Consider the following 288,358-nt stretch of genomic DNA (forward strand, 5'->3'; position numbering starts at 1 on the left):
AAAACACTCCATGCTTCCTTGCTTTTGTAGATGTGTCCTTTGATGTGGATGTATGCTCAAGATGCCCAAAATATGCTTCAATGGAGGTGGGTAATGGAAAATTGGTAGCTTTGTGAGCTCTCAATTTGGCATTATAAGGGTTAGATTAATGGCTTTTGTTCTCAAAATAGCATGGTAACTTTAGCTCAAAGATTGTTGATTGAAATGGCTTGGGATGGGATTCAATTTATAGGCCAAGGGGTAGAGGGATGGAGGTCTTAGATGCAAGGATGGGGAGATGGTTAAGGAGGGCTATGATGCACTCAAAGGGGAGCACATGGATTGTGCTTGTTTAGCACCAATGGGAAGGTGACACTTGTCACAAGGAGGATGAGTGTGAGAGGGTAGGGTAAAGGGTTGGTTAAAGGCATGATGAGTGGAATGAGTGTGGAAGAGGGAAGAGTGTGGAAGATGGATGTAAGAGTCATGAGTGGGCTTGTAAGAGTCTTTTATGGTTTGTAAGAGCACTCATGACTTCGTGGTTGGGATTTTTGAGGGGGGACTTTGATTTGGTTTAGGAAAGTCTTAAACTTGTTTAGGGAATGTGACAACATTAAGGGCTGGATTAGGCTTGGGTTTAGGATTAGATTAGGGATGTTAGAGATGTGCAAGTGGATGGCATTAATGAGGGTGGATGAGTTAGTGGCTAAGCTTGGTTAGTATGGGTGGATGGGGTGGATTAGGCTAAATGGAGGATTTGAGATAGGTTAGGGGTTTTTGAATTTGAGGATTTTATTTATCAAATAGATTTATTTAATAAATGGGGATTTTGGAATTAGATAGAAGAATAGGATTTAATTGATAAATAATAAGTTTATTTGATTTATCAATTAGGACTATAGATGATTAATTAAATTAATCAGCTAGGGATGGAAAAAGATTAATTAAATAAGAATTTAATTAATGATGCCTTTAGAGATAACTAAATAGGATTACTAAAGTGGTGTAATCAAATTTAGGTGTCTACACAAAGGATTCCTAATTTTTTTTAAGTTTATGGAAAATGTTTTCCGAATTCGAGGTGACCTAGCAGGTGAGGGAGATTGTGAAGGTGCCTCACTAGCCGAACTAGATAGAGATTGTGTAACAAAAGGTAAGTGACCTCTGTCACGATTATGACCCCTAGCATGACCTTGCCTGAGTCTAAGAGGATAAAACATGTTGCTGCTTCTGGTTGCGATAGTCATAGATAAGGACAACAAGCTAGAACCTAAACAAGGACTACACTAAGATTGAGTCTCAAAAAGGACAAAATAATAGCAAGAATGTTTTCCACCAAGGCACAAATGGTCTAATTTAAAGGCTAGAACAACTAGAGATTATGACCAACATGACACAAAGTATGACAAGCATTAAGAGACGAAGACAAAAGATAACTTAAGAGATGAGACTAGTCAAAGTATGAGACACAAGTCTTCTGCTAAGAAAAGTGTCGCTATTTTAGGACTATTTGTAGACAGAGAGTGATAGACAGATGCAGAAAAAGGTAGTGTGCAAGCTGCAGATAGCTAAAACAGACCAAAAGTGGTAATGTTGACACAAAGTCTTGCGCGAGAAACCTTTACAGGCCATGCGAGAAAGTATTTTGGACCGCACAAGATTATACTATGGGTGTTGAGATAATGGGTGTTGCACACATTGCATAATATTGTTATATTTTATTTTATTATATAATGTTGTACCTAGATGGATGTGCAACATGTAAAGATTCCCATGGAATATTCTTGATGAGTTGTTTTGTAACATTGTGATAATATTTAATGTAATTATTTAATATTGGAGAAAAGAATTAAATGCCCAATATTAAATGTGGGGTCAGTGGGTTAGGTAGCACATGGTTTTAGCACATGGTTTATGTAATACCACTTAGTGGTTTTGTGGGACTTGCTACTATATAAGCAGCCACAAGGGTAGTTGTTGTAGTGTGAGAGAGAGTGACAAGGAGAAGACAAAAGGCAAGAGTCGAGCGGGACAAGGCTTGACAGGTTAGCCAAGGGAGCATTTGTGAAGGTTGAAAGCATGGCATGGGATGTGTGGATTCATGCTTGTTCACATAGTTTGCTCGGTTGTGGCTATGGCCATGAAGGCTTCCATGGTTGTATGGCAATGGTATTTTTTGCTGAATAATATATGGTGATGGATTCTTTTGGAGGCTGGGTTTTTCCCTCAATGAGGGTTTCCCAGGGTATATCTTGTGTCACAATGTTGTGGGTATGTTGTCTATTCTCTTGCATGTGGATTTTAATTTCGTGTTTATTTCAGATTTATTATGAGTTATGCGAAAACGGTTATATTCTTTGTTGCCAAGTTTCCTTACAAGTGGTATCAGAGCTATGGTTTTATTATTGTAACCCTAGATTGAATCCATGGGAATGCATGAGAGGATAAAAGAAAGGGCAAGATATATGAATGATTTATTGCAGATCTGAGGGTTTTGGGTTTGCTGTTATGATGGGATGTTAAAATATTTGGGCATGTGAAATTGTTGGACAAAAAAAAAAAATTCGGATGTTTCATTTAAATGAGGATTTTGGGGGGTAGCTTGCAAAAATGACCTCCTGGGTAAAAACAGACCTCACCATTGGATCTGGGTTGACATTTCCATAAAATTTGATATATAATATGCCCTAGTTTGGCCATGTTTAGAGGAAATGAAAGAGTTTTCTGGTTTCAGCCCATGATGGCCGTCAAATTTAATCCCGTCGGAATTTTCGTCACTGAAAAAAATTAAAAATGAAAAATCGTACTGAAAATGGTAAAAAGACTGTCTTAGTAAAATGGCCATAACTTTCTCTCAGAATATCAGATTTCAGAGTTCTTATAGGCGTTGGAAAGCTAATTCAGAGCACTACAAGATGGTGTAGGTTTGGTTCTATGATTTTGAGATTTTTTTAGGTTTTAAGAGCCCTAAAGTTAGATGTTATTTATTTTGAGCACGGATTAGGGCATAACTTGGGCATACAGAGTCAAATTTTGGACTTCGAGTAGTCAACGAAAAGCTCTTGGAGAGCTCTACACATTGGTTTAGATTTGGTGTAGGTTTGGCATGATTTATTTGTTGATATATTGATCTAAATAGTTTATGGTATGTATTTTGACTATGGTAACATTGTGAGTTTATGACATTAGAGATTTAAGATTTGATGTCATTGTATACTCAATTCATATTTCAAATTGGTCTCATGATGATATGGTTATCAGTGTTTGGTTTGGATATGCATGATGACTTGTTGGATCTACAAGTTGTGCAGTGTTGTAAGTGGTCTATACTTACAGGTTGCATTTATAGCTTGGTTATGGGTTGTCTTTGCCCATTGATCTTTCATTATTGATGCATATTCAGATTGGTGGCTTGGATTTGGGTTGTCTATGCCCTAAGTCACATGATCTTATGATTTTATCTTCATGTAGAAGGGATGAGATGTTGTTACCAGGTATAGTCATGGTGGAGGATTGTGATTGACTATGCTGACAGGTTGGACATATTGAGAGCCAGATGCTCGGTTCATGGATGTGATCATGGTGTCATGGATTTTGGCATGACATGATTAGTTATACAGGTACATCCTTGATGTTCATTAGCTTGGATTTTCTAATTCAGTTATGGTGGTATATCTTCTTGGTTGAGGATCATGGTTATTTGGTTTCTTTTGAGGAGCTCATGATGTGCACTTTGAGTTCTTTAATGGTTTGATGCCTTGGTTGATTCTCATGGTTAGAAGATGGTTTTCATCATTATGTCATGGATAGCTTGGATACACGGTTTAGTGGGAGCTTGTGATAGTGATGGGGTGAAAGTGCAGGATTAGTTACTGATTTGGTTTATATCTTCTTGGTTTGGAGAGGATGGATTTTATGATGCCATAGGTGACTTGGTACCACGGTTGAGTGGGAGTTTTTTTTTGGCATTGATATATTTATTGAGTGTTTGCAGATGTTGGAGGTTTGTCTTAGATCCTGTTGCTGCAGAAGCATCTTTGACATTTGCATGGTGCACTTGTTATCGTCATGGTGTTTGAAGATGGTTAGATCTTGAGGACTCATGGAGTTCTTGGTTATCTTCATGGTATGTGGAGATGGTTTTTCTTCATGGTGTGTGGAGATGGTTGCATCTTGAGGACTCACATGGTTCTTGGCAAAGGTGTGGTTTATATATTATCCTTGGTATGAGGATGGTTTCATTATTATGTCATGGTATACTCTTGATACGCGTTTAGAGTTGTGACATGTTATAGTATGTTCATATGGAGCATGTTATCTCTTTAGTTGAGATCGTAAGATCATGTTGTCATGTTTATGTTCCTAAGACCATGGTTGGAACTTTGACATTGATCTTGGTTTAGTTTCTTAGTATTGAGTACACTGATCATAAGCTAGATACTTCATGATATTGCTATGTTGCATTTGGAGTTGGCATGGATTGATTGGTTACAGGTGCTCATGGATACTTAGAGACGGTGGTGATGCTGATTTCTCTTGGATTAGAGAAGTATTTGTTGGGACGGTTGATGGTTTCAGCAGGAAGTCCGAGGGGCAGTCACCTGATATGGACTTGAGAGGAGATTGTTCTTAGATGAGTCTTGTTTGGAGACTTGGGTATCTTGATGAGCATTCTCATTCCCCACTCTTGGTCTACTCGGCGGTTTGCTACTTGAGAGGTATAGCCCATTGTTTCTCTCAATTGCATTATATTTATGCTTGTCTTTCATGGATATGGATCTTGAGCTATGGTACATGAGTTAGTTCTAGAGGGTTCATTTGAGAGATGCTTTAGCATTGGTTATCTCCATGTGCATATGTTGTTATGTTGGTTGAGTTTGGGAGATGGTTTTATATTGGGCATATTCCTTGGATTAGGAATGGTTATTCCTTGGTTTAGGAATGGGTTTATTGAGTTTGATCTTCTTGTGAGAGGCTTACATCCATGATGAGTTATATGGTATGGTTTGGGTGTTGTTGAGGCTTCTTGTTGGCGTTTTATGGAGGAGATCAAACTTGCACAGTTTACATCTAGAGGTGTGTGTAGAAGGAAATGATACAGGTTATGATTTGCATGGTTTCTCTGGTCTTGGTTATCTTCCTGGATGTTCAGTTTTTCCTACATTGGATTTGAGATTGGTTGGAGATTGTGATCACTAGTTTGTGCTCATGCATGTCATGTGAGAGATGACATGGTTATTTCTTTCTCTTTCCTCTGTTGGTTTTGGAGAATTTAGGAGACTATTGGAGACTTGTTATGAGAGTTTTTTCTTGCAGGATATTGGTTTATGTATTGTGGATGTCCTTGATACTACATGGATTCACTTCTTTGAGATGTTGTGAGTGGATTGGTTATAGATTTGGCATTATCTTTTGCAGTGGGAGCTTCTTGGTATATATGTGGCAGGTATTGCTCTTAAGGCTTGTGATTGCAGGTTATAGATTGGATATGTTGGTGATATAAGATTCACTTGTTATACCTTAGAGGTATGGATAGTTGGATGGGTTTGGCACTTGCTGTGGGTGCTATTTCAGCTATGGATATTTTTTGACAACTACGGATACATGTGATTACCTTTGGATCAGGTTATTTGTGCTTGGAATTTCAGTTGGTACAAGATTTTATGATCTTCTAATGTGACAAGTTGGGTGGTTTTCTCTTTGGATGGCTTCTATGTATGTCCAGTGGGAGTGGCATAATAGGAGGTGAGATCATTCATGTTCAAGATGCTGGATACTTTGATTTTGTTGCGGGTACCAGGATGGAGCACTTGGTGTATTTTGATCCATGATGGTGGATGTGCTGGGAGGGATTGTTCCCTTGTTCATTTATGTGGCTATGGATTGACCCTATGCAATGTATACAACAAGTGGGAGATTGTTGAGATAATGGGTGTTGCACACATTGCATAATATTGTTATATTTTATTTTATTATATAATGTTGTACCTAGATGGACGTGCAACATGTAAAGATTCCCATGGAATATTCTTGATGAGTTGTTTTGTAACATTGTGATAATATTTAATGTAATTATTTAATATTGGAGAAAAGAATTAAATGCCCAATATTAAATGTGGGGTCAGTGGGTTAGGTAGCACATGGTTTTAGCACATGGTTTATGTAATACCACTTAGTGGTTTTGTGGGACTTGCTACTATATAAGCAACCACAAGGGTAGTTGTTGTAGTGTGAGAGAGAGTGACAAGGAGAAGACAAAAGGCAAGAGTCGAGCGGGACAAGGCTTGACAGGTTAGCCAAGGGAGCATTTGTGAAGGTTGAAAGCATGGCATGGGATGTGTGGATTCATGCTTGTTCACATAGTTTGCTTGGTTGTGGCTATGGCCATGAAGGCTTCCATGGTTGTATGGCAATGGTATTTTTTGCTGAATAATATATGGTGATGGATGCTTTTGGAGGCTGGGTTTTTCCCTAAATGAGGGTTTCCCAGGGTATATCTTGTGTCACAATGTTGTGGGTATGTTGTCTATTCTCTTGCATGTGGATTTTAATTCCGTGTTTATTTCAGATTTATTATGGGTTATGCGGAAACGGTTATATTCTTTGTTGCCAAGTTTCCTTACAATGGGTCACGCAAAAGTCAGTGATAGTAGTTTAATTTTGCACGAGAAAGTTTGACAAGCCGTGCGAGAACTTGGATAGAGTTGCGCGAAATAGTGACAAAACCATATGATTTCACACGAGACCTAAAAAGATCTTGTGTGAGAAAGCAAACCAATTTTACAATAGCAACTAATTTTGACAAGATTTTTAGACTGTTTAGATAGAATAGATAGATTTACTATACAAATTCAATTGGACAAACAGTGAGGTTGACTTACCAATACGTTTAGATAATGTTTTGAGTTTGCAATTTAGGCAATGTGTTCAAAAAAGATAGTGGGAAACAAGCAATTGTTGAAAACAGTCCTGTCGAGGAAAAAGAAACTTGACAGGATAGGGGAGTCTTGACTTTTGTTTGTTGTAAAATGGTTTGGACTTTGTTGATGACTTGATAACAAACATGTTTTACCCTAGAAAGAAAAATTGGTAGAGAAGGAAAAACCTTTGTCCCACATCTTATGCGCATGCGTGTACCTCACACAACCGCATCACCCCCTAGAGGGTGCCCGTGTTTTTGGTATATTCAAAGGACTCAATAGTATATGCTAAACGAGTGCCCTTTTGGTAGGGGACGAGTGTGTATACCACCTTCAAACATCCAATTGCATGCCTATGGTGAGTTCTATAGGAGATATTCTTCCCCCTCCTTCCACAAAGATTATGCCTCCTTTCGAAGGTGAACCGGGTGGCTTCTAACTACAAGGTTTTTACTTGGCTTCCATTTGTATTAATTTCTAGTGGCTCCACAAGTGTAGTTGAGACCAGCAACCCACACCAGCATTTGAAAGTGCACACTACTTTCTTAGCAAGCCAGGGGTCGGCACTGACTAGTGCACAAATAGAGCTTCCCCTTGATATGTGATATCAAGAATCAAGGGCAAGAAATTAATTCACCTTTAGAGTCTTTCGCTCTACAAAGAATCTTGATTATAGTGAGTTGGAATCTTTGGCAAAAGGAGTGTGCTCACTTGGGTTGTTCTCGGAGGTTGGATCACTCCGGCAAGCCCTCCAAAGGATTGACACAGACTAGTGGTCTGGATTTAAGGGTTAGAGTTTCTGATTTCCCTCAAGGGGAAAGAGCATAATCCTCTACCTTATTTCCTCGCCCAAACATGCAAAACAGATTGATTACCCACTTATCTTAATCAATCTAGACTTATCCTTCCTCAAGATTCTAATTTCCTAAAAGGAAATCATCATCCCTTCATAGAAAAGGACTCGTACTAGAGAACCACTAAGTTTTTTGCCTTCATCAGAATGTCATCTTTCGGAAGCATCTAGGTTTCTGGTTCACCCTTGGTCATGACCTCCAAGTTTTGAAAAGCATAATCCCTTATTCTTCTATCTTGCACCCTAGGAAGTTCACAAGCCCCTAATTAGACTAGTTTGAAAAATAAGAAAAGCAAACACACTATTTTGTGGGCTTTAAATTTGATCTTTGACAAGCGTATCTTCGATAATCGTCCTACAAGAAAATTGTTAATCCATGTTTAAGTGGATTTTAGAAAGAATCTTCGACAAACATCTTGCAAACAATAGTTAGGCTGCAGCAAAAAACTAGAGAATAGATTAAGACAAGCACGTTAGTGAAATCAGATAATCTGAAGATCAAAAAAAGCTCAAAAATTAAAGCTGTTGTTACAAGATCTCTGATAGAGCCGTGCAAAAAAAAATTTGGCCCGCACGAAATTCTTTTATGACCCGTGTGAATAAAACAAGTGCCGAGAAAAGTTTCGCATGCTCGGGCACTTTCTCGAATGACACGCAGAGAATCTCCATACAAAGATTCAGAATCCTCATGCAAAAATGAATAGTCTCACACGAAGATTCAAAACCTGTATGGAATTGTACGAATAGAGAACATGAACATGATTCAAAAAATGCAGAGGAGGCTTGAGAAATTTATTTTCTTGGCCCCACAGTGGGAGCCAAAAATGTACTTGTGAAATGTGAGCCTCTGAACCTCACAAACACTTCAACATAGTCATTACCTACAAAATCATCCTAGAATAAACATTGAGTTGATTATCCAAGAGATCCGACAGAGTGACCTATCACCTTCTATCTAGAAGGATTTTGCCTAATTAATGTCCTCAAATTTGAGGTATAGGCAACCAGACCTTCTAAGAATGAAGGATTTAAATGCAATTAATCTAAATGAATGTGCAAAGTATTCTATATGAGAGATGCAATTTATTCTATTAAACAATAAAAGAAATTAAACTAGATGTATGCATTATTAAGCTAGAGGAGAATCTAAAATGATACCAATGTGGAAATTAGAAAATAAGGTGAGTACTCAATTTGACAACAATTCAATAGCATGAAAATTCAACCTCTGTAATGAGGAATTAGGAGTTGCTTAAATAGAATTCTCGAAATCCATCAACAAGTGAGATCAACTCAGATCGATGGTTAGGATTGAAGCAAAGATTCAGTTAAGATAGAAACTTCCTTGTGCAGGTGAAGTAGATTGTTTCTGTTTTGAGTGTGATGAGCAGTTAACTGAACTTGTCATAAGTGTGAGAGCAAGTTAACTAGATTGTTTCCAATTCAAGAGATAGTTCACTCAGAGTTTCCATTTAGAACTGAAGAGAGAATTTTGAAGAGATTATTTAATTTAATAAGTGACATGTGAGCTCGTAAATGCCTTTTCCATTTAATTAAACAATTTCATATAATTGATTAGGGATGAATTCCTATTTAATTAAATGACTTTTTTTAATTAATGAAAATAAGCATATTTATTAAATTAAATAAAGTTAATTCCTTAGTACATTAGCCTTAAGGTATAATTTAATTTAATTAAAGTATAAATACTTAATAATTAAATTAAATATTAATCAATAGGTTTCAATGTGACTAATATGAGTGTGTACTATAGGGATTAGATTATGAGTATGATGAATGCAGATTAGGGTTTTCTGCATCTGACAATTAAGTCAAGTAGTGAGTAGTAGAATGAGAATTTTCCTAGTGAAATAAGACTTTAGAATTGATCAAAAATAGACCAGAATTGGTATAATGGCAATGAGCCAATTTTGGGGTATTACAATTTTAAACTCTCAAATAAACATAATGATCTAATTTTGATCTTACAAATCCAATTGACAACACAAAGGCATCAAACTTAAGCTACCACATCCTAGGAGATTGTTTCAAACCATACAAAGACTTCTTTAATCTACAAACCAAAGATTCTTTACCTTTAACAATGTAGTGCTCAGGCTGTGACATATAAATCTCTTCCTCCAAATCACCATGAAGGAAATTTGTCTTCACATCCATCTATTCTATCTCTAAATCATATGATGTAGCAAGCGATAAAAGAAATCTAATGGATTTCAACTTTGCAATAGGAGAGAATATTTCACCATAATATACTCCTTCTACCTATGAATACCCCTTCACAACCAATCTAGCTTTGTACCTTTCAACACTGCCATCTGCACAAAATTTCTTCTTGAACACCCATTTCCTAACAACATTTTTTCATCCTTGAGGAAAAGGTACAAGGTCCCAAAAAAAATTATCCAATGAAGCCATCTCATCATCCATGGCCTCAATCAAAGAACCTACATCTTCCATATCCAAAGCCTCTTTCATAGATTTAGGCGCATTAGTGTTAGTAATCAAAGAAAAGGCACAACTAGAATCTAACATAAAATAACCAAACCTTTCCGGTTGCTTTCTTACTCTTGTGGATCTCCTTGAGAGCTGAGGTTGAGTTTTTCTTCCTCTTCTTTTTAAATATCAGAGCTACTAGAGCTCTCCTAATCATTAAACCCAACATGGTCTTTCTATTTAGTCTCTCAGGGGTAGGAGGCAATTGAACAATATCTTCCTTCTTTTATTTTTCATCTAGTTGTATCACAATAGGAGAAGATGTTAGCTCTCTAAAACTAGCATTTTTTCTATACAACACCTTACTAGTCACAGGATCCCAAAACTTGTATCCTTTCATACCAACATTGTATTTGATGAAAATACATTTTACAACTTTATTTTCCAACTTAGATCTTTTCTCCTTTGGAACATGTGCATAAGCTTCACAACCAAAAACATGAAGATGTCTAATTGAAGGTTTCTTACCAAGCCACACCTCCATGGGTGTCTTACCAACAAGAGCTGATGTAGGAGATTTGTTAACCAGATAGCAAGTAGTGGCTACACCTTCAGCCCAAAACTTTTGTTCAAGACCAACTCCACAAAGCATACTCCTAGCCTTCGCCATCAATGTCCTATTCATTCTTTCTAAAACTCCATTTTCATGTGGGGTATAAGGAGTTGACTTATGCCTCTTGATATCTTGTTCTTTATAGAATTGTTCAAACTCTGCTGAGAAAAACTCACCACTATTGTCAGTTCTCACGCACTTAATCTTCTTACTAGTTTGATTCTCTACAAGGACTTTAAATTCCTTGAACCAACTAAAGAATTTTTTCTTACCTTTCAAGAAATAAATCCATGTCCTTCTACTATAATCATCTACAAAAGATACAAAAAATACAAACTTGGAGATTAAAGGAACTTTCATAGGACCAAATACATCTGAATGAATAAGATCCAAACATCAGAAGATTTGTGAGAACTAGAGTAAAATTGAATATGATTTTTTTTACCATAGACACAATGTTTGCAGAAGAAAAACTTGAGATTACAATTATTTAACCCCTTAATGAGGTTCTTGTTTTTTAGGGTTCTGATACCCTTCTCACCAATGTGGCCAAATCTCATATGCCACAACATTGTCTTTTATGCAAGTAGCTTTCCTTCCAATGTGTTTGCACCCTTAGGTAGACATGTTGCATTGCCATCAAAACCATTAACCACACAATAACCATAGCCTTCTTTACTATTTGTTCAGATGGTGGGGATGAAGTGATAGCTACTCTCTTCTTTGAAACAAAAGAACTATTGCACTGAGAAATGCATGCATCAAGCTGAAATAGAGTACCTCTCCTAGTACCCTAGTACCCTTAGCAAGCACCATAACTCCTCTCATCATCTTACATCTATCTTTAGAAAAAACAACTTGCACACCTACATCATTCAACATACTTATAGATAATAGGTTTTGTGCCAAACCAAGGATGTGCATTACCTTGTTGATCCCCTTTACTTGTCCATCAAGGAATCTGATAGTGACTCGTCCTCATCCAACTATCTTTAGGTGAGAATCATCACCAAACTACACCTTTCCAACATCAAAAACTTCATACTTTGAGAACCAACTTCAATGAGAGATCATGTGGAAAGAAGCATTTGAGTCTATTAACCACACATCATGAGATGCATGTGTTTCCAAGGCTACAATGAAAACATCACCATCTTTTTGAGATTTTTTTGAACCTAAACCTGGCGCCTTCTTCTTTTTCTTTGGCTCTTTACAATCTTTACACAAAAGTGCCCAGTCTTATCACAGTTCCAGCATTCTTCCTTAGACTTTCTAGGAGTCTTTGATTTTCCACAGGATTTGGATCTACCCTTTTCAAACTACTTGTCATTTTTCTTCCCTCCGTTGTTGGATCTCTCGAGAATAGTAAGAACTTCCTTATCCAAATATGATGACTTTCTCCTCATCTCCTTAGATAACAATGAAGACACCACATCATCCATTCTGAAAGTGGCTAAAGTACTTCCAAGAGTAATCACAAGACGGTCCCATGCATCTGGCAAGGAATATAACAAGGTCATACATCGATCTTCCTCCTCTATCTTGACACCAGATGATGTCAACTATGCAATCAGTAAATTAAAAGCATTTAGGTGATCTATAATAGATCATTTTTCCTTTATTCTTAAAGAATACAGCTTCTTCCTCAAGAATAAATTGTTCACCAGAAGTTTGGCTTGATACATAGACCCAAGTCGTGTCCACAAATTGTTTGTAGTCTTCTCATCAAGAATATTCAGGACAATTGAATTAGCTAGACAGAGCCTAATGAGACCCTTATCTTTTTTATCCTTGAGATCTTAATCTACTTGAGATATTGTTGTGTGTCTCACATCAAGTGAAGTCACCTCCCATAGATCATTATCTTTAAGCAAGTCTTCCATCTTGAGTTTCCACAACTCAAAATTGCTACCATTAAATTTCTCCACCTCCATTTTTCTGTATGATGAATTAGCCATCTCAATCTGCAAATAAGATTCACAATGCTTTGCACAAAACTCCCACTCAACTTGAGATTAGCTCAAAAACCCCTACCCAACAACTAGAATCAAAAGTTGATCAAGCTCCAATACCACTTGTAAGGAAACTTAGGTACAGAAATAGCTTCCTACACTAATCCCTTCAGGAAAGTATTATGCAAATTCCTATTAAATCCTTACAATTTTAGATTTGATATTATGTAAACAATAATATTATAGTCAACCATGAATACAAAAATAGATAGAGAAATAATAACACATAAACACAAAGATATGTCGATGGGGAAAAACCTTTTGATAAAACAACCCCAACCCTCCAAAACCTGCACAATGTATTATCTTCAACTCAAAGGTTACAACACACTTGCAGAGCAAGTTCTTTTAGGATATACAGTAGCTATCAAGAATACACTATTCACACCTATTTTTTATCTACAGCCCTAAAAGTGCTTATATAATGCACTTTCCATTTTTAGGACATCTTCCAAAATAGCTCTTATGCATCATAGGAATCTATTATAACTATTTTGGTCATGATTTCCTTACACACAATTCAAGATGCAGACACATGCAAGTGGAGTGACACATCAACATGCCAACTAGACATGTACACTCAAACTTATTTACATTGTTCACAAAAAATACATTTACAAAACAAATAATGAGAATGGGAATTATCCAAGGTTGAGACACCTTATTCCTAAAAATATATACATACATACATACATATATACATACATACATACATACATCTGCATATGAAATTTTATCATATTGGAAATTGTATTTGATCTTTACTCAATCACCAAGAGATAATTAAGGCAAGAGGCTTTCTATAGTTGAAGCATTCATTAATGTAAACTTTTTAGCATTTTAAAAAAAATTGATAGTCATTTCAATGTTATGTATATGAAAATGGTAGATAAATCATATTAATAATATAGAACATTAACATAATTCAATTTAATTAATTTTGTAACTAAAACAAGAACTAGTCATTTTTATCATTGTTGTCAGCTATTATTGTGTTCCTAATTACAAAATGGTGATCCAAACAATCATATTGAATATTTAAAATATTTCATAATAAAGTTGTTATCAAAAAGAAAGAATCATAGTTGAAATATATTTAACAATAATACAGATACTACAATACAACTCTTATTTTATAATATTTTTGGAGGAAAAATAGACTAAGGAAGCTTTATTGAATTTTCCATCACTGAGCCTGACATTTGGATGGACGGTTACAAGCTAGGTAATTAATAGGGTGTGAAAGGAATTGAATCACCTCCACAATGGTAATTGAAGAGGCAAATGCATGAAGATTCAATAGCCTGCTCAACCTATTTTATTGTATATTTCAAGTAGAATTTTAAAGCGCAAATGTGGGCATAGTGATGAAATCACATGCCATAAATCTTGACCAGGCTTGCTATGTAATTTTTTTTTTAATTTAAATCATCCATGCATATGAAAATCCTTCTCAAAAAGTTAATGGTTGTCTTTGCAATATTTAACTTAAGTTGAAGATTTTCTTCAATTTTGTGCCAAATATGAGTATTTTAGAGTTTCATTGAAATAAACTATTTGCAAAAAGCATGTTAATTTTTAATCATGCTGCTTTGAGAGATAAAAACTTCATTTTCATAATTATGGTAAAGGATTTTTAAAACATGTTGCCATTAATTTTGGTTATGTAGTTTATTCCATTTATCTAGCTCTATCTTTTTGCCCATTTTGATTTACTTTTGATTGAAGTATGAATGTACTCTTTTTTCCCAAATACAATTTCCTAACATTGTGTAAAAATCAGCATTATTTCACTTTTTTTTTCTAGATTTGCAAATCAACATTTTTTTATCAATGCAAAAGTCATATTCTAAGATTACTTTATTCATTTATATATATGTGATATTTAAAGAATGTGAACATGAACAGATTTATGCATACTTAGTTTGGTATGAATAGTTTTGATTGAATGCAAGGATAATTTCTTGTGTGAATTCAAGAAATGAATGATTAATTTAATTTAGCACAAGTATTATGAAAGTGTGTATATGTGAATTTAAATTAGTTCACATGGTGAACTAATATACATACATGCATGCATATATGCATACTATCATCATAATCAGTTATCCTTGAATCTAGCTAAAGCTATTATATTCATATGAACAAGAGATACATGTTTAGAAGTGGAAAAAGGTACATTTACATAGGTAACTCTTCTCCCCTAGAGAAAAAAATTGTAGAGAAAGGGCATGACACAGAAAAAAAATGCAATGATCACAATGGAATGGAAAAAAATTCCTGATCTCCACTAATCTCCACCAACTTTCAGAGCTCTCTACCCTCGTTCAGAGCTCTCCACCCTCTTTTGCAAGCAGCTCTCCATAATCAATCAAAACAAATGGAGAATGATTAATGTTCTATTTTCTTCTTTTTTTGTTTATAATCCACAAGATCTCTCTGTATATGTACATACATACATACATAGACACATATATATACATTCACATATGTATATATATGTATATAAATATATATATGCATACATACATATATACACATATATATACACATACATACATACATGTATATATATGAATACATACATACATAAATATACATACATGTATATTAATGAAAACAACAATGCTAAAATGAATGTTGAAATGAAAGCTATTGATGATCAAACACCTATTCCAAAGTTACAACACAATGTGAAGTTGATATTAGATAAGGTAAAGGTAGATATTCAAAAGTTTGATAATCAAAATTTAAGGCATGAGAGCGAAGGAGGAGGAGTGGCTTTACAAAAAGAAGGAGAAGGAATAGATTTAGAAAGGGACTGCATGGAAGAAATAACAGTTAGAAACAACTCCTTACACTCAACTCTTCACTAGATTTATTCTTCAATTCCTTGTATATGCAATTTTATCACCTTGGAAAACTATATTTGATCCTGCTAGCTGGGAACAGCTGATTGTTCATTTTATTGTATCTAATCTAATGATAGTTCTATAGGAATTTGTAATCAACCTAGCTAATCAACAACTAGACCCATTTAACTAGGTTATGGCTAGTTTCTTTCTAAAAATATCTACTATGATATGTTTTTATAAAATTTCTTGTGAACTCTACCCATTTTTCCTATTCAGCATTATTTTTGTTGAGGATCTTGAGGTAAGTCACTTAGCACAAGTTGAGTGAGTTTTATTGTTTTATTATTTAGATTCTGGAATATGTATGCAATTGGATCAATTTTTATGTTGTGCTAAGATGTAATAGGCACCTTAAAAAACATCTTTGAATATTCTTGTTTAGAAGGAAATATAAAGAGATACATTTTTAGAAGGAAAATAAATGAACATTTACATAGCTCTTGAAGAAAATTGTAGAGCTAGGGCACGGCAATGAAATCATAGAGCAAGGGCATAGAGATCACAAGGGTACTCATGGGGAAAAAAATTACAGAGCAAGGGCATGGCAATGAAATACAAAGATCACAATAATGAAATCGCAGAGCAAGTGCACAAAAATGAAATGCAGAGATCATAGTAATGCAACGCACCGATCATAAGGACACAATTATGTGCAAAGATCTTCACCCTCATTTAGAGCTCTCCACCCTCTTTTGTGTACAACTCTCCACAATCAAAACAAATGGGGAATGATTTATGTCATGTTTTCTTCTTTTTTTGTTTATACTCACGTGGGTGTCACAATTATGATGTTGATGTCGATATTGCAATGACATCGAGGAAAATTAGAAAAAAAAAATGAAAATCACCTCAAATTATAGTGTCGTCACAATTCAACCCCAAATGTTGTAGTGATTGGGAAATGCAATTTTTTTTTTGCTTGTCCATGAAACCAATCTCTTTCCTAGAAAGAATGCACCTCCACTAGTGTTTTTCATGTCATCAATATTTCCTTCCCAATCTGAGTCATTGAAAACCTTGAATTCAAATCTATCATTTCTTTTGTAGTATAATCTATAATCTTCTATAACTTTTAGATATCTCATTATCCTTTTTACAACCATCATGTGATTTTCTTTGGAATTTTCTAAAAATTTAGCAAATATCCCAACTACCAATGCAATATCTGGTCTATTGTGAACAACATATTACAATTTTCCTATCATGGATCTGTATAGGCTCTGGTTCACATTAGTAGAATCATCAATCTTAGATAGCTTATGTCTTGTAGACATAGGTGTCCTCACAGGCCTTCAATCTTCCATACCAAAAGTCTTCAACATTTCCTTAATGTATTTGGTTTGTGAAATGAAAATACCAAACTTAATTTGGAATAGTTATAATCCAACAAAGAATTTGATCTCACCAAACATATACATTTCATATTCCTATTTCATTTCAAAAATAAATGATTTATATAATACTTCTCTTCCTCCAAATATGATATCATTAAAAAATATCTGAGATTACAGTACTTCATTGTTGTTATCATTTGTTCTCTCAAGATCAATTTTCACTAAATAGTTATGTAACCTCTCATACCAGCTCTTGGTGCTTACTTCAATCCATAAAGAGATTTTTTTAGTTTACATACCATGTTCCTCTTGTTTGGATTTACAAATCCTTCAGGTATATCAATGTATACTTATTCCTCTAGCATAACATTTAAAAATGCATACTTGACATCCATTTGATATACCTTGAAATTATTGTAAGCTGAGTATGCAAGTAGAGTTTTGAATCCTTCTAGTCTATCCATAGGAGAAAAAATTTCTCCATAGTTGACTCCATCTTCTTATGTATAACCCTTGCATACTAGTCTTGTTTTGTTTCTTCTTACTTCACCATTTTCATTGAGCTTGTTCCTAAAAATCCACTTTGTCCCAGTGTCATTTTTGTCTTTAGGTCTTGGAGCTAAGGTCCAAGTATTGTTCTTCTCAATCTATTCAATTTCTTTATTCATAGCTTTTATCCAATCTTCATTATCTAAAGCATCTTTTATTGATTTAGGCTAAAAGTTGCATAATAAGGATGTGTCACCTTTGAGTTTTCTCCTTGTCATAACACTTGATTCAGCATCTCTAATTATTTGATATGGTTTATGATATCCTCTCACATATTTTGCTAATATAAATAGTTTTCTTCATGGCTCTTCTTCAAGTTCATCTGGAAAAAAAAATCTCAAGCTCATTTCCTCTTCTTTGTTCTAATTTTGGTTTAGGTTCTAAATGCTCAGCATTCATTGTTTAATGGTTAACATTGTCTATCTATGACTCAGCATCTACAATTTGTTGCTTGACACCCACTCTCTACTACTCAAAAATTTGCATTTTCACTCCATCATGTCCTATTTGATGGGAACTTGCAGCTTGATTTGCTATTCATTTTGAGTGCTAGGAGAGTCATCATCCACATAAATTAATGTACTATAGTCGTCAAGTTCTTCATTACATGAAGCATCACCTTTTTCTACAAACTCATCAATTCTCACATTTGCACTTTCCACAACTTTGTTAGTGTTATAATTTAAACACTTATAAGCTTTTCCTTTTGTGGAATAACCTAGGAATATGCCTTCATCACTTTTTACATCAATTTTTCCATCCCTTCTATCTTTTAGTAAATAACATATACTCCCAAATATTTTGAAATATTTAACATTGGGATCATAACCATACCATAGTTCATAAGGTGTAGAATTTGTACTTTTCTTGACTTGAACTCTATTCAAGGTATAGACAGTAGTACTAACTGCTTCTATCCAATATTTTTGTGATACACATTTTTCCATCATCAGTGTTCTTGCACAATCTATAATTGATATGTTTCTTCTGTCAACTATCCAATTCTAAGGAGGGGTCCTTGGTGTTGACATCTGTCTTTTGATTCCTCTACCATTATATTATGTATTGAACTCATGTTAAATGAATTCACCACCTCTGTCACATCTCAAACACTTTAGACTCTTCCTTGTTTCTTTTTCAACTCTAGCTAAATACCACTTGAATAACTGAAAAGCATTAGATTTAACTTTAAGAAACATCACATTCATCATTCTAGAGTAATCATCCAAGAATAGAATGAAATATTTATCTCCACAGTAACTTTTAACACCAATGGGTCCACATTGGTTAGTATGAACCAATTCCAAAATATCATTGGTAGTATATACTTTACTCTTAAAACTAGACTTGGTCATCTTTCCTAATTGACATTGTTTACACATAGTATTGTTAGGATTCTTTAGTTTAGGAAATCCTCATACTTTCTTCATCTTATCGATATTCACCAAAATGTCAAAATTCACATGACATTAGCTTTTGTGTCATAACCTAACATCTTCTTGTTGTAAAAACATACATGTCTCTTCTGATCAATCTAGCTAGAATAAGTTACCTCTTGTCTACTCAGTAGTTCCAAATAGCTTACCATCACCATCATGTATCTTGGCCTTCCTATTGTGAAATTCAACTCCGTAACCTTATTTTTTCAGCTCTAAAACACTCAACAAATTGTAATTAAGTCCTTCAACCTAGTAAACATTTTCACATGTTATCTTATCAGTCAATTGAATAGTGCCTTTACCTTTTATAACACATGGGATATCATTACCAAATTTAACACATCCACCTTCAAATTTGTCTTTATCACCAGACATATGATTGGAACATCTACTATCAATTATCCATCACTTTTTTTCACATAAGATATTAATGTAGTTTTCTCATCTTCATCAAACTCTTCATTCATAGAAACATAAACAACTTCATCATCATTACTTGCAGATTCATTATCAATTTTTTCTTTAGCAATATAACAAGATTTCTTACCTTTTTCATCATTGTTTCTTTTGTATTCTTTGTCATCTCTTCTTCCTTTGTACTTGTTTTCCTTCTTTTCATCCTTAGCTTCTTTTTCTCGACATCTAGCAACAATATAACCAACTTTGTTGCATGAAAAACAAATGATAGGTAATTTACCTTTATATTTACCTCTTCCTCTTAAAGTTCATCAATCTCATCATCATAACTATCACTTTCACTTTTCACATGTTTTCCTTTCTTCTTACAAAGAATCAATTGTGAATTCAAAGCATATGCAATGGTAGCAGTTGTGTAGTTATCAAAATTAGACATCTCAAAAGATATAAGTCTACCAAGTACAGCTTCTAAGTTTAAATTGTTATCTAGGGTGCATCTCAGTTCTTGAATTGTAGATATTCTAATTGCATAAATAAGGAGTAGAGTCCTCAATACATTATTTATCACTATTTCATCTTCAAATATTCTATTTTCTCCTTGAATAGCATGAGAAACCTCTTTAACTCTTGTGTAGTATCATACTATGTTCTCATCTTCCATCATTCTCATATCATAAAATTTACCTCTCAAGATTTCTGCTTTGGCTCTTAGTACATTGTCATCACCTCCATATATGGTCTTCAATCTGTCCAATATCTTTTTTGTTGTATTACAATTTTTCAGGTCATCAAACTTGGAATAGCTTAGGGTTGAGGCAATTTCCAACATTTCTTGGTTGTGATCTAACTTATGTCTCAGTTCTTCAGAAGTTAGAGGAGTAGTTGTTACATCTACATATTCATTGCTCAAAAAATTGATAGCAACATCACTGATAATAGATGTTTGTAGCTTCACCAAGGTCTGCCATGCAGGAAACTTCTCCTTATTTAGCTTGGGTACATATCTCTTGTTCATCATGATCTTTATCTTTAAGTACCTTCAAACTTTTCTTTGTAAGCACTTAGCTATGATACCAATTGTTAGAAATGTTTAGATTAACTGGGGGGGGGTGAATCAATTAATTAAGGACTCTATGCACCACTTGAACAATTAAACATTAAACACATCAATGTTTTTTTTATTCTTCTTATCTTTTTGTTTCTTAGTCACTATTGTAAAATTATCATAAACTTAACTTGTACTGCCTAATGAAAACATCATCACAAGTAAAACACACATAAGACATTCATCACAATTTGACACTAGAATTTTACATGGAAACCCAATTTGGGAAAAACCACTAGCAACATGTCACTCTTGTTCACTCTTTCAAAGTGAGCTTTGTTAGGATCCAACCCTATTAAAGATTACAATACACATTGTTAAATGTGATCTGGTTAGAGGATTTAATCACCCTTTTAGGAGTGGCCTTGTATGAGGACTTTGATCATTCCATTTAGAATGTCACCTAGTTAAAGGATTTACATAGATTGTTAAGCCTTCCAATTAATATTAAGCCAACCTCTATTAAAAGGATTTCAATACAAATTATTTACAATGATAATAAAGAAAATAGTAGGTTTTGATCTATGTGATTACAACTCACTTTTGACAGTTCAGATCTCTATTTGTTTCTTATGTTGGTTCACTGATAAGCCTTTTATTGTCATCTCTAATCTTGATCTTATTGGACACCCTTCAAGAAATCCATCTACTCTTCTCATCAACACTTAAGCCTTCTACTCAATTTTACTTATCAACAATAGCATCTACAAGATTTATCTTTAGCTTTGCATCCACTCACTTGTGTATTTCTGATTAACCTTTCTCTATATGACTTCCTTCACATACAAACTCACACTTCTTGATCCTCTATATCGTCATGTGTGTGCACTCACTTTGTTTGGCTATGTACCTTCTTAAATAGGCAATCTATTTTTTACCATTTTCTACATCCACTATAGATCTTAGGGTTTATGATTAGATTCAACTCGATTCAATGTATCTATAAAACTTCTTAATCATCCTCTAGAAACTTCTCTAGAATCCTTCTGTTAGGTCTTTACCTAATCACCACCTTGAATTTAATATCCAACTCATTAATCTAATCTTCCACACATTTTACATCTCCTAAGAAATCAACTAAGTCATCTTGGTCTTATGATTCCTTTAAATTTGATCTTTTACTATTACTCGGCAAGCACTGAATTATGACACTTGATCGACACTGAAATACTTGATCATTGTTTAATTTTTCTAGCTCAACATCAACTAACTTTCTCGCTTGATGCTAATGATGGGTCAACACTAGATTTTTTCAACACTAACTTTGACTCGGTTGACACTAGCATTACTCAGCACTCCTTAGTATTTACTCTTTTTCTTGGCTTGGCTTAGCTTTCTTGACATAAATAGTTACTTTGCTTTATCAAAGTCTATCAAATCAAAAATCCATTATAACTTTGTTTTCATAACTTCAACCTTTCCTCTAGGTGCTACAGTTATGAGTAACTCTCAAATCCTCTTCATCAATCAAATAGATATGACATTTAGATTAGCTAGAAATATGTCTCATCCATAGATTTGACATCAATGAAAAAATAATAATTATTTAAATTTTTTATTTTCCAATAGGTAACAAGATGAAATAATATGCCAAACATTTGACATTAATGAAAAATATATAACTAATGAATAATACAATACATAGCTTATTTTTTACTATTAGTAACTTGTAGATCATTTACGCCGATACCTCGCATCCATAAAGAACCACCAGCCTAACCAACACACCAAAAAGAGTCTTCTTAGTTTTCTAGTATCATAGTTTTTTAACATGCATCTATTCAAAAGTAGAAACAAAGATTTACAGCCTCATTGTATCCTTTTCACTCTACATGTCTCCTCAATTGATCTTATAATGGAATTCAATACCAAGATACTATAATTCTTTTATGATTTCAAGCAATTTTCCTTCAAAAAGGAATGCAGTATGCCTTTCTTTTTGTTGGTTTAAAGAATAATTTTGACAGTTGAGTGTCAATACATTTAACCATTTTTCACTATACATGCCGAGCAAAGAGTAGGTGCCGAGTAATAACAAGCGCCGAGTAACATGAGGTGCCAAGTAATATAAGGTTTCGAGTAATAACAAGAGCCTAGTAACATAAGGTGTCGAGTAATGACAAGTGTTGAGCAACATAAGGTGTTGAGTGTTAATAAGTGCCGAGTAGCATAAAGTGTTGACTAATACAGTATTGTTAAGGTGCCGAGCTATCTAGGAAATAGCATGTGCTGAGTATCAGTAATGTTTCAGGAGCTGAGTAACTCAGGATATCAGCATAAGAGTTTGTGATTGCAAAAACTATGCTGTAAACTATTTTTGTAGCTGACATAAGATAAATCTCAAAAGATATAGAGATAAGAACGAATCTTTTACATTTTCTATGCAATCTGCATGCAGCCAATTGGAAAATTGGAAAGGCATGCAACCAATCAGCAAAAGGAAAGTATTGAGTGAGAAATTAAGAATCAATGTGGATCGTAGATTCATATCAAACCCTAAGTCTTCGAAGTCTTTTTAAGGAAGAAGAAAGTTTCATTAAAAAAAAGAGAGAGAAGTAGAGCAGTGTTAAAGGAAAAACATAATGGAATTCAATGAAAGGAGACATAGAAAATAAGAGCAGCAATTCAATAATCAGTTGATCAGAACAAAGCAAAGAAGAAAACTAGAAATTAGATTTCAGAGGATCGAAATCAGAGAAAGAGCCAGAACAAGTACTTGCATTCAGCAAACAAGGATTGCAAATAATTAGGTTTATAATATCTAATACTCTCTTACCAGTGTATTAGAAAGGAAATCCTATGTAGATAGGTTGGCTTAAAAGTTATCTGTAGATCCTTATCAAAAGGTGAATAAATCTTTTAACATGGTGACACTTCATGTTGAGTGTTTGAAATCCTTTAACTAGGTCACTATTGACATAGTGTAAAGCCTTTAACAGTGCAGGCCTTTAACAGGGCAGACCATCAGAAGTGGTTGAACAATATTGCTGCAATAATTTTTGTGGGTATCATCCCCACCCCAATTTTACCTTCTTATTCCTGGAGGGTTTCTGGGTTACCAAATCTCAGTGTTCTATGTTGTGTATGCATGTTTTGGTTTCATATTTTCTTGATGTATTTATATGCATGCAATTTACTTTCAGTTAAAAGGTTTTATTGGTTAAAGTACAATACTTCTGATTCACCCCCCACCTCTCATAAGTATTCTTTCCATATTTGAATATTCCAACAATTGGTATCAGAGCCTAGTTAGGTTCTCACAAGAAAAAGTCTAACAGCTTGGAGGAAAAGATCTAAAGATGGAAGCTTTCAAACTTGGAAAGATCATTGAAAATCAGGTGATAGATGTGCAACTTGCTCTGCATAGCTTGGAGGAATTTAGAAACAAGTTGAGAAACTCATTAAAAAAGAGGAAGGATCTAGCCATAGCCAAAAATGAGATAAACTACAAGGAGATTGATACCACAAATATATTTTCAAATGGAGATACAAAAGAGTTTGATGCAGCAATTGCAGAACTGATGGAGAAAAACAAAGTTCAAGCAGATGAAATAAGATCTCTTAGAATGGAACATGAATCACAGGCTATAATGTTATGTGAAATCACTGAACAAAAGAAAAGAGCAGTTGAAGATAAAGTCATGATGGAAAATGACAAAAGGAATCTTGCAAACAAGCTTGAAGAAAAATGTACTGAATTGACAAGGATCTCAAACATGCAGATGGATACACTTGCCCAAATGATGAACCTTCATCATGAACTTAATGTGAAAGACATTGAGATCTCTACACTGAAGATGCAGAATGAACAATTGTAGAATGACCTAAGAAGAGAGAAGGAAATTTCAAAAAAATTCAATAAACCCACTGAAGCTATCAAGTATTTTGAGCAATTACTGAAATCACCAAGATCAACCCATGATACATCAGGACTTGGATACAACAGCACTAGAGTTGGAGAATCATTAAAGAGTGCAAAACAAAGAAGCGACAAAGGTAAAAATGTCAAACCTACATGTCATTTCTATGGAAAGAAAGGCCATACATCTAATGTATGTAGAAGCAAGAATTCCCATCAACATGATAAACCTAAAAGTATGAACCATTGTCATAAGTGCAAGAAGCAAGGTCATCAAGCATATGAATGCAGAACCAAGACTATTAAGACATCAAGATTTGAGGGTCACTATCATAATTGCAAGAAATATGGACATAGAGCTTTTGAATGCATATCAAAGCCTATGTGGACATCAAATCAACCAGCAAGGACATCAAACCATGAATTTTGGGATTACAACACCAGGTACAGTTGTCACTATTGTCAAGAATATGGACATACACTTGTCAAGAATATGGACATACACCCCAGAATTGCATAAGAACCCATTTCAAGGGAAACTATAAAAGATGGTTGAGTCAAACTACATGTTTTAGTTGCTTAAAAATTGGTCATGTTAGCAAAAATTGCCTAAGAAGGTCAAAGGCACCAAGTTCTAAGTTCAGCAATAGAAAGGTAAAGACAAATGTTGAACACATTAGAAGTGAAATGAATAAGACATGGAAGAAGAAAGATGAAAGTAGGACATCAAGTGCAGAGATCACTTCACCTAATAGGTCAAGTGATCACACTTCATCAAATCAAGCAAGCATAGGTGTGTGGGATTGATAAACTAAGGTACATCAAACATCAGTCCCAAAAGATTGAATAACTGCAAAGAAGAAATCAACATAAGCAAAGATGCCAAGTCAAAATTGAGAGTCTTGCAAAATTTGTCAAAATTGTCTTCAGATGCTGAGTTGCTAAGAGTGATCGAGTTGATAGATGATTCCAAGCTGTGAAATACTAATGGGAGCTGAGAAAAGTGAAAATACAATAAGTGTTGAGTTATGTCGAAATCTTTCAAGTGCTAAGTAGACGGTTGTCAGCGCACTAAGCATTAATTACTCTATTTTGAAGCGTACATAATTCAATTTTTGATCATTTCCCACCATTCAAATGCGAAGCAAAATCGAGAAGAGCGAAAAAGATCAAGGTCAGCTCAGAAGCCATTTGTGAAGATTTAAATAGAGATTCAGCACAAGTTTCATCAATTTGAGGTATTTTACTTAAGTGTCGAGCTACGTAGAGTTTATAAACTTGTTTAAATTGTAAACCCTAGTTTGGCAAACAATGGCATCTAGGTCAGGAACCACTAAGGGTAAAGAGAGTCATGAAATACAACTGGTCAGTAATGAAGTAAAACAACCTGAATTCAAACCCATTCCAAAAGTAGCATACAAGAATGATCCCGCAGGTGCATTATCAATTATTCTTGATAAAGTTGTTATGGTCCAAGATGTTCGCAGATGTTATAACTACAAAATTGGAGCCATAGGAGATTTAGAGATTTACAATGCATATGAAAAGCTATGTGAGAACAAGATACTGAAAGATGAGTTCTCAATAGTAGAAAGAAAAGGATTAATCAAAACCCTAGAATTTTTGATTGTTTTCAAAATTGAATGGGTACGGATAGTTTTGAGCAGAATACATGATGGAGCCTTTTGGTTAGAGTCAAGGCCAATAAAATTCACCAAGAAAATTGTCCATAGGGTTACTAGTATTCCAACCCTAGATCGGCCAAAGACCCTACAAAGTGACAAAAGGGAAGTAATAGAGAAAAAAATAGGTGCTAAATGGAATAATAGAGGAATGACTATTGATACAGTCACAGATCCTTTACTAGATTTTGCTGTGAGAATCATTTCACACAAATTCTATCAATCAAGTAGATTGAACAGTGTGCCTTGTATAGCAGTTAATGTTGCATATAAGATAATTAAAAAGGATCATACCTATGATCTAGCAAAGATCATGTTTCAACAAATTAATGAAAACTTGGGAGCTATAAAGAAAAGCAAGGGAGCTCAGTGCAAATTTGGATCAGTTTTGGTATGCATATTTTTCTATCTGATGAAAGAATTCCCTTCAGTAGGTAAGGTAAGATGGAGTCTAGACAAAACAATTGTTGAACAAATCAATGGATATATTGAACAGATGGGTGAAAATTTTGATGCCCAAATGACTAGTTACTTTGAGGACTTTAAACAGTCCATGAAACAAAGAATGAGGATTCCAATCTCATTGACTGAGAAATATGAAAAAGATATTTTTTTTCTTGTAGATATTGACTATACCTATATACAAGCAGTCATACCTAGAGAAAGATGGCTTAGGCAACTAGGTTATGAACTTGATATTGATCAAGCTTCTGCAGCAATAACAGCCCTTCTTGCAGAAGAAGTTGATAAGAATGCAAAAGCCTTTGGAACTTATGATAACAAATTTGAAGATTGCCTTAGTAGTAAAGAAGAAAGAAAAGATGGTGAGACAAATCAAGAGAAAATTTGGTGTTGAAGGTGAAGGAACAGCAGAAGAGGAAGAAGAAGACATTGAAGATAAGGGAGATGAACCACAAGGTCTAACTCAAGGGTTAGGAGAAGACAAAGAGGAAAGTGCTAAGGAAGAAGAAGCCGAGGAAGCACAAGTTGAACCCAAGGTCATAAAAAGAAAGGCCACAACTCCTCCTGCTCCTCAACCCAAAGGAAAGAAAGTAGCTACTCCTGCACAAAAGAGACTGACTACAAGGGCTGCAACACAAAAAGCCCAAGAGGAGGCAAAAGAGAAGAAGAAAACTCCAAAGAAGACTGCTATCGAGTCTAAGAAGAAAAGAAAATTTGTTGCCCAGCCTGAAATAGATGAGGAGAAGACAGAGTCAGAGGACAACAGCCAATTTCAAGTGGTAAGACACAAACCTCAAACTTTTGTTGATAAATTATGTTCAAAGATTAGGAATGATGATTTGAAAGGTTTAAAGAACCTAAATTTTTCTAAGCTCACCAAAGAAGAGAAAAATAAATTAGAGGAATCTTTGTATGCTATGATGGCTGAATATAAGCACACACCTCTTGAATTAGATGAATCAATGCCTAAATAATTGTACAAAATTGTAGAGGATAAATGGAATTTTTGTTTACAAATGGAAAGGGAGATAAGGGAGTCAACATTAGCTAGATTGTTGCCTGATTTGTCTAGAGATCAAGTAGCAAATGCAATTAAAAGGCATAACAATAGATTCACCCCCAAGCATAGAGCATTCAGAATTCTACAGAACAAAATTGAAGAGGTAGTTACACAATCCACAAGATTGTGGAAAATAGTTTACAAGAAAATAGATGATGTGTATAATGAAGAATATAAGGCAGACGCAAGTGCCAAGATAAAGGAAAAGAAGGCATCAGGCATCAAAGAAAAAGAAAAGGAACAAGTGGAGAAGAAGGTTGAAGAAGAAAAGAAAGAAAAGGCACATACTAAGGAGAAAGAGGAAGAGAAAGATACAGTTGAGCCACAAGATCAAAGTGTGCAAGACACACAGGTATCCCCTCCTAGTCCTCCTCATGCCACCATCACACCTACAGAGATTATAAAAATCAAGGATGTTATAGACACTTCAAACCCAAACATCAATCCATTAACTATAGAGGATTTAGAAATCCTTGACCAATCATCACTAGTAGCAAAATTAAGTTCAAATCCTGTATTGGTCAGTGTTGATGAATTATAGAATCCAGAAGTTAAAACAAAGACAGTCAAGGTGAAAACACAAGTGCCACCTTTGACCATACAAACTACTGGTATTCTATTTCTTCCACCACCACCTCCACCAAGTGTAGTCTCCTATACACTTCAAATGCCGAGTACAGTAGCAGGGGAAATAAAAGAAACATCTAAACAACCAGCAAGTTTAACCCCACCTTTTGATCATCAAAAGGATACACAAGCTGAAGAAAAAGATGAGACAAAGAAGAAGGAGGAGTTTGCAATACAAACACTGGTTGCATTACCAAAACTTGGTACTCCAACACAGACTCTTCAGCAGTCGAGCACTGATGGGTTGCAATTACAAATCAGGACACCAAGCTCGAGCTCATCAAAGGTAGTCAAGAAACATCACTATGGAGTTCCTGAACTTGATGAAGAAATAAAGATTCCATATTATGAATCTAGCACTCTCACTGAAGAGAAGATCAATGAAATTTAGAGTGCATTGGACAGAAGAAGGAAACAAAAAGCACTAAGAAGAGAACACAAGCATAAGCTCACCTTGAATGAAGTCAAAGACATATTCACAGAAGCTTTCTGCTTACAGTCTCCAGATGAGTCAAGACCAATTATAGAGCAACTATCTGATATAGTTGACCAGGTGACTGGTGAAGACTAGGAAACAAACGCCAAATTGCTAGAATGGTCAGAAAGAAAGTTCCAAGGAAAGGTAAATAATAAAATATCTGATGATATAGCACTATCACAAGTGGAACTAGCAAAGAAAATTGAGACAGTTAAAACTATACTAGGAAACATCTTTTTCATGTACAACAAGTTGTGTGATTTTTCCACATTCACACAGGACGCTAGCCAGAAGATACTGAGCTTGGAGAAAAATCTAAAGATTTCTAGCATGCAACTCCCCACAAATCTAGCTCAGAGTGAGAAGCATTTTGCCCAATCGCTTCACACACAAAGAGAGTTAGCTATCTTAGCAGCAGAGGAGGCAACCACAAAAGCTAAATTGATGCAAATTCAATCTTTAATTACTCCTCATTTGGAATTACTTCACAAGGAGTAGATAAATGCAAAGATAGTCCTCAAGAAAAACCCCAATCTTTCTACATCTGATGGACTTGTACACCTAGCAGCAGAGATTGCCATCTAGCATAAGTCATTGGATGTTGCACTAGCAAATTGGGATGCAGCTCTGAAGGTACTCCTTGAAGTAAATAGTACATTTTTGGCTAAGTATGGCATTTCCCTCTAGAACCTTTGACATAAGTGTCAAAAAGGGGGAGAATAAGTATGGGGGAGTGATAAGAAAAGATTAAGTATGGGTGAGTTAAGTACACGAATGAAATGATAAGTATGATAAAAGGGGGACATAGAAAATTTTTGACAAATTTTGATTAGTCAAAATGCAGAAATAGGACAAAAATCACTGAGTGTACATACAGGATCAACTAACAAGGAGTCATAAGGTATATTGTTATTTTCTCCTAAAAATTTTGTAGCAAATAAAAAGATACATGCAATAATGACAAAGGTACCAAGATCTTAGTTAAGTGTTTTTGCCACTCATGTCAAAGGGGGAGATTGTTGGTTTAAAGAATAATTTTGACGGCTGAGTGTCAATACACTTAACCATTTTTCACTATACATCCCGAGCAAAGAGTAGGTGCCGAGTAATAACAAGTGTCGAGTAACATGAGGTGTTGAGTAATAACAAGTGCCAAGTAATATAAGGTGCCGAGTAATAACAACTACCGAGTAACATAAGGTGTTGAGTAATGACAAGTGCCAAGCAACATAAGGTGTCAAGTGTTAATAAGTGCCGAGTGATACAGTTTTGTTAAGGTGTCGAGCTATCCAGGAAACAGCATGTGTCGAGTATCAGTAATGCTTCAGGAGCCGAGTAACTCAGGATATCAGCATAAGAGTTTGTGATTGCACAAACTATGATGTAAACTATTTTTGTAGCCGACATAAGATAAATCTCAAAAGATATAGAGATAAGAACGAATCTTTTACATTTTCTATGCAATCTACATGCAGCCAATTGGAAAATTGGAAAGGCATGCAACCAATCAGCAAAAGGCAAGTATTGAGCAGGAAATTAAGAATCAATGTGGATTGTAGATTCATATCAAACCCTAAGTCTTAGAAGTCTTTTTAAGGAAGATGAAAGTTTCATTAAAAAAAAAGAGAGAAGTAGGGCAGTGTTAAAGGAAAAACATAATGGAATTCAGTGAAAGGAGACATGGGAAATAAGAGTAGCAATTCAATAATCAGTTGATCAGAACAAAGCAAAGAAGAAAACCAGAAATTAGATCTCAGAGGATTGAAATCAGAGAAAGAGCCAGAACAAATACCTGCATTCAGCAAACAAGGATTGCAAACAATCAAGTTTATAATATCTAATACTCTCTTACCAGTGTATTAGAAAGGAAATCCTATGTAGATAGGTTGTCTTAACAGCTATATGTAGATCCTTATCAAAAGGTGAATAAATCTTTTAACAGGGTGACATTTCATGTTGAGTGTTTGAAATCCTTTAACCAGGTCACTATTGACACAGTGTAAAGCCTTTAACAGGGCATGCCTTTAACAAGGCAAACCATCATAAGTGGTTGAACAATATTGCTACAGTAATTTTTGTGGGTATCATCCCCACCCCAGTTTTACCTTCTTATTCCTGAAGGGTTTCTGGATTACCAAATCCCAGTGTTCTGTGTTCTGTATGCATGTTTTAGTTTCATATTTTCTTGATGTGTTTAGATGCATAAAATTTACTTTCAATTAAAAGGTTTTATTGGTTAAAGTACAATACTTCTGATTCACCCACCCCCACCCCCCCCCCCCCCCCTCTCATAAGTATTCTTTCCATATTTGAATATTCCAACACTTTTCTCCTTAAAGAGAAAATCATGACTTTGGTTTTGGTAATATATAAAAGTTAGATCAACAATGTAAAAAATAAGCTTCACTATATACCCTACCAAATAAATATCCTACCCCTCTATTTTATTTATCCAAGTTTCTATTTTATCAATGTACAACCCAAACAAGTTAGGAGATAAAGGACATCCTTATTTAACACCAATGTCACTCCCAAAACATTCAGAAATTCCTTCACTACTTCTAACTTTGGCTCTAACTCTATCATATGATCTATGCAATGCCACTCTATACTCATCTAAAATACACAATTCTTTCTTTTTTTTTCTTTTATCTTGTCTCTGGGCATCATTTCAAAGGCTTTCTTGAAGTCTACAAAATAGTAGTAAGCTTCTTCTCCCTGATTCTCCCATATTTTCTCTATTATACATCGAAAAGTAATGCAATGATCAATGGTGAAGTGTCAGGGTCTTAAACCTACTTGTCCTCTTACTTTTTTACCCTCATATTCTTCCCGTTTGTTGATTTCACATTTTATCATGCTCTCAAAAAGTCTTCCAGGAATTGATATAATTGTACTAGTGTGGTAGTTTAGTGGATTATTACTATCCCCACTCTTTAAGAGGGGGATAACTATACATGTCCAATATTTTGGGAAACCCTCATGAGAAATAGAGTTGACGATACCCTTTATATGAGCAAGGATTTTTCCTCCCCATATTAAAAATTCAGCTTGCAATCTGATAGTGCCTATTGTCTAGGGTCTTATTTTTTGAAAATTTCTAAAGTGATTGATCTCTTTGATTTGTCTAGGGTTTTTTTCCTTAGTTAAAAATTTTTCTAAAACCCTAGGTGTTTAAATTCTTGTGTTCACAAATTTCTTTAAGTCTTAGTAGGTTCTATTTTGTTGTTACTTTTTGGTCACTTAACAAATTGGTCCTACAAAGTCAACAAGGACACCAAGTCTTATTTCCTAGGCAAGCTTCATTTTCATTTCCATGTGATCCCTTAATTTTTCTAAGGATTTTGTTGGGAAGAAGGATATTATTATTTTATACTATGTTATGCCTATATTTTGTCCTCCTCACGCATTGTTATGTTGTGTTCTCGCTATGTTTTAGCAGACATCATCAAAAGTTGGCAAGAACCTATTGTGTTTCCACCTATCTATCCCATAGTTTAGCCAATGTAAACCTTTCTTTAAAAACCTATAAGATCCAATATTTCTTGTGTTCTAACATGCCTGAACTTTAATGAACACAAGAGCACATGATTCTTCCATGTGTAGGGTGGATCTTATTAAGTTGGGTTTTCTCTATTTTCCTACTAATCCATATTGGATGAGTCACCTTTCTTTTTAGAGGTGTAGAGTAATGAAGGGATAAATCTTGTGCAACTAATGTCCCTATCTTTCAACATATGTTATTATGAACGGTGATGTTTTAATCTGCAATTGAGAGGTTCTTAGTGATTTACTCAAAGATGGACGATAATTGGATTAAACTTTGGATGAAGATCAATGGTTGTGTCATCTCATCCAAATATTCTTAATGGTTATTTAACACAAGACAACAAGATTTGAACATGTTCCCTAATCTTTTTGGATGTTAAAGAAGGGCCAGTCTTCCATTGTAGAGCCTAGTGGGATGATTTACTCATTCTTGGTTGGTTGTAATATGGTCCCATGTGCTGAAAAATATTTCAAATAAGGTCATATTGCTAATGAACCATTGAATGGGACCAATAGGTGAAAATCAATGGCTTATGTTTAAACTAGACCATTTTATCCTATTAAGTAGCCATTTGTCATAGTATATGAAATAAAAGTGCACATTTGGCAATTTTTTACAATTCATCATTTGATTTAAGGAATCTTCAACGCCAATTTTTCACTTATAGCAGAATATTTTCTCCTGGTGCTCTTGTGATGCTGACGTGGTGTGTTGTAGAATTAATTGAGTTAAATTTGAAAAAGAAATGTGAATAAATGGTCATGTCCTAGTTTTGTAAATGTGTAAATCAAGGTGTTCATTCTCAGTTAACAATTAGGATTTTGGATTTCTACATCTTCCTCCTATTATTGTGTTTAGGTTTGGGATTGAGGGTTTTCAAAAGTGTTAGAATTCATAAATCCTACCATGTGCCCAAAACATTTGAGATAAAGCCCTATTCAGTCACCATGCCCTCAGAGACACATTCTAGTAAATCGGATTACATCAATAGGCATCTTTTTTAATGATCTCTTGGATCAATTTTTAGGGTCTTATATGCAAAAACTTAAAATCACATATTTACCAAAAGAAGGAATGGAGATATCCCTAGGGTTAAGAAATAGTTATGATTGGCTTATGGACGTTGATACACCAACTTCATGATTGGATATTTTCAGACAGTGGTATGGGCAGGCTAATTTGGGTAATCCTAAATGGAATGTGTCGTACTACTATCCCAGTAAGCTTGTTGTTCCTTTTGTTTTCCAAAATTTTGATTGGCTTCTAAGTTTAGCTTAAGAGATATGATCATATTACCAAGGAGCTTAGGGATATGCAAGGTGGCATTATCCTCAAGATAATTGTTAGATGAGATAGGGAATATTTTTTAATTAAATGAGTTGTCTCCCAATCTTGAGGATATAAATTTGGAAAGGTTTTAGAGTGCCTATACAAATACCCCTAGTGACATAACAAGCAGAATGATCAATGGGCATTTGACTATTGTAGGAAAGATCAAATTGACTGTGAGAGACCTTAGGACTAAGCCTTATTATGTTAGACTATTTGAAAAAGGTCAATAGGGACACTCATACCTCATTGTACCAAGTTTTAGGGCTGCAAAATTTTAGTCTATTTAATAGGAACGCCCTCTACATGTGAATTCATATCCAAGACCCTGTGTATATAACCATATATAATTATCCTGCTTATCTAGAGGAAAAAATCAATGAAGGGTTGTCCAAATTTCATAATGGTCAAGTACCGCATTATAGATGGAATTCCCTACTCATTCATATGACATTGTATAAGAATGAAAACTATTTAAGCCAATTGACTCTTGAGATGGAGCGAGAAGGAAATATTATGCAAGTACAACTATGGTCAATTGTAATGTCTCCAGATCAGTTTAACTCAAACTTTGGCTATTTGATAATCAATTTTCCTCTAAGAAAATTTAACATTATGTACTCAAAAGATCCCAACTCCATGATTGGATTTATTGAGGCTCATAGATAGGCAATGTCAACCTTCAATTTATCACAATTTGGGAGACATCATCCCATACCTTATCAGCACTATTATCAAAATTTATGGTTCCATAGAAAAGTATGTTGTCATGTCTTACTATGTTAAACTAAGGATGGGATACCTCAAGATCATGAGGCAACTTGGTGAAATCCAAGAGAGGGAAATGTGTAAGAAGATTAAAGGCCACTTGTTCCCAGTGACTACTATTTTTCATCATATTATTATGGTTAGGAGTGGATGGATTAAAGTTACAGATGTTTAGAAGCTATAAAAATTGGGAACAGGTGTTGTTAGAATTTGTGATCCTAAAAATTTTTATATTAGAATGAGGGAGAGGATCAAGAAGAATCATGGTCACTCCCATGCATTCCATTACCCTAAGGATATGATACGAAATGAGTTTAATGAAGAAGAACAAGATGAAAAGAGAAGAAAGGGGCTTGCATACAAATAAATGATTGATGAAATTCATATGTTTGATCCAAAAGATGATCCAAAGGCTACTTTTGGATAAATGTCAATCAAAATGAGAACTCTTTTTAAGATTTTCAATGAGGTATATGCCACTCTAAGAGAAAATTTGGGAATATTCAAATATGTCAAGTTTGTCTTTGTAAAACTAGTTGAGGTGATTGATAACTCCAAGCCTCTGAAGGAGAGGCTTTCCCCAAAGGATGATGTTTTTCTATGAGAGGCCTAGAGATGACAAAGAGTTTTATCATGATGAAGAGGCCAAAAGAACAAGGAAAGGAAAAGCACCAATGGTTAATTAGAGAAAATATCTTAAACCAAGACCTCTGAGTAGTGTAGTTGTAAAGGATCATGATGCACATGGTCCACCAAGAAGATTACCATCTCATCATTTTACACCACCCCCTCCTATTCCCATGCCTACAAAATAACACCATGAGATGAGTGAAAAGGTAGAGTATGCTACAAAGGACGTGACTAAGATTATTGCAAATATAAATAAAGAACAAGGTAAGGAATAGAGAAAAGACACTATTGAAGGTAGTTTACCAATGCATCTTGTGCCTGAGTATTAAGGGGAGAATGAAGAGGAAAATTTGATTATAACCCCTAAAGATAAGATGAGAGAAGGAATTCCCTGGTTGCACAACTGTCTGACCTCATCTCTTAGGATATTTAAGGAAAATTAGATAGAAATCTAAGGAAGGAGACATGTCAAGAATTTATTTGTGATAAAAAATTTGTTAAGACTACCCCATTTCAACATTTTTTGTGGTAAAGACATATAGAGGAGTATCAACAGAAGATAGAAGAGAGGAAATTAAAGAAACCTAATGCCTCTAAAGGAGACAATGTAAATGAAGTACAAAAAGAGAAGCATAGGAGGCTTTAGATCATAACTCTAGAAGAGAGGAGAAAAATGATTCAAAATGCAGGGGTATTAGTTCTATCTGGTTTGGACCTTGATGATTTAATGGCATTTAATGCCATCAGAAAGAGTGTGAGACTACATGGTTTGGACTCTAAGAAAGCAAGTGATGTAATGAAAGGAGTATATTATAGTAAGGATCAAGAAACTCTTTCTATTTGGTACGTTAACCCTACTCAAAAGGACAGAGAACTTGTTGACAATGACACTAGAATAAGGGGAAATGTCATCCTATAGAGAGTGTGAAGTTGGACAAACTTAGCATATTCCTCCTCTTTTGGCTAGTCAAAACTCGTCACTTGATCTTCCATTTGTTTGTATGGAATGTATCTTGTAGCACATTGATTAGCAACACATGCAAGGTCTCAAGAAATGAATTGTATTTGGGGTGTTGCAAACAAGACAATGTAGGAAATGAAAGATGTGAATTTGAGGTATCAACATTTTTTTTAAGAATATGAAGCTATGTCAAAATTGTTTGTCAATTTGAAGACACAAGTTCAATTATTGAGAAAGAGGGTAGTAGTGTTGGAAGCAACTAGATTAGGAGATACAATTATTCCAACTATTGCCATTTGATAATTGATGATCAAGCATGCAATGTAGGATATGTCCACTTCTCCTTTGTTCCAAATTGATGATGATGAGTTTGATGAGGGATCGAGAACTTTGCTACATCACAGAATTTTTGAATTAGAGAAAGAGGCAGAAAAGGACAAGAGTGGGTTTGAGAAAATAAAGATAAATTTAGTTCAATCAACTTTATTCCATTTACATGAGAAAATAAATGTGAGGTTATTAGGAACACGTGGATGTTACTCCCTGCTACATGAAGCAATAAGTGATAAAGAAGTTATGAAGCCTCTTTATAATAGGTGGGTCTACATGGTATATAAAATAGAATTGATTCTCTTATCCTCAAGGTTCCACATTATAAGATCAAAGAAGATTGTGCTAGTTGCCAATATTGATAGGTCCCTAATTGATTTCCAAATTTCAATCACATAGAGGCAAGAATCATTGAGCTTCAAAAGGCTTTTAATGGGTTGTAGGAAACTCTCTTTCCACCATTACAAGGTGAAGACAAAAAGGTGAAATCATTTCAATTGGAAAGCGAAAGCTTTGGAAAGGGTTAATGTTGCAATTGATAATGTATACTAGAGCTTAAACATGGATAATCTTAAGGCCTGTCTCAACAAGTTAATAACATCTTGGTTCTATTATGAATTTTTTTTAAAAGGAGGTTAATCAATGTGCTACAGGATACATTCCATATAGACAAATGGAAGATCAAGTGATGAGTTTTAACTAGCCAACAAAGGAGGAATATGCTAAGTGGGTCCAACTTCACATAATCATGGAAAAGTCATCATCAACAACCCAACAGTCTCATAAATAAAATCAGATCTCCTTAGGAAGCATGCATTTTATCTCAAGCAAAGAAGTTGTGGGTTTATAAATTGTCAACATCAACTTGTTGTTTGTGATTAATAGAAGAGCATGCGGTTTTGAAACTGATTGTAACTTATTATAGTTAAGATGTTGTCAAATTATGTAAAGACAAGTATTATACCTCACTGTCCAAAGCTTGTTATAATCCTTCATTATGAAAGGATTTCCAAGACATCAGACTGGGGTTTGAATTTTTCTTTTCTAAATAGAATGTCATAAGTTTTGTCCAAATGTATAAAAAATTTGATATTCTCTAAAATGTTGTCATAGAATCACAAAAAACAATACAAGGAATTTTTCATTGTGCTTTAGAATTTTGCAAAGTTGGTCAGATATACTCTCATTGTATCTACTTTTCAAATATTAATTTTTTAAAAAAAGTTTAAGCACATTTTCCTAAAACTTATCTTTCCATATTATGCATTTTATGTATTTTGATTTGCTTGAGCAAGTTCTCAAATTTTTTTGTTGCCTTTCCTTAAAGATGCATGTCATTTTACACTACTTTCAATTTCATGAATTGAGTAAGTGTTGTGTGTGAATTGATGAATACATATGGTGTAGGAGTGGATTCTCATAAGTAGGGAAGTTCTTAGATATGTCTAATATATCTTCTTACAAAGCAAGGAAATAGATTGAATTTTTTTAGTAGTATGTGTGGGAATACTTTGACTATATGTTTTCATTTGGATGAGTCATTGGTCAAAAATTGGTTTGACAGTCGAGGATGTAATGTTTTTAATAGTCAAATCATTTGATGTTTCATGTTATCAAGATCTTAGATTAGAACTTAGCTTTTCTTGTCAAGTTATCATGAGGAAATAATTAACTATAAATTTTCATCTTTTGATAAGTATAGTGGAATTACAGGTCAGTCTACTTTATTAAGATAAGTTTTCTAAACAACTAAAAAATGGTAAGGTAACCTATTAGCTCAAGAAACTCCATGGTTTTAAGTTGCATGCTACAAGGAAGCTTTTTAAAAACTAGTCTAGGGAGAATGTGACAATGTATGGGGTATCTATTACTAAGACTGAGGAGTTCCTTTCTAAGATTATTGGTCTCCCTAATTCGGGGATTAAATTTTAAAAAGAAAACGAAGATTCTAATGTAGCTTTGAAAAAGTTTCCTAAAACTCCAAAAGTGGAGAAAAAGTTGGTTAAATTGGGTGATTTTCTAGATTTAGACTAGATTAAGGAAATATGGTAGCATTTTCTTTCTTGTGTGAGGGAGTACATTTTAGATGGGCACTCTAAAAGGGTTCATAATTACCATATTATTTTCTTGAACCATTTTAGGCACAAGGACAAGATTTTGTTTCCTTACTATCTAAAATACTCTCTCATGTAGGGACTTAGGGATCACCGTAAAAAAAAGAGTAGGAGTCTTCTTCATGGGGGATTAATTTTGTTGATTGTAGAGTACTATAGGGATATGGTTTCAAGGGCATCAATTTTGTTTATGAAAAGGAAACAAATATTACTCAAGGATTCCTCAGAGAAGACTGGGGTTAAAAAAGGGAAGGTGGGTCTTGAAGTTAAAAGGAAACTTGAGGCTAGGGGTATGGAGACAGAGTCAGAGAGTAGTTTTAAAGTTGAGGAGGAGGAGGTTTCAACTTTGAAGAAAAAGATGAAGAGGGTTTCCAGAATGGGAAAGAAGAAAGCTAAAATGCAGGAGATGAAAACTGATTCAAAGGATGATGTAGAGACTGAGGTGGAAGAAAAAGAAGATAACGTGGGTGATTGGGATAATGAGGTCGCTACTGATATTGGCAGTTGTAGCTCAAAAAATAAGTGCTACTTTGGTAGCCAGGAGGAGCCTTTTGTGAAAACTATGAAAATTAGAAGTGGGTTGAAGAATATATTGAAAAAATAGGGTTAATATTGGTGAAACCCCAAACTCAGAGAAGAAGATTTGAAATAGATCTTAGGATGTTAATCTACCAGGGACAAGAGAGAATCCTAAAAATGGTACTATTTTGGAGCATGATATGGGGGAGGAAAAGAAATCCCTTGAGGAAAAAAAGGATGAGTTGCAAGTTGTCCAGATCAGTCAACTGAATGATTCTATAGAGAACGTACCTATTGTTGACCATAATGTGGAAAGACTTGGTGACAATATTATTCTTTAGAGTGAGAAAACCTTGATTCAGGGGCTTGTTGATACTAGGCTTGAAGATTATAAAAGGAGTCAAAACATTGAGGCTAGCAAGGACACTATTAATGAACTTGATGAGATGGTTGGACAAGAACGTGATGAAAATTTGGAATTTCTCCATAAGGCTAAGATGTGGGTGGACATCTCCCTCATGACTGACATTTGGATATATAATGAGATAATTTATTGAAGAATCTTGTCAAGGACTTGCAAGCCAGTCTTGAAGCTAAAAAAACAAAAAGGAGCTAGAAGCAAAGGTTGCGGACAATCCTAGTAAACTCTTAAACACTAAGGCAAAATTATAGCAACTAGTCAAGAATATTGAATAGAACATGAACATGATTACTTCCAATTTATGTGATGTTGTTTCCATCCTATGAAGGAGAAGGTGTTAATGAGATTATTTACCCAGTGGTCATTTCGTGAAGTGGGGGTCCTAGTAAGCACACTAGACTAAGCACAAAGAAGGCTATTGAGGCAGAATTAGGTTTGATTGCTAAAGAACCTATTGAGGAAGTGCCTAGTCTCAGGAAAAACCTAGCCAAAGCTATGAAGGAGCTCATCTTAGTGAGGTGTTTTTTCTTTTTTTCTCTTTTTTTTTGGTTGTTCTTCATGTGTCTCTAGTTTCGATCGTTGTTCCTTCCAATAGTAGTTAGGTGTTTCCCGTAGGGGATTTTGTACTGAACTATAATGTTTTCTCTTTCAGGTTTCAGGTCCTTGTAATACCTAATTTTATGTTGATTCTATGGACTTAATGCTTTTTTTTGGTTGATTTTTTTATGGGGCTTCAAGCCCCTTAAAACCTTTTTTACATTAATTTAAAAAAGATTAGTTATGTAAGAAAAATTGTAGTGTGATGTCACTAGTCTTAAGGTTAACCTGCCTGAGTTTTACAAAGCTCAACATGTAGAAGGTAGAGAGTAACCTTGTTAGTTGGCCTAGGCCCATAGAGGTTGTTTTTGATATAATATAGCTAACACTTAGGCAATTTGTGCGGTAAACTTAGTCCTATCAAACTTGCCAAACCAAGAGCCAACACAGCCCATCAATATCTCTAGTTTTACCACTTGCCAATTTCTTTATTCCTATCTTGATATCATTAACTGTGAAAATCTCCTCTATTGTATTCACAATAGGAGGATTGTTCTCCTCTTGTGGAAACTCATAGAGAAACTTCGCACATTCGATCCATTGTGCATTTTTCATATTGTTATTTATGTGTTTTCTCTCTGGCTGCAATTCATTCCAAAACTTCTTGGGCTCACGCTTTCCAAGCTATATTGAATTCTACCTTCTTGCTATAACATACTCTCCTTTTTTTGAATCAATTTTGTATACTACTTCTTGAGTTGTTTTTTTGTGTCTTTCCCTTTCATAGATCTCTCTATTGCCTTACATTTCTCATCGTACCATGGATTTGTCGAGAAAGTATTAGTAGCCCTCTTTCTATTGTGTGATATTTTGCATGCATCTAAATCCTTGTAATTATAAAGGTTAGCGAGTTTTGATATGGATCTGTTCACATTCCTCACTAACCTCATCACCCACCAAGTGGTTATTTATTTCATAAAGTTGTTTAAACAATGCATTGAAGATGACATTGCTCTCTAATTTAAAGGGATTTTACATTTTTTGGTTGTTGTCTTTTGCATGTGAGGGTCATGTTTATTTTGTGGGTTGTTTGAAGCGATGTCTAGCTTAAGAAATAGAGGCATGTGATCACAATTCATCTCTATGGGACATACATCAATGTCTAACTCAAGCACTTTAGCTATAAGTTTGTGTGAACAAATTACATAGTCAACAACACCTTGGCCATTATATGTTTAGCATGTGATGACCCTAATTTTAGCCAACTTTTCCACCCATTGCAAATAACCATGTCAAACACACTACACAACCCCAATAATTCAGTTCCAAAGCATGAGACACCCCCATAGCCATCTTCTAAGACTCTTTCCCTAAGTCAATCATTGCCTTCTTCCAACCATAGAGGATTATTTGTCTCTTTTTCACTATCAATCAACTACAAAGACCAATTACTAGTTATCCTAGCATTCAAGTCCCCCCACTAACATTATGTCTTCGATGGTGTCAAACTTTAAAATATCTTTTTTCAACAATGCATACGAATCTTCATTGTCTAGATTCTTCTTCTTATAGAACTTATAGTTTTGGATTGCAAAGTAGCATGCAACTAGCCTAGAAATGTATTTCATTCAACAATATTTGCAGCCAAATATATTGTTTATTTGGGTCTTCAAATTCTACAATGCCATAACACCTCTCATGAATAATCATCATGCCCTTTACCTATCTCATTCTCTTTATTCCAAATTGAAAATTTTGTGTAACTTTCAAAAACTAGTAATTTGCAACCATCATGCTCATGTGTTTCTACAAGGATGATAATATCCCTCTCTCTGCTTTGTGCCCCACTCCAGAACCTCTTCTCCATGGATAACCTCTATCATTCCAACTTATAGTACTTAAGAAATCTTGTGGGATCCCTAATTGTTATTTCTCCTTTGAGAAAAATTCACTAATTTGGGCTTTATATTCTTCAACCCAGCCCATTTTCCTTGATTTCTTCTTATTTTCACCATTTCCCACTTCTTTCTTTGTTCTTCTTGACGGGAAAAGGTTAGATCTTCATCTAAATAAAAGTGTACCTCTTAGCAGCCCTCTAGTTCTAAGAATAATGCTCTCATCCTCTAAATTTTTCAAGGTAATTTGCATGTGCCTACCTCTCCCTCTATCTAACATCAATCATTGCTGCCTATTGAATATCACCCATCTACTTCAACTTATCATTTTCTCTAAAATCTATCACTCCTTTGACTACAATATTTCCCACTTTGAACCACTTGTCCTATTCTTATTTTAATTGTATTTTGACTTGTCGTTCAATAATCTCCTTTTGTTTTTGTTCATTTGTTAATCACCTAAGACCAAGACCTTGCTTCTTCTATTTATGCATGTAAAGACTCTTTAACTTCCATATCCACCATGGATGCTTGAATTTCCTTTATTTGCATTATGTCTTCTATATTAATTAGACTCAAGTCCTTACTTGCAATTGATCTCCATTGCTCTAGTTCTTGTTTTATGGTATCCAGTTCTCGTTGTCCTATCTACATTTTCACCTGCATTCTCAAAATCTACTTTTTTAAAGTTTTTCTTTCCCACTCTATCTTACTTGTGTACTTTATTTCTTCATAAGCTTTGTTCTCTTCTTCCCAATTCCTTGCTTCTATATACTCTAGCCTCCTTTTTAGGTCCATGAGCTCCTCTAAGTATAGTTCTAAGGACCACATTAGTGGTGTTTTAGTTGGATTCTAGTAAATTTTATCATCATCTGTCTCTTTAGTGTTGTATGTTTTAGTCATTGTGCCTATTGCTCCTTAATGTGTAAATGAACCAAAGTTCTCACTTGCTTCTACTTGTTTTTGAGTCCCCTCAGTTCTCTTCTCCTCCAGTTTTGTTTGTTCCCCACTAGATTGGCCAATATTGTCTGAGATGCCATTCACCCACAGCAAAATCATTGCAAGACAATTCGTGTGCAGTTGTTTAAATTTTCAAATCTATCTGCATCTTAACATTCCTTTGTATAGTTTTGCATTTACCAATATCAACCCTTTGTCTTTATTACCTACCTTTTTTCTGAAGAAAATCTGGCATGATGACCTCTCAAATTCCTGCTAAACCTTTTGTGTTGTCCATTGGTAGTTATAATGCCCCACCAGGGAATCCAAAATAAATTAACCAAAAGTTTCACTAAGTTTGTCAAACATTTTTTTTAAAGATAATAACATCAATAGATAACATAGCAAAAGCAATAACTCACATACATACAACTATCCAAAGCAGATAACATCTCTTTAGGGTTCCATGACATTGAATCACATGTATAAGTTTATTAATATTAAATCTAACACAACCAAAATCCACGTCATGAAATAACCACAAGTACAAATCCAAATAAATAATATACAATTACATAAGATGTCACTCGGCATAACTAGAATGCATAATCATCCATTGTACAAGTATCAAGTTATGAAAAGCACAAAGAATATACATCATGAATAAAATACATCATCTCATAAGATCTCTAATAATCAAGTACAATAAAATAGAATATTACTATCCAACAAAAATATAAGATCAAAAGAAAGGAACAACTGCACATGCACACCCAACAACAGCACCCAACTATCAAATCTCAATGCTATAAGAAAGATGCACAACCACCCGACCTCATGGAACCTAAATGGCCCACTATCATCATGCTGAGGAGATAGTCTCTAGACCCAAACAGATATCAATCCACAAGTCATAACCAACATCTAGGTCAAGGAAAACCCAATAGAAATCTATCTCAAAGGTACTGAGACACAAGTAACATCTAAACCCAGAGGCACCAAAGACACATAAGAAATCTATATAAGAGGGCAAGTGTCATCGCATGAACCAACTCTAAGGTTATGGACTCTGGCCCTCTAGTGTCTCTATGCGGCATCAATATCATTTCATACAGACAAGGCATACTAACAAAGCAAGGTCATAACCAAGCATCCTCGCTACTCCTATCCTAGCCTGTACTAGCACTCTAGACATGGGCGAGGAGAAACATTGACTCTTATTTATTCCCTTTATTCTCATTTAATGAAATGTTATCACTTATTAAAACAACTTACAATGGGTTACCCAAGTAGCCTCTTTAGGGCTCTGGCGTCCATTGCAAGTCACTTCCCAATATACACAGATTACCTACCCTAAGCTCATGAAAAAAATAACTCATAAAATCACAATTTTCACCTCAATGTTTTACAAGCTATTAAATTGTAGCTTCTGTCAGATTGAATTGTCCTAGAGTTAACCCTTCTATGGTTATTGTTAATCATTAATTATACATACTCTAATAGATCTATATATATATTGTATGCTATATATTATATATAATATGTCTATATATAATATAAATATATTATAATTAATAATGTTTTAATTAATGATTAATTAATATATATAACCATAGAGATATGTCTCTTCTCAAGACATGCCTCTTGAAGATATATTTATATATCTTGAAAATCTGCAATTGAAACACATAGAATTACAACAATGTTATTACATTTGCAGAGATCCTAAATTTAACATGGTATTAGAGCCTAACTATAGATGTAAATCAAATGAAGAGTATATAAGAAAGAGATTGTATATACTGTGGCTGAAAGATTACGGTCAAGGGTTCTCACTAATCAACAAGTTTTGCAAAAGCTTCTTGAAATGAATATGATCGAAGGAGGTGATTACATCAAAAGAAAGACATGCTTTGGCATTCTTCACCAATAACTGTATCTTTTTCATCTTCTCTTCTGCTATCTTTGAAAGTTCATTCTTGCTTTCACAAATATTTTGGTAAGGATATTGAACAATATTTTTCACAAATAGAGGTAAATCCTTGATAAATGGTAATGAAGGCATGAGACCCGAGTCTTTGCATTACTATCGAAGGGCAAAGTTTGCGACATAGAGCAGGCACTACATATCACAAATTGGCGAGTCAATGAAATGATTCAATTTTGAGAAACATTGTCTACACCCTGGAAAACGTGGCGTCCAATTGGAACGTTTCATATTTTGAATAAGTGACAAATATACTACAAAGGCAAAGATGACAGTTATAAAAGTTCAGCAGTAATATAATGGTCATACGATTTGGGAATGAACAGCGTCGAATAAAGAGTTCATTGACTTTAGTCATTGGATATAGCCAATCGATTTATTAGAGAAAACAAAATATTATAGGGTGAGATTATCATTTGATAAGAGTCAAAAGATATGTTATGGCAGTTCCCCACATCGAAAGGATATAAGATGGTGATATTTTTTATTGAGAAGGCTACGATTTAGATAATAAATAAATAATTGCAAGGTATGCTTCACAAAAGAGGTTAGTAATATTCAGGATCGAAGACTAAGCCTATACATCCAATATCCATGATATAAAAGTTATTCAAAGTATCATGCATGCATATTAGTGGCGACATTTATAAGAAGACAAGCAATCATAAAACACAAGAGCAGCTTTAGGCTGGAGATACATTAAGTGGACTACACAATCGAATATGATATCACTTCACTGTCATTGCAGAGCACTCGTAGTTCTAAAGTGGGAGATCAAATGAGCCTCCATCACTAGAATTTTTGGCAGGCAGTACAGTGGTTCTATTTATGTGAACTTGCCATTAGACAATCACAAAAGAATATGCATCTTGTGTTTGATCATGAAGAATCTGGATAATATAGGCAACATTTCCATTCGACCAATGTTTTATGTAGCAGACAACCAAATTATGAAAGTCCTATTTTGACTTTAGAAATAGTTTTTGATGAATAGTCAGTGACTTTAGAAATATAACTATCAACCATTGATGAATACAATTACACGTATACCTCAAAAGGATGGATTGAGGAGTAATGGGAGGATATGTGTTATAAGTGACTAGCCCTACAGGCGGGTCGAGCTTGGTCGAGTCCATAACTAAAAAGAAGATTGAGAGGGTTGATTGTGCTTTGGTTCATAAAATAAAATAAACTCTTCTAGTTAACTCGTCGACAGAAGGACATCGTAGGCCCCAAATTAAAATAGCTATGTAGAAGAAGGTTTAAAAATTTCTATTTCAAACTTTACTCTAACTGATTGTGGTAACAAAAAAGTTCCACTTTCCTGAGACTTTACTCTAACTGATAGTGGTAACATCAAAGTTCCAGTTTCTTGATAACTCAAGGGTATTTTCAAGAGCTTGGACCTGGACCAATCATGTGGAGAAGACTTTTAATTGACACTATCCAAAAGAAGTTAAGGTAATGTTGGAGTTAGTATTAATTTTTTATTCCTTATGAATACAAGTGATATAGATTGGGAAATTGAAAATTTTAGACTATTATATGTGGCATTATTAAGGAAATAGTATGTTAAAATATAGATTAAAGTATGTATATATATATAGAAGTTTGAATGTATGCTTAATATATAGTTTATCTATATTTTATTAAGAACTATCTATTATCCGTGAGTGTTATTGTAGTATTTCTTTCTCTCCTTTTGATGCAGGAGCATCCAGAGGTATAAGGGCAATCCTGTGTCACCAAAAAAAATGTACTTAGACTTAGTTTCTGTTTCATGTCTTTACATTTTTGGATACCCATCTGGCTCAAATAAAGGTTGCAACTCTCATAGTTCAACTATCAGTGCATTTAAAAATCCCGAAAAAATAGCAGCATGTATTTGGGCCATCATTTCGGTAAACTAGAAGGTGTGGAATGGCCAGATGAATGTAATCATGATTTAGAGCATTCCAGAAAAACAATCAGGTCAATAGGCCCGACGGTTTGAAAGTTATTGCAATTTTTCGAGTTTTGGAGACCTCCTAAGAATGCTTCAAAGTCAGGTTTGAGGCATTAAATGACCTCGAAAAGGGTCAAAAAATGGAGGACAAGCTATGCTTGTCCATAGGGCTATAGAGCGCTTCAAAAGCTTTCCGAAAATGTAAACGGTTCGTCAATCGGAGCTACGGTTCAAAAGTTATGCCTCCCGGAAGTTCGGTTGCCGTTTCTGAATTTTTCTAAATTTGCACCGACTTCTAATGCAGCTTCCAGAACCTTCTATTTCGTGGGTGGATGCCTACTAGCACTTTCTAGAATGTACTCCTAGTCCTTAACCCTCCAGGGTCTATTTAAGGAGTTTTTTGGCATTGTAAAAGGCAGTTCGGAGTGCAGTTTGAGAGGAGGTGCTAAAAGGAGAAATATTCTCCAGATTTATGCTATTGTAAGCCCTTAGGGCATGTTCTGAAGCTTATTTTCTTTGTACTATTTGTACTAGATTATTTTCTCAGTTAATATAATTTTCCCTTTCTATTGGTTCCATTCTGTTCTTGGGTTGTGTCCCCATCAAGTGGTATCAGAGCGGGTTTTTCTGAGTATGTAGACAAAGCAACGACTGTGAGGCAATTTGCACCAGGACTGTGTGGTTGTGGGATCGAGTTAGAAGATGCCTCCACGAAGAGAGCGTGGCGGAAGGGCCAGAGTTGTTGATCCTGAGGAGGTTAGAGCCCTCTAGAGGCAGGTACAACCATTGCAAGAGGAGCTTCGTAGAGGAGCAAATGTTGCCGCAGCTAACAACAATGAGGATGACAATGAAGAGGAAGTAATGGGACCAGAAGAGGAAGAAGACGGGGAAATTCTGAATCCTGTAGAGGAAAGGCTTTTTAGGGCCATTACTAAGTTTGGGAAAAGACCTACAATTGAAGTGAGTATATTTTCAGGAAATCTGAAACCAGATGAGTTGATCGATTGGATCAATGAACTGGAAGAATACTTTGAGTATGAGGATATAAGGGACCCAGATAGGGTTAAGTTTGCAAAGGCCAAACTGAAAGGCCATGCCAAAATCTGGTAGCAAGAGGTTCAACTAGAAAGACTTAGAAGAGGAAAGGAGAAGATCACAAGATGGGATCGCATGGTGGTTAAATTGAAGAAGCAGTTCATTCCTGTGGACTACGAGCTTGATCTGTTTAAGAAGATGCATGGGTTAAAGCAAGCAGGAAGATCAATCCAAGAATATACAGAGGAGTTTCACCGACTCTTGATTAGAGTGGGGCATGCAGAAGCAAATAAGGAGAAGGTTTCTCGTTATATCAGTGGGTTGCGACCTAGCATCCAGGAGGAATTAAGTCTGGTAAGAATGACCAGCGTTGAAGAGGCATACCAGTTTGCCCTGCGAGTTGAAGAGAAGTTGAATAAAAGGTTTGAAGGAAGACAAAGAGGGTGCGGTCAAGGAGGAAGGGGAAGTGGTAGATCATCTGGAGGCCGCAATGAAACCCAAAAGAAAAATGAAGATGTGGGTACTAGTAGAAACCAGAGGAATGAGGGTTTCAACCGCTCCCATGATCAAGACTTTGGAAATCAAAGAGGAAGAGGTAGAGGACGTGGACAAGGAAGAGGAGGCTTGCGTGGTACCTGTTTCCATTGCAATGAAGAAGGTCATCATGCCTTTGAATGCCCTCAACGACAAGGAAGGAAAGATAGGAGACCTGAGGGCCAAGCTAGGGTTGCTCATGTGGATGAGGATGCACAATCATCACATTCAGAGGATGCAAAAAGAGGAGAGACCTTGGTAAATGAAAGAGTCCTACTAAGTGGTGAGAATGAACCAGGACAACGAAGGAGTTTGTTTCGTACCAAATGCAAGTGTGAGGATAAATGTTGTGATGTGATTATTGATGGTGGTAGCACTGATAACCTGGTATCAGAAGAGATGGTCTCTAAATTGAAGCTCAAGAGGGAGAAACATCCCCAGCCTTATCGGATTTCTTGGGTAAAAGATGATCATAAGGTCCTCGTAAGTGAACAATGTTTAGTAAAATTTAAAATTGGGAGTTACCATGATGAAGTTCTCTGTGATGTTATTTGGATGGATGTTTGCCATCTATTGTTGGGTAGACCATGGCAGTTTGATAGACATGCAATACATGATGGACATGCAAACACATACTCTCTAACAAAGGATGGAGTTCGCCACAAATTGAAGCCCATGAAAAAGGAAGGTGAAAAGGTATGTAGCAGTGCTAGGATTTGTCTTGTTGATGGAAGGAAGTTTTTAGATGGCATGAAACATCAGCGTATATGCTATGCTTTGATTCCTAGGAAAGATAAAGAAGGTAGTAGTGAAATACCATTTGAAGTTTCAGATTTACTAGGAGAATTTGGAGATGTTATCTCTGATAATGTTCCAGATGGATTGCCACCAGTAAGGCAAATCAGTCATCAGATAGATCTGATTCCAGGAGCTAGTTTGCCTAACAAGGCTACTCACAGGATGACTCCTACTGAAACAGAGGAGCTAAATAGACAGGTTCAGGAGCTGTTGAGGAAGGGCTTGATTCGAGAGAGCCTGAGTCCATGTGCAGTACCTGCGGTACTTGCACCAAAGAAGGATGGAGAGTGGAGGATGTGTACAGATTCTCAAGCTATAAATAGGATAACCATCAAGTACCGGTTTCCTTTGCCAAGGATGGATGATCTTATGGACTGCTTGAGTGGAGCTCAGTACTTCACAAAGATAGATCTAAAGAGTGGCTATCATCAGATACGGATTCGAGAAGGAGATGAGTGGAAAACAGCCTTCAAGACAAAGGAGGGTCTTTATGAGTGGTTAGTCATGCCCTTTGGATTGACAAATGCCCCAAGCACCTTCATGCGGCTCATGAATGAGGTACTTAAGAAGTTCTTGGGAAAAATTGTTATTGTCTATTTGGATGATATTTTAATTTTCAGCAAGACTTTGGAAGAACATTTACTGCATATTCGGAGTGTCCTTGAAAGGCTAAGGGAAGAGAAACTGTTAATTAATCTAAAGAAGTGTGTCTTTGCAAAAAGGGAGTTAGTCTATTTGGGATTTGTTATATCACCTGAAGGTCTCAAAATGGATCCAGAGAAGGTAAAATCCATCTTGGAATGGCCTACTCCAAGGTTTGCTACTGAGGTAAGATCATTTCATGGTCTGGTTAGTTTTTAAAAGAAGTTTATTAAGAATTTCAGTGGCATATGTGCACCTCTAACTGATACAATAAGAGGGGATAGAAAAGAGTTCAAATGGACTGCAGTAGCTGCGAGAAGTTTTGAATTGCTGAAGAAGAAGGTGACTGAACAGCCTGTGTTGGCACTTCCAGATTTTAGAAAAGTATTCCAGGTGGATTGTGATGCTAGTGGTAGCGTTATTGGGGCTGCATTAAGCCAAGAAGGTAAGCCTATTGCATATTTTAGTGAAAATTTGAATGATGCAAAGAAGAAGTATTCTGTTTATGATCAAGACTTCTATGCAATAGTTCAGACCTTAAAGAAATGGAGGCATTATTTATTGCCAAAGGAATTTGTTTTGTATACTGATCATCAGGCATTACAGTACCTAAATAGCCAAGGTAAATTGAATCAGAGGCATATGAAGTGGGTAGAATTCTTGTAGAGTTATACATTTGTGTTGAAGCATAGAAGTGGAAAATCTAACAGGGTTGTCGATGCATTAAGTAGGAGACAGTTGTTGCTCACAACAATGCAGGTTGAAGTAGTTGGGTTTGATGAACTCAAGAATTTGTACCCCGAGGATCCTGATTTTGCTAAAGCATGGAAAGCTTGTAAAGAACCTGTTGCTGTAGATAGAACCAAGTGGTTAGACTATTTGATTCAGGATGGCATGTTGTTCAAAGGTAATCAATTGTGCATTCCAAGGAGTTCCATGAGGGAAAATCTGATTAAGGAGAAACACAGTGGAGGGATGGCAGGACATTTTGGTCAGGATAAGACCATTTCCATTCTTAGAGAACATTATTTTTGGCCTCAAATTACACTGGATGTGAAGAAGTTTGTACAGAGTTGCCAGGTTTGTCAAGTTGCCAAGGGGTTTAGTCAAAATACTGGCCTATATCAGCCATTGCCTATTCCATCAAGGCCATGGGAGGACATAAGTATGGATTTTGTTCTTGGATTGCCAAGGACACAAAGGGGTAATGACTCAGTATTCGTGGTGGTTGATAGGTTCTCCAAAATGACACATTTCATTCCATGCCACAAAACTCATGATGCTGTCCATATTGCAGACTTGTTTTTCAGAGAGGTGGTAAGACTACATGGTCTTCCAAGGAGTATAGTTTCTGACAGAGATACTAAATTTGTGGGGTATTTCTGGAGGACATTGTGGAAGAAGTTGAGAACAGACTTGAAATTCAGTTCCACGCATCACCCACAGACTGATGGCCAAACAGAAGTGGTAAATAGAAGTCTGGGCAATTTGCTGAGATGTTTAGTTGGAGATAAGCCCAAGGGATGGGATATGATTCTACCACAGGCAGAGTTTGCTTATAATAACTCTATAAATAGGAGTACTGGAAAATCACCATTTCAAATTGTATATGGGAATAGCCCAAGGACTGCACCAGAATTGAGGAAGATAGAACAAGGGGAGAGGACAAGTGTTGAAGCTGAGGAATTTGCTGAACACATCAAGCATCTACATGAGGAGGTTCAAGCACACATTATCAAGATGAATCAAGAGTATAAAGCTAGGGTTGATCAAAGGAGTAGACATAAAGAATTCCAAGTAGGGGATCTAGTCATTGTGCACTTACGAAAAGAAAGATTTCCAGCTGGTACTTACAACAAGCTAAAAATGAAGAAATTTGGCCCCTGCAAAGTTTTGAAGAAACATAACTCAGGAAATGCATATGAGGTGGAGTTGCCAGATGGTATTCACATTTCTCCCATTTTCAACATTGCAGATTTAACAGAGTATCATGATGATGGTGCAGATGAGGAGCTAGTTTTAGAGCCATGTCCAATTACTGCTTCTAAGAAGGAGGAGATAGAAGACATTCTAGATCATCGTGTGGGTAGGAGTACCAGAAACAGGCAGTATGAAGAGTATTTGGTCAAATGGAAAGGACGGCCAATCGAGGACTCAACTTGGATTTCAGCAGCTGAGGTTTCCCATTTGGGATTTCCTCTACCATCCATAAAGTGACAGGGTCACTTTTCAATCTACCCTGGGTGTCTGATGCAGGACCATCCAGAGGTATAAGGGCAATCTTGTGTCACCCAAAAAAATGTACTTAGACTTAGTTTCTGTTTCATGTCTTTACATTTTTGGATACCCATTTGGCTCAAATAAAGGTTCCAACTCTCATACTTCAACTATCAGTGCATTTGAAAATCCCAAAAAAATAGGAGCATGTATTTGGGCCATCATTTCGGTAAACTAGAAGGTGTGGATTGGCCAGATGAATGTAATCATGATTTAGAGCATTCCAGAAAAAGAATCAGGTCAATAGGCCCCACGGTTTGAAAGTTATTGCAATTTTTCGGGTTTTGGAGACCTCCTAAGAATGCTTCAAAGTCAGATTTGGGGCATTAAATGACCTCGAAAAGGGTCAAAAAATGGAGGACGAGTGAAGCTGGTTCACAAGGCTATAGAGCGCTTTGAGAGCTTTCCGAAAATGTAAACGGTTCGTCAAATGGAGCTACGGTTCAAAAGTTATGCCTCCCGAAAGTTCGATTACCGTTTCTGGATTCTTCTAAATTTGCACTGACTTCTAACGCAACTTCCAAAACCTTCTATTTCATCAGTGGATGCCTACTAGAACTTTCTAGAATGTACTCCTAGTCCTTAACCCTCCACGGTCTATTTAAGGAGATTTTCGGCATTGTAAAAGGCAGTTCGTAGTGGAGTTTGAGAGGAGGTGCTAAAAGGAGAAATATTCTCCAGATTTATGCTATTGTAAGCCCTTAGGGCATGTTCTGAAGCTTATTTTCTTTGTACTATTTGTACTAGCTTATTTTCTCAGTTAATATAATTTTCCCTTTCTATTGGTTCCATTATGTTCTTGGGTTGTGTCCCCATCAAGTGGTATCAGAGCGAGTTTTCCTGAGTGTGTAGACAGAGCGCCGACTGTGAGAAAGTTTGCACCAAGACTGTGTGGTTGTGGGATTGAGTTAGAAGATTCCTCCACGAAGAGAGCGTGGCGGAAGGTCCAGAGCTGTTGATCCTGAGGAGGTTAGAGCCCTCTAGAGGCAGGTACAAGCATTGCAAGAGGAGCTTCGTAGAGGAGCAAATGTTGCCGCAGCTAACAACAGTGAGGATGACAATGAAGAGGAAGTAATGGGACCAGAAGAGGAAGAAGACGGGGAAGTTCTAAATCCTGTAAAGGAAAGGCTTTTTAGGGCCATTACTAAGTTTGGCAAAAGACCTACAATTGAAGTGGGTATAGTTTCAGGAAATCTGAAACTAGATGAGTTGATCGATTGGATCAATGAACTGGAAGAATACTTTGAGTATGAGGATATAAGGGACCCAGATAGGGTTAAGTTTGCAAAGGCCAAACTGAAAGGCAAGTAGGAACATCAGTCCAAGAATATACAGAGGAGTTTCACTGACTCTTGATTAGAGCGGGGCATGCAGAAGCATATAAGGAGAAGGTTGCTCGTTATATTAGTGGGTTGCAACCTAGCATCCAGGAGGAATTAAGTCTGGTAAGAATGACCAGCGTTGAAGAGGCATACCAGTTTGCCCTGCGAGTTGAAGAGAAGCTGAATAAAAGGTTTGAAGGAAGACAAAGAGGGCGCGGTCAAGGAGGAAGGGGAAGTGGTAGATCATCTGGAGGCCGCAATGAAACCCAAAAGAAAAATGAAGATGTGGGTACTAGCAAAAACCAGAGGATTGAGGGTTTCAATCGCTCCCATGATCAAGACTTTGGAAATCAAAGAGGAAGAGGTAGAGGACGTGGACAAGGAAGAGGAGGCTTGCGTGGTACCTGTTTCCATTGCAATGAAGAAGGTCATCGTGCCTTTGAATGCCCTCAATGACAAGGAAGGACAGATAGGAGAGCTGAGGTCCAAGCTAGGGTTGCTCATGTGGCTGAGGATTCACAATCATCACATTCAGAGGATGCAGAAAGAGGAGAGACCTTGGTAAATGAAAGAGTCCTACTAAGTGGTGAGAATGAACCAGGACAACGAAGGAGTTTGTTTCGTACTAGATGCAAGTGTGAGGATAAATGTTGTGATGTGATCATTGATGATGGTAGCACTGATAACCTGGTATCAGAAGAGATGGTCTCTAAACTGAAGCTCAAGAGAGAGAAACATCCCCAGCCCTATCGGATTTCTTGGGTAAAAGATTATCATAAGGTCCTCGTAAGTGAACAATGTTTAGTAAAATTCAAAATTGGGAGTTACCATGATGAAGTTCTCTGTGATGTTATTTCGATGGATGTTTGCCATCTATTGTTGGGTAGACCATGGCAGTTTGATAGACATGCAATACATGATGGACATACAAACACATACTCTCTAACAAAGGATGGAGTTCGCCACAAATTGAAGCCCATGAAAAAGGAAGGTGAAAAGGTATGTAGCAATGCTAGGATTTGTCTTGTTGATGGAAGGAAGTTTTTAGATTGCATGAAACATCATCGTATGTGCTATGCTTTGATTCCTAGGAAAGATACAGAAGGTAGTAGTGAAATACCTTTTGAAGTTTCAGATTTACTAGGGGAATTTGGAGATGTTATCTCTGATAATGTTCCAAATGGATTGCCACCAGTAAGGCAAATCAGTCATCAGATAGATCTGATTCCAGGAGCTAGTTTGCCTAACAAGGCTGCTCACATGATGACTCCTACTGAAACAGAGGAGCTAAATAAACAGGTTCAGGAGCTATTGAGGAAGGGCTTGATTCGAGAGATGAGTCCATGTGCAGTACCTGCAGTACTTGCACCAAAGAAGGATGGAGAGTGGAGGATGTGTACAGATTCTCGAGCTATAAATAGGATAATCATCAAGTACCGGTTTCCTTTGCCAAGGATGGATGATCTTATGGACTGCTTGAGTGGAGCTCAGTACTTCACAAAGATAGATCTAAAGAGTGGCTATCATCAGATATGGATTCGAGAAGGAGATGAGTGGAAAACAGCCTTCAAGACCAAGGAGGGTCTTTATTAGTGGTTAGTCATGCCCTTTGGATTGACGAACGCCCCAAGCACCTTCATGCGGCTCATGAATGAGGTACTTAAGAAGTTCTTGGGAAAATTTGTTATTATCTATTTGGATGATATTTTAATTTTCAGCAAGAATTTGGAAGAACATTTACTGCATATTCGTAGTGTCCTTGAAAGGCTAAGGGAAGAGAAACTGTTAATTAATCTAAAGAAGTGTGTCTTTGCAAAAAGGGAGTTAGTCTATTTGGGATTTGTTATATCACCTGAAGGTCTCAAAATGGATCCAGAGAAGGTAAAAGCCATCTTGGAATGGCCTACTCCAAGGTCTGCTACTGAGGTAACATCATTTCATGGTCTGGTTAGTTTTTACAGGAAGTTTATTAAGAATTTCAGTGGCATATGTGCACCTCTAACTGATACAATAAGAGGGGATAGAAAAGAGTTCAAATGGACTGCAGTAGCTGCGAGAAGTTTTGAATTGCTGAAGAAGAAGGTGACTGAACAGCTTGTGTTGGCACTTCCAGATTTTAGAAAAGTATTCCAGGTGGATTGTGATGCTAGTGGTAGCGTTATTGGGGCTGTATTAAGCCAAGAAGGTAAGCCTATTGCATATTTTAGTGAAAAATTGAATGATGCAAAGAAGAAGTATTATGTTTATGATCAAGAGTTCTATGCAATAGTTCAGGCCTTAGAGAAATAGAGGCATTATTTATTGCCAAAGGAATTTGTTTTGTATACTGATCATCAAGAATTACAGTACCTAAATAGCCAAGGTAAATTGAATCAGAGGCATATGAAGTGGGTAGAATTCTTGTAGAGTTATACATTTGTGTTGAAGCATAGAAGTGAAAAATCTAACAGGGTTGTCGATGCATTAAGTAGGAGACAGTTGTTGCTCACAACAATGCAGGTTGAAGTAGTTGGGTTTGATGAACTCAAGAATTTTTACCCCGAGGATCCTGATTTTGCTGAAGCATGGAAAGCTTGTAAAGAACCTGTTGTTGTAGATAGAACCAAGTGGTTAGACTATTTGATTCAGGATGGCATGTTGTTCAAAGGTAGTCAATTGTGCATTCCAAGGAGTTCCATGAGGGAAAATCTGATTAAGGAGAAACACAGTGGAGGGATGGCAGGACATTTTGGTCGGGATAAGACCATTGCCATTCTTAGAGAACATTATTTTTGGCCTCAAATTACACTGGATGTGAAGAAGTTTGTACAGAGTTGCCAGGTTTGTCAAGTTGCCAAGGGGTTTAGTCAAAATACTGGCCTATATCAGCCATTGCATGTTCCATCAAGGCCATGGGAGGACATAAGTATGGATTTTGTTCTTGGATTGCCAAGGACACAAAGGGGTAATGACTCAGTATTCAAGGTGGTTGATAGGTTCTCCAAAATGGCACATTTCATTCCATGCCACAAAACTCATGATGCTGTCCATATTGCAGACTTGTTTTTCAGAGAGGTAGTAAGACTACATGGTCTTCCAAGGAGTATAGTTTCTGACAGAGATACTAAATTTGTGGGGTATTTCTGGAGGACATTGTGGAAGAAGTTGAGAACAGACTTGAAATTCAGTTCCACGCATCACCCACAGACTGATGGCCAAACAGAAGTGGTAAATAGAAGTCTGGGCAATTTGCTGAGATGTTTAGTTGGAGATAAGCCCAAGGGATGGGATTTGATTCTACCACAGGCAGAGTTTACTTATAATAACTCTGTAAATAGGAGTACTGGAAAATCACCATTTCAAATTGTATATGGGAATAGCCCAAGGACTGCACCCGAATTGAGGAAGATAGAACAAGGGGAGAGGACAATTGCTGAAGCTGAGGAATTTGCTGAACACATCAAGCGTCTACATGAGGAGGTTCAAGAACACATTATCAAGATGAATCAAGAGTATAAAGCTAGGGCTGATCAAAGGAGAAGACATAAGGAATTCCAAGTAGGGGATCTAGTCATGGTGCACTTACGAAAAGAAAGATTTCCAGCTGGTACTTACAACAAGCTAAAAATGAAGAAATTTGGCCCCTGCAAAGTTTTGAAGAAACATAACTCAGGAAATGCATATGAGGTGGAGTTGCCAGATGGTATTCACATTTCTCCCATTTTCAACATTGCAGATTTAACAGAGTATCATGATGATGGTGCAGATGAGGAGCTGGTTTTAGAGCCATGTCCAATTCCTGCTTCTAAGAAGGAGGAGATAGAAGACATTCTAGATCATCGTGTGGGTAGGAGTACCAGAAACAGGCAGTATGAAGAGTATTTGGTCAAATGGAAAGGACGGCCGATCGAGGACTCAACTTGGATTTCAGCAGCTGAGGTTTCTCATTTGGGATTTCCTCTACCATCCATAAAGTGACAGGGTCACTTTTCAATCTACCCTGGGTGTCTGATGCAGGACCATCCAGAGGTATAAGGGCAATCCTGTGTCACCCAAAAAAATGTACTTAGACTTAGTTTCTGTTTCATGTCTTTACATTTTTGGATACCCATTTGGCTCAAATAAAGGTTCCAACTCTCATAGTTCAACTATCAATGCATTTGAAAATCCCAAAAAAATAGGAGCATGTATTTGGGCCATCATTTCGGTAAACTAGAAGGTGTGGATTGGCCAGATGAATGTAATCATGATTTAGAGCATTCCAGAAAAAGAATCAGGTCAATAGGCCCCACGGTTTGAAATTTATTGCAATTTTTCGGGTTTTGGAGACCTCCTAAGAATGCTTCAAAGTCAGGTTTGGGGCATTAAATGACCTCGAAAAGGGTCAAAAAATGGGGGACGAGCAAAGCTGGTCCATAGGGCTATAGAGCGCTTCGAGAGCTTTCCGAAAATGTAAACGGTTCGTCAATCGGAGCTACGATTCAAAAGTTATGCCTCCCGAAAGTTCGGTTACCGTTTCTAGATTCTTCTAAATTTGCACTGACTTCTAACGCAGCTTTCAGAACCTTCTATTTCATCGGTGGATGCCTACTAGCACTTTCTAGAATGTACTCCTAGTCCTTAACCCTCCAGGGTCTATTTAAGGAGATTTTCGGCATTGTAAAAGGCAGTTCGGAGTGGAGTTTGAGAGGAGGTGCTAAAAGGAGAAATATTCTCCAGATTTATGCTATTGTAAGCCCTTAGGGCATGTTCTGAAGCTTATTTTCTCTGTACTATTTGTACTAGCTTATTTTCTCAGTTAATATAATTTTCCCTTTCTATTGGTTCCATTCTGTTCTTGGGCTGTGTCCCCGTCACCTTTCCAATACATACTATAAGAGCTATGTGCTTTGATCTTTTTCTGAGAACGTTCTTATAGAAAAGAAGGGAAATTGAGATTAAGAGGGAGCCAAACATTTGACATTTCTTTAGCTATAACCTTGAAAGAGAGGGAGCAGATAGAGGATATGGTTTTGTCAACTTTCAATGATCTTTATCATATTGATTTAGAGGGAGTAAACCATGTTGTGATAGAATCTTCAATGATCGATAAATTGTAACAATCAAGAGGACTTTAACTCATGCAAATATGTGATCTTAATCATCTACGATAAATGATAAATGATACTTGACGTATCAATTGTAGAGTCATTCAAGTGACACAATCATACTCAATCAAGATATTGGCATATTTTGGACGAGCTTATGTTAGCTTCTACTATTAAGCTTAATGAATGGTTGGAGCTTCAATGGATGAAAAGAGCAAGTTGGAACTTAGAAAGAAGTCGTCAAATTTGATGTGAAAGTGTTCATTAATATAAGAGTGGTAACTTTACATTGTGGGGGGGAATAATAGACAATGTTTCATTCCCACTTGAACCATCCTTAGAAAAGGAGATATTCCATGACCCTTATGGGCAGATAAGTACTTATATCTTTTACATTTATCTATTCATTTATTTGGTAGGATATTCTTACAAGAAAAGAAGGTCGGTACTTCAATATGCTACCAAATATTGTGCAAACTAAATCTAATGATAGTAGTTCCAAAGACCCTGATGATCAAGTTGGATAAAGTGAGGATCTTGAAACAAATATCCATGATAATTGAGATTATGAATATCCTTCTTTATTAAGAGGGAGTTTTACACTTCTTCTAAAGGAAATGTTGGAGTTTGGAAGATTTATAATCAGGAGTCTAGAAATACATGGATGCGACTTCGTGATTTTAATGGGCCACACCTTGTGAACATCACAAGAAATGAAAAGATCCTTAAATAACTTGCATAATCATACTCTAGGTACTGAGTACGTAAAATTGCTCGATGATATAAAAGTTGGAATTTCACATTGTGGGGGGTAAACTTAATAAACAATGTTCAAATTCCCACTTGAAACCATATTTAGAGAGGAGATTTAATGATTTGACATTTATGGATTGTTATAGAAAGATAAGTAATTCTTACTCTTGAGTATTATAGTTACCTACTTACTATAGTCTATTTCTTAGTTATAAACTTATACGTACTATAGGAGTTAAATTGCATTGATTTTTTCCTTTATATCTACAGATGTTCTTGTAGAAAAAGAAAGTTGGTACATTTGCTACCAGGATTATTGTGCAGGCTCTAGAAGTGATGAAGGGCCACACCACCCTTACCCACTCACAAGCAAGAATGCAAGAATATGGAGACCAAGAGAAATAAATAAAAATGCTCCACAAGCAATTTTATTATACTTGAAAATCCTTACAACACCCACAAGATGATATGATAGATATGACTTCTTCAAAAAGAAGTTTACAAATTCTTCAATATAAGAGAAATCCAAAATAAGAGTCTTCACACCAAGAGCTTCACCAAGAATTTCTACTTTAAGAGCTACACCTTTAAAGCTTTCACACCTTGAAGTCTTCACACCTTCTAGCTTCTACTTCTCCAACTTGATTAGAAATGCTCATATGCCTTGCTTAAATAGGCACTTACCACCCAATACATGACTTATCCACAACCTTCTAGAATTCCTCCACAACCTTCTACAACTTCCACAACTTTCTACATTATTCATAACTTTCTAGAATTCTTCCCACGCACCTTAATAAATGGAATGACAACTTTTTTTTCTTTTTTTTTTTCTATTATGCCACCTATGCACCTCGAAAATAGAAATTCCCTTTTCCCTTTCTTTCTTTCTTTTTTAATTTTTTTTACTATCTCTCTTCTAATTTTCGTCACTTTCTCTCTCCTCCAAATTTTTTTTTTTTTTTTTTTTTGTTAAATTTTAAATTCAACATGTCTCCCCTTTATTTTGGATGCAAGATGCTCCTGCATCAGGAAGTGAACATCCTTTATGATTAAGATTATGAAGAGGAAACTTGACATTGCTTCAGATTAAGAGGGAGCAAATAAGAACATGATTCTGTCAAATTTTTATTCAAAGGGAGTAGATCATATCACTTCAAAGGTAAACTGGACATGATTAATGATTATTATTTATTATGCACTTATTGACTAACATCATATGGTTGATGATTATATGCATATAGTGATAAATCTACTCTTGTAGAAAATGCTCCATGTCATGTGACCTTGTGATACTGGTGCATTTATCACAAGGATGAGTTATATTAGTACAGATGAGCAAAGTGCTGATATTTTTACCAAACCTCTTGCAAAGTTGAAATTGTGTACTTCAGAGGTAAAATTGATATGACCTTGTTGTAAATGCATTTATTAAAATATATATTCATGAATATAAAATCATTTTTGCTTGCAAGCTTATATTGTGAAAAGTGACGACTTTTCTTGTGAAAGGTGATGACCTTACATGTGTTCTGGTCCTATTATAAAGTGACGACTTTATTTTAGTTGATCTATTTTCAAACAATGGTTGAATTTGGTGTTATCTTTCAGGCCGGATTTTGTCAGACACATTAATAACCTTCATGGGTCTTTTGGGTGATAGTCGGACACCATGAAAATCCATTGTTTTGAAAGTTTGGGTTATCCTTGTTCTTCGGACCGAATTTTGCTGGACACGTTGATAACCTTCATGGGTCTTTTGGGCGATAGCCGGACACCATGAAAACCCATTGTTTTGAAATTTGGGTTATCCTTGTTTTTCGGGCCGAATTTCGCCGGACACATTGATAACCTTCATGAGTCTTTTGGGCGATAGCTGGACACCATCAAAATCCATTATGTTTTCTTTCTCTCTCTTAGTTTAAAACATAATGATGATTACACCTTATTCTGTAAGTTAAAACTTATTTCAATTTCCCTTTGCTTAAGAGGGAGTATTGAGGATTCTAGCCTCTTAGTGTATTGAAGTAAATTCCATATGTTAATTTACATATGTGTGTTGATGAATTTATATTGATATGCCAATTTAGGGATATCATAGTGAGATGATATCTCCTTATACTCAAGAACATAGTATGTTATATATCAATATTCCAAAATAAAGAGGGAGTGTTGAGATAGCTTCGATTGTATCTAAGTCATGGCTATGGTAGAAAACAATTGATATACATATCATTGTAAGAGTTGGATATTGTTGGCATGTTTGTTCTGACACATTTTGTGAAGCAATGTCTACTATAAAAAGATCTCACCTATGATATAGACTTCCTATTGAGACTTTATATTATCAAAGGATAATGTATCTAGTGTTATATATATATATATATATATATATATATATATATATATATATATATATATATAAAGGTCTTTTAATATGACATTCTAAGATTATTGTGATAATGTATTCTATAACAATCCTCCTGAGCTAAGAGGGAGTGTTAAATTGTAGCTTCTATCGGATTGAACTGTCCTAGAGTTAACCCTTCTATGGTTATTGTTAATCATTAATTATACATACTCTAATATATATATATATATATATATATATATATATATATATATATATATATATATATATATATATAGTATGCTATATATAATATATAATATATTTATATATAATATAGATATGTTATAATTAATAATGTTTTAATTAATGATTAATTTATATATATATATATATATATATATATATATATATATATATATATATATATATATATATATAACCATAGAGACATGTCTCTTCTCAAGACATGCCTCTTGAAGATATATTTATATATCTTGGAAATCGGCAATTGAAACACATATAATTACAACAATGTTATTACATTTGCAGAGATCTTAAATTTAACACAAGCAACTGGAAAGCACCTATAGATAAAACACAATATTCACCTCATTCCTTTACAAACAATTGGAAAGCACTTAAAGACCAATCATAATAATCATTTCAATCCTACACAAGCAACTAAAAAGCACCAAAAGATAACTAATCGAAAACTTAAAGGTTACAGCAAGAAAGTCACAGTAATCACCTCAGTTTTGTACAAGCATCTGGAAAGCAATAACAAATATCTAATCAAAAATTATCATAGAAATACATGAATACATCACCATGGTTAGGTATAGAAGATCGTGACCAAAATATACATAACATCATCACATAAAAACATCCCCCCAAGCCTCTGGTAAACATCCAAAACTACTCAACACTGTAAGTCAACCCCAAACCCAACACAAGGTAAAACATACATCATAATGAGTGTAGTTTCATAATTTTGTTTGGTTTTGAAAATATAAGATTTTGTTTAAACAAGATTCAAATTTTTGTTTCTTTTTAAATCTCAAATTTACCAAAATTTACAAATTTCCCCTTAACAGATAAATGATTATTTAATTAAATCAATAATATATTTAAAAATAAATAATCCAATTATACCTTATTAATTTAAATCAAAATCAATTCTCAAAAGTTGTAATTTATTAACTAAAAATATGTTTTAAATAATTATTGTTAATTATTAAAATAATAACTATTAATTATTAATAAGCAAGAGCCTACAACACAATGGTAAATTGTGAGCCTCTTATCGAAGAGGTCTTAGGTTCGAATCTACTCACACTTAATAAATAATAATAATTAATCACAACACATGATAATAAATCTTAGCTTTGACCTCTTACCGATCCAAAAAATAAAATAAATTATTAATTATTAATAAATAATATTAATTTATTCATAATAATTACTATTTTAAAATAATAATAAAATACTAACTATTTAATACTTATTAATATTATTTAATTTAATTGATTTAATTATAAATAAACAAGATTAAATTTTATTTAATAATAATAAAAATATATAAAATAATATTAAAAAACAAAACCTTTTTTTAAAGGTTTTACGTTTATGGCCTGCTGACCCTACTACAGTTGACAATGTTGGTTGTCGCCGCAACTACGACTGTTGGCAGCAGCCCTGGTTGCCTTCGCAATTGACAACCTTAGCAGCATGGGAAGGGGGGATAGGGAAGTCACGACCTCAATTCCCTCTTTCAAATTTTTTTAAATTATTTTTTTATAAATAAAAATCACAACTTTACTGTGATAATTTTTATTAACATATTTTTTTATAAAAATTTATATAATAGATCTGATAGGAAAAACATGAACAACCAATCGTATTTTGTATATCAAATTTTGATCTCTTTTCAAAATCCTACTCGAATTGTAATCAATCAAATTACGAATCTCTAACTTTTACTAAACAAGGGTTTCCAATCTTCAATTCATTTACTGATGTTTCCAAAATAAATAACAATAAATTCACAAACAAGGGTTTCAACCCAATTAAATTTTGAGTACAAATCCACAAACACAGAGAAGACAGAAATTTCAATAGAAAAATTGTTGCACAAAACTTCAACAAGATTCTACCTGGATGTGATGTTGAACAATCAAATGCACAAAGCTGGAAAACAAATTCCATTTCTTTCAAAAACCATCTTCCTAGAAATTGGCTCCAAACCTTATATGTGAAGAAATGAGTTCTAATGTCTTAATAAAGAGTTTTCTCCCTTTAGGGTTTCATTTTTTCTTAATTATATTATTATGTTTTGATTTCATGTGCAAACTTTTTTGCAATTTAATTAGAATAATCTTTATTAAATCTATTCTCTTTTTTATTAAATCACAAGACATCTTTAATAAAAAAAAATTATTAATTTAACTAATAATAATATTTGGAGTTTATTATAAAAATGAAACTCCTAAATAAATTATTATTAAATTAAATAAATATAATTACGTCAAAATTAGAACTTTAATTAATTCTTTAAATTTAATTTTTTTATTTAATTAATTTCTCAATTAATTAAATATAATTAAATATTGATTTTTCTTTATAAAATTTTCATTAAATTAAATCATTTAATACTTTTAATTTGATTTAATTATAACTTACAATCACAACAAACCCACAAAACTAAATACAAAATCCCATTATAAAGAACAAAGTACTAGATCAACTCAAGAGTCAAAATCACGAATCCAAATCACTTGACAAATTCAAAGGGGTAAAACCACTTTTTAGGACAATTGGCTAAAGGTTAGGATTTAGACTTAAAAAACATCTCCTCTCTTTTATTGTTGAGATACTGTGATAGGGCACGCTCATCTTGGCAATTCAAGGAAGTTGATGCCCAATACCTGCAATCTGCATAAAATCCAAGTATGTGCATACACATTATCTAAACCTAACAGGCAATGACAAGAAGTGGTGCATCGTATAAATCCCGACTAGCAAGTGACTGCGACTCCCTCCCTCAACCACATTGAAATGTCAAACATAAAATAAAACATACAAGTACACCATACACATGCAAGTATGAGGTAAGTAACCATAAAAACTGCATATAAACCATCCATCTATCATTGTGAGATAACTAAAAGTCATGAAATGAGCAAACATATATTATCATTGAAATAATCATGAACATGTGAACTGACTAACTCACTCAACATATATATAAATTGGGTCTGAAAAAACATTCAATCAAATTTGGGAATCAAGTGCCACTAAACATAAAGTATAACCACATAACTAGCCTAAAAGAATCCAGCAATCTAACATGAAAAGTAAACTAGAGGTAGGCATTACAGTAGTAATGTTTTGTGCCTACTTATTTGCTCTCTCATAAACTGGTTACATCCTTTCTAATATATGTTGTCCAACAATTGACCCAACATTTGAAAATTATTGTTGAGACTACTACCACCCATCATGCTTGGTTAAAGCAAAAGTTTATTCCCTATTGTTAGTTGACAATCTTCTATGTTGGGTTCAAGGCATACCACTACTAACTCTCTCTCTGACTCGCTTTGACTGGGCCCCATGTTATAAAGTGTCAAGTATAGTTTAAGTGTGAAATGGTTGAGTTATGAACCAATGTGTATTGTGCACTATCTAGTTTTTGTATTTAGCATCCACTTTGCTTTATGTTATTTTTGCAATAATAGTGCATGCAAAAACAAGTAGTAAAAACAAAAACAAAACAAAACAAATTATTAAAAAATTATTTTAAAAAAAAAGAAAAGAACGAAAAAAAGCAACGGGTAAAATATCCAACACACTTGTTAGGAATGAAAACTTGTACTCCTTATGTTCCCTCTGGACTCGGTAGAATGTTGAGATTGGTCCCTAACCACTCAATGTCATTTCTACCCCCAAGTCTTTGTGGTTACAATCTTTGGTAAACCCCAATCTTCACCACTGCAATCCCAACGCATTTATCTTCTACACTTCCTATTAAAACCTTTGTAATCTCTGGTATTTCACCGTTGCAAGCCCTGGTATTTCGCCACTTCCCTATACTTGACCCCAATTTCACCAACTAGAATGTGACATTTTGTTCCGTTGTAGCTCGAACTCATAAGTCCTAATAACTTGGAGGGTTGTTGGGGTCTAAAATTTATGACACATTTTAGTGTGTGCCTGCTCTTTACAATTTTTTTTATCATGAGCTTGTTATCTATTGAATGAGTTGAATGGCTTGATCCCTAAGGTCTGTCAAATGGAGCAATCTTTGTAGAAAGGAGAGTGCAAAGCATTGACATTCTTTTACTCATTTTGATGAAAATTCCAAAACTGTCATGTAGTTTATGATTTAGGAATCCCAAAAGTTGACAGCTAAACATGCTATGAATGATCTCGAGTTATTGCTATTGTGTATAGGCTGTAAAGTGTTAAAAAATGTGGACTTACAAAAAAAATCAAGACAATATTAATTAAATAATCATAAAAATATGAATATAATAATGTACATAATCAATATTTTTGTTAGAATTGGATAAGTTATTTTAATAGCTTCTACAATCTTTATTCAACTCTATTATAATATCAAACAACGCTTTTATGTAGATGAAAGCAAACCATCGACAACGGCAGCATAGGATAATGTGAATCAGGACAAGTTTACTAAGTAATGCATATCCAAGGACATCAAAAACTGAAATGAAGTTTGTCACGATGCATTAGTGAAGTTTATAGCAAATTGCCAACCATGTTTGACGAATTTTTGTGTACAAAAATGATAGGAACTGTGTTTCACAATATATTTGGTAATAATATGACAGGCCCGTTCCTTTTCTTACTACAACAGGACAATCCTTAAAATAAGCATTGGAGAAGAAGCTGCGTCGGAAATTAATAAATGCCGTACTAAAATTTGTTCACTACAATGAATATAGTTAGTTTCACCGCTGAAGCGAGTTTCAGATTCCCGGTATTACTGCATTAATATCACCGCTAAAAATACTAAGATGAACAAAGATGGCATGTTGTATAATTGCAATCCCTTCTGTTGTGTGTTTGAACCTGACGAAGATAGCTTTATAAAGGTGGGCATGAGAATTAAGCAGCAATATACTTCCATCACATTTTTAGAATAGACAAAGATAGTTACTTTCAAGACATTTCTCATCAAACAACTATAGTGATAAGCTGCCAAATTGTTGATTCCATTGCTCATAGATTCCAAGTTCATTTTGGGAAACAGAAGGCCTTACTTCTTGCAAAGATTTCTGAAAATCCTGCAAAGAAAACAACCCATTTTAACAAAATAACGGATCACGATCAAATAAAAAACTTCATTGCTACAGATGTTTCATGTAACATAATAGCCACTGCTGACATATTAATAAATTATTCATATACACGGTTTATCTCTCCAACCTCTAATGTGACTGGCCTCATATCCTCCTTCCTCAAATTTGCAATATCAATCCCTTTACATAAGGCTTCTCTGAGTGGTCCCATTGAAGCATCCTTAACAAGATTTTTCATGTCAGATCCAGAATAACCTGGCACGTAAGTATTTTCATCAGTGCAACAGCACACGAGATAAAATAGTTCTACAAGAGACATAACTATCAAAGGTATCTGTATTCAAAAGCTAAAATTAAACACTTGCCATCGGTAATTTTGCAAACAGAACGTAATTCTTCATCTGAAAGATTAAACAAGCCATCCTTCTCCAATAAATTCCTTATTATCCATGATCTGGCTTCTGCAGTAACACGGGGCAGAAATTTACCTCATTAAATGGGCAACTGACTGTGAACAAGATTGTTTTCCAATTTTATAAGAAACCTATTACAAAATAATTATCTGTAGCTTGTACCTGTAGAAGGCAGTGGTATGTATAGACGCTTTGTTAGACGCCTTCTGGCAGCTTCATCAAGCTCCTGCGGCCTGTTTGTTGCCCCTGATGATATTATTCTTTTAGACAAAAAAATATAAACCAGAAATGATAAAGAACAAAAATTATATATCGAGGCAAAATATTTTCTTCTTTCCTGATATAAAAGGTCTCTGCTTTAGAATATACATTAAAATGCAGAGAAACTATGCTAAATGAACTCTTAAAAATTACTATGCAGATGTGGAGAACAGGTCAAAATGCTCCAAATAATTCAGTTTTCTATGTCATTAAAGTTTCAAGTACCTATTCCAAATACTTCGGGAAGGGTTTTGTGTCTGAGAAACTGTTAGATTTGGGTATGGAGATAGGCCTAATGGAAAGTAAATTATGACAATAAATTGTATTTCTATCAAGAATGATAATAGAATGGATAAATATTATCATATCACTGTGTGATGTAGAACAGGTCAAAATGCTCCAAACAATTCAATTTTCAATGCCATTAAAGTTTCAAATACCTATTTCAAAATACTTTGGAAAGGGTTCTGTGTCTGAAAAACTATTAGATTTGGGTATGGAGATAGCCACCCAAGATCTAGAGGTCTAATGCAAAGTAAATTATGACAATAAGTTGTATTTATATGAAGAATGGATAAATATCATCCTTTCAGTATGTGTGATTAGGAACTAGGAGTCGCACTTGCTATGTACAATACCCCTTTCACAACAGCACAACACTACCCCTCCCTGTCCCCCACCCCCAAAAGTACAAGTTAGGGAGAATATAGATAAATGATCATAACGCAGATAGGTATTCGCTATTAGGCATAAAGTACCCATGTACAAATGTACTACAATCTATCACAAGCAAAGGTAACAAGAAAATGAGGGGAAAAAACTAGTCCCCAAAAGAGAGCTGATAATATAAAATTATCATATTAGGCATGTTAGGTACCCATGTACAAATTTACGACAATCTAACTTGCACTTGAACATAAGAGTCAAGCTTTTGCAAGTGAAATTTTAAATTTTAACGGTCATTTTTTGCTCCTTTTCACCCATTCCACCCAATCAAGCATCAACATAAAAAGAAGACTGAGGGTTCAAAATTGATTCAAATCATCAAATTGAAGTAGAATTGAATGCCATGGAGGCATACAAAGACACTTGTAAAGAAACAATCTATCATCACTTTTCTAGACTAAACGTCTAGCTCAAGGCTTGAAAAAATTACTTTCCAACTCAAGGCTTGGAAAATTAAGTTACACTATATAATGTCCATTATTAGAACTTTACTCAGATTGCCCTGAATTTCCCTAATTAGGGTTTGGAAGATGCTTCGAAATGTGTACTGTCGGATTAGTATCTTAATCTTGAGCTTGCAACCAGGTTGGTATCACAAAATAAATAAACATGAAACTCAATAATGCACATATAGAATTACAACTTTCAAGCTATCCAATAGATGTCTTTAAAGTATCATCCAAAGCATTCATTGCCCTTATGGAGCAACCATGGGAGATCATTTGAGGTGCCTTTGAGCCTATCCAACAAGTTCAAGGTTCTAGAAGTAAAACCACCATATTGCCTCTTGCCTAACTATTCAGAGTTTAGGGGCACAGAAGCATGTTTGTCATTTGACCTCTTGCTTAACTCAGATGGATCTTTGGCTACTTGCCTTCCTGCATTTACCATATCTCCCCTTCACAATGACAACAGTATTATTATAGTCCATAATATTGATATGCCAAGACATTCTTATAATATATATGTCATGCCACAGTTATGGAAATTAATGCTGCTAAGAACAGGGTGGATGTCAGAATCTGAAGATACCTTTCTTATTGACTATATGCTGTTCTATATCGTTTCCTTCATTTCTTTGACATTCTCTTGCTTATTCAATGCCTTCCTCTGAGTATCAATCTTCTTATATATATATCCTCCAACCAGTAACAAGGCTTGTCTCTTCTATCGTTACAACCCTTCCAATGGTAGCATCCCGTAAATTTGTCTGTTGCTCCTTAATGAATTGCTGTTGTTTGAAATAACAAATTTTAATTTGAAGTTCTTATCATATAAACTGTTGGATTGTGTGTACTGCTGATCACTACTCATAACACTAGGGATCGCTGCCTTCATATATCTGTCTCCCTCTCCCTCTTAAAACAAGATCACTATCAAAAGGAAATTCGTTTTACTGATTTTTACAGGGTATGACACACTAGGTGGGGAAAGACGAAGATGTAGATCGTATTTGGTTGCTTACTTCATTTTGACATGTTATCATATGTAAACAGTTATAATGCTCTTATACATTTATTATTTATTATTATGTTCAATTATAATGTATTGCCAACTTTGAAACTATAAAAAAATTCAAATTTTGAGAGTTTGAGGATCATATGATGTGCAATGTTTTAATTGGGACAATTTGATAATCAAATTAGATTTTTTGTGTAATTACAAGGTGTTTTTTGGTCGAGTGTCTATTGATTTTTTGTCAAAGTCCATGCCAAGTTTTGAGTCCGACTCAAAATTTTGGACTGCCAAGTTATGTCCAAGTCCCTGTTTTCAAACCATGTTCAAGCCTAAGAGTACTTTTCCCATTATCCTTGTTGTAGCGTTATCTCCAAAATTTATTGTACCTGCATTCACTTCCTTCAAAGAAAGAAATTTGCCTTTCCCCATGTCATGTGACTTGAGCATCCACTCTCAATATACCATTGGTTTCCTTCATTTTAGGCATTGAAAGCTGTTTGCACAAGCATTAAATTTCCTCCTATTTTTCTTGGCCTTGCTTTCTATTCCTCAACTTTGTAGATTATTCATTTCTCTTGCTAAGATTGTCCTCCTTGCTTCGGTAAGAGGTTCCACAAACAACAAAAAAGTGTTTGTATGCGCATAGTTGTTGCACTTATAGCATATAATTTTGAAAAGCATTAAGGGAGCAAAAGGAATTGCAGATTGTCCTTAAGAACCCAAAACCATTTCTTGTACCTATCCTACAATCCATTGATTTATGTTAAAATTGACTGCAGAAAAAAGCAGTAAGCAAATAAAGAGTTTTGGAGTTTGGTTATGGGAGCTTGCCTTGGAACGATTTTCTGAAGTTGTCCTTGTTGTCCTTATGAGGGATGCTAGTTCTCTATGAGATATCCCTCTCTTCCTTATTGTTATTGTCACTATTAATGGAGCTCTTAAGCACATCAGCATAGTCTTTAGGATTTTCTTCATTGGTAATTTTGTAGCCTTTGAACCTGAACCTTCTATGGTAGCCTTATGATTTTCTTCAAAGCCAAGACCAGTCTTAACGAATGCCAACCTTTGGACATGGATAATATCCTCCATTACTTTCCAAACTTCATGCTTTTGTTAAACTTAGTAGTCGCTTTTTCTAGTTCTTTTCTCAAGAAAACAATTTCAGAATCTATTACTCTCCTAAATAAATTTGAACAAAGGAAAGGTCAAGGCTCCAAGGAAGTGAAAGATTGTAATGTTCCCATTATAAAATAAATCATTTATCAAACTATTGTTAATGGATTGATTGATTTAATATATCTTGGACCCATTTTTATTTTATTTCCGTAGTTTGTGTCGCCGTCAGCTATCTTTGTACACCCTCAGAAAGTTTTCCGATAGGCATTTAAGCACGGCTTGTAGGTAGACTTTAGGTATGCTTTTTGGATTATTTCTATGTACTGTGAATTCCTGTTGGAGTTCTGGATTGTTCGCCATTTCAGAAGTGAAAGATCTTCCCTATTTGGCTCATGCGGTTTCGATGGGATTTGACCCTCACCCTATTCCATTGTTGCATGTAATACTCTACTTGGATTTGGCAAATCGGAGTATCATCTTTGGCAAATATTAATCGAAGGGTGCTTGTGTTCTAATTTCCATTATTATTTGATTCTATCTGATAAATTTGGATCCATAAGTTTAGATTGCATTATTAAGTATTTCTTCCATCTGCATACCCTTTATCATTCCACACTTCAGGATAATAATCAAACAAAATAAGATATCATTGAACAGCAATCCATGTGTTCCGTACAACCTTCCTCTGTTGCATAGTCTCTTGTTCATACGGCATTCCTATTCATCCACATTGTACGTCTTCTCCCCCCATTGTACAGCAATCTGCTCCACCGTACAGCCACCAAAGCCTCCTCATTGTATGGCTACACTACCCCAATCCACCATATGGCCTCTTCTTTCATCCTACCATATGGCTACCAAGGATACCATACGGCTCTGCTGCCAGGGACGACATCCTCCTTCATTCACCCTGTATGGCCACAAGTATATCATACGGCCTTGATTCCATCTACTTGTTGTTGCCGTACAATTTCAGTAATACTCCTCTGTTGTACAGAACCCAATCCATCCGTTGTCATCCATACAAGACCGTTCGAGTTGCATTCAACTACCATCCGGAGGTTAGGAACATTACAAAGATGACCAAGGACCTAGCAAGCGCACCAGGGCCAACTCAAAAAAGACAGAGGGTGTTGAAGCCAAAGAAATCGATGACCTGAAGGCCTCTGTAGAAAACATGAATATCCTTGCAGACTAGGCAGCGGATCTACTGAAGACCCTGTAGCTGGTTTTGTGATGTCTTTTTGTTGTCTTTTCTTGCTGGTTGTTTTAGGGTACTTGTTTTAGCTAGTTCTGCCCTTTGGTGCTGATGCACAATTCTTCTAGGTTTTTCAGCTTTTGCTATCTTGCTCCTATGTAAAAGGTTTTGGGTCCTTTAAAACCTGTTCTTACTTGATCAAAACAATTTCAGAATCTAGCTTTTTGCAATCTTCCTCCTTTGTATTTAGCTGAAATATCACTTCCCCTTCTATTATTTTTGCCTCTTCAAATTTATTCTTTAGGCTTATAATAGTCTTTTTTGCTTCTTCGAGGCTTTGCAATATTTTCAGTCTTGAATCAATCCTCTTCAGATTTTTATAGGTACAACTTCTGTTAAGAATTATATTTCTTGAACTTCTTGATTTCACTCAAGGCCCAACTGAGTTCTTCAAGATCCATTTCTCTATCCATCTCAATAATTTCTTCCTCTACTAAATCCATTTTATCTATTCCTTTGTCTTCAATTTCCAAGATGTCACTCTCTACTTCCATTGGCTTCAAGTAAATTTCTTCATTGTCACTATTAGAAAAGCTTTCTTGTTTTCCTCAAATGAGCTACTATCTTCTTTAGAATAGAGGCTTTTCTTACCAAAGTTCTTTTCATATCTATCTTGTTTGTGACTCCTTTTGTATTGATGATGGCTACTTCCTTTCTCTTGTTATTATCTTCATCATCACAACTTTCAATTTTTACCAATGGACACCTAGCAAAAAAATACACTATTTTACCACAATAAAACATTTATAGGCCAACTCACCTTTGTATTTGTCAGATCCTTTCTTGAGCTTTCTAAAAAAGTGAGCTTCCTTTGCACCATATTCGCCATTGGACCTATCGCTTGATTCAAGCTCTTTATTCTTCATTTTCTTTGAAGCTCTAAAGATCACTTCATGTTTTGATGGCTTGTCCTTTTCAATGCTCATCTTATATGTCATGAGGATCTTGCGCAATTCATTCATAGTTTATCAAGATCTTCCATTTTCTCGATGGCAGAAATTTCAAGATAAATCTCAAGGGGGAGAGATCTTAGCACCTTTTTCATGCTAAATGAACCTTCAACCTTATTGTCAGGGCCTTTGGGTGTATGATTTCATCCATATAAAGAAGCTAGTCTACAATCTCAAATTGTTTTCATTGGGTTTGGAATGTGGCCTTCTAAACATTGTCATCACCTTTATAGATCTTGAGTTTATCTTAAACTTCTTTCACCAAATCACATGATTCGGATAAACCGCACAAAATAACATTCACAACCTTTCAATTGTTTGCACTTGCCTACTTTCTAACAATATCCATTGACAAGTTGATGGAGCTACATAACCGCTAACTACTAATTCCAAAATATGAAATCCACAAGCCATTAGATAAATTTGCATCCTTATGCTTGAGAATTCATAGTGTTAGGGATATTCTACAATTGACAATTTGTTCAAATTAATTAACAACATAGGTAGACCAGTCATAGCTTATGAGACAAAATCTCTCCTACCTTTAAGAGAAGGCTCCCATTTCTCAATGTTCCTTGGATCAACTCAAGGTAATAAAGAAGTTATGAGATTTTGTAAGTGGTGTTACCAATATTATTTCCTCTTATCTTTTAGTAAAGAATCCAGTTACCCGCTAGTAATGGGCAAGATTAAATCTCTAACTACTCTTCTATCTAATAGCTGGAAATGGTGATACTAATAAACCAACACCAACTCAAAGGCTGATTGCAAACGTACCAGTTTGGCTCGAAGTCATGTTTTAATTTATTCTATAAGAATAACCTCTACCATTGGGGATCTATTCTATAACAATAACCTCTACCATTGGGGCACAAAAACTTTCAGAAGTAGGGAATTCTAACTATTTTTGTGAATTGAAATGCAATACAAGCTATAGTCAAAGCTTCTAGTCTATGTATCACCACAATTGCTCCCAGTCAAAGCCTTAAATCCGATGTTATGCTCTATCATTTATACATACAATAACAACATGAATCAAAGATAACAGACACAAATTATAGTCAAAATTTCTAATTTGTAGTATCACAATTGCTCTCAATCAAAGCTTCAGCTCCAATTGTTTCTTTGTATTCACTTTTCTTCAAACAGTACTACACAATCAAAGTTATGCTTGCACAATTTATCAGAGTTTTCTTGCATACAATAAAAGATGATTTTTACAATGAAAGGACACTTCTTATATAGCAAAAGAAGTGAGAGAAATGAGGAAAAAGTGGAAGCAACTTAACCACTTTGACTCAATAAAAATAGGTGAGAAGAACTATTGGATTACATGTCATTAAGACATGTAATCGAAATACATGTAATTGCATCACATTCAATTCATCTTCTACAACTACAACAATATGAAGAAAAATTTGGAACTGTTGAATCAATCATGTCAATTGTTAGCAAAAGCCTTTGTACTTCGTGATGGAAACATAAGTGATCACCATATCGGAAGTCACTGTATTACGCATTATTGCACTCTCTTTGATAAATTGCAATTTATTATTTGAAAACTCAATCTTCCTCTTTCCACAGCCATGAATTTTTCATTGTAAAATTCATACATTGTAGAGTTTCTAACACTTCAAAAATCCTTCTCAATGATGTCTAAATTTAAACCCGGAACAACTTTCCCATCACCATCTTCAAATGATTCTTCTCTTCTGTTTTTCTCTTTTTTTTACAAATCAAAGTGCTTAGGCGCATTCCCACACGAACTTAGGTTCTAGGCCAGCCACTGGGAAAATGGAGATCAAATGAATTATTGCTTCCTTGGATTCAAAGCACATCTTGATAGGATGTCTCTATTTTTTGAGGTTATTCTGACATATCTTGAAGAGTGTGTCACAACAGGAACATGAAAACATCTTCCAATGAGATCAAATCGTTGAAAACTTTAGGATTTGAGTTACGATGAGGATCCATGAGAGATGGGTGTTTGAAGCATGGATTAGATACTTATTGAACACTTTTCAAGGCTTAGAATGAACGGTACAGTTTGTATTTTGGGCAAAAGTGGCCAAAATCAGGTTTAGGATGATGGATTGCATGTGGGCACAAAGAGGCTTTTTTGGGAAAGGTCAAGAATGCAAGTTGAAAGCATTTGGGTATGTGCAAGATGAGAGTTTGGATGCTTTAAAATGTGAGTTGTCACCCAAATTGGGTTCTCTAGATGTCATTGCATGTAGTAAAAACTCTTCATTTGCATGATGTAAAATATGCAATTGGGTTCATAGAGTACGATTACATGTATGGGAAAGCAGAAGATGAATGAGTTTGGAAAATAGATAAGTATGAGAGGAGGAATCGTGGAAATGCACTTGCATTCTTGGGTGTAAATCAACTTTTCTCCAAAAACAAATTAAAAACAAGCAACAAAGAAGAAAGAAAAACTAAAAACAAAACAGCTTACCTCTTGCTATTGACTCAAACTTGAAAATCTTGAAAACCTTTCTTTATATGCAATTTCGTTCTTGAAATTCGGAAGACTTTTGCTTTTGCAACAAGAAGAAGATTTCAAACTTATTTAAAGACTAAATGCAAAATAAAAGGGCTGCATTTGAACAAATGGACAAAAATGAGCCAAAGACTACAATGTTTTAGCAAAAGAAGTGAGAAATACAAACAAAGTTGAACCCTTCTACTTACTTGGAGCTCAATGAGGCAAAAATGGAGGAAAGAGAAGTTTCGATGAACAAATCTTCTCCAAAATCAGGTTCCCACGCATGCAACAACCAAGAGCCTTTGAAAATTTCAAAGTTTCAATGCAAATCATAGTCTCCAAGGTCAAACGCATTTGCATGAAGACCAAGGTATTGTTGCAATCTTCTTCCTTCAAACATTTTTGGTGCAAATCGAACTTATAGGGCCCAGTGGCATGGGCATTTTTGCTTGTAGATGCCAAAAAGGTGGTCTCCAAAGTCATTTACATGCAAAACATTTATGGAAAATGCATGTATTTGGGTGTTTTTGGTGAAAAACGTGCCCTAGAAATGCATTGCATGAGGCAATTTTGCATGTATTGGTGAAAAACGTGGATTCTAGATGTATTTACATGTATTCACAAGCCAAAATGCACCCTTGAGATGCAAACACATGAGGAGAAAATGTATACATTTGTGACTTCTAGTGCAAATCGCACTCTAAAGATGCCATTACATGTAACATTTTTAGAGGAATGCATGCTCTCAATGGCCAATCGAACTCTTGGGATGTAATAACATGGTTTATTTTTCCTTAGAACTCAACGTTTTCTTCTTATGAGAGAAATTGGATTCTCCAAGGCAAAACACATGAAGCAAATGCATATGCAAAGTGAGTTTATACTGCAAATTGCACTCTTGGAGGGCCTTTACATGTGACGATTTGGCCGGAACATGCATTTTACACGTAAATCGGACTCTTGACATGTAAACACATGTTTTATTTATACTTTTTTATTTGCCTAAGTCAAACAAATCCCTTCAAGTGCAAATCAGACTCTAAAGATGTTATTGCATGTTTTGAATGTGCTTTTGGTTTGCACAAGTCAAACATTACCGCCCCAATAGTAAATCGCACTCTCCAAGGGTGATTGTGTGTTTTATTTTTGCCTTTACATGCAAATCGGACTCTTGTTGTGTGATTGAATGTTTTAAAATATGCTTTATGAAATAACATGCACTTGGGAGTCCAAGGTAAATCTCACTCTCTAGATGCATTTGCATGTAACATGTTATAAGGAAAGACATGTTGTTAAGTTGCATCACTTAAGTGGTCTATTTAGCACATGTCGAATTGATTACTGAGCAAATATCACTTAAAGTGGTCAAATAACATATTTACACCAAATATTTTACATATAAAGTGCATATGTTCAAAAAGTAACATTTCACTTAAATGTTTTTAATTAAAACATTAAAGCAAATCTCAACATCAAAAAAAACTGAAGTAATAGAGCAACTTAAGTGAAATACCAAAAAGCAACTCAACATCAAAATATAACATTAAGTACACTATAATGAATTAAGTCATAAATTTAAGTCATAAAGTAACTTTAAAACATAAGTGAATTTAAGTTATATTTTTCAAAACGTGAAACTCACTATTAGAATATAACATCCATCTTTATAAATATGCAATTGAGCTTGGAGAGTCCACTTTTTAGGGCACTTAAATGGTCATATATTTTGACTAACAAGTTTGATTAAGCCCTAAGATATACCGAATCAAATGGAAAACCAAAAGCAGGAGATTGAATGAAACGAAAAGACAAACAATCTAAACTAACACTCAAAAACGCAAAATAGGGACTTTGAAGGCCTCAAAAATCAAGCATAAGCTAACAAAATGAAAAAACAAAAAGGACTTGACGAAAGCCTTCAATAAAAAGATTCACTATGTGGATTGGGAACGATTAGTCGATCAATGTTGGCCAATTAAATAGTGAATTATCTCAGAAAAACTTAATTGAAAAAGTTTTGTATAATTGCCTACATTTTGTGGTGACAAAAAGCAGGACAATAGATGGCTTTTTCTAGGGAATGTTACTTAATTGTTCTTGAAAACAATGAGTGACATATAATCCAATTCTCTAAGAGCTCCTTTGGCAACAGGAATATGAGTGGAATAGGCATATGTAAATTCTCAAAATTTTGAATTCTTTGTTTAGGTGCACCAAATTGGAATTGTGAATCCAATTTTGGCCCAAAAATTAGCATTTGCAATTCTACCTAAATAGGTGGAATTGGAATACCTATTCCTATTCCAGTTTTATTTATTTTAGAAATCATAAATTTTTGGGTCTATGAATTCCCCATCAAATTCTAACTGAACCAAACAAGAATAGGTATATGTATCCCTATTTTCTATTCCAAAATTATTATTCCAGAGTAACAATTCCTATACCCATATTTCTATTCCTGCAGCCAAACGGACCCTAAGTGCCTTCATCCATTCATTGTGTTTTAGAGTCAAGGGACCCAAAAAAACAAAAAAAAGAATCTAACGCAACTAAAAGCAAAGCAAATCTAGTTAACATAAAACAAAAAATGTGCAAATGCACTTATTAAAAACAAATAAAAACCTACCTAATTAAAACTAGCCAAAAAAATTTAGATGAAACCATTTACTAGTTCAACAAAATAGCTAACGTTTTTTCACCAGCTTGGAGTACCTTGTATGTTCACAAGCAACTTCATATAGATGGAACATGAACACCTCAAGCAATGATGTGAATGCTTGAAGTAACACCTCTTGGAAGAGATGGAAGAGTTCACCTTCTTGAGATGAATCATGTGTATTATTTCTCTAAGAGACGTCCATGAATTGAAACTCCTCCTTTAGAAGTGAACATGATTCTTTTGCTTCTTCTTCAATAGTATTTTTAGGTTCAAGTACACATGGAATGTCTAGCTTTCCATTAGCCTCCAACCAAGCAAGTTGTCGAATTGGACATCCCCTTGATCGAGCAAATTATGGATTCTTATTGTCAATTGCTTGACTAGTTCGTCACAAACTAGCACCTTAGGATGATCAAGAAAATCTTGCTCAAATGATTTCAATAAGGACATGCCTTCACTGCATAGCTCAACATACTGCTCACAAACTTTTAACTTGAGTAAGTCTTTATTGTTTATGAAAAAATCCTTTTCAAGCTTCAGGATAAAACATTTATACAAATTGTACCCAAGTTCATGACTTTAAGACACATATACATCATTTTCAACTTGATCAAAACTTTTTTGCAAGTCTCCTTTTATAACATGATTGTTTTGAACCTTTGAAGAATTTTTTTCCTTCATCTTTTCATCGCTGATCGTTTGAGACTGTGCACACCAGGTATGAGAGTCCCCAGTTGTCTTCTTCCTTTTCTTGGAAGAGAATAGCAAGATCACTAGCTTTGAACATAGGATGCTTCACTATTGTCTTTGCCAATGGTCACTCAATTGCAAGCTTCTTTGATGGTGAAACCTTTTTTTGCCGGTTCCCAACAATTGAATAATGAGTAGTTGGAAGAGGCCTCCTTTGTACATTTTCGTGAGGAACGAAGAACATGCCTTGAGTTATTTGCTTTCTAAGGGCAACTAGTTCATTCGCTAACCTCTGCACCACACAATCCGTCCTTGCACTAGAAGAAGATGAGTTGGAAGAACAATGACTTTCTTCAAACCCACTTGCTTTGATTCGTATCTTCCTAGCGAGAACAAGATCATCTTCAATTTCAATCGCCAATGGCTGTGCAGCTACAAGAGTAGTTGGGGCTGCTCCCCTTAATAGGAAAAAAAAAACTTCAAGAATTTGAGCATTGACAAAGAAACACCTCAAATTGGGAGTTGCAAGTTAAGTAGTAACTGAAATTCTTTGTGTCAATTTGCTGAAATGAGCAACAAATTCATGCATAGGTAAGTGAAACGACTTCTTTAGGTGAGCAAGTTGGGACAACAATTCATGAGCATCTTCAGGAGGCTTGAACCTTTCCTCAAACTCGGCTATGAGAGTAAACCAAATTTGTTATAGTACATGGTCATAAATAGTAAAACCAATAAGCAGCCACGCCTTCGAGAGTTTCCACGAACAACCTTACAGACACGTCCTCATATCCAACAACATAAACATTACATGCAATGCAGAAGGCAACAATATGTTCATCAAGATGTTGTTGTTCATCACCAAAGAATTTGGGAAAATTCTTCCGTAAGCAATTGGAAAGACCATGTAGAGGTGGAGCTAGATTCAACACTCCAAAAGCATTTCCCCATGGACCCTTGGCCAAATACATGTTGTTGGCAAATGCTTGAAACAACTTCAAGAAATAAAATTACAATGCATATTTACGATGAAAAAGGACCTACTTCAAATCAAAGCATGAGGCTCTCAAATGTGCATTGTGTCCCCAATAGAGTTGTCAAAAATTGTTGGTGGATATATTGCAACCGACGGTTTGTTCAAATTCAGTTAAAAAAAAGGTAGACTAGGCACAGCATATGAGACAAAGTCTCTCCTACCTTTAAGGGAAGGCTCCCCCTTCTCACCATTCTTTACATCAACTGAAGTTGAGCATGAAGTTGAGAGATTTTGTAAGGGTTGTTACAAATATTCTTTCCTCTTATCTTTCACGAAAAAATCCACTTACCCACGGAGCGAGTATTGAGCAAGATTAAATCTCTAACTATACTTGTATCTAATAGCTCAAAATGGTGATGTTGATAAATCAACACACACTCAAAGGCTCATTGAAAGCGTACTGGTTTGGCTCTAAGTCATGTTTTAATCTATTCTATAAGAATAAGTTGTACCATTAGGGCACAAAGAATTCCAGAAGTAGGGAATTCTAACTATTTGTGTGAATTGAGACGGCAATACAAGCTAGAGTCAAAGCTTCTAATCTATATATTACCTCAATCGCTCTCAGACAAATTTTCGGCTCCAATTGCTTCTTAACCCTTTATGCTCTACTATTTAAACATACAACAACATGAATCAAAGATAACAGACACAAATTACAGTCAAAGCTTCTAATTTGTACTATCACAATTGCTCTCAATCAAAGTTTTAGCTCCAATTGTTTCATTGTATTCACTTTTTTTTCAAAACAGTACTACACAATTAATGTTATGCTTGCACAATTTTATTAGAGATTTCTTGCATACAACAAAAGATGATTTTTACAATGAGGGGGCACTTATATGAGGAAAGAAGTGAGAGAAAGAAGGAAACAACGAGAGCAACTCAACCACTTTGACCAGGTATAACTAGGTGAGAAGAATTATTGGATTACATGTCATGAGGGCATGCAATCGAATTACATGCAATTACATCACATACAATTCATTTTCTACAACTAAAACAATGTGAAGAAAAAATTGGAACTACTAAATCAATCTTGTAGATTGTCAGCAAAAGCTTTTGTACTTGGTAACAGAAACATGGATGATTGCCAGATTGGAAGCCCCTGTTTTCCACGCTACTACACTCTCTTTGATAACTTGTCACATATTATTTGAAAACTCAATGTAATCAAGCATTTCTTCATCCATAGTTGTGAATTCTTCTTTATCAAATTCGTACATCCTAGAGTTTCCGACACTTTGAAAAACCTTCTCAATGATGTCTGGATGTAAACCAAAAACAATTTTCCCATCGACATCTTCAAATGATTCTTCTCTTCTCTTTTTCTTTTTCTTTTTTTACAAATCAAAGTGCTTAGGTGCATTCCCACAGAAACTTAGATTCTAGGTCAGCCACTAGGAAAGTGGAGATCAAATGAATTATTGCTTCCTTAGATTCAAACCACGTCTTCTTGATAGGATGCCTCTATTTTTTGACGAAATTATGACATATCCTTGAAAACTTTAGGATTTCAGTTACAATGAGGATCCATGAGAGATGGGTGTTTGAAGCATGGATTAGATACTTATTGAACACTTTTGAAGGCTGGGAATGAACAGAACAAATTGTATTTTGAGTTAAAATGGCCAAAATCAGGTTTAGGATGTGATGGATTGCATGTGGGAGAAAAGAGGATTTTATTAAGAGAGGTCAAGAATGCAAGTTGGAAGCATTTGGGTATGTGCAAGATGATAGTGTGGGTGCTTTAAAATGTGAGTTTTCACCCAAATTGGGTTCTCTAGATGTCATTACATGTGGTAAAAACTTCTCATTTTACATGATGTAAAATATGCAATCAGGTTCGGAGAAACCGATTTCATGAATGAGAGTTTGGAAAATGGATGAAGTATGGGAGGAGGAAACATGGAAATGCACTTGCATTCTTGGGCGTAAATATTCAACTTTTCTCCAAAAACAAGTAAACTAAAAGAAACAAGCAAGAAAGAAAAACTAAAAACAAAACAACAACTTACCTCTTGCTTTTGATTCAAAATTGACAAACTTGAAAACCTTTCTTTACATGCAATTTCATTTTTTAAGTTTGGAAAACTTTTGCATTTGCAATATAAAGAAGATTTCAAACTTATTTAAAGACTAAATGCAAAAAACTAGGGTTGCATTTGAACAAATGGACAAAAATGAGCTAGAGAATGTAATATTTTAGCAAAACAAGTGAGAAGTACTAACAAAATTGAATCCTTCTACTTACCTAGAGCTCAATGAGCCAAAAATGGAGGAAAGAGAAGTTTGGATGAATAGGTCTTCTACAAAATTGGGTTCTCCATGTGCAAACGCATTCAACAACCAAGAGCCTTTGAAAAATTCAAAGTTTCAATGCAAATCATGGTCTTCAAGGACAAACGCATGTTCGTCAAAGACCAAAATGTTGCAATCTTCTTCCTTGAAACGTTTTTGGTACGAATTTAACTTATAAGGCCTAATAGCATGTTGTTGTGCTTGTAGATGCCAAAACGTGGTCTTCAAAGTCATTTACATGCAAAACATTTTTGGAATATCCATTTATTTGGGCATTTTTGGTGAAAAATGTGCCCTCGAGATGCATTTTCCGTATGTATTGGTAAAAACTGTGGACTTCAGTGCATTCACAAGCCAAAACGCACCCTTGACATACAAACACATGAGGAGAAAATGCATACATTTGTGACTTCTAGGGCAAAGCGCACTCTAAAGATGTCATTACATATAACGTCTTTAGAGGAATGCGTGCTTACAATGGCAAATCAGACTCTTGGGATGTACACGTATGGTTTATTTTTCCTTCCAACTCAATCGTTTTCTTCTTATGAGCAAAATCGGACTCTCCAAGTTGAAACACATGAAGCAAATGCATATGCAAAGTGAATTTATAGTTCAAATCACACTCTTGGAAGGCCTTTACTTGTCATGTTCTGGCTGGAAATTGCATTTTACGTGCAAATCGGACTCTTGACATGTAAACGCGTGTTTTATTTTATGCTTTTTCATTTGACTAAGTCAAACATATCCCTTCAAGAGCTAAATCGCATTCTCCAACTGCAATGAGATGTTTTATTTTTAGCCTTCAAGTGCAAATCGCACTCTATAGATGTCATTGCATGTTTTAAAAATGTTCTTTTGGTTCACACAAGTCAAACATTTCCACCCCAATAGTAGAGATGTCATTGCATGTTTTAAAAATGTGCTTTTGGTCTGCACAAGTCAAACATTTCCACCCCAACAGTAAATCACACTCTCCAAGGGTGATTGCATGTTTTGTTTTTACCTTAACATGCACATTGGACTCTTGGAGGGTGATTGCATGTTTTAAAATATGCTTTTTGAAATAACATGCACTTGGGTGTCCAAGGTAAATCTCACTCTTTAGATGCATTTGCATGTTTTACATTTGCATTTGCATGCAAGAGGTAAATCTCACTCTCTAGATGCATTTGCATGAAACATGTTATAAGAAAAGACATTGTTGAGTTGCATCACTTAAGTGGTTTATTTAGCACATGTTGAATTGATTATTGAGCAAACATCACTTAAAGGGGTCAAATAATATATTTAACTATATATTTTAAATATAAAGGGCAAATATGTTCAAAAAGTAACAATTCACTTAAATATTTTAAATTAAAACATTAAAGTAAATCTCAAATTCAAAATAGACAACAAAGTAATGAAGTGACTTAAATGAAATATCAAAAAGCAACTCAACATCAAAATATAACATAAAGTGCACTATAATGACTTAAGTGATAAATTTAAGTCATAAAGTAACTTAGAAAGATAACATAAAGTGAATTTGTGTTATATTTTTCAAAAAGTGAAACTCAACATTAGAATATAACATCCATTTTTCTAAATATGCAATTGAACTTGAACAGTCCACTTTTTGGGCACTTTTTCTTAACAAAAAGCTACTCCTTAGCTTGTTTAAAGATCTTGTTGATGCTCCTTGGTCCTATTAGCAACCATGTTGTGACCTTCCTCTGGCTCTACAATCTAAAACACGATTACTTACATGCTTGGCACTATTGGCACTTACAAGCTTCCTCACTTGTGTTGATCAGACACATTGGCTTCTCCACAACACACTAACAATGAACACGTTGTTCGTGACTTTTCATTGTCATACTTCTCTCTTGGGATCACACATTAGCTCAACTCTCTTGGCTCTCTTGCTAATCACTTTACAATCTAGCCTTTTTCCTTGAACCAAAGTTCTCTTTTGTAGTCTTCACATGCTCTATTTTGAAACCCTAAATTGTGAATTCAAAATTTGAATCCTCAAGCCTTCTTCTAGCTTGTCCTCATGTTGTTGTTCATGTCAAATGTAGTGTGTTCTTACAAGAGTTAGAGATGTTCAATGACCATGATGGCTTGCATTGCTGAAAAGATTTCAAATTTGAATTCTTCCCATTGTTCCTTGATATGTCAACACCATCACCATTAAATGCAACAAGGAGTACACTTCTTCCTACTTCCTGACGTGGCGGTCACGGGTATCCTACTACATACTTCCTCTTGCTGACTTGGCCAATCCATCATGCATGACTACTAGTCACTCTATCTTTCCTGCATACTTATCATCTTCCTTCACATTCTTGCTTCAATTAGCATGACTCTATCTAAGTGGTTATCCTTTGTCATTGCCTCTGCTAGGATCGATCTTTCCTTTCTCTAATCACGCTTGTAAACTAGAATTGCACATATAAGTCCAATGTGCTTCACCAGTCATACTTCACACTAGTCGTTATTCCTTCTTTGCCTTGACATCAATGACAACTCAAGTCATAACTGAGTAAACTAGTCACTCCACTAGTTTGTCCTTAGGCTTTTAGTTAGTTATGCCAACAATCTCCCCCTTTGGCATCAATGGCAACACTTATGATCTTGCTTGATCATGGATTTTTCATCACTATTCATGCTTAGCAGATAATATCATGACTTTACCTTTATCTTTTCATCTTCTCTCAACATCTCTCCTGGGATGATGCATCCACGTCCTTTGACCGCTCTGGGCCGTCTTGGTGAGTTTACTAGGTTCTGTTAAACTTATCTCCTTTTCTGTTGAGTTCTACCTGTCTCTTATGACTTCACTCTTCTTTTTTAATTTTTCTTTGTTTCTTAAATTCTCAACTTCTTCCCCTTTGACAACAATGCCGAAGGTGTTCAACTTAACTCTCTAATTGCTCCCCCTATGGAGTAGTCCCAATTGCTCATCAATCCATACTTTTGATTCGACCACTTTTGGAACATGGATTGATGCTTGCCTTCTTGTTTCACTTCAAGCTTGATAGGAGTAATACCCCTCACTTCTCTCTCATATACTCAAAGGTATCCTTTTGAAGAGATTTCGTGAATATATCAATTAGTTGCTCCTTAGTTGGTACATATTCCAACCTTATCTCTTTCTCTTGCACTTGCTCTCTTAGAAAGTGATATTCTATCAATATGTGCTTTGTCTTTGAGTGCATAATCGGCTCCTTTGCTATGTTGATTGCACTTGTGTTATCACAATTGATAACCACTAGTTCCTCCATCTTCTCTTGATCCCTTCAAGCAGTTATTTGATCCAAACAACCTGAGTGCAGTTCATTGCAGCAGCTACGTACTCTACTTATGTTGTTGACTGCGAGATGTAGTTTTGCTTCTTGCTGGCCCATGCAACCAATCTTCCTCCAAGAAAGAATGCACCACTGGTCGTGCTCTTCCTATCAACTATGTTCCCCACCCACTCAACATCAGTAAAGACACTAAGCTCAAAGTTTCCTTTACAAGGATACCATAGGCCATACTCTTCAATACCCTTTAGATATCTAAAGATCCTCTTCACAGCTACCATCTGTGATTCCTTTGGGATGGCTGAGAATCTAGCCACTATACTGACTACCAATGTAATATCTGATCTGTTGTGCACAACATGCTACAATTTGCCAATCATAGATCAGTAAAGTGTTTCATTCACTTCTGGGTTCTCATCTTTCTTTGACAGTTTGCAACCAATCACCATTGGGGTGCCTACCGATTTGACTACCTTCACATCAAATGTCTTCAGAATCCTCTTTTCAGTTGGGACACTTGATGTCCAATGAAAATTTTGATCTCACCAATCCTAGACATTTCAAACTCTTCATTGCTTCAGCAAATTTTGTGTTTATCTTATCATCTCCTCCAAAGATGATGCCATCCACAAATATCTCAGCAATCCATCTCCTATTTCATTTTTTAGGTATAAGTTGTGGTTGTCGCTTGTTCTCACAGTGCCTATCTTTATCAAATATCAATGCAACCTCTCACACCATGCTCTTGGTGTTTGTTTCAGTCCATACAGGGCTTTCTTCAACTTGCACACTTGGTTTTTGCCCTCTTCAATTTCAAATCCTTTTGGCTTTTCAATATAAACTTCTTCCAAAACTCTATACAGAAATGCAAATTTTACATCCATCTAGTACATTTTGAAATACTATATCTCGTGAAGGCTAGAAGTATCTTGACTCCTAGGTTGGCCAATAGTGCAAAGGTCTCACCATAATCTATGCCTTCCTCGTGTGTATATCCTTTGTAATCAAGCCTGGCCTTGTTTGTGACCACTTCTCCATCTTCGTTCATTCTATTTTTGAACACCCATTTTGTGCCAATAACATTCTTGTCTTTTGGTCGAGGTACCAGGGTCCATGTGGCATTCTTTGTTATCTTGTCTATCTCTTCCTCCATGGCCTTTCTCCAGTCTTTGTCTCCGAGTGTTTCCCTTGTAGCCTTGGGTTCCATGAGTGAGAGCAGAAATATTGTCTCTCTCGCTTTTCTTCTTGTCATCACTCCAACATCTTTATCTCCAATGATCTAATCAGCTGAGTGGTTTCTTTTGACAAATTTGGCTATAACTGATTCTCCTTCACATGCTTCTACTCTTGGTACCTCAGGTTGAGCAGCTTTTGCCCTTGCCGATACAACTTCTCGTACACCTTTTGTGTCTACCGTTACTACTTCCACTGAGCCATTTAATGGAATGTATTCAAATTGTTTGTAGTCTTCCACTTCCTTCTTACTTTCTTCTTCATTCTTCTCAGAGAACTCATGTACCTTTACATTGGAAAGTTCCACCATCTTATTTGTATAGAGGTTCAAACACCGGTATGCTTTTCTTTTGATAGAGAATCCTAGAAAGATACCCTCATCACTCTCTAACTCAAACTTTCCTTGGTATTCATCTCACTTGATGTAACACTTGCTTCCAAATACCTTGAAGTAACTCACTGAAGGTGAGTGACCAAACAAAAGTTCATAGGGAGTTTTATCTGTTCCCTTCCTCACCTACACCATATTCAAGATGTACACAATTGTGCTCATAGCTTCTCTCCAATAGATTTGTGCAACGTTGTTTTGAATCATTAGTGTTCTAGCACAATCTATGATTATTCTATTCCTTCTTTCAGCAACACCATTCTAGTGTGGTGTCCTAGGAGCTAACATTAGCCTTCTGATTTCATGCTCTTGACAATAGCTCTCAAACACTTGTGAGGTGAACTCACCTGCCTAGTCTGATCTCAAGCATTTCAATGCTCTACTAGTTTTTGTTTCCACCTTTGCCTTGTAGGCCTTGTATATGTGGAAGGCTTCTGTTTTTTCTTTTAAATAAACAATCCACATCATTATGAAAAAATATCAATAAATAACATGAAGTATTTGTCACCAAATACACTCTTAGTCCTCATAGGACCACACAAGTTAGTATGAACTAACTCTAAAACTTGTTCAGAGGTAAATGACTTACTCAAAAAACTAGAACTGGCCAACTTTCCTAAATGACAGTCTCTACACATCACATTGTCAAGTTTAGTAATAGGTGGTAAACCTCTTGCACATTTTTTCTTTCCTACCTTAACAATGCTTTCAAAATTTACGTGACATAATCTCCTATGTCATAGCCAACTACTATCATTCTTAGCTACTAGGCAGTTCTTCTCAGAAGTATTGAGGTAGAAGAGATTACCTCTTCTTTGTTCTTCCATAGCTTGAAGCTTATCAGTCTTGTAGAAAATTCTGCAAAGACCCTTTGTTAAATTCAAACCTATAACCTTTATCCATTATTTGAGCTACACTCAACGAGTTATATTTGAGACCTTCCACTAAATAAACATCTTCACAGTTAGTAGATTCATTTAGAACTATAGTACCCTTGCCTATCACCATGCATGGTGAGTAGCTGCCAAATTTCACCATTCCTCCATGTTAGGCTTCCACCTCGTGGAATTCGCTCCTGTCACCAGACATGTGGTGAGAGCAACAACTATCAATTATCCAATTCTTGTGGATATTGGTGCTTGTTATCAGGGTTGTTCCACCCTTTCTTCCGTTATGGCAACAAAGGATATTTCGTTCTCGTCTTCATCATCTAAACTGGTTCACTCTTCATCAATCACACCATTCTCAGCAACGTAGCATCATTTCTTCTCCTTTCCTTTGGAGTTTTGCCACCTTTTGTTGTTCTCCTTTTTGACAAGTTCAGGACGTCTAGGGTGTCCAAACTTCTCACAGTTAAAACATTTGAATGGAAGCTTACCTTTGTAAAGGCAAACATAACTTCAAATAACGCAATATTTATCTAGTGGAAACCCAGCTAGGGTCAAAGCCATGGTGTGTGACTAGATCCTCACAAAACTTGCACTCTCCACAAGTGCGCCCAGTCAAGAGCTTATCTATGTTAAAAGATTACAAAGACACTATTAAGTGTCACCCGGTTAAGGAATTTGAATAAAACCTGGGAAAGTATTGCCCTATTAGGAGCCACCTAGTTAAAGGACTTCAAAACACAAGGTAATGTGTCACCTATTAGGGGATTTAATACAAAGAACATGTTAGTGTCTACCCACGACGAGAGTTGTTGTTGTAGTTATTTGAAAACAACAGCGGTGATGAACTAAATAAATAGCTACTTCACCTAGCTTGTTTATAGATCATGCTCCTTGGTCTTGTCTACAACCTTGCTCTACCCTTCCTATGGCTTTGCAATCTCAAACACGATTACTTACGCGCTTGGCACTGCTGGCACTTACGTGCTTTGTCACTTGTGTCGATAGGGCACACTAGCTTCCACAACACTCTAACATTGCACACTCTTCTTGTGACTTCTCACTATCATACTTATCTCTTTGAGATTACACCTTAGCTCAACTCTCTGGGCTCTCTTGGCTCTCTTGCATCTCTCAACTTCTTTCTTACCTTGAGTTCATCCAAGGAATAGTGAGAAGGGGGAGGCTTCCCTTTAAGGTAGGAGAACTCTATCTCACACACTGTGGCTAGTCTACCTATTTTGCGACTAAATTTTACCCAAAACTGTCGGTTGCAAAATATCCACCCAACAGTTTCTTAGAGATTATGCTGGGGATCGCACGCATTTGGAGGCCTTTTGCTTCCATTTGAAGTTTCAAGTCCTTGTTCTAACTAGCACTACTAGCAATCACACTGGCAAGCTTTGAGCACGTGTATTCTAGGAGAAAGAAGGTAGATAGCTCCTCAAGTTTCGTTGGATCATTTTGGGCTCAACAAGCTCATTTTGATTTACTCACCAAAATCCCTTCTCTTTCCCAGACTACAAGCTACCCACCTTCCAAAAAGAAGATTGCTATACCCAGTGAAGATTCCCAAATTTTCGTCAAACCCCTTGTTTTTGTTGCACAGCTAATTCCTACTATCCATTCCATCCATACCTATATTAATATCAATATGGCCACTGGACCATGGGGAGCAGCTTTTGGCCCACTAAATCTTGCAGCACCGTTACATGCATTACCCAAGGTTCTCATAAGAATTTTCCCAAATTCTACGTAGACGGTAAAAAACACCCTGATGAACACATTCAAGCTTTCTACATTGTTGTAGGAGTGTTTGGTGTTGAACATGAAGATATATCTAGAAGACTTTTTATTGAGACCTTACAAGGTATAGCAGCTGATTGGTTCTACAATTTGGAACCCAATTCTATCACAGATTGGGCATCTTTGCAGACCAAGTTTCTTAAAAGTTTCAATTCCTAAATGGAATCTTCTTCGTCAGGCTCCACTGATCCACTTATTCAAAAACTAGAAAACGAACTTCTTGCTCTTAAGAAGTAAACATCTCAAGAGTCGTTTGCTGCTACATACAAAGATATTCCAAGGCGGCCATATCATAATGCTGCAAATAACTATGTAGCTAAGAATCGGAATAAGCTCCCTTCTCCCCCAAAGAGGCTTACACTTGAAGCACCACCAAGTAACTCAGCTACTGGTTACTATGAAGCTGATCTTACTAATGATAATCAAGAAAACTATCCTCTCGAAGATAATTCTACTCTCTATCATGAAGATAATCAAGCAGTTGGCAACTCTACTATTGGATACATCCAATATGATGACGGAGATCATGAGATTGATTTTGCACAAGCCTACGCAATCATGACGCATTCACAAACAAAGTTGGCTCAACAACAAGAAGCTATGAAAAAGATGGATGCTCCTCAAATGCCTATTACCATTGCAAGGAGGGATCACCTCTGCCTAACCTAGCTGTTGATCCAGTCAAAAATCAAGTAAGTGTTGACCATCCTACACCTTCATTTGATATTTCAAAGCCCAGTGCACTTGATGCTAATACAAAACCCCGGGCTGAAAATTTTAATACTTCCTCAGCTAGTTCATTCCAAGCTTTTGATATCATAGATCATGCCAAGAAGACCAAAATCCAAATGTCTGAGGTAGAATATCTACAAGCATATCAAGATCAATTGGATAGGCTTACTAAATTTGTCAAAGAATCACAACCTACTCAACCTCATTTGGTTACCCCTAAATTGAAAAATATGCCCAATAACCTATTAACTATTCCATCCTCAATTCCAGGGAAGATTGAACCTTTCTATTTATCCCTATTGATTAATGGTTTTAAGCTAAGCAATTGTGTCATTGATTCTGGACCATGGGAAGCAGCTTTTGGCCCACAAAATCTTGCATTACTATTACATGCATTACCCCAAAGTTCTCGTAAGAATTTTCCCAAATTCTACAAAGATATTAAACAACACCCCAATGAACACATACAAGCTTTCTACATTGTTGTAGGAGTGTTTGGTGTTGAACATGAAGATATATCTATAAGACTTTTTATTGAGACTTTAAAAGGTATAGCAGCTGATTGATTCTACAATTTGGAACCCAATTCCATCACTATTGGGCATCTTTGCAGACCAAGTTTCTTGAAAGATTCAAGCCTACGGAAGATAAGCATGCTTTACTAGCACAGCTCACACAGAGGAAGAAAGAAGCAAATGATGGAATGCAGGAATTTATTGCTAAGTTCAACAAACTTGCCAACCGAATCCCCATTGCTTCTCAACCTACCATTGTGAATTTGAAGTGTTTCTTCGTTAACACTCAACTTCTAGAAGTTAGTTTCTTACTAAGAAGGGTTGCTCCAGCTACTTTAACTCTCGCACAAACACTGGCGACTGAGATTGAAGATGACCTAATACTTGGGGCAAAAAATCGTAAGGATTCTAACCAATTCAACAACAATTCGTATATGGAATCTTCTTCATCAGGCTCCACTGATCCACTCATTCAGAAACTAGAAAACAAACTTCTTGCTCTTAAGAAGCAAATATCTCAAGGGTCGTTTGCTACTCCATACAAAGATATTCAAAGGCGGCCCTATCCTAATGCTACAAATAACTATGTAGCTAAGAATCAAAATAAGCTCCCTTCTCCCCTAGAGAGGCTTGCACTTGAAGCACCACCAAGTAACTCAGCTCCTGGTTACTATGAAGCTGATCTTACTAATGATAATCAAGAAGACTATCCTCTTGAGGATAATGCTGTTCTCTATCATGAGGATAATCAAGCAGATGGTGACTCTACTATTGGATACATCCAATATGATGACCAAGATCATGAGCTTGATTTTGCACAAGCCTGCACAATTATGATGCGTTCGCAAACAAAGTTGGCTCAACAACAAGAAGCAGCTATGAAAAAGATGGATACTCCTCAAATGCATGTTACCATTGCAAAGAGGGGATCACCTCTACCTAACCTACCTATTGATCCAATCAAAAATCAACTAAGTGTTGATCATCCTACACCTTCATCTGATATTTCAAAGCCCAGTGCACCTAATGCTATTACAAAACCCCAAGCTGAAAATTTTAATACTTCCTCAAGTAGTTCTTTCCAAGCTTTTGATATCATAGATCATGCTAAGAAGACCAAAATCCAAATGTGTAGAATATCTACAAGCATAAATCACAGTCTACTCAACCTCATTTAGTTGCCCCTGAATCAAAAAATATGCCCAATAGCCTAGTTACTATTCCATTTTCAATTCTAGGGAAGATTGAAACTTTCTATTTATCCCTACTAATTAATGGTTTTACGTTAAGCAATTGTGTCATTGATACTGGTGCCTCCAACAATGTCATGCCAGCTAAGGTTGTTGATGCTTTGGGATTAACTTTGACAAAATCTTTTGATAATTGTTACTCTACGGGAAATAAGCAAGTACCACTGAAAGGACAAATAGAAGATGCTCAATTTGCATTTGCATCTTTCCTGGACACAAAGATAAAAATGATTGTCCTAATTGCAGATGTTCTTGCTTCTTACGGTATGTTACTTGGTCATAATTTCTGTAAGGATGTAGGTGGTGAACTCAATCTGGATATGAGTGAAGCTAGAATACCTATCAAATGTGTTATGCAAAAGTTGCATCCTGAAAGAGAAACGAAGTATGTAGTAATCAAGTCTAATGATCCACATGCTCAAATTCTTTTTGAATCAGATGGAATGGGTAATTTGTTAATATTGTAAGGATCGTTTCTGCAAATGTATTTACATTGTCATTGTTATAGATGTGTTCCAAATGCAGATCCCAATCTCTTATAAATATAAGAGTAGGAGACATGTCTCTATGATTAATCATTATTAGTTAATATGTTAACAATAAAAATCATAATATAACATATGTATTATTTATAGTATATATGTATATAATATATATATATAATATAATATATTTATAAGATTATATATATAGTATAATTATAATATTATATATAATATATTATATCAACATTGTATGTAAAGATTAAATCAATTCGACTATAGCTATAATCTTAACACTCCCTCTTTAGTTAGGGAGGATTGAACATCTCAATATGATATTATGATATTCCTAGAATGGTATATTTAAGGATATCAACATAAATCCATCAACACGCACATATATATACTAACATATATTATAAATGGAATTTGCTTCAATCCACTATGAGGCTAAATTTCTCAACACGCACATATATATACTAACATATATTAGCCTCACAGTGAATTGAAGCAAATTCCTCAACACTCCCTTTTTAGCAAAGAGAGAATTAAAGCAATTTTAATACAAGATTTGAACACCACCTTAAGTGTGGTCTATGATAGATTTAAGTTATGGTGTCTAGCACTAGTTTTGATCCCAAGACTATTGATCTTATATTTAATGTTCCTCACACTCCAATTGTTACAAATATCACAAGACAAATGGCTATGAAGCGATGGAATGAGGATACTTCATCTTGCACCATGTTTGTGAATGGTAACTGGTTGATTACTAAGAGACCGAATCTTGTCAGATGGCCAGTCAAGGGAGTCCGCAAATGTGATTTTAAAGAGGAAATCAATGACCTCATCATGCTTCTTAGCTGATTGGCAGGGCTCAAAGATTCAAACACCTTCAAACCTTGGATGTACAAGTACATCTCACTCATAATATGGTTTAAAAAGAATGTGTTTTGGGCAAAATTGGTGAGTGATTCCATATGCAAACAATTGGTGAATGTTCTATCAACTAGTGTGTTCAACAAGAACTCCTACATGGTATACATTGTTGCTACTCTAAGTACCTTTTCTAGGTTATCAACTAAGCATGATAGGTCCATAGTTCATGTGTGCGAATATTATGAACAGCTACCTTTGAAACGAAGTCGGATACACTTCAGAAGACTTTAGGATGGCTGCTTTGGGCATTTCATGTGCTTGTTTGATAAAGAACTCCCTAACAAACAAGTATCTCATGAGGCATGGAACAAGGTTAATGAGTATGGTTGTATGCTTTTACAATTTCCCAACTTTACATATTTGTGAGTTGGGTGTTTCAAAGGAGAACCATACCCATTACCAAGGTATCCTACTAGTAGAATTATACTAATGGAGTAGGCAAGACAGCTTATGGAAGTCCAGGCTTATCAATCTAATTTGCACCGGCCCAAAGTGGGAATTTCATCTCGAAACCCACAACAGATTGAAGGATATTCAATTGACATTGTTCCTAAGGCCAAAAATATGGAGTTTGAACTTCAGAGGATCACGCTGAAAAAGTTTGCAACCAGAAGTTGTTTTGATAGGAGGGGATTGCATGACAAGAAGAGGAAACAGTTTTTGCACATACATCGTTTAGATCTCTGGACTGATGTGCGTACTAAGGTGGAAATATGGTGTATTGATTATACCCGGTTAATTGTAAAATGAATTGCAGATTTCCATTTGGCACCAATTCCCCCTGGTTTTGAAGATGATGATCAAGTTTTCGATCCTAAATATTTTCAGCATGATGTGGAGAAGTTACCCATTCTTCCTCCCACATGGTCATGCAAAGAAAATACATCCATTTGGGAGAGATTTCAATCTATTTTCACTATTACCAACAAATGGATGAAGAGAAGGGGTCTTAAATGCATAAAGATAAAACCTGGCAAAGATTTTGATCATGCTGGTCTGATTGGTTTGAGATTAGAGATAAAGGGTAAAAGAAAAGATGATACATCCTCGTCTACATTTGAACCCCTTGTTCAAAGTTTGCCTAAGCTATCTATCAAAGGAGCAAAAGATTCAAGAATACTTGAAGTGAAAGAGAATCTCAATCAATTCAACTTGATTCAAGTGATGATGAATTGAGGAAATCAAAGGAATCATCCCCTCTTGCTCCATATCCTTTGGAAGTTCTTGCTGCAACCTCTCTTCCAGATTCGGCTCCAATGTCAGATGAATCTCATGATTTGCTTTTAGGCGTTGCTATGGGTGCATTCTCTATTAAGCATTCATCCTTCGAGGATTCTGTGACTATTACACCAGCTTTGCTTGTATCACTGACCGCTCCAACATTAGAGGTACAAGGAGATCAGTATGATTTTGAAAATGTATTTGATACATATTCTTTGTCTATTCCATATGTTATTGTTCAATCTATAGCATTGTTGGATGTAACTTCAACTCAATTTGAACAATTTATGACTGAGGTCACACATAGCACTCAACCTGTGGCCATTCGGACTGAGATGCCAGCTATAGTTATTACTGTAATGCAAAGTGGTCCTGAATTGACTATGGTAACTAATGCTTCAGCTAGTGCATCTTCCTACAATCTTCCTACATGGTTTGAGTGTTGTTACACAGAAAAGAAAGAAAGAAGAAATTCCTCTTGAAGAAGATGACAAACAAATAAGAAAGCCAAGGGTTTCAAAGAACAAGAAGGCTAAAATGGTTTCTCAAATCGTAGTTGATGATAATCATATCAAGTATGCTGAAGTAGTTGAACCACTTGTGGAGAAATCTACCAAAGATATGCAACCTACTGATTACAGAATCACAAGGATAGAAATTGGTAAGCAAACGAGGCTAAGTTATCAACAGGATGCACATCAAGCGGTAAATTTTCTTTCTCGAAAGAATGATGAATTGTGGGAAAAGAAAGTGAAACTCAAAGAAGAAAATGCTCGTTTGTTGAGGATCATTGAAGAGATGAAGAGGTCTTCTATTGCCAGTGAACCTGTTTTAGTTGTATACACAGAGAGGGAGAAGCAGAAGGCACATATTGTTGATGAGTGAGGCAGAAATATTGAGAAAGAGGGAATCCGAGTGTTTCTCGAAGTGTACCAAGAGTTGAAGAAAGAAGGTGAAACCTCTACTAAACTCAATTGACATGTTGAAATTACTTAATCATCAATTTGAGTTGATAGACAGTGATTTTGATGCTAGGAAAAGCATGATGGAAGTTGATTTAGACTTCTTATGTGAGTATAATGTTATTGCATCTATTGAAATGTATCATGACTCCATGCATGTGATGGAAAACAAGAAACAAGTTCTCCAAAAGCTCATTGAAGAGGTAAATGCAATGATACTCATAATATCTACTCAAGAAAATAAGATTAAAGGAGCTTTTAAAGAATTGTCATGTAAAGTTATTGATGAGGACAACAAAGTAAGAAGTCAACAAGAAATTCTCAGAGTTTGCAGAAGCCATTAACCTACAACTTGAGTTGGATGACTTCAACATCCATATGCTTGACACATTTGCAAATTGGAAGTTTTCACTAAAGAATTTGCATAATCAAGTGGAGGATTCAAGCAAGGAAACATTTAGGGCAGCAAGCACACTCCGGAAAGTCATCATGACTTTACAACACACAGGAGAACCAGATGTTGCGGTTGTACGAAAGTTCCTACTAAAGTTTGGAAAATTGGTTAATTCCATGTGAAAACTCCAAATCATATTTTACATGCTTTAAAGCAGATTAGTGATAGGAAGACTACATGTAAAGAGCATCTTTGTTGTAAGTAAAGGATAACATGTACCTATTCAAGTAGCTCATATAGTTATGCATTAGGTATGCAACTTTCAATAAAGTCAAAATAATTAGGATAAGTATCGGTGGTTGAGGTTGTTCCTCTTTTTCCTCCACCTGTCTCTCTTCATTTTTCCTATATAAAGGAGAGAGTTCATCATAAATAATCAACTTTTGCTATAGAGGAGAAAAAAGAGCTTGTGACTAAAAGGCTTTGTATTTTTTGTTGCAAATTTCTAAAGTGAATAAAGAAGCAAGTTTTTCCCAAACTTTGTGTTGAGATACTTGGAATTGATCTTTGTTTCTTATGTTACTATTATCTCTAAAAGTTGCACCCTGACTGAGTCCTAAAACTCAATCACTCTGAGAAACATGGAAGTAACTATCAATTATGCTAACATTTATTAAATGATCATCAAATCAATTAATAATATTATTATAATTAATATATCTATTAATAATAAATACAAAATATATTAACATTATTTAAATGAATATTAAATGATCACTTTAATAATATTAACATATTATATATCTATTATTAATAATAAAATCTCAAAAAATATAAAAAATGTATTATAAATAATAAATATGTTTATTTTAAAATTTTAATAAATATCAGAATTTTTTATATCAATTATTAATAAGATGATTTATAACACATCATCTGTAAAGACCCCAAGTAGGCTCCGACAGAATTACCAATGTTAATGACCAAAGCTCTTGTGTTTCTTGATTTTATTTATAATTCAGTAGATAAAATGGGTACAAAACAGATATTGACTCTAGCAATTCACTCCACATTTATTGTGTACATTTATTAAGGAAGGAAAAAACAAAATCTCATAAAGTTTAGGGCTGAATTTCTAGAATTACAAAATAGAAGAACCTGATTTTTCCCGTAACACATAACCCTGCTTATGTAGATTGGTAGAAGAACCCACGCTAAAGACAAATGCAGTTCCTTATCGCAACATCACCATGAAGAAACCTAACGCTGGCCAAGGAAGTGAACAGCCGACTGATAGCAATGCGTATCCCCAATGCAAGTTGTGACAAGGAGAAAGACATCCACGTATTGCACACACTTCGACAATTCTAGTCACTAGTCCTACATTTGGAGCTGTCGGCTTGAATGTTGAACCAATGACCAATCACAACTTGACTCGCAACCATTATTAATCTCAGAAATAACCCTCTGAAACAACAGCCACTCAAAACAATCTTACTACCGATATGCAAATCGATTACCAGCTTTTAACCATAACACGATCGAATTCCTTCAGAGTTTCCATCTCCAGAGCCACAATGGATACAGTTGGAGAAAAATGACTAATCCACTATACTTTAGCAGTGGAATGAAAACCCTTCTCAACTACAGTGAATGAACAGTATAAAAGTTAGGCAATCTTAGATATACCTTAGCAGCTAAATTGCAAGTGCAATTCAAAGAATTTCCAACCCTTATACAACAAGAAGGGCATATAGTTAAAAACCTAGGAAAAAAGCCACAAAGGCACAAAATCAAATGTATAATCAAGCGTGTTTTTCCCGATGAAATGAACTCTCATTTATAAGCTTTCATTGGCAAAAGTTTCCATAAAACTCCACTTCAGAAAACATGAAAGTTTCCCAAAAGAACTCAACACTAAAAACTTTCCAACTTGCTTTTTAGAAATATCTCTAAAAGTCATTGTTATAATATTATAAACATTATTATAATAATGCAACTCAATGAATAATAAATAAATAAGAGCTCATGGAATTATTTGCCTGATCAACCGCAAGTGATGACCAACTGCCAAGCCACCCACTACACTAGTAAGAATAGCAACTACTAATAATAGACTTACTAAAAATAGTAAATCCATAATTGAGACCCCCAAAACATGATGTCAGCTCATGAGGGTCACTATGATGAGCTAACTCTATCAACCACATAGACTAGCCAAAAACGGGGACATTACAGTCCTCCCTCCCAAAGATTGCTTGCCCCCAAGCAATCCTGGAGCAAAATGAACACACAATCCACCTGGATCCCAAAGGTAGAACTATGTACCATCCCTGTTGTGCACAAGCAACTCTTGTAGAACCAACACCCAAATAACGGACATCAACATCAAAATCATCTGAAAACTGACCCGAGGTGTTGAGGAAGGCAACAACCCATCGAAACTCAATGCAACTGAAATACCAACTCTGTCCATACCTAAGTTCCAATCAAACTAATAATCACACCCAACTGCACTGTGGAGATGGTAACAAACACAGGTACCTAAATCACTAACACCAACTCCAACCTCTGCCAAAATGTTTGGGGTGTGTAGATACTGCAAGCAGTTGTCCATCCCATCTGCAAAAGATGGTGCTAACCCATCCCATAATGGATAGTATGAGATTGGAGCCAACCCACACCGATGTGAAACCAAGTCCTCTACCTGTAGGTCAAAAGAAAAATGATGAGCACTCCTCACAGTGTAACGCAGATAAAAACTCACAATCTCTATGAAGGGCTCATCATCATCAAACTGGGAATTAGAAGATGGCTCCAATCTCTGACTTTGAACTATTGGTTGGGTAGGATCCTAAGCAAACCTTTCAGCAAACCCAACCTCAAAATCCCTATGGGGAAGCATAGCAAACAGAGTCTCTACAACCTTTCCCACCAACCTTTGAATAGCATGAGAGCCTCAAATGAGAGTACCCTCAGACACTCTGTATGAATCCTCCCTCACATCCGAACTCTCTAGTAGATACTCCATGAAGGACTCTGTGCAATAGAAATTATGTGGAAGCATCAACCTGCTCCCCCGCAACCCACAGCTGATCCCTCTAAAAATGTAGCACTACCAACTATCCAATGCTATCAATTGTATGAGATGAAGAAACTGATTTGCTTCCAGCGGAAGGAAGCAAATCAGCATGAGAGCCCAACTCCCCTAATGCTCTCATGTCATCCATACCTACTACACCTATATCCTGGATGGATGTGTCGGCCACATCATCACATCCATCATCCCCAACCGTAGAAGCAAACACACCACCAACCACAATATGCAACTGAACTGGATCTAGGGCTGGTATGGTCCAAACATGCTCCAACTCCACGGTCACCTCATCCAATAGTGACTATGACTCTTGAAGAGCCCGTTGAGTACATTGAAGAGAGTCCATAGTCACCTCAAGCTCTTGGGTGAGCTCCACCACCTCTTTCTCTAACAATGTCTTGTGATAGGTGCTACCCCACTCCAAAAGGTAATCCCTGTCAGCAACTAGTTGCGAGTAATTATGCTTCAAGATCCTAACAACCTCTCGAAGCACATGAACCTCTGCTAGAGAAAGAGTATTATCATCGTGCCCATCAGACATAGGAGCACCCTAACCAAATGTAGTTAGCATCTGACAAATAGCATCATGATGCCCAAGAGCTGAAGAAATGTCACTATCACTCACTTTCAGCTGACTGGTCACATGGTACCTTTGTAACCCCTAACTCCTATGCAATCTCTCTGTCTCACTAACTGCATTGTGATAGGGAACTGAATCAAAACTACCCAACACAAGATCACTCATAAGTGTGCCATCATCCTCGCACAACTCCTCATCTGAAGAAATGGAAGCCCTCGCAATATCAATCTCCTCGCATGTCTTAGCTTCCACCTCAATCATAAGATAATGTAAACATCGATCCTAGGACTCATCTAAAACCTCCTCGGAATCATCACCCAATATCTGATAAGGGATATCATACCTGATGCAGCTCATAGCATCATCAGATGTGTCCATACCAACTGCTTCCACAACTCCCGACTTCGTTATAACACCTATATCACCAACATCAAAGTTGGGTGACTCCATACATGCCTTGGTACCACCTAAGGAAGCAACTGTCTCCTATACCGGAACACTACAGTAGTTGCCATATAAGTCGCCAATAACAACTCCCTCCTCCAGTGAGTCTGAAAATTCAGTGACAACTACATCATCAACTACCTCTAAACTAACCCCAGCGACTACTTTGGGAGCCTCAACCTACTGAAGCTCACTGCTGCTATCCATCACAAGTACCAACACATCCACATGTCCTTGTGAAACGAGTTCATCATCAACATCATAGACACCTGTCAAGGAAAACTCGAGCTTCCTTCCTTGCAACCTCAATGTCGGCCTTCTAAAGGTGGAAACCGTATACCTCGTTGCCCTCTCAACTGTTGCAAGATCCGACAAGTTCTCTACCAACCTCTCTTGATGAAACTTCAGTTTCTCCAAACTCTCCTGCAAGGCATTCATTTTTATGCTAACTTCTTCATTACTCCACTGACTGCTAGAACTGCAAGTCCTTTGTCTGTCCATAGCTAGAGAAATTAAAATGCCAGTCACTCTAAAAATCAAATCTGAAAATCTTGAAAGTCAGCACCGAACAAAATAAAAACTGAGCCCAATTCTTGCAAACTGGCAGGAAACCGCTCTAATACCACTGTAAAGACCCCAAGTAGGCTCTGACAAAATTACCAATGTCAATGAACAAAGCTCTTGTGTTTCTTGATTTTTATTTATAATTCAGTAGATAAAATGAGTACAAAACAAATATTGACTCTAGCAATTCACTGCACATTTATTGTGTACATTTGTTTAGGAAAAAACAGAATCTCATAAAGTTTAAGGACTGAATTTCCAAAATTACAAAATAGAAGAATCTGATTTCTCCCGTAACACATAACCCTGCTTATGCGGATTGGTAGAAGAACCCACACTAAAGACAAATGTAGTTCCTTATCATAGCATCACCATGAAGAAACCTAATGCCGACCAAGGAAGTGAACAACCAACTGATAGCAATGTGTATCCGCAATGCAGGTCGTGGCCAGGAGAAAGACATCCACGTATTGCACACACTTGCACGATTCTAGTCATTAGTCCTGCGTTTGGAGCTATCGGCTTGAATGTTAAACCAATGACCAGTCACAGCTTGCCTCCCAGCCATTATTAATCTCAAATGTAACCCTCTGAAACAATAGTCACTCAAAACAATCTTACTATCGCTCTACAAATCGATTACCAGCTTGTAACCACAACACAATCAAATTCCTTCAGAGTTTCAATCTCCAGAGCCACAGTGGATACAGTTGGACAAAAATGACTAATCCACTATAATTCAGCAGTGGAATGAAAACACTTCTCAGTTGCAGTGATGAACAGTAGAGAAGTTAGGCAATCTTAGCTATACCTCAGTAGCTAAATTGCAAATGCAATTCTCAAAATTTTCAACCCTTATACAACAACAAGGGCATACAAGTAAGAACCCAGGGAAAAAGCCACAAAGGCACAAAATCAAATGTATAATCAAGCGTGTTTTGTTCAATGAAATGAGCTCTCATTTATAAGCTTTCTTTGGCAAAAGTTTCCATAAAACTCCACTTCTAGAAAATGTGGAAGTTTCCTAAAAGAACTCAACACTAGAAACTGTCCAACTTGCTTTTTAGAAATATCTCTAAAAGTTATTATTACAATAATATAAACATTATTATAATAATGCAACTCAATGAAAAATAAATAAATAAGAGCTCCTGCAATTATTAGCCTGATCAACTGCAGGTGACGACCAACTGCCAACCACCCACTGTGTTGCCAAGAATAGCAACTACTAAAAATAGACTTACTAAAAATAGTAAATCTATAACTAAGACCCCCAAAACACCCTGTCAGCTCACGAGGGTCGCTATGATGAGCTAACTCTATCAACCGCACAGACTAGCCAAAAACAGGGACATTACATCATCCTACATTAATATTGATCAACATATAAAAGTAGGGAAAAACACCACTTTGGCACTTACAAAAATGCCCTCTCCTTGGCACGACATATGAGACTTCGCAAATTTTTTAAAAGCAAAAAAAAATTTTAAAAGCAAAATGTTTTTCTTCATCCACGTGAAGATGAGGGAGATATTAGGGATTTTAACCCTAAAGCATGCTTATTTTTTCATTTTATCTTTTGCTCCTCTTTGAACCGCCGCTGCCATTGGAAGAAGAGAGGAGGGTTTGAGAGGAAAAAAATGGAGCTGTTGTGTTTTCTGCTCACTTCCTCTGTTCACACCTTGGCTGGAGTTTGTATCTTGGCCATGGCTTTTGATTTGATGTATTTTTTGAAGCATTTTGCAGCTCGAACTTGAAATCTGGGCACTTTCTAGGCATTTTTTTTGGCTGCTAGTGACTGATTGGTGATTATAATCACTCATTTCTCTGTCAAAGGTTTGTTTTGCGCCGCCATGAAAGGATATGCAAGGGTTTTCTGTCATTTTTGAACCCATTTTTTGGTTCAAAACTAGAGCTTTTTGCATCACTTTCTGGCTTTGTCTCTACTAGCCACCATGGGAAGAAGAAACAACAAAGTTTGCTAGTTTGAAAAGCCAAATTTGCTTTACACTTTCTTCAGATTCAAAGGCATTTTGGAAGCTTTTTTCCAATGATTTCATGAAGTTTGAAAGTGGCAATGTTCCTTTGGTCTTCTTTCTTGCAGACAGTCAAAATGGTACACTTTCATTTTCCTTTCTTTGCTGCTCAAAGCTTAAAGATTTGAAAAAAAGACATGCTTTCTCTTTGATTTCCATATGAATACTATATTCTTAGGCTTGATATCTGCAGCACATTGCTCCTTCTGATGACATTATGCTGGCTGAAGATTTGAATGCATACCTCATTTACTATAGTAATGGCAAACTAGAAAATTCTTTAGATTTTAAACTCACCCCATGAAAGCTTTGTATTTTTCACTATAAACTGTTGTTTACATGTTTCTTACATAATATAAATATGCTGCCCTTCATTCTATAGCTGGAAACAACACATGATTTCTTAAAAGTGCCACCTTTTTCTTCAGATTTGACTAAAAAACTATTCATTACAAACTGTTGTTCTATTTTCATTATGACAATCTTTATCCTTGATCTCTTGCTCAGATTTGAGCTTCTGGATGCACGAACCTGTTCTTTATAGTTCTGAAAATAAAAAGATAAAACTTTTCATGGCTACATGCATCTATGAAAGCATATTAAAAGTGTCTCCTTGAGATTTTTTTCTGATTTTACAGTCGTAGAGGTATAAAAATCTGGGCATAATCCTTACTATGCTTTGCTGATGACACCCACCTTATTGGCACAACAATTGCATTTTAGGAAAGCAAACTGATTTCCTTTCTATATGTTTGTTGAGAGCTATCATGGTGCTCTTCTCTTTGCATTGATTAAACATGATTGTAACCGATGTCATAAACTACATGCTGATCTAGTTGTCTCCATTGATTTCATACAATGTTGTCTATGTGTACTGTTCATCCAGCATTGTTGAATAATTTATTATAAATATACAGCATACAGATGTTTTCTTGCTGATCGTGATTTACATTTCTTGATCTTTTCAAAATGCGTTTCTGTTCCTTTTTGTCCAGCTGAGATATCCCTTCTGCTCTTGTAATGTCCCCTTTTTAGCATTTATAGCATGATGTTGTTGTTAGCCTATTTCCCCACGGTCCCGTAGGCTAACTAAGACATTAAAGGGACTTCGAGGCCATTTGGCCTACATAGTTTCAGCTGCAGGTCTTTCTGTGGGGTTTTGAGGCAACTTTGGGCATACTTACTATTTATAGTAAATCATCTTGGATATGGTCGGACATCCAATGGCAGCGGTATGTCGATGGTAATTGTTTAAAATCGACAAGAAGACTTGTTTATCATTGATAAGATTTGTTATGCATTGATAAAGCTATTTTATAAAGTTAAATTTAAATATTTAATTTTATTAATGCATAGACTATAATTTGTGGGAAATATCTAAATTAAAAGAGTCCCCTTTATTTTATAACACATTGAAGACATAAGTTACATAAAGGGAGTGATGTTTTATCCCACATGGAGAAAACGAAGGATTGAGCTCTTGTGAGAACACTATAAAAGAAAGGGAAGAGCTTCTTTTTAGTATGCTTGGAAATATCAAAGAAATTGGAAAAAATTTTGGAGATTATGTCTCAATAGTTTGAAGAACGAAATCCCTTCAAGCTAGAAATCTTGACGCCATTGAAAGATATGGTCTTCAGATTTAACATGGTAGCAGTCCAAAAAAGCAGATACGAAAAAGCAATCCAAAAAAGCGGAACCGAAAAAGCAAATTGAAAAAGCAGTTCGTAAAAGCGATTCGTAAAAGCGGAACCGAAAAAGCAAGCTGAAAAAGCAGTCCGTAAAAACAGTTCAAAAAGCAGATCCGAAAAAGCAGTTCAAAAAAGCAAATCGGAAAAGCAAAGTAGAAGGGGCAGCATTGAAAGAAATTATTACAACCATCTACAACTAGGTTCCCTTGTTAGTATTGTTTTTAGGGCATTATAAGTCTCAGCTATAAATGTGCATTATACCAGCATTATCATTTTGTAATACATGTAAATGCCAAAAGTCTTGGCCATATTTCATGAGCATTGTATTAGAAATTTCATTGCAATTAAGAAGATAATAGTTGCTGGTGTCATTTAAGCAATTCAATATCATTATTTATCAGCTAGTTAGTTTGCATACCAACTGTTTATAAAAATGCTAGTTGGCTGTAGGTATTCATTTCTCATGCTTAGATCATATATATGCACTAAATAATGTCAAAATTAGTAGCACACTCATGTTAGGTCATTGTGTAGTCCATTTGGAGTCTTCTAGCACAAGATTCTCATTGATGCAAATTGAAAAAAGAGTCATTTAAAGCCAGCTAAAATACTATATCAGACATACGTCCCTTGCATGTGAATTGTTTGATGAAATTTTTTGAGCTTTCATCAACATTTTTGAGAGCAGATTTGAAGAGGGTCATTACAGTGGTATCAGAGCGGTTTCCTGCCAGCCTGATTGGGTTATTTCAGATTGAATTCAATTATCAGTATGGCTTTAAAAAGAGACAAGGATTTGGAAGAAAGAATGCACAATGTAAAGAAGAAATTAGATTGTCCATTTCAGCAAACAGAGGACCTTCTAAGAACTTTGGAGGAGTTGGAAACTTATTTAGGCAAGTTTGATCAGTCAAGACCCGACGCTATGCAAACAGCTTTATCTCTAGCATTTGGTTCGTTGGTTAAGCCCCGATTATTGAGACATCATGATGAGGTAATAAGACTTACAACTCTCTCTTGCATTAGTGAAATCATGAGGATAATAGCTGGCCTTGATTCTTATGACGATCAAATTATGAAAGAGGTACTTCATGCCATAATAAAAAGCTTTGAAAAGTTGGACAACATTCGGGACCCCTATTTCACAAAGAGGGCAAGATTACTTGAAGTATTTGCAAGGTGTAGATTTGAAAATATTATGCTGGCAATTGGTTGTATTAGTGACAGTCGCAAGATGTTTAATACATTTTGGAATATTATGGACGAGTTTCATCCCAGCAGAGTATTGGCATCGATGCACTCCATCATGTTCACAATCTTGTTTGAGGGGGAGGATGAAATTTCTAAACTTTTGGCAAAAGACTTATGGTATGTTTGGACAAAAGAGAGGAATTTGTCACCTATGGCATGTATGTGGTTAAAGAGCCTGATTGATAGGCCTAAGGATCGTACCTTCCCTATGACAGGCAGAAACTTGTATGAGGAGTTTAACAAACATGTGGATTCAATTTAGGGAGACATTAGCACATCTTCAAGTAATGGTTTATTTGCATCATCTTCACAAGCAGAAGGGGTTACAAATGTTGTGCAGGTTGAGCCAATTGCATCAGAAGGTGATATCACAGACACACCAGATTGCGTGATTGACACAGATAGTGATTCTAGTACAGTTGGGCTGGATGAAGTTACTGCAGTTGAGTATACTGTCATGTTTGAGAATAGTACAATTGATCAGAAAGTGAGCATTCATGACTTTGCTGAGAAAGAGTACCAGGCACAGTTAGATGCTTCGTCACATGAGGTTGAGGCTAGTAGAACTCCGCATGATTTGTCCAGCCATCTGAAGGTGAGCAAAGATAGTATTGTGACTTCATTATCTCATCATGACAGGATGCGGGATATGATAGAGGATCACATTCGGATGATTCAGTTACAGGGTAGACATAAGGGAGTTCAGGCAAAGTCTTCTTGTGTTGACTTACAGGCGATTAGGGAAGGAATGGGGACGATGAAGTTGAGTTATTTACATTTTCTATCAAATCGTGACCATCTTCTTAGCCTTGTTGGAGACTATTCAAATTCCTTGAGGAGAAAGGAGGAGGAAGTTGACAAGCTTTCTTGCGAGCTTAAGGACACTCGAGCTTCTTTGGTGAATACTCCATTGGCATTACAGGACTAGGAGAGACATAGGGATAAGCATGGCATGGAGTTGAGTTTAGTTTCATCTTGCACTCCTGACACTCAGCTTTCTGCGGCAAGCAGATCATATGTGGTCGTTGATAATGTTGCGAGTTCATCTTGCATTCACATCCAGGATACAGGGATAATGTCAGACAGGTATGTGGAGTTAGTTGGTATTGGTCATATTACCCAGGTGAGGAGTTTGCTTGAGTTACCAGCTGATTCTAGTTTACGGATATGGACTCAAGATTGTTATATTGGCGTTTGGGATTCAGTTGACTGGAGATCTTTATCACTTTTTGGTAGCAATGATTGTTTGGGTGCTATCATGGATTTGATTAGCAGATTGCACGGTGTTGTCTTTTCTTGTGCCAGTAGCTTGTCCGATGTTGGCATTAGTTTTTATACACCGGTGTTGGGCTTTGTTCATATATCCAGTCGACCATTCTTGCTAGAATGTGTTGATGATTTTTCATACTTGGCAGTGTGTACAGATGAGTCCCAGGATCATATTGGCATTGATGACATCCAGGAGGATGCACTGGGCAGTTTTGAAGACTTAGTTTCCTTGGCAGTTTCTTTTGGTACAAAGGAGTTGGATAGCAGTGCTACAGTTTTTGATACTCTGTATGTTGATATGAGCTTTGGAGTTGATTCGCAGGATATGGATAGTAATACTCTAGAGACTAGTAACTTTGAGAATACTCCTTTAGACAGTGCGTCAGAGGAGGTTTGTAGGAGACAGTCTAGCCAGTGCCATCATATGTCTAGTCAGTTGAGAGTTAGTGAGCGAGACATTTCTATCACTTGCCAGCATTTCGACGCTGCTCGTTAGTTGTTAGCAGTTTATGGATGGGGTTCTCCTACTAGTGATGAGCAAGGAGGTAGTTATCTTTCCTTCACAAAGATCCACTCTTTATGGGAGGCTATTCGGATTCTAAGACAGAATTATATGCAGTTGGTAGCCGACAGAGATTATCTTATGGAGTGGGGGAGTACAGCATACAATGCATTATTGGCCAAGGAAGATGAGGTGAGTGAGCTTACTCAACAGCTCGAGGTGACTTTTGAGATTCTTGAGAGTACACAGTTGGCTTTCGAGGAGTCACAATTTCATTTGGCTAAGGTGACCATGGAGTTAGAGCGACTACAGTCTTTACCAAATTCTGTACAATCACGGACCGCGGTGTCTGGTGATCCGCAGATGTCCATGGTCGAGGTTGATAGAGGTAGTGGAGATGAGGATATATCTATCCACGACACTAGTATTGGCATATTTGGTCTGTTTCCACTAGAGGCAGGTTCAACTGAGTTGGGCGCTGCAGCTGAGCATTGTGATATGTTTGACTTGGAGGGCACAGAGACTAGTGATGTTGTTGTTGATTCTGCGCTCTTGGCTATATCATCCTCTGACTTAGCTGATGATCAGTCACAGTTGGTTGTATCACATCTGCAGGATGAGTCTTTGACTGGGATTGGTTCTTTTTACCAGCATTATACTGTAGGATATGTTCATCAATTTGCTTTTGATCCATGTGTTGAGGAGTTGATGCCAGACAAGTTTGGTCTGGGTTCTTGTTTTTGCTATCTACCATGTAATGACTATTCACCATCAGCAGTGCATGGATGTTATGGTTATGAGACAGTGACCGGTGATCTGCAGAGTTGTGTTAATTGCAGTAGGTGTGCAGTGTGTGGATTCTCTATATTTGGTGCAGTTTCATGCGGGAGTATTCATCGTTGTTGCAGAATTGTATTGTACATTCCACGTAAGCTAGTGGGATGTGTTGATGGTATTTACTATGTTGGCAGTTTGGGTTATCTACTCTACTTGGGTTTTGATATTTCGAGAGCTTGTTTCTCATGGGTTCCTGACTTTGGAGTTTGGGTGAGTTGTATTCGCCAATTTGATTATGGATTCCTCTTGGTTAATTTTCAGAGGTTGTTGCAGGAGCCTATGTTGACTGACAGCAGTATAGTTCATGACTACATTTGGGATCCAGACGGATTGATTGGGTTGTTGTTTGACCATTGCTTGGGGACAAGCAATTTTGGGAAGGGCAGACTGTAATGTCCCCTTTTTAGCATTTATAGCATGATGTTGTTGTTAGCCTATTTTCCCACGGTCCCGTAGGCTAACTAAGACATTAAAAGGACTTAGAGGCCATTTGGCCTAGATAGTTTCAGTTGCAGGTCTTTCTGTGGGGTTTTGAGGCAACTTTGGGCATACTTACTATTTATAATAAGTCATCTTGGATATGGTCGGACATCCAGTGGCAACGGTATGTCGATGGTAATTGTTTAAAATCGACAAAAAGACTTGTTTATCATTGATAAGATTTGTTATGCATTGATAAAGCTATTTTATAAAGTTAAATTTAAATATTTAACTTTATTAATGCATAGACTATAGTTTGTGGGAAATATTTAAATTAAACGAGTCCCCTTTATTTTATAACACATTGGAGACATAAGTTACATAAAGGGAGTGATGTCTTATCTCACATGGAGAAAACGAAAGATTGAGCTCTTGTGAGAACACTATAAAAGAAAGGGAAGAGCTTTTTAGTATGCTTGAAAATATCAAAGAAATTGAAAAATTTTCTGGAGATTATGTCTCAATAGTTTGAAGGACGAAATCCTTTCAAGCTGAAAATTTTGATGCCATTGAAAGATATGGTCTTGAGATTTAACATGGTAGCAGTCCAAAAAAGCGGGACTGAAAAAGCAATCCGAAAAAGTGGAATCGAAAAACCAAGTTGAAAAAGCAGTCCGTAAAAGCAGTTCAAAAAGCAAATTGAAAAAGCAAAGCAGAAGGGGCAGCATTGAACGAAATTATTACAGCCATCTACAACCAGGTTCCCTTGCTAGTATTGTTTTTAAGGCATTATATGTTTCAGCTGTAAATGTGCATTATACCAGCATTATCATTTTGTAATCCATGTAAATGCCAAAAGTCTTGGCCATATTTCATGAGCATTGTATTAGAAATTTCATTGCAATTAAGAAGATAATAGTTGCTGGTGTCATTTAAGCAATTCAATATCATTATTTATCAGCTACTTAGTTTGCATACCAACTGTTTGTAAAAATGCCAGTTGGCTGTAAGTATTCATTTCTCATGCTTAGATCATATATATGCACTGAATATTGTCAAAATTAGTAGCACACTCATGTTAGGTCATTGTGTAGTCCATTTGGAGTCTTCTAGCACAAGATTCTCATTGATGCAAATTGAAGAAAGAGTCATTTAAAGCCAGCTAAAATACTATATCAGTCATACGTCCCTTGCATGTGAATTGTTTAATGAAATTCCTTGAGCTTTCATCAACATTTTTTAGAGCAGATTTGAGGAGGGTCATTACAGTTCTATGCAAATGTGAAAAATGGCATTGAGATAAGATAAGTATGTACATGAGGAGGTACCATCATTGCTTAGATCTTTGATGTAAACTATTTTCTCACTTTTGCAAAATGCAATTGGAGCTTTGGATGCAAGGCATGGAGCCACTGACAAGAAGCAATCAAGAGAATGCTTAACCAGTCATCCATCACAGGCAATGACTGGTTACCCATGACCCTTACATATCTATTCCTTCTTTCTTCCATTTTCATTGCATTTGTATATAATAGATAAAAACTTAAGAGTACAGCAGTAGAGGCTATTTTCACAGCCTTGTGTGAGAGTTACATATACATTCAGCATTTTCATTTCACTTGAGCTTTATAATTATCAGTTATATATATAATGATGAATAATATATATCATGATGAATAATATAAAGGACATTTTGAATATTCTTATTCTGAATGAAATTTGATTTGGCAATAGATATAGGCTAAGTGCAATAGATGTGTACTTTATCTTCACTTGTATATTGTTACAACTGAACTTTGGCATGGGTGAAAATTAAGTAACAAGTTCTACCTGAATTTTAACACCGAGTAAAAATTTAGGTAACAGTTACCTTGATTCATTTGTCTTTGTTACTTCTCTCTTTGAAAGCATTTGAAAATTTTGGTGTTGTTTTTGAAAGACTGAGCTTTCATTAGCAAGATTGGTTTAGTTAAATAGTGGCTGCAAGTACTAAGAATTTCGGACTTTGAGCTTAACTTCTTAGTATATTATTTCATATTTGGATAGTTGAACGAGAGCTTCGAGCTTTGTTAGTTGTTTGCTCTTTTATTTCAAGAAGGTTGTTCGTAGGATACTTTGAGCTCTTGCTATCAATCACCCAAGTCAATATATAACTATTGTCTTAAGGTTGTTTTTGCGTCAATGCTTAAGCCACCGGTATTACCATAGCAATAAATTCCTTTTGTTTAATTGCAAGTAGTAGTTGGTAATATAAGATCATTCCTAAAGAAAGAGAAATTGATTTAGTGAACCACCACCCTGTTGTTAATTCCAGTTAGGTCTTTTTTTTAGCCACCTACGGTAAGAAGGGAGCCTCCCCTATTGTTGAGAGGAGAGATTTATCTCACTACACTGTTGCCTAAAAATCCCATTTGGTAAGCTGTAATCACAGTGGCTTACAAAATATTTAGCCAACACAACCAAGTGGGGACAAACAAAATTAAGTTTTTTGTTTTAAATTTTTTTTTAAGCTTCAGAAAAAACAGGGACAGCTAGCTGTCCCTGGTACGGACAGGGGACTTCTGGACGTCCCCTTTCCATACCTGGGACAGCTAGTTGTCCACTTTTATTCTTCCAGAAGTCCCCAAGTACCGGGGTTGTTCCCTGCATTTTTTGCCTAATTGGGGATGGTGGGGGAACGTCCCATACCCGTCCCCTTGTCCCGGGGACTTCCCCATCTCAAAAACCTTGGCTTTTCGGGCAGAGACACGTCCCGGTGTACATAGGTTTACACCTTGCAGCATTGTAAGAGTGTTATTATGGATGCAGAAGAGGACAGTAATGAGCAAGAAATAAAGGAGTCTTTATTAAGCTATTCGCCCTTACTGAACTGAAGACAGATAGGAAGCAAGGATTTTCCATGTGGGTATTGATAGTCAAGCCTAAGTAAATATGTTAGCAGTTAGGTACACCAAGTTGAGTTGGGTTCCACATTTGTCCTGCATGATCAGCCAAGGATTAAATATGAAGTTAAGAGGATAGCATTATTGATACAAAGTCAAAAATTCATATGCCCATCATCAATGAAAAAACTGGGGAGAGCAAATGTTGAACTGGGAGGGTGCAGAAACTTCCCTTGGTCTAGAATTGCTAATAATTTTTAGGCATACAAGTCAATGAAAGAAAGAATGAAGTCAAAAATACTTTCCAACAATGTTCTAGCTCTTGACACCACTATGTTAGAATCTACAGTTCACATCAATAAATTTTCAACTACAGATTGTCTTCATTGCACCAAGTAAAGTCATCATTCTTCAAGTCCAGATTTGCTATCTGACTGTTTGAGGAAGAAATCTAGTAAGACACTTCTCTTTAGGGTACATACAACTCTCCGCCTTGTCTCCATGTCCAATTTTATAAAGTTGAAGTCCTCTCCAAATTTTCTTAAGGTCCGTTTGGTTCATGGAAGATGACAAGAATTGGCTTTTTCAAAATCCGGATTTAAAAAAAATTGTGTTTGTTTCAAAATTGGCAAAATAGAACTAGAATACCAGACTTCTAATTTTGTCTCAAAACCAGGTTTTCAGACTTCCTACTAGCAAGTAGGAATTGAAAATCAAAACCTGGTTATGCTTTTTGAGGAGTGTAAAAACAATAGATTGGACTATTTTTTGAAGTCTACCCACAACTCCAAGCTTATGCATAAAAATGTATCTTCCCACTCATCTTCCGAGTGAAACAAACGGTTCAAGAAAAATCCCAAAAATAGGAATGAAGATTTGCAAAACCTTGATTTGGCTAAATCAAGAACTGTAGAAATCTTGATTTCTACTATTCCACTAAACCAAACAGACGCTTAGGGTACTAAACTATGGTTGCATTTAATTGTAAAGGTTTTGTAGCATAATTATTGCCTCCTAGAGGGCAGCATGTAAAAATTGACGATTCAAAAATACAAATACAATTGCAACAATCTCATCTTTGCTGCAATTTCTGATCATAATTTAAAGCCAAAGCAAGTTAATACTTGCTCGTTGCTCAACCTATTGGTTCTCAGTATATTTAATAATAAAAATTGATAGCTATTCGGAAATGCAAGCTTCCCTAAGCTTCTTTTGTGATAGCTTCATTTCTTACTATAAGATAAGATTCAACCTGCAGTGCAGGATGATATTTCTCAGAATTGATTGTGAGCTTATGTTCTGCAGGATTCAAACCACCCAGAGTTGTACCATCATTAAAGAGCTTGTAGTGAATTAGGAGTGCTCAAGTTTCAGAGAACAGGTAGTGTGCTAGGTAGCCCTTGAAGAAGAGATGTGCCCACATTGGATTAGCTATGTTCAAATGTGATTGGCATTAAAACCCCTAAGGCATCTGACTTCGGAATCAGTTCTTCCTCAGCAAGGTGTTGATTTTTCCTCTCTTTTTCCCAGAATTTGACTGCAGCATTGACCTTGCTTTCCCAGTGATTCCTTGTAGACGTTGTTATGGCTTTGCCCAAGAGCTTTTTCCCTTCACCTAATTGTCTTTGGTTAGTCTTGTAAAGTTTTATACAGATGCGTCATCCACCGTCCATGTGATGCTTGATGAAGTGGAGCATACAAGGCTACTAAGCTTCCTTAGGAAGCTTTTTCAGAGTGTTCATTATGTTCTTACTTCTATAGTATCTAGTAATTGAAATGGAACCAGGATCTGCTTGTTCATTGTTCCTTTCATGAGTACATATTGTTTGTCTGTGAGTATATTCTCAAATTCCCAGCTCAAAATATTCAATCTAAAACCTCCCCTTTGTTTTTTACCAATTGACATTCAAGTGGGAATCATGGGTGTCTCAAGAGAATGGGATGGGCACAAAATTATCCAGATTAGCACTGATGCAACTGACTCTGCAACAGAACCAAATATATTCAACTGGCTATTCCAATTCTGTGCCCACTAATTCCAGAAGAAGTGAGTTGGCAAGTGTAATAAACTGGGCAAATTCCTACAGCAGTATTTGAGTGATCACTGTATTAATCTGTTCTCAGAATTAGACAAATGTTTGCAAATGCTGTTATATATGCAGGGTAATAACTTTGTCAAGCGATTTACTGACTTCACCCAAGACTGTAAGAAATTTAATAATAAAACAAGACCAACTGACATCCCAGTTCAACTATCTTCATTGCAACTTGAGTCTGGGCGTGTTCACCAGTTTGAAAGTAGTGTTTAAACATGAAACAACTTCCAGTACAAATAAGCTGAACCACTGTAATAAACTGAATGTGAAATCAGTCTCAAATACTATTACCAAATGTATTTTACTGCAATGGGTATTTTGTCAAACAAGTCACTGTTAATCCAGTTCAGGAGTTGTGTTCACTGTTCTGTCAAACTGAATATCTTTGGAAAATGTACAAGGGACATCTCAGCAAACAGTTGTCAAGGAGCCATTAACTGCTCCTACCAAATATGAACCATATGAAGTCGCAATACTGTAACGTTTAGGCTCTATAATTTGAGTCTGAATTATGTGCTTAATCTGTAATACCCATGTGAAAGCCAACCCAAAGATTTCAAGGAGCTCACGACATAAATCCAGAATCAGTGATTACAATGTTCAGTATGCTGATTGATATACCAGTAATTACAGTATTTTCAGAACACATTAATCAACCCAAGAAAAAGATTTAAGAAGGTATTGAGTACAGACCCGTTATTCTGAAAGGAGACCCTTTGGCATTGGCTGCAGGTCGAACTGAGCTGTGATGCCTTCACCGAGTTCGTTTTAATCTTAGCCGACTCTTCCTAGGTTAAGCCGTAGCTTCTCAAAGAACACACGCCGTTTCAGATTTCCCTTTGATTGTCATGTAAAAGTCCTTTCCCCGAGCTGCTAATGAGGATGCGTGATTTCATGCCGTCCTCTACCAACAACCCCAAAACCATACGTTCAACTTCATACGCATGATATCAGACCCGCGGTTTCCACGAAACAACTTTACTCGCAAATTTAACCTGCCTGTTCTGAGCCACGATGGAGTCTAAATTCGACCACAGAACACTACTTGCTTGCTGTGCGTGCCAATGATTAGATTCTGAACTCTCAAACACACATAAACAGCTGATGTTATCTCCCTTTTTGCACCCGACTGGTAACTTCCTGTAACGCTGAGGTCTGAGAACTTATCGTCACATTAGGAATGGATATGGAAATCCGTGGCCACTATAACCTGTGATTTAACTTCCAACCAACCCGACTCCACCTGACAATAACAGAACTTCACACAATCTGAACTTAGAAATGGTGCAGCTAGAAGTTCGTACTTACTTTCAGGGGCTGGCGATTATTCACCAAAGTAAACCTCCATTAAATCTATCCATAAAATAAGTGATTCAAGAGAAGCTGGGGCTACGTCCAACGTCTCTTATTTGCTTCAAGGGTTTTCGTCCTCAAAGCAACCAGTCACATTTAAGCAACCAGAAATGTTAAAAATGCTGAGTTCATAAATTCTTCTTGTGTGTTAATCCCAATGCAAACTCGTGCATAAATAGCCTCAGAATGAGGGAAAGTGCCACATACAAGGAATGTGGGATTAAGAGTCATTTTCGTCCTGTAGTCACTTAAAGTTGTTTATAAAGTAAATAACTTTAAAACATTAAAGTGACTTAACTCTGTACCTTTTAATAAAGTTCTGGAATGAATTAAATTAAATACCCCATTGTGACTGGAGAGCATCCTGCCTGAAATCGATATTAATCTATCCGGATGTGGAGATAGATTAATTCTGTCGCCCGGAACTAAAATTGAGAAGGGGACATGACAGCAAGTGGCTGCTCTAAATCAGGGATGTAAAAATCCTTAGCTGTAAAAACCCACCCTGGCTTCTGATTTGAATATTGATGCACAATCTATTATTTGCAATATTTAAATGTTTTATAATTTTATTTTGTATTTTCCCATGTTGACATGTGATAACAATTTCAAGAAATTTGACATGAGGATAAAAATCAGACTACAACTGAATTGATATAATTTGCACTGAGTTGGGACAATCATAAATCAGAAGTACATATTATTAAAAAAGTACATGGATTGCAAATAAATTTGACAGTTGAGCCACCAAATTGTCCCCTTATTGTTCACGTTGGCTTCTCACTGCCAATTCCCAGCCACAAACAATAATTGCCCTTTACCCATCTGCAGAATGCTGTGAAGAATGACATCTGAGGCCTGGGTTGACACGTGGCTCCCAATTACCACCACACAGCAGCTAAGTTGGGTCGCAGGCCCAGAAAATGATAACACTGGCTGTCCCAATTCAAACACCGGGCTCTGATTGCTAAAAGAAGTGATGCCCAGCTTTCCCAACTCAAAAATCAGACTCCAATACACTGCCATCCAATCTTTTATGCAAACGACCCTTATTTCCAACCAAAATCACAGACCTTTCTTTATTAATTCAGTCAGCAAAACCAATGTAGAATCTCAGCATAAAATGTCAACCTTCCATACCAGATCCACAGTAGACACAGTAAGTAAAATATATAACCAATAACAAATTCACCATACTTCAGCAGTGGAATGAAAACACTTCTCAACTACAGTGATGAACAGTAGAGAAGTTAAGTAATCTTAGCTATACCTCAGCAACTAAATTGCAAGTGCAATTCTCAGAATTTTCAACCCTTATACATCAGCAAGGGCGTACAATTTAGAACCTAGAGAAAAGCCACAAAGGCTCAAAATCAAATATATATTCAAGTGTGTCTTTCCCAATGAAATGAGCTCTCATTTATAAGTTTTCGTTGGCAGAAGTTTCTATAAAAATCCACTTCAGAAGTCATGGAAGTTTCCCAAAAGAACTCAACACTAGAAACTTTCCAACTTGCTTTTTAGAAATATCTCTTAAAGTCATTATTATAATAATATAAACATTATTATAATAATGCAACTCAATGAATAATAAATAAATGAGAGCTCATGCAATTATTAACCTGATTAACTATAGGTGATGACCAACTACCACGCCATCCACTGCGTTGCCTAAAATAGCAACTGCCCAAAATAGATTTACTAGAATTAGTAAGTAATCAACTAAGACCCCGAAAACACCCTGTCAGCTCACGAGGGTCACTATGATGAGCTAACTCTATCAACTACACAAACTGGCCAAAAATGGGGACATTAAATTAGCATAGTGTGGGGCCAATTCCAAGGCAGAAATGCACTCCTTCATGGAGCTGCCAATTTATCCTCCTACAGAACCATTTGTATAAGAGGAGAAAGCATCCACAAAGAAGAATTTTGCATTGGAGATGACCTGTCCAATTGAAAGACAGAGTCCATCATTTTCACTCAAATACCTCTAATTTGTTCATAAGCATAGGCACTCTGAAAAGTGACTAACTTCTTCATGCTGGTTGAAATTATCAACATGAAATATCCTACAGTCATCATTAACATTCTGATGGAATTTTTTGGCTTGCTTATCTTGTAACCCTCCCCCTCAATGTTCTGAGACATATCTATGCACCTGTGAATCTGTAAATGGATCCTTGCCTCCCCTAGTGGTAAGTGGATTGAAAGTGGGATAACCCTCCCATAACTATTTTCTTCGTGCGCAAGTCTATGAATGCAAGACCGGCCATTGAGGGATACAGATAATCATGAAAGATTATTGATTTAGTCTTTAGATGATGCTTGAGGTAGCAAGGAGGAGGTGATATATTTTCTTCTTTGAAGAATGCTAGATGTAGTGTGTAGGCAGCCCTGGTATCAACAAAGACAGAAATGAGTACTGCATAAACCAGAGTTGGGATGTGGGAACAGCGTAGTTCAGGAGAGTATGTTCTGGCTGAATTGCACTGAGAAACTTGAGCATTCAGAATTTAAAAACTTCATGTTTACTCCCAAACCATTGCACATCAAAGTTTAAGCATTCCAAGTTTATAAACATTCTTTTTTACTCCAAAACAAAAGCACACCAAAGGAAAAACTACGAATAAGAAGGCTCTGACTTCCTATATATGGTGGTCAGCTTATTTTAGACTCTGGAAAACTGTACTAAATAGTATATTAATTGGAACAATAAAAAGCATAAAAAATATTTCCTACTATTGTTTGTTAAAATATATACTTGGTTTAAAAGGACTACCAATTAGTAGAAGTTGCTCATTTCCACCATCAAATCCTTCCATCTCTATAAGGAACTGTGTCTTTAATCTTCTGCTTGACTCATGCTCTCCTTCTGACTTGCGCTGTCACCCATGATTATGGATAAGAATTGAGTATTTCTCTTAGATTACGATGCAATGGTTTTCTGTAGACTAACATATGAATTTGAAAATATATGGCATATTTACTTGAGAGAGAAGAGAATCTATTTCATCAACAAATATTACTGCAGGTTGTCGACAGCAAGCAACTCCAAACAATGCCCTCACCAGTTTCTCACCTTCACCTATCTGCATATCCATGATCAGTAACAACAAGAATCAGACTATTTAGAAGGAAAAAAAACCTTGGGATCTATTATATACAATGGTTCAGAAAGCACAATGCTTGCTGAAAGTTTTGTAAAAGGGCCCAGTGGTAAGAAGTTAAGTGGATTGACTGTGCAGAAAGCTCCATAGTTAAGTGTGCTATAGCCTATAGTAATAAAATGGGTGACCTCTCAAAAGAACCAGTGCTTCAGCCTTCAGCTCTATGAGCATTGCCTAGATGCAATGAATGCTAAGTGGACCATTCAAGATTCAGAAAGATAGGTTCTTGTGACTCATATAAAATGGATCAATGATGATTGACGCAAAATTGTACAATCAAATCCTGATAAATCATTAAATGCTTTGACACAATACAATAACACCTCTTGAAAATGAATAAAGAAAGTTATTGTAAACAAAAGGAAAAGGTAGCATGCAAATGTCAATGTGCAGAATCAACAGATCTTAAGTATAAGCGATAGCAACATGTCAAGTAACCAAGGATATCCTCTTGTTTTCAAAAGTGAGTACACATTTTGATTTTTAATCCTTTGATACTTTTCTTCTGGCCATAAAACCACCAAGCTGGTCAGTAAAACTGATTAAGATATAAAGATTTCCAATAAAAGCATCTCATCTTGATTCAGCTACACTTAATACCTCAGATATTCTTTACACAAGATATGACAACTGTTCAATTCCAATTACATTCAAGATTGCAAACAAAATATGAGGCAAATAAGAGCTTCATAACCTCCACTAAATAAAATATACAGAATCCACACTTTTCAAAGATTATGACAATACAACTGAACTTTAAAAAATTTGGTTAAGAACTATAGAATAAGTGCAATTATTAAGGAATAATAGTATAAAACAGGAATCCTCTCTTAACATTTTTGCCTGTAGCAAAGGAGTGATTAATTTTCAATAAAAAGGTCTGTTATCAGTGAGAGATATGGTTTTAGAGACCAAAGCATATCAATTACTTATATAGAACTAAAGTGCAATTTTCTTTTCTTTGAAAGAAGAGATCTGCATTTATGATGCACCTGTGCATGCAATCCTTATATGTGTCTAATTTCTCACAAACAGAAACCATTGTTATATCTTTTGATGTTATCTTCACTATGTAAGACTTCTGTTAAGCACAAGTGCTTCCCTGGAAAAACAATTATACAAGGCTTTCTGCATTCAAGAATGAAAACAATAAAAGAACTTGAAAGCATGATTTTATTAGGAACTTACCCACTTACTTGTCAATGAACTGGCAGAAATATAAAAGAAAGTAGCTTTGGCTTCTCCTGCAATAGCTTTTCCAATCATGGTTTTCCCAGTACCCTAAGAGCATATTAAATGTGCTTTATTGTGAATAAAAATGCATTTCCAACATATAAAAAACAGAGAATAAATCAGACTGACTTACAGGGGGCCCAAATAAGAGGAGCCCTTTGCCTGGAGAGCGACAACCTTGAAAGATGTCAGGTCGCAATAGAGGCCATATGACCATTTCTGTCACACACTTTTTGGCATGCTCTAGCCCAGCTTCAGTATATTTTTGGAAAAATAAATATTAATGTTAATGGGTAAATAAACATAAATAATATTATCATCGATTCATTCAGCCATATTAAATTTACCAATATCATCCCACCGAACATTGGGATCCTGGTCCATTATCTCATTGCTAACATGCTCTATCAGACGCGGTTCCAAGTTACGTAGCTTATCAGGGAGCTCACCATCAGGACCAACAAGCATTTCTAAACTGAAAATACAGGACAGAAAAGAAACAACCATTAGCATGCTTCAGACCAAAACTGCTAGAGATGGTTATTTAGTTAAAATCAAAATCAACTCATCTATTCAAAAACATTGGCCAGAAGTAAAATATTGCATGTATATCAATATTCTAAATGACGCATTGTAGGAAAGCCATCAGCTTGATGAGTCTTGAACTACTAAAGTCATGATGTGCATGAAAGCCTTCCCAATATCTCAAAGAATTTTGAATGGTAAATCAAAATATACTCAAATAGAAAGAGCTCATTGAAAACAATATAATAAAAAATGCAACTAGGCAGAAAAAACTCCATATCATGTTGTTGATACTATGAAGTAAGTAAGCTGGACTACTGAGATCTAGCTCTTCTATGCAAAGATCTCTACCATGGTATTGAATAATTAAATCTTGAAATTTAAGATAAAACATTTCCTTAAGCAATACAAAATAGTAATTTGATGTTTTCTGCAGCTTTGACTAGGCCTACGCTCCTCCGAGAACCAATCAATCATGTATGTGTTTCCTCTTACACCTCTTGGTGTCTCCAGTTTAATCCTTAATATCCCACCTAATCAAATCCTTTGTCGATAAAATTTTGGCTTTGCTTGCTTCTTTTCCATCTTCTCAAATATTTTACATCATGCTTGCATTTTCTCAACTAAAATGGTTGCCCATTGCCCATTTACTAATTATGTGTTTGACAGTTCACCTACTCAAAATTTATAGTATTTTGTCACTTTTGTAGACTCAAGCAAGGGAATAAGTAATGGTTATCAGAGTATATTCTTTCCAACTATACCTTATAGACTTCTTGCAACCATATCATATTTTTAATAGGTTAGAATTGAGATAGCTAGTTGTGTCCAATACAAGAGGTAGCTATCGGTCACTGTCAAACTACCTTCACATTTGCAATACTTATCTTGCCACAAGATATTTTTATAAGCAAAAAGTTTGAAGAATCGTGACCAGAGCAAAAAGCCCAAAAAACCAAGGTTACCCAAGACAAGCAAGGGTAGTTTGATATGGAATATGCATGTGAATAGAGTATTTCCCAACCTGTCTGAACATTTCAGCTGCAAAAAGATGTTGATAATATACTTTCACAAGGAAAAAAAAACCATACCAACACGAAGTCTATCATGAAGGCCATAAGCTCTCTAAAGAAACATATCAACAGCAACAAGACCAAAAGTGTGACTATGACCAACCAGGCTCAAGTAAATTCCTGATCTGCAATGCCATACAAATGGTCCATGCATGTAATAATCCTATTTGGTTATGCTTCTAGCAATACCACTTATTCAGACATTTGACATTTCAACAAACACTTGGCAGACAACCCAATTATCACTGAATATATGGTATTTAATATTCCGAAACACGGTATTGGAAAAAGCAACAATTGTTCACTAATTCAGTTAACTTTAGCCTTATACATTGGTCAAATAAATATCAAGGGCTAGTATATAAATCTGCCATGTGAATTTGCACATTTAAATCTGAAACAACAAATGGATCACATTAAATTCTGAATTTATTCATTAACTCAGTATGCTTCAGACAATTCCCGCTTGTAATCACATAAAGATTTTATCACGACCAAAACCACAAACGTCTAGCATTGAGAAATCCAAATCAGAAATTACCAGAAATCAGAGATGTAAATTACCAAACTCTCCAAGATAGAATTGCCCTCTCAGCGACGGTCAATACGGTAAAAGAAGACACTGAATTATTCCAACCAACAATCGCTCCTCGGCCACAAAGAATACATTAGAGAACATTCAACCAATATCCCAAAATATAATTGAATCACTATACTTCAGCAGTGATTCAAAACAATTCTCAAAAACTAATTCACAATACCTCAACTGTGAATTAAAAACCACTTCTCAGCAACAAAACCCTTATACCTCAGCAAGGAAATCAAAAATTAGAACCTCAGAAAAAGCCACAAAGGCAACAAAAGCAAATAAATATCCAAGCATGCTTTTCTCAACAAATGGGCTTGTATTTATAACCTCCAAATTTCCTTTTGTTGCCAAAATGTAACTTCGCTCAAGAAGCTTCACCACACAACATTAATTAGAAGCTTCCTCTAAATTCTCTCACTTGACTTGGCTTAACTAATTAATAAATGGCACTTTTCAATGATAACTCAACTCCCAACTTAAGTGAAATTATAAAGTTAAATTATAACTTTATAATAAGCCATTTAATAATTAACAATAATTTGGCCACTTAAAATATAATAAGTCCCAAAATACTCATCATTTAGATATGCCGTCTGAAATATGAGTCATAACTATTATTTCTCCATGTGACCAAATGCACTTTCCAAAAATAGAAAGGGTCCATCTCAATCAACACAAACTTACCAATAATAGTAAGTACACAAAACTAGGCCCAAATGAAGTTCAATCTGAGCCAAACGAAGGCCAACTTATAGCTTACTGAAATGTGGAGAAAATAAGACCCTCCCAAGCCAAGCCTCTGCCACAGAAGACCCTCTATTCACAATAATTAGCCTACGAGGATCACAATAATAGGCTAATCCCTAAAACTTGGATACCGACAAAATTGGGGGCATTACAATGCAATTGTCATCAATTGGGGGATTACATGTGAAGTAATTATGAACTACTCTTTTAGGGGGCAAAATAAAACTGTACTTGAAAGAAAACAAGGCTGAACAATTGACCAATTGAAGACACAAGAAGTTTACCCTAGACAACCCAAATTCCACGATAAAGCTCCAGCAAAAGTGGGTGAAATCTTTGTTCACAATACCCAATGAAAGCTACAAACTTAAGCCTATTGGACACACAAGCAGCCTGAAACTATAATGTCCTGTCACTACGATTATCACAACAGCTCTCTAACACTTTTTCTCAATTCTGTCCTAACTACAGTATACTTGTTCACTTAGAAGTTAGAACACTAGAATTCTCTTGGCATTCAATTCAATTTAATTCAACTCGCCCCTACTTGGAATGTGTTTACAACATTATATATCTATCTATCTATATGTGTGTGTGTGTGTGTGTGTGTGTGTGTGTGTGTGTGTGTGCAAGCTGGAAGAGAACAGGAAAAGATACCAAGAACTGCCTTTAAAGGACACTTGATAAAACTGCCTCTTTTTATCAAGGAACAATTACAGAACTGCCCCTTTTAAAGAAAACCACCCAAATGATTACAAAATCACTACTGACACACCATTTTTTCTCAAACTTGAATCTGCTACTTTTCTGGACAAATCCCTGCACTGACATCTTCACACAGAATCCTTAGTTCCTCCTTTTCTTGCACAATTGTCAATTTCAAAACTCTAGAACCGTTTGATGCATTTTGAGTTATGTCTTACTTTGGCATGTTGTCATAGTGTCACTGTACTTAGCTTCTGACCCATTTTCAGATCAACCAATGGAAAAGCTGCAATGACTCAGAATGCAACCAATGCTAATATTCACAAAATGAGCAAAGCAGAGAGGCTAGAAAAAGAGGGTGTTGTTAAGGGACAACGCAACCTAATTGTCCCTTCCAAACGAAATAAAAAGTCATCTACATTTACAACTCTGTTGCTGTTAAGAATATCAAAGCAAATGTTGAGACCCCTTGGTGGAGTAAAATATTGAGCCCTCTTTTGATTTGTAATCTCGCTGATATTCAACTCTCACTACAAATCTACAAATGGATGCAATCTTCCAGTGGAGTTTATGTCAATTTGAGAGAGGACTGGATGCGTAAAGAACAGGAATTAGCATTATTCAGTTGTTGCAAACAAACCTGAAACAAATAAAAACAGAAACAAAAACAAGACCAACGCAAGTCTTATAATTTAGAAAGCTCAATGTAGGAAAAATCAAATTTGAAATGGCAATACCTCAAATCTTCTCCTTCCATTTACAAAATATAGCTACAAAGAGCTGTTGATAAAAGATGTGCTATAATCTTCCTGTTGTTCTACATATACTTATTCCCCTCTACACCAATCTAGTTCTTGGTCTCAAAATCAGCTGAATTTCTGACCCTTGTTTTATAGTTATATATTTATAATTAATTCCATGCTCCTTACATGTTTATAAAGCAAAAACTCCTTACATGTTTAAAAAGCAAAAACTCTTCTTACATTTCCTGCCAGTACACGTCATTGCAAATGAGCCATACTTTTGCCAACATCAAGATACTACTATGCCACTTGTTCACCCATTTCCATGCCCAAATTAATGTTCGTCCCATACCTGGTTTGGATTCAAGACCAATTCACAAGGGATTCTGTCATGCTGCGTGCAAACAACTGGTGATTTGTCTTGGATAAACCCATCAAGAAAATCATACCATATACAAAATTGAATTAAAAGAATTAAAAAATAGCTGGTTCTAATAACAAGAATTGTGTGCTCTTCTCATATTGTGCTTGAACTAACTAGGTTGAAACAACTGTTGGGTTTTATCTCTGATTGTTTTCTTTAAAATTATGTGCCCTAATTGCATCTATAATGTCAAAAACATAGCTAGCTTAAATAATAATGCTAAAGAATCACTAATATCTTAAATAAAATGAGCTAGGACAAGAATATTATCATTTATGAATATTAATTACAGTAATTAATAATAATAATTAATATTAAAGTAGTATTTTAAATATATTAATATGATTAAAAATATGAACACCAGTTATAATTATATTATTGTTATTCTATATATATATATATATGGTAATATATTTAATATAAGATTAATAAAAGGGACAGAAGCATAAATTGTTTGGGGAATAAATCAAAACCAAAGGAGTAGAACTTATTTTAAAAATTGGCAAAAATTGGCAAAAAGATGGGAAAATTTTGGACTTGAAAAAACAACAAAATTGAAGAAAATCAGTCATAACAACTCTTTCAATTAATAGACATTTTCATAACATAGATGATAAAGGACATATATATATATAATTCAAAGTTCTTCCACAACCACCACCTGATATATTTTTAACTTGGATGACTCTAAGTTTTGACATTAATTTCATTTGTATAAATTTCAATCGAGCTGTGATTTGAAGTAGCCCCAAATCATGATGTGAGCTTTCTTATTTTTCAAAATCAGAATGAAGCTTTCTTTTGAAAATATTGTCAATAAGAGATAATATTTATATTCTTATTAGTAGAATTTGTTCCAGAATTCTCTCAAGCTCCTTTTTTTATATTTACTTAACAAACAATTACATACAACACTAGCACGATATACACATATGTGCGTAATATATACACATGTATATACTGAAACAAATTTATGTTGAACTTAGAGACTCAATTGCATGAATTTTTTAATTTAATTTTGAGTAGAGTTTTAAATATCTAGCAATTTGTTGATTGCAAGAACTTATATGTCATAATTGACAAGCCTAAAATGAATATAATTATTATTGTAGGGTTCTTTGTTTTCTCCAAGATAAATAAGGCAAAACTTTGTTACCTTGCTCTTTTAGATCATATTGCAACAATTAAACAAGGCAGTTTTGTTACAATCTTCTTTTGTTTCATAATGCAACAATTTAAAATTTTGAAATTTATACAAACAAAATCAATGTTAAAAAATAAATAGTATCTATCAAGCTAAATGATATATTCAACGTAGAAAGAGAGGAAAATCTTGTTTGTAATCGCCTATCCCCCATGCTACTTCCCGGCTCCACAACATTTTGGGACTTTGCAATACCTTTTACATAACTTTCGCAAGTGTGTCTTCAGCTTTGCACATCAATTTCGTAGAGAATCAACTAACTTTTTTGTAATTTTCCCATCGACATTGCTTTTAGAGTTTTTGCTAGTTTCCCACAGTTTTTTTGTCAATTAATTTTTGCTTTTTGTCAATTAATTGCTTGATAAATTGCAAAAAAAGTACTTAAAGTCGTTGACAAGAAACTCCTAATTCTGGGGGGAACAAGTCAATGCACATGCCGACTCCCAATTAATCATGTACGACCACATTTTTTCCCATTTTCTGCTTCTATACTATTAATATATATTACTAGTCAATAATAATTTAAACTTTGAAACTAGATTATAATATTAATTATAAACTATAGGGGCTCATTGCTTCCCCATAAAAGGGCTATCTACAATAGTGCATTATAGTTATAATTTTAAACTATAATAATTATATATTTGATCTCATCAGAACCCATGGAGCAAGGTCTAGAGAGAGCTTAGATCATATTGAAATTGTAATTAAAACAAAATTCATTAGCTGCTTCGAAACTATTTCACATGCCCCACAATTTAAGATGATTGAGGCCCTTTCAAATTTTGTTAATGACTGCCATTATTCCTCCCATTCCTTTATTTCGGAATTTTCAAAGGTCAAAAAGAAAACCAAAGGGACAAAATTACATTTTTTTTCCATGCCAATTCAGCGTTGACTTCACTTTTGTCCTAGAATCAACCCTATTTCTAAGTGATTCATCAATTTCATGATTTTTTTCTATGTAGTGGAGGGCAGCTAGCTTGTGGCTGGCTGTCACTCCCACCTCATGTTATTCATTGTTTTGCTTTCCCCCGAACACTATTTGGTGCTCCTATTGTTGGTTGGTTTCTAATGTTGTATCTTGGTAGTCCCTTAGATCCCTTTTTGGTTTCTTATTGGACATTAATAAATTTATCTTATCTTATGTTAAAGCACTTTAAATGCACTAATGTCATTGAAAATTGGGTTAATGATTTTCTTATGAATTGGGATTTTTTCAGGAAAAACAATGGCTAGCTCTTGGATACAGGATTAATTGGGTATAATCGATTTTTTTTGCAAATTTCTGCTTCTATGATAAATGTTATATTCATATTAATATCAAATATTTTATTTATATATTATACTATATAATATAATATTAAAATAATATATAAATACAAGATATGTTAATATTAATATGACCATGTTACTATATATAAATCATATTACTATATTAATATATTTTTCATTTATATTATATCAATGGGTATTGAACATTTTATTTTATCTTTCACTATATTTATTAAAAAGATATAAGTTACTAGATTCTCTACCGGACCTAGGAATTCTTTGTTCAATTCTCTCAAAAGTCTAGTCATTGTCAAATTCTGTCAAAAATCTGCCTCAGAGACCGAATTTTGCTTGGAATTCTCTCGAAGGAACCCTGGCAGAATTCAAACGACTTTTGGGTGACTTTGGTTTCCAACATAGGAACCTAGACAGAATTTCAGAGAATATGGTCCAAAAACACCAGTTTGTTTACTTTTTGAAAAAAAAATAATGCCAAATTAGACTCAGAATCGGACTCAAGCACATGATTATACTCAAATTACTAATCATATTTAATTTGAATCGAATGCTACTTGAGAAGAATTAGGATGTAAAAAAGTGCAACATGTCTATAATGGAATGTATGTAATACACCATAATCCGTTCATATAGGTTAAAATGTATAGAAATCTATGGATTGAACAAAATCTAAATAGATCTTTACTGTGGTTAAATCTAGATCCAAAGCCTACTTTCTTGGCTTCATCCAGTCTGATTCAAAGCTGCTTTTGTTGAATCATCTAGTATGATAATTAATGTGTGAAGCTTACAATATGGCAACAATCACAACCTTGGCCTTAAATGGGCCTATAACATTACTTTTAAATTTTAAACAACAGAATGATCATAATTTGCTTGATAGTTTTTGATGATATTTGATTGTGATGGCTGATTGTTAATGTTGACATTATTGTTTTTGAAATGAAACATTAATATGGTGGTGTATTTTGCTATGTTGCTTTAATATTAGCATAGTGGTGTATAGCTTATTTGCTGCAACATATATATATATATATACACACACACACACACAATCGAACCCAAAATGAATCTAAACCCAACAAAAAAAGAATAGAATGAATTTTGAACCCGAATCTCGAACCCGAACCCATACCCAAACCAGAACCGACAACTTGTCTGTGTGTGTTCGTGAGTGCATACATGTGTGCACGTTGTGTGTGTTTTTACATTGATAAACCCAAAACAAACGCAGACCCTAATTTGTTTCTGATCGGACCTGCAAGCCTAAGCAAGTATTCAAGGAAGGCAGCCCTTAACAATTATAGGATATTTATGGTTGGTTTGTGTCAATTACATTGCATAACTGCTCAGAGTCTCACCCCATGAACACAAGGTCAATGACATTAGGATCGCACCATAGTCTTGTCCAAGTTCCTTGACCAACTGAATCCTCTCCCTTGAGCTTAACCCATTGAGTGTTCTACCTACACTCCTCAACAAATTATTGAGGCTTGAAGGCCCACCCATTCTTTGTTGCTTTCAAACTCTTGCATCGGTTTATCATAGTACACAAACATTTGTCCATTAATGGTATATTTATCTTGTGATATCATCTAGAAAAATCTTTTATTATCTCATCACAATTCATTGGAAGCTGAAAAACCCCAACAAATAAGCAAGTAATCAAACTTCACCAAAAAGTGTGCAATTGTAATTTTTGAATGACAATATAGCCAAGCAACACCAGATGAATAAATTATTTATCCAGCAATAAAGAAAATAAGCCGAGCATAATATTCAATGTGTTGCACAGAATGGCTAATAAAACATGTAAAATTTCAATATTGCATGTTTAAAGTCTGCCCTGCATTTTGAAAAAATATTCTATCATGAAGAGTTTACAGCAAACCATTTTTTGGTTGATTCTTCTAATCCGCTATCACAGTTGGCTGGAGATTGTGATGTAGCAGAAGCTCCACCAACAGCGGCATTGGAACGTACAGGAGGAATAAAGTTGTTCCGCACACCTCTACGAGGAACCCCCAAAGTCTTGGGAACATTAGTCCGCAGAGAAACTCCATTGCAATTATTGGGATTTCCTGGATTGACAGTTGCTGAAAAAGAACCATTTGGAGAAGAAGCACCTCGTTTTTGCATGTTATCCATAGCCTGTGTAAACAAAATGAACAACTTAATCTTTCAAATTCAGTAGATATAGATCAATTGTAGTTAGAGATATTCATGGATAATAATTAGAGGAACAAAAATGTGCTAAATCTTCAGCAACAATGTTTATGAAAAATTAAGGTTATGCTGATAAACCTATTAACAATGCAATGGAAGTCCAGACTAGAAGTGGACCTCTGTCAGAAACACTTTTTTACGGAATTAAAGTTATCCATAAAACCTTGACATCATTTTAACACAAGTGAGCTATATCGATCAAGTTGAAGACCACAACAGTTTAGCATCTCACATATAGCTAAAGGTTGCAAGAGAGAGAGAGTTGCAAGGATACATGGAGCTGTGAGAATCAAAACAGGAGAAGACCATAAATTGTTCAAACGTAACAGCCTTTCCCAAACAGAAGATGGCCTAGCACACAGAAAAGCTAGCACCAGAAAAAAAATTACAATATAAATTATGATATCAATCGCAGTTCAATTTTAGTTCACAGATTGACTGGAGAGGTCCCTAAAGCTGTTGTAGGAGACAGTATGCTGCACTGGGTAATATCTTTGTCCCTGTATGAGCATGGCATGCCAACATTTTGTCAAGTCCTTGTAGATGACAACTTCTGTTAATGGGATAATATGTCGTCAGTATTAGCTGCAGAACACAAGAAGTCCGTTGCTTACAACAGGTGCGATCAATTTTTTTAGCATAGTAGCATAGTGATAGAGGCATCAAGCACACATTCATTACATCCTTGGGAAAACCACTATCCTCCCCTCAAAGCTTGTGAGTGTAATAACTATAGCACTAACATTCCTAGTTCATGATTCTCCTAGTGCTAAGATGCTTCATTTAGGGCCAATAATGCAAGTATGTCGGGGTTGAAATGAGTACAAACTCCTAGTAAACACTGTACTAGTACTTTTCAAAAAATAAGTTAAATGGCAGCAAAATGAGAATTGGAAAATTGAGGTTGTTCCTAAATGAGATGACCTATGGAAGTAAAAGTAATGTTGTAGGTTATGATATGAGGTTGAAGTTGTTCTTTAGCCTATTTGCGACGAAAAAATCCAGATTAATTGGCACACAGTTCTTCACAGAATTAACTCTTGTTAGTTTTATTTTGGTTCACCAGAGAAGAAACAAGGCTTGGGTGGGTGTGTTGAGGGGGAAAGTGAAGTATCCCTAGCCAGATAGTTTTGCCAAATTCCTCACATATATATTTCCAAAAATTAAACACATAATTTCACGTGCAGTTTTCAGATTTAACCAGCAAAATGCCAGAATAATGCTCAATAAAATATACTCAGAAATATTATTGGACTATAACATTCAGCAAAACAATAACATAATATAATGCAATCCTAAACACGGCAATAACGATCAGGTTTCAAAAAGAGAAATCTCAAATTCTGCGACGAATTCAAGACCAAATGTGAATTGGGTAGTTGTCCAATCCACCAGTATGCCTGAAGGGTCCTGTCCTCAGGTTTCAAAAAGAGAAATCTCTAGATTTTACTCAATCCCGGTATAACCAAAATGAACTAATGCTTTTAAGGATCTGTCCTATGACTCTTCAACTTTACCATTATGTCTTTTGTCCTCTTCCCATTTTGTAACTTTTTCCCCTGTTTATTTAAATGACTTTAAAATAATTTGCATTCAGGTCCAAATAAGTCACCTTTTCAATATTGTGAGCTGGACTTGTGATTTTTCTAATGTCCCAAAAAGGGGACATTAAAATCCTCCCTCCTTGAGATTGCTTGTCCTCAAGCAATACCAAGATCCCATATCAATCTGCATGCCTCTCTATAGCTCATACTAGTAACTCTGAAATCAGGACATGCCATGCTATGTGTTGGTTCATATGGCCAATGAATGGGAATGTCTTCAAATCCCCTACACTTTAGGCTTCTGTGTTCACTACACCTAGGTGGATAAAACTTCACTCCAAACCTAATCACCTAGTTCAAAGCATTTCTATAGCGAATTTAGACTTGGCGAGTTATTTGGTTGGCAAAACCCTCAAACTTGATCAAAACAAAGTATTGTGAGTGCCTGAAATCATTGAAAGTTTTGTACAATATTTTTCAAGAATTAATTTGATGCTTGCAAGAAGGAAATATAAAGATTATTGACTTCAATTATAAATCTAATAATTGTACTTGAATGATTCAAAATACCAATGCCTTTGCATACTCAGGCAAAAGAGTCAATTACAATGAAAATTATTATGTACAACTTTATGAGACAATATTTGTTTAAAATATCATCAATTACTCCTGAGCTTGCAAAAGACAAATCTCATATGCAATTCAATGTTAATCCAAAAGGGCCTTATCCTCTTCTACGGAAGTCCAATTAGATAGAGAGAAGGAAACACCTATTTATTTCCCAATATCTCTGATTGTCAAACAAAGAATGCAGAAAAGTCCAATGCAAAAAACCTTGTCAGAATAATTCAAGAATCTTTTTACTGATCATAAAGAATGAATCTTAATCATAATTTTAATCTCTCTGCATTGAATAAACATGAACAGGAAAAACTTTATCTATCATTGAAATATAATATATAAATTTATATTACAAGCCACCCTTTATCAGCCTTATTCCTCCATACTAGACTTTGATATTTTGTTTATATTGCTTCTCCAAAATGTGTTCATCATATTGCTTGTAAAGAATTCATTATTTATATCATATCTATGACTTTTCAAAAAGTCGCCTCTCTTCTAATTAATAACACTTTCTCTCCAATTATGATCATGCCTTTTCATCAAGCGATTTCTATACTCTTTCTTAAACATGCATCGCATTGATTAATTTGGGGAATATAATTTGATTGTCTTGTAATCGGGTGAACTTTAGTTTAAAACCATCAATAGTTATCAATTTATCTTCATTGCATTATTTTTTGACGATGTAAGGACATGGCCAAACAGGTTATTCGAACTCTAATATCTCAATTTGTTGCAAGTCTTTGGGTACTCCATCATGGCTTATTATAAAACATTTTGTAAAGGTTTACAGCATGTGTATGTGTGTGTGTGTGTGTATAAATCTCTAAAGCCATATCGTCCCAGTGCAGCGATTTCCAATGATGATGTGGCCTAGATTGTATGATACTGTTTTAGATCTCAAAAGCACCCATTAACAATATGTGCTCTGCAAGTCTTTGGGTACTGCATCATGGCTTATTATAAAAAAAATTTGTTAAGGTTTACAGCGTGTGTGTGTGTATATATAAATCTCTAAAGCCATATCGTCCCAGTGCAGCAATTTCCAATGATAATGTGGCCTGGATTGTATGATACTGTTTTAGATCTCAAAAGCACCCATTAACAATATGTGCTCTTTCAAGTGATTAATAAGTCACCACTTTTGTGTATTTGGTATCAACATCCACTCATGAATAGCCTTAGGATTTTGCCATGAAAGGTTAAGTTTGACTGCTGACAAGACTTTCCACCGTTTCTTGTTTTCTTCATGAGCTTGTTTTCGTTGTTCCCCATATATGATAAATTTGTGAAGTCCTTTCTCACGAACATATCTTCCACACAATCTATTAAGAAGTAGGCGACAACATTTCTCTTGTATCTAATGCCCAGGTGCATCTAAGTCTTCATGAGCAGTCTCTCAACCATTTACGTAGTTAACTTGGATCAAAGAAATGTATTATGTTTCATTTGTCACAAAACTTTACAACCCGATGATTGTTCACAAGTATATTTAGGAATTTTAATATGACAATGTATAATTACTAGAGAGTCACTAGAGATAATTCATTCTTTTTTTAACTTTTTTGAACTGTCATTCCATTACATGATCATGGATTGCCTCCATCGTGCTTTTCAGGCTACTATCAATGATGATTGCCATTAGTATATGTGACTTGCATTTTATCTTATGTTCTAATAATCTTGTTGTCATGTCCCCTTCTCAGTGCTAGTGTTTTGGGCACTAGGTCAATCTATTTCCACATCTGGATAGATTAACGGCATTTTCTAATAGGATGCCTACCAATCACAATGGGGGTTTAATTTTATATACTCCAGAACTTTATTAATGTGTGTGGAATAAAGTCACTTGATGTTCTAAAGTTATTTACTTTATAAAGTGGCTTAAGTGACTACAAGATGAAAATGGTGCTTTTTATCCCACATTCCTTGCTCCTTGTGTTTTCCCTCACTTCGAGGTTATAAAAGCGGAGCTTGCATTGGGATTTGGGACACATGAGTATTTATGAAAAGAAAGATTTTTAAGTTTTGGTTGATTTAATGTGACAGGTTTAAGACTGTGAAGACGAAACCCCTCAAGTCTAGAAAACTCTAAGGAGTTGGACGCTACCCCATCTTCCTTCATTCAAATATTGCAGAGGTTTGGGCAGGAAAAATCGGCAAATAGGAAGGATTCTTAATAAATCTAAGTGTCTAAGGTAAGCTACATCGAATCACCTAGCAAGTTGCAATCGGGTCCCACTTTCTTTAAAGAACAGTTGCAGTGGTATTTGCATACAGAAATTGGTCAATATGTTTCGCATAGTACAAGAGATAGTTACAGAGAGGAAGGTTGTAACTGCTATTGGATGGCGTCAAGTTTCTTTTGGACTGTAGATGTCATCCTGATATCTTCTACGCACGATTAGATTCCTCATCCGTCTTGGAAGACACAGTAAGAAAACGTCACGGGCCCTAGGTAACCTACAGTCCGTCAGACTAGAAGAGACCGCAGCATCTGGTGTGCCACAGGGTTATTGGAAGCTCGGCCTCTTTCCCCAGCAAAGAACTCAGTCTGAATTAACAGGAGAAGTAACGTCCAAGCACAAGTTGATTCCGAATCACTGCTACCCGCGAGTGTCTTCTGTCAGGTTTGCTCATAAAAAACCAAGGACTAAGCGTGATATAGACAGGTCGGGATTGCCAATAGTGAAGGAAATCGGCTCCCCAGTTGGGATATCTTCTAAAGACAGTAGATACACTTGCTGAAAGATTACTTATTGCATTGTGCTTCATTACTATTCTTGAGCTTTGATTTATATATGCTAGTAGTTTAAAAAGTTAATCATTTATGTTGCGTATTTGATATATTGAAGCTTCCTGAAACTGGTTTATAAATTCAAATCGTGGTTATTCAATAATTTTTCCTACAACAATTTCTACTAGTAACATCTATTGAGTTATTCAGTATTTGGTAACATGGTGAACACTCAGCCAACTGTTCAATAAATTTACTTATTGAAAAAAAAAAAGATCTCAGAACTTTGCCATTAAAAATCACTCTAGATTATTACAATGGTATCAGAGCCACAAGACCTGCCACCTTGTGGGAAATAATAAAATGTTTGCAAACCTTTATCACCCTAGAAATTGTTGTCTTGCATTTTGTCACCGCAAAATGTTGGTAACAGCACGAAACTTTTTCAAGCTAGTTTCGTGTTTCTCTAAGCTTGAATTTGATTTTCAATTGCTTAATGTTGATCGATTGATTCATTTCAATTCGAATGTCAAATTATTTTACTGAAGGCCTTCATCGAGTCTTTTTCGTTTTGCATTTTGTCGAGCCTTTGCTTGATTTTTGAAGCCTTCATAGTCCGTTCTTTGTTTTTGAGTTTGTGTTTGCTTGTTTTTAGTCCTTTGGTTTTGCTCATGTCATGCCTTTCGTTTTTCCATTCAATTCGGTCTAATCTAGAGGTCAGTCAGTGTTGTCAATCAAGAGATATGGTCATTTTAGTCCCTCAAAAGTGGACATTTTAGGTTCAACAACATGAATTTAAAAAAATGATGTTATATTTTCATTTTGACATTCACTTTTCGAAAATATAACATTTTACTCACTTTTTGTTATGTTTTTAAGTTACTTTATCTTTTAATTTATAACTTAAAATGACTATAGTGCACTTTATGTTATAATTTTAAGTTGAATTACTTTTTAATTTTTCACTTAAAGTGACTATAGAACTATATAGTTACATTTTTAAATTTTTTATTTTTAAACCAAATACTTATATAAATGTCATTTTAATATAATGTTTATGTATTATATTAATTAATATGATGCATAAATGTTATTTTTGACCCATATTGATGACATTTTTATAAAATTAAGTGAAATACATAACTTAAATGCCTCAAAGTGGGCTTTTTATGTGCAAATGCATGTAAAAAACTATGAAAAGTGGAAACTTTTCATGTTATTGCATATAAAAACTCACTTTGAGGATACTTTTTCATGTCATTACATCAAAAGCTTATATAAGTGGACCTTTTTGATGCAATGACATGAAAAGTTGAGTTTTTGTGCTTATGCATCAGAAAGGTGAAACATGTTTTTAAAACATGTAAGTGACTCCAAAAGGTCTGATTTTGCCTATTAACACATTTTAAAATATGCAATGAGCTTCAAAAAGTGAGATTATGCATAAAGACATATTTTTAAACATGCAATAAACTCTAAAAGGTCCGATTTTGCCTTCCAACATGTTTTAAAATATGTAATGGTCATGAAAATGTCCTATTTTGTGAAGAAAATATGCTCTTGCTCTAAAAAACTCCGATTTTGATCATAACTAGAGATTTTCTCCATGAATTTGAATGAAATCTTATGCATTCAAGGCGTTTTGGATTGGTGATCATTTTGCCCCCATAAAAAATCAGTTTATTGAGCCCAAAAATGTGTTTAAATCTCCCAAGCTAGGGCACGAGTTTGCAAAAAATCCATAAATCTTCAAATTTGGATCACGTTTTTGCTTGAAATCAAATTGTTTTTACCTTATTTGCTGATTATATCACATTGTGATCATCATTTTGGTGTTAAAACACCAAATCGATTTGTTTAGAGAAACATTTTTTTGCTTGGAGGAACACATTTTTGCAAAAACGTCCCAAGAGCTTGAAATCTTCAAAACGTTGGAAAAGGGAGAGGATCTAGGGCACGTTTTGGCATCTTGCACAATAATCTCCTTGTTTACTGCCCTTCATCATTCGAATTTACAATATTTGAAAAGTTCTCACCATTTTTTAAGAAGATTCCAAACAAAGAGCATCTTTTCCTTCATTTTTGGCACTTATTCTTCATGTAAGTGGACTTCTTCCTTCTTGCAATTTAATTCATGCTTATCTTTTTTGATTTTATGCATGAAATCGTTGAATGGTTGCCATTTGTAAAAATCTTTGCCTTAGAATGTGCATTTTTCCTTTAAATATGAAATTTTATTTTATTTTCATGTTTTTGGTTCTTTCCAAAGTTCCAAATTTGAACTTAAACTTTGGAGTGCGTTACATCTTGGCATGTTTTGAGTTGTTTTCAAAGGTATGTTTTTTTCTTTTGTTTTGGTTTTGTTTGCTTGTTTGCCTATTTTTCTCCATTCGAAGAAGTTGCATGTTTTTTCCCAAAAACTTGTTTTTTCTTCATTACATGCGAAGGCATCATCACATTCCACTTCCACTTTCCATGCCACAACAATTCACATCTCATCCGACAAATACGATTACATGTTTTTCATCTCATTCACTATCCGCATATGCATGTAATCCCACTTTTCGCTTCTATTTTCGCCTCTCCATATGCATTCACGCCTCCTTAAGCAAATACATGTTTTTCCACTTCCCATGTCATTACATGCTTTGCATCTCTTCCATTTGCACTTACATGTAAAAGGTCCTCCTCCATCCACATTTGCATGTCATCTCACTTTCCATTCCTCATTACATGTTGCATTTACATGTAATCAATTTTCATGCAATAATGTCTTGAAAGCCCAAGTCACATTTTGGAAACCAGCAATCTCCATTTGCATGCATTCCCATGCGTCAAGCACTTTATAGCAAAAAAAAAAAAGAGGTTAAAAATGCTAATGGAAAGTTATTCCGAGTGTACATTCGGACATCGTCAAGAAGGTTTTCAAAGTGTCAGAGACTCTAGTTTCTGCTGATCTACAAAGGAGAATTCATGACAATTTGAACGAGAAAAGTTTAATCACATCAAGCTGTCAAAAGATGTAACACCATAGTTATCAAGGTGAATGCAGCTGTACAAAGTACAGGAACTTTTGATCCTGTGATCATCTCAGATTGCATCGTCAAGTACAAGGTCCTTCAAGATTGTTTCAACTGTTTTCCGTCTTCTTCTGTCATGTTTGTAATTGAAGAGGATGTATTGCTTGAAGATGTGTAATTACATGTAATGCGAGTTGCATGTGTATATAAAAGATATAATGCGAGTTACATGTGCAATTGCATGTAACCTTTTATTTTTTGTAGTTAGACTAGGTCAAAGTTGGTTGAGTTGCTCCCACTTTTTCCTCCACCTTTTTCTCAACCCCTGTGCCTATATAAAGGAGTGCCCCCTCATTGTAAAATTATCATTATCTTTATGCAAGAAAATTCTGGAGAAATTGTGCCAACATTTCGTGTAAGCGCTATTTTGAGAGAAAGTGAATACAAAGGAGCGTTTGAGACTTAACTTTGATTAAGCGGGATTGTTATTTGTGTGAATCGTAAGCTTTGTCTATGATTCATCCAAGTTGTCTTTGATTCATCATCTTGTGTTATTGGTAATTGTTCTAGTGAATTGAATTGAAAAGAGTTAAGAAACAATTGAAACCCGAGCTTTGACCAGGAATAATTGTGAAAATCCATAGCTAGAAGCTTTGTTTGTAACTTGTATTTTCGTCTTAATTCACAAAATACTTAGATTGTTCTTACTTTTAGGAGTCTTTGTGCCCTAATTATAAAACTTTTACCATATAAAAGTATGACCGGACTTCGAGCCAAACCGGTACATTTTTAGCTAGTGTTTGAGTTAGGGAAGATTTAGCAGTATCATTGTTTCCAGCTCTTGATAGAAGTGTAGTTAGAGATTTACCTTGCCCATTATTCGCTATAAAAGAAGGTGGATCCTTCTTGAAAGTTAAGAAGAAAGGATATTATTAACACCTTGTTTACAAGATCTCTCAACTTCTTGCTTACCTTGAGTTGATCCAAGGAACAGTGAGAAGGGGGAGCCTTCCCTTTAAGGTAGGAGAGACTCTGTCTCACACACTATGGCTGGTCATCCTATTTTGCGACTGGATTTTTACCCAAAACTGTCAGTTGCAAAATATCCACCCAACAAAAATGACAACCAGGAATGAGTAGAAGACATCATAAATTCAGTCACTTATAGCCGAAACACACAGACTCCTCAGTACATATTGATATTGAAGATAGTTTTTCTATTGATGAGGAAATAACTTTGGAAATAGGTGAACCAACTGATATTACTCAACAGGTTGAACTAGAAGACAACATTCAAATGGTACGTAACGAAGAGGAACAGGGCAGTGAAGTCCAAGAAACTTTACGGACTATCAGAGATGGGCAGAACAACATTGCAAATGCTCTTCAATAATAAGCAAGTACTATGCAGCAGTTGCTTCCAGTCCACAGAAAGGCTCCTAGCCATCACAGTGGAGGTGGTACTATAGCTAGAGCTCTCACACATAACACAGACATACCCTTGATGCCGGTTTTCAATGTAGAAGAGGAAGTTGTTCCACCTGCAGCCCCGAATGTGTTACAAGATAATGTTATGGCAACATTTGATGAGTGGGATTTGTTTCCGAATCCAATTAAACAAAATCTGACCTTCGTGCAATATTTAAATAAAAAAAGAGCAGCTGATAAGCAGCAGTAGGATCGGAGACCGAGAGCACCTAACAAGGATTTAAAACATGTTATGAGCAAACTTACTCTCCCTGCCTTTGATGGTAGTGGTCAGACATCTGCGAGAGCTTGGATTCACAAGCTGGATACTTATTTGACACTCAAGCCCATGGCTGAAGCGGAAACCATTAGATTTGCGACCATGCACCTAGAGGGAGCCACGTACGATTGGTGGCATCATGGATTAGTCACACAAAATCATGACCTCATAACTTCATACGAGACTTTCAGCTCTAAGCTGATTACCCGCTTTGACAGAAAGTATGTGGAAGTCTATTACAAGGATTTGGCTCAATTACATCAAAGTGGATCTTTTGATAAGTTCATTGATGAGTTTCAACGTATATCAATTATGGTGTCAGATATGACAGAACAGCAGAAAGTGATGATATTCACAGAAGGTCTACAAGACAGATTTAGGGGTTTGGTTAAGGTCCTTAAACCAAACACTCTGGATGACACGATCAAGATAACTCATGATTTGGATTCACCTTCATCAATATCACAGCCTCCAAAGAAACCATACAAGGGAGCTACATCTAGCCAAGGAAATAAAAACCCACTGCTCCTAGGTTGGATTTTGAAACACAGAATGAACTCAAGAGGAAGAAATTGTGTTTTACTTGCAAGGAGCCTTGGACCCTCAATCACAGATGCCTTGGGAAAGGCAAGATACATTATGTTGAGGTTCTCTCCGAGGATGAAGGCGAGCAAGAGGAGGTTGAGGACAGCGAGGAGGAAGAAGTTGAAGAGCAGCCCCTTAAAGATTAGGAGAAGAAAACTGTCACGGAACAACCTCTAGTTATAGCCACTCTTTCTAGTGATCCGATGTGTCATCCTTTTAGAGTGAGGGGCATGGTTAAGGGATAGTGCATTGTGTGCCTTTCGGATACAGGAGCCTCACATAATTTCATTAGTACATAGATGGTATAAAGGAGAGTGTTGCAGACAATTGGCGCTCCCGAGTTTGAGGTGAAGGTTGCAGGCGATGAAGTGTTGAGGTGTGCAACGAAGGTAGCTGGTCTTCAGATATAGTTTGATGATTATCTTTTGGAGACTGATTTCTACGTCGTTGATTTGGATGGGTTGGATGCCAGTCTGGGTAGACAATGGTTAAAAACTCTTCGCAGGTACACTTTTGATCACAAGACCATGCAGTTGGAATTCTCACTGGATGATTAGTTAGTAGTCCTCAAAGCCATACCAGAGAGTCGACCCAGATTAATTACAACTCACAGGATGGAGGTCATTTTGAGACATGATGATATAGAGTGGACAACACAGTGTTTCATCTCCTCAAAAGAGACACAGGATACAGGGCAGCAATATCATTACGACATTCAAACAATTATAGATAAACACATGAGAGTATTTGAGGATATACCTACGGAAATCCCACTAGATAGAGGATTTGAGCATATTATTGAGCCAAAGGAGGGTGCCAAACTCGTCATTACTACCCCTTATCGTCACCCCAGGCACTACAAGGAAGAGATAAAGAAGACGATCAAGGAGCTTTTAGATATGGGGCATATCAGACCTAGCTCTAGCCCCTTTGCCTCTTCATTGGTGTTGGTTAAGAAGAAGGACGGCACCCTTCGGATGTGTATAGACTACCGCGTGCTAAACAAGGAAATCATTAAAAACAAGTATTCATTTCCCTGTATTGATGAGTTAATGGATGAGCTTCACGAGGCAATCTATTTCTTGAAAATAGACCTTCAATCAAGATACCACCAGATTCGAGTCCATGAGGAGGACGTGCATAAGACAACTTTCAAATGCCACTACGGACACTACGAGTTTTTGGTGATGCCATTTGGGCTCACTAACGCAGCTGCCACTTTCCAGTCGTGCTAAAACCATATTTTCAAAAAACAACTAAGGAAGAATGTATTGGTTTTTTTTTATGATATTTTAATCTTCAGCAGGACTTGGGAAGAACATTTGCAGCATTTGGATGAGGTACTTAGCCTCATGGAGGAGCATTTCTTATTCGCAAAAGAATCTAAGTACGAATTTGGGCTAACCGAGATTCTCTATTTGGGGCATGTGATTGGTGTCGAGGGGGTTAATGTGCATTAGGAGAAGATATAGGCAATTTTGGATTGGCCACCACCGAGAGATGTATCTGAGTTGTAGGGATTTCTTGGTCTTTGTTCCTATTATTGGCGGTTCGCCAAGGGTTTTTCCCAGGTAGCAACACCCCTTACCGATCTGACACGGAAAGGGGCATTTAGTTGTACAGAGGATTCTAAGGCAGCATTTGATAGACTGAAACAGGTGATGAGTACATGTCCAATGCTAGCACTTCCTGATTTTTCTAGGCCCTTCGTTTTAGAGTGTGATGCTTCGGGAAGCGGACTAGGGGCAATACTGATGCAGGATTGTCATCCCATTGCTTTTGAGAGCCGAAAACTTAGGGGCGACGAGTTACTATATTCCACATATGATAAGGAGATGTTGGCTATAATGCATGCCTTAGCCAAATTTGGACAGTACTTGGTGGGAAGTAAATTTATAATAAAAACCGACCACAACAGTTTACGCTACTTCCTGGAACAAGAGCTGAACGAAAGGCAGCAAAAATGGGTCAGCAAGACACAGGCTTACAATTTTGACATTGAGTATGTCAAGGGGAAAAATAATGTAGTTGCTGATGCTTTTTCCCGATGACTCCCAATGCTAGCATGTTATGCCATTTTTGAGATTTCAGCAAATTGGAGGTCCCAGCTATTAATGGAGTATTCCAAAAATGCTCATGCTTGTCAAGTTATGGATGGTATACTTTAGGACAAGCGATACAAGGTAATGAATGATGTTATATATTACAAAAACGGAATCTACCTAGTACTTGAATCTAAACTAAAAGGGGCTATTATGCGCATTGTACACGATGCACTATCAGCAGGGCACCCAAGGTTTTTTAAAACCTACAGGCAGATCAAGGAGAGATTCTCTTGGAAGGTGCTTAAGGACGATGTATTGCAGCATGTCCCTATTCCAACCTAGAGGTGGGAGAGTATCTCCATGGATTTTATTACCGAGGGTTCAAGGCAGGGACTGCATCTTTGTGGTGGTAGATAGATTGACCAAGTACGCGCACTTCTTCGCGATCACCGCAAATTGGTCAGCCTCTTAGGTAGTTGAGTTGTTTTTTCGAGAGGTTTTTTGTCTCCGTGGATTACCCAAGACCATTGTGAGTGACAAGGATAGTAGGTTTCTCAGTACCTTTTGGTAAGAGATTTTCAGATTGATAGGTACAGAGTTGACTCCTAGCACTAGCTATCACCCACAGATGGATGGCTAGACTGAAATAGTGAATAAGTGGGTGGAAGGGTACTTAAGGAACTCCGTTGCAGGCCAGCAGAGAGCTTGGGTGAAGTGGTTGTATCTGGGGGAGCATTGCTATAACACCACTTATCATATGTCCTTTCGGATGACTCTTTTCTGTGCCCTTTATGGTTACGAGTCCCTTTCTTTTATTGATTTGGCCTTACAGGACAGTAGGGCACCTTTGGCCAAAGACTGGATTATGGACCAGCAGGACATCCTCCAAGCTCTCAGGGAAAATATTCAACAGGCACAAAACCAACTGAAGTTATATGCTGATAGACGTCGTACTGAGCAGAGTTTTGAGATGGGTGAGTGAGTTTTCTTTCGTCTACAGCCATATAGACAGAGCTCCTTGAAGAAAAGCAAGTTAGAGAAACTTAAGCTCAAATTTTACAGACCTTATTGTATCACTAGGAGGGTGGGAGAGGTCGCTTATGAGTTGGATTTGCCAAGTGACGGTCAAATCCACAATGTTTTTCATGTTTCATGCCTCAAGAAGGTCGTGCACCAACAGATTGTACCCTCAGAGAGTTTGCCCCTGCTTGATGAAGTGGAAAATCTTATTTTGGTGCCGAAGGAAGTGATTGAAACCCGAGAGAGGAAGTTGCGTAACAGAACCATCATGGAATATTTAGTTCGATGGAAAGATTTACCATATGAGGATGCCACTTGGGAAAGTGAGTCTATACTGCAGCATCCACCATTGAGATTGCTTGAGGGTAAGCAATCCCGAGAGGGAAGGACTGTCATGTCCCCTTTTCAGTGCTAGTGTTAATCTATTTCCACATCCGGATAGATTAATGGCATTTTCTAATAGGATGCCTACCAGTCACAATGGGGGTTTAATTTTATATACTTCAGAACTTTATTAATGTGTGCGGAATAAAGTCACTTTATGTTATAAAGTTATTTACTTTATAAAGTGGCATAAGTGACTACAGGACGAAAATGGTGTTTTTATCCCACATTCCTTGCTCCTTGTGTTTTCCCTCACTTCAAGGTTATAAAAGCAGAGCTTGCATTGGGATTTGGGACACACGATTATTTATGAAAAGAAAGAGTTTTAAGTTATGGTTGCTTTAATGTGACTAGTTTAAGACTGTGAGGAGACAAAACCCCTCAAGTCTAGAAAATTCTAAGGAGTTGGACGCTACCCCATCTTCCTTCATTCAAATATTGCAAAGGTTTGGGTAGGAAAAATCGACAAATAGAAAGGATTCTTAATAAATCTAAGTGTCTAAGGTTAGCTACATTGAATCACCTAGCAAGTTACAATCGGGTCCCACTTTCTTTTAAGAACAATTGCAGTGGTATTTGCATACAGAAATTGGTCAATATGTTTTGCATAGTACAAGAGAAAGTTACAGAGAGGAAGGTCTTAACTGTTGTTGGATGGTGCCAAGTTTCTTTTGGATTGTAGATGTCATCTTGATATCTTCTACACATGATTATATTCCTCATCCGCGTTGAAAGACACAATAAGAAAACGTCACGGGCCCTAGGTAACTCGCAGTCCGTCAGACCAGGAGAGACCGCGACGTCTGGTGTGCCACAGGGTTATTGGAAGTTCGACCTCTTTCCCCAACAAAGAACTCAGTCCGAGTTAACGGGAGAAGTAGCGTCCAAGCACAGGTTGATTCTGAATCACTGCTACCCGCGAGTGTCTTCAGTCGAGTTTGCTCAAAAAACCAAGGACTAAGCATGATACAGATAGGTCGGGATTGCCAATAGTGAAGGAAATCAGCTCACCAGTTGGGATATCTTCTAAAGACAGTAGGTACGCTTGCTGAGAGATTACTTATTGCATTGTGCTTCATTTCTTGAGCTTTGATTTATATATGCTAGTAATTTGAAAACTTAATCATTTCTGTTGCGTATTTGATATATTGAAGCTTCCTTAAACTGGTTTATAAATTCAAATCGTGGTTATTCAATAAATTTTCCTACAACAGTTTCTACTAATAACATCTATTGAGTTATTCAATATTTGGTAACATGGTGAACACTCAGCCAACTATTCGATAAAATTACTTATTGGAAAAAAAACAAAAAGATCTTAGAACTCTACCATTAAAAATCACTCTAGATTATTACACTTGTACATATCTTCCTCCTTAAATGAAGGCACTATCATCTTTTGCCAAACACTAATACCTTGGAACTGACATTATATGATCTTTGTTCTTTATAACTATTTGCATTTACTTTTTCTGAATCCAATAATTCTGATAGCAGGCCTTTTGTTCTGAGCATAGTAACTCGAGATCGTGTCCCCCTCCGTTTTGCCCCACGTCTTGAAGACGAGGACTTGGGGACTCCATTCCCCTGTCCCCTGGAGTACCACCTAATTTTGCCCCCTCTGCCAAGGATGGGGGGACGTCCCAGTGTTGACTATTTCCTAATTCAACTATTTATGTTCAATGTTTGATGTTTCAATTCAATGCAATGTTCATCCGTTGTTTCACCATCACCCGCCTTCCCTTGTACAACCATGCTCTTCTCAGCCTCATGCTTTGTTTCTCCCCCCGCCTCCTGCCTCCACTCCGCCCTCCCCCTCCCACCCCTTGTAGGTTGCTAACCGGACCCTCATCTTCTTCTAGTTCCTCGAGAGTGATGGTGACCTTTTCCTTGTCCATCTCAGGTGACTTCTCCCCCCCCCCCAAGCGGTTTCTCTATGACTAATTAGGTCTCCTCCATGTTGGACCTTTTGGCCACCATGATTTGGGATTCTACTCTCCTCTCCATCCCCCATTGCCCCCATCGCCAAGCGTTAGGCTGTAGCACTTGTCCTATGAACCGTTGGTTTGATGATGACTGTAAGTCCTTCCACCGCTGCCTATGCTCAACTTTCTTGACACATTCCAATGATTTCACTAGCTTGTGCCACTCTTATAGCAGTTTCCTTGGCTATAAGAAGTGTTCATTCATTGCTTCCCAGTGTCATTCTCTATGTGACACCCTATCCCACAACCTAAAGCTCTTTTGGTGTACCTTGTTCCCCTGTTGGCCCTCCCTGCCCTTCACTCACGATCTCCGCTCCCTCACTGTCCATGCCTCCACTCTCTATGACATCCCTGGCCAGCCTTCTCTCCTCAACCCGCCTCCCAATTGTCACCTCTTCACCACGTCTGTCATTTGTGAGGCCATCAAATTCTTGAGCTCCAATAAGGCTACCAATGAGGAGGGTTTTTAAGTTGAGCTCCTTAAGATTGGCACCCCTATCTTGGTTTCCTTTCTTCCTATGCTCTTCAATAGAGTTGTTTGCGTCGATTTTCCTAATTCATAGTTGAGACGCATCATTTATCTGATTCTCAAGACCGGCTTGGTGTCGAACCTTGGTAACTACAGAACTATCATGATTGGGCACACCTTTGCCAAGCCTTATGTTATAGCTTTGAACGTTATTCTTTCTACTAAGCTTGATAGGAGAGGTTGCAGAGCTAGAGGTCAAGTTGGTTTTCGTGCTAACTATCAGACCATGGATCACATTTTGACTCTGCGGGCCATCATTAAGGAGGCTCACCATCTCTCTGTGAAAGTCTACTGTTGTTTCGTTGACTTTCGTAAGGCCTTTGATACCATCCTGCAGGTGGCCCTTTTCCAGAGACTGAGAGATATCGAGATTTCAGAGATTTTATTGACAACCATTATGAGATTATATGAGTGTTACTAGTAGATTCAGGATGCCAGATGGTTTTTCAGCCCCTATCCAGCGTACTATTGGGGTGAAACAGGGTTGAACTCTTTCCCCCACCTTGTTTGGTATTTACATTGACGAGCTGGAGACCTTTCTTAGAGACTCGTCACTCCCTATCGACGGTTGCTACGTACAGCAGGCCTTGATCTCCATTCTCTTGTTTGTTGATGATGTGATCCTTCTAGCCTCCTCTCCAGAGAATCTTCAGACGCTTCTTGATGGCTTTGCCTCCTTTTGTGACTTGCACCAGCTCTCTGTGAATTTGGGTAAGACTTGGGTCATTGTCTTTCAATTGTTTGAAGACCTCTCATCTACACTTTTACTTCTAGGGTCGTGAGATTGAGATCACATCCTATGTGTACCTAGGCGTCAAGTTCTTTGGACCTCGCTTCAGTTTGAGACCCGTTATCCAACCGAGAGTAAGGGTATGGGCTCCCTTGCCATGCTCAAGAGACAGTGCTTCAAACACCTCTTCCAAGACACTCCGTCCAAGTTGTCCCTCCTAGACTCTTTGGTCAGACTGACCATTCTTTATGGCTCGGTGGTTTTGGGGGCCTTCCCTTCTTGACTCTCACTGGGGCTCCATCGAGCGTGTTTAGACCCTGTTACTCTGGCACATTGTTAGATGTCATAGGCTCAACCCCACAGTATTATTCTGGCTGATTTTGGGGCCCATCCCTTTAGGTTGGCTACCATTTTCAGTATGATCTGGTTTTTTCACCATCTTCGTGGTTTTGCTAACTCCACGGGCAACCGGCATAGATACTCCTACTTGCTTATTGTCCTTCTGTCAATGTGGCAGATTTCAACCTGATCTCACGAGCCCATTGCTAGTTTGCACAGGCTTCTTCATTGCTGAGCTTGATTGGGATCGATATTGACCACCTCCCTCCCTTCTAGTCCTTGCTAGATGCTCCCACTCACCTCTTCCCCTCACAGTGGGAGTTGAATGGGCACGTCAAACTTGACATTTACTAACCGTATCTCAGTATGACATGGTGTAACCCTGCTGGTGGGTTTCGCCTGAAGATGGCCTTTATGCTGAGCATTTAATTGTCATCCAAGATGGTATTATTGTGCCCCCTAGCTACTTGTCTCTGCATTGGTGTCATGCCTTGTCTAGCTCTTTGGGCTCCTTGAGGGTTGGCTCCCACCGACTTCGTATTCAAACAGATCACTACATAGATAGAGAGGACCATACTTGTCACTTATGTACCTTGGGTAGGGCCAAAACGGAGATCCATTTCATCTTTCACTATCCCGCCTATTACGAGATTCATGGGAGATTCTATTGCTTATTCAGGGAGTGTAGTTTCCTTGCGGCCTTCTTCAGCTACACGGACCAGAGATGCCTTGCACTGTACCTCAAAGAGACTCTGCAGTTTCGCGACCATACATTATAGATCCGATTTCTCCAAAGAGTGGCTCCGATTCAGCTCATTACCGCTTTCTTCTCCCCCTAGTCTTTCATGCATGGGACAAAGTGGCCTTCCTATGCCACCACCACCAGTCACTCCAAATATGTGAGACCTCATAGTGGCTATACTCGTCAGCGGCATGCTCCCAGTACTTCTCGCCGATGGTTTGGGGCCCTTGCTCACCCTAGCCCATACCCTTCGATACTTGGCTTCTTTTTACCGAGTTAGGACCCTTAGTCCTTGCCTTGTTTGTATGCTCCTTGCTTCTTGTATTTCTTTTATTTCTGGTTTTTCCTGTTTGCGCTCTTTCCCAGACACTATTTGGTGTCTTGTAACTGGCAGTCTTCTGTCTTGTATGCTTCTCAATCCCATAGACCCTCATGGTCTTTCGTTGAACATTAATAAATTTACCTTATCTTAAATGTACATCACACTGATTAATTTGGGGAATATAATTTAGTTGTCTGGTAACTAGGTGAACTTTATTTTAAAATCATCGATAATTATCAATTTATCTTGATTGCACAATTTTTTGAAGACGTAAGGACATGGCCAAAAGAGGTATTCAAACCCTGATATCTCAATTTGTCGTATGTCTTTGGGTACTCCATCATGGCTTATTATAAAACATTGTGTAAAGGTTTACAACATACATATATAAAAGCCATAGTGTCCAAGTGTGGCAATTTCCAATGATGATGTGGCTTGGACTATATGATATTGTCTGCAATCTTAAAAACACCCGTTAACAATATATGTGCTCTCCCGTGCGATTGATAGAGTCACCCCTTTTGTGTATTTGGTATCAACATCCACTCATGAATAGTCTTAGAATGTTGTTGTGGAAGGTTATGTTTGACTGCTGACAGGATTTTCCACCGTTTCCTGTTTTCTTCATGAGCTTGTTTTCATTGTTCACCATATATGATAAGTTTGTGAAGTCCTTTCTCATGAAGATATCTTCCACACAATCTATTAAGAAGTAGGTGACAGTGTTTCTCTTGTATACGATGCCCAGGTGTATCCAAATCTTCATGAGCAGTCTCTCAGCCATTTCCGTACTTAACTTGGATGCAAGAAATGTGTTAAGTTTCATTTGTCACAAAACTTTACAACCCAATGCTTGTTAACAAGTATATTTAGGAATAATAATATGATGATGTATAACTACTGGAGTGTGACTAGAGCTAATTTAATTTTTTATTTTTTGAACTGTCATTCCATTACATGATCATGGATTGCCTCCATCGTGCTTTTCAGGCTACTATCAATGATGACTGCCATTAGTAACTGTGACTCGAATTTTATCTTATGTTCTAATAATCTTGTACATATCTTCCTCATCAAATGAAGGCACTCTCATCTTTTCCCAAGCACTGATACCTTGGAACTGACATTATATGATCTCTGTTCTTTGTAACTGTCTAAATTTGATTTTTCTGAATCCTATAATTCTGATAGTAGGCATTCTGTTCTGAGGTATTCTTTTCATCCTAGACAACATGATTGATATCAGATATTTCTGGATATGAACCAGCTTCCCTTTTTACATTCTCATGATCGTGTCTTTTAATGTTTTGAAGCAGATTGCTTGTATACAAATAGTGTAAGATCTGGAGCTTAGCCATTAAGTGAATGCATCAGATTTGCTTTTAGGATTTTAATATCGTGGGAACACAATTGAAAGTGAGGATTTAAATAATCACACATTAAGGTTCTCCCTTTGGCATAATATTTCGGTCTCTAAATTTTGTCAAAATTTAGAGTGCCATCACTATGGAACCAAAAATAAGGACATAGCTCATCCATCAATAAGATCTCTGGATTCTAAGTCAACCTGATAAACATTGTTGCGTTACTTTGATCCAAACTGCACCAAGCCTCAAAATTTGTAGCAACTCGTCATAATCCACTGATAGGTATCGATCAATCTATAATCTTCCCAAGTCAGCCAACTAAGTAAGTAGATCATCCTACATAAGCCAAAAAAATCTCCAATATGCATGAAGGTCATCTCCTAAGGCCGCCATATGTTGCTGCCATAAGATATCCTGGCATCAAAAATGGTGGTAAAGATATCACTATTCCCATGTATTGGAAATAGTTTTGTCTCATGTGCACTATCTAACACATAGACCTGTCTTCGCAAGTGCCCATGCAACTCAATAACTCCTGTAGACCAAGCCAAATCTGAAAATGCAATGAAAGACCAAACAGAGCAGCCACTAATATCTGAAGCATGGATGAAGAAAAAACGACCAACCAAATAATCAACAGCCACTATATCATAAAAGCTCAATGGAAAATCTCTAGATGAACTGTAAAAGCCTTCATTACACACTAAGGACAACTCTAGAAATTCTGATTCACTACCAGTGTCATTAATCAGATCAAAACCTCCACTCAGGAAATGATCATCATCACATATATTACAGAGCTTGTATCACTTCGTTTATCCTCATCCTCCTATGGAAAATTTTTACCTCATGACTTTGTGAAGGAATATAACAGTTGTTGTAAAAAGCAGAATTCTTATGTATAACTTCTTGCTGATCCTCTGGGTCTTCTTTAGCATTATGTGTCTCATATGGATGGGGAGGAGTGGAAATACTATGTTCACCTTCATTCTCACCAGGGGTATGGATCCCTTCTACAATTTGTATGATCTCCTTGTTCTTAGGATTGAGATCATCCTGCTTCTGAGTGGCTGCCATAGTAATCTGATTTTCAGCCCGTTATAAATAAGTAGAATGTCAAACTCAATTGAAGACATAGCTCATCAACCTCCTCTTGATCTTTTGCATGTGTGATGGTCATATCTCTATCATTGAGAAACTTCCATTAATCTGATTTCATCTTTACCAGTGCCTTTTTAAGTGTGCAAAGGTGTCACCAGTAACTCCACTCATTATTCCCTTTTCCTTTTCTACAATTTGAACTTCCCATAAAGTTTCTTCAATGTTTCTATGGGTATTATCAAAATGCACTAAGCCTGCAACAACCATATTGTCCGAAAATTTTAGCTTGTCCTTCAAATTATATACTCCAAATTCATCATCTAGAGATAAAATTTATGATTTGTCACTCAAATCAGCCCCTTCGGTGTCAACATCATGGTCTAGTTTATGTATGCAATTTTGAACACCTCCTTAGTTGGCAGAGTTCACTATCTATTGCATTATTCTCAGCTTTTATAGAAGTATTTTCCTCTCCTAAATGTATGGCCTTAGACACTATTATGTCGTCATTTCCAAATAGTTCATTCTCATGTAAGGATTCATTTTCTACCGTCACAGGGTTTGGCGAACATCAAACATGAAGTTCGAAATCCGTTGAATATTCAAGGGACAGAAAAAAATCGAACAAATTCGCTCCAAAAAACGCGTTGATCTTCCTTAAAAATAAAAAATTCGTTGGGCATTTTTGCTCGAATTTTGTTATAAATGCAAATGCAATCTTCGGCAAGGGCTAGTTCAAAATGTTGCAATATATCATACATCGCGCGATATATTGCCTTCATTTGGCTAAGCGATTTCACCCAAAAACCTACGCCGTGTTAATGGATTTCAATTGCCAAACCCCGCCCAAATTGGGAAATAAAGTGGCACGGGAATAAAAGTAGGCTTTTGATATTCGATGAAAAACATAGAAATAATTTTGCCTTACATTATTTCTAATTCTATTAAAAAAATTAAATTGAATTTTTAAAATGTGTTTTTAAATAAAATATTTACTAATGTTAGTAAAAAATCTATATATATATATATATATATATATATATATATATATTTTAAAATGTGTTTTTAAATAAAATATTTACTAATGTTAGTAAAAATTCTATATATATATATATATATATATATATATATATATATATATATATATATATATATATAATAAATATTGTAAATTATAATAAATTTAACATCTTTGTTCTTTGGAAAATAATAGTTATAAATTATTAAATATATTTATTTTTTTTAAGTATTTATCTAAAGCGAATTTATTGTCGAATTTTTTTCCTAACTTTTATCCTTGTTGATTCTCGAACTTTATCCAAACTTCATTGTTGTCGAACTCGAACTCAAATTCGAACCTTGTGACTTAGCTTGGAAATATCTTGTAAATAAACATCCTCATAAAAAGACTTGTCAATAACCACTTCCAAGTCACCAAATAAGTTGCTAGTATATTCCACAAAGATTACCCATAGTTGATTCCATCTCTTTGCAAGCTTGGGTATCATTATGTTGGAGCTTAACTGTAGGACTCTTAACTTCCTGAACACTGATCCAAACTTCTTGGGCTGCCTCTTCTTCCTTGTCCTCACAAATGTGATCAAGCGACCAAGTATGCTAGAAAGTGAAACAGAGTTGTTCTTGTTCATTTTCTGTGATCCTACAACCTATATGCCTGCTGATCTTAGCTCATGTTCAGTAATAAATCCCTTTAACCTTTCAATCTTATGCTCAGTCAATTCATTTGAGAGCTCATAGACCATGGGTGAGATTTAATGTTCCCCACTCCATACTGGCCGCAAGTTTGGTTGTAATTGTTTGCATATGTCATCATCATTATCTAAGATTAAGGACATGATAGTTTTACTGCAGGCCTTTACAACATCTAGATGATGCTTCCTAAATCCACTTAAAAGATCTTGAAACATCTAAAGTATCATTCGTTCACAACCAAGCTCCAACATGATGATAAAGAATCTAGCTTTTTCCATAATCTCCAATGTCTTAGCCCTCTTACCAAGCGTAGAGTTTTTTATGTCCTCTAATCCACACAAGCTATCCATTATCAATTGTAGAACCTTCTTCAAAATGCTATCAGCATAAGGTGCAACAGGAGTTTTTATTCAGACAGTTTCGCTGACACAATTAGCAACTAGTAGTTTAAAATCCTCACATGGGTGCTCCATTAGCCACTACTGGACTAAGGTGACCATTGGGTGTTGTTGGGCCCAGTTTAAGAGCCTTCAATTAGACTGATCTACTTTAGATAAACATGAATCTAATTCCTCCAATTTAGAAAGAAGTCCATTCAGGGATTTAACAGACTCCATTTGCAATCACATTATATAGAGTCCATTTCCGATTTCTTTTTTCTGCAGGTCTCCTAACTGTTCACCATTAAATGTCTTATAAAATCCTTTTGAGAACACTTTGCATTTTAGATTCTCCATTCTATTTATTTGTTTTCTCCGAAGTAAATTCTGATGCACTAAAGAGTACTCCTGATCCCACAGCAAATTATACACTTGCATTGCTCTATTGTCTGCTTTTTAACTCACAAGAAATTTGTCAAACAGTTTGCATACAATCTGATTTTTTTTGAGTTGGTTAACATAATTTCTTCCCACTGAACAGATTGTTTTAGAAAGCCACATTATTTTCTTTTCTGACCAGGAAACCATGACCTAGGTTTGTTCTATTTCTCATTCAAATAACAATCAAGCAAGCAATCAAAGAGCTGAAAGATGCTCTACAGATAATGTTCTTCTCATGATTTGTCATATAGAAGCTGTAGAAAAAATCTCTACAATTCTGCAATACTCTCCTGAGAAGCTAGCATCTATCAAATGCTAAAAGCTCTATAAACTGTTGCTCTGCACTTCACTATTTTCATCTCCTTTTGCATTTGATTGTGATTATGTTATCATCATAACTTCATCTCCAATAACTATCATGTATATGGGCTGTGTCATTAATCTATATCGGTTCTAGTATTTATCTTCTATTGCTCCATAATCCAATTGAAGGTTTGGCGTTATGACTGGTTATATATTTATTTATTTTGAATTCTGAAAGTTTTGTGTTATGTGGTTTTGTTGAATATTTTGGAGCTTTGGCTGATATTTGCAATTTGAAATGAAGTACAAAGAAAGTACAAAGTGAAAATGAAAGTACCGACTGAAAGAATACAGTTAGAACAACAATTCACTGAGTTTTATTGGCTTCAAAAATTCAAGAACATACCCATGCAAGACTGGAACAGGTCTAAGATTGTCTGAAATGATCTAAAGAACATAAATAGCCTGATTTTTGCATCCAGAAGCTGGTACAATCTGATCTGCAACAGAAAACACGAAAAACTCTAGATTTCTGCCTGGTACTGGCTCCTACACCCTATGTCCAGCTAGAAAATTACTACCACTAATCAATGAGGTATGCCGAGCTTGACTTACTAATGGTGAGGGATGTATAGGCCCCAAACAACACAGATCTAAAACCTGATCCCTTAAATCTAGTCTTCAAGGTGACTGATTCACTTATTCCTTTGCCCAAAAAGCTGATATTGATGGATTACTCTATTAGAATACCCTTAGATGATCTCTCACACGTGTACATACTCAATCTCCTGAGAGTTTTTGTTCCCAGAATGTCATGTCCCTCCTGTTCTCTGTAACTTATTATGTCTTTGATTTGATACCTTAGATGTTTATATTCTGTGTATTTCGTCTAAACCATGGTTATAATTTCGTTTGCTACCATAGATGTTTATATTTCATGTATTTCATCACAACAGTGGTTCAGATTGTATAAATTAAATGATTTTATGTTATGTTCTTAATCTTGAGTTGCAATTGAGCTATTGCACATGTATTATGATCGAGATGATGATTATGGATTACAATATATTTCTTGACTGAGTAGTTGTAGGAGATGATTGTCCTCCAAGGAGGGAGGGAAGCAGTACTAGGTATGAGATACAAATGTGGTCTTGAGCTTTGAGCTATCTGAGCCTCTAAACTAGTAAGTACTGGCCAGTTCAAGGTTGATTCTAAGCCTAGGAAGTGAAGATTTCAACTAGGCTCCTAGTTTGGTCACTTTGTCAACTAGAGCAGTTAATAGTTTATCTATTGCTAGAATCCTACATTGTGGATCTAGACATTTGATTAACCTAGATCCATAGAAGGATTTAAGGCATTAACTTGATGATAATCATGTTTACTGATTTTAAATTATATATTCTTATTGTTATATATATAGGAGTGTAGTATGTGTAATATGTATATAGGTGTGGACCATACTAATACAGTACATATATATATATATATCCACACATATACAAACACACACATGCTAAGTACATTACACACATTTATATAATTAACAACTTATTATAATCCTTGTGGAAGTCGAATTCTCATTTGAAATTCATATTAATGTGAGTTTGAGTATAATATCTTCTCACCATGTATGGAGTGGCGTCAGATATTTTTACCCACAATGGGGGAACTATGTTTAGAATTGGGAATCTTAGCCGAACACATGGACAAGGAATGACACATTAATGTATAACATGAGAAGATGCATGTTAAAGGAAAACCTCCTCAAGAAATGAAACGCAAACAAAATTAATGAAAATGAAATTTGAACATTTGTAGAAATGGTTTTCTGTTTATACATAAGGGAATTTGATGCAGGAGCATCCAAGATGTAAGAGCAATCTTGCATCATCCAAAAAATTGTCTAGTTTTTCAATAAGGGTTATCATTGGGCAGGGTTACTATTTTTGGCAAGTTTACTATTTTTTGTAGGTTGCTCATTTGAGCACAGATTTTTTCAATTGCTTCCCTATAGGTTCATTTTGGATATATAAGTTTTTCGATAACATTTCATAACAAGATCAAGTTTGATCTAGAAGATATTGATCTTTTTTTGTTTTAGTGGGGTGGTACAAAAACTTCGAACTCAGTTTTGGAGGCTTTACAAGCTCTGAAAGGACCCTAGGTTGTAGAGCGCTTCGAGAGGTTTCCAAAAAGTTGTTATAATAGCGAATTGAGTCCACAGTTCACCAGAAATGTGGGCTCTAGAGGTTGCACTACTTTGGGAGGAAAAATAAAATCCCTTCAAAACACTCCTTTGAGTTCCAAAACCCGTTTGTGGGCATATTCTCGACATATTCCAATGTAGAAAAAAATATATATAGAGATGGTCGACCTCAAAATGGGGGTACGATTTTCAGAACTTACTAGGGCAGTTAAACTTTCCAATATAAAGAAGTAAAATAGGGGTTGCCAGGGTCAATTGTGATGGTGCATATAGTGGCTTTGGCTTGCAGATTACTGAAACCATGTGGTTATAGCACTTTATTTTTCTAAATATTGTAGTGTCATTTTAATGAGGATAATAGAAAGCAAGAAATTTTGTCCTTGCAATAGTCCAGCTCTTGCAATTTCCTATTTATTTCTTTGTTGTGTTGACAAAATGATAAAAGAAGACAGATCATTGCTTGAAGTTTGTGGTGCAAAAGAAGATAGATCACCAATTGCAGCAGAGTATTGGTCAATTCTTACATGTGTTTCAAGTGTGGGAATTTGAGTTGAATTTGAAGGGCTGCCATTTTATACTTGGAGCAGCAATTTGATCATTACATGAGCTGCGATTTCCAGCTCAAAGTCTGCGTTTACTCCTGAGGACCAACGTTGAGTTTTCTTACATGTGTTTCAAGTGTGGGAATTTGAGTTGAATTTGAAGGGCTGCCATTTCATACTTGGAGCAGTGATTTGATCATTACATGAGCTGTGATTTCCAGCTCGAAGTCTGCATTTACTCCTGAGGACCAACGTTGAGTTTTCAGGCCTGCTGCCTTTTGCTTCAGGAAGCCATTTAGAGGCCTGGCGGATAGATTTGAATGGGGTTGCAGTTCACCTTGCACTGGGAATGGTTATGGCAAATACAGGTTCTGAATTTCAGTTCACAAATTTTTAATGTTGATGTAAAGACTTGTAATCTGCTAAGGAATCTTACTGATAGAATTGCAATTGAATCTAAACTGATGGACATGGTTAACATTTTGTTGAGACTCGTCTATTTTTGTTCTTGCAATAGTCAACTTCTTGCAATGAGCCCTTCGTCAATGAAATTATGTATTGCACCTGTATCAAGTACAGTGATCACTCATCACCCTGCTAAAAGTCCTCTTGTCCTAAATGACCCCTCTTTATGAATGTTATAGAGGTGTGTCATAGGCTTCTCATCCTTCTACTCTTCCCTGACCCCTCGGATACACTCTTCACCTTGCTTTCACAAGTCTCCATACGCTGATCTGAACTTTCAAAATTACTGTCATCCTGTGAAAGGTACTCCATTTTGTTTGATTTCCCTATTGAAGAAATCCCATGGTTCCTTGCTTCTAAAGCATTAATACCTGTGTTTAAAGTCATTTAGAGTCCCGTCATTGGGTATTTGGAAGCATTTCCTTTTCTGGTCTGAACATCTATGAAAAGCTTTCCTATCCTTATGGCTAGGGAAGGGCTTGGAAGAAGACTTGCCCTTTGAATCAGCAGGCTCCAAATTTATGGCCTTCTTCATGGCATATTGTGATGTCGGTGGGTCAAAAGCCCTAACCCGGCTACTTAAAGAATCTATGAGCCCTTCAACAGATAGAAATGTCAATCTCCTCTCTGAAATATTTGTTACCATCACTGACAACCTCTAGAACTCGGCAAAGTAAAACTCTAAAGATCCATATTGCTCAAGTTTAGCAAGCTCCCTAAAATACATCTCTAGATCCTTTTGATCAAAGCATTCAATGAGTTTATCTATAAGCTCGTTGTATGAGGTAATATAGAGGTCTCCTAGTGTAATCAAACTGTGGTACCACCAATCATGTGCTATGCCATTCAAATATAGAGTAGCAAAGTTAATTGCCTCTTCCTCCGTCATAGGCCTCAGAGAAAAGTAATTGTCAAGATTTTGCACCCTTGCACAAGTTGTACATCAATCTCCTCCATCAAAAAGTGGCAAGGTCAACTTACCCACAACCTGCCAGAAATCTCTATCAGCATATGAAGCCCTATGATCTCTGCCCACTGAACCTATCCAAATCTCTTCTGTCAAATGAACTCATTGAGAGTCGATAACTCCCTGACCTTCAATGGCAAGGTCATATTCTCAGTATAATGATGTTGAATCTCTTCTAGTGTAGGATCTATAGTACAGGCCCTCTGCATTGTTATGTAGGTAACTCCTCCCATTGGCTGAAAACAAGATGTAAATGCCTCGGAATTGAACTGGAAGTTCTAGTGCATTCACCCTGTTGCCAACTAGTCTCACCTGTATAGGTAGTACATTGAGTTTGTTCATCCTATGACTTATTTTGCTTGGCCATTTGTCTCAACAACTGAGACAACATATCCATCATAGTGTCAAATTTCCTCTCAATTCTAGTACTAGGACTGGTTGACCTAGCCCCCTCTTTTTCCTTCTCAATCATGGTATCTGTACTCTTTGCTGTCAGTAGAAACTGACCCATGATAACCAAGAATACCAGAAACTGTCTCACCCTCAGGAATTGATGGTGGTTGCCACAGAGCATGATGCCCTTTCTTGGTGTATGTTTGATAGTTTTTTTGACTCGTCATGGATTTATAATTTGTTCACGGGATGGCAACAATTTATCAGGTTGGATACACTGTAATAAACACCCTCTGATTCGGATTGCCTAAGTCTAATTTTTTTTGTTTTTTGCAATTTCTGAACTTTCTGTGGTTTGTGGTTTTTAATTCTTTCAGGGCTCTTGCTCATACTTGCATTATAAAATGAAGTACAAAGTTCAAACTGAAAATGAAAGTACACATTGAAAGAACACAACTAGAACAACAATTTGCTGATTTTTATTGGTACAATTTGCAAACCTTACAAGATTGGTACAAGTCTAAGATTTTCTGAGATAACCTAAAGAACATAAATAGCCTGATTTTTGCAAAGCTTGAAAATTACTACAATTGACCAAAGGGAGATGTTGCAGGATTGACTTGTTGTTCGTGAGGGGTGTGTAGGCCACAAACAACCCAGATCTGCAATCTGATCCATTAAATCTGCTCTTCAAGATGACTGATCCACTGATTGTTTTGCCCAACAAGCTGATATTGACAGATTGCCCAATTAGAATGCCCTTAGATGATCTTACACACCTGCTAAGAGTTGAAGGGCTAATATGCTGCTAAAATTCTTACTCAGAGCTCAAACCAAATTCTCTGCTATAAAAGTGAATGCTTGAATAATGAAATGAAGTCTTTTATTCACTCCAAAAACCTGAATGGCCCTTTCAGGGTTCCACTTTATAAATAAATCTATCATTAAAAATGACCACCTTTAAAAACAGCATTATCCTAGGGATGCATGCCATACAGGGACTACTTAATGCAATAATTTATTATCAAATAAATTATGTTTAAACACTTTATTTTGTTTAAAATAAAACATTAGAATGCTTAACTCTAATATTTCAAGATTATTCTTGGATCCATCACCTAAACTCCAAACTAAAATTTGAGTGTTGTTGCCAGTCGAGGGATGACGTCTCAATATAGTAGAGTCAGTGCCAGTACCCCTCAAAATGGGACCACCTCCTAAAATCTAGGAAATTGTCTTAAATCATCTAGAATGACTTAGAATGCTTTTGGGACCATCTCCTAGTCTCCTACAAAATAGGAGACTGCATCTGCATATCTAGGAAGTTTGTATATCCCGCTACATGTAATGTCCCCATTTTTAGCAGGTTCCTGCAGTTGGCTTGGTTAGTTCACCATTGCAACCCTCGTGAGTTGACAGTGGAATTTAAGGGTTTGAGTTGTGGTGTTATAGGCTTTCCAACAGCCTATGGTGTGTTTTGGCTCCGTTTGTGGGACTTACTAATTATAGTAAATCAAACTGTTGGTTCTAAAGAGCTCAATTGAGTTAGAGAAGTTGAGTGATGCTCTCAATTTTTATTTCAAGCCTCTAGATTGGGCTCCAAGAATCTTGGAGGGAGTGTCTATTTATAGTAAGTCACCCTGTCAAGTTCATTCATCATCTTTCTTCACAAGATCACTCTGGAGTTATTAGATTTTGATTCTAATGCTTCTTCAGTTGTTTTCACAAGATGAGGGAATTATTATTAGTATTCATTTAAATATGCTAAGGTTGCTATTTTTGTTGGTGTTGTATGTTGGTCACCTCAATATCATAGCTCGTTGGAACCGAGATGAAAAGTTTTAAATTGTGGGCATAAGAAACAGTGGACTTGTTAAAATATTATGTTATGGTGGAAAAGGTCATTTTTGGAGCCAAAAGCAATTAATAAATTATATTATAATAGAACTTTATTATATTTTAATGTTGTGTGGAGAAAGCTTATTAACTGAAGTTCATTTGGGAAACTTGTGCCATTTGGAGATTATAAATATGAGGCCATTTAATGGGAAAGACATCAGATTAATTATTCGCTTTTGTTGCCTATGAAGATTTCTGACGTTTATGTTTTTGCTTTGTCCTTGCTGAAGTATAAGGGTTTGGATTTGAGAAGTGACTGGCAATTCACAGCTGAGGTATTGTGAATTAGTTCTGAAAACTGTTTATAGTTTTTCCCTACTGTTTCTTACTGTGTCTGGGAAGTCATTTAATTGGGAGTCATTCTGGAGTTTGTGGAGGATCTTTGCTTAAGGAAAAATCATCTGGATTTGTAGAGAGTTTATTGGGTGTTATTTACTAAATATACCTGAGTTCATTGCTTGAAGTTTGTGGTGCAAAAGAAGACAGATCACCAATTGCAGCAAAGTATTGGTCCAATTCTTACATGTGTTTCAAGTGTGGGAATTTGAGGTGAATTTGAAGGGCTGCCATTTCATAGTTGGAGCAGTGATTTGATCATTACATGAACTGTGATTTCCAGCTAGAAGTTTGTGTTTACTCCTGAGGACCAATGTTGCCATATGCTTCAGGAAGCCATTTAGAGGCCTGGCGGACAGATTTGAAGGGGGTTGCAGTTCAACTAGCACTAGGAATGGTTATGGCGAATGCAGGTTCTGAATTTCAGTTCACAAATTTTTATTGTTGATGTAAAGACTTGTAATCCGCTAAGGAATGTTATAGATAGAAATGCAATTGAATCTAAACTAATGGACATGGTTAGCTGAGGTTTATTACACCCCAAGACTCCACTAAGCCTGATTGGGTCCCCTAAACTCTCTGCTGACCTAGAGGAACCTTTGATTATAGGCCAACCTCAATTGTAGTCACCACTACCTAAGGAGGGGTCATTACAATGACATATGACCATCGATATTGATATTTTTTGTTATATCGATGATCTATTAGATTGACTTAATTGATACATATTCAATATATAGGTGTTGTTGCGATCGAATATAGACTTCCGTCTTGCTTCACCATCCATTGATCTCATATTCTATTTTTATCTCATTGGATTATAGACATCTCCAAGGTGATCACTATATCTTAATATCATCTTGGTGTGGACAAATCCTTTTTATGAGGGTGTTCCCAATGTTGGTTGTCCTCCTATCTACTTCCTCCATATTGATGTTTATTGCTAGCAGTGGTGATCTATATATATTATAATTCATATTGCAGACATGAATGTAATTATCTCTATATGTGGCAATAATAGCATTGATGTCTTATTCTAGATAATTAGTAGTCTTAATGAGCATGACTGTTGATTGGGATCAACCTCTTGTTGTTTCTAGGAAATTTTCTTATTTATAAGACTTCACAGTTTCCTCTTTCTTCTACTATCGTCAACTAGTAATCTACTATCTTCTATCAATTGTTGGAGGCCAAGGACTACAATTCCTTGCACACAAGATGTCTTGGTGCTCTAATAGTGTTGGTCCAACAAGGAGGACTTTACAATGAGGGGATGGCAATTTTGGAAGCAAATGGCCACTCATTCAAATTGGAATGGTTTTCTAGAATGTAATGCAACCTATAATTGGGTGCCTTTTAGGGTTTTTAGTGTCTCATATTGATGGATTTGATCTATATCGTAGTAAGCGATCCAAGTCCAAGGAACGTGAGTTTTATACACTTTTAAATAGTATGTGTTTGATTGTCCCATAGAAAAGTGATCTAGAGAGAGAAATGGCTTATGAAGGAGGAAGAAAGGGTCAACGAATTCTTTCAATGGCTAGCGACCACACTTGGTAGAGACCTTCCTATTATGATGAGCACTTTGTTAGAGGCTTGATATCACAAAGGGGATACAAAAGAGATTTGCAAGGGTGTTCGTACACATACCCCTAGGACATGTACCAAGTACTACTACGCTATCCCATACCAAGTGCTTAGTGGGCTACTCAGTGGAGAGCATCATAGCTAAGGACCTAGATTAAGATTTTTGATATTTGTTTCAGATTTTTGTTTGCATATTAGCTTATTTATCAAGCTTATTTTAACATGCAATCAATAATCAGTTCAAAACTTTGATACAATGATTGTATGCCACTTCAATTTGTGTACTCTTCAAAGTTGATGTTCGACAATAAACTTTATCACTTTTCTTATTTTGAAAACTCAATGTCATTATATTTCAGATTGGAATTATATAAAGAAAAAATTGACATATATAAATAGCAGCATACAAATTCATACACCACTATGAACATAGAAAAAAACACTGCCATATCATTGATAACATGTTAAGTTTTTCATTATTTACAGTGATGCTCTACACAAAATTTCAAACCACCCAGAATAAACTCAGATGTTCACGAAAAGAAGGAACCGCTTGAAAATGAAAAAGACGCTAGTATAATAATCCATTGCTATATTAAGATAATATCTTTAATATCATTATTAAGATATTATCTCCTTAGTTAAATACTTTCTATAATGGTCAACTACTTGTCTATAGTCCGTCTTTCAATCTAGATAGGAATGTTTCCTATCCTATCTCTTTAGTCTTCAGTCCAGATAGGAATGTTTCCTATCTTGTCTTCAGTTTTGTTTTTAATTTCGTCTTCAATCTACGTTGTTTCTAAAAGAAACAACGTCCTTGTAATTCTCTATAAGAAACACATTTATTCCTCTATTAATCAATCAATCATCCGAAAATCCGTTAACCTACCAATTCTTGAATCTTGTAACATGATATCAAAGCCATAATACCTTTTTTTTTTGACAACTTCTTCAAATAAAAATTCGAAGTGAATTTTCAGTGTTTTTTGAAAAATTTCAGTTTGTCGAAATTGGCTGGTTTCTTTCAAAAAAAATTGTGGCCCTTGCTTCTACTGAAATTGCGTCTGTTTGGGTGGCATTTCTTTGCAACTCGCTCCCAGGTTTTGTCTACAAATCATGCCAGTTTTTTAGTCATCTCTGGTTACGTTTCTCATCAAAAATTTGCGTCTATTATTTCCTCCTTCTGTGGGCGTGTTTTTAGCTGCATTTTGAAAAGGTTTTTTTGAACCGCGGCTCTGTTTAGGCGCATTTTTGCAACCCATGTGACGTTGAATGTTGACTTGCACAACAAACACCATTATTTCCTCCAGACCGTAGATACATCTGTTGTATTTGGTATCGTCCAAGTTTTTTAAAACCCTCAAAATTTGTTTTGCGCCCAGATCTGCCATTTTTTTGCAACATTTGTCATTTGAAGATCTTTTGAAGACCTATACTTTTTTTGAAACCCTACTTTTTGGGCTCAAAAAACTATTTTGAATACATATTCTTGCTGGGTTTTTCGAGATCTCAAATGAGTCTTCATCAAATTTTTGTGGGTGCCTTGTTTTCCGTGCCTCAATTTTTCGAGCCTACGAATTTGAAATCCGACTTCAAATTCTTTCTAGGTTTTGTATTAGGTCTTCTGGATACCTGTCGATTTTTTTGGGTCAGCTAGGAATTTGCCTTGAAATCCGTGCCTGTTGAATTTAAGTCTTGAAGTTTGTACCTGAATTCTTCAAAATGGCATCCTTGACTAATCTGATGTTGGAGGGCAATCTACGATTCAATGGCCGCAATTATAACCACTAGAAGCAACGCATGTTAACCATCTTCAAGGTTCGTCATTTGGATGAGCTTGTTCTAGGCACAAAGACTCGTCCGACCTCCGACCAAGCAAGACAAAATGCTTCCCAGCCAACAGCACAAGTTGTCGGGCTTCCTGATCAAGGCAAAGCTGCATTTTTTGCCTTCTGAATCTGTTTCACTTTTTTGGGTTTGTTGATTTTCTCCTTAAAAATCATTTCATGTTGTCTATAAGACGCAAGGTTGCGTGAGATTCTGGGTTTTACCCTTTTTTCCACAAAAACAAAGTTTTGTAATTGCAATCTATTTTGAGTCATAGCACTCTTCTGGCAAAGCTTCTTGGTTTCAGCATTCTGTAGATCCAAGGAGGGTCTCAATTATCCCAAAAAGTTCTGACATCCGTACGTTGACCATTAAGCTAGGACATTAAGATAATATCTTTAATATCTTTATTAAGATATTATCTCCTTAGTTAAATACTTTCTATAATGGTCAACTACTTGTTTGTAGTTCGTCTTTCAGTCTAGATAGGAATGTTTCCTATCCTGTCTCTTTTGTCTTCAATCCAGATAGGAATGTTTCCTATCTTGTCTTCAATTTTGTTTCTAATTTCGTCTTCAATCTAAGTTGTTTCTAAAAGAAACGACGTCCTGAACACATTTGTTCCTCTATTAATCAATCAATCATCCGGAAATCCGTTAATCTACCAATTCTTGAATCTTGTAACATGCTATGTCACACAAGATGAGATCCAAGGTATTCTTTCTACCTTCACACGTCTCTTCAACTTCTATGTTGAACACTAGCATACTCGCTTTTAGCTACTTGTTACGATAACATAATCAATACTAACACTACTTTAGATGAAATCTGAATATCATCTTACGTGGCACAAAGGAATTAGATTCCAGAAGTACACTCGATAGGAATATTAAACACATTATAAAATGAATGAATTGACGTCTCTTGAGAAACCGTCAACTTTCAAAGTATTTAAATCATCGATGACAAAGAGAGAAGCCTAGTCAGCAAGCCGTGTGCTCAAAATATGACCAATCAGCAGCCAATGATGATGCAATCAATAACTACAGCTGAAGTAGTTGTTCGACGATACTCGCACTTTGTCTTAATTAAATTTGGGCGGTGAAGAAGAGCTGATTCACCTTCAAGGACTCTGAAGACTCAAGAACAATGAACAGTGAAGATAAATAAAACCGACAAACATAATCAACTGTTCCAAGGCAGATTCGCAATAGTAACAGCTATCTGTTGAAGAATGAGAAAGGCAAATGGAGAGAAGAACTCATCAACACGAACAGATACCAGCTACTGAAGAATAGATAATCATCTGAGATAGGAATGGTATCTCTCGCAGCTACCAAAAAGCACTTACTTTCATTGTAAATCCGTAGTATAAGTTATTTGCATGTATAGTTGTCAAAGCCCTTGATGAGTGCTTTGAAATTGGTGGATAGAAATCAAAACCTAATGGGACCATTTATAAGGTCGTCAGCAATGCAAAAGAGGGTATTTAAAACTATTATAGGAGAATGGAGTCGAATTTGGTCATATTTGCAAGCTCATTGATTGAAGGTAGAACGATCAACTCCACCAACCCTTCACAAAACTAGGTAGCAGCTAAGACCCAAGATTTATTTTTCTGATATCTTAATAAATACAATAAGAGGATGATACCCTGTAATGTCCCCAACTCAAATCATGGGAATTAGCAGCATTGGATGTCCTTTCCTTAGATTACCCAAGAGGAAGAGGACTTAAAGCATCTTCGGGTAAATATTGGAGTCTTTGTCTTGTTCTATACTCCAATCTTGACTTGTGAGGACATCTTTTTATGCAACTTAAGTGAGCTTATGTTATTTTGACTTATGAACACATTTTTTACGCACCAAGAGTGACTTTAAGTCAAAGCACTTAAGTTGTCCCCTTTTTATGTACTTAAGTGATTTTTAAAAAGCATGTAACAAAAAGGAAAAGGAAGTGTGCATTTTCAAGGAGCCTATTGGCTCATTTTTAATGTTACAATAAGAAGCATTGGAAGAGATGCAAAATGAAGAGTGTAGATTATTTTTTCTCTTTGAGATCTATTATTATATAACTCTCTAGAGCCCCTTTAGAGCTCACTATGTGATGAAAGTTTATGTTTATTGTTGCTGCAACTTGGCATGAGGATTGAAACCCTTAAGTATTCCTGATTTCAGTGAGCCATATGGGTTCTCCCTAGTTGAAATAGTGTGTTTTGGTGGAAGAACTCCGGATCGTCAAACCCTAACACATTATCATTTGTGGGCTGCAAAGTATTCATCAGGTTTGGAGGCAGTTACCCCAAAATTTTAAACTTTTGGTTCCCTTCTTCCTTAAAATTTAAACCCCGGATTTGGGTAAGCCCTTCATTGTCAGTCCTTTTGCTCTTGCCAGACACCCAGTCGGCCTGACTTGCTGAGCGCCCACAGTCAACTTTTGTCCAGCCTAAATTTAGAAAACCCGACTTTAACAACTCTTTACTATCAGAAAGTCGGATGTATCCCCGAACTGCCTAACCCCTATAACAATTCAGAGTACCAAACCAACCCTCAATCACCCACAATTCAACACTTGTAGCACTAACTCCCAAATGGTCGGCAAGTCAGGGTAGTAGTCAATTTTAGACTCTACAAATCAAGTAATTAATTCTCGCCAACACTGCCTCGGACTATATTGTATGGCACATTTCAAGGCATTATCTTTTCAAATCCTGAGAAAGTACAGTTCATAAATGTCAAGCATAATGAAGTAAATTTTATGAGATGGTAGCACGATTTTAATAGATAAAGGGCTAAGATTTTTTTTCTCATATTGGGGCTTAAACAAATAACAAGATGAGGAATAAAGAGCCAATGCCCATCGTACAGCTTGACCTGAATTGCCATCAGGTAGAGCAGATTGGCATTGTCTCTCAACTGCGCTCAGTCGCATGGAAGGAGAAAACCAGTTATGTCAAAAATCACAATGTAACCATAGTCTTGGAAGAAAAAGAAGAAGAACATGCCAAACTCTACAACCCTGTATGGAAATACAGTTGGATGCGGATAGAGACCCTACACACAGGGCAGTTTTATTTTTCTAATTAGTAGCAGTGACAGTAATTCTTGAGCGCTAAAAAATGTTTCCATTTCATGTTCCATTCTTGATACCAGTTGCTTTCAAATACCATTGTTTTTAAGTGAAGGGTTTCATCCTTTTTTTGTAAATATAGGCTTTTTGAAAGGTTAGTAAACGGAGGGAGGAAAGGAAGAAAATTGCTCTGAAAAGAAACTCTAGAATATGGCCATTTTTGGTAGGAAAATGTATCAAACTTTGTGTCATATCATTCTATTTTGACCATCTTCTAAAACAGGAACATATATCTCAAAACTGTGTGTGTAATATTTTCTCTAGACCGTGGATTAAACTTTGAGTTATGACAGCTGTTCTCATGGTATTTATCTATCTAATTTGATTATAAATAGGCTGGCTTTGCAAGCTTTGAGTTCTGAAGAACTTATTCACTTGAGTTAAAATTGTCCAGCCTTTTAATATTTCATGTGTTGTATTAATGGAATGAGCTTTGAATCATTTTATCTCTCCTTTTATCCTGTCTGCAAACTCCTTTTGTACCTGAAGCATGTTCATGCTCATATGTGAGAAACTTTCCTAGTTTCTGGTTAAAAGCATATCCCAAATTACATTACAAGAGGGAGCATATCTCTAAAATTCAGAGGCCCTCTAAAATTAAGGAGAAAAATTGCTAATCTAACAGCAATTTCTCCAACAATTGGTTTTCAATTTAGCTTTAAATTTGGGCATAAGGAGTTCGGTTGAGGCAATTTCAGAAAGGCAAATTTTATAACCAACAGAGGCCAAATTGAAGAAGAATTTCAGTGCTTAAGACTCAAATCTGGAATCATCTATAGCTGCAAATGATCATTTTCTGAGCACTCTATGGGCAGTTATTGAGAAGCGTATAAAACAGACATACTGTTGTCCATTTTTGGAGCTTAGTACCACTGGGGTTTGGAAATTATTCTGAACCAATGTGAGGTATTTTGGTATTTAAAATGTGCACATTTATTTCCGTTTTATCTCAGAAAATGTAACGGATGTCATTGTGTTTAGTTCTGAAAGTTGTGGGCAGAAGTATGGATTTTTAGTTGTATTTTCTGAAGTTAAGAAACCATCAGAGAACTTTATCTTTTAGCTGCAAAAATCACACATGAAATCTTATCAGAATTCCGGGTTTGTCAAGAAAATGTTTACACACAAATAAATTTCCAGATTTTTCTGGCTTGGTTTGTGTTGAGGTGTCATTTTACACAATGCTAAACGGCAGGAATTCTTGCAAATTCCTCTCTTGAAACGCTAATTTTATGAATCAACTCCAAGGTTCCGGGCGATCTTGCGACCTACTGGAATCCGCTCAATTGAAGATAAATGTGAATGTTCACAAGGAAGCCTTTGCTGGTGCGTTTTGATTTCAGATGGAATGAAGAATCTGCACACAGTTTCAAAAATAACACACAAAAGAGAACTATGTTTTTGTATTTTTATGTTTTTTATGAATGCAATCTAACTATACAGCTAGTATGAAATCCTATTCTAACAAGGAGGTTAATAAAGTAAATAAGAAGAACTTAAAGCAAATAACATGAAATTCAAAGTAAATGACGTGAATTGAAATCCTAAGGGACATAAGCTACAGAAAACAACACATCTACGAGTTAAGCTTTCGAAGATATCAGTAGGTAACCAATGAAAGTAGGAGGAGCGCTTCCTCAATTCGACTGATGCAATCGTCGGTGAGAAACTTTAATGATCGTATAATATTTCACTCTTCATCAAATCGCAAAGCCACGGAAAGTGTGCTCATGCGAGACAGAGAGTTATGTAGGCACAATTCGATGATTTCTTCTCAAGCTCATTACATCAGCAAAATTCGTCAATCTGTAGCAAACACCAAAACTAAAAGATCGCACAACCAAAAACAACGCAATAAACCTTTGGCTCAATCACAATTCTATGAAAAAAATCCACAAAAATATGACACATTCAGGTAAGAATCACTACACTCCAAATGCGAGCACCAAAAGCATAATTTTATTGCAAAATAATGGAGGCCCTCATTACATATTACAATAGGGTATTTATAAGAAATTGTCTCCTCAATTTGTGTTGAGAGTGAGAGACATCTTCATGCAATAAAATGCTTTTAATTTAATAAAACAAACTAACTACCTAACAGGTGCTTAGTAGGACTCCATCCATTTTATATTCATTAATTGGATGAATGATCCTTTTACATGTTTAAAACAAAGAAATATGAGAGAAGAGAAAAAGAGAAAGCTTCGAGTCGAAGTGGAAGTGTCTAGAAGTGTCAAAAATTGGAAATTGATCCTTCACAGGGCGCTTGTAGGAGTTAAACTGTCGTCAGAATGTGTTTTTGATGCATGGAAAGCTCTATTTTTGGAACTGGCAATTGACTGTTGGCGGAACTTTTCCAAAAATGTGCACCTGCGGAGCTACGCACCTCAAAATGGTCCAAAATCTCAAAATTTTACTGAGTGTCAAAATTGAAATTCTGGCATCTAGGGTTTGTTCTTCTTCATCCCAAAGCTATGTTTGAATGTTTGCCCTTGAATTTCTCTACAATCTCAATAATTTTGGCCACATCCGGTAAATCTAAAGCCTCATATTTGTCCTTGACCTTTTGTCTGTAATTGTCTACCTCAATTCGAGTGTCAGCAAAATCCCCAAGTTTGGTATCCAATTCTAACAATGCTTCTTCAGTTCTGAAGGCTTGTCAAATGTCCTCATCATCAACAACTTCCACAAAAATCTTCCTAAAATTCTCAACCACTATCTCTATAGGTAACAACTTTTCTCATTCCTCATCTTCAAAAATATCCAAGCATGCATCACTGTAGTGTCTCTCTGCTTCCAAAATTTGCTCTTAGGCTTGGTCCTTGAGCCAATGAATCTCCTCATGTAATGTTTCCATTACTTTATTGCTATCCGCTATTTGCTCTATCCAATCATCAATCATATCTAACTCTTCTCCTATATATACATCAATCAAAATCCGGTAGCTTTGCCCCTTTATGGCTTGTAAAGTTTGTAAATCCTTACTCCAGACCCGTACTTCATCCATAATACCAAAGTCCTCCTTCAAAATTCTTACGATCTTATTTACGTTCTCCTGCATAGCATGCAGTAACTTCAAATTTCTCGTGATAATCAAAACACCTTTCTCCTCAAAATTTTCCCACCATTGCTGACAGGCTTTCAAAAATGGGTCTAGCTATACACCTCCCCATTCTCTGAGTATAGTATTCAAAGTTTGCTCGAGGCGCTCAGAATCCATAGGACCAACCACTTCGGCTAAATATCCCTTTAGGATCTCGACCTGCTGTCTAAGTGTTTGGAATTCAACCTCATCCTGTTCCATGTTCTTGAGGACCTCTTTGAATCCCTATGGTCATCATTAATCAAGTTGTATCCCATGTAGGTTTTTCCAACATAACCTCTTTCAATTCGTTATCTTTGAGACCAAGGCTTTCTGCATCTGTGTCTTCAAGAGGGGCAGCCACTTGTGCAAACAATTCTTGGCTCCGTGTGCTGGTGACAAACACCAACAGTGTTGCCTCATGTGTCGAAGACTCAAGTTTATTCAAAATCTCTGCAATCTCAAAAATGTCTTCCTCCGAAGCACGGAATTTAGGTTTGGTACTCCTCATTACTTCCTTTTGGAGCCACCTTGGGATGCGCATTTGAAGACCTTCTTCTTGAGGATGAAGGGGTGTGTTCTATCACTCCTCCTCGGAGTTGTTTCCCTCTACGAGGGTTCTTCTTCTGCAACCTCCATTTGAGCAGACCCTGTATCTTGCTCCTCAGTGTCTTGGGAAGGTGGTTGAGAATATTCCACCATTTGTTCCTCCCTTGACACTTCATCGATGGGCCTTTGTTCCAGTTCCTCTTCCCATGATGGTTCCTTCTAAGCCGGTTCCTCTTCTGAACTTTGGAGCGGAGGGGTAACTGAGCCCTTATCTACCACTGTGACTTGTGGTGGAGATGGACGAGCAAGATCAGGACCTATGAATCTGGCCGCATCTGCGTCCAATCTTCTTGTTGAGGTTCACCTATAGGGCTATCCCTAATCTTATCCCCAACTAATTCTGTACTGACGAGCATAAAATCAAAATCTGACATTTTGAAAACATCATCGCCCTCTTCATCCTGCTCATCCACCCATTGTTGTACTTCATCTTTCGAAGAAGAGACTTCCAAGGATCCTACTGGGGTGGATGGCAATACGCCCGTGGTACTTTTCGTCTTTTCCTGTTCCATGGCTCTAGCTAGCCGGGTTCTTTTCTGTAGGGGTAGCTACTCTTCTTCGTCACTATCCTCTTCTTCCTCCTCTTCCCCTTCCAAAATGGTTTTAGGAACAGACGGACAAGGCACCATTCTCTTAGTCACCCTTTGCCTTTTCTTCATTCGGATCTTGATCCTCTTTGGTTTTGTGGAGGCAGAAGGGGATGTTGGCTCTTCCTACGAAGGAGGAACAAGAACTTGCTAACTCTCTCCCTCTTCTGATTGGCTAGGCACAAAAGGAGGCAACTGAGTGTCATCTTGGACTTGAGAAGCACCAGTATCCTCAAACCCATGTACACTCTCTTCCTGTTGCTGGGGAGGTACCTGCGCTTCCCCCTATTCTGTTTGAATCCTCTAAGGGGAGGTCCTCTTTCTTTTGTTCTTTCCCTTCCTCTCTAAAGGATGATAGTATCCAACTGGGCGGTCAAGTTGGTATATTGTCTCTAGCCTGATGGGAGACTGGGCCGCAAAGCTAGGAATTGTGACTTTCCTCCCTCTACCTTTCTCAGGGCGGGCTTGAGCATGGAAGATAACCGTGTCAGGTATTGGATCAAGTTGAAAAGGCTTCTTGATCCAATCCTTCGTCATTCTGACTACATGCCTTGCTCGGTGATTAATATCATCGCCCTCTTCTCTGTCAACCTCGGCATTCATAATGGGCCTCTCTCCTATCTTGTCGGAGTTGAACAAGGGGTGCAGCAACTCCTGTGAATCCTGTTGCCTTTTCCTCTGAGATGTCCAACTTGAGAGCCTTCTCTGCTAGATACAAAGTCATCCTACAATAGTCCCTTATGCGAATATCGTAATCATTTGTGGCATTCATCCAATGATCTTCTATGGCATCCTCATGATGGAACTCCTTATCGGCCAAACTCTCCACTCTCCCGATATTATCAAAATAAAGCCTAGGGGAGTTGTATTCTTCGAGGGGATAATTCTCCGATTCCCATTCGAAATACGAAATATCCTACTTCCGTTTGACCTGATACGGTCTAATGACTAGGGGCCATGCCCAACAGGGTCTCCTTTCTCTCTTTGCCCTTTCATATGCAAATTCAATCTCCCGAGAAATCTCCAATAGCACCAGTTTGTCACTAGGATATCTGGGGAGCTTCTTGGGGTTGATAGTGGTACTAGCTACCATCAGATATGTAAATGTCTTGAATTGGATGAAGTAGGCACCGAGAGCTGTTATCTGTGCTTTTGCCTCTTCGGATAACATCTTTGCATAATCACCTTCAATGAATCAAATGACCACGAAGATGAATGTGTCATTAACAATCCTGTATTCCTTGCTCTACGTCGAGAGCTTCTTCCTCATCAGCTAAGGGTAAACAATACAGGGCCAGGCATTAGAATCTTGCATACTGCCTCTCCTGTACAACCTGGGGTAGTTTGTCGCCCTTGCTGCAAGAAGATAAATTATGTAAGAAGTCATATAGAACTTCTTCTTCTCTTTAACTGCACCCAACTGCTCACACAAGTTCTCACTTAGTGTGGTAGCCCAGTCTAGAGGCATCCTTGCCGTCTTAATCGTCTCAATGAAATTGACCATGAATGCATTGAGGTGACCAACTGCTAGTAAACCTATGACTCTGCTCAAAAGGATAATGGAGTATCCAATGTCATCCTTCATGTATCCCCTAATCATGTCCACTTTCCCTGTGGCCCGGCCCAAAGGAGTCTTCTCGATGAGGTAGGAGGATTGAATGATTTCCATCGCCTCTTTCTAGTGTTCCCCGTGCCACCTTTCTACTGCTTCATAGGAAAGTCTAATGAATTGTTCTGCCCTTGGGAGGTGCAAGACCCTCTCAATATTGTTGGGTCGTAAGTCTAATATGACTTCTCCAGTTACACTTTTAACCACTCTCTCTTCAAAAACAAAGTGTTTCACCAATGTCATAATCAATTCTACTGATTGCACTGATATGGGATGCAAAGCTACGCTCACCAACCCGAAACGAATCAATGTGGATACTAGGGCTGATCTCTCTGTGGGTTTGTTGCAAATTCTGATAAATTCTCCCAAATCAATGTGCCCCAAGTCGATGTCCCTAATTTCTGCATAATCGTTATGAAATCTTGACTTTGACAATATGCCTTGGAATTTGAACACAACGGGTTTGGGTGCCATTTTCTCTCCAAAAGTGGATACCATAATATCTGCACGACACGAGGAAAAAACGTTTATTAGTTTCAGACAATGAAAACTTGGAAATAAAAATAAAAAAATGCAAAAACCTTAAATTTTTTCTCTAATTAATAATTTTTTAAAAAATAAAAAATGAAACTAAGTTGTCTTTCTATTTATTTATTATTATTATTTTATTTTTATTTTTTTATCATTTTTTTTTTAATTAAGATGAATGGGGAGGTGAAGTTGGGAGCGTGCGGGTGCGCAGCGCAAGAGATCGCGCGGTTAGGGTTTGCGCGGCGTGCAATAGCAAAGGTGGGTGTTGTGCGTAGCGGCGCGATGGGCCATGGCACGACGCATGTGGAAGGTTGTGTGTATGAAGTGGGCACAGGGGAAATGGAGTGCACGCAGCGGGCGCAGAGCGCACACGGTGGCGCACGGTCCCATATTATCATGGGCGCGTGTAGCGTTGTCACCAAGGGCGTACGGTGTGATATTATCATGGGCACGGAGCGCCATATTTCCAAGGGTGCGCGGCGTGATATTATCATGGGCGCGGAGTGCCATATTTCCAAGGGCGCGCAACGCGATATTATCATGGGCGCGAAGTGCCATATTTCCAAGGGCGCGCGCGCCGAGTTATTATCATGGGCGTGGAGCACCATATTTCCAAGGGCGTGTGTGCTAGGTTTCAAAGGGTGCGCAGGTATTGTGCTGCACGTGAAGTGCAACATGAACACACGGCGCACAAAAGAAATCCAAAATTATTGAAACACAATGTGGAAAAAGTGATGAAGTTTGGTGGGGGGAAGGGGTTTTATAACCCCACCCCACCCGCGGTGCGTGCGCATCAATGTAGTTTTTTTTTTTTTTTGTGAATTATATATTTTTCTTTTCTTTTCAATTTTCTGATTTTTTTGATTTTTTTTTTTTTTTTTCTGACTTTTCAATTTTTTAATCTTTTATGATTTTTCACATTTTCTCGAATCTCGAACTTGTGAGTTCGAGAGTTTCAAGAGTCTAAAAAAGTAGGGGGTCCCCATTCCGAGGGAATGAGGCGTGTGTTGTGGAACCACAACAGTTTGCAGAAATGTTTGTGTTTTCTTAGTACCCCTATTTTGGCAAATTGCACAACCAAGGCTAACATGCGCAAGCTCATTATTCTAGAGGTATAGAATTACAAGCAATCTATAGAAAAGTTATTTTCTTCAACATTAGCTATTTGAGGGAGATCCAACCAAACTCTGAAAAGAACTCGGGAATATTTGATTATATCATACATGTTACAAATTACAACTAATAATAAAAATTTGCTTGCTTACAAAGTTTTCAATATCTTATTGTAAATTTTGTTGGAAATACCCAAATCTTTCAAAGTAAAAGCCCTCTCGATTTTGGCTGCAAGCATAACCAAATTTAGATTGACATCATTCACACAAGGAAGTGAAATAGGTTGAGGCAACAATGCCTCAATGACCTGATTTTTGTGCAATACAATTTTTCAATATACACAAGAAAATTAGAAAGCAAATCAAGTTAGCCTATTTGTTTGGATGAGAATAATCCCTTTAGTGATCGAGCCATTCAAGATGGGGGGCGCACCTTATTTACAAAGGATGAAATTGTTAATTTTTGAGAGAAGCTATAGAGAATGTGCTACAATAGAAGCAAGAGAGATTGGATTGACTGACATGGATACGCTAAAGGAAGAATCAGTGCGATCTAGTAGCAAGATGGAGGCACAAGTGCAACCTTCTCAATTGAGCAAGGAGTTGCAACAAATGCAAGACTAGACCTCCCAGATTTTCCACCAAAACAGAAATGAGGAAATTGTAACATCTTATAATTTGAGAGTTGCCTAGATGTGCAATTTGTGATAATGATTTCAATAATAATCATCATAAATTAGTAATAGTTATCAGCTAGCTATCGTATCTAGATGATGGTGTAATTTTGTACTCTATTTGTATTCGCATCTAAAAGAAAACACTTTCTCACCATTTTATAGATTGATTCGATACATTGTGTTGCTGGATTTTGCTTATTATTTGTGCTTTTAAAGAAATTAAAGTAATCTTTAAAAATTGCCATGTTTTTGCCAAGTCAAAAAAAATTATATCTACAAAGTCTAATAATGTCTAGCTTGTGTACCCAAGCTCGTGCACTTGAATCACTAGTGCCATCATAAGTAGCCAATGAAATCTTCCCAGTAGCTCTACTAAGATCATTGTTCTGTTGTGCCCTGTTGCCTCTGTCTACTCTGAACCTGGCAGTATCCCTACACTGTGAACAATACTGGGGAAGAGGGAAAACATCCCTAACCTCTAGGGGTAGAGCTCTCCACTCAAATGTGGCTGCCATGACAAATTCTTGGAATCCCACCTTGGGTAGATGAACCTGTGCTGGCCACTCGCCAGGTAAAAACTGTGGAAGCAAAGGTCTATCTGTAGCAGGTATATAAGGTCATTCCTGCCTTTGGGAATGAAGGGAGCTCCCAATCGACGCATGGGATCTATGACTTCCAACAACTAACACAGATCTGTTGCATCCCTACCTGCCTCTTCGCCTATCCAACTCCATCCGCTCCAAATTTCCCTGTAACCTCTCAAGCATCTAGACTATTATAGGCTGAGTATTGATGAGAGTCCTCATCAATTCTCTTTCATCCTCATCAGTGGTGTTCTGTTTGTTTCCTCTCTGTTCATCTACCATAGTATTTCCCTGTTCAATTCCAAAACCTTGCTCAAGTTGAGCTCTCCTGCACATGTAAAATCTGTGTATCTCAACTCTTCGATGCAAAGATTTGTAATCAAATCCACAGGCTTGTAAGATCTAGCTCTGATACCACTGAAATATCCCAAATGGATATTTGTTCTGCTGCTGCTATAATGTTTAATTATATAAATTATATTTTCCTGCAGATTTTTCTTTGTTCTTATACAGCTAGATAGAAGTTGCAAAAGAGTGTTATTTCTTTTTCGTATTTTTCAGAATATAGGAATTACAATGAATAAATAACAATAACTGATAAAATAGAAGTGATAGGAATCATATGCAGCAATACATACTAATCTAGAGATGATTCTAAAACCATACCAACGGAATCTGATTTATTTCAGAATAGTACCAATACAGATGTGCTTCAAACAAGGTTGATTCCAGCTAAAAATGGGATCCAAGTGAGCTGCTATAAAGAACATCTGGCTGAACCAAAGTAGCCACCTTCCCTAAAAATCCACTACTTGCAAATTGTGACTACAATACTAGAAATTGATCCCTTGCCTTGATCAAATTGTATGCATAAGAACCTTCGACTCTGATCTTGTTGAGGGCTATGTCCCAACAAATCTACTCTCAGCCCTAGGGTTTGCGTCCTAGGTGAGGTATGCTCTTCCAGAGCTATGGCATCCAAAATAGGTTGACAAAATGATAAAAGATACTCACTTTTAAGTTACCATCTCCTTATATCCCCTCTCCAAGGAAAATCGAACCCTAAAAGAACCCTAAAGTGGATTTCATTTGAACTTTATAATATAACATTATTTCCCCAATAAAGGCGTCCCAATAGAGAGAAATCATTACTTTATTAATGACAAATAGCTCCAAGCATCAAATAAATTCTGGCAAGTGATAATCAAATATTAGAGACTAAGCTCTTTCCACCGAGCTATCACACATAGGCAAATCGATCCAAATGGAGCCAGAAAACTCCTTATTACTCCAAAATGGCTAAACACAGTCTTATTTAAATTATTAAAATGCTAACTTAGGAGAATATTTAAATATATTAAAATATTTCCCAAGTAGCCAAGGAACAATCCAAAACACGAACTGAGTTTGTCACCTACCTATGACTGATGCCGGACAACCTAAGCCAATTGGCAATTTCACCCTCAAATTTAGTGGTACTCCTAAAGAATAGGGAACACACCCAAATCTCCTAAAATTGAGATTAGGGGTGGTCTCATAGAACCTCAACTCTGGAAAACGTCACAATATCCTAAAAGGTAGGAATCTCCTAAAATCAAGGAATTGCCTCCTAAAATTAAGGAACTACTCTCAACTGATCTACTACTACCTGAAATACCAAATCCGGACATTGAAAACCCTGACTAAGTCCGTGATCACCACTGCCAACCTACGAGACTCCATAATAGGTTAACTCTCATGTCACTGCTATATAGAGCTAAAGAGGGGACATGACAGTCCTCCCCTCTCGGAGATGCTTGCCCACAAGCAACTGCAAAGTTGGATGTTGTAAAATAGTCTCGCCCTCCCAAGTGGCATCCTCTATAGGGAGACCTCTCCAACGAACCAAACACTCTCGAATCACCTAGCTTCTCAGCTGGCGTTCCCTCCCTTCCAAGATCTCCTCAGGAATCAATGCCAGCTTACTTTCCTCATCCAATGGAGGTAGAACTGGAAATGGTATAATATGTTGTCCCAATGTCTTTTTCAGACATGCCACGTGGAACACATTATAAATCCTACTGCCAGATGGTAACTCAATCTCATATGCAACCTCTCCAACATGCTTGATAATCCTGTATGGTCCATAAAAACGAGGCTTGAGCTTCTCAGCTCCACCCCCTTTAAGGGTGCTCTGTCGATAAGGCTGCACTCGTAGGTAAACCATATCCCCCGCCTCAAATATCCTTTCAATCCTATGTCAATCAGCGTAGAACTTTTGCTGATTCTATGCCTGTTGAAGATTCACTCTAAGAAATCTCATGATGTTCTGGTTCTCCTGCACCCAATCCTGTGCCAAAGGAACCCTGTTGTCATGATCCACCAGATTAACAAAAGTTAGAGCATTGTAACCATAGAGGGCTCTAAATGGAGTCATAGCAATTGACATATGGTACATAGTATTATAACAATACTCGCCCAAGTGCAATCAACACACCCATGTCCTTTGTTGCCCTAACACATAACTGCATAATACCCTTCAACCCATTTATTAACAATCTCAGTCTGCCCATCTTTCTGTAGGTGGTAGCTGGTACTAGGTGTCAATTCTATACCTGTGAGCTTGAAAAGTTCTTGCCAAAAAGAACTCATGAACCTGCTATCCCTGTCACTCACTATGGTCTTAAACACCTCCCTAAAAAATAGCTCTACTCCCTGAGATGCTGTGAAGTCAACTGCAATAGGAAAGAAGTGGACGTATTTAGTCAACCTGTCAACTACCACGTACATGCAGTCTTTCCCTTGTACTCGAGGGAGACCTATAGTGAAATCCATGGAGATTCCTGTCCACTTTTATTTCAGTATGGGTAAGGGTTGCAATAAACCAATAGGGTGAGTATGCTCAGACTTATTCTGTTGGAAGGTCATACACTCCCGAACATGACATAGAACATCATCCTTGAGACCCTTCCAAGAGAATCTCTCCCGAACTACCTTGTAAGTCTTACTATACCCTGGGTACCTTGTTGAAGGAGTATCATGGTAGGCCTGCAGAATCTGTTCCTTCAACTGAGAACCAGGAACAAGGAAGACTCTCCCTTTGTAATAGATGACATCATCTACTACATTGTACCTATCATCTAAAACTAATCCATCCATGACCTCACATGCATACTGATCTTTGGAGTACTCAACTAAAAGTTGAGGCTTCCAATTTGTTGAAATCTCACTCAATCAACATAGGGTGGCGACTGAGGGTTTCCTGGAAAGTGCATCAACAACGGTATTGTTTCTGCCCTTAATGAACTCAATGTCAAAGTCATAAGCCTGGACCTTGCTCACCCATTCTTGTTGTCTATCATTGAGTTTTGTTTGATCAAGGAATTATTTCAAACTATTGTGGTTCGTTCTTACCACGAATTTACTGCCACCAATAAACTATTTGAACTTGGCTAATGCATGCATGATAGCCAACATTTCCTTGTCATATGTGGAATACAGCCTCTCATTATCCCACAACTTCCTACTCTCATAGGTGATGGGGTGCCTATTTTGCATCAAAACCGCTCCTTTGCCCACGCATAAAGCATCACACTCCAGCACAAATGGCTGTGAGAAATCCTGAAGTGCCAAAACTGGACAAGTGCTCATAACCTCATTGAATCTGTCAAAGACCCCCTGTGCCTGTTCTATCCATCTGAAAGCTCTTTTCTTTGTCAGGTCTATCAGTGGTGCTGCCAACTAAGAGAAACCCCTCACGAATCTCCTATAATAAGCACACAAACCAAGGAATCCACGAAACTCAGTAATGTTCTGAGGGTAGGGCCAATCACGAATCGCCTGAATTTTCTCCTCATGCACCTTCACTCCATTAACACTGGTCACATGTCCCAAATATAAAACCTCTCTAAGTCCAAACTCGCATTTGGATAATTTAGCAAATAGAGACTAACTCTCCATAATGCTAACTACCTCCTCCACATGTATGAGATGGTCCTCCTAAGTACGGCTATAAATCAAGATATCATCAAAGATTACCAACATTGATTTTCTCAACTGCTTGTTGAAGATGTGGTTCATGCATGATTGGAAGGTGGCCAGTGCATTGGTAAGGCCAAAAGGCATCACCAAGAACTCATAAATGTCTATAATGGCAGCAGAAAGCAGTCTTGTGTACATCCTCTAATCATACAAGAATATGATGATAACCTGAACGAAGATCAATCTTAGAGAAGTAGATAGCCCCATGAAGCTCATCTAACAACTCATCAATGCATGGGATCGAATCTCTGTTCTTGATTGTCTTTTTGTTCAGTGCTCTGTAATCTATACACATCTGCAAGGTCCCATCCTTCTTCTTGACGAGTACCACAGAAGAAGCAAAGGGGCTAGAGCTAGGACGTATGAAGCCCATGTCCAACAACTCATAAATGGTCTTCTCAATCTCATCCTTGTATGCCCTAGGAGGACGATATAGGGTGCTGATCACTAGTTTAGCTCCATCCTCCATTTCTATCCCATGCTCAAACCCTCTATCCAGAGGTACACTAGGAGGTATCTCACCAAAAACTCTGCCATGTCGGTCCATTACTGACTGAATATCAACATGAAATGTTTTGCGATCCTGAGGAGTAGGTATTTTGGACTTCACAAAACGTGTAGCCCAAATCATATCATCATGTCTAATAATAGACTCCATTCTGCGAGAAGTCACCTCCTTAGGTCCACCATTTAAAGCTGCTCTCAAGATCACCTTCTTCCCACCTGATAGAAACTCTAACTGCATGTGATGGTGATCAATAATATACCTTTCGATACCTTGTAGCCACTGCATACCCAAAATAACATAATCCTCCAAGGGTAGAATATAGAAGTCATCTGTCAAAGTAAAATCCTCAATCTGTATACTAAGCTGTGAGATCCTCCTAGTGCAGCCCAAAACTGCACCATCTGCAACCTTTACTCCAAAACCCTCAAATATCTCAGATTGCAACCCATGTTTCTCAACAAATTTCTGATCAATAAAGTTGTATGTAGCTCCTATATTGACCAAGCTCATGATTCGCTAGCCCTGTAATGTACCTTTCAGCCAAAAGGCGTGGAATCTGGGATAACCAAATCAAGTAGCCAAAGTCACTTTGGTTGTCGCCAATGACTCCACCATGTCCACCTCCAACTGTGATTGCCCCTGATGAGTCTCCTCGAGATTGTCCTCAGTGTCAGTGTCAAGTATCTCCTCATCACCATACTCAAATCTCCCCTCAATCAAATGAACTTTGCCCTTCCCCATACAACGGTGCCCGAGCTCCCAAGGTTCTTTGCATGAGAAGCATATTTTCTTCCTCCTCAAATCATTCCATGTCTCTGGGTCCATCCTAGGAGATCTAGTTAATTGACCATCCCTAAGTTGTGAGGTGTTGGCCTTCTGTGGAGGTCGTGAATCATTGAATGGCCTTTTATCCAATGGATAAGTAGGAGTGGTGTCTAGTCTCAATGCCACATCAATAGCACCCTTAAGAGTGGCCGGCTAGAAAGCGCGAACCAATCCCTTAAGCCTGCCTTGCTATCCTTCAATGAATAGCATCACACTACACTTCCAGGGCATATCAAGTACCATAACTACAATGCGTTGGAACTCATTAACATATGCCTCTGCATGTCCAGTCTGTCTAAGATGCACCAACTCCCTATAGTAGAGTTCAGTGTCCTTCCGGTCAAACCGGGTAATTAGCCGCTCAGTGAACTCTGCATAGGAATGAATCAAGGCGTGATAGTAGTAACCAAACCATGGTGCCACCAATCATAGGCATCATACGCAACCCCATCTAAATGCAATATGGCAAATTGTATAGCCTCTCTCTCTGGCATTGGTCGTAAGGATAAATAAATGTCCAACTTGTGTACCTAAGCTCATGCACTCGAATCACTAGTGCCATCAAAAGTAGCCAATGAAATCTTCCTCCCAGTAACTCTACTAAGATCATTGTTCTGGTGTGGCCTATTGCCTCTGTCTCCTTTGACCTTGGCAGTATCCCTATGCTGTGAAAAATACTGGGGAAGAGGGAAAACATCCCTAACCTCTGGGGGTAGAGCTCTCCACTCTATGGCTGCCATGACGAATTCCTAGAAACCCATCTCGGGTAGATCAACTTGTATTGGCCTCTCACCAGGTAAAAACTATGGAAGCAAGGGTCTATCTGTAGCAGGTATATGAGGTTGTTCCTGTCTTTGGGAATGAAGGGAGCTCCCAACCGACGCATGGGATCTATGATTTCCAAGAACTAACACAGATCTGTTGCAACCCTACCTGCCTCTTTGCCTATCCAACTCCATCCGCTCCAAATTTCCCTATAACCTCTCAAGTGTCTGGATTATCATAGGCTGAGTATTGATGAGAGTCCTCATCAATTCTCTTTAATCCTCGTCAGTGGTGTTCTGTCTGTTTCCTCTCTGTTCATCTACCATAGTATTTCCCTGTTCAATTCCAAAACCTTGCTCAAGTTGAGCTCTCTTGCGTGTGTAAAATTTGTGTATCTCAGCTCTTGAATGCATAGATTTGTAATCAAATCCACAGGCTCGCAAAATCTAGCTCTGATACCATGGAATATCCCAAATGGATATTTGTTCTGCTACTGCTATAATGTTTAATTATATAAATTATATTTTCCTATAAATTTTTCTTTGATCTTATAGAGCTAGACAAAAGTTGCAGAAGGGTGTTGTTTCTTTTTTGTATTTTTCAGAATATAGGAATTACAATGAATAAATAACAATAACTGATAAAATATAAGTGATAGAAATCATATGCAGCAATACATACTAATCTGGAAATGATTCTAAAATCATACCAACAGAATCTAATTTATTTCAGAATAGTACCAATACATATGTGCTTCAAACAAGGTTGATTCCAGCTAAAAATGGGATCCAAGTGAGCTGCTATAAAGAATGCCAGGCTGAACCAAAGTGGCCGCCTTCCCTAAAAATCCACTGCTTGCAAAGTGTGACTGCAATACTAGAAATCGATCCCCTGCCTTGATCAAACTGTATGCATAAGAGACTTTGAGTCTGATCTTGTTGAGGGCTACGTCCCAACAAATCTGCTCTCAGCACTAGGGTTTGCGTCCTAGGTGAGGAATGCTCTTCCAGAGCTATGGCGTCCAAAATAAGTTGACAAAATGATAAAAGATACTCACTTTTAGGTTACCATCTCCTTATATCCTCTCTCCAAGGCAAATCAAACCCTAAAAGAACCCTAAAGTGGATTTCATTTCAACTTTATAATATAACATTATTTCCCCAATAAAGGCGTCCCAATAGAGAGAAATCATTACTTTATTAATGACAAATAGCTCCAAGCACCAAATAAGTTCCGGCAAGTGATAATCAAATAGTAGAGACTGAGCTCTTTCCAACCAGCTATCACACATAGGCAAATCAATCCAAATGGAGCCAGAAAACTCCTTATTACTCCAAAATGGCTAAACACTTAGCCTTATTTAAATTATTAAAATACTAACTTAGGAGAATATTTAAATATATTAAAATATTTCCCAAGTAGCCAAGGAACAACCCAAACATCTCCAAAACATGAAACTAAGTTTGTCACCTTCCTGTGACTGATGCTTGACAACCTGGGCCAACCGGCAGTCTTACCCTCAAATCTAAGGATACTCCTAAAAAATAGGGAACATACCCAAATCTCCTGAAATTGAGATCAAGGGTGATCTCATAGAACCTCAACTTTAGAAAACATCACAACCTCCTAAAAGGTAGGAATCTCCTACTAAAATCAAGGAACTACCTCCTAAAATTAAGGAACTGATCTACTACTGCCTGAAATACCAAATCCGGACACTAAAAACCCTAACTGAGTCCCTGATCACCACTGTCAGCCTACGAGACTCCATAATAGGCTAACTCTCATGTTAGTGTTATACAGAGCCGAAGAGGGGACATGACATGCTTTGGAACATATGATAACAAAAAATATAAGAAGGAATAACACAAACCAAAAAGTAAGACATCCTACAATGTCCTTGGTAAGGCTCCAAAATGACCTATTGGCAATCTACTATAGCACAATTTCAACAAGAGTTGAAGAATTGGTATGATGGAAGAGGAAACTGAATAGATTTTAAAACCTTTTCAAACCTGAAAGTTGAAAATGGGAAGGAGAAGGTATCAGCAAAGCTGGCAGCTCCAACTTACTGTGGGACAAAAGTTAGCCTTTACTTATGCCAAGACAATTGCAGTTCGAATGGAGACAATTCCATGACTGATGGGATTAGGGATTGGACCCATCCTAAGGGTAATTCACTCAACGGCTAGGGGGTTCCCTAATCTGTAGCTTTGTCTTTGTGTTTTTATAATGAACAAGCAAAGATTTGCTGAGTTTTTACCTTGGATAGGAAATTTTACATAGGTTTTGTCACTCTGTACGAACGTATTGGAAACTTCAAGGAATTCAAATTAGTCTCTCCTGTATTTCACTTTAGTAATTGAAGTGAAAATCTTTTAATTAGTCAAGTAAATTAAAATTATAGAAATATTTAGACTTTGTCTTCCACCATGTCCTCGTAAGAATGCTTTAGCATGTTTGATTGTTTGAAAGAGTGGAATTTAGCTAAACTAATATAAAGATAGAGTAAAATTGACATATTGTAACATAGTACAGTGAATTTCCGTCCAGCACCTCATAAGTTTTTCCAAGGACTAAAAAATATATTTCAAGGTGTAATAATTTGTGTATCGTATATTCTTCAAGGTTTAGATTTCAAATCTTGTAGGCCCCTTGATCTTGGAATAGATTGTTTTGCCAGTGGTTACATAACTTGTTAAAAATATTACAGCAGACAAGTATGTTGCAAAACTATTATTCAAGGTAAAGCAAAAAAAAATTATATTAGTCCACTTGCAATAGTTGGCCTGTGCAATATGGGCCTGTAAAAGCACCCTATACCAAGCAAAAATCATACAGATTAAACAGAAAATGTTTTGACAAAATGAATAATACAGAAGTCAAACTCTAAAACTGATTATTAAGATTCTGGAAACAACTTATCCTTTCAGGCCCTTTAAATGATTCAGTACTCACAAGAACAATAAGCTCTGATTCTTTTTGAATGCCAGAAAATTCTTTAAAAGTTTTGCAAACAGAAACCAGAATCAACAGTGCAGTTTGAAAAAGTTTCCAAATAATTAGAAGATTGTACCCAAAACCAGCTAATGAAAATAGACATAAGTTTACAAAAATACCAGTTTTAGTCTTGCTGTAACAAACCCATTAGCAGCAACATCATCCTCAAGGCCTTCACTGTTTAATGGCGGCCTTCCATTTTCATGCATCTGATTTAATCCCTCCAAATGTCGTCGTTTTCTTTTAATAACAGTTTCATTTGCATTATCTTCATCATCAATTTGCAAGGGTGAAGTAGGATTTAAAGTCTTTTGGCAATTCAAACGGTTTGAAAGTGTCGTTCGCTTCTGGATGAGCTCCTGAAAAGAGTTGCTTTGAGTAGAACCTGCATCTCCCTTTGGCAAAGTCTCAGCTGGCTTAGAACCCTCAATCCCATATAAAGATGTTATCTTAGCCTGTGTCAACTGTTTGGGGACAGTGGAGGAATTTTTAGCTGGCTGGTTATCCATGCCTTTTGGTTGGTGCATGAGATCTCTTCTTGGCAGGTTGGGACAATGTGATGAAGCCAAGTTGGGATTCTTTGGAGAGAAATGATCCTGCAGATATAAATAAAATAATGTGCAAAGTTGCAAACACATGGACAAATATGAAAATAATACTACTATTCATTATGGTTTTCCAGTAATAACATGATAAGCAATTTAAATGACAGATCAAATGATAAAACCCTTCAACTCATTTTACTTTAGATCTCACATTTATTGTCAAATCATGCTTCAGTTTCTTGAGGTAAGACACTCTGAAAGCAACTCTTTCATACCAGTTTATCCTTGCTCAGGGCAGCTTCCTTGTCAATCAGAGGTTTAAAGAATGCAGATTGCATGATCGTTTCAATATCGATGCTCCCTCTTTTAGAGAAAATGAAATCTTTCTTGCACCTTGCCTTTTCGAAAGCATGACTATGGTTTTATGAATGAAAAGTCAGTGAGTGATAAGGTATTCAAAAAACAGATAGACAGAAAAAATAAGAAGCTCCCCAAAAGCTACAAAGAAACTACTTCTAGCAAACACGCAAATAATTTAATTTCCTCAATCTAAAACTAAATGAAAGTTTAACTTATTATGTAGATTTTCTATATAATTCATTTGCTGGGAAAAGATGGATACAGGTAAAATGCCTACTAGAATTCCAGATAGAAACACTGTTCTTTAAAAGAAAGACACTCTGTATATAAAGAATCTCCTCTATATCTCTTGTAACCAAATTTAATGAATTTGCTTATAACAAGGAGATGAGAAGAATACATATTAGTCACAAGAAATTGTTATTAATTCAAATCAGTGAAATTGCCTTCCAACCCTAATGTTCCAACATATTGTAAATAGCATTTGTCAAAAACTTGAGAAATGGCAAAAGGGGGCATACATGTCACGTTGAGAGCATAGGACATATATCATAGAATAACACACAACTATTATTAAAAATACTTGGTTCCAACTTTAGTGTAACACTTTATTTGTTTTATGTAAGAGGTCAAAAGTAATATGTGCTATTAAAGCCCCCAAAGGTTGGGTGAGTTGGTCTAATGTTGTGGGTAGATCCCCATGGTCTTGAGTTTGACTCTCCTGCCCCAAACTATTCTGCCACACCCACTTGGGGACGGTGTGGATTGCAGCATGGCCGCAAGGATTAGTCTCACCTCAAACTTGGCCCATAAAGGAACCCATTGGGTTTAAGTCACAGGGACACCCTAACGATAACAAAAATATATATATATGTGTACTATTAAACACTGAAGTGGCTCCATCAGTAATTTGTATTTAAGTCCATATGAAGCATAGTTGCAGGACTCAAACTCCGGTATGTCTCATGCATACACTGACAAATTAAAAACCGAAGAAATCTATAGATTTTGAACCAAGATTGGAAGTAGCAAATAGTGAAATAGAAATGCAATTAATAAACGTTGAAGAAACAATAACCTCATCAAAATAGTGAAACAGAAGCTACGTTGATCACATATAGAGGTATACATCAATCAAATAACATGTCATGCCTCCAAACTAAATTACAGCCTTAAATAGGAAATAAGCGTGGAAGTAGCAATTAAATGAAGCAGGCCAACTAGACTGGAAAAAATTAAAATGGTAATAATTTATTTAAAGAGAGCCGACCTGCCAAGGAGACACTAAATTGAATTAAATCTGTTTTAGGAAGCGAACAACCTGTCAAAGGGATACCTCCCTTGGAGGAGATGCCTCTTTAAGAGGCATGAAAGGGTATATAAAAGAAGGAGTTAAAGAAATATGGAAAAGAGAAACATCAAGTCTATGACAAAAAAAATTCTATTGAGCTCTACAACCTAGGGCACGCCATACGAGGAGGCCTTCCCACTGATGGAAGGCCCCTAGCAGCATTAATTCACCCCAATCTTACAGGTTGTCCTTAACTCCTTTTATGGGCCATATTGCTCAACAAAATGACTCTACTAAGGAGAAGGCGGGAGAGAAAATTCAGAAACAGAAGACATTCAGAGATGTCCTTAAAGACAAAACCCCTGTTGAAACAAATAGCTTTGGTTCAGAAAATTGCACTGATCATATGAGACTATACTCATATATATATATATATATACACATGTCGATATGTTGAATACCAATATGTATATGTACATGAATATAATCTGCATTTCATTATGGTGATCGCAGCATTCAGAACTGCCGATGCATATTATTATTGAGTAATATCTAAGAAATGATTTCAGTAAACAAACGTATTTATACTGATTGTTAAACAATTGCAATGGACTTAGTTAAAGTCTTAATGGCATTAGTTTTGTTATGACTAATCACATCGGGTGTGACCATTGCACCGATTGGGTGCATCAGTGTATGCTCATGATTCCATTTGGAGACATGCCCATTCACCCATGTACCCGTCCAGACTCATATACATAGTATATGCCGCCCAATATTGCAAATATAGAAATTGGTTAATGTATGCAGATCAAAGGCAATACAGACATCGATCTTGAAGGAATATTTATATCATTTGCATTAAGATTATATATACTGTGCAACACTTCAGATTCTTCATTGGCATTGACTGTACCTACAGGAAATACATACTTCAGCATTGCAAAAAGAAATCTGTAAGTAAATTTTACATGGCATCCAAGCTTGGCCAAGGAAAGATCGCACTAAGTTTATTGAATCAGATTTTTACTTTAAGAAAGCAATCCTCTCTCCCTACAAAATGACAAACACAATGAGATTTGAACATCACCTTGGAAGTGCTAAAAAACATTGAATGCTGGAAACTTCGAGTAATGATGTTGTTAAAAGAAAACAAATTGGAATCATTTGTAAAAGAGGGCAAAGAGGAACCTAAAGATGATCCTAAGAAATCAAAATGGATCGTGAAAAATGAAAGGCAATGAAGATAATTGTAGATGTTGTTCGAGACCACATAGTACCTATTGTGGCAAAACATACCACAGCATATCGTATGTTTTGAGCTCTTGAAAATGCATTTATAATCAATAATACGGGCAGAAAGCTTGTTTTTAAAAGCTAGATGAATAGTGTAAGCATGAATAAAGGAGAAACTATAAATGCTTTCTTTATGAGAATCGCAAACTTAAGAGATCAATTCTCTGCACTTGGTTATGACATTGAAAATCAAGAATTATCCTTAATAGCCTAAAATCCCTAAACTAGATTGTTTAAGATCAGATTGTCTTCAAGAAGAATCGAGATTAATGATTAAGGGAAAACGCAAAACCCTAGATGAAGATGTTCAAGTTCTTAATACAAATGCTCATAAGAAAGGAAAGAAGAAAAACAACAAAAGGCAAAAAAAAATCATGGAAAAGAACAATCCAAACAGAAGAAAGACTTGTCCAAAATCCAATGCTTCAAATGTCATCTATATGGACATTATGCAATAAATTGTCCCAATAGATCTAAACCTCAAGCATCTTTTGCAAAATCTAAGAAGTCAAATGAAGGCAATGAATATGAAAAATATGCTTTCTATTCTGCATTATCCAGCCAAATATCAACAAAAAGGAATACATGGATAGTTGACAGCAGGTCTTCCAGACACATCACTGGATATTAGGATAACTTAGAAAGCATGAAAATAGAAACAGATGAAGAAGTTACAATTGGTGATGATTTTGCACACTCCGTAAAAAGAATTGGGACTTGCACCATAAAATTGAAATTTGAAAATTCTATTCAACTTTCTGGAGTTCTTTATGTACCAGGTATTAAGAGGAATTTAATATCTATATCTGCACTTGAAGATGATGGTTTTAGAATCGCATTCATGGGAGGGAAAGTACTAGCATGGCCTAAAAACTCAACCATTAAAAGGGCTCTAATAATAGCAGTAAGCCAAGGACTTTTATATGAGCTATGTGCTAAGACAAACCTTGCACTTGTACATGAGACCTCAGATTCAAATGAAATATGGCATAGAAGACTAGGTCATATCAACTTCCGTGCTCTAACATCAATGGAGAAGGTAGTAACCAAAATGCCCAAGTTAAACCATATTCGCAATGAATCTTGTAAAGGTTGTGCCTTAGGGGAAAACACTAAAAAGCCATTTCCTCATAGTTTGAGCAAAACAAAATAAGTATTGGAACTAGTACATTTTGATCTATGTGGGCCCATGTGAAGAGGTTCTCTCTAAATTTAAAGAATTCAAAACTATCACTGAGAACTCCTCCATTAAGAACATTAAAATTCTGAAAACAGATAATGGGAAGGAGTATACTTCTGAAATATTTAAAAAGTTCTGCAAACTCACTAGGATTAAGAGGGAGTTCATAGTCCCTAACAATCCTCAACAAAATGGGGTTGCTAAAAGGAAGAATAGAACTATTGTAGAAGCTTCTCGGGCCATGATTTTTGATCAAAATTTGAGTATGTCCTTCTAGGCTGATGCATCCAACATAGTAGTCTATATTCAGAATAGATGTCCTCACTCACATTTGGACAATAAGACTCCTGAAGAAGCATTTTCTGGAAAGAAACCTGACATCAATCACCTAATGATATTTGGATGTCCTGTATATGTTCATGTACCTAAGGAAAAGAGGACTAAGTTAGAACCTTCTAGAAGAAAGGGTATTCTTATTGGTTTTAGTGAAACAATAAAAGGATATGGAGTCTACATTCCTAGACAGAAACAAATAGAACTAAGCAGAGATGTCATCTTTGAGGCAGACATTGCTTTTAGACGAGCCAAAACCTCCAATGAACTAGATACACTTGATGTACCTTCAAATGAGACCCCTGCTCCTGAGATTCAAAGGGAGTTTCCAGAAGAGACTTCAATTGAAACTGAAATCCTTCCTAAGACTAAAGAAGAGTCTTGATCACTCTAAAAAGCCACTTTGGGCAAAAAAAATAATATAAGAAGGAGATGGATTTGTAGCCCCTTCAGGAACCTTCCGAGAAAGCAAGAGACCTAGGAAATTGACATATAATGCTTTCATGTGTGAGAGCTTGAATCCTGAACCTTCTAGCACTTCTGAAGCTCTTAAACATCAAGGTTGGAAAGATGCCATGGTGGAAGAATTCTAGTCTATACTAAATAATGGTGTTTGCAACATAGTTCCGAGACCTAAGGAAAAATTTGTTGTGTCTTCAAAATGGCTCTTCAAAGTTAAGTATGCTACAAATGGCAGCATTGAAAAACATAAAGCTCGTTTTGTGGCTAGAGGTTTTTCTCAAAAGGAAGGAATTGACTTTGAAGAAACCTTTGCACCAGTTGCCAAGTACACTTCTGTTAGAGCTGTAATAGCCATCGCAATAGCCAAAGGTTGGAAAATCCATCAAATGGGTGTAAAAACTGCTTTCTTAAGGGAAAAATAGAGGAAAAAGTATACCTGGAGCAGCCAGAAGGATTTCTAATTCATGATGATGCTTCTTATGTTTGTAAATTGAAGAAGGCTCTATATGGACTCAAACAGGCTCCCCGGGCCTGGTATGAAAAGATTGACAAATACCTTCTAAGTCTTGGATTCACCAAGAATGTGGCTGACCCAAATCTCTACTTCAAAGTAACTAAAAGTAATATGTTAATTCTAATTCTTTATGTTGATGATCTTCTGATTATAGGGGAAGAACATCTTATTAATCAATGTAAGAAAGATTTGGCTTCTAAATTCGAAATGAAGAATTTAGGAATTCTTCATTACTTTCTTGGTTTGGAAGTACGTCAGAAGTCTGGTAATATCTTTCTACATCAAAAGTAGTATGCTATTGATATTTTGAAAAAATTTGGAATGTGGGACTGTTGACCTATGTCTACACCTATGGAAACCAACCTTCACAAGCTAAAGGAAGCAAGTGCTGAATCCAGACTAGTTGATCCCACCTTATAGAGACAGATAATTAGGTCCTTGATGTATCTAGTAAATACTCAACTTGATATCTGCTATGCAGTGAATGCATTAAGTTGGTTCATGTGTGAAACTCGTCACATTCATCTTGTTGCCCTGAAACATATATTGAGGTATCTTCAAGGTACTATTGGATATGAACTTAAATATGAGAGTACCAGCTTGGAGTTACATGGATTTTCTAATTCCGATTGGGCTGGAAGTGTAAAAGACCGGAAAAGCACATCAGGATGCTACTTCAGTTTAGGATCAGCCATGATTTCTTGGATCTGTCGAAAGCAAGCTTTTGTTGCTCAAAGTTCTACTAAGGCAGAGTATATTACAGCAACTATGGGAGCTAGAGACGCAGTGTGGCTTTAGAAGTTGCTTTCTAACTTATTTGGTGAATCTATGAAACCTACCACTATTCAATGTAATTTACTAATTTTGATTGGGCTAGAAGTGTAAAAGACCGGAAAAGCACATCAGGATGTTGCTTCAGTTTAGGATCAGCCATGATTTCTTGGATCTGTCGAAAGCAAGCTTTTGTTGCTCAAAGTTCTACTGAGGCAGAGTATATTGCAGCAGCTATGGGAGCTAAAGAAGCGGTGTGGCTTTGGAAGATGCTTTCTAACTTGTTTGGTGAATCTATGAAACCTACCATTATTCACTATGATAACCAAAGTTGTATCAAGTTATCTGTGAATCCGGAATTTCATGATAGATCCAAGCATATAGAAATTCCTTACCACTATGTAAAAAACATGGTGGAAAGAAGAGCTATTCAATTAGAATATATTAATACAGGTGATCAAACTACTGACATTCTCGCCAAGGCTCTCCCTAAAGTGAAGGTTGATTATTTCAGAAAGAAACTTGGCTTGATTGAAATGTAAGTTTATGAGATTGAATCTCAACTTTGTAAATTTGTATTAATTAAATAAAGATGTTTAAAGTGTAAACTCTTTTGTCATATGTCTGACTCTATGACTCATGGGCCTACCCTATGTTCATTATTTAAGGAGATAACCTTTTATAATGGAACATTGATTTTGATAATTTAAGGTTACGACTTTAGTATTATTAGATTACTATCATGATGAATATCATGTGACTTGATATTCAAGGAAAGATCATATTAGTTAAAAAAGAGCATGTTGATGGATATCATGTGACTTGATATCTGTTGAAGATCAATATGTTCAAATTCATGGTGGATATTATGTGACTTAATATCTATGGATGTACCTGATGGAGCTCTAAAATTTTGCAATTTTTTACTTCCATTTCTGTTTCACTTTTAGATGATTATAACAAAAACAAAGTAAACAATGGATTCCTTTGTATGAAGTGGATAAACTAGTCTAATGGAAGGGTATGGAAGTCCAGATTACTAACAAAATCCAAGATGTTAATGAAATATCAAATGGTGTAAATCTCATAGCAGAACCGACAATGAAGCTCTGTGATTTCTTAATGCCAAGAAACAGATGTCAAATGGTGAGACGTGTTTTAAATAGTGGCATCTATACAACAAATGAAACCAAGCAAAGAGATGGTGATGGTATACTGAAAGCCACCAAGACAAAGGCGTCTTAGATTTCGACGATATCGTGCAACAATAAAATTATATGGAGAAGCACGGGAATATCATTCATGGAGAAGTTAAATGTCGTGAGCAATTAAAAGGAATGAACCTGTCCGAGTATGGAGCACACGATGATGTGTCCTCATACCATGTTGATTAGATTGGAAGCCACAGATGTAAGAAGATATGCTACACTAAGCCCAGTATGGTCCCCTAATTTAGCGATCATCATATACAGACGCCCTGGATATGGATGCGCGAATGATAATAGCTTCACCTATTATGGGATTGATCATTTGTTTAGAAATCCAGATAAATAAGCCAGAGTACATGAATGCTGAATCACGATTGCTAGCAAGGAATTCTCAGAAACTATCATGTTTTACCTTTGCCCAACGAATGAATCTTAGACAAACTTATGACAGTCATACGATAGAACATGAACAAACTTCAACCAATGGAATCATTGCGTTGCAAGAGTAATTAATCCGGAACTATATTACTTGTATGGTATTGTTGAAATATTAATTTCAACTACAAAATCCATATGCCACCAAAAAAAATAAAAGGCATAAGATATCTACCAATGATATTAGGTGATTAAACTTACTAAAGGTCTTTTTATTAAGGATATCAAACAACGATTATTTTAAAAGTAAAAAGGATTTAAATGAAGAGGTGTGATTGTAATTGAATTGAAAATATTATTTTTAAAGGGAAGGTAAACAGGTTCAAGGAGAAGGTCTACCCGCCTAAGTGTAGCGGAGCCTGAAGTGCGAGGGAATCGAGAAGTATTCCCGTTCATTGGCCAAAACTGATTGAGAAGTCCTATCGGAGAAGTGGTAGGCTCTTGAATTTCCAATCTACGAACCAACAGTACCATGATCTGGTATGGTGAATATCATCTGACTTGATATCTATATACACAACTGAAAAGAATATCAAGAGACTTGATTTTCTTATATATATCTTGAGGATATTACTTTTTATAATGAGAAAAATTCATATGCACTTTGTCTTCCCTAGCTAAGAGGGAATGTTGAAACAAATAGCTTTGTTTCAAAAAATTGCACTAATCATATGAGACTATACTCATGTATATATACATGTCGATATGTTGAATACCGATATGTATATGTATATGAATATAATCTGCATTTCATTATGGTGATCACAGCATTCAGAACTGCCGATGCATATTATTATTGAGTAATATCTAAGAAATGATTTCAATAAACAAACATATTTATACTAAGTGTTAAACGATTGCAATGGACTTAGTTAAAGTCTTAATGGCATTAGTTTTGTTATGACTAATCAAAGCGGGTGTGACCATTCCACCGATCGGGTGCATCAGTGAATGGTCATGTCTCCATTTGGAGACATGCCCATTCACCCATGTACCCGTCCAGACTTGTATACATAGTATATGCCGCCCGATATTGCAAACCTAGAAATTGATTAATGTATGCAGATCGAAGGCAGTACAGACATCGATCTTGAAGGAATATTTATATCATTTGCATTAAGATTATATATACTGTGCAGCACTTCAGATTCTTCATTGGCATTGAGTGTACCTGCACGAAATATACATACTTCAGCATTGCAAAAAGAAATCTGTAAGTAAACTTTACACCCCTGTTCCAGATGGCACGTGTTTTTTCAGGCAAACCCAAGCCGAAGCACCTTGGCTCGACGCAGCAGAAAAGGGAGGTAAGGTTTTTAGCACCAGCCCTTTTGTTATCAAGCCAAATGCACAAATGCCTGTAGCATTAGAGGCTGAGAAAAACAGACCTGAAAGATCTGAAAGATATACCCTCAAGAAAATATATGAATGATTGGATTCATAATATTTGGAATAAGAAATCTGGCTTTCCATTTTCATACTTCCGTCTGATTCAAAAAGGATTTATTTTAATTTTCTTTAGCAACCCTAACCATCAGAAGGAAGTAACCAATAGACAGTGCTGGGAAATCGGCCCGAGCATGTTTCATGCCCTACCTTGGAATCCAGATGCAAACTTTGACGAAGTTGTAGCTTTATTGTTCCCTCGATGGCTAACAGTGGGGAAAATCCCTCCTTTCTTGTGGAATTTCATCCCTCAAGCATTACTTCCCATTGGAACTGTAATTAGAGTTGACCATACAGATAACCTTCTTCCACATATTGATGCTCGTGTCTTAATTGTTATTAATCCTGGAACAGAGGTTCCCAAAACGCTGGAATTTGATATTGAAGGCTTATGCTTCTCTTGCCCTATTACCTTCATTGGAGGTCTTAATGTATGTTTTTTGTGCAGAAAGGAGGGGCATAGGAGGAATGACTGCCCGTTAATTAAACCCAACGATAATCCAATGACCTCTAAAAGGGCTTCCTAAAAATACTCATTCTGCTAACCTAATAAATTGTCCATCACCTCTAACCTGCAACTCCAAGCAAAGCTTGATGCTCTACAGGCCAAGTTCTCTTTAAATAGCAGTAAGGATGTTTTTCAGACCTCGTCTCAACCCCTGATTATTTGTAATCTGCTGGACATTAACTCCACTACCTTTGACCTCGACCACCCCAAGAACAAATCAAAGGTCAGGACCTTGAATGCCCAGCAGCTTGCCCTCCAAAAGATCAGAAGAATGGCTACTGCCAAGAGCGGACCCAGATCTGTTATCTATGGGAGTTTAAATCTAGCGTAATGGACGAAGTAGGAGGAGGGGAGGGGAGAGATCCCCCACCAATGGAAGTGCCCCTGGCGGAAGGGGAGATAGTTGGCTCAGCAGTTGCTGATTCCTCTAATAAGGAGAATCCCAATAGTTTAGAGGAGCTACAAGATACATATCAAGGAGCAAATAGACTATTGGATTTTGAATTGATAGTCATCCCAGACAAATCAGCCTCTAACCATCTGGAGACTCCTCCACCAATGGAGAAGAACTCCCCCACTACTGCTCTTGTTACATCCACTGTAGAGGAGATTGAAACCCCATTCACAGTCCTTCAAGACGATGAGAGAATCATGAATATAGATGAAACTCCCCTTAAAGAAGGAGAGAAAATTTTGTTTACAGCCCAAAAGAAAAGAAGGGCCAAAAAAGAAAGCCTTCTCAAAACAATTGAGGGCCAAACTGAAGAAAATGAAAGTCAAGACAAAACTGTTAAAAAATAAGGGAGACCCCAGGCTCCACTAACATTCTTAAGAAAGTAAAAGCAAAAAAAGCAAATAAGGAGAATCCCAATAGTTTAGAGGACCTAATTGCTTTGGAAACTTTAAAACCCCAGAAGGGCAAAACTGTGAAATTACAGCATGATGGTATTAAACATAGCTTCCTAGAATGTTAGGGGATTAGAATCACCAGATAGAAAATATGTTGTCAAAAGATTCCTTTTAGCAAATAAAAAAATTGATATCTTGATGCTTCAAGAGATAAAGGTCGTTGGTTTTGGTCTTGATATTGCTCTCAAATGCATATGGAAAGATGCAAAATCATACACCACGTCCCATGCCAAAGGTACAGGAGGAGCAGCAATATTGGTAGGACCAAACTGGAGTTGCAACATTCTAAACTGGTGAATATCCCCTTGCAACAGAGTTGTATGGATTAAATGCCAGGAAAATGGGAGAGAATTTGCTATCTGTAATATCTATGCTCCCAATGACCACAGAGACCGAACTGAGTTGTGGAAGAGTTTACTTCCTGATATACCATGGATCCTGGGAGGAGATTTTGATATGGTGGTTTCAGCAAGTGACAAAATGGGAGGCAATAAATTTGAATGGAAACGGAGTGAGAGGTTCTTTTGGAATACGATGGTGAACAAATTGAGAATCAAAGACCCATTAGAAGGTGCCAAAGATAATCACCAAGGAATATGGCTCACTTGGTCTAATTTGTAAGTTGGAAGGAAAATCATCTTCTGCAGGACCAACTTTATGCCAATAGAGACTTCTTTAGATTTGTGGTAGGGCCCCATGGTGCTCCAATAACTGTGACTCCTTATACTATGTCTGATCATCACCCCATCTCAGCCTGTAAGCAAGATAGTTTTTGTCTTAACACCTCCCTGCTGGAAGATGAAGATGTGGAATCTGCAGTAAATATTATTAGGTGGTTCAATAACAACATAGGAACTAAAGAATCTACAATTGAAGCATGGGATCAGAAGGTGAAGTCATGGAAAGTCATATTCCAAACAGTCAGAAGAAAGAAGGCCATGGATAGAAGGTAGAAAGAACTTAATTTGCAAAATGAACTTATTGAAGCAGAAACTGCCCTACAGAATAGCCCTGATTGTGGCGATGCGAATGAGAGAATGATTTATACGAAAGATGCCCTAAGAAAAATACAACATCACCAAATTCAAGGAGCTAGAACCAGAGCAAGACTCAACTGGATCAGTTTAGGGAACAGGGGAACCAAATACTTCTTTAATATTCTGAAAATGAAAGAAGCTAGAGCAAGAATTGAATTCATCGGAGAAGAAAACAAAGAACTAAAAAGTTATGAAGATATCCTTCAGGCTTTTGTCCACTTCTATAAAAACTTATTTACTTCAGAAGAAGCAAGGGGTAACATGGAAAGAGCTAGATCAACTCTTACAGAACTTATTCCAAAAAAGCTAAAATGAGAAGATGTTCTGGAATTAGACAAAACAATCTCAGAGGCAGAAATAATCAAAGCTAATCAGAGCGTCAGTGATGATAAGACACCTAGCCGTAATGGCCTCCCTATTGAGTTTTATTTACAAGATAGTAAACAGATTGGAAAAGAACAATCAAGGTATACAATATGAATTAAGCATTTATAAGGAACTCCCTAGGAGAAAATATCAATGCTAGAGTCAACAAATTAATCCCTAAAGAGAGTGACAGAAGTCTGATTAAAAACTGGAGGCCTATTACCCTCCTCAATGTTTCCTATAAAATCATGGCCAAGATCTTGGCTTCCAGATTGGACGGGATATTGCCAAAAATCATCAATCAAACTCAGAGTGGATTTGTAAAAGGAAGGTACATCCTAGAAAACTTAATAACTTGTTGGGAAGCTTTGGACTGGGCAAAAGAATCCAATCAATAGGCTTGTGTGGTACTATTAGACAATGAGAAAGCCTGTGACAAAATAGAGTGGGGATTTATAAACATGATGATGAAACAATTGGGCTTCCCGGAATTCTATTACTCCATGGTGCAAACCTTATTCAATGATGCAAAATCTTGAAAACGGGTGTGGGTTCGTTAGTACAAAAACAAGTAAAAATTATAAATATATATATATATATATACCGCTTCAAGTTCGGGTTCGAAGTACCGGTTCATTGGTACGGCAAAATCTTGAAATGGGGTGTGGGTTCGTTTGGGTTTGTTAGCACAAAAATAGGTAAAAATTTTATATATATATATATAGATAGAGAGAGAGAGAGAGAGAGAGAGAGAGAGAGAGATACATATGTATGAAGCCTAGAAAAATGAATAGAGATTACAATGCTACATGGTATCATAAAAGCAACAAAAGCACTATAAACTTGTAAGGTTAGCATCATATCTATTATCAACAACAAAATATTAAAATAAAATCAAGTTCAAGTATCATTGTTTAAACTTTAGACTGTCAACAATTAGAACTTTATGCTAAGTTTCAATCATCTAATGGATTGTCTAAATGTGCACCTTCTTCTTCTTCTTCTTCATCATCAAAGGCATTAGTTGGTTCACAAACATTGTCAATGTTATTGGGATCAACTGCACTAATAACATTCCTGCTTTCCAAGTTGTCCAACGCTTATTACTTTTTCATTGTACAAAGAGCTTGCTTGTTTGTAATTAACATTCTACTTGAAAAATGTTATATAAGTAGCTTGCAACTCCCTTCACCTATTGAAGATGTTATTTAACGTTTCAAATATGATTTATCACTAAAAGAAATCTTGAGGGCTAGTTTAATTTGATCTAATAAATATTTGAACTTCAAAAAATTTTGTTTTGTAATGTTAAAAATCTTTATTCAAATTCTGTAATAATTGTTTTCTACACTAAATTATAGAATGTCCCGAATTGAACTGCACCTGATCCACACTCGGTCTACCTAGGTGTGCCCTGGTTCGGTCATGGTTTGACCTAGGTTTGACCTAGAGGAAACAACCTGCTTGGGTTCAAACCCAAGAGGAACCCAAAAGGAAACTACGACTAGGACCAAGAACTGGTTCAAAATTCGCCTGGTTTGAAGGGTAGGGGAGAACTAGGTAACAAAGACCAAATCCGTAAGGCAAGGTTGCCCCTTAGCACCTGCCCTATTTGTCATAGCAGCTGATGCAATCGGATATATACCTAGAGATGATAATGCTTAACCAAGGGCAAGAGGTATCTACCTCCCCAATGGAGATGAAATCTCCAACATCCAATTTGCGAATGATACAGCTATAAATATAATAATGGAAGAAAATAATGTTCAAAATTTGATGGTGAAACTAGACCGCAAAGTGTCTGGAAGCAAGGTATCCCTACCTAAATCCATAATGTTAGGATGGCAAGAGTCTCCCCCAGAATGGCTTAAACAATATGGTCTGGCTTGGGGAGGACCCAATCATATTGTCAAGTACTTAGGGATCCCTTTTTTGTATGCCCTAACCTCAGGGAAATAAGGAATTGGGTGAAAAGCAAACTTGACAAGAATTTTTGTAAGTGGAATAATAGATACCTCTCTCTAGCTGGTAAAATTCAGGTGTGCCAAAAAATCCTCCTTGTACACTATTTATTATGCATCAGCCTGGATGTTTAATCAAAACCAGATTAACTGTTTTTAGAAGTTGATTAGGGACTTCCTCTGGTCAAATGGAAAAGGTAATGAGAAGCCTCATGCAGTCAAATGGCAATGATGTGCCATGAATAAATCCTTCGGAGCGCTTGGCCTTAAAGACCTTAGAATGCAAGGTATATCCTTGGCAGCAAAGTGGATTGCAAGAGCCATGGAAAATTGTAATAAGAAACAACATTTCAAGGGGTCACCTAGCTAAGGCCTCCTTCTGGAAAGGACTAAACATTAGTGACCTCTTATTAGGCAGTTTTGCAGTCAGAACCAAAGGTTCCAATGTGTTCAAAGCAGTATGCAGATGTTGGGAAATGGTCAGAATGCATATTAGTAATAATGGAGTAATCAACAAAGATACTACAATCTGTCAGGAGAAATTTATTTGGTGGAACGTAAAACATGGACAGAAGCTCTGCAAAAAAATGGGATTGTCTGGGCATCAGCACATTTGATGATATTTTGGAGGATGGGAACCTTATTAGCTGGGATGCTCTCTACTCGAAGTTTGATCTGCCTTCCACCCAAACAAGGACATATTCCTTAATTAAGAGAGCCTGTGAACCCTTGCTGCTACCTAGAGCCTGTAAACCCTTGTTGCTGCCAAGACCCTCTGTTGTTGCTTTTGACAGTCAACCCTTGCCTGGAGTGATAGCACCCCTTTACCCTGCACTAAAGCCAAACTTGTGTATAACTTGCTCACAGACAATGATGCCATCCTCAGCCATCTCAACTCGGTTTAGAATCTCTCCCTAAGTCATCAAGATTAGGGGACTATCCTTGACAATTTGCAACATAGACTTGTGGAACCTAAGAAACTTTGCTTGTTGTAGTGCCTCCTTCTGCACAAACTGCCTATCCTTAAACCTGAGGGTGACATTAACATTTGCTTCTACTGTAGGAAACCTAAAACCATTATTCATATCTTTTTTGAGTGTATATTTGCTAAAGAAATTTGGGCCATGTTTGGATTTCATGAAAACCAAAATTACACTATATTTAACATTATGTTAGGAAAGATATTAAATACCAAGAATATTTGCAATTCCTTTTGGTCTCTGATTTTAGTTGAAATACTATGGCTTTTGTGGAAAAATAGAAACGATAACATTTTTGTCGGTCTTGCTAGGAACCTTACTAGGTCTCTTTGGAGACTCGTATATTATAACATTTCAATGCAGGTTACACTTGTCCTAAAGATAGATGAAAGGAAATTCAAAGAATTACTGAATGAGGGCACTGCTACAATGCTGAAAGAGGAGATTACATTTGGGTACATGACCGAGGAGAATACAAAAACCCCCTCTACATTTGAACAAGCACTAAGATGGACCCGAGATCTCGTGAAGGAGAATAGAGGACCCTCGACTGTTGTGGCTCCACTTACCATCCTCCCACCAGCAATGGTGACTGTTGTTAATGTCAGCCTCAAGGCCAAACTGTTGTTGTATCTAGTGATGCTATACTTAGTTTCCAGCTTAGTCATTATGTACAAAAACTAAACGAGGTGTCTATCTTTTTGTAAAATTTTGTATAAACTACATGATAGAGCTAATTGTTAGAAATATAAGAGTAACTGAGAGGGGAGGGGTGAATCAGTTACCACAAAAGCAATTCCAAATCCCTTAGATGTCAATACAAACTTCCTTTTAACTCACAGCTCAATTAGAACTAGATATTCACTGTAACTCAATTAACAAAACAATCTTAAGATAATGATGTGTATTAACCTTTAGTAACTTAGTTGCAGAAAGATAAAGCAATAAGCAAATAAGATGAACACATGAGACACCAAGATTTAACGTGGAAACCCAATTTGGGAAAACCACCAATGCAACTAGTGACAACTTTTCACTCTTCTGAAACGAGTCTTATTAGAAGCCAACCCTATTAAAGGTTACAAAACACACTGTTAGGTGTGACCCTGTTAAAGGATTTGAATTACCCTGTTAAGAGTGGCCTTGTTAGAGGCCTTAAGACACTTCAATCTAGAAATGCCACCTGGTTAGAGGATTTACAAAATAACTGTTAAGTCAACTCTGTTAAGAGATTTCTTCACTGCTACAATTGTTAGAGAGTAACAATGATTAACCTAATTGACGAAGCAACTCAATTGCAGATTTAGATCACTGTTCAGGCTTATCCTCTAGATCCTCCCTAATCAAAATATTCTTTGCAGCTCCTTGGATACTCTGCTCTAAATCAAATATCCTTCTTTATTTGCATCTTATCTTCTTCTTCACTTTCTCATTCTTCAATCCACATATTGACCTTTCATATATATGAAATCCAAAGTCAAGTTGGCTTGAATACCCCTTCAAATAAACATATAACATCCACTAAGTCGGGTTGCATAAACCAACTAATAAATAAAACTAATCTATCGAAGGTCAACTAAAATTGGGTCGCTCGGTTACCACTGAGTTCCTTGGTAACCAACCTAACTCGGTTTATACTAAACTCAATTTACACAGGAATTCCTAAACTTGCTTCTTTTGAACTTATGCTCGACTGATACTGGAGTCTTCTAAACTCGGTTCCAACTAGTAGTGCTCGATTAGAGTATAACATTTGTGTAACATCAATGACGATATACAATTGAATAATTGTTATCAACAATGTAGCTCAACTACTGTCGAGAATGGTGATCCTAAAACTGTATGGGATCCTAAAACTGTATGGGTGCAAAAGTTGTAATTTTGTTTATACTTTATACTCAATAGAAAATATATATATATGGAAAAGAAAAACACAACTAACACAAGCAAAGATAAACCCTAAGCAGTGTGTTAATAAGTTAGCAACAACTGCACATGGAAGAGCGCACTAAGCTCTCTCTCTCTCTCTCTCTCTCTCTCTCTCTCTCTCTCTCTCTCTGTATGCATATATATATATATATATGCAAAAATAAATAAACAAATATACAAAATTATAAAACTAAATCATTTGATAGTATGGTACTTCATCATTGACCAATATCAATGCCAAAGTTAAATATTAAATCATTGAATAAACCTTGAAGACACAATAGCATCATCAAATACACATTCTATCCTCAAAGTTGTAGTGTACTTCAAAAATCAAATAAGGGTTTGGGTGTAACACCCCCAACAAGGCCAAGGGCAACCCCTTGTGGGGTTCTGGGTCGAGTGCCCGTCGCAGGGTCTTGGGACAGTGCCCAAGGAACCCTCGTCACTGAGACCAAATTAAAACCTTCAAAACCACATTAAACTCCATGACACACATCATTTTATGGCCTCATAAAGGGTCATTTTAGGTCTATGAACAATTACCTTTGGAAAAAACCACATGCCCTTCGAAATGCCAAAATGGAGACAACGAGTTAGAAGAAATGAGCAAACAATATGATACATTTTTAAGTTGAGTGGTCTCATAAAGGGCCATTTAGGGTTTTAACCAAAAACTAATCAAAAAAGCACTTCTTTAATGAGGTTTTTAAGCTCCTTTTTGTGACTTAGGTGGAGAGGCGCCTAGGTGAGCTCTAGATACACATAGGGTGTGCATCACAGGCTGTAGATGCACTTGGATGCGCAAGTTAACATCCATAGTCCATAGTCTATAGTGTGCATCCAATGCACATACAGATTGCATCCACAGTGTGCTTCCAAACTAGAGCACATCCACATCCATTGCACACTAGCGTGTGCATCCTGCAAGTTGGAATATATATATATATATATATATATATATAACACCCTTACATGGAGCACACGCAGCAAGGCAAAGAGATCAAATGGATGGATGGGCCACTAGGCTGGACACAATGTGATACCAACCCTCTAGTTGAAGAGCTTCAATTTCAATAATATTAATTGTAATAATTTTCTGTTTGAGATCTTGTCTTTAACATTCAGCAAAATATGATTTCAGTGTATTTGTATAGGACTGTAGGAAGCTGCGCTACTGGATGTATTTCTTACATTACCTTCAGGATGATTACTGCAGGGTGATATACTCATGATCTGACAGTACTATTCCATTTTGTAATGTGCTTATATGATCTTCAATAGAAAGAAATAATTGTCTATATCAGGTTGTAGTATTACTGTTCAATTGTGGTATGCATAAGTATGTATGTGTTATGTATTGTTTAATATGTGGGTCATAATAGATGTGTAACAATGTATTCGATGAATAATCCTTAATAAGTTAATATTGACAACTATGTCGAAAGACTAGATTTCCAATGTCTGTCAATTTGTCGCAATCAACCATGAGGATGGGAAAGGAAACAAGGGAGAAACTGTTATCAGGTCCTCCTCCAAGCACACCAAATCATCGTAGTGACAGATAGTCCCATGAGGCCAAAGGTGCAAGGAGTTCCCCGCCCTTAGGGCTTAGAAGGGAAGTAGGATTTGGACACCCTATTCTGACTTCCCCACCAACCTCCAAAGTGGTTGATTATTGCAATGGATTCAATGGGATCTCAATCATGTATGGTGAACAAGGTAAGCAGATACAAGTGCCCTCACTAGGTACACCCCCTCAAGAACAATGTCGGGTACAAGGCCGCATAAGATCAAGAGGTATGGTGTATCCGCTATTGGGACTAGGGGAGAGTGTTGCTTCTGGCACCCTATCCCTGAGTATCCTGTTCTCTAATCAAGGCCATTATGATTGTGAACCCAAATAACAAATTTTAGAATAAGATGATTGTGCATATCTGTTCAGTAACCCTTGTAATAACAATTGATATTATGTATTGTATTTTTGCCTGATATGATTGCAAGATCTTAACAAGGTTCCATCTTGCTTTAGATTATTTGGGTAGGTTAGATCTCTAACTAGATTATGTTCCTTGTCTATTAAATATGTGATTCTAGAGGAAAAACTAGGGCACTCATAAAAGGCGACATTACGTAACTAACGATGCAAATTTTAGCATAACAAAATCACATATTTGGATATATGAATATTGTCAAATGCGTCCAAAATTCGTGGAATATGAAATCCATGGCAACAAAACAAATAATGAAACTAAAATATAAGTCTATGGTTAAGAGGAGCTTGCATTACTCGTCCCAACACCAACAAGTCATCTACTGGCATCCAAGAAGATTTTGGATGATGATGTAGCAATGATATTTGCTTGTGTCTTAGTGATTTTTGTATATATTCAAGTGAAGAATACATAAATAAAACGCATTATTTCTTGGCTGAGTCATAAATGACAGGTATTAAATTACTATTGCATTTTTGTGTGTACTATTATCCTTGTTATAATTCTGCTTATGCATAAAAGAGTAGATGAAATGATCCCTTAGAAACTTCATCCAATCTACCATTCCGTTATGAAGGGGAGATATGGACATTTCAGGAGATCAAGTGGCAGAGAGGTCTTTTCAAGTTCAAGAGGAGACCAACATGGTGGATATATTTATGTGCCTAATTGAAGCCGATGTGGATGGATTTTTGTGCCCCTTACAAGGCTGAATGGCAGATGTATGTCTATGCACCTGAACTTGACGGATAGGCTCAAGCTGGCTTGTATGATCTCCCATGGGTTTCATCATGTGGATGACTCATTGAATAAAGCCTTGAAGGAATCCCACATATGTTATTTATTATTATGAGTTTAACTTGATTACATGTTTATCTCTGATAACTAATCTGATTGCAGGTTCTTAATCAAAAGACTAAGTAAAACTCATATTCTCTAACACAATCTCACCCCTAGTTTGGAATTTTCGGATAATTCAAGCAAAGTCCTGACAGGGAACATTACAAGTTATATCATAGCATTCTTTGTAATAACCCTGACTAGATTATTACTTTAACAACTTCAATTCTTAACAAATTCAAGAGTTCAGCAATTTGTCAAACACTTGGGAACATTACAAATTATATCATAACATTCTTTGTAATAACCCTGACTAGATTATTACTATAACAACTTCAATTCTTAACAAATTCAAGAGTTCGGCAATTTGTCAAACACTTGGCAAGCATACTCCAATATCTGCCAGTACTACTGAATATATATGTAATTTCCTCTAGACTGAACTAATTAATGCTTTATGTATTTCCAGTAACAATCTGCTAGATAAGTTATGATTCTACAAATGATGAACCAAGAACAATTTACCATTCACTTTCTATGCTCCGTAAAAGTCTGCAGATTTCAATTAACAATGGTAGCTACTATTAACTTGGAATGCTAATACAATAATCAATTTCAAATTATAATGAGGAACCTGTAGTTTTCGCAGTCCAAATCTGTAGTGAAACTGAAAATACCAAAACCCCAACAGCAGTGACACCAAATCTAGAAATGCAGAGCCAAATTTCACAGAGACAATCACCTTCTTTTCAGCAGTACAGGTGATCAATAGCCTACGAGGATCACAATAATAGGCTAATCTCTCAAACTCCAATGCTCGCAAAATGGGGACACTACAATTTTTCCCCGCCAACCTGTGAAAGGTAGTTGATGCAATCTAGCCAAAGGGTTCAAACGGATTTAAAAAGAGAGTAGAAAACTTGTGTTTGCCAACAACCGTACACCCAACAACAACAGGGGCAAACAAATGTGCAACAAATTAAGGACCTTCATGGAGCAAATCATTCGAGCCCTTACAGAATAGTATGAGAGAAATCCAAAAACAACCCAACTTGTCCTCCAAGCCATTCAAAACAGTAGCACTAATTTCAAACCAACCAAATAGTGGAAGGGATGCCTAGTCCAACCACTCTGAATATAACCACATCTCTCCAAGGGCATCAGACCCTAGGTCAAAAGACCTTTCCTGTCAAGGGAGGAACACATGAAAGAGGAGGAAGCAAACACATCAGCCACGATAGTGTTGATGAAATTATGGAGCCATACTCAAAACTTGTTAAGGAGAAATGGCTCCTTTGGGACTATTCCCAATAAGAAAAGAAAACAACCCAGCAAGGATTTGAAGCAAACAATCAAATAAAACAACCCTTTCTAGTTTTGATGGATAAAAGAAAATCATGACACATTCATGGGTCTAAAAGATGGACACGCACCTTGCACTTAGTGCTTATTGAAAAACAGCAGAGACCACCAAACCAATGATAATTAAAATCAAATAATACATGTTGCTTCAATTTATCAATCAAATACATTACATATATATAGAATATACAGATCCTATATTATAGGAACCACCGTAAAATGACTACCTAATATTATTGAGTTGTTTCAACAACTCAAATAAATATCCAAACAATGGGACTATTAATAATCTTAAGTTGTTTCTTATTCTCCAAATTATTTTACACATCATAATATTCCTAACCTATTTGAACACTAACTTCTAACACCCCCTTAGTGTGAACATGGGGTGAAAGTAAATTTCAATACTCAATGACCACTCATAAAATCTCAATAAATACTATATGATAAGAGTAAGGACAAACAGATATACTCCTATCAAGCAATAGTAGAACTAGGCTCACTGTGCTTAAGTCTTTTGTCCAAGGATAGGGACTGACACATCTATCCAAGGTCGCTGATGACTAATGAGAGGACATTGATTATCCTCCTTCCTCGATTGCCTCCATCCTCTAGTAAAATTGCTGCCTATTTAGCAAATGTCTTTTGAGGCTCATTTCATCAGTTATGAGGAATATATCCTTCCCCCTGCCACCTTGATATGAACTTTTTAGGAGTATCGAGTACCATCAATCATGCACTCCAGTTGCAATTAAAATAGGTTTTTTTTTACACTAAATTTTTAATGACATGACAATTCACAACTCACTACCTACCTATTTTTAATAAGCAAAAAAGAAAAACTTACATATTGCAATGCCAATTCCAATCCAAAGGATAAAGTATTCCTATGCCACAGCATCAGCCCAATGATGATGAATCTAGGACATCTATGCAAGACATAACTACATAGATCTAAAGTTGCTATCACAAGCCAACAACAAACCACATATATGTAATGTCCCCTAACAATATTTTACTAAATTTATCTTATGTTTCTTGATTAGGGTTCGGATTGTCATGTTTATGATACGAGTAGTTATTTATCTCATTACATTTAAATTATCTTTAACACTCATATCCAACCTTATTACGACTTCATTGATTTATCTTTAACACTCACATTCAACCTTATTACAATTTCATCTCAATGAAGGAAGCAGTGGGTGTTATCTAAGTTGCCTATAAACCTACAATGATTCCCTCGAAGTTTACATGTCCAAGTTTGTATCACAAAGGCTTACGGAACACTAACCCCTACCCTCTCTTGGGATAGGATACATTTGCTTTGATTTATACAAGCCCCTCCTTTGTAACACTTCAATCTACCTTCTTAGCCAAATAGTAAATGGTTTTAAGTATATATTTATAATCTTAATTATCAACAATAATACATACATCATTTTGATTGTTATTATATTTTATATATATATATATATAATTCTGAGTTTATTATTATTTCTGTGTATGCAAGACCATGTACGGGTCCCTTATTCTTAATAGCATTCTGTTATCCTATTCTGTAAATTAGTATTGATGCATAGATAAGTTACAAAATACTACTTATTGTTACCGGTACTTGAAAGCAATTAAAAATGTTTTATTCCATTCTGAGTACTGATGATAGATATTCCTTTTTGTAATCGTTCTTAATTATATTATATATATTCTCCTTCTTTGAGAATGAAATTGATTTTCATTATACATGGTCTGTGTACCCTTTGTTATTGGTTGTGACTCTTCTTAAACAAATCAGATTTTGTATAATCACAGCCCTTAGAGAATTGGTTCATTATATGTTTATTATCGTTGTTTCTATACTTTATGTGATTTGTTGCTTATTGTATAATCATTTTATATTATAATTTATTTGTTTATTTATTTATTTTATTTATTGTTTATCTATTCATAGAATACCACTATTATTTCAATAATAGATAATCATATTAAGATTATTACAGTAATGAAAATCTTTGTTTGTTATTTAATCTATTCGTTTATTTAATAATATTTTATTCAACTAATTATACTGTTATTTTAGAAAATATTTCTTTTGTGATTTACAAAATTATTTATTATCAAACTCTAGGATGGAAACATCACAATATAATTCCCTTTTGATGCATATTCTAGATTACAAGTAATTCACATCTTTGAAGTCGAGACGGTGTCTATTGCTTTGGACTACAGTCTTTGCACAAATCGAAGCTTATGCTACTACTCAATAAGTTTGATCGTCCGATGAAAATTTGAGAAAACGAATAGTGGAGGCGGTAAGCCCATCAATGAGAGTACTAGCAGAAAATGTGCTCAACTAATTCCAAGCTCACATAGCTCAACCTGTCAGGAACATTGGATTGTGGTCTCTTAGGAGACTCCTTGGCTATAAATGTAATGAGGGCATGTATTGTCGTGGCTACCTGTCAATTAATTGTAATATCAAAATTCTCTTAAACGCTGCTCACAAACAACATATACATATAGTTCTGAAGCAAAAGGCGAGAAAAAATAAATGCATGATAGTGAAATAGAGAGGCCACTTGCAAAAAATGCATGACTTGCAACATAGAATCTCATTACAAGCCCCAACAATGATCAAATTCATTGATCATAATCAAAAGATGCAGCTCCACCAATAGAAACTCGCAGATATTGGCAAAAGAACTTTCTGAACCAAAATTTGGATTTGGCCACCACAAATAAGGCTGATCTCGCATTGAAGAGACAGCCAAATCAAAAGATTCACACAAGAAAAAAAGAAGTTTCACAGGCCTTCCACAAATCACCAAGATCATATATTATGCACTATGATATGGGCATTTAGAAAGCCAATATTCCCTCCTTGAGCACAAAATATGATCCTACTTTGATACCATATTGAAAAACAAGGAAAGACACTACCGAAGCAATAATAATTAAAATCAAATAATATGTACTGCTTCAAATTTCTCAATCAAATACATTTCATATATATAGGATATGCAGATGCTATATTATGGGAACCCCCACAAGACGACTGCCTAATATGATTGAGTTGTTTCAAATTTTTAACAACTCAAACAAATAACAAAACAATTTGACTGTTAATAATATTAAGTTGTTTCTTAACAACTTAATATTACATCACCAAATTATTTTATGCATCATAAAATTCCTAACCTATGTGAACGCTAATTTCTAACAATCCCATGATGGAGGAGGATGTCGTAAGTTATGTCATACTCCATTGGGAAGTAATGGCCCACAATTAGTGGCATCATGGCCTTATTAACCAAGGCCATCAACATGTCCACAAGGCTAAAGATGGCCTACGGGACAAAACACTTCACAAATTGATTTCTGCATTTTGGCCCTTTTCTTGTGCAACTTGATGACTTGATGATGATCGCTCAAAACCTCATCCATATTTTTGATCCAAGACACCTCAAGTGGTAATTTAGGGAACTAACTCGATTAAGACAACCTAAAATTGTAGAGGAGTATGCTACTCAATTCCTATGACAAGTTCTCCCAAAGCCTCGTCCATAGGTTTAATCCAAAATGCCCCAAGTGGTACTTTAGGAAACTAACTTGATCAAGACAACCTAGAATTGTAGAGGAGTATGCTACTCAATTCCAAAAACTCTCAGCTATGGTCCGCAAAGTATCTCAAAGTAGACTTGCTTACTTATTTGTTGAAGGATTAGGGACTCTATCTGTGGTCGTCTAAGCTTCCTTGATCCGACACAAAGTAGTGAGACTCAAACCTAGCCTTGACTCGGCAAGGGTAACTCAACTCGTGACCTGGCTCGAACTCACCCATGACTCGGCAAAGCGACAAAACCCTTGAAAATTAGAGATTTTTTAGGATTTAAATAACATTCCATGCACCCATTATTGAATAAAGCTTAAAGACACAATAACATCATAAAATAGAAGGTAATTTGATCACATACATAAGCATACATCAATTACATAAATGGTAAGTACAAAGGTAAATACTAAATTGTAGTTCAATGAAATAGTAAACATTGATATATAAAATCCATCAAAATGTATATCAAATCCATGAAATCCATCACAACACTAATCATCATTAAATGTTCCAAACATATGTTAAGTTAAACAAAAAGTCAAAACAAGTCTATAGCTATAGCTCCTTGTCCCCATCCTCATCCTTAGCCTCAGCCTCATCCTCAAAATAATCTATAATATGTCTCCTAGTAAGGCGTCTAAGGTAGGTCCAGGATGACTAATTAGCCATAGCCTTTGACTCTAAGGTGCCACTAGGATCAACTGCAACTCTTTGCTCCTCTGCTGCTATAGCCACGACCTCAGCCTCTCTGTCTACCTCGTCAACCCACTCTGGGTCCTCATCATAAGGGTTATAAGGAAAAGAAATATAAAAGAAACATTAGAAAAAAACACATAAGGAAAAGAAACATTAAAAAATTAGGAAAAAACCAAGCAAAATTTAATTGATTTTGTGTCCAGATTCACTCAGCCGTAGTCAGGTCACATGCATCATGACCCACAAGTCAGGAGGGTGAGTCAGGAGGGTCAGGCAAGTCACCCAAGATGACCAGTCAAGTCAAGGTTACAGGTCATTTTGACCTGGCCAAGGTATGTCGACTCGCTCACTCGAAAGACTCGCCTGACTCGCATCGAGTCTCGTTACTCTATTCCAACATCCCCTGAGGATGCAACCCAAAAGGCACTAGAGCTAGACATCACACTAGAGTTCCCAGACTCGGACTCAACAAGGTCAACTCGACTCGTGACTCAACAACAACCCAACAATGACTTGGGAAAAATGACAAAACCCTCAAAATTATATACTTATATAATTATTCATATGAAATTATATATCATACTCCATCACCAAGGCCGAGTCATAAAATACTCAGCTAGGTCTGCTCAACTCGACTCCCTGGACTGCCCACACAACGTGCAGCAAGCCATGGAACTCTACATCACACATACAAAAGACAAATACCATGCAAAGAATCAACCACCAAATACTCCTACCAAAGCCTTCCATAAAAGGGATGACGGGCACAAATCCTCCCTAAATTACCATGAAAGGAGGGGACACATAAAATAGGGATTGTGCATTAAGTGCAACGAAAAAGGGAAAAAGACACATTTGTAAAAGACGGTGAGAACATCCAAATATGTGCTTTAAATGCAATGAAAAATGCAAATCAAGACATAGGTGCAAAAAGGAGGGTCAAGCATGTTATATGGGAGCATTATTTGATAAAGGAAGATGGGGGGAAGGAAATTGCAATAAAAGAAAGGACAAGGAAAGAGAAAATGGAACTTGAGCCACCATCTCTCAAACATCCAACCATCGTCCATTTAGAATCAAAGTACCCTCAAGGGCATAGAGCTATCACCCTTTTGGATAGCGAGGCATCCCACAATTTTATTGATAAGAATTAGTGGCAAGAATGAAGTTGAAGACCAAGAGCTTTAAGGGGTTTACATTTGCTAATGTCACGAGAGCTTTAAGGGGTTTACATTTGCTAATGTCACAAGAGCTATGGCTCGATATACAAAAAAGTTCGCCAACTACAAATCACCTTAGAAAAATACCCCATCAAAGAAGATTTCTATGTGGTGACATTAGGTGGTGATATGATATTGCTATTAAGCAATCCTTCAATACATTCCTTAGGACGCTTCATTTTTTACCTCCTAAATTTGGACATTTATTTACAACATGACAAACAAGAGATCGCTTTGCAAGGATTATCTAATAGATTCCCTAAAATGGTCTCACCAAAAGGATGGGAAAGATCTTTAGACATGGGCAAGGAGAATGGGCCACACAATGTATCATCATCGACAAGACATTTACCCAAGGCAAGGCAAATCACATTAATATATGGTCCCTCTTGAATAAACATGATATTCCCCTAGGACTTACCCAAAAAGAGGATTTGAACACTCAATGGAATTATAGGAAGGGGATAAACTAGTGATTACCACCCAAATTCAATGAGGAAATTGAAAAGATCGTCAAAGAAGTACTACATATGGGCCATATTCAACCTAGTTCTAGGCCTTTTGCATCTTTTGTAGTACTAGTAAGAAAAAAGATGGCACTATGAAATATGCAAAGACTATAGGACCTTTACAAAAACAAGACCATAAAAAGCCACTACTACCCCATCCCAAGAATTGGCATATTACTAGATTATCTACAAAAGCCAAAATACTTATTTAAGATTGATTTGTGGTTTGGGCACCATCAAACCAAAACGAGAAAGGAAAACATTCTCAAAACTGCTTTTAGATGTCACTATGGGCACTTCAAATTCTTGGTCCTACCTTTTGGTTTGACCAATACCCCCACAACATTTTGAATATGTGTTAACCATATATTTTGAAAGCAGCTAAGAAAGCTACTATTGATCCTCCTCAAAAAATCCTAATTTATAGCAAGACATGGGAAGAAAATCTCAAACATATTGAGGAAGTTATAAGCATCTTGGAGTAAGAACCACATCATACCAAAGCATCATAAACTATGTTTGGTCGAGAATAAATACTTTGCCTCGGCCATAAGATCAATGCACAAAGAGTAAACATATAACAAGGAAAAAATTAAAGCCATTAAGGAATGGGCTCAACCAAAAATCTTGACACAACTACAAGGTTTTGCAAGCCTATGCAATTACTAGCAATGATTTGTAAAAGGATTTTCTTAAGTGGCAGCCCCACTCATCGACCTAACAAAAAAGAGAGCCTTTGGGTGGACTACAACAACTCAAGAAGCTTAAGAGAAAATCAAAGAAGTGATAAGCTCATAACCTATATTAGCCATCCTTGATTTCCATTACCCTTCCAATTAAAGTGTGATGCTTCTGGGCAAGGAATTGGAGAATTCCTTATCCAAGTCCTGAGCTCAAGGAGACCAAGAAACATTTTTCCATTTACAATAAAGAGATGTTAGCCATGATGCATGCCTTGACCAAATTCAACCAGCACTTGGTTTGAAGGAAGTTTTGTGTCAAACCAGATCACAATAGCTTAAGGTTCTTCATTCATCAAAATGATCTAAACAACAAACGACAAAAGTGGGTAAGCAAGATACAAGCTTATGATTTTGACATCGAGTACCTTAAAGGGGCAAATAATGTGATAGCATATGCCTAATCACAACAACCCGGATTGAACACCATATCAAGCATTGCCACAAATTGGAAAAATGTTATCATTGCAGAATATGTCAAAAACTCGCATGAGAATGGTATCCTAGAGGGGAATTTACCCAATGAAAAGTACAAAGTAGAATAAGAGCTGATCCTATATAAGAATAGGAAAATACTTGTGCTTGATAAAAGATAAGATCATTAATGAGTGCCACGACAATCCTTTAGCAAGCCACCAACAGTACTATCAAACCTACAATTACGAGAAAATACACGTAGAAGGACCTCAAGAGAGATGTCCTAAAAGCATGTACAAGAATGCACGAATTGTCAAAGAAAAAAATGGAACAAAGCCACCCAACAAGACTTTTAAAACCCTTCCCATTCCAAATCAAAATTAGGAAAGCACCTTCGTTGACTTCGTAACACAGTTGGTAAAGTTCAAGGGAAGGATTGCATCTATGTAGTAGTGGATTGGCTCACCAAATATGCACATTTCATGGCAATATCTATTGAGCATCAAACTCTACAAATAGTGGAAATATTCTTCAAAGAAATCTTCAGATTACATGGTCTTCCAAGGAACATTGTAAAAACCTAGATAGTTGACTCCTTAGCCTACTTTGGCAAGAATTCTTTTGATTAGTAGGGACTAAACTTACACCTAGTACATGTTACCACCCCCAAATGAATTGACAAACTGAAATTGTTAATAGGTTGAGATACTTGAGATGTCGTGTCATTGAACAATAGGATGCGTAAATAAAGTGGTTACAACTTGGTGAATATTGCTACAAAACCATTCATCACATGTCAATCAAGATGAGACCCTTCAAGCATTGTATGATCATAAACCGACCTCCTTTGAAAGTCGGACATAACAAGAAAGCCAAGTACCAAGGGCAAAAATTTCTCCAACAAAGTATGGACAACCTAAATACACTCAAAGATAATTTGGATAAAGCACAAAATTAACAAAAGATCTATGTTGACTATAATTGGACCAGGAAGACATTTGAAGTTGAGACTTAGTACTCTTATCGCTACAATAATATAAAGAACCTTCAATCAAGGTAAGTGAAGCTGAAAAACTGAAGTCTTAATTTATGGCCCACACAAGATCCTAAGGAAAGCATGTGAAGTAGCTTACAAACTGGAGTTCCCAAAAGCAGCTGTATTTATAATGTCTTTCACATGTACTAACTCGAGAAAGTGCTAGGACAACAAGTTACCCCATGTGCGGAATTACCACTGCTTGATGATGAGGGTAAACTAATCTTGGAACCTGAAGTCAGTCTCAATATGAGGGATAAGCAATTAAGGAATAAGACTATTCCTGAATTCTTGATTAAATTGAAGGGCCCGCATATAGAAGACACCACTTTGGTAGGAGAAGTGATCTTGAACCATCTGAATCTGAACTTGCTTCTGGCCAAGCAAATTCAAGAAGGGTGCATTGTTATTTAAAGTAAATCAAATACAGCGCAGTAAAAAAAAGAATAAGATTAAGTTATCAAGACTAACTAATGATAAGGAAAGGCAGCGATATAATATGAGCAAGGCACAATTCATTAAGACAGTGCAGCACCAGTGATTCAAAATGTTCATTGATAAAATTAGTGATTAATATCCCTAAAGCAAGGTAATTAAGGAGGGAGCCGACTTGTGTAATAAAACATGATAAAGGGAAGAATATCGGTTATGAAAAGAAAGGGATAATCTGAAGAGACAAGTCCCTGTTGAGAGGGCAATTACTTTCCAAGGGTCACCTCCCTTCAAGGAGTTGTCACAATATATAAGGAAGAATCTCCCAAGCAATGAAAACCATCCGATGAATCAGAAATAAAATAACATAGCATGAAAGAAATACAGCCACATGCATCCTGAAAAGCCTCCAGAATCAGATATAGATAATTTAACCAGCAGCCGATAACATCTATAAATAGTGGGTATGAGATAAAATGCATTATTTCTTGGCTGAGCCATAATTGAAGAATACTATATTTACTACAATTTGATATGTGTGTGTGTGTGTATTGTTTGTTATAAGTTTGCTTAAGCATAATAGACTAGATTAAATAATACCCTAGAAGCTTCATTCAATCTACCATTCCGTTATGAAGGGAAGATATGGGCATATAAGAAGTGCAAGTGACCAAGTGGTCTACTCAATTTCAATAGGAGGCTGATGTGGTAGATATAATTCCATGCCCGATTGAGGCCGCTGTGGCAGATAAATTTCCTGCCCCTAGGATGTTGAGTGGCAGATGTACGTTTGTTCCCCTAAACTGGTTGGATTGGCTCAAGGCGCCTTGTATGATATCCTATAGGCTTCATCACGTGGATGACTCATTGAATAAAGCCTCAACAGATCCCACATATGTTATCTGAGTACTATGATTTGTAACTTGACCATATGTTTATCTTTAATAACTAATCTAATTGCAGGCTCTAAATCAAGAGACTGAATTAAATTTGCATTCTCGATCACAATCCCAACTCTAGTTGGGAATTTAAAGATAATTCAAGCGAAGTCCCAACAGGGCACATTATAAAATATTAGCAATAATTGTAGAAAATCAGATATAAAGAGTTGAATTGATTTATTTCTTTTTATTCATATGATCATAAAACTGACCATGATCATCACTACACAAAATATGAAATCCTTTCAAACAAATACAATTTCTACATAACCCATAATCACTTCATTTTAGGAGAATACATACGTAAAAATCCTTTCTAGTGTTCTTGAATTCGTAGATCTTATTGTCATCTTTTATACAAGAATTTTGCCATCAACTTACTATGACCTGAATTGAAGGGCTCTTTTTTAGGTTCTTCATCTTCGTGCCTAATTTTAATTATTTTTACCATTAATAATTAGCATTTCAACGAGTGAGATGTAATACTATGTAAAATTTATAGTTTGTATTTGTACTTCTAACTTGACTGTACATTTGTAAATTTATGGTTCTACTTCTACAGATGGAGTCTCCTTAACAGAAAAACTTTCAACATGGGAAATGATTGTTTCACAAGGTGAGATCTTAATTAAGAAAGATCTTTGTAGTTGCACAGCCCAACAATATGATGCACGACATTTAGCTAAGCATATGGTTTGCAGTTACATATTTTTCTTTTAATGCTTGTGCAAAGTTTTCACGAATTTCTGAAATTTGTCATATCAGCATAGATGTTGTACAAGTACCTCATTTAGAATGTATGGATTCTACCTGGACATTATTCAAAATTGTACTGTAGAATAGAAGCATCATACAACCAAGAGGTTTGAAGATTCTCTATGCTATCGAAATGCAGTTTTTCTCTTTATTACATTTTTGCACATTTTTAAAATCTAATTGTTTCCTATTTGATTCTTGATCTTTTGACAAAAAAAAAAAAACCTTCCTTTTTTCTATGAAGATTTTTAGGGCTGTGGTTCAGACCTCGAATGAATTCAAAATTTTCACCTGAAAATAGATGCCGCATATTTTCGAGAATCTATAAAGTAGCAACCATTTACCGATATTATATTTATCCCACCTTTTTCTAAAATTATAAAACAGCATTTCATTTAAGTGATTTTCAATTCTTACAAGATCGATTTCATTCAAACGATTCTCAAATTCTCTGAGCGCCAAGAGTAGAGAAAATTTACAAGCCCCATGTGCACAGGCTCACTATTTTTTTTATGCGGTTTTAGTTTAAAAGTATAGAGTGATACATTCAGGATTCAAATATTCAAATACCCTGAGAAACCACTGCATTTACCCCCTCACATTAATGCAGCGTGCTCAGGGACTCTGTTGTGTTTGCCTTGGGGGCTGAGAAGCCATTACACACTCAATCTAAACATCAAGAGGTTAAAAATATGGCGAGATTAAATAAATGGAATAGAGTGAAACCTGTCAGAGTCAGCTTCCAGAATTTGGCGAGCTGCACGAGTTTTGGCGAAGGCATCTTTTCGGATTGGGTTGATGAAAATTTCGTCGGCGGGATTCGTGTTCTCGCATTGGGATTCCAGGAAGCCAGTTAAACGTAAAGCCAAACCCAGGGCAGTTTGGCCATCTCCTTTTTCCAGAGCTCGTTCAACGCCAAATTGAAGCGAGTGAAGCCTCTTCAGCTTCGAATCGACCTCCTCCCTCCAGCTTTTCTGCGTGCCCGCCCCCATTATGATCTTCCTACGCACTTCCCCCACATTTTATTTACAATGCTAAAAAGCGCTCATCGTATAGTTCTGCTCCTTTGCTCATCCAAGATACAGAAGGAACAATTTTATCTCGGATTCAGCGAGGTTATAGAGATCGAAATCAATTTTCTCAACTCTATGTGTTCGGTTTCCTTGTACTTTGAAAGACGCGGGAATACAAAACAAACAATAAAGAGATGCATTTTGTTAAGATCCGGTGAGCCCCCCTAAATCCATAATTCAATTGATTAGCACAATACAACTTGCAAGGGGATTGGATATATTAGTTCCTCTAACAAATGTTTTTTCAATTAGATTTTGTAATTAAAAATCTTTGAACATTAAGGTATTTAGAGAGAATGTTACTACTTTATTTTGATAATTAAATATAATCATTAATTCTTATTTTTTATTGGGTGTTCTTAGTTTGTTTTTTTTGAGATTTTATTATTTTTTCTAATTTAAAGAATAAAAAATCATGATAAGTATTAATTAATTATGTTTATTAATTTGTATTAGAAAGTGTATCATTGTGTTGTTTTTTGTTTTGTAAAGTTATTTTCAAGATTCTTATTGATTTTTCGATTATTTTCACCATTGTGAGTAGTTGTGGTGGTGGACTAAGGTGGAAAGTTTGGGCAAGCGAGCATTAAGGATTTGAAGGTTTTTCATTGTGCAGTTTCAATCATAAAAGGCAAGTTTGAAATCTTTTGTTTGTTCAGATAACGTTTAAAATCTTTTGTTTGTTTAGTGGTTGTGACATTGTGTTTCACTAATTTAGTTGGTATGAAGAAACTTTCAACTTTGCTTGGGGTTCCAAGGTTTTTATTTTGAAGAAATTTCATTTAAGAGTTTATGCAAATGATTTTAACGACGATGCTAATATTTCCACAAATTTTTAAGAAAGATTTTCTGCTATAAATTTGGAGTGTAGGGTCACAATGTGTCACATATTTTGTTTGGATGAATTAGGGTTTCATTTTAATTCCTCAAGTATTAGTTCATGTTATGACAACAAAACATATAGAGGTGTGATGAAGAAATCTTGAGAGTGAATGAGATTTATATCTAATTGGTACAAAAGCCAATTGGATAACAAAAGAGGCAGTAGTTCATCTTTTTCTCCAATTTTTTTGACACACAAATAGATGTGATAGATTTAGTCCTCTAGCAACATGACCAACAAGACTGGCATTCTTGGGCCAAAGCCTGTGGGGAAGGCAACCACAAACTAGAGAATGTCTAACAATTTATTTGATATGATTTTATTTTATTTGTCACTATTATTAACCAGTTTCCAAGTTTATTTATGAGCTTCTATTTAACCCAATATTTTACTATACAATAAATGTATATATTGGGCATCTACCTTTCTTGATGTATAGCAGTCTTACGTTCTCTTGATGATAACAAGGTAACAATACAAAAATTGTAAATGGTGCCCCTAACACTAATCGTAGATTCAATTTTGAATTAGATTTCAATTCATTAATAACACAATGTCTACTATGTTAAATACTCACGATGGGCAATTGAAGTATAAGGTTCTTGTCAAAGTTACATCTTTGTTTGATTTTTTAAAGAGAGTAAAAATTGATATCCCCTTTACAACCTATTTGGCTTTAATTCTAGCCACTTTCCAAGTTTATTTACCAACCTCCATCTGATTGAAAAAATTACTATAGCTTATTAATCATGTTCTTTGACAATTTTAGTTTTCTTTGTTGTTCTTGTCTCATACCTTGAAAGACAAAACATAAGGTAGTTTTATTCAAGTTTATTGTAAAATTAGCATCCTACTTTTCTGGATAGAAGGAAAATAAGTTGTAGAATCTCCTTGTTTGGCTTATGAGTGTAGATTTAAGGCTTATATTATCCATAATAATATATTTAAATCAATTTCATTGTTTGGAGCTTACAACTTTACATTATTAAATTACAGATCTTAAATACGAAGAGGACTAATGGATCTATTAGTAGGGTGATAAAGAACCCAACCTAGTATTTGGAAAGGTCTTGGTTCAAACACTAATAAGCCTATATAAATACATTAGCTTGGATGGATTTGTATGCAACACTGTGATTCTATGTTAAAGTTTAGAGATTTGAAACAAATTGTGTAGATTTTGTTCAGATAGAGAGATTTTCTAGATATTAAACATCATAATTCTCTCATAAGTGTTAATTTGATGTTCGTTATTATAATTCAAATAAATGTGTTAAAGTGAAATTATGTTCAAAGATGCTCTTTCTCATTGTACTCTCCGAATTTTTTAAAAGGTATCATAATGTAAATTATGCATTTTATTTTTAAGGATTCAACTTAACAAGAATTTTAAAATGTAACTTGGAAGGTATGTAGCAAGAGCTATATTTTTTGCTCTAAACTTCCCCTTCTTTAAGCGTTCTAAAGAATGTAATAGGTTCTTTCGATACATATGAGTGACCTTTATTTTTAAAATCACATCCTCTTTCGATATGAAATCATCTTTTTTTTTAGACCAATCCTAGCTTTTGTGACCACTTACATGCTATTAATGCAAAATTACTTTTTTCTTTTCTCATATTTCTTTTTCTACATCTTTATAAATTTTTGGTAGTAAATAACACTTAATCAATTTTCCTTGTTACAAAATGTTTAATTTATCAAAACTGACATTTTTTTAATCAAATTTGGCTTTCCATTATTAAGATGATTCATTTTCAAGCTTCTAGCATATAATTGTTTTGTTATTGCCTTGCCCATACACCTAGTTTTTTTTCCCTCTACTTTATGTTTTCAATGGAAATTTTTCAATTTAGTTCCAAAGGATATTCTAACTACACATTTGTAGAACAATGATTAAAACTTTTGTATTGGCAGGTAGTTTAATATGCCCATGTCTAAATAAAATGGAAATAGTGGGGTGATTGAATGTTGACATAGATAGAAAAATAAACTTGAACAAAAACTCTCTAGACTATGGAACAAACAACTAAAATAAAAGGGGAGATAATTACCAAGGCAGAAATAAGAGAATTTTACACAATAAGAGCATTTAGCTTTACAATATAGAACTTGTAATGATGTCCCTACTAGTAATCATAGATTTATTTTTGAAGGAGATTTCAATTCATTGATAACACAATTTCTACTTTGTTATTCACTCACGATAGGCAATTGAAATAAGGTTCTTGTCAAAGTTACTTATTTGTTTGATTTCTTTGTGAGACTATAAAGTAATTTCCACTTTACAACCTATTTGACTTTAATTCTAATCACTTTTCTATTGGCATAAGTATATGGGAAACAAGATACTAAGAGGGGGGGTGAATCAGGATCTTAAATTTTCAACTTTAAAACCAATAACATAAATCCACGCCTAATTCATCTCATAGATTTACCATAATGTTGAAACATAAATGAAATACATCACATCCATAAAGAGTTCAACACATAACACAATGATTTGGTTACCCAGAAACATTTCAAGATGAAGGTAAAACTAGGGTGGGGATGAAACCTACAAGTCTTCATTGTTTGAACAATAAAGTCAACCTATTAGTGTTACAATGTTTGATCATAAAATATGATCTACACTGTGAGGGATCTATCCTATTAAAAGCTTAAGAGACTATTAAGTCTCATCTTGTTAAAATATTTTAAACTCATAATGAAGTAAGGACTTTGTTAGGAGGTTTACATAGATCTGTTAAGACCACTCAATTAAGAGATTTACCCTGTCTCAATTAAGAACAACTGATTTAGTAACCGACCCTTAGTTTTCTCTACAAGTTGATCTTGGATCTCCTCTTTGATGTATCTCTCATTTGATCTTCTGGTATGGTAACTTTGTTTAGTCCTTCACTACTTTGATTACTCTATCTGCTCTATCTTTGAAACTTCATCTTCATTCATTTACGTGTGCATAAGGATACTTGTCATTCTCTCTTCTTCCCTCTACATACATACATACAATTATATCATTATAATCCCCCTTAAATAGATGTTCTATGAAGACTCTAGATCTTGATCGACGACTTACACTTCATCATCTTTTATCATTTCTATCTCATTTTTGATTGGTTGAATTGAATGCCTTAGGATTAATACCTTATGCGATGACATGTGATCAACTCCTTAGCTAGCTCTTCAAATATTAAATATCATAGAAAGGTTGGCCAAAAAGGTTTACATAGGTGTTTTTTTGGAATTCTTTGGAATAACTAAGAGAGGGGGTGAATCAATTATCCAAGGTCCAGATGTAAAATAAAAACTTTTCACAACTCAGTGAACCCATATCCATAAATCATTTTATCATGCATGCATCCATTAGATTATGCAATCACTTAAACTTATAGGTTACTATCAAATCAACTTTTTAGAAATGTAAACGTGAAACATAATAGATTCAATAACACATTTGACACAATGATTTAACGTGGAAACCGAATTTGGGAAAAACCACCAATAACATGCCACTCATTCTCACTCTTCTAAAGTGATGCCCTGTGAAAGGCCAACCTTGTTAAAGGTTACAATGCACACTGTTAAATTTGACTTGGTTAAAGGATTTCAATTACCTTGTTAGGAGTGATCCTTGTTAGAGGATTTTAGATTATTCACTTGGAATGTAACCCGATCAAAGGATTTACAAATGACTATTAGGTCAACCTTAATGCAAAAGATTTACCCTAAACTAGTACAATGATTAGAAAGTAATAGTAAGGCTTAATCTGATAACAACTTACAACTCCATTTGTAGATTACAAATCTTTGTTTTAGTCCTTCGTTCCACTTGGCTTTCACACACTTCAGCTATTATAGCTTGTTCACCCTTCAAGTATCCATACCCTTATGCCTTCTTGCTTTGCTTGCCAATGCAATATCTTCTCTTAGGTCACTAAATGAAGTAATACCCTAGACTCCTTATCTTCCTTAGGTTCTCACACATGACAACCTTTGCTTTTGCCCAACCATCTTTATAAATAGAGAATTAAGATATTTTTTCATTAATCCTCCATCATCCATTATAGGGTTTGGTTAGATTAGGTAGGATTCAATGAATCTACCCCTTATTTCATTACATTCCCTTCTAGAAACTTCTCCTTCAATCCTCTTTGAATTCACCTCAAAAGGGTTCATCTTAAATTTTATGCCACCAATTCATCAAGCTTATCTTCCACATAGTTCAATCCAAGAACTCAAACTTGTCAGCTCAGATTGATCATATTCTCAATCTTTGTCATAATGCTGAAATTTGACATTAATTGGCTTTTGATGCTTAGCACATACTGCATTGCTCAACATCCACTATCAAAACACTCGGCATGAACTAAATTTTACTGGTGCTCAGCATCAACTAGACTCTACTCTACTCACACTGTTTCACTCGGTTTACACTAAAATTGACTTTGCTTGGCTCAAACTGATTTTTTGCTTGGCTTACACTAACTTTTCTTGGCACCTGTTGTGCAGATTGTTAAGCTTGCTAGACACAATTTGTTTAACTTGTTCTTCTCAACTTAATCAGTGTATCCATCCTTTGCAACCTCAAGTAGATTATCAATGCACTATAATACCGTTATCTTAACTGTACCTTATACTCCTTTTCCCTATCATAACTCAATGTTTCCTCTAGATGCTATTGTTACCTAATTTGATCAAATCATCTTCATCAATCAAGCAAATGATAGTACTCAAATCATATAAGCAATTTCCTTACTAGCAAGTAGTAGGTTTGATATCAGCGCCAAAACAATGATTGAAACACATTTTCATACTTGTATCAATCTGTTTTCAACAATCTCCCTCTTTGGCATTGATGGGAAACCAACTAACCAAACATAATCAGTACAACCACTAAAATACCAAAAAGAAAATAATTATTTGTATTGAAATCTCTCCCTCTATCAACAACTTTCATCTTCTGAATAGGTTGCTAAATTTTTGTTCTGATCAATAGACAATCAATCAACTTATCCTTGTGACTCCCTCTGGATCACTTCTTATATCTCCTTTGTCATTAACTCCCTCTTACTAAGTATTCCATATTTCTTTTGTGTTTTCTTTCATCTCACTCTGCGGTTAGAATTTCTTCCTCAGCAGGATCAGGATTTCTCTTTTTCAACAGGATTTCTCCCTCTGGTTTATCCCTTAATGATTTCTCTAGATGTCTCTATCTTTCTCCCTTTTTATCCCTTAATGATTTCTCCCTCTTCGACAAAAATGCCAAAGAATTGTCATCTTAATATGCAGATATGAACATTTTTAGTTTCTCCCTCTATCACCTAGCTTGTGACTGATTTGTAGTTCCAGCTTTTTGATTACTTTAGGTGGCTCCTAAAATAAGATCCATTGCATCAATGTGTAACACGTGTCAATTAACTTGTTTGATTTAGGGCACTCCTCATGCTTCTTAGATAGCCTTTGATAGGGGTATCACCTCTAGTTTACCTCTTATATACTCATGAGTATCCTTAGGTAATGCTTTTGTGAAGATATCATCTATTTGCTCTTTTGTATTAACATATTCCATCTTCCCCTCTTTATCTTGAACTAACTCTTTCAAGTAATGATACTTGATTGCAATGTACTTAGTCTTCATGTACATCATTGGGTTCTTTGATATGTTTATAGCACTTGTATTATCACAATAAAGTATCACAGGTTTAGTGATTTCTTCATTCATACCTTTGAGTAGTTGTTTGATCCATACAATGTTTGTACAATTCACTACAGCAACAACATATTCAACTTCAACAATAGATTGAGATATACAATTTTGTTTCTTTCTAGTCTATGTAACAGCCTTTTTCCTAAGAAAAATACTCCTCCATTGGTGCTCTTTCTATCATTAATATTTTTGGCCCAATCAACATCAATGCAAGCTCTTAATTTAAATTTCTCATTTTTCTTGTAGTATAGACCATAGTCTTCTATTCCTTTTAGATATCTCATTATTATTTTAACTGTCATCAAATGATTCTCCTTGGGATTAGCAGAGAATCTTCTAACTGTCCCTATAGATAATGCAATATCAGGTCTATTATGTACTACATATTGTGATTTGTCAATCATAGACCTATATAATGTTTGATTCACCTCAGTTGAATCATCATTCTTTGACAATTTATGTCCTGTCACCATAGGTGTGCTTACTAGCTTGGAATCCTCCAATCCAATAGTTTTCAATATCTCCTTAACATACTTTAATTGAGTGTTGTATATATCATATTTCATATGATGTGCTTGCAAACCCACAAAGAAATTGATCTCTCCAAACATAGACATCTCAAATTCTTTCTTCATTTCATTTGCAAATGCCTTATATAAAGTATCTTATCCTCCAAATATGATATCATCATAAAAAAATTCAGATAACAAAATACCTTTTCCTTTTTTTGTCTTTAAGTATAGATTGTTGTTATCATCAGTCCTCTCAAATCCAATCTTCACAAGACAATTATGAAGCCTTTCATACCATGCTCTTGGTGCTTGCTTCAAACTCTATAAACCTTTTTGTAGCCTACATAACATGTTTTTGTCATCAGCATCAACAAATCCTTTTGGTTGTTCCATATAAACCTCTTTCTCTAATATACCATTCCGAAATGCAAACTTAACATCCATTTGATAAACTTTGAAACCTTTGTATGCAAAATAAGCAAGCAGAGTTTTTACTTCTTCCAATCTTGCAATAGAAGTGAATATTTCTCCTTAATCAATCCCTTCTTCTTGTGCATATCCTTTACAAATTAATCTTGCATTATTCCTTGTGACTTCACCATTTTCATCTAACTTGTTTCTATATACCCACTTGGTACCAATCACATTTTTATCTTTTGTTCTAGGAACTAGAGTCCATATCTTATTTTTCTCAATCTATTCAATCTCTTATTCCATGGCTTTACTCCAATCCACATCTTCCAAGACATATTTCACTATTTTAGGTTCGTGCATGCTCAACAAACATGCATCGTTTCTCAACTTATTCCTTGTCATTGGCCTAGCATCTTTATCTCCAATAACTTGTGCAGCAGGGTGATGTCCCTTGACATGCTTAGACAATCTTGGTTCTGCTATGTTTTCTTCACTTGGTCTCTCAAATTCTGAATCATACGTACATCTCTATCAGGTAGTTCAACATCTCTTCCATGTACACTAATCTCAAAATTAGAACATGCTTCAATCTCATTTTGTAACTCGGCACCTAAATGTAGCTCGATTCCTTAATGCAGCTCAACATTCATAGTATGTGATTTAGTAGTCACTAAAACTTGTTGTTGGTTTACAATTTGATTTACACCATCTTCTTTAGCAAGCATACCTTCATAAAAGTATACAAATGATTTGTATTCTTCTGGTTCCTTCATAGGTTCAACCTCATGTACTTTTGTATATTCATCAAATTTCACATTTGCACTTTCCACAACTTTGTTAGTGTTAGTATTTAAACACTTATAAGCTTTACTTTTTATGGAATAACCAAGGAATATACCTTCTTCACTTTTTGCATCTAGTTTACCATTCTTAAAATATTTGAGAATATAGCACTTGCTTCCAAATGTCTTAAAATATTTTACATTGGGTGAGTAGTGATACCATAGTTCAAAAGGTGTTGAATGAATACCTTTCTTGACTTGTACACGGTTCAAGGTATAGATAGTTGTACTTACAACTTCTCTCTAGTATTTCAAAGCAACATGTTTTCTCCATCATGAGTGTTCCATCACAGTCCATTACAGACATGTTCCTCATTTCAATAATTCCATTTTATGGAGGGGTTCAAGGAACATATATCTATCTTTTGATTCATCTGTCATTACAAAACATCTTAAACTTGTTTGATGTAAATTCTCCTCCTCTGTTAGATCTCAAACATTTTAGACTTTTACCTATTTCCTTCTCAACTCTTGCTAAGTACCATTTAAACATTTGGAAAGCATCTAATTTTTGTTTCAAAAACATAACTGTCATCATTATAGAATAATCATCAACAAGTAGCAAAATGTACTTATCTCCTTTGTAACTTGGCACTTAAATTGGTCCACACGAGTTAGTATGAACAATCTCTAATATTACTTTAGAGGTATAATTTTATCTTAAAACTTGACTTAGCCATTTTGCCTAACTAACATTGTTTGCAAATTATATTGTCAGGTTTCTTCAACTTAGGAAAGCTTCTGAGTCTTCTCATGTTACTGATACTAACCAAGTTATCAAAATTTAACATTACATAACCTCGTGTTCCATAGCCACACATCATCAAATTCTATAACTAAACAAGTAGCCTCCTCTATACTAAGGTAGAATAAATTACCTCTAGTTTGATCACCTTTTCCAATTAGTTTTCCATTAGTGTCATATATCTTAGCAATCTTGTTCTCAAAATCAACCTTACAACCCAAATTACTCAGTTGTGACACACTCAACAAATTACAGTCAAGTCCTTCAACATAATAAGCATTATCATATAAAATCTTTTCTATGAGTTTGATAAAACCTTTTCCTTTTATTAGACATGGTGCATCATTACCAAACCTTACACTATTTCCATCGTAATAATTCAAGGTAATGAACTTACTTTTATCTCTAGTTATGTAATGTGAACACCTACTATCAATGATCCATCTATCATTCTTGTTTACACAAGACACTACTACAGTTGCCTCACCCTCATCAAATTCATCCTTCATTGAAACATACACCATTTCATCATCATGATTGTCAGATCCATCTTTTATTTCCTCTTCAATAATGTAGAAAGACTTCTTGCCTTTTTCTTTGTAATCTTTGTTGTCCTCATCTCTTCTACTTTTGTACTTGTCTCCACTTCAACATTTTTTCTTATCTAGACATCTAGTAGCAATATGACAAACCTAATTGCAATTGAAACACATGATAGGTAACTTACCTTTGAACTTGTCTTTGCCTCTATCAAATCTACTTGCTAGCAGTGCTTCAATTTGATCTACATCTTCCTCATTTGTATCACTATCATTGGACACATATTTTGCCTTTTTCTTCTTCTTCTCATTGGGTTCCTTCAATGACAACTTAGCTTTGAAAGAAAATTCAACACTGTCAAGTTTGTAATTATCAAAATTAGATAGCTCAAAAGCAGTGAGCTTACCTACCAGACCTTCAAGAGTTAGATCATTTGCTGGTATACATCTCAGTTCTTGTATTGCAAAAACTCTAATAACATAAATGGGCAATAGTGTTCTCAAAATTTTACTTAGTTGAACTGCTTATAACGGCAGTGAGGAACCAGGCTTATGATACGATGTACCAATTGGACCCTAGAGCCCTTCACTAGATATACCCATGCTCCTTATAAATAGTAGGGGCCTACTACTGAGCAGTTACACCCTAATGCCTCAGCGCATCATATACGTAACATGCCAATGCCTTTAAATTATCTATTTTACCAGAAACTCGTCTTATTGCATTAACAACATATTTTATCCTAGAGCAATATTGAGCAATATGCTCACTTTATTGCATTCTCATATCATCGAACTTCCCTCTAAGACTTTCAGCTTTGGCTCTTAGAACATTTTTGTCACCTCCATAGATAGTGTGAAGAGAATCCCACATTTTCTTTGCACTGTCACAACCCTTGATATCATCAAATTCAAAATAACCTAAAGCAAAAGCAATCTCCAACATTGTCTAGTTGTGTTCTTTCTTCTTTTTTCAGATCTTCAGTAGTCAGGACTCCAATAGGACTGACATGCTCAACAACAATGGTAGTTTGTGCATGATCTCCAAGACCTCCTAGTTGTAGCTTCATCAGACTTTTCCATGCAGGAAAGTTATCTCTATTAAACTTGTGTACCTCTCTTTTTGACATCTTGATCGTTTTGCTTCTAGTACCTTCAAACTAGTCATCTTAAGTAGATGGCTCTAGTACCAATTGACAAATTTTTTTAGAATAACTAAGAGGGGAGTAGAATCAATTATCCAAGGTTTAGATGTACAATTAAAACTTTTCATAACTTAGTGAACCCATATCCATAAATCATTTTCATCATGCATGCATCTATTAGATTATGCAATCACTTAAACTTGTAGGTTATTGTCAAATCAACTTTGCAGAAATGTAAACATGAAACATAAGAGATTCAATTATATATTTGACACAATGATTTAATGTGGAAACCCAATTTGGAAAAAACCACCAATAACATGCTACTCATTCTCACTCTTTTGAAGTGATGCCCTATGAAAGGCCAACCCTGTTAAAGGTTACAATGCTCACTGTTAAATGTGAACTTGTTAAAGGATTTCAATCACCCTGTTAGGAGTGAACCTTGTTAGAGGACTTTAGATCATTCATTTAGAATGTCACCTGGTTAAAGGATTTACAAATGACTATTAGGTCAGACTCAATCCAAAGGATTTACCCTAGACTCCTTCATTATGCTTGGCTTTTACATACTTCAGCTCTGATAGCTTGTTCACCCTTCAAGCATCCACACCCTAAGCCTTCTTGCTTTTCTTGCCAATGTAGTCTCTTCTCTATGTCACTGAATGAAGAAATACCCTAGACTCCTTATTTTCCTTAGGTTCTTGCACATGACAACCTTTTCTTCTGACCAACCATCTCTATAAATAGAGAATTAAGATCTTTTGTTGTTCATCCTCCATCATCCATTTTAGGGTTAGGTTAGATTAGGTAGGATTCAATGAATCTACCCCTTATTTCATTTCATTCCCTTCTAGAAGCTTCTCCTTTAATCCTCTTTGAATTCACCTCAAAACAATTCATCTTGACTTTTTATGCCACCAGCTCATCAAGCTTATCTTCCACATGATTCACACAATCCAAGAAATCAAACTTGTCAGCTCAGATTAATCAAATTCTCTATCTTTCTCATAATGCTAACACTTAATATTAATTGGCTTCTAATGCTCGACACATACGGTGTTGCTCGGCATCCACTATGAAAACACCCAGCGTGAACTAAGGTTTACTAGTGCTTCACATCAACTAAACTTTACTCAGCTTAGACTATTTCACTCGGCTTACACTGAAATTGACTTTTCTCAGCTCCAACTGGTTTTCTACTCGGCTTACACTAACTTTGTTCAGCACCTACTATGTAGATTGTTAAGCTTGACTGATGCAATTTGTTTAACTTATTCTTCTGAACTTAATCAATGTATCCATCCTTTTCAACCTTAAGTAGATTATCAATGCACTATGATACCACTGTCTTAACTGATCCTTGTACTCATTTTTCATATCATAACTCAACCATCCCTCTAAGTGTTATTGTTACCTCATTTGATCAAATCCTCTTCATCAATCAACAAAATGATAGTACTTAAATCATATAATTAATTATCTTACCAGCAAGTAGCAGGTTTGACATCAGTAACAAAACAATGATTGAAACACATTATCATACTTGTATCAATATGTTTTCAACATGTTTGTTCCATTACAAACTTATATGTCAAAATTGAACTACTCAACACTTGAATGCTCTGACGCTCTGTCATATAAGCTTCTTCAGTTGTTACTCGGCTTCTATAATCTTGTTTTCTCAACACTTAACTTCTCAACATGTTCAATCTTAACTATATTGCCCAATTCATTCATTTGCTAGGTTGCTACTTAATACTTGACAATCACTATCTTGCTCGGTCACTAATACATTTGAGGTTAATTTTTGACCTTTATTTTTTACCAAGGCCTTTTTTGGATTCAAAAATTTATTTTTAAAAAATTTTATGAGCTCGAATTGGTCAAAATTTTGACCAAATTGGGAGCTCATAATTTCATAAACAAAAGAAAAGAAAAAGGTACCAGATATTTTCACTATTTGGGAAATTAAAAGGTCTGCACATGTGGGAGCTAGCCAGTTTGGGTGAGTGTGTTTTTTAAGATTTCAATGGGTTACATTTGCTACACATTTACCTTTTACCTTGATATTTTCCTTTAGTTTATTCCATTGATGACATTTTAAGGAACGAGATTCAACCATTGCATTTTGCTAGCCCTAAGCAAGTATGTGCTCAATTTGGTATTTGATGTAGGGATTTTGTCAATTCAATAACATGTAGTGGTAATAACGTCTCTTTCCTTGTATTTCTATTTCAAAATAACCCCATAGATAGTACTCTTATCTTGGGTGATTCATCTCAGGAGGTTTCCTTTAATGATTGATAAACATTTAATTATTCCCAAGAGAAGTCACTCCTCAATGATGTTTCTTGCAATGGTTTTTCAAATCTGCCCTAGCTGGTGTTTCAAATTGAGTTAAAAGTTAGGCATTTGTATTTATCGGTTAAGTTTATAAACTAGTTATTGGGGTTTTGGCAATTACATGTGCCATTTCTTGGCAAGTTTATGTGAGTTTTCCATATGCTTTGTGGACTAATTGAATGATTAGATGTTCTGATTATAGTTTCTTATCTTTGATAATGTAATTGAAACTAACTCCATTTTTGAAGATTTTCAAGTTACATTATACCCATTTTCTGATTAAGTGGACATGGTGTCAAACTCTCAATCTACTAAGTAGCTAGAATTTATGTTTTCTAAATTTGTACTGAAATGTTGCTTATATTTTATTGTAAGCCTCAAGAAGTATATCATTATATCAAAGGGTAGATAATATTTTCTTAATACAAAACCTCAATTTATTCTTATATATCAACAAGGATATTTCAAACTTGTAAATCTTGTCCAAATGAAATGGCTACTCAAATTCATATGACGATCTACACTGACAGTATCATGAAGCTACATGACCACATGGATAATATAAAATAACATATAACCACCCCCCTTTTAACAATGATCATTATAAGAAAATAGTACACCACACAATAAATGATAATATTTCCTCTTTTATAGAGCGAGTGTTTTAATGAAACAAGACACTACATTCTAAAAGATAATCACCTCCCTTCTATCTATGCTCATTCTTAGAAAATGAGATACTATACAACAAAGGATAATGATCTATCTATTCTATGTAAGAAATTTAAGAAAATGAAACACTATGTACAATAAATGTTAACCATCCCCTCTTTTATCTATGCTCATTCTAACAAACCAAGATGTGACTTAAATTGGTAACTATCAAAATTTAATCTCCTTAAAACCTAAATTAATAATACGATGATGCATCATTAGATTATGATAAAACATAGTTAGATTATGATAATCATATTTTCATATGTCCAAATAAATAATTTGTTTTGAAAAGTTCAAGTGAGCAAAGTCCCATGCCAGTAGATAAAGAGATTAAGTGGATAGCTCGTTTTTAGGTAACATTCTTGTTTATATGTTCCTCTCTTTCTCCATTATTCTTACTAACAACTTTTTATAGCCAAATAGAAGCCACTTGACAATAAATTCAACATATAATGACTTCTCCAATGATCATGAAGCCACTTTTAAATCTATGCAAACACCAACCAATCCCCTCCCCATTTCATTAAAAAATGCTCATTCTCTACACATCTCTTCATTGTTGTCTTCTAGGCTTCAGAGTCTTCCACACTATTATTGCACTAGTATCTACTATTTCCAATGTATCTTTCGGTGCTCAATTAAGGGTAATAGGGTTTTTGGGTTTCAATACCTTCTTCTCCACCTATTGGAAACCACTACTTTTGCAATTCACCAAGTTGAGATACCCTTTCCACCTAGGATTTCTCTCAATCATTGTTCAATTACTTCAATTGGTGCTCAAGGTTTTCTCCACTTGAGGTATCTCCAAAAATATGAAAGCCCTAACAGATGGCCTCCATGATGATCCAAGTAGGGGGTGTTAAACAACTTCTTCTGACAAACTCTTCAACTTGGCTTCTTGTAAGCCTTACCAAACGTATCACAATTAGTCCCTTAGGACTCCCATAAGGCTAGACACCAGGTGGTTGGAATTTTCCTCATGCCACACTCACTTCTTCCTAATATTTCTTCCTATCTCTTCACAAACACCAAATAATTACCCTTCTCACCACATTACACCCACACTCCCTTACACCCTTCAAGATCTTTCACAAACTCCACACCCCAAATGCTTCCAAGGGGCTTAACTAATCACAAACAATGTGGTTTCAAACATTCATAAGGTTCCATGCACTTTAGTGGGATCCATACACCAATCTAACAAACTAACCCAATAAGGGGCTCTTCTTTGTAGCCTTATTTTGGGGTTTTAGACCAAAACTCAAAAATCTTTTAAACAAAATCCTAAATTGATAGAGGATTAAGGCACCTATTATTGAACCCTATTAAACTTTAAAATCATAACTTCCCAAAACATCACTAAGGCACTCAAGTACTAGGCCCTAGTTGAGGGCTAATAGGCCTAATTGGCACAAAAAATTTCAAACTCACAAAAAGTTCATAGAACTTGACCAAATAAACTTGGTAACACATTTACCTTATCAAATGCCTTCAAACTTCCAACTTTTGGGCTCCTATCTGATGTGGATATAGTTGATCCTTCAAACCCTTTCTCCATTGAGGGTTTCATTGTTCTTTCACCTGCACAAGCAACCTTGTCAATATCTTGCTCATTACACATTTGCCAGACACTTGTTTTTTCAATAATTTATAGCCAAATTTATGCTAAACCCACCTAGAGCTTGCTGGTGAAATTCATAACCTTGAAGAATGGCGATTCTATTCTTGTTCCATAAGGTGTCATGAATTTTCAACTATGGAAACAAGTGTTATGTTGTATTTTGAAAAAATTGTCCAATTACACAACAAAGCTAACATCACTTTACAAATTGGAATAAATATGTACACAACTTGATAAAAAACAACTAAAATATGTAAAAAAACAAAGTTAACTACTGCAATCAATTCCTATTTACATTAACCTTGCTTCATGAATCAATAAAAATGTGAACAACAACAAGAATGCAACAAATTTGCTAGTAAAACTCATTTTTTTAAATTCAGTTTTGCAAAAACTTGTTCCCACCCTGTACAATTACCTTTGAAAAGGCTAGAATTTTTAATATCATTATCACCTTAGGAAAGGTAAAACTACCTCACATTGCAAATATCTTACCTATTTCTCCAAGGTTATACAATGTTACAACATGGAAACTTTGTCAATTTTTGCAAATTTTACAATTTCATTACAACTTTGGGTTCCCTTGCCACCAATGGAGGAAATAATGAAGTCTTATGATGTTCCAAACCTCATTACACCTCACTCCACCTTATTTCATGCCTTGTGATCATGTCGTGGTTGTTTGACCACCGTTGATCGCCTAGGAAGCTTTTTGATGTTTTAACCAAGGAATTGAATGAAATGAATGCAAAATGCAATTTAAACCAAGAATTTATGTAAAACCAAACACTTAGGTTATTAAGAACCTTTATTCCATAATCAAGTCCCAAATTTGAGTCTTTCAAGCCAAAACTGAGGTGCTCCTGCACAAGTTATGGTGTGAATCTACGAGAGGGCAATCTCAAACAACAAGGAATACCTTTAAACCTTCCCTAACTCAACACAATGAGATCATACAGTCACTAGGGTACTTCACTTTGAAAATATACACAGTTTGTTGTCTAACATTGAGCAATGAGATCTTGACAATAAATTGATGATGCTAGGTACACCTTTAACATTAACATTAATTATATACTTCATTCAAATATATAGAAAGCTTAAGAATGATCACATCCACGAGGTAAGGGAGAAAGTACCAAAATTATAGTTAAATAAAAGTACCTAGACTGATTTCATCATAACCAAAAACTAATTAACTTATTCAAAAACCACACCATACCCTTCTACCCCTCTTCATTACAATGGATTGCATAATATATGCCATAGAAAGTGACTTTTCAACTTCCTAAAGACTCATATCCAAGTGTACAAGCTTGATGACCCTTCACAATCCAAAACTATCATTTTGCAATCTAAATGTTGTCAACAACTGTTTTAGCAACTTTACAATATTTAACAACTTTTTTTTACATTTTTGACATTTTATGCTACCGCATGCCTACTTGGAACCTCAAATAGGTCCAAAGCATTACAATGGGAATTTTAACATTATATTTTAATTGATATATGGCCTTGCATGGCATTTTACACCTTTAGGGTCTTTGACTCACTTTGACCAACATTGACTGAAACATAACCTTGGTCTACATGACCTTAATTGAACACACAATTACATGAAATTAAAATAACTATATCACTAATCTTATCATGACTTAAAACATACTAAAATGACTCAAAATTCAATGGAGATGGTCAAGGTACTATTGTACCACATGGCTCCTACACCTTGTGAATATATCTAAAGACATTCCTGGAGTAACCCTATACTAGTTGGATCACCCTTACCATTTCATTCCTCTTTCTTTTCCCTCTTACTTATTCACTTTTGTTATTATTTTAATAAAGACACCCTTACAATGGGACAAAAAATAATAGATAAAAGTTCTATCATCATGCCTTGATGACATTATTTTAGTGTGTAAGTGGTGTTGATGTGGACAAGACCAAGCTTAGTTGAAGGTGACTATACTATTTTAGGTGTAGCTACTAGTAACTAGTAATCATGCATGAATAGGCCAATAGAGTGAAAACAAAGCAACTAGGTGTGGACTGAGATGGCAAGGGTTAAGAGTAAAGGATAAAGTTAGCAAACTGCTCCAAGAAGTCACTGCTAGAGCAAGCTTTGGGTTAATGTGTGGGAGTAAATGAGTCTGGGGGATTCCATGTGCTTAGAAGATAAAAAAATATCCACTAGATGGTAGCACTGGCATCATAATTTCAATAATAATGATTTTTCTTCATAATAAACATCACTTCTTCATTTCATCTTTTATCTTTATCATCCATTTATCTATTCAACACTACATCCTTTAGATGATTTGCAACTTACATGAATCGATATTGTCAATCAACTTGACATCACTGACACTATAACAATTGATCTAACTCTTCTACATAAAATTGATAGCTCGGTTATATGACTCTGTTCTTTACCAATATCACTTGATTAATCATAACAATTCTCTTATTCATTAGTATCGGTTGTGTCTAACAATTGATAACTCTATTGATCATTTGTAAAAATGAATTACCTACTTAATGATAGGGTTTTTTAATAGATGGTACTTCCTTACTATATATGTTTTGTCTTGAGAATGTAGTTTCATGTTTCTTACTATGGTGAACCAATACATTCTCACCAATATAATTGATGGTACTTATTTGTTTGAGCATTGAATAACAATAAATGCTGACTTTTATACCATTTTCATGGCCTTTCCATCCATCTCCACCATATCAATTTCCATTATTTTTCACTATTAGAGATCACAAGAAGGTTATGATATTAGATGTCCATAATTCATGGACATGACTTCTCCTATTTGATTCTATATCATGTGGAAGATGGGATACAAATTCATCTTTAGTAATTTTGCAATGTTATTTTTCTGGAGCTACACATCCAATCTAGAGACAACTAGAAGATATCCAACAAGATTTTGAGCATATTGGAGATCATCAAATTCCTTCCTAAAGTTGAGCCTTTGCCTACCTAAAGTGTTATGGACACATTGGAGAATATAATTATTCTTTCTCTCCACCACCATGTCTTTTGATAGTAAATTTGTGTTATTTTGTGCAATGGACATTTCTTTTCTTAAAAAAGCAAGATAACATAGCTTCATGTCGTGCGATATTGCTTTGCCATCATAGAACACTATGTCTTATGAGGATCACCATAATTGTGAGAAATTATTTCAACCATGTATGTTAGTGTGTGTTCCAAAGTTCTACAAGAAGCTTCCAAAATCAAGATTGTTTCTAACAGTGTTCCATTAGTTTGTGAAGGTTATTCTTGGTCATCATTTCAAGTTCATTGTGCATTCAGTTTCAATACTACCTTTTGTCGAGTCATGGAAGGAACTCTAGTTTTAGATGGTACCATTCTTCATCATCCATATAAGGATTTGTCTTATTTGGTCATTTTATGTAGTATTCAAAAATTCAAAATTGAGAAGAAAAAAAAGGGAAAAAATAATAAAAGATTTAACAATGAAAAAGGTGTTGTTGGCCAATTAATATTTGAAAATAAATTTATGGAAGATATTAAGAGAAAAATAAATTCATGGTGTTGAAATTTATTTTTTACGTCATTTAAGTGATGAGTTAGTAAAAATGGGATTGCCAACAATCACTTATCATTACCAAAATTGAAAAAATAAAATAAAAATCGAAACAAATAAAAAAAATGAAAATTTTGAGAAAAACTAAAAATAATAACAATTCAAGCTAACCATTTTTAGGGACACTTGGATACTTATATGGCTCTTCCCCTCTCAAAGTATATTTAGCATCTCTTGTTACTCAGTTGTGTGGTCTTGCTTTAGTTTCTATTGATCACCATGACTTTGATTACCTATAATGTGTGATACACATATAGTTGAGCTGCGATAATGGATTTATCTCCCTTTTAAATTATGCTCTATAATGCTTCCCACAGACGGTGATCTTTTATGCAACAATCATTCTAGACAAAATTTATTGTTCCTTCTTTGTTTGTGCTTCACAGTTGCTAATACTTTTTGGCTTGTAGACATTGACATCGATGGAAATGCATGTAGGTAACACAATCAATTTTATTTTCCATTATTTTATATCTTCACTTTATTAATATTTCTTATTATACTAATTATATGTGCAATATCCCTACATTTCCTATTCTTTTTTCCCGAGGACGATCAACACTTTGAGTTGGGGGGGAGGGGGAGGTATACCATTGTTATGCATATCTTTTCACCCATTATTATCCTTTTCCCTTGTTCATCCCATCTTGAAACCCAATATTTCTTCCATATTTTCCATTCCATTCCATTAACCCTATTATTTCACCCTTGCTATTCATTTGTATTACCTACCATTTCACTCAATCTGACCAAGCTCATCTCTATTGAGAAATATTTCATAAAATCTCCTATACATTTACCACTTTAGAAATATAATTCTATGAAAAAGGAAAAAATAAGAGAGAGCACAATGAAAATACAATGTTGGAGGTATGGAACATGCAAAGTTGAAAGTGCGATGAAATTTTACATGAGCTATAGAAGTTAAAGGTGAAGAAGACAAATTCTCTAAATCCATGTTTCCCTCTCAAAAATAAAATATTGCAAGAGGACATGCAAAATTCTAAGTTGGAAGGGATGATGAGAGTCATTTATGACCTATTTTATACTATCTTGTAGCTAATTTCTCATGCCTTTGTACCTGTTTGCATAAGTCATTATTTTTCAATAATATACCTTTTTCTCTTTTATGTTGCATATGATTAAATACTAATAAGTGATATTTAATATAGTATTGAGCTAGAATATGAAGATAATTATTGATTATATTTAATAAAGAGTGTTTTTCCTTTATGAAATCTAGAAATATGATGATTTATAGATATAGATCTTGTTGTCGTCTATTTTGTAGGAACTTCTTGTTACCTATTTTATAGAAACTTCATGTCACAACTTGCACAAGAGTTAACTTGTATGAAAATAATTATATATGTGATTGCATTGACTCATAATTTTATTTCTATCTTTGACTCTTACATTGCTCATTATGTGGAAGGAAACTCATGTCTCATTTAATAGTTATTTAAAATATGCCTATTTTATTTGCTATTGTAATGAGTCATTTCATATTTATGGACTTCCACCACATGAGGAGAAGGGTTGGTAGCCAAACGTTACCTATTTTTGTTGTTTTTATAACATACACATTTTTAATATACGGTCATCCATATAAAGATAAACAAAAATAATTTCTCATTAGAAGGTATAACAAAGCCTAATGTTAATATGTGATTTGTGGTTGCATGTAAATTATTGCATCTTATTTGTTGGTTGCATACCTCAACAAATTATCTATCATTGATAATATCACATATTTCTTGAGATTGTATATATACAAGAAATCTATACATAGAATGGGGACAAATATCATATTGAAACATAATCTTTTGTATGTGAATTTTCTTGTAGCACATTTCTGTGTAAATTTTATATTATTTATGGATGAATAAAATGTCATTATTTTGATCATGTAGGATTAGAAAGTTGTTTTTATTTCATCACTAGGCATATTGATAAGGTAAGATCTACTTCTTGGGATGACAGATGATTTAGTTTAGATTAAATGTGTATTTTTATTTTAAGTGTATTATGGAGATAATGTATGAGCTTCCGATAATCCATAACTAAAGCAAGACATTGTTTTTCAAATCAAATAGTGGAGGCAAAGGGAAGGGAGGAAGTTCTAGTGGTGGATGGGATAGAAGATGAGGCATCATCATCCCTTATATAGGCTAAGCCCCTAAAATCTTGGGTAACAAAAGCTCACACAAATATTCCCCCTACCTTATACGAGATAGGTAGAGCAAGGAGAAACCAACTGATCAATTTCCATAGTATCTCCTCGAGAGAGATACCATGGATTCTATGAGGGACATCTAGGTACGATAAAAAAAATTGATATAAGCATAATTGATGCAAACATGTATTGACTAGAAATGTATGATAAACAATAAATGCACAAATGTGATATGCAACTAGCTCTAAGGAGTGGATATTCTTCATGGCTATAGCTCTAAGTATTCCACCCACATCATATATGCACTGTAAGGGGATGCAAGATCATGAGAGACACAGAGATATATTTGCACCCATATCATTGGAACTATAATTAAGAATAGAGAAGGAAGAGTGGCTAGAGTGTGAGCTATAAGAGCTACAAAGTAGACCATGGAGCCAGTTAGAGAGGAGCTTGTCTAGGAGCCATGCCTACACTTTGACTACAAATAGCGCAATGGCATCATCAGGCCACAAATATGAGAGATCCAAATTTGATCACCCTATGGATGAGTTGTGATGCACTATTTTGATATAGGGAATATTATGTATAGTTCCTAATTTGTATACCAAAATAGTTTGGTGATGTATATACGATGGGCTTGTATATTTACTATCTCTTTTACTATTTATATAATTAATAGCATAAAAACTTATAGAAGTAAATATGAGGTGAAGACAAAAAGATATGCACTAATATTTTAAGGTACAATATTTAATGAAAATGGTATACATCACAAATTGAGAAAACATAAAATAATACTCAAAAGGAAAATGCAAGAACATAATAGAAAATGTGAAAAGATTAAAAAATAAGCATGATAAAAATGTATATGCACAATGTCAATAGGTTCCTTAAGAGAAACACCATTCATATCAACAATTCTATATGCACTAGAGCTATATGTCTTTGTGACAATGTAAGGACCTAACCAATTAGGACTAAACTTTCCTTTTTCACTAGGTAGGGCATTTATGTTTCTCTAATTTTCATAGAAAACTAAATCACCAAACAAAAATGAATTCTCAATCACTTTGTTATTATATCTCTTCTTGACATATTTTTAATAGGCCTTAATACATTCTAAAGCATTAATGTGTTGCTCATCTAACATTTCAAACTCTTATAATCATTTCTCTCTAAAAGTATCTATATCAATTATACCTTTGAATGAAACTCACAAGGAAGGAATATCTATCTCTAAAGGCATAATACATCTACTCCATAAACAAGGTTATAGGGTGATGTTATAATTGTAGTGTAGACACTTGTTCTATAGGACCAAAAAGCACAGGTTAGTTGTGTATGCCAGTCTCTCATGTGTTTATCAACCACCTTCCCAAGGATTTTTTCAATAACCTTATTAGAAGCTTCATTTTACTATTGGATTGAGCAAAATAAACAGTAAAAACATTGATGAATACAATATTTTTCCAAAAAAAAATTACTTCTTTATTCTTAAATGGTGTTCCATTATAAAAAAATGACTACCACAAGAGTTAACAAAATGAGTGAGGATGTTCTAAAGAATGAAATCACAAATAACTTCAATATAGTCAATAAAAAAAAGGATAATTTCAACCCACTAAATAAATTATTTAGTGGTTGTGATGATATACGTGTGTCCTTCAGAAGAAGGGGGAGATATATTATCAATGAAATCCAAGCCTCGTATACTAAAGAGCCAAGGTGGAACTTGTGAACATAATTCATAAGTACGATCTTGAATCATATTGTTATAATGTTGGCATCAGGTGTTGGTCTCAGATTGGTTTTGATAATTGAGTGTCAACACACTTAACCAATTCTCAAGATGATATCGAGTATAATACAGAAGCCAAGCTACAATGTGTGCCGAGCCAGAAAATTCAATAGGTACCGAGTGAACTTCAGGTGCCGAGTGAACTTTAGGTGCCAAGCGAAGTTCAAGTGTCAAGTGATAAGTGATGCTGAGCAAAGTATAGATGCTGACTGAAATAGAATTACTATAGGAGCCGAGTGAGATAAAATTCCTATATGTGCCGAGCATCAACAATTAGTAAGTGCCGAGTAACACATAATCAACATATGAGTTTGTATCTTCACAAACTCAGATATAAACCATTTTTTAAGTTGACTCAGGATGAATCTTGAAGGATCTTGAATGTAAGATTGAATCTTTTGCATTACCTATGTAATCAACATGCAACTAATAAGAAAAATGGAGAAGGCATGCAACCAATAGGAAAAGTGAAAGAATCAAGTATGAAATGAAGAGTAAATATTGATCGTAGATTCATACCTAACCCTAAGTCTTCAAAGCCTTTAAAAGGAGGACGAAACCCCATTGTATGTGCACATGAGAGAAGTGTATGGGTGAATTATAATGAAGTGTAGAAGGGTGTAAAGACGTAGAAAAGAGTAGAGTAGCATTGCAAAATCCAATTGATTAAGAACAAAGTATCAAATTTTGAGAAGAGAGACATATCATATCAATCAAGATTAGAGTAGTCAGAGCTGAACAAGGATCTAGAATCAACAATTAAGGATTGCAAGCCATCAAGTTAAGATTTTCTAATACTCTCTAACAATTGTATTAGGAATGAAAATCCTATGATGATAGTTTGGTTTAATAGCCATGTTGTAATCCTTTAGACAAGGTGCTAAATCCTTTAACGGGGTAACATTCCAAGTGAATGTTTGTAAATCCCTTAACCAAGTCACTTTTAACAGGGTGTAAAGTCTTTAATAGGAAAACACTTTCATAGGGCAGAACATTAGAAGTGGTCAAACTTTGTAACCTTAAACAATTCCATATTGCTACAGTGATACTTTGTGGGTGTCATCCCCACCATAGTTTTACCTTCTCATTTTGGAGGGTTTCTGGGTTACCAAATCTTGTGTTATCTATTTTCATACATGTCTTTACTTTCATGTTTATTAGATGAATTAGATGAATGTGAATGATATCAGTTAAAAGGTTTTGAAAAGGTTAAAGTTAGTTACTTTTGATTCACCCCCCCTCTCAGAAGTAAATCTTTCCACTTGTAAATTCTAACAATTGGTATCAAAGCCAAGTTCTCACAAGGAGGAGCCTTACAGCTTGGAGAAAAGATCTGGAAATGGAAGTCTATAAACTTGGGAAGATCATAGGGAATCAAGCAATTGATATACAACTTGCTTTGCATGCTTTGGATGAAGCTAGAGAAGAACTGAGAAAATCCTTAAAGAGAAGAAGAGAGATTGCCATAGCTAAGAATGATACACAATACAAGGAGATTGACACCTCAAAACTATTTGAAAATGGAGATTCCAAAGGGTTTGATGCAGCAATAGTAGACCTAATGGAGAAGAATAGAGCTCAAGCAGAAGAAATCAAAACAATCAAGCTTGAACAAGAATCACAAGGCATGATGCTCTGTGAGGTAACTGAATAGAAGAAAAGAGCCATTGAAGATAAGGCTATGCTAGAAGAAGACAAAAGAAACCTTGCCAATAGAATAGAATAAAATTCAATTAAGTTTGCAAGAATTTCAAACATGCAGCTAGACACCTTAAGCTAGATGATGAATGCACATTATTAACTGAATGTCAAGGACATTTAGATCTCAATACTGAAGATGCAAAATGAAAAACTACAAAATGACCTAAAAAGAGAGAAGGAGATTGCAAAGAGCTTCAAAAAACCTAATGAGGCCATCAAGTACTTTGAGCAGCTACTGAAATCACCAAGGGCTAGCAATGATACTTCAAGACTAGGATACACCAAAACTGAACAAGGAGAGTCCTCCATGACTGCAAAAGAAAGGAGTAAGGTAAGAACACTAAACCTACTTGTCATTTATGTGGTAAAAAGGGACATATCTATAATGTATGTAGGAGCAAGAATACCCATCAGCATGATAAACCTAAGAATGTCAGTCATTGTCATAAGTGCAAAAAGCAAGGACATCAAACACATGACTGTATGACTAGGACTATCAGAATACCAAGATTTGAAGTCATTGATACAATTGTAAAAAGTATGGACATAGATCTTTTGAGTGTAGATCAAAGTCTATGTGGGCACCTAAATATAGAGCCTTTAGAATTTTACAAAATCAAATTAAAGATGTTGTGCAAAAGTCCACACAGATGTTGAAATTAATTTATGGATTAACTACTATCAAGGAAGGGTAGGAAGATCCCTTTGAGGGGAGAAATGATGAGGAAGAAGAAGAGAATGAAAAGGATGAGGAAGGAGAGAAAGAGAAACAAGAGGAAATAGTGGAGAAGACACAAGGTGAAGAGGCAACAACTGAGGAGTAGTAGCCAAAACAGTGTGTCCAAGACACCCAACTGTCACCACCAAGTCCTCCACATACAAAACCTACAAAAGCTATAATTATAAAGGATTTTACTAACACCTTAGGTCAAAACATCAATCCACTCATTGCAGAGGATCTCAAAAAGATCCTTCACCAAACTACATTGTAATTACAAATATGCACAAATCCTATTTTGGTGAGTGTGGAAGAATTGCAAAAGGCTGTAGCAAAAATCACTAGGGAAAAGGTGAACACACAAGAACCACCTTCACAACCTCCCATAGATACAACAAATCAACCAAAAGGGCAAGAAGCACAGGATACAACTGCTAAGGTTGATTGTATAGTTATAGCAACAACAACTACCGAAGAGCCAACAAAGGAACAAATAGGACAAAATGTTCCTACAACACAAAACCAAGGTGCACCTCCTCAAATAAATATCATTGATCAAGGTATTAGAGAAGAAGAGAAGGAAGATGAGAAAACCCATAAGGAAAAAAAGTAGGAGGCAATAGAGACACTGGTGACATTTCCTACCTTAGGGACTCCTACCAAAAAGTTGAGCACTGATGTAGTACCACTACAAATTTCAGCACTAGGCTCGAGCTCCACCATGGTAGCAAGGGTACTTCACTATGGAGACCCTACACTTGATGAGGAAATAGTCATACCTAGTTATGACTTTAGAACAATGAACCTAGTGTAGATAAATGAAGTGCAAGAGGCATTGGAGAGAAGGAAGAAGCGGGAGATACTCATAAATGAGTGTAGACAAAAGTGAGCACTTGTAGAAATCAAAGACATATTCCTTGATGCATTTAGCTTGCCAGTACTTGATGAAACCAAGCCCATCATGAAGCAACTGTCCAACATAGTGGACCAGGTACAAAACAAAGACCTTGATACAAATGTTAAATTATTAGAATGGCTTGAAAAGAAGTTTCAAATGAAAGTCAATGAAAAGATATCTAGTGAGGTAACGCTTTCACAAGTTGAATTGGCTAAGAAGGTTGAGAAACTAAAAATAGAACTTGAGAATATATTCTCATTGTACTCCAAATTGTATGACTCATCATTCTTCACACAAGAAACTAGCCATGGAATACTCAGCTTGGAGCGAAATCTTAAGATTTCTAGCATATAGCTACCCAAAGATCTAGCTCAAAGTGAGAAGCATTTTGCAACTATAGTTCACACCAAGAAAGAGTTAGCTATATTGACAGCAGAAGAGGCCAATGTCAAGGCCAAATTGATACAGATTCAATCTACTATTACCCCACATCTTGAAGTTTTACATAAGGAAATGACCTATGCAGAAAATGTTTTAAAGAAAAACCCCAATCTTTCTACCTCAGAAGGCCTTGTACATCTTGCAACAAAGACAACCATCTAGCACAAATTACTAGAAATTGCCTTAGACAATTAGGATGCTTCTTTGAAGATGATCATGGAGGTAAATAATTTTTTTTTTGGCTAAATATTTTATTTATTCTTAGGAACCTTTGACATAAGTGTCAAAAAGTGGGAGATATTTATTATTGCATATAATAAGAATGAGAAGATAATACATTCTTTGGTGGAGGTAATAAAGAATATCCAAAGGGGGAGATATTCAAAATTTTGAAGAAGCAATAAGGGAATAAAGCCAAAAGGATCCAAAAACTACAAGAAGATGTGAAAAGGGGAGCAGATATAGAGTACAAACATAGCAAAAACAAAGGAGAGTCCAACAAACAAATACAGAGCACAAATAAGGCAAAGAGTATCAGACACATCAACACGAGACAAATTTAGCACAAGAGTCTTTGGTTGTAGGAATGGAATTTTGGTTACAGAATTGGCACATCAGCTCAGGGGGAGTTACAAAACTTTTGAGGTATGCATAATTTTGAACAAGTTTTTGAAGTTTTGTACATATGCTGAATGAGAATGTGTAGTATACTCATAGAGATCAGATTCTTAATGTTTAGTTAAGTATTTTTGCCACTCATGTCAAAGGGGGAGATTGTTGGTCTTAGATTGGTTTTGACAATTGAGTTTCAACACACTTAACCAATTCTCAAGATGATGTCGAGTATAATAAGGAAGCTAAGCTACACTGTGTGCTGGGCTAGAAGATTCAATAGGTGTTGAGTGAACTTTAGGTGCCGAGAAAAGTTCAAGTGCCAAGTGATAAGTGATGCTGAGAAAAGTATAGATGCCAAGTGAAACAGAATTACTATAGGAGCTGAGTGAGATAAAATTCCTATATGTGTCGAGCATTAGCAATTAGTAAGTGTCGAGTAACACAGAATCAACATATGAGTTTGTATCTTCACAAACTCAAATGCAAACCATTTTTTAAGCTGACTCAGGATGAATCTCAAAGGATCTTGAAGATAAGATCGAATCTTTTGCATTACCTATGTAATCAACATGCAACCAATAAGAAAAATGGAGAAGGCATGCAACCAATAGGAAAATTGAAAGAATTAAGTGGGAAATGAAGAGTAAATATTGATCATAGATTCATACCTAACCCTAAGTCTTTGAAGCCTTTAAAAGGAGGATGAAACCCCATTGTATGTGCGCATGTGAGAAGTGTATGGGTGAATTATGGCGGAGTACAAAAGGGTGCAAAGACTTAGAAAATAGCAGAGTAGCATTGCATAATCTAGTTAATCAAGAACAGAGTATCAGAGTTTCAAGAAGAGAGACATATCAGATCAAGCAAGGATTAGAGCAGTCAGAGTTGAACAAGGATTTAGAATCAGTAATTAAAGATTACGAGTCATTAGGTCAAGACTTTCTAATACTCTCCAACAATTGTATTAGGAATGAAAATCCTATGATGATAGGTTGGTTAAATAGCCATGTTTTAAGCCTTTAGACAAGGTGCTAAATCCTTTAACAGGGTAACATTCCAAGTGAATGTTTGTAAATCCTTTAACCAACTCTTTAACAGGACAAGCCTTTCATAGGGTAGACCATTGGAAGTGGTCAAACTTTGTAACCTTAAATAGTTACATATTGTTGTAGTGATACTTTGTGGGCATCATCCCCACCCCAATTTGACCTTCTCATTTTGGAGGGTTTCTGGTTACCAAATCTTGTGTTATTTATTTTCATGCATGTCTTTACTTTCATGTTTATTAGATGAATTAGATGCATGCGAATGATAGCAGTTAAAAGGTTTTGAAAAGGTTAAAGTTAGTTACTTCTAATTCACCCCCCCCCCCCCCCAGAAGTAAATCTCCCACTTGTAAATTCACTTTTTAACAAAACAATATAAATCTTTTTCCACAGTCTCCCAATAATAACCCATTTGAACGAGCTTGTTAACTAATATAATTCCATTGGGATTCCCCCATAAGATCTAATATGATCTAATGTGATCTTCTTGTAAAGCTATAGGGATCTCATTTTTATTAAGGCACTTGAGAAAAATGTTATCATAGGAATGTTTGTAAAAAATATCTACAAGAATAATGTGTTGAGCCACAAGCTTCTAGATTCTATTCTTATAACTCCTAGTTGTTTACTCATGAAATGAACCATCCTTCAAGTAATGATAGATATGTGAATACCATTCATCAAGATGCATGTTAAGATGAGTAGTGTCTAACAATATATCCTTAGAGATAAAAGGATTAGCTAATCTTTGGATAGTAAATTGAATTTTTTTTATACCATCATCCAAAGAGATGAGAGACATTGCACTACCCATAACATCAACATGCCCATTAACCTTTTGAGGTCATGGTTGAATAGTAGATGAAGAATTTTTTTTCCAATAAATCTTATAGAAATGTCAAGATACTTGGTTAGTTTATCATTCTTCGCTTGATAAGTCTCATAGATTTGTTGCACAATCAATTGTGAATCACAAAATATTCAAAAATGTTTAATTTATAGAGATAAAGATACTTACAATCCAATGATGAGGGCCTCATACTTGATTTGTGTTATTAGTATAGTAGAAGGTGTGCTGGTAGGATAGAGGAATATGCTTCTTAGATGGGGGTATTAAAATTACACCTACACCAGACCCAATCTGACATCTAGATACATAAAAAATATAACTCACAAGTATTATCTATTTTGATAGGTAAGACAAATACATAGGGAAATTAAATAGTTTCTAATGTAGAGGAAGTTGAAGGAGCCTCAACTAGATAACCAATTAAGTCTTTCCCTTTAATATATTTATGAGAAATTAATTTCAAATCAAACTCTGTTAGGAGCATGACCCACTTTGTAAAACATCTTGGTAAATCAATTTTTGAAAAGAGGTTCTCTAAGGGATCAAACTTTACACAAATGTTAACCTTTTCATTAAGGAGATAGTGTATGTGTGTATGACAAGCAAAAACTAAAGCACGAGATTATTTTTCAATCTCAGTGTGTCATGTTTTATAGTCAATCAATGTAGAACTTATATAGTATACATAACATTCCTTAGAATATTTATCATGATGAACCAAGATGACACTCAATGAATTTTTTGGTTATGCTTCAATAATGTTAGCAAGCTTTCTTGCTAGAAATTGATGATGTTCTTGTTAATATATACTCTTTCCCTTGTGTAATCTCCACTTTCACAATTTTATCTATCATTGCAACCTCTCCAAAATTGGTTGACTAAAGTTCATGTGGTAACAATATGCACAGATAGTCAGATGTTGTAGGGAATTTGAATGTGGAGTTTTGGGGTAGCATAGCTTGTAAGGGATAGTTACTATCAACACAAAATTGTGAATATACTCCATATCATTCAAAAGGATGGTAGGCAAGATATCATTCTCCTCTTGTGCTATCATAAATGGGATTTTGTCAATCACCATGAGGTGACTAAGTTGATCTCTACTTCATTTCCACAGACATTTGATCATAAGGCTTGGTCATCTTCTAACTGAGGTTGAGTAGGAGAATACAAGTCTATCTCTATCTTTTTAGTGGTGAGACCATTAGATATTGCCAAGCATGCTATGAAAGCATCACTTGTAGTTAGCCATGGTCTTTCCAAAATGAGAGGATATCCCCATAAGGTGGATTTTGGTGATAGAATATAAAAATTAGTTGGATATTCCCACAAGTCAAGGTTTATAACCACATCTTCAACCATCCCATCAAGTTTTAACTATTTAACTATTTGCAAGCTATAGGATGGTGGAGGTTTCCCATAGGCTATCAATGTTTAATTATAACATTATTTCTTTAGTCATGACATTTATGGTTATCCCTAAGTCTACTACGAAATTATTCAATTGCACCCCATGATGGATATTGTGACAACAGGACTCCCTAGATCAAAATATTTGGGGATAGACATTTTTTCAAACATGAGGTCAGAAATATGTCCCAATACATGCACATTCTAAGTGTCTTTCCTCTTCCCACTGGGACTTTTAATACATGCATCCCTGCTAGATTTAGTGTAAATACATAATTCTTTAATATGATCTAATAAGGGGGAATGATGAGACCATTTGCTTCAACTAATTTAATAGCTCAATAGCATATTCACTCTTAGGTGGGGATGTATTCTGACGAAGCCTTTGAGGAAACAATGGAAACTTTGATGCAAGTTTTTTTGGAATAGGAGTGTGACAGATCTCAACTTGCCCTTCCCTTTTTGGGCCTCATCTTTATTGAACTCTATTATTACAGGTTTGGTCGGTGTAGGTAGAGTAGTTCCTAACCTTAGGTGGATATTATGAACATTAATAAAATAGCTGGGTTATTGGTTCATGTTAGAGAAATGTACTTATTGCTAAGGTTTCTTATTATTAGGATGAAACACAGGCTACACAGGTAGCTAGGTCCACTTAGGAGGATAAGTATTTGTTGTAGGAGGTTGGTTTCAAGGCACCAAAGCTTCTTGTTGTGGTTGTTGCAGGGATCCTAACTATTGGTTAGGTCATTTCTAACCTATCCTCCATTGAGGTGTCTACTTTCAGTTACCTTGTAGAGGTTTCCATTGGTTTGGAGGTTGTTTCTATTGATTTTGAGGCTATTGCCTATTTTTCTAAGGCTATTGCCATTACTTAAAAGGGGGTTGTTGCCAGTTCTCTTGGTTAGACCATTGAATTGGATTATTATTCCAACATTGATTTGGGAATCTAGGATTATATTGAGATTTTCATTGATTACTAGAATAATAAGGACCAAAAAAAGTTAATGGGTAAGGCATACCTTGTCTTTGTGACCATGGTCTCCATTGACCAATGTAATACAGGTGGTCATCATCCCCCTGAAATAGATTTAACTTAATTGGCCTTTGACAAACTTTTAGGTAGGCAAATATCTTGCACTTGTAGTCCTTGATCTGTCAGTAGAATGAACAAAATCATACCAACATAGCGTCAACCTCTTCATGTTTCTTCTTTACCTACAAAGTGTCTAGTTGTGTTTCCTTGTTGTTTATGATGTCTTATATAAATTTAGACAATGATTGTTTTATATCTGCCTTGGACACTCTAGACCCAACAACCTTTCTAGCATTAGCTCTATATCCTCTTCCTTTGTTCATAGTGGTCCTTGAGTAATTGAGACATATTTTATTTTTCATCCCAATCTATTTGGATGATATCTTCACTGGTCATTGGATCAAGTGACTCACTAATTCCCTCATTAATTCCTCTAGGAAATAATAGCTTTTAAAATTAATCACTGAGTTTAGGCTGGGAATTCTTTTGCAGACTAAATAGGAACCTAAGGACATAATATTCCAAGCTCTCATCTTCCTTTTGTGTCATCTTGAAGATATCATCTCTCCTTAAGTCATTTCCTCGTTAATACTCATATTTTACCAAGAAGGTTGTCTTCATCTCATTCTAATTGTGAATAACATCACCTCCCAATCCCATAAACCATCTAAATATTGAGTCCTTAAGAGTGGCTAGGAATAACTTAAGGTTATGAAAATTTGTGGTATATTCATAGCTTCTATAGAGGATATCAAATTCAAATAGAAACATATTAGGATCTGCTATAACCAACCCACAAAACTTTGGAAGGGTTGAATCTAGGATGTTTTTAAGGTTGGTGTTGCCACATGGGTCAAAAATTAGAAAAGGAAAGGTAGGAGGCGGGTCTTTCATTTGATTCCTAGTGCAAATTGGTTAATATCTTAGCATAGGGTTTAAGGTTCAAATGTTCTTTAAATATATGGAATCTTAGTATTTCTTCCTTCAAGGTTGAGGAGGAGGTGGTAGGTAGCTTTTGAGTAGCCTTGGGATACATATTTTATTCTTTAGATTTGGGGCATAAGTGGGTTCTACTTGGTAATCATTGTTATCTTCACGTGTAAACCTATCTAGGGCATCTTTGGCTCTTCTTCTCTGACTCATACATAGATATGTTGGGGCTAATTTTTTTTCTTTTTCAAAAATGGGGTTCATGTTAAAACAATTTTAAGTTCTACTAAAAATGCTTGCCAAATTCATTTAACTGGAAACTAGGATAAATTACCCATTACTTATGGATTGGACATCCAAAAAGAAGCTACCAATTAGCTCATAGGCTGATTTAACTTATCAACCCAAGGGTGTGGAATTGAAATGGTACAACGAGGTATATGCAACAAGTTAAAGTAAATGCCATTACTATTCTACTAGAAGGAATGATTACATTCTCAAAATAAGGTACTATAAAATAACTTGTCTAAATAGGATTTTAAAAGCCTCAACTAACTTATTCTACTTAGTTAAGATCTAGTGACCAAACATGATTCTACTTTGTCTAACTTTGTTGGAGGAACAACCATTGGTTTTGTTACCTAGTGGCTACATGAACAAAAAAGTACTAGATAATGCCTACCAAAATAAAAGGAACAAAAATATCCAGTCATAAAGTGAGCTCCCTTGGATGAATGAAATGAAACAACTCAATATGAACTCACTTGAAAAAAAAACTATGTTTTGTTCATAGTTACAAATTAAGTGCATGCTGAAGATAAATATTATTAACTAATATTGCCTAAAAGCACAATAAGACTTCTTGCCAAAAACTAACTAACTTCAAAAGTTAGAAGGCAACTTATTTATAATAGAAGACATCCTAGACTAACTCATAGATTATTGCCCATTTCTGCTACATAAGATACACTAGAGTTATATATGATTACAAACAAAATTAGATATTTTCTCATCTTAACATAATATATCTTCTCCATTAAACACTCAACACAAATATAGGCTTCTTCTTACTTAGTTTGCACTTAGGTGAAGTAGCTTTTATTTTAACTTGCTCAACAGTAAGTTGGTGCATTCATGGCAGTTAGTTATCCACTTTCTTAAGTGATTGTTGAATCAGTCAGAGTCCCTTATACTAGTGGTTTCCTCATGCCTAATTGACTTAGTCCTCCAGAAGATGGATAGAGACATATTTCATATTAATAACACATGATTACCTTATTATTTAAATTTTAATAAAAGCATATATGTCCTAATCCATTCTTGTAATAAAGGATTATTTTGGCTACAAGACAATGTGCACATTCTAACAATCCATGAAAACATGAATTATAAAACATGACCAATTTATCCATACATATTGCTAGTTAAGTCTTTCCTACTCCTATAACATATCATAACAAAACATGAGTATATAGACTTTATATGAGGTCCTTATACAAATATATCCTTAAGAGATTCTTTTAGAAAATATAACAACCTGACTCCTAGACTAACAAACTAGGAAAAATGGAACAAAATAAACCATAAAATGGTCACATCACTCTATTTGGAAATGAATGAAGAATATCCAACCCTTAAATTCTACCTTTCAACTATCCTATGTTAGATTGGGGTATCTAGAAGTGCTTGTACCTTGCTTCCATTCATGTCAAATGAGGGTATTAATGTCTTTTTATAGTGAATTTATGATATTACCCTTGTAGGAGCCAGCTACAATGAGTAGAAAACACTTGAAATAGGATTCAAGCCTAAAAATATTAATCCCTAGAGTATAGGAAAACATGGGTTGACCTATTATTTATAGCTTGAACTAATCCATAGGAGGCTAGAGTCTCAAAGTTGTAATCTAGGATTCTGGGACTATAAAAGGCCTAGGTAAAATGTGCATCAGAAATCAATAAATCAAGATTAGAATTGGGAAATGGGGCCTAGAGAGAAGAGGATGCATAGAAATCAGATACTACCTCAACCCTTGAGTGATAGAAAAGAGATAAATCATGGAGTATATTTTATGTCCTACCTCAAATTTTCCCAAGAGCGAGAAATAGAAAAGACAAGTGTGTGCTCCAAGTGTAAGTGCACAATGCAATCACACTAAAGAGAAGTTAAAATATGATATATTGAAGTTCATTCAATTTCAGATAGTGCGACTTCATTTCTTAGACCATGTGTCATGTATATTATGGATTGACCATCCATTAACTTGTAGTAAGATAACTCATTAGTGGATTATCTATATCCATGTGATTTATGTAGTATTGAGGAAGACTTCATTAGTTGGCATTGTTGATGGTCATTTGTATATTAGTATGTTTATTTTGAGATGCAATAATTAATGATGTCTATGTAACCTAGGACATATACTTCTAACTTGATTTAATGCTAATTTGACTACAAATTTATAAAAGTTTATGCATTCCTCTCTAACTCCTGTTCACATTAGTTTATGTTCCCAACATGAATCTTTAAGAATATATTATTTACAATGCAACATTTGTGTTTATTATCCCCAGTTATACTAATTTTTATCTAGGGTAGATCTCATTTATGGTCAATCTACTTGTGTATATCTTGTTAAATCTTTGTTGATTTAGGTGACATATCATGAAATATTTGAAAGGAATGAATCACTTCTATTGGTTCTTCCATAATCTCATGTACAACTTGTACCTATGCATTCAAAAATTCCCTCTAGTTGAATAAGACTACATGTTATGCCTCTCCCATTTGTATTTTGTATGTATGTTGGTGGATCCAATTTGATTATTTAGGATTCTTGTGTGATTAGTTGAGTTGATATTGAGATTGGTGATTATCCCTGCACTTGATCTTATGTGACCTTATGAGATGCACCTTTATAGTTAATTCTTTTATCCTTTACGAGATGACTATTATGGTTTTGACTAGTATTTGGATTATGAGATTTATGATTTGTTCTTATGGTTTCATTGAGCTATGTGCCAGTGATTACCTAGCTTTGTATGGTATCATGATGTTATTCCATGAGTAGCCTTATGATGTGATTGTTGGTTTCACTATATGATGCACTTAATTACTGCACCTTATTCTGGTTCCTATAGTAGTGTTTATTTGCATGTTATATTATGTGGTTAATGGCATTTTGATAATATATTTATAATGATGATTATGATGTTATTTAGCATATTTTGCATTCAAAATGATAGATGTTATATCATAATGATTTAATGGGATTATTTTCAATTAGGATTGTACCTATAGCGAGATGTGGAATCTAGCTATCCTATTGAAATATGGAAATTCCCTCGAGTGGTGGGTTGTCCTAAAATGAGAGATGAATCTCCAAATTTGACTAGTTTCTAAATAACGATCACCTGAAAACATAACTTGATGTAGGAAAATATATAAGAAGTGAATGATAATAATGAAATACTAAACCTAAATGAGGTGATACACCAATGATTTGTATGAAGCTTCAATTAAATCAACACAAATTTCCCATAATATGAATGATTCACAATACCCAAACAAGCATGCGATTACAAAAGTGTTTCTATTCAAGGACCCAAATATTTTAGCTCGAAAGGAAAATCTAGGCTTTACCAATTTCTTGCACAAAGAATAAGGACATAAACAAAGACTTACAACTACAAGTGTCGAGATTTGGATATGCAATAAGGAATACATTTGCAATATGCAAAAGTATGAGCAAAAAAGAAGAGACCTTAAAATGAGGTGAAAATACAATAAATAGAGGTCTAAAACCCTAATTTTGATATCATAAATATGCATGAAAAAATGTCTCAAAACTCCTCCAAAGTGTGAAGAAACCCATCTCATCTTCCTTCAAGCTCAAGTACAACTAATAGCCAACTAAAAAACACCTCCACCTACTCAAAAATTCATGCAAAACCCTATTGGAAATTTGTTCAGCACTCCCCTCAGGATTTGTGATAAAGGCTTAACCACCTTCTGTGTATTATAAGTTGAGTGGTTGTATCGAGCATTGACAGATCAGTCTTTTGGTGCAATGGAAACCCCACTCTAACAAGTGGTATTAGAGCTTGGTCACAGGTTCAAATCCTCAGACCCTCGAGTAACATTGAGGGGGAGATTGTTGGAAATTTATTTAGTGCTCCCCTCAGGATTCATGATAAGGGGTTAACCACCTCCTTTGTACTATAAGTTGAGTGGTTGTATTGGGCATTGATAGATCAATCTTTTGGTGCAACGACAACCCCACTCTAACAAACCCAAGGCTAGATTTAAGAAATACGCCACAAAATCATATGTCAAACTACCCATCTCCATGTAAAATATGCCTTAAAAGGCCTCCAAAGTGATTTGGAAGTGTAAACATACCCTAGCTGTCTCATATATCACCAAAAGTAACACATAAGTGCTTAATAAGTGCACGAGAAAATGAAACTAGCTTTCATCTAAAAAATAACTCCTCGAGATGTTCAGTTAACTGAAAAAGTCTTCCTCTACTAAAAATAGGACTTATGGACGAACTGAAAGACTCTCCATATTTCCAAAAATAATACTACAAGCTTTACTCACTTATCTTTTGCATTTAAGATAATTAATAACTCTAAGTGCTTTATTAACTTAGCAACTTAATATATTAATTTTACAAAAAATATGCAAGAGATTCATTTGATTTTGTATTAAAAAATAATCAAATATATTTACTCTTTTATAATTTAAAAACTTTATTGATTTTACAATAAATGTTATGCAAAAATCAAATTGATAACTTTATTCATTAAAACACTTAATATTCATTAAATAAAACCATTTAATTAATATTAAGATAAAACAATTAATTTGTAAACATAAATATCAATAAGATTTATTAAATATATATGTTAGATGGCAAATAGACAATCATTTTAACATAATATAATAATAATAATAATAATAATAACAATCAAACTTTAAAAAAAAACACCTTCATCCAGACCCAAAATATTTTATGAGTTGAATTTTGTAACTTTGGTGTATTGGTAGTGAAAAGCAAGGACAACCCCAAGATATTTCATTTTGCACTTTTAGAGTTTCTAGAAATCTTCTTACCATAAACTTTGAAGGTTTTGAATATCAAAGGGCCCTATGAAACAATTATCTTCTTCATCTGGTAAGGTCAAAATACTGTGTTGAAGTGGCCCTTTGAAATCTACACTTGTGAATCTTTTCTAAAAAAATTATTCTATTAAGATTTACAATAGTAATAATGAACATCGAATTTCTCAAGAAATGAGATATGAAGGAATTCTTATAAATACACAACTCTATTGATGATCTTTCCATATATTTGAATTACACCTCTGAATCTGGTATGTACTTCAACAATTTGGAAACCCCCTTTGTAAACAATCTTGAAATTTTTGTGTTACTTTATTGTGAGTTGATGCTTTTGCACTAAAAATTTGTATTTGTAGGTGTACAATTTAAATTATCTTACCATATTTATTATGCAAAGTTGTTGCAAGTTACCAAATAAATCCACCATCTTCAACCATTGTTAGTTATACTTTGCATCTGGGTTATGCTAAAATATACATCTCATGTTGTAAAAAAAAGAGAATGAGTTTTTTTGTAGCTTCAAGAGTTTTTTTATTTGAAATACTAGATTATGTTCTTCTCAAATAAGGGTTTTATTAGTTTTATATCTTCCTTATGTGAGAAGTTTTTCTTATGTGGAAAATTAATCACAAAATCTTGAATATTTTACTATGGATTTGAGAGCTGACTTCCTATAATTTCCTTATGCCACTTTCACCAATGATCCTTCTCTTCAAGAACAGGGTTTTTTTATTTATTGTATGTATTTATTATATATATTTATTATGGTGGCACTTCTCTATTCTTTATACAAGTTGTTATTGTATGACTTTTTTTTGAATCTATTCTTTATGCAAGCTTGTGATGCTATTTGTTGTAACATGTGCTTTGACTTTGTTTTATTATGAATTAATTGGTAAATTACTTGCTTGATATTAATAGTGATCAATAGGTCATTATATACAAATGAATTTATGATGTTTCCTTAGGAAATGATCGTAAATAATAGAAACATTTTATTCTAGCTAAAAGTTTACTAACAAATAACTAAGTATTAGAAACATTTTGACATTTACAATAGATAACCATTAAACAATAATAGATAATAATAGAAGCTATCTATTATCGTAATACCTTCCCTTAATAGTTAATCTATTAACGATGCCAAGTTGTCCTCTAAATTTGACAAACTTATCAGGATTAAGAGGCTTGGTGAGAATGTCTACAGTCTGATCTGTTGTAGGAACATACTACAAGTCTATTGTCCCACCTTCAACTAGCTATCATATGTAGCGACAATGAACATCCACATGCTTGGTTTGTTCTTAAAAGATTAGATTCTATGCTAATTTGATAACACCTTCATTATCAACAAATAAAGTGGTTAGTCCTACTGGAGTCATTTACATATCCTTAAGCATCTAATGAAGCCAAACAAATTCACAACCTCCCTTAATTGTCCCTATGTATCAAGCCTCTGTGGAGGAGAGAGAAATTTCTTCGTAATTCTTACTACAATGTGATGACACTAGATCCCAAACTAAACACATATCTAGAAGTTAATTTTTATCGTCAATAGACCTACCAAATATAAATTAGTGAACCCATCGAGTCTAGTATTAGAACTTTGACAATAAAGAAGTCCAAAATCTATAGTGCCCTTCACATAATGAAGCACAAACTTGATTTCCATCCAATAATCAAACTTAGGAGATGTTATAAAGTGTAAGATGTAGCTAATTGTGAAGCTAATATCAAGTATAGTAGTAGAGAGGTAAATGAGACTGCCTACTAGTTGCCTGTATGTAGCATCATCAAGTAAAGGAGAATCAAACTTGGCTAATAATTTTAGACTAAGAGAATTATGAAGCATGGGCCAATGAGTTTGTGGAAATTATCTCCTACTTATTAAATATAGACCTTTCTCCATGGGTGTAGATGTAGGCTTGCAATCCTACACATGAAATTTGTCTATCAGAGACTCGACATATTTGGATTGGGAAATAAAAATACTAGTAAACTACTATTGAATCTCAACACCTAGGCAATAATGTATGAGACCAAGGTTAGTCATATCAAAAGATTGGCATAAACTCTATTTGATTTCCTTAATAAAAGATTTTGAATTTCTAGTGATGATCAAATCATTCATATAAATGACCAAAAGGATGATGCCACTATTAGTAGTCTTGATATAAAAATTGAGTCTAAAAGAAGCCTCTTGAATCCTTGATCACTAAAGTATTTATAATTTTTCATTTTTCATTCCCTAGGGTACTGCTTTAAACTATAGAGAGCTTTTACTAGTTTAAGAACCTAGTGTTCTTTACAAGCAACCTTGAAACTAGGAGGTTGCATCATGTAGGCCTCTTCTTTAGGTTAGCATTCAAGAAATCACTCTTGATATCCATTTGATGGACCTTCCAACAAAGCTCTGCTACCATAGCTAAGACTAATTTGATTGTGCTCATCTTTATAGTAGGAAAAAATAAATCCCAATAATCAATGCCCTGAAATTAATAAATCCCTTTACAAATCAATGAACTTTTCACTTATCCAAAGTATCATTAGACTTGTATTTGATTTTGTAAACTCATTTTCAGCCAATTTGTTTCTTCCCTGGTGGAAGATTAGAAAGGACCCATGTATTATTCTCCAATAGACTTTAGTGTTAAGATGTCATGGCAAAAAGTTAACTAACTCTATAGCTTTACTCTCTTTTTTTTAGTCGTTCTCCCATTAATGAGCTCATCATCTCAAATATCAGCAAGTGTCTTAGCCAACCACTTAGTCCAGAGAGGAGAATGACCAACATTAGTATTAAGAAATTCTCCATGATTAGGTTCCTCATCAAAAGAATCAAAATCAAACTAAGGAAAAACATCAACATATCTAGGTGATCCTATAGGAAAAGGAGGAGGTGTCTGTATAGGAATTACTTGTATAACTAGAGGTGCTGGAGCCCTCCCATTAGGTGGACCTAATGGGAGTCAAAATCCTAAATCAAAAGCCTTTATAGGCTATTCTATCAGATCAATAATAGGAGAAATATGCATGAATGGTCCTCATTACTCATTAAAAAGTAAATCATGATTGTACAAGATATTAGATGTCTTAGTGTTAATTAGTGGTAGGCTTTGTGAAGACTATTGTATCCAACAAGCATAAGTTTTTTACTCTTGGTATCCAAGTTGGTGTGTGGTGCATCAGGGATCCAAATAAAAATAAGAGAGCCAAAAACCTTCAAGTGACTGATTTTGAGCTTGTGACCTGACCAAGCCTTTTCTGGAGTCTTACCTTTTACCACCACTATGGGTGATTGGTTCAAAAGATAAACTACAATGTAAATGCTTTAGCCCAAAACTTCTTTAGAACATGTTTGTATTTGAGCATGGAGCAAGCCATCTCAGTGATTGTTTTGTTTTGATGTTCAAGTACACTATTATATTGTGGTGTGTAGTGGTGGTTAACTGGTGCTTGATGCCATGATTATCACAAAAGATAGAGAAATCATTAGAATAAAATTCCCCACATTGTCTGACCTAAGTGCAATAATAGATTTTTAAAAATCTTTTTCAACTAAAGGTTTAAACTTTATAAATATAGTAAATGCTTCAGTTTTTTTTAAAGAAAATATACCCACATTTTTCTATTGAAATCATCAACAAAAAATAGAAAATAGGTAGACCCAAGAACAAAAGGAAGTAAATGATAAAATCACATAAATCACAACTGGTGAAAGGTGTGTGATGTTACTTCCTAGTCTAATGCGCATCATAAACTCTAAGCTATTGAGTTTGAATATCCAACAATCCAAGGAAAAGATCTTCTCGAGAAAGTTGAGAGAGAAAGTTCACATTTAAGTTCCCTTATCATTAATGCTAAAGTGTGCTGACAAAAGATCACCAAAAGCCCATAGCTAAGTCCTAAGAATCACTAGAATCAATAAGTTAGAAAAGACCATGATCCTCAAGACCCACTGCAATAATAGACTGAGTTACCCTATTAGTGATGGTACATTGATGTGAACTAAAGGTGACATCCAACTGTGGAGAGTGTCGCAACAACTGAATAACTAAGAGTAGATTTAGTTACATCCCTAGAATGTGTTAGACATCAAGGAAAATGAGATCCCTCCCAGTAGATTGAATCTAAATGTTTCCTTTGCCAAAAACAGTGTACTCTTCCCCTTTGCCAAAAATAACATAATATGAATAAGGCTAGTAGTTAGTGAACTGGTCTCTGTGGTGGGTGAAATGATGAGAGACACTTGAATCAATGTAGTAGGTAGATGAATTCACATGATTTGTAGTATTTTAGCCATGAAGGTGTAAAAGGCAATTTTTTTCTACTCAGTGTGCTATGCACTGTACGTTTTGGACTACAAACTAGATTGCTTAGATTGGGCATCTAATGATTTTTAACATTCAACCTTTATGTGACCATACTTGTGGCAATAGTTGCATTGAATGTTATTTTTAATTGAGCCTTCTAAAGTTGGGTTAGAGGATGTCTCCTAAGAAAATTACTATGAATAAGACTTACGTTTATCCTTCCGAAAGGATTTAGCGACAAAGGATTGCTTTGTGGAGGGGGAGGTGAAACTGATATTGAACTATGATTTCCACTAACCTTGTTGAAGAAGAAGCGTGCAGAGATATATGAACCTCAAATCAACACTACTAGAATGACGTTGAGAGTTTCAATAAAATACTTATAGGACTTGGGTAAACTCTTGAGGATTATGACAACAATGTCCTCTTCCTCCATTTTGCATACAATAGCAAGAAAGTGATCATGAATTTCCTAAATCCTTGATCCAAAATATGATTTCGGATTACAACACTTAGTGTGATAGCTGTGAAATTGTTAGTTCTAATGCGAATAAAACAATTTCTGGACAATAGATTATGCAAGCCAAAAAGTAGTTCATATGATTCAACGTTAGAGTTTATACAAGGTATGATGAATCTGAAGGGCGAAAAACATCCCTTTGAAAATAAATGAACAATCTACATAATGTTTATTTCAAAATAAAATATCAAAACTATGAAAACTATTTAAGTTTTATTTTAAATTTAAGTCTACTTGTAGAAGTCATAACTTTTAGCACGTAGCTCTAAAATGTATGCTACTTATACCATTGGAAAGGTAATCCAATTATCTATATCCTCATTTCAACAACCCAAAAATACCCTGAAGGTCTTTGAAAGTGCCAATTAGCAAAACATAGAAAATACTAACAATTCAGATTTCAATATTTTCCCTTTTCTAGTTCTGCCAGCCTCCTCTGGATCATCATGGAGCATGCTCTAATAAATCCTATTCAGGTGTTCTTGGGGTGATTTATACTCATCCATGGTAATAGAAAACATAGTGTTCTTAAGAAAGAAGGCTCAACTTTTGTTTGAAGTCTCATGAAGTTTCTTGATATGTTCCCATATCTCATTAGATGTCTTACTAGATGGAATTTGAGGGAGTTGATCATCAACTATAGATAATTTGAGAATCATCATCACCTCCCAATTATTTTGAATCCATGTGTTATTCTCCATTAGACAGAATTTGGTGTTATTTAATCATTATTTTCAACTTTTTAAATCATAGAGCTACCAATATTTTGCACACTTCCTTGTAATAGAAATCATTACTCATGTATGTGAATAATACACCTTTGATGCTTTGTGTTTTTTTTTTAATGACATTTCATATATAGAACCTATGCATACTTCTGACTTGTTATCTAGAAGGTTTCAAATACTTCTAGAACATGCATGCTTCTTGCAATTATTTGTTACGATTGTTAATTCAAGTTCCCTTGTAAATCTCAATGCTGATGTTTTCTTTGGCTAGTAAAATAACTTCAACCCTATGATCACAATCTTGAATAATAAATTAGTTGAATGCTTTTCTTTAATGATCACATTTTATATATTCAATTTATAGTTGAAGGATATTTCTTGTCTATCTTTATAATTTACATTAAAAAATTTCTTAACATTTAAATTTTACATGTTGCCCTAGGCACAATGTAGTGCATACATAAAGCTTGTGAAGTGTAGATATTTCTTTCATGTAGTAACTAAAATATGGTAACAAACTTTGCTAGTCTTTTTATACATGAAAACAAATCTGCCATCATTATCTGTTGAAACTACTTTTTCTTATGTAGTGCCCAATACTTATTTTTGTAATCACACATATGTGACCTCCATATGCTACATCAAGATCCAAGATACATTATGCCTTCACTCTTATTTGTATTCTTTGCATATAGTCTTTACGTGTTTGGTTGGTAAGGAAAAATAGATGCCTTCCTTTGTATGTATGTCTACCTATGTTGTTTATTTTTGTGAAGTGCACTTTCCTTATTTAAATATCTATGTCTTTCTTTGCTTTGGCTTCTTAAACAATTGTTGGTTACCCATTTCTTTTGAATAAATAATCATATATCCACAAAGAATGTTGCCATTGGAAAACCATACATTCATATTTTCAACATGCACTTTACCATTTTCTTTCCACATTATTAAATATTGCAGCTTTTATTTGACTTCTTTGTAAAATTTGAATCTCACGTTGGTCATATTAGTGAACACAAAATTTAAACATCTCCACGTTGGGCATTTTCTATTGTATAATTTGCAAGTCTATTTTTTTCTTAGTGAGAAAATATTTTTCATTCTATTCATATTGTGCTATTAAAAAATATACTTGTTATCTTTGATAAACATAAGATCCTTTGATCTATTAAAATATACTCAACCATAATGATAAATTGAAAGAATCGCTTTTGTAAAATAGATGATAACTCTATGCTCCTTGACATTATGAAGATATTGCTTGAAGAGCAACCTATTTCATCCCATTTTGGACAATAACCAAAAAGTGTTTTTCTTGATTCATCCATATTTTTCCATAAATTGTAACACAAAATGACCATACATGTTAATTACAACTTTGATGTTTATAGCTTACTATGACATGTTTGATCACTCTTGTTGTCCTTTAAATTTGCCTTGTTCTCATGGGTTGATTAATTATGATGCTTATATAGTTGTGTGTTGTCATTCACTTTCTTTGAGGGCCTTCTATTGTAAGAATCGTATTCAATTGCAATGCAATAGCTATGCTCCATAGATTACACACCTTTATAAAAATTTGGTTATGCTTTTCTTACATCAAAATTGATTGGATCATTTAGTGCTTCCATATGCTTTGATGAAATATAGAAATATCCGCTCATCATACCTATCTTTTGCAGAATAATTGACTATAAGCACATTCTGTAATTACTTTGTTATGATGTCACATTGCTCATTTTGTTTTTCAATTCTCCATTACAACAATGCATCATTCCAAGTAGCATTTGTTATATACTAGTATTTGTAACTTTCATAGGACTTTTGCTTCAAATTTACATGATTGTATTTATTGTTGTTTCTTTTCCTAATTGATGATTGTTCAAAATCAATATAAAATTTATTTGTAACCATTCACTTCTAACCATGTTATAATGTGTTGATAAACAAAATAACTGACATCATTAGGATGTTAGATATACTACTCCATTGTTGACATGAAATATATTCCAAATAGATGATTTAATACTATTATAACACTTTCATCTTTTTTCCTTTACAAATTCATTGTCACTATTGTATTATATTCTCTAACTATTATCATTTATTATGCAGTTTCATATTATTTATTTATTTTTTAAATAGAAAAATATCCTCTGAATCACCTGTTAAACTTTAACAATAAAAAGTGCATTATAATTGATAAATTCAACAGTATTATTTCAAGACAAAAAGAGTGCACCTTATCCTTATCTGAAAACTTGAAGCATTTATGAGATTATTTGAATATCTAAAACTTCCATGTAGACTTGTAGCCTTTAAAGTTTATTGAAATTCCTCTATGCTCAAAATTTGTAATCCTTTATGGCTGAAAGGTTTCACATAGAAAGCTATGTCCCTTCAACGACCTCTAGTCCATTATGTGTATTTCACCACTCCAAGGTTCAAGTGAAAGTTTTCATAACTAAAACTTATGTACATCCCTTTGAAAAATCTCCACTTAATGTTCAATCTTTTCCCATACCCAATTCAACTAGAAGGTTCCATGCTTAGATTTTATGCATGCTCCTTCTATGGTCTCCTCAGTGTCTTCAATCTTTTCCCCTTCATGATTTGAACTTAAGGTTCCATGCTTGTAGTTTATGCACGTTCGGGTTCAACAATCTCCTCATCTCTCCAATCTTGGCCTCTAGAAATCTCACCTAGAAGGCTTCATGCATGTAATTTATGCATGACCCTTCCACAAATTGAAGTCTTCATACTTGTATCTACACATGAAAGAAACTTATTAGTATAAAACTTACTTTCCTTTGCATCTTTTAATGCATTTTTTGAATATGCATGTTGTACTTGGATAACTTGTAGTAGCGATATACAAGAATATATTTTATCGCTCAATTCATATAAAAGACTCATTTCATTACAATTTTTCATATTATATTTGAGCTAGAGATCTGGACCCAAATTTTCATCAAAGCTCGTGTCAACTGAATGACCTTCCATTCAGGCAGTGAAGGCTCTTCCTTTACCTCTTCTATGCTTTATGCATTTATAAGGTGTCTATCCAAATTGTGTATTTTAAGTTGCCCCGACTTGTGTGGAGTCTGAATGCATTATTAAATTTTATATATGAAATTTGAACTCTTTGTATCTTTGTAAAATAGTTTTGAATAATACACTAGAAAATTACATTGTTTTGTACTTATATCACACTTTTGAATAGTAATGATCAAATTTTCATAATTTCTATACTTTTTAGTTTACTTATGCATTCAAATAACTTTGCAATGTATAACGTCGGCAACCTAAAATATGTAGCTCAATACATTGTCAATTTCAAGACTTAGAAATTTAGGTGTAGGTCAAATTGGTAATAGGAATTTCATAATATGTTGTGTCATATATGTTGTTGGGTATTTTGGTCATTTAATTATAGTGATCTATGCTTAGAATAATGGTAAAATGATTAATTAAATGATTTCATTTAAATACTTTATCATATGATTATATATTGTTATACTATACTACATCCCTGCTATGCATGGATTGCTCGTAGGTGTTATGTCACAAGCCCTAACTAATGCATAAGATAAATACACTCCTAAATGCATGTCCTCTATCTATTTCTCTAATAATTAATTAAGCATTTTGTTTGAATCATACTAATTGATATATTGCTAATTAACAAATATAACATTAATCATTATTACTTATCTATATTACGATGATACTCAAATCAATAATACTGTTACTAATATTCTTAATAATAAAATTAACATATTTTCCTAAATAATATCATTAATATATTAAATAAAATTATAATTTAATAAAATATTCTTAATAATACTAAAATAATCGGCCAAATATAAAAGAAAACACATCAAAATACTTATGGGTAAAAAATAAGAAGAAACATATAATAACATATTTTGATATTTAATAAAATCCCTAATAGTTAATGGTTCTAATGGGATAAATATTAAGGAATCAAAATTATAAGTTATAATCACTGGACATGAAAGCTTGGGTCATGATGAGAGACTATAGTTGACGAAAGACACACATGCACACACACACATATGCACACATGCGCACACACATGCGCACACACACACACACACACACACACACACACACACACACACACACACACACACACACACACACACACACACATGTGAGTGCGTGCATGCATGTGTGGTGATACAATAGGAGAGGGCAATAAAAAGGAAAAATACTTCTCTACATTCACATGACAAATCACAAATCATGAAAAGTCAATAAAAACAATATCATGTAAGGAAAAAAAACATATGATTGGATAAATGTGAATACATAATAACTTTATGTAAAGTTTCCTTACGAGCTAGAGACCTTGCCTTTTAGAGGAGCGGGGATTAGGGAGTTTTTCTACAAGGAGCTGATTATAGATCTGTTATTCCATGTAGAAAATGCAAGAATAATGTATATGCAGATATGTTTTTTTTCATAATTAAAATATCAATTTATTCATGAAATTTAGCTCTCAAATTAGTTTTCTACCTAAAGTTGATATAGAATAACCATCACTTTTTAACTAGACTACATACATGGTCATGCTAAAATATGCTTTGTCACGTTATTGCATAAAATCAAAATAAAGATTCCATGACAATGTAAATGTAATTTGCAATTTAAAATCAATTTTGCACATGTAGTATGTTTGACTAGATATAGCATTGTTTATTTATCTCTCAAACACAACCAAAAGAAAACTTTTAATTTTCCAATTATTTAAAGTCACACAATTTGATAGTTCTAAGTGACTTTTTTTTAGGTACAAACACAACTTAAAGATCAAGCAAAATTTATGATGCAAAAGTGACTATAAAGAAAGTTGTTGCACATTTTAATAATAAGGAAATGAGAAAAGTGATTGTTTTCTTTAATTAGAGGTTGGATTCAAGGGGTGGTTGTTTGAGCCTTGTATGTTGTTGTTGTTACATGTGTCTGTTATATTGACATCATATAGAAGCGAGAGGATTAGAGGTGGACATTAAGGTAGTTGAAAATTTGTAGCGTGAGACAAGAGAATTTGTTTAAATTTTTTATTGAGTATGAGTTGGGGTGTGATATGAGATTAGTGTTTACCTTAATGCATGTTGTACAATGCTGCCAAAATTTTGTTAAAGCTGAATTTGTGTTTATGCACTCTGCAATTTTTATATAAGAGTTAGTATTGTGTTAGTATTTGTTAAAGGAAATTTTGGTTCTTAGCTATGATACCGAGTAGGGAATTCTTGGATTAAATTACTTTGGTGGAGTCCTCTATGATTGCTATGATTGAGTTGTCCATTGAAATAGTGAATGCTCCATGCAGCTTGAAGTATCACATAAGGTAGGCAACTCTAGACATGTTGTTTGTGTACTTGTCAAATTGGAGTTTGGAAAACTTGGGGAAGTGCATCTCACATTACTACCTTCTCTCACAATTCCTTATCTATGCTTTCATACTAGGTCTTGTTATCATTCTCATTTCTTCATACTTAAATGTTGTCATCATGTCCAAAACTACCTCCTCTATCTTGGCTTTATCTATAGTGCCTAAAGTATCATACTTAATGTATTTGAATCCTTCAATTCCTGCACTCCACTTAATGTTTTAATAAAGTTCATCTATGGTTTGGGGTATCTAATGCACTGCAATCCATAATTGGATAGTATCTTCTAACTCACTCCTTTCCTCACCTTCTTCCTCATCACCTTTGGCCATAACTACCTTTCTTCTTGGCTTTTTAGTAAGCTTTCTTAACTTGATCTCTTCTTCAATATTCTTCATCTTTGTTAACTTACCACCTTGAGAAGGCTCTAAAATATTTGAAACACCTTTCTTTTGTCTGGCCATAGGTGTAGTAGATGCCTTAGTCCTTTGTCTTGCAACAATTTGTGTGGTAGGGACTGACTTGGTGTCCTTCTTTACACTCTTGCTTGCCTAAGGCTTGGAAAACACTATCTCTTTACCTTTGCCTTCTACTTCTTCTTCTTCATTTCCTTCTTCTTCTTCTTCTTTACTTGTTACATCTTCACCTTCACTAAATGTTCTTTGCAAACTCTTTATCATACCTTTTCTTTTCTATCTTGGGTGCATTGATCTATAAAGTAATGTTCAACTTTTTTTTTCATACCTACTGAATGGCTTAGAATCCTTGTCAACATGCTAATCTAATAGTGTAGTAGTAGTAGTTGTTGCTTCATCAATATTAATTTCATATCCCAATGGCCTCAACCATGCCATCCTGGGTATCACCACCTGAATGTATGTCCAATTAGTGTCTACAAGGAAACATATATCATAATAATACTTATCTACCAAGGATTGGGGAAGCTTTGTCCTATTTCTCATCATTTTGTTAAATTCTTCAAAATTGCCATCCATAACCTTCTCAAAATCATCACCTAAATGAGTGATGAATTCATTTATTTGTTGGGTGACATGTTTCTTGTTACTCCAAGTAACATTACCAATTATGGGGAAAGAATATGTAGATGAGTAAATAATTAAACTTACACATTGTGTTCTTGGCTTTTCTAATGCTTTGTGAATTCTTAGCTAATTGTGTTAGTTGTATTTCGGCAAGGTTATATCTATGATCCTTATTTCCTATCTTCCATGCAACATCAACTACAATGCAAGGTATAATATCTAGTCAGCCTTGAATGATAAAAATTGTGAGCAATAATTGTCATTGCAAAATCTATTTCAAAATCTTTGATGGTGGAAATATTCATTCCATGTTTAGCCCATACGACGAATGTATTTTCTTTGATCACATCTTTTCTCTAGCAATGATTTGTCTTCACTTTTTCTATATCAGGGTTTATAGTAACTTGGTGAATGATCCACTTTGTAATTTTGACTAGTCCACCTTCTAGCCATAATTTCATGTCATGGACTCAACTTACAATAATTTTAATCCATTCAAATTTTAAAACCTTAGGAAAGTCTAAGGCATAAGTTAACCTTTTCTCAACAATGTGTTTGTGCTCTTCCTTTAATTTTTCATCAATGCACAAATTTTCATAAGCATTTCTTGATTCAAAATCTACTACTTTGTTGATTTTCCTCATATAACAAGATTTTACATCATGAATCATAATTACTCTTGGTGGAATTGAATATAAGGCACTGAACAAATCTCCTTTCATTGAGATTTCTAGATATGCCCTAAACATTGGTGAATTAACAAATTTATTTCAAATTTATTGCACATTACTAACCTTTGATGCTTCACCTTTCTCTACAGTCAAACTCGATGCCATTTTATTCAAATAGGGTTTGATCTTTGAAATAGTGATTTTCTCGATATCAACTCTACTATTTCAAATCACTTCCAATGTTGACAACATGTTATTTATGATCTTCACACAATCACTCAACCTCACTCAAGAATCACTCAAACTTTGTCATCTCTTAAAAATTTGAATGCACAGTGACCAAAATGGTTGTCAAAATTTGATAATAAGTCCAAAAATTTGAATTTAAGGCCTCATTAATATTTTTTACACAGAGTGGGTGCAATAAAAATATCTTGGCCAATTTTACAAATCTCAATAGTAATGCATCAAAGTTCCTTCAACTAGGCCAAAGCTATGACTCAATAAACACTAACAACTATGCTTAGTCAAGAAGGATTAAATAATATCATCTTTTATTTTGATGATGCATTGGAGGTACAATTGGAAAGTGAATATTGTGCTTTTGCCACATTTGGTATAGTGAGTGTTGATTGTGGTTGCCATTGGAGATATGGACACTATTTGCAAGAGAATGCGTAGAGGGGTTAGTATGGTGATAAATGACCATTCTTTTCCTTTAGTGTTCCTATTGCTTTTCAATAGGTAGAATGGGTTAGTAAGAGTGTTAGAAGGATTATGAGTGGAGTAATTAGCATTGAGTCTTAAATGTTAAGTGTATATTGTGTTGTTAGTTGCCTGGAGGTTGATGATACCAATGTTTGGAATGATGTTATATTGCACTCTTCATTGAGTAGGTTGATAGATGTGGATAATCCAAAGGAAATTATTTTTTAGCTTCTTGGAATGCCATAAAAAACATTTTTGAGAAGTAGGATGAGTGATTTTGGTCTTGCAACAAATACAAATATGCTTTGCAAGTTGTTGTAGGGACAATTGTGTACTCTTGGGATTGTGAATTATAGCAATAAGTAAGATGAAATTAAATATCAAATGAAAAGAGTGCATGGAAAATGGGTATGTGTATTGAGTGCATCTTTCTGTCCTTGATCTACAATTGAAATTGTGTTCTATCTTGCTAATATGATACAATGAGAACAATAAGAGTGTCATTTTGTGAGTGGACTAGTTAGAAGATTTTTGTGTTAGAAATTAGCCTTTATTTCTTGTATCTAGTAATAATTTTCTTGATTTTTGTCTTAGAGTTTAGTTGGAGGCAATAGTCAACATCTCCTCTTTCAAATGGTTGTTCTTTCTAACTATGAAATTCTTAAGTTAGATGCTTGTCCCTGGAGTAAGCTAATACAAATACTTATCAATCAAGTTATTGATGATGTTTGTTGTTATATTATTTTGACCATCTCTATGAATCAAATCTGTGTTTGATTGATGATTTCTATTTAGCTGATGAATTTGGCTTGCAGGCCAGTACATATGTTACCAAGATATCGCCTTCAAATGTGATTATTTTTTGTCTTTCACAAATGTTGAATATGGTTGATGAGTTAATTTTTTCTAACTTCTGTATGTAGTAGAGAAATTTGGTTTAGTATACAAATTTTTGAATATAATTTGTTTGAATTTGGAAAATGTACATTTTTAGGAGTGCTCTTTCCTTTTTGTTTCTAGTCATACTCCTCATCCGAAGACTCTAAGTTATATTGGATAACATCCATAGTCTGTAGGAAGGATATGAAAGCCAATAGAAAATGGTAAGTTAATGTTTGCATACATTTTTCTATATGTAATATGTAAATTGTAACGATTATTTATGGATATGTATGCTATAGTTGTTGTTGTTGTGTAACTGCAAAATGGTATGTCCAATATGTGTCCAAAATAGTGAAGTTAGTTGTTTGAATATCAATTTTTTGTGTCTATATATAATCAAGCATGCTTCATGTATCTATTGTTAGCTTATCAACCATGAGAAACAGTCTATGCTCATGCATAAATTGAAGCAGTTGTGACTATTATTTTGTTGACTTGGGCATATCCATGTTGAAGTCCCCTACAATTATTAATTTTGAATGTGTTAGCAATGTGCTTGTAATAGTTTGTATAAAATTGAATAGGTCATTGGTTGGAACATTTGGTTTTAGATATAAATTTTTGATTTAAAGAGTTCTTTTTATGTGGAAGATGTCAATTATTATTTATTCCAAGTGTTATGTTGCAAACATTTGTATGCTTTGAAACATGCTATTTTTTGTTCAGCATGATAAGAGGCCATTGATGAAAAGTGAAGGGTAGAAGTTAAAAATTTGTTTCAATAGTGGCACATGTTTGATATTTTCTGTTCTTGTTTCTTGGAGGTACAGTAAAATTGTAGTAACCAAGTCATGATCATAAATAATCTCATGTTCATATAGCAGAGTACTACATATGTTTAACGTACATATTATAATGTTGTTTAAGGATTTAGGGGGAATTTTGTATTGAAATGTTCATACTACCAAGGTTTGCAAATGTTGCATTTCAGATTTCACTTTTTATGATAATCTTAAGTTTTGTTATTGTAGTTTGTGAATCAAGTACAATGATTCAATGTCTCTCATGCATTATAGAGTTTTATACACCAATCCATGTTGGTAGAATTTATAGGAGTCAAAATAAAGTACATCCATTGTGAAGCCTTGTGCCTTGTGAATAGTTCTTGCATAGGAAAGATGGAAGGGGAATTATGAATGGGTAATGACTTTTGTAATAGTTTTGACCTTTCTAATGATTTTCATTATTTGTGTCCATGTACGTGATATAGACTATGTATACAAATTTTGCATTTATTGTCGGTATAGTTTATCATTGAACTCAATCCAAATGAGCTCTTATTTTCATATTGTATGTAACTAGAAAGTGTCATCAACACCATTTACCAGGTTGTCTTGTATGTCAAGGTTGCCTACTATTAGCTCTATGAGGATCTCTGGCTTTACAAGTATCTTGGAAGAAAATTATGTCCTTTGTATTTGATAGGGAGTGTTTTCAATGGTTATGTCTTTTTTATCAATGGCTTTGAGTTCATTAATCCTATTGGGTAAGTAGTCTAGCAATATCTTTTGTTATGTTAATCAAAACTAAGGTTTTCTAGAACAAATGAGGTAACATTGAGCCATTAGGTATAGGCCTATAGTTGTTGGAAATATAAGAGGAGTAATTAAAAGGGGAGGGGTGAATTAGTTACCACCAAAATAAATCCTAGATCCCTTAGATGTTAGTACATAATATAAACTTCATTGAAAATGCCAATGCTTAGTGAACACATAGGCAATCGATTTACACTAGCAAATGTTGTAACTCGACAAGCATTGAAATAGCAATTGTAACTTGACAAATACAAATCTTAAGACATTATCTATGATTAACCTTAATTAACTTAGTAGCATACACATATAATAAATACCATGAACACAATTGACACCATGATTTAATGTGGAAACCCAATTTGGGAAAAACCACCAATTGCAACTAGTTACTGATTTTCACTCTTCTAAAGTGAGCCTTATTAGGAACCAACCCTGTTAAAGGTTATAAAACACACTATTAGAGAATTTAATCACCCTATTAGGAGTGGCCTTTTATAGTTCTTTAGACACTTTAATCTAGAAATGTCACCTTGTTAGAGGATTTACAAATAGTTGTTAAGCCAACTCTGTTAAGAGATTTATATCACTACTACAATAGTTAGAGAGTAATAATGAGATGATCCAATTTTTGATGCAACTAAATTGCTAATTATAAATATCAATTCTAGCTTGTATACTTGATTCTTTCTAATCAAATGTATATTTGTAGCTCCATAAGGATATTCTACTTATCCTCCTAGTTCACTTCCTCTAAGTATCTTCAAATCTTCTATTCACTTGCATACATTCAATCCTCAACTTGACCTTATATTTATATCATAGACATTATCAAGTTGGCTTGAATACAACTTAGAATACTTAATATTCATCTCCTCAATTGGCTAGAACCAAAAAACAAAACTATTGAACTCAATATGCTAAAACAAGAAAATCCTTCATTAGCCAACCCCGCTCGGTAGACACTAACTTAGAAACAATTTTCCTGTATTAACCAAGTGAACTTGGTTAACACTAAATTTTCACAAAGTTCATTTGGTAATCAAGTGAGCTTGATTAAAACTGGTTCCATCCAAATTTTCCTTCATTAACCAAGTGAGCTCGGTTAACACTCAACTTCTGTGAACTTCTCTTTGTCACCAGAGTGAACTGGGTAGACATTGTCTTCTGAACTTGGAAACTCTGGAATGCTTAGCAGACACAAAAAACTATCTTCAATGCCTAAGTGAACTCATCATATATTTACTAGTAAAGATATGACATTTTGTGTAACATCAAGGACAATACACAATTAACCAATTACTTTCAACAATATCCTATTGAGATATGATTGAAAAGATCATTGTTGAGAAAGATTGAAAGGAGATTGTTGAAAAAGACTATGTGTTTCAATCATTGTTTTGTCACTAATGTCAAACTTGCTATTTGTTGGTAAGACAAAGGCTTATAAGATTCAAGTACTATCACTTAGTTGATTGATGAAGAGGATTTGATCAAAAGATGTAATAGTAGCAACTAGAGGAAAAGTTGAGTTATGATTATGTAATGAAGCACAAGGATCAGTTATGACAGTGATGATATGATGTATTGATAATTTACTTAAGGTTACAAAGGCTGGTTACACTAAAAAAATTTAGAAGAACAAGTTACACAAAGTTTGTTTGCCAAGCTTGACTAAGTGGATAGTAGGTGCCGAGAAAAGTCAGTGCAAGTCGAGTAGAAAAATTACTTGGAGCTGAGTAAAAGTTCATTCTAGTGTATCCCGAGAAAAATAGTTGATGCGGAGTAAAGTTTAGTTGATGCTGAGCACCAGTAAACTTTAGTAGGTGCTCAATAATTTCATAATGGATGTTGAGCATTAGAAGGAGGACAATGTCGAGCTATTACATTATTTAAAAGATCAAAGATTTGATGAATCTGAGCCAACAAGTTTGTTTTCTTGAATTTTGTGAACTAGGTAGAAGATAAGGTTGATGAGCTGGTGGCACAAAATTTGAGGTAAACCATTTTTAGGTGAATTCAAAGTGGATTCTAGGAGACATTTCTAGAAGAGATATGAGATATAGGGTAGATACATTGTATCCTACCTAATCTATCAGAACCCTAATTTGGACGATGGAAAATGAGCAGAAAAATATTTTAATTTCTTATTTATCAGAATGTCTAGTCATGAAGCAAAGTTTTCATGTGTGAGAAGCTAAGGGGGATAGGGAGTCAAGGGTTTTGCTTCATCAAGTGACCTAAGAGAAGAGTTTGCAATTGCATGTTAAGCAAGAAGGCTTATGAATGCTTGAAGGGTCAACAAGCTATCAGAGCTGCAAAGTATGAAGGCCAAGCAGAATTGAGGACTGAATAGAGATCTATCATCTATAAGAGAAGTTGTAAATTGTATTAGATCAAAGCCTTACTATTACTCTCTAACAATTGTATCAGTCTAGGGTAAATCCTTTGGATTAAGGTTGACCTAGTAGTCATTTGTAAATCCTTCAACCAGGTGGCATTCCAAGTGAATGACCAAGAGTCCCCTAACAAGACTCACTTCTAATAGGGTGATTGAAATCCTTTAACAGGGTCACATTTAACAGTGTATTGTAACCTTTAACAGGGTTGGCTTTTCATAGGGCATCACTTCAAAAGAGTGAAAAGAGTAGCATGTTACTGGCGATTTTTCCCAAATTGGGTTTCCACATAAATCATTGTGTCAAGTGTGTTGATGAATCTATTATATTTCATGCTTTACATTTATACAAGTTGATTTGACAATAACCTACAAGTTTTTAGTGATTGCATAATCTTATGGATGCATGCATGAGTATAAATGTTTTATGGGTGCACTAAGTTGTGAAAAGCTTTATTTATACATCCAAACCTTGGATAACTAATTCACCCCCCCTAGTTATTCTAAAATTATTCCAGCATATCCCTCTTTGGCATTGATGGCCAACATAACAAGCCATAAGCCATAATACAATGAAGTTTTTACAGCAAGAATAAGATAAGGAGCATATCCTTAGTTTCATTTAGATTCTCATCCATGAGAACTCCCTCTATCAATGTGAACTCCCTCTGCCTTCAATTTCTCCCTCTTTCAATAAACACTATCTTCAACATCTTCTTCTGATAGCAAACTCTCCCTCTTTGATATTAGACCAAGTTCATCTTCTTTCTTTGATATCTTCAAAAAAAAAATTTCTATAAAATGTATACTCTTCCTCTTTAGAAAATTTCTATGATGATATGACATTAAACTCTTCCTCTTTGACATCTCATGCCAAAGAAAATATTCAGAGAATATTAGTGTACCTCATGTATTGATTCATATACAATGTGCCCTTTTCAATACTGCATCAACTTGACTGATCTTGAACACACTTTGGTTGATGCATCACTAAACTTCATTTTAGTGAGCTTCAAATAGGGGAATGACCTCTAACTTACCTCTTAGATACAAAAATTCATCCTTAGGTAATGGCTTAGTAAATATATCTGCAATTTGTTCTTTAGTATTTACATATTCCAATCTTACCTCTTAATCTTGCACCAATTCTCTCAGAAAATATATTTTATAGCAATGTGCTTAGTTTTGGTATGCATTACAGGGTTTTTTGATATATTAATTGCACATGTGTTATCATAGAAGATAACCACTAGATCCTTGATTTCTATTTTCATAGCTACCAATAATTGTTTGGACCAAACAATATTTGAACAATTAACTACTACTGCAACATACTCTGCCTCTGCTACTAAGAAATACTATTTTGCTTCTTTCTTTTCCAAGACACTAAAATTTTACCAAGAAATAATGCTCCACCATTGGTGCTCTTCCTGTCCTCAACACTTCCTGCCTAATCATCATCTATGAATGCTTTCAAATCCAAAGTTCTTCCTTTTTTATACCATAATCCATAGTCTTCAGTACCCTTCAGATACCTCATGATTCTCTTGATTTTCATCATATGGTTTTCTTTAGGATTTGCTAAGAATCTTGCCACCATACCAACTGCTAAAGCAATATCAAGCCTTGTGTGTACTACATATTATAATTGTCCTATCATTAATCTGTATGTAGTCTAATCTACCTCCTTGGAATCATCATTTTTGGAAAGCTTATGTCCATTAGATATAGGTGTTCCAACTGGTCTTGAATCTTCCATTCCAAACTTCTTTAGTATCTCTTTGATATATTTGGATTGAGTAATGTAGATACCATCTTTCATCTACTGAATCTATTATCCAACAAAGAATTTTATCTCTCCAAATATGGACATCTCAAATTCTTTACTCATATCTTCTTAAAATGCTTTGCATAAGTCATAATTTCCAGTAAATAATATGTCATCTACAAAGATTTTAGCCAACATGATCTTGTCTGGGCCTTCTTTGATATCTTCTTCAAAAACTAATCTTTATCAGGTAGCTATGAAGTCTTTCATACCAAGCTCTAGGAGCTTACTTGAGACCATACAACTCTTTGTGCAATTTATAGACCATATTCCTTTTGCTAGGATCCACAAAACCTTTATATTGTTCTATGTAAACTTCCTCTTCAAGAATTCCATTCAAGAATGCATATTTCACATCCATTTGATAAAATTTAAATCCTTTGTGTGCAGCATAAGCAAGTAAAGAAATAACACCTTCTAATCTTGAAACAGAAGAAAAATTTTCACCATAATCAATACCTTCTTCTTGAGAATAACCTTTGCATACTAACCTTGCTTTGTTTTTGGAAACTTCTCCATTTTCATTCAGCTTATTTCTAAAAACCCACTTTGTGCCAAACACATTTTTATCCTAGGGTCTAGGAACAAGTCCAAGTCTTATTCCTCTCTATTTGTTCTATCTCTTCATTCACAACTTCAATCCAACTTTCATTATCCAAGGCATCTTTTACTAATCTATGTTCAAATTTAGTAAGCAAACACGTACCTTTCAATTTGTTTCATGTCATTGTTCCATCTGACTTATCTCTAATGATTTGATCAGTTGCATGGTGCTTTCTAACATATCTTGACAACACAGGTACTTTAGATTTAGATCTTGTTCTGCTAACATCTCCATAGTCTTCTATATCAACCTCAGGTCCAACTATTTGTGGCTTGGGTCCATTAGACTCAATTTGCTCTAGCAATAACTCGGTATCTTTTGACTGTGAATTGGATCCTTTAAACTGTGACTCATGTTGCACTAGTTGCTACTTGACAACTTTTGGAGATTTTGGGGACTCGGGAGGTGAAGTTTGCTAACTTCTAATTGGATTTGGCAATGTATTAGGTTCATAGTAGACAAATTTTATGTAATCCTCAAGTTCTTTGCTACTCTCTTCTTCACTCTTTTCTACAAACTCATCAATTCTTACATGTGCACTTTCTATGATCTTATAAGTCAATAATTTCAAACATTTATATGCTTTACTTCTATAGGAGTATCCTAGGAATATGCCTTCATCACATTTGACATCAAATATACCTTTTGTAGACTCTTTCATAATATAAAATTTGCTACCAAATACTTTCAAGCATCTTACACTAGTTTTGTAGCCATACCATAGTTCATAAGGGGTTTGATGTGAGTCTTTCTTCAATTGTACTCTATTCAAGGTATTGTTTTGATGTAGAGCCTAATTAGACTTAGAGGTTTATTCAGAGTGGTTTCCCTCCAGATTATTTTCTATGGGGGTTTGGAGGTAGCACCCCCAAGATGGAGTCAAGGGGTAGTGCCCCTACGGGGTCTTGGGGCAGCACCCTAGGTGCAATCCTTGTTGCAGTATAGGGTGAGGTCGAGGGGCAATGCCCCTGTTGGGGTTTTTTGGGGCAGCACCCCCAAAGCCAAAAATGACCTTATATTGTAAAAGACATCAGCTACTATTTTTCTATTATTCCAACCTTGATTTTCTAGGTGACAAAAAGCTTGTGTAAAAAGGCTCAAGGTTAGGGATTTTCATAATGTGTGATGCAAAAATTGGTTCTTGTGAGTATTGAGTTGTGACACAGGCAAAGGATGAATAACTAGGGCCAAAGGATCACCCAGCTATCCAAACCACCCTGCAAGAGTTAACACAACGAAAGAAAACACAAGGAACAACAACCAAAGGAGGAAGAAGAATGAAATACTTTTATTGATTCTTCAAATATTCAACATACATGCCTAACTATAAGGACTTCTAGGTTATGGCCAATTACAAATGCATTCACATTCAATGATCCAATTGCAAATTCACACATTTAATTTTGCTCTCTAATCCTCTTCCCCAAAAACTTGCCAAACTCTAAGCCTAAACACTCTATATATACTTGCCAAAATGACTTACAAATTATTCTAGGACATTACATAAGAGGAGGGCCGACCCAACAATGGTCTAGACACATCCCAAGAAAAGATCTTAACATAAATGTCATAAACAAAATAAATCCTACAAGTCAGCTCGCAAAAATCATGTCCAAATATTGACACTCGGCATACACTGGGTAGCTCGACACATGAAGGAGTGCTACAATAACTTGGCACCAACTAAGTGCTATAGTAACTCAACACATGAAGAGTGCTACAGTAACTCGGCACATGAAGAGTGCTACAATAATTCGACACCAACTAAGTGCTACAGTAACTCGACACCAACTAAGTGCTACAATAACTCGACACCAACTTGAAAAATGAACAAAATTTGAGTAGGATAACAAGGCAACCTAGGATGCTTCTGCATTAGACAACCAGGGTTGAAAGAAATGATTCTCCTGAATCATTGAGATGTCCCAACCTGAGCTGAATCCAACTCAAATTGAGAAATCCATGAAGCATCTTTAATAGGTCTGTTCTTCCACTTCACCAAATATTCATAGTAATCTTTTCCTCTTGTGCTCTTGCCAACTCTCTGATCTAATATCTGTTCAACTTCTTCAATATGCTTCTTAGGATAATCATCTGATACAACAACTTCATCCTCTAACTCATGATACTTATACAAATCAGCAATATTGAATATAGGAGATATATCCATGTCATCAGGTAACTCAACTTCATAAGCATTACCACTGTCAAACTTCTTTAAGATCTTACAAGGTCCAAATTTCTTCATCTTCAGCTTATTATATGTTGCAACGGGGAATCTTTCTTTCTTCAAATGAACCATCACCTCATCACCAACTTGAAAATCATGGTATCTTCTAGACTAATCAACATTCTCCTTATACTCCTGATTACTTTGTTCCAACCTCAACTTCACTTCCTTATGCAAAGACTCCATAAAATCAATAATTCTTCTCCTGAAACACTTCTCTTTTCTTCACTAGCAACATCTCTTAAATCTAATATGCCTTTAGGATGCATTCTAGTAACAATCTCAAAAAGTGTCTTCCTTGTACTCCTATTCACATAATTATTATATGCAAATTCAGCTTGTGTGAATACCATCTCCCAATTACTCGATTTATTCCCAACCAAACATCTTAGCAAGAACCTCTATCTGTCCATCTATTTGTGGATGGAATGTAGAGCTAAACTTCAATTTAGTACCCATCTTCTTCCACAAAGTCTTCCAAAAATAACCAACAAACTTACTATCTTTGTTAGAAATAATGCTTCTTGGTAATCCATGCAATCTCACAATCTCCTTAAAGAAAAGTTTAGCAATGTGCTTAGCATTTGTTTTCTTCTTACATGGTATAAAATGAGCCATCTTAGAAAAAATTTCTACTATAACAAATATGGAATCATACTTTTTTACTATCTTAGGCAACCCAAGAACAAAATCCATATTGATATTTGTCCAAAGTTTCTTAGGAATAGTAATAGGTGTATACAAACCAGTATTTTGACTCACTCCTTTTGCAACTTGACAAACTCCACAACTCTTTACAAATTTCTGAACATCCTTATACATTTGTGGCCAATAATACTTCTCTTTCAGCAAACTCAATGTCTTATCAATTCCAAAATGTCTAGCTAATCCACCACTATGCTTTTCCTTAATTAGATTCAACCTCTTAGAACTTCTAGGAATGCACAACTGAATGCCTTTGAACAACATACCTTCTTGAATGAAATACTCATCATACTTACTTATGTGATCTGTCAGATTTGGTGCTCTGCACTCTTGCCACACCTTAGAAAAATCAAGATCAACATCATATAACTCTTTCATCTTATCAAAACCAAGAACTTCAACCTTCATTTCAGTCAACAAAGAACATCTTCTACTCAATGCATCAACAACTCTGTTAGTAACTCCACTCTTATGCTTAATGACAAATGTAAAACTCTGCAAATACTCAACCCACTTCATATGTCTTTGATTCAATTTATGTTGACTTCCCAAGTATTGTAAAGCTTTATGATCAGTATATAACACAAACTCCTTAGGCATCAAATAATGTCTCCACTTCTTCAATGCTTGAACAATAGCATAAAACTCTTGATCATACATAGAATATTTCCTTTTAGCATCATTCAACTTTTCACTAAAGAAAGCAGCAAGCTTACCTTCTTGACTTAATACAACTCCTATTGCATTACCACTTGCATCACATTCAACTTGAAATACTTTGTTGAAATTAGGTAAAGCCAATATAGGTAATTCAAAAACCTTTTGTTTCAAAGTCTCAAAACTCTTATAAGCTCCATGTGTCCACTTGAATTCTTTTTTATCTCCCCTCATTGTCTTAGTCATAGCATTACAAACAACACTGAAATTCTTTATAAACTTTTTGTAAAAACTAGCCAAACCATGAAATGATCTTACCTCACTCACATTCTTAGGTGTAGGCCATTCCAAAATTGCTTTAACCTTCTCAGGATCCATCTTCAAACCATCAGCTGAAATCACAAATCCCAGATACACAATCTCCTCTTGCATAAAAGAACACTTTTAAAGATTAATTAGCAACTTTTCCTCTTTCAACCTCTATAATACTTGTCTAATATGCTCAAGATGTTATTCCTTAGTCTTATTGAATATCATAACATCATCCAAATAAACAATCACAAACTTATCCGAAAATCTTTTCAAAACTTCATTCATCAACCTCATGAAAGTACTAGATGCATTAGTCAAACCAAAAGGCATAACCAACCATTCATACAAACCATCTTTTGTCTTGAAAGCAATCTTCCATTCATCACCTTCTCTAATTCTGATATGATGATAGCCACTCTTCAAATCAATCTTGCTAAAATACTTTGCTCCACTCAAATAATCCATTATGTCATCCATCCTTGGCATAGGAAACCTATATTTCACTGTTATCTTGTTAATGGCTTTGGAATCAGTACACATTCTCCATTCTCCATTATTTTTAGGTGCTAATACAATAAGTACAACACATGGACTCAAGCTTTCTCTGATCAAACCTTTCTACAACAAATCATGCACTTGTTTGTTAAGTTCTTCATTCTCTGCAGGTGTCAATCTATATGGTGCTTTGTTTGGCAAACTAGCTCCAGGAATCAGATCCATACAATGATTTATACTTCTTATAGGAGGTAAAACATTTGGGATATCATCAACAATAATGTCTTTATACTCATTTAGCAACTCTATAATTTCTTTTGGCACTTAGTCAATACTACCATCTATCACTCGGTCACCATTGACTGGCACTCAGTTAACACTATTGTCTTACACCTAGTCTCCATTGACAAAACTTAGTTTTCTTGGAATTATAGCAAAATAGACTTGGTTCTTTTTCATTTCCTTTTCAAATTGTTTCCCATTAACCATGCAAATTTTTACAGTAGTACAATTAACCTCATCTGGACTTTCAATCAAAGGCAACAATGTTTGTTTCTTCCCATTTACCCAAAGAGTATATTGATTCAATCTTCCATCATCTACAACATATCTATCATTTTTCCAAGGTCTACCCAACAAAATATGACAACAATTCATGGGCATAATATCACATAAAACTTCATCAAAGTAATGTCCAATTTTTAACTTCACAAGGCATTGCTCACTTACCAATATCTTATGTTCATCTTTGATCCATGAAACATGATAGGGTTTGGGATGTTTCAACCTCTACAGCTACAACTTGGTAACCATCTCTTCTAACATCAGATTTGTAAAACTTCCACTATCAATGATCACTTTGTAGCATTTTCCAGCCATCTTTCATCTTGTCTTGAAAAGACTTCTCCTTAAAATAGGTTCCTCATCACTTCCCTTATTACATAAGATTCTTCCCACCATTAGATTTTCTCCAACCTTAGGTCCACTTGATGAATCCTTATCATCTTCTTGAACCACAACATTTCTATTACCTTGCCTACTTTTAGAGGATCTACATTCAAAAGATCTATGTCCCTCTTTACCACATTTGAAACAATTACCATGAAATCCACCTCTAGAATAAGAATTACCTCTTCCTTAGTAAGAACTAGTGCCTCCTCAATAAGAATGACCACTTTTCCATTTAGTCTTGCCTTTTTCATCATTCTTCCATTTGGATTTGCCTTTATCTTGCATAGAACTTTTAGATCTACCACCTTCACCATAAGATCTACCTTTGACTCTTTGGAATCTGCCACCTCTACCTCTTTGTCTTTGTTCATGCTTCTTTGTCAAGATCTCCTTAGTCTTCAAAGCATATTGGTATGCTTCTTCCACACTCTCCAACTTCACAAAACTTATTTCATCTTGTATCCTAGATCTCAATCTGTTTATGTACCTTGCAATTTTCTCAACATCATCTTCCACATGTCTGGATTTGATGTCCAATCTATAGAATTCCTCGGCATACTCTTTCACAGTCATGTCTTTTTGCTTCAAATTTTGCATCTTTCTCAACAAGCTAACTTGGTAGTCAGTAGGAAGGAATTTGTTCTTTACCTTTTTCACCATCTTTGGCCAAGTTCTAATCTTCTTCTTTCCTCTCCTTTGTCTATCAGTTTGCAAGTGCTCCCACCATAGTGATGCATGACCTTTCAGCCTAGTGACTGCAATCTTCAACTTTCTATTATCACGAGTTTTTTCATACTCAAAGAACTTCTCCATATCAGAGATCCAATCCAACACAACATTGGTATCCAATTTTCCATCATAAGGAACAACTTCTATAGTAGGCTTTGAATTTGCCCTAGACAACACTTGCAACAATCTTTCCTCATCTTGATCTTCTTCAAGTTCTGGATTATGGTTTGGTGCCACTGCTTCATCATCACTTACATCATCAAGATGTGCTCCTCTCCTCTAGGCTGTCTCCACAACATCTAATCTAGCTACAATTTGTCTCAACTGATCCAATATAGCATCATCGACATTTCTTCTACCACGAACCATCTTTAAAAATTAGGTTCCTGCAAGATCATAACCCTTTGCAAGTTATAGGTCAAATCCATAGATCTGCAACCCTGTAACCAAATCTAAATTAGGGTTCTACATGATCCAATGTCCACAAGGATGAAAATCAAGCTCTAATACCAACTAACCTAGGCAAAGGATGAATAACTAGGGCCAATATCCAAACCACCCTACAAGAGTTAACACAACGAAAGCAAACGCAAGGAACAATAACCAAAGGAGGAAGAAGAATGAAATAGTTTTATTGATTCTTCAAATATTCAACATACATGTCTAGTTGTAAGGCCTTCTAGGTTATGGCCAATTACCAATGCATTCACATTCAATGATCCAACTGCAAATTCACACATTCAGTTCTACTCTCTAATCCTCTTCCCCCAAAACTTGCCAAACTTTAAGCCTAAAAACTCTATATATACTTGCCAAAATGGCTTACAGATTATTCTAGGACATTACAGAAGTGGAGGGCCAACCCAACAATGGTATGGACACATCCCAAGAAAAGATCTTAACATAAATGTCACGAACAAAATAAATCCTGCAAGTTAGCTTGCAGAAATCACGTCCAAATAGTGACACTCGACATACACTAGGTAGCTTGGTACATGAACAAGTGCTATAGTAACTCGACACCAAGTGCTATAGTAACTTGACACCAACTAAGTGCTACAATAACTCAACACATGAAGAGTGCTACAGTAACTCAACACATGAAGAGTGCTATAGTAACTCGACAAATGAAGGGTACTACAGTAACTCAACAACAACTAAGTGCTATAGTAACTCAACACATGAAGACTGCTATAGTAACTCAACACATGAAGAGTGCTATAGTAACTTGGCACCAACTTGTAAAATGAACAAAAAATGAGTAGGATAACAAGGCAACCCAGGATGCTCCTACATCAAGTTATAAGGATTACATATTGTAATCAGGTTGTAATCATGAGATAATAATAATATTGGACTTGTTGTTGGTGGACGTAGCCCAAGGATTGGGTGAACCATGTTAAACATGTTAAATCTTTGTGTCTTGTGTTCTCTTTTATGTGATCTACTATTTTTTGGTATTGGTTGTATTTTCATGTAACTATTATTTCTATCCAAGGTTAACCCTAACTGGTATGCACTATAATACTGATGGCTTCCTTCCAGTATTTGATTGTAACACTCTTTTATATTATCAAAGTTCTTGCACAATCCATGATGGATATATTCCTTCTTTTACTTGTACCATTTTGCTGTGGTGTTCCAAGGGCTGATACTTGTCCCTTAATTCCTCTCTCAATGCATAATTCATTGAACTCATTGGAAATGAATTCACCACTCTATATGACCTTAAACACTTCAGTCTTTTTCTAGTTTCTTTCTCTACTCTTGCTAGATACCACTTAAAATTTTGAAATGCTTCAAAATTATCTTTCACATACATTATAGTCATCATTCTAGAATAATCATCAACAAAAAGAATAAAATACTTATCTCCATTGTAGCTCTCTATTCCAATAGGTCCACATAAGTGTGTATAAACCAACTCCAAGACTTCTTCAGAATGATAATCCTTGTTCTTGAAACTTGTCTTGCCCATCTTATTAACTTGACAATTTTTATATAGGCCCATATCATGTTTCCTCATACTATGAATACCTCACACTCTTTTGTTTTTTCTTATCTTGATTAGATGATCAAAGTTCACATTGTTGACATCAAGGTCAAGTTTGTTTATTAGTGACTCATACTTGGTCAATTGGTTAACTACTACTGAGCTTATCTGACAATTTGTAGTATTAACTAAGTAATCTAGTCATTACCGAGTTCTACAATTGCTACTAAGTTTTAGAATCTACATTTAGTTCACACTGAGCAATATCTACCAAGTTGTTTAGTACTAGTGCAAATTGAGCTTCACAGTATTAACTAAGTTGCATAGTGTCAACCATGTTCTCTAGTGTCTACTGAGTTTGCAATGTTAGTGATGTGAATCTAGTGTTGATTGAGTCAAGGAGTTTCAACCAAGTGATTCAGTTTGTACCAAGCTCCTAGTGTTAGTGCTGACTAAGCCATATAGTGTCAACCAAGTGATTTAGGCTATATGCCAAGTTTCGTAGTGTTTACCAAGTCATAAGTGTTGACTGAGTTTAGACTACTTGGAATTTATTAGTATGGACTGAGCTTCTATGTCTACCAAGAGTATGATAATGCCAAGTGTTGATAATGGTTTCCAAGTATTAGAACCTCATCGAGTTTGTCTTCAAGATTTGAGTGCTAACAGTTAGGCCGACTTTGTGATCTTGATGGAAATCTATGTTGTAGCAAACTTTGATGAATTGTGTTTTAGATTGGTATATATGTAATGTATTGTATCACATCCAAATATATAGATAATGAAGTATGACAAAAATTTAAAGAGAAAAAGTCTAAATTAAAAAGGCTACAAGCAATATTAGAGACAACAAAGATTTTTCTATCACAACAAGGTGATCTTTATAGTTTCAAAGGAATCTTTCTTCAGAATGATAATCCTTGTTCTTGAAACTTGTCTTGCCCATCTTATTAACTTGACAATTTTTATATAGGCCCATATCATGTTTCCTCATACTATGAATACCTCACACTCTTTTGTTTTTTCTTATCTTGATTAGATTATCAAAGTTCACATTGTTGACATCAAGGTCAAGTTTGTTTATTAGTGACTCATACTTGGTCAATTGGTTAACTACTACTGAGCTTATCTGACAATTTGTAGTATTAACTAAGTAATCTAGTCATTACCGAGTTCTACAATTGCTACTAAGTTTTAGAATCTACATTTAGTTCACACTGAGCAATATCTACCAAGTTGTTTAGTACTAGTGCAAATTGAGCTTCACAGTATTAACTAAGTTGCATAGTGTCAACCATGTTCTCTAGTGTCTACTGAGTTTGCAATGTTAGTGATGTGAATCTAGTGTTGATTGAGTCAAGGAGTTTCAACCAAGTGATTCAGTTTGTACCAAGCTCCTAGTGTTAGTGCTGACTAAGCCATATAGTGTCAACCAAGTGATTTAGGCTATATGCCAAGTTTCGTAGTGTTTACCAAGTCATAAGTGTTGACTGAGTTTAGACTACTTGGAATTTATTAGTATGAACTGAGCTTCTATGTCTACCAAGAGTATGATAATGCCAAGTGTTGATAATGGTTTCCAAGTATTAGAACCTCATCGAGTTTGTCTTCAAGATCTGAGTGCTAACAGTTAGGCCGACTTTGTGATCTTGATGGAAATCTATGTTGTAGCAAACTTTGATGAATTGTGTTTTAGATTGGTATATATGTAATGTATTGTATCACATCCAAATATATAGATAATGAAGTATGACAAAAATTTAAAGAGAAAAAGTCTAAATTAAAAAGGCTACAAGCAATATTAGAGACAACAAAGATTTTTCTATCACAACAAGGTGATCTTTATAGTTTCAAAGGAATCTTAACTAGCATATTAGAGTTGCAAATAAGAGATCAACCACTAGCTCACCCTAACAAGTGTATCAACTAAATCCTTTAACAAGGTAGACTTAACGGTCTTTTGCAAATCTCTTTATTGAGTGCATACTTCATTGTATGTTTGTAAACCCTTTCACAAGGTGGACCTAGTAGTCCTTATTGCTCCTAACAAGATAGATCATTAGACGTGATTAGTTGTGAGCCTTAACTGACCAACTTTATACTATAGTACTAAGGCTTGTGGGTATCATCACCACCCTAGTTTTACTTTCTATTTGGAAGGTTTTTGGGTCACCATATCTTGTGTCAAAGTGTCATGAATGTTTTATTGCTTTCATTCCTTTATGCATGCAATTAGATTAGAATATTATATGAAGGATTAATTGATGAAATAAGTTAAAGTTTTATTGGTTCCTAATTCAACCCCCCCCCGCCTAGTAACCTCACCTACCTCATGTTTCCAAAAATTGGTATTAGAGCATTATGGTTCTAAGAGAACAAGTTTAGCAACTTGAGCACAGATTAGAGGCAATGGAGGTATAAGAGCTAGATAAGGCTATTGACAATGAAAATTTGGATGTGGAATTAGCCATTAGTCAACTAAAGAAAGCAAAGGAGCAACTCTCTCAATCATTAAAAAGAAGAAAATATCTTGTAGTACAAATGAATGACAATCTCTACACTAAAGAAAGAATTGAAGATATATGTCTTGAAAGAATTTAGATGAAGCTAATGAAGTAATCAAAGACCTATTAGAAAAGAATTTCAATCTTCAAGAATAAGTTAGAAAGCTAAAAAGAGAAAAAGAAATCCAGTTGGTAAGACTATGTGAAGTCATGGAAGAAAAAGACAAAGCCAAAGAAGAGATAGAAGGAGAGAACAATGAAATTCAAAATTTATCCCTTTAGCAGGAAGACTTCATTGATTAGCTTACTAATGAAAATGAAGAAATCATGAATCTAAGATTAGAGAATGAAAGACTTTAGAATGATCTAAACACTAAAAAAAACCCAATGGAAGAATGTTGAAATCTCAAGAAAACATGAATCAGTTGAATGAGCAAAGTCAGTATAGACACAAAGGAAAAATAAGAATAGGATACACAGAAGAAGGTGAATCATCCAAGTGAGGAGCTCAAAAGAATCAAAGACCTACTTGCAATCATTGTGCTAAGCTAGGTCATACATCAAACAAATGTTGGAGTAATGGTAAAGAAAAAATCAATGGAACTGTTAGATTTTCAATAAGCATGTTCATAGAGCAAGTGAATGCAAGAAGAAACCTAGGTTTGAAGGTAACTATCAAAAGTGTAAGAAACAGGGACACAAATCTTTTAAATGAAAAACCAAGATATTGAATCTAGTAGAACAGATTGTGAAAGCAATATTTGTATGGGACTAGAAAATGGTGTAGATGCCACTACTATGGAGAATCTGGGTACATTGGAGCAAATTGTGTGAAACATCACATGAAGAAAAGAAACACCAGTAGAACATGTTTTATTTGTATAGAACTTGGAAACCTTACCAAAAACTGTATGAACACTGGAAGAATTGAGGATGAAAAGAAAGCTAGAGTTGGCAATATTAAAAAGAAAATGAGGTAGCAATGGATTCCAAAATATTTTGAGAATGTAAGTCCGAGTCATGAAGTAGATGTCACTCAAGAGGTTGGTGACTCAAGCATCTCAACTTGAATTCCCTATAGGAATAACTAAAACTGAGACTTTGAAGTAGAATATCACATTAGTTCTAGCCAACAAGAAGAAGAGATCCATATCAACATTCAAGATGCAAAGGGATCACCAAGTGTTTGAAAAATTTCAAGATCTTACCGAGCTAGGTTGGGTTACAAGACCCTACCAAGTGAGGTTGGGATACACTAAAACATTGTGTGGACATTGAGTTATGAATGACTCTGCCAAGCATTAAGGCTGAACTGAGTGAAAGACAATTTGTCACTAAATGAGTGAATGTACCAAGCATTTACGGTGTTTGAAAAGTGAAATTTTTTTAAAAGGAAGGAAATTGGATTCATTTTTCATTGTGAATTTTTGAGAGCTATTTGTAAAGAGTGATTTCTATGCTTCCAAGTGATTTGTGTGTTTGTTGCTAAAAATTTTCATTTTTCATAAACCCTATCAAGCATGGCATCTTCTGATAGCAAAACTAGGAAAGGATCTGAGACGTTGGTTTGAGGAATTGATTGGAAAGTACCAGACTTCAAGTTGAGTCTGACATTTGCAGAAGTGCTCGACCCAACTAGAGCTAAATCATAGATTCCACCCAAGGTATTACTCATTTATGATATCCATTCATATTTTCATTGTTCAATACAAGAACTTGGAACCCTAGAGATGGATGAGACTTTGAAAAATTTGTGTGTGAATGGTGTGTAGAAACCCGAGCATCAACATTTGGAGACCAAGGGTTTAACACACATTTTGTAAATGCCCTAATATTTTCAAATAAAATGGATCAAGTTTATCCTTAGCCATGTATACAACGGGCAGTTATAGTTGGAGCAACCTATTCAAATCACAAAGAAAATGATTCATAGAATCAAAGGGCTC

General features: G+C 35.5%; 1 protein-coding gene across 1 annotated transcript; it reads right to left on the minus strand.

The window, feature by feature from the left end:
* Positions 1-66,187: 66,187 nt before the first annotated feature.
* Positions 66,188-217,395, minus strand: LOC149567289 (P-loop containing nucleoside triphosphate hydrolases superfamily protein). The gene is made up of 13 exons (XM_089820454.1): positions 216,934-217,395; positions 184,941-185,079; positions 184,240-184,716; positions 128,862-129,121; positions 120,015-120,142; positions 119,801-119,919; positions 119,623-119,715; positions 118,255-118,356; positions 118,047-118,149; positions 67,360-67,443; positions 67,150-67,245; positions 66,912-67,039; positions 66,188-66,769 (listed from the first exon to the last, which is right to left on the minus strand). The coding sequence occupies exons 1-13, from the start codon at positions 217,197-217,199 to the stop codon at positions 66,668-66,670; spliced, it is 2,097 nt and encodes a 698-aa protein (XP_089676580.1). The 5' UTR covers positions 217,200-217,395; the 3' UTR covers positions 66,188-66,667.
* Between the last annotated feature and the right edge of the window lie 70,963 nt (positions 217,396-288,358).

Source organism: Cupressus sempervirens, chromosome 3 (assembly GCF_028749045.1).
Source record: "Cupressus sempervirens isolate cs-2001-9-10 chromosome 3, ASM2874904v1, whole genome shotgun sequence".
Lineage (NCBI taxonomy): Eukaryota > Viridiplantae > Streptophyta > Pinopsida > Cupressales > Cupressaceae > Cupressus > Cupressus sempervirens.

Bases quoted from the DNA above. Each gene is read 5' to 3' on its own strand.
- LOC149567289 (XM_089820454.1), bottom strand. From the start codon at position 217,199: ATGGGGGCGGGCACGCAGAAAAGCTGGAGGGAGGAGGTCGATTCGAAG. The intron at 184,717-184,940 runs GTATGAAAGAGT...TTATATCTGCAG, and splicing joins CCCTGAGCAAGGATAAACTG to GATCATTTCTCTCCAAAGAA. The intron at 67,444-118,046 runs GTAGTCCTTTTA...TAATATCATCAG, and splicing joins TGAGCAACTTCTACTAATTG to GGGCAACAAACAGGCCGCAG.